The 288,358-nt window shown below is 42.4% G+C and overlaps 2 protein-coding genes, 1 long non-coding RNA gene and 3 pseudogenes across 12 annotated transcripts, besides 5 other annotated features; 2 read left to right on the top strand and 4 right to left on the bottom strand.

The window, feature by feature from the left end:
* Positions 59,779 to 59,999: a silencer, noted in NCBI's record as "fragment chr2:107206419-107206639 (GRCh37/hg19 assembly coordinates)". NCBI's record gives its function as "represses an EF-1alpha promoter that drives an FKBP-Casp9 reporter gene in an ReSE screen in phorbol 12-myristate 13-acetate-treated (for megakaryocytic differentiation) K562 erythroleukemia cells {active_cell/tissue: K562(+PMA)}" and the evidence as "EXISTENCE:reporter gene assay evidence [ECO:0000049][PMID:32094911]".
* Positions 76,143 to 83,389, bottom strand: LOC124907863 (uncharacterized). The gene is made up of 2 exons (XR_007087168.1): positions 80,827 to 83,389; positions 76,143 to 80,494 (listed from the first exon to the last, which is right to left on the bottom strand). It is a non-coding gene; the product is annotated as an uncharacterized LOC124907863 (long non-coding RNA).
* Positions 83,390 to 105,664: 22,275 nt separating this feature from the next.
* CD8B2 (CD8B family member 2) lies at positions 105,665 to 162,598 on the bottom strand. 3 transcript variants are annotated; one of them, NM_001368307.2, is made up of 6 exons: positions 162,493 to 162,598; positions 158,729 to 159,088; positions 153,700 to 153,789; positions 147,399 to 147,488; positions 145,637 to 145,673; positions 105,665 to 105,970 (listed from the first exon to the last, which is right to left on the bottom strand). In NM_001368307.2, the coding sequence occupies exons 1-6, from the start codon at positions 162,533 to 162,535 to the stop codon at positions 105,925 to 105,927; spliced, it is 666 nt and encodes a 221-aa protein (NP_001355236.1). In that variant the 5' UTR covers positions 162,536 to 162,598; the 3' UTR covers positions 105,665 to 105,924. The 3 variants fall into 3 exon arrangements, with proteins under 3 accessions (NP_001355236.1, XP_024308985.1, NP_001336656.1); XM_024453217.2 differs by lacking the exon at positions 105,665 to 105,970 and adding an exon at positions 138,819 to 143,092; NM_001349727.2 differs by lacking the exon at positions 105,665 to 105,970 and adding an exon at positions 138,867 to 143,034.
* Positions 146,948 to 147,447: an enhancer, noted in NCBI's record as "H3K27ac hESC enhancer chr2:107118971-107119470 (GRCh37/hg19 assembly coordinates)". NCBI's record gives its function as "activates a minimal SCP1, AML or CMV promoter by ChIP-STARR-seq in primed H9 embryonic stem cells {active_cell/tissue: H9 hESC(primed)}" and the evidence as "EXISTENCE:reporter gene assay evidence [ECO:0000049][PMID:30033119]".
* On the top strand, positions 162,396 to 176,150 carry LOC107985931 (anaphase-promoting complex subunit 1-like; annotated as a pseudogene). Its single transcript, NR_171622.1, has 4 exons — positions 162,396 to 162,592; positions 172,225 to 172,505; positions 174,145 to 174,306; positions 174,797 to 176,150. The product of NR_171622.1 is annotated as an anaphase-promoting complex subunit 1-like (transcript).
* On the top strand, positions 179,027 to 246,556 carry RGPD3 (RANBP2 like and GRIP domain containing 3). Of its 5 annotated transcripts, XM_017004738.2 has the most exons (24): positions 179,094 to 179,161; positions 190,630 to 190,697; positions 191,810 to 191,852; positions 192,284 to 192,395; positions 192,839 to 192,991; positions 197,036 to 197,266; positions 197,612 to 197,757; positions 202,349 to 202,544; positions 208,582 to 208,669; positions 210,785 to 210,994; positions 213,108 to 213,289; positions 213,373 to 213,548; positions 213,716 to 213,839; positions 214,760 to 214,921; positions 215,188 to 215,325; positions 215,588 to 215,734; positions 216,677 to 216,856; positions 216,944 to 217,027; positions 220,181 to 220,316; positions 223,874 to 223,968; positions 224,696 to 226,919; positions 233,973 to 234,112; positions 236,677 to 236,878; positions 244,733 to 246,556. In XM_017004738.2, exons 1-24 carry the CDS (start codon positions 179,109 to 179,111, stop codon positions 244,741 to 244,743), a joined length of 5,301 nt encoding a protein of 1,766 aa, XP_016860227.1. In that variant the 5' UTR covers positions 179,094 to 179,108; the 3' UTR covers positions 244,744 to 246,556. The 5 variants fall into 5 exon arrangements, with proteins under 5 accessions (XP_016860228.1, XP_047301523.1, XP_016860227.1 ...); NM_001144013.2 differs by lacking the exons at positions 179,094 to 179,161; positions 191,810 to 191,852 and adding an exon at positions 181,549 to 181,745; XM_017004739.3 differs by lacking the exons at positions 233,973 to 234,112; positions 236,677 to 236,878; positions 244,733 to 246,556 and adding an exon at positions 230,270 to 231,130 and having other exon boundaries at positions 179,027 to 179,161.
* Positions 182,086 to 182,278: a silencer, noted in NCBI's record as "fragment chr2:107084140-107084332 (GRCh37/hg19 assembly coordinates)". NCBI's record gives its function as "represses an EF-1alpha promoter that drives an FKBP-Casp9 reporter gene in an ReSE screen in K562 erythroleukemia cells {active_cell/tissue: K562}" and the evidence as "EXISTENCE:reporter gene assay evidence [ECO:0000049][PMID:32094911]".
* Positions 205,118 to 205,619: an enhancer, noted in NCBI's record as "H3K27ac hESC enhancer chr2:107060799-107061300 (GRCh37/hg19 assembly coordinates)". NCBI's record gives its function as "activates a minimal SCP1, AML or CMV promoter by ChIP-STARR-seq in primed H9 embryonic stem cells {active_cell/tissue: H9 hESC(primed)}" and the evidence as "EXISTENCE:reporter gene assay evidence [ECO:0000049][PMID:30033119]".
* Positions 209,958 to 210,174: a silencer, noted in NCBI's record as "fragment chr2:107056244-107056460 (GRCh37/hg19 assembly coordinates)". NCBI's record gives its function as "represses an EF-1alpha promoter that drives an FKBP-Casp9 reporter gene in an ReSE screen in K562 erythroleukemia cells {active_cell/tissue: K562}" and the evidence as "EXISTENCE:reporter gene assay evidence [ECO:0000049][PMID:32094911]".
* PLGLA (plasminogen like A (pseudogene)) lies at positions 258,567 to 267,848 on the bottom strand (annotated as a pseudogene). The gene is made up of 4 exons (NR_003506.3): positions 267,741 to 267,848; positions 263,547 to 263,682; positions 262,297 to 262,403; positions 258,567 to 259,056 (listed from the first exon to the last, which is right to left on the bottom strand). The product of NR_003506.3 is annotated as a plasminogen like A (pseudogene) (transcript).
* A 5,575-nt stretch (positions 267,849 to 273,423) lies between these two features.
* On the bottom strand, positions 273,424 to 280,217 carry ANAPC1P6 (ANAPC1 pseudogene 6; annotated as a pseudogene). Its single transcript, NR_157576.1, has 4 exons — positions 280,093 to 280,217; positions 278,803 to 279,023; positions 277,519 to 277,728; positions 273,424 to 273,511 (listed from the first exon to the last, which is right to left on the bottom strand). The product of NR_157576.1 is annotated as an ANAPC1 pseudogene 6 (transcript).
* Between the last annotated feature and the right edge of the window lie 8,141 nt (positions 280,218 to 288,358).

The raw sequence follows: 288,358 nt of genomic DNA, 5'->3' as shown, positions 1-288,358 counted from the left end.
TCTACTCCTAGTAAAGATGCTGTGAACATTGTTTAAATGACAACAAAGAATTTAGAATATTACATAAACTTAGTTGATAAAGCAGTGGCAGGGTTTGAGAGGACCGACTCCAATTTTCAATAAATTCTACTGTGAAAAGAAGGCTATAAAACAGCATCACATGCTACAGAGAAATCTCTTGTGAAAGGAAGAGTCAATCAATGTGGCAAACTTCATTACTGTCTTATTTTCAGAAGTTGTCACAGCCACCCCAACCTTCAGCAACCAACACCCTGATCAGTCAACAGCCATCCACTTGGAGACAAGACTGCCCAACAGCAAAAAGATAATCATTAGCACTTTTAAAGTATTTTTAATTAGATTGTGTACATTGTTTTACACATACTGCTATTGCATACATAACTTTTCTATGCGGTGGGAAACCAAAAAATTTGTGACTCACACTATTGCAATATTCACTTATTGCAGTGCCCTGGAGCCAAGCCTGCAATATCAGCATGGTATGTCTGTATTAACATTTTACAATCACTTTCATCCTACATTTTTATGATGTGAATAGAAATATGCAATGAAGTTAGCATTTTCCATGTAGCAAGTTTTAATTTAAGGGATATGGCATGCTGTAGCCCTCATTATACTATAATTAGTTTCTTTGCCTTTTATTTCTCGTCCTTTCTCGAAGACCTACCTCCCATGAGTTCTTTGAGGGTGAGGACTGTGTGTCTCATTCCCTTTTTGTCTCTAGCACCTTGAAGCTGCCTCCCACAGAGTGTGAACCCAAAATATGTTACGAATCAATAAATGATCAGGGCAATGATTTGTATACTGCAATAATTACTAAAGGGAATTTTTAGAGCATCTAATTTATATCCTAGTTATAAATTAAATGCTGGGAGTTATGGTATTTGTTTGCTTATGGCAAGATTTTTCAAATGCTTTCATAGTTAATGCATTATATATATGTGTGTCTGACGATGAAGGTAATGACTCTCTTATCACTTTATCTTTGAAAGACAGTTTTTGATCTGAGAGGAGCTTTCTGTGTAAGCTGGTCAACCTAGTCCTTTCACCAGTGATAAAATTTTGATGTAGAAAATTTCAGAGAGTTTAAATGACCTGCTTAGTCATACAGGGAGAGATAAGAAGAGAGTTAGGGTGAGAGTCTCACAGTTCCCAGCGTGGAGATCTTTTTACTCTCACAGACCATCTCTCAATCCTGAACCCCCCAGTATTATCTATTCCCTAAAGAAAACTCATCTGTCCCTTCCACAAAGTGAAATGTTTGTTAGATTCAATTAAATATCCCAGGCACCCACACAGCAGGAAAACCAAGTTCTGTCAGCAGGGATTTAACTTGCTTTTAAATTGCTAAAAGAAAGTCAGAACCATTTGCACAAGTGAACACACACACACAGTCACACACAGCAGGCCAATATTTAGTTGCTGAAGTTTTGTGATTGTGGAAATGTTCTAGCAGCAGAAGCCTCACTTTTGAGCAACAAAAGATTTTTTTCCCTGCACATTCCTGGATATAGTGACAAGAGGGCCAAGCATGATGTATTAGTCCAGTCTCATATTGCTATAAAACACACTACCCGAGACTAGGTAATTTGTAAAGGAAAGAGGTTTAATTGACTCATAGTTCTGCATGGCTGGGGAGGGAAGCCTCAGGAAACTTACAATCATGGCAGAATGGGAAGCAAGCACATCTTACGTGGCAGCAGGTGAGAGAGAGCATGTGAGAGCGCAGAAAAAAACTACCATTTATCATTTATAAGACCATCAGATCTCGTGAGAATTCACTCACTATCACAAGAACAGCATGGGGGAAAACGCTCCCATAATCCAATCACTTCTCAACAGGTCTCTCCCGCAACACCTGGGGATTACAATTCAAGATGTGACTTCGGTGGGGAAACAAAGCCTAACCATATCACATGGGGACCATCAATCTATCTGCCAGTCCCCTGGACAGCTCAGATTCTGGTAACAGAGTCCTCCCAGCAGAAGCAGCACACAGACCTGCTCACCACTCTGCATATGTAGCTGGACATAGGCAGCCACCACAGGCTCCTTTCCAATCCCATACCTGCCCCTCTGGCCTGTGGCCTCACAGTCCCTGCACAAGAAGAAAGGAGCTTGGTGCACTAGCTACTCCAGTCTGCCTCAACCCAGCCTAGGGTGTAGGGTCAGAACTGGGTAAGACCAAGTCTATAACCAAACTGATCTTTACAGAGAATTGACCTCTGCAGAATACAGAAACAGGCATAAGTCAGTTCCTACCAGATGACAGCCAGAGAAAGAACCACTATCAGATGCTCATCACAAGTTAATCTACTTCTTGATCAATCTGTAACTTCTTCCTTTGTACAGTTTTATTTATTTCACTTTTCATGAAATATTTTAAATAAAATCTTAGCAAGTTTGCATTACACTTGAATAATAGCATCACATATTTCCATTAAATCTCATTTGATTGATATTCACAGTTGCAACTCACTAACTCATTTAGTGTGTGTTATTAGGAATGTAGAACTAATAATATCTGGTTTGCCTTTTGGGGTTAAAGTTTCATAACATTAAAACCAGAGATCAATCATTTTGCTTCCCTGGGGTCAAGATCTAGACTAAGAACAGTTTCTACAGTGGAAAGTATACTAATCAGGAAAATAGGCCAATTTTCCTTTCTGCCACCCAGGCAAAATCAAATAGAATAATGTTTCACTTAAGGATTGGAATATGACTTCAATAGAAATAACTTTGCTTATCAGGTAGGTTCAGGTAAGTAAAGCACATCCTCTGCATCAAGGCTAGTAAAATGGTGTGGAAAAGGCCAGGAGGTGGTGGGGAAGTTTCCTGTGTGGGCTCTGTAGGAAGAGAAGCCACAGAAACTGGATATATATATGGCTTTGAGTTGAACCTAAGTCTCTCCAGTGAGGAGAAAAGAACAAAGCCTCTACCTTTATGAAAGCCGCAACAAAGACAAAAATGTCAGAGAAGTGCTTTGTGGATTTCCAAGCCAAGGTCAGGAGCAATTGAAACTGTGATCCAGATAGCTAAATAACTAATAGTAGTGATGTTTATCAACACCCTCTGACTCACTGACATTTACAAGAAATTAACATGCATAGAGGGAGCGTGCTCTGAGAAAAGTGTACTGAGGTGTATGCTAATGGAGCATCTAATCACATCATCTGTCCACCAACAAGTGCCCCATTAGCTCACACGCAAAGAGGTGGGAAGAAAGAGAAGCCAGGAGAGCTGAGGCCATGCTGATATAAGGATGCCATGAGAACAGAAGGGATGTTCATGAAATATGGCAGCACCTCGATAGACACAGAAATTGAGTTCTGTGAATAGAGCAGATGCACTATTAGCACTCACAAGGCAGAACACTCATAAGAATAGAGGGGAATAAGAAAGTAAGATGAGGAAAATATGTGTTTGCATATACAGATACAGTCATTTGAGATCACATTTTTACAAAAACAGATGTTAATTTTAAAATTGCACCTGCACTTGAATGCACACATCAGCGTGTATTGGTAAATAGACGTAAGTCCTTAGAGAAAAGAGAGAAGGATGCAAACCAGACAGCTAACATGGGTTCCCAGGGAATGGTGGAGGAGAGGGAAGAAATGCATGCACACACACACACACGCATGCACACACTCTTGCATAGTGCACACACATGCACATGTATGCACACACGTACATGCACACTCACATTCACACATTTATACCACTACAAATAAAATTGCTTGTATGGTGTGAATTATAGATGTGCATGTATATGCATAAAACAAAGCACAGAGAAATAATAACTAAAAATTGTTAATGACGGTTATCTCAGCGGTGGAATATCAGGCGATTTCACTTTCTTCCAAATACATTTTGAACACTGTTTGAATATTTAATAGTGCACAAGTGATATATGAATGACCACATATTATTTGTATAATTAGGAAAAAAACAAGTATTTTCACTGTGAGAACGTCTTTCCTTGCATCGCCATGATTTCACAGCACTAAGGAGGCAGCTGCCAAATGTAATCTGGAGCTGGGTCACTCTTTTTTACCAACTACCCCCACAGCCTCAGAACATGAATTATTTCTGTCCATCTCGCTCCCCAAAGAAATCACCAATCTTATCAGTATCAAAGTTCACCTACAATCATGAAATTCTTTTTATTTTAAAGCAAAAGTTCAGAATCAACCGAGTAAATATAATTGCACATGATAATGTTTTTCAGTCAGCACAATAATCAGGGTCATTTTAAAAGGTTTCTCTTCCCCTCCCTTTTCCCCTCCCTTCCCACCCTCACTTCCACTCTCATCTTCCTTTTCATTTCCTTCCTGGCATTGTGAACCCTGGTAGTACTATTCTGACCAACAGAAATATCTTAGACTCTCAGATCTGGTTTTTAATGCAGTCTTCATCTTCATGGCATTTCTGACTTTTCCAGCAATTCTCTGTGTTCTCCTATCCAGCTCCTTTGCTGGGCTTATCTGTGCATCTGCCCCTTGGGGACTGTTGTGGGCCAAATTGTGTCCCCTCAAAATTCTTATATTGAAGCCCTGACTCCTAGCACCTCAGAGGTGGACTGTATTTGGAAATAGGATTTTTGAAAGGTGATTTAGTTAAAATGAGGCAGTTAGAGTAGGCCCTAATCTAATCTGGCTGATGTCCTTATAAGAGGAGGAAATTTGGGCACACAGAGAGACACCAGGGATGCACTTACAGAGGAAAGACCACGTGAGGACACAGCAAGAAGGTGGTGGCCGCCATCTGCAAGCCAAGGAGACGCCACAGGAACCACTAAACCTGCTGACTCCTTAAGCTCAGACTTCCAGCCTCCAGAACTGTGAGAAGGAGTTTCTGTTGTTTACACCTCGCAGTCGGTGGGATTTTATGATTGCAGCCTGAGCTAATAGTGTTGTGCCTCTTCTACATATAAAATATATTTTATACATATATTATATATATATATACACACAACTTAAGAGTGATCCTTGATTCTCTTCCCCGCTCCACCCCACAGAGGGTCACAGCAAATTTTATCAGCTCCACCTCCTAGGTAGATCCTAAACCATATCTCTTATCAAAACTCCACAGCTATCACCTTAATCCAAGCCACCTTCCCCTACCTCCTACTCCACAGCAATGCCTGCCAGCCCATCTCGCTGTCCCCAGCCCTGACCCCTACAGCTAATCAGAAAGGGGCTTTCAATCATAAATCAGGCACCATGCTCCAGTGGTCTCTAATTTCACTTGCGATAAACTCTCACCTCCTTCAGGTGTCCTGGGGGCCTACGTGCTCTGGTCCTACTGTCTTCCCCACCACCACACTCAGCCACAGCAGCCATTTCCCTTGTTCAGAACCCTAAGTTATTCCTGCTTCAGGGCTTTGGACTGTCTGTGCCCTCTGCCTGGAGCCCTTGTCCCCACTCTGCCATGGATGGCTCCTTCCTCTTTATCGGATCTCAGGGAGGCTTCCCCGACCTCCAGTCTGAAGGGGCTCCCTGTTCTACCCATTACCTTCTACTCCACTGCCTTATTTTATTTTCTTCAAGCACTGAATTCTGCATAAGTGGTATTATTTTTTGGTCTGTATATTTGTTTATATTGTTGCCTTCTGCCACTAGAATGCAACCTCCGTGAGGGCTCCATCCTGTCGACTGTATGGGGCGTCCTAGCTCCAGCAGGTGGTGGCATTTCATACGTGTTGTTCAGCAGATACATTCGTGAGCCTGCAAAGCACCTGTAACCCTATTCCTAACCTAGGAGGTGTGCAGCGATTGTTCAGAGTTAACCGATGAATAAATCCATGTTTTGAATATATGAAAAAATATGCCTTTAGTGCAGATGAGTAGGAGTATACTAACTGGATGTTTCCTTAAAGAGATAATTTATCTTTCATTTTCACTTTTGCTTAATCTAAATTTTAAATTACTGATCAGATGCAATCAGTTTGGATTACACTCATGAGCATGATTACAACAAGGTTTTGTTTTTTTAAAAGACATTGTCAAAAATATTTCTAGGTCTCCTCCTTTAAGGAGCTTTAGGTCTTATAAGAAAAGCTTCTCAAAAATATAATGCTAGGAATTATATTTATAAAATTTTTTTGTTAGTTAATATTTTTATACTAATCGAAAATATAAAATACAAAATGTAAACACAACATGATCAGTAAGAAACCCTTACAACTGTAGTAGACACCAAGAGAATACAGGTGATGATATGCTTAGATGAAAATAAATGTAACTTCCAGGTCTCTTGCTGCAAGGGGCAATACAGCTTGCTTAATGAGATATCAGTGAAGCTTCTGGGAAGGCGATAATTTTCCCAGTGAAAAGACACCAGTTCATCTGGTTCATCATAAAGATTCATCGTGTGCTTGGAGGTGGTACCACCTTTGGATAAGGCTTTTGCATAAAGCCACCTTTGCATAAGGCTTTTCGAACTCTGCGTTCACAAGCCTTATGCAAAGAACAGAGCAGAAAAATAAAACTGTTTCCAGGCCGGGCGCAGTGGCTCACGCCTGTAATCCCAGCACTTTGGAAGGCCGAGGCGGGTGGATCACGAGGTCAGGAGATCCAGACTATCCTGGGTAACATGGTGAAACACCGTCTCTACTAAAAACTCAGAAAAATTAGCCGGGCCTAGTGGCGGGCGCCTGTAGTCCCAGCTACTTGGGAGGCTGAGGCAGGAGAATGGCGTGAACCCGGGAGGCGGAGCTTGCAGTGAGCCGACATCAGGCCACTGCACTCCGTCGCCTGGGCGACAAAGCGAGACTCCGTCTCAAAAAAGAAACAAAAAACAAAAAAAACTGTTTTCTTGGTGGCAACTGCATATAGCTACTCCATCCTCGGGTCCCTGCCTCTAGATGTATGAGGGAAAAAACAGCTGCCCATTTGGTTAAACATCTGTAATAATGATTCATTTATGTGCAACTGAAAACAACCCTAAACTGATATAAAACAATGTCCACAGAAATGATAATGTTCATTTATTTATTCAGCCCACAAATATTTGTTCAGTGTCTGCTTTGTGTCAGACACTATGCCAGAAGCTCTGTAAACACAGAACAAGACACATGGCTCCCACATCCTGGAACTCACATAAGAGTAGGAAGACCAGGCCATTTACCCATGAATTCAAAAAGGTCAACTCTTGGTACATTCATTTCTGTATTTTTTTCTTTCCAATAGTTTCTACTTGCTTCATTAGTCAGGGGCATTGCATTACAGCAGGAATGCAAAGGACAAGAAACAGTTAATATCCTGATTTTAAACTTCCAAATATGGATCTTGATCACAGGGTAAAGGGTGGGATAATCCAAATGATAAAAAATGATTTAAAAAAATGAGAGGAGACACTGTGAGCCATAAAAAATAATGTAAACGGAGTGGAGAGAGAGGCAAGAGCTTCCCTTTCCCAGGAAAACAAGAGAAGGGTTTTATAGGGTAGGTGGTGAGAGAGAAGGTTGTGGGAGCAATGTGGGCAGATGTCAGGGGCTGAAACAAGCAGACAGATCCTGGGGGAAGGAGGGAGACGGGAAGGAACCAGAGCTGAGAGAGGACATGACCTCCAGTTCCAGGGAGGAAAAGGAAATCAAGCTGAGGCATGCTGGCCGCCCCCTATTTGGGGGAGCTCATCAATCCAAGGCAGACTCCTGCGTTCTTCTCATCCCTGCAGGAGGAAGGCTTGGTAACAACAGCTGCCCGCACTTCCCCTGTGGATTATCCAGCAGCACACGCATAAGCTTCCTGCAAGGGTTGTCCACTGAGTAAGCCCAGGGGCATCATTCTCACACACTGTGTTGGGCATGATGTCTCCTGTAAGTGTGCAACACGGTGTCCCTGTTCATGAGGATAGCCCCTTCATGATAGGCAAGGACAAAAAGTACCCCTCATTAAAACAAAACAAACAACAAACAGTGTAGGGCCTGGAACAGCAAAGAGGCACAGTGGTGTAGAAAAAGAAGGCCGTGAATATTGGAATGAGGGAGAGGCTGACTTAAAGTAGTGGGTAATTCCATGTCTTCTGGTATAAACTTTTAACAACACCTCTGGGGTGACAGAGGTCATCAGCTCTCTGGCCTCTACTCCATTCTCCTTTCCATGGACATGCAACTTGTTTTTTTCAACTACCCACTTCATCTAACCTCCTAAGGCCCCATATTCCACCATGCACTCCAGCAACCTAGCAGGGAATTAGAGAATCTTTTTTTTTAAAAAAAGTACTGGGATCCTGATGATAGCAAGGCCAGGCCCAGCACTGGTACATCGCAGAAGGTGCAAACTGGTACAGTGGTTTCAGAGATTCATACCCCACAGGAAAAAGTTTCAGGACTTCATTAAGAGCACTTGATCATCAAACCCTAGGAGATTCTTCCCCCTGACCCTTCTTAAGGGAGAGGCTTTCTGGGGGAAGGGTGCCAGCTCTGCTTTTTCCACAGGAAGAGTCACAGGCAGTGAGCCAGCCATGGTCTGCGGATCCTTCCAGGCTCTCCTTCCTTCCCCTCTGTGTGTTTCTCCATCACTGAACTTCTCAGAACCTTAGTGTCCATCTTGGCTTATGCCTGCTATCTTGACCTATGGCCATATTTTTGGTTTTGAACCACTTGCCTCAACTGAGTCCTTGCTGTACCTTCAGGACCCTCCTTTAGAATTCTCACCCTGGTTCCATACATCAACATGGTTAAGCAGCCCACCTTGTACCCCAGGATATTATGAAGAAGGCCTTGTGTCCATCTGAACAAACCCTGTTGGGGAGGGACATTGATATCACTTATATAATAAGAACAATACAATTATCTCCCCCAACCCATTCCCCACACACTAATTTTACATTGATTTAAGTTATCATTTGATTTGCAATTGTCTTTGCCCTAGGTCTGTCGGCTCCATGAAGAGTGCAACTTTTTGCCCACCAGCGTATCCCTAGTACCTGCTGTGTAGCATAGCCTCAATTGAATATTAGTCCTCAAATTCACTTCCGTCTTGTTTTACATGCCAGTAAAACACTGATTATTTCTAACAGGCTCATCCAGAATGACAACCCATATTGTGTTCAAGTAATTAGGTAATAGTAGTATACAATCTTTAGTTTGTGTAATTTCCTTAGAAAGATCATTGAAGTCCTCTACAATAGCCCACGCATAGCTTTCTTTTCTCTGGACATAATGATACAAAAAAGCAAAGGGTAAAAACTCTGTATCTTTCTACTGCAGGGCTTTCTCAGTGCTAACCTGCGGCCCAGACATCCTATTCTCACCTAACAATTTTAACCTATACAAGAGGGCTCTGGATCCCATAACAAGGAAGCTCTTTCTAAGCCAGATTTTCTCAGCCACAGCCCTGTTGACATTTTGGACTGAATAGTTATTTGTGGCAGGGGCTTTCGTGTGTTGTAGGATGTTTAGTGGCATACCTGGACTCTCCCCACTGGATGTCAGTGGTAGCCCTTCTCCCAGGTGTGACAATCAAAAAATGTTTCCAGGTGTTGTCAGATGTCCCGAGTGGGGCAGGGGACAAAGCTGAGAACCACTGCTCCGACCCAGGAACACTGATGGGATCCCATGGCTAGCACGTGCTGGGTGGTCAATAAGGCCTTTACTTGGAAGGACTTCTAGGAGAGCAGTTGGCTTTCAGCTTTCATCATCATCATCATCATTCACCTTGGTTACCGTCCCCAGAGATCCTTCCATAACAAGGGATCTCATCTTCCCATTCGCCTGCTTGGGAAGATTGTGCTGCTTCTTGTCACACTCACAAGAAAGAACCTTCTCAACTCAAGGTTTCATTATTTCAAAGCGTATACTTTGGGGAGAAGAAAGACGTTATTCTATCTAAGAGACATTTTTGCATACAAGGAAAATTACCTAGGGCGTTGTTTTCTCAAGTGAAGGTGAATCGTTGAAAGGAAGAGAAGGGATGAGACCAATGATTTAGAGAGAGTGGATGTTTTCTCCTGTTTAGCAGTGAAGAACACAGATTTATCTCTTCCACAGATACTAGTTCCAAGAAACATCAATTTAGTGGACTATATATATTATATGTATAATATCTGTAACATGATATATGTATTATATAACATGTATTCTAATATATATGACAATAAAGTTTAATCATTTCAACAACTTATAGAAGAATGTTTATCATAGGGCATGCTAGCGTCACTTCTATTTTTGCCTGTTGAATTAGACAAACGAAAATTATCCAAAAACTTTAAAAATCTAAAAATTAAATAAGGTTAGGAAATCAAATCAAAACCAAACTTCCATATCCATATTTATTTGTCTTAAGAATTTCTAAACCTCTAAGTGAGGGCAGTTTTAAAACTGTTGATCACAAGATCAAGTCACTTGTTGAGGCCATTGTTTTATAGATGAGGGTTTTTATTTGTTTTTGCTTTTTATTTGTCGGGGAACAGTTCATGGGTTTTTTTTTAAAAGGGCAGTGACTTATTTTGAATGTGGAACAACTTATGAATTTGCTATGAAAATGGCTATGAGTAGAAAATATATACATACATTAAATTAAAATAAATAGTTATAAATCTTACTTTGGCCAGTAATTCAGGTTGGATGATGGTAGGGTTGTTTTGGTCAACCTTCAGTACAAAGGGAAGACTATGGGAAAAGCTACTATGTTTCAAGCACTGTGCTTGATTTTTTTTTAAAGCTGTCACTTATTGAGTCTTCACAATTCCAAGAGACAGAAGGCACAATTTTTAAATTTTACAGATGAGAAAGTCAAGACCCTGAAACATTGACTCCCTAGCTACGGAGCTAGGATAAGCCAAACAGTTCAGCTCCAGAGTTGCTGGCCCAACTGTGATATTAAACCACCTTCTGCGGCTCTCTGAGACACTGGCTGGGTGTGTGTTTTATCAGTAAGTGAGGATTTGTGACATTAATGACAGGCAGAGTAAATAAGACTAGCACCATATTATTCATTCTTCCTCCTGCCACCACTTGTCCATTGTCAATATAACAGTATTTGGAGAAAACCAATCTCAGATAATTGAACATACAAACAATCTTTCCTCTAAATTGATAGTTTCTAGAGCCAGTAGCTGTGAAAGAGATGAATCTATACTTTCACTGTCATCCAGGAGATAACACACACTCTCTAAATCCTTGGTCTTGTGTACTTACTTCCCTTTCTTTCAAGAGTTCACCTTCACTTGAGAAAACCATGCATTGGGCAATTTGCCTTTTTGCAAAGAGTTATCTCTCTGTGAGATTAACTTCTCTTTTCTCCCAAAAGTATATGATTATAATGACCCAAAATGACCTTTGCTTTTTAGAATAGACTTTTTTTTTTTTCTCTGAAAACAGATATACTTTAAAAAGATTAATGCTGGCTTCTGCACTCTCTTCTGTGGAGAATAAAAAAATCTGTCCATTCTCTAAATATTTTCAGGGTAGATTCTAAATTCCCTTTAAAGGAGAAATTCAAATTCCCTTATTACCATAAGAGAGATTTTATTTTACGTAGCTATTGGGATATTTACCTCTAACAACAAAAATAATCCAATTTCTCTGAACTTAGGGATTAAGATTTCCTGTCACATTTCCAACAATGAACAAATCCTAGGAAATATGATTCCAAAATAAGCTACAATTTAAAACGTAATAATTATTTTAAGTAGTATCTCACCCATCATTTCTCTCTTCTAAAAGGAAAACTGATTTTAAAAAGATGCAACATTGCCACCTAGTGCTCTGCATACAAAGTATGAAATCATTATTAGAAAGATGCCAGTAGAAGAAATTTCACCTTTAATCCTACACTAACCAGAGTACAGTGAATACATCAGTGCATAAATAGGAAAAATTTCACCACATAGCAACTTTGTCCCATAGTGCCTATAGCATAAAGGTGTAGGTAGGATTTAATAAACTGATAAATTTAAGTCGTTCCATACTATGTATGGAATGTTTACAGATATGTCTGCAAATTTTAAAATGTACTTATTCTTTCCCAACTTCAATTTCTACTTATATTCCTTCCACAAATAGTTCATCCTGCCTATGACCACCAGGTAGAATACAAAATTATGCAGTTGGGAATTACAAAAATCTTTAAAAAGCACTCATCCAGTTTATGCTTTTTATAGAGGAGGCTGCTGAGCCCCAGAGAGATGAAGTAGCAACCAATCCATACCTCCAGGGAATGGCAGAATTGGGACCCGAAGCCGTCTCAAGAGTGCCTGTTTAAAGAACTTTCATGTGCTCCCCTACATGCCATTTTTATCATGGCTGACCAATGTCTTGCGGAGTCAACTGTAAATTCCATCACCTAGCTTCCAACGCCCATACCCTCAACCTTCATACTTCATAGATTCAAAAAACTGCAGAAGACGAACAGGGGCATACGTGGCAGAAGCCATGGGTTCAAGACATTAGGGAGTGACAGGGACTCTGTTTAACTGATGTGACCTACCTAAAGCATTTGTCACAGTGTTTGCCATTTACTTTTAACTACTTCAATACAGTTAGTGTAATATTAGGTGTGTTCACTCAAGCTAACAAGTTGCTGAAGATAAAAATGTGTAGATCCAGGACAACCCACCAGTTTCCTGATTGGCAGCACAGTGGCTGCTATAAGAACTCCTGTTATTCACATCACAGCCAACACTTGAAACTTTTTTTTTTTTTTTTTGAGACAGAGTCTCACTATGCTGCCCAGGCTGGAGTGCAGTGACACAATCTCAGCTCACTGCAACCCCCACCACCCAGGTTCAAGCAATTCTCCTGCCTCAGCCTCCCAAGTAGCTGGGACTACAGGCGCATGCCACCATGCCCAGCTAATTTTTGTATTTTTAGTAGAGACAGGGTTTCACCATGTTGGCCAGGCTGGTCTCAAACTCCTGACCTCGTGACCCACCCACCTCAGCCTCCCGAAGTGCTAGGATTACAGGCATGAGCCACCATGCCCGGCCCACTTGAATCTTTTCTAATGATCCTACTGAGTATCAGGGAGAGGTTTTCATCGGAGAAGACAGTGACCTGTCATAGCATGATGGAAGTTAGAAATAGGCTGTCATTGGGAAAGATAAATGTACTCAAGATATGTGGATTGACTGAAATAAACTAGGCGCTGCCTGTCTTTGCATCCATGGAGTATATCCAGAGAGACTTGTATCTGTTACATCCACTTTGTCCCTAAGGAACCCTTGTTCAGCCATCAGTTCCCTGATGCCAGCTATAAGGCTGGAGAATCCTGCTCTGTAATGTTGTTGTGCTAACCTAGAGTTGTGGACAAATCCTTCCTGCAAGTGGTGGCCTGAGCTCCAAAAAGACGGAATCCACAGGCTTCATTGAGCCTGTAAGACAGGCCATGTGGTTGTTCAGTTAATGCAGGTATGAGAGACTGATTTTTTCTGAGGTTTGCTCTTGTTAACGCTTGGTAGTAAAGCGAGTATGAAGCTTTAAGGGAGAAACTAACTCTCCTTACCCAGCCCAAACTTCTTCGTGACGACTATACAGTCCAGAAAGAAGGGATTAAGAATTGTCAATGACCAGGTTGGCTTAGGTCCTTTCCAGGCAGAATTCAAAATTATATTAAAAACATTGTGCCACTGCAGCAGATTGCATCCGTGAAGCAAACACTTTAGTGCTATTTAAGCATATGCAGGGCCAGCTACACAATTGGTAGGGCCCAGTGCAAAATAAAAATGTGAGTCCCCTTGTCCAAAAGTCATTAAGAATTTCAACATATAGCAGCAGCACATCAGTCAAGTGTCAGGCCCTTCTGAGAATAGGGCCCCATGCAACTCTAGGGGTGACATGCCCATGAAGCCAATCCTGACCACATGGAATACTTCTCCACCCCCACCCTAAACCTAACTCTCTAGGCCAACCTCACATTTTCCCATTTGTTTATTCAACAAACTCTTTTTGAAGACCAAGCTCTTTGGTACCCTGGGGATGCACAGCTGAAAGACACTGCCTCAGAGAGACTTCATTCTACATTCTGTGTGAATCTCTATGGCCACACCCATGCCTCTTCCTGGGACCTCCCACAGCATTATCATCAGTGAGATAGGTCTGAGCATTTTATTGTATTATTGCTGCTTATCTCCATTCAATGTCTAATTTCCCCAACTGGATCATAAACCCCTTGAAGCCAAAGAGTATGAAACATTATTTCTTTGCACTCTCTGTGGAGTCTACATTGAGCTACACATCTGAGGAATGTTTAGTAAATGATCCCCCAATTGGACAGGTAGAAACTGATAATACATCTCTTCAGACCTAACGAAGTCAGTTTAATATTTTTCTCACTTGAGCAACGGCATCTGCCTTCTGTTTTGCCCACGATTTCTGTTTTGCCACATGATTAAATTTATTTCCCTAGACAAGCAATCAATAAAAATGTATTATGTACCTACTATATGCCAGATATTGCACTATGTATTGAGAATACTATGTTAAACAAAACAGAGTCACTGCTCTCATGGAGCTTGCAGTTTAACCTTAAGCTCAGAACTTTGGCCAACAACTCTGTGAAGGTACGAGTCTTTTCACAGGTTTAAATATCAATACACCTTTTTCTACTTCCAAATTAATTTGATTCATAATAAATGCTGAGAGGAAATATGAGTTTATTGTCAGAATTCCTGCTTTGTCTTTCTTCAACTGCACTCTATAAATCCAATGTTAATTCTTTTTAAGATTTACTATCTCTTTGATACCAACATCTCAAGTCACTTCTGAAATAAAAGAGGGGATTAAATGTATACATACGTTAAGAACACTTGTAAAAGTGTGTACTAGTTTGCTAGCGCTTCCATAACAAAGTACCACAGAGTGAATGACTTAAACAAGAAAGATTTATTAGCTCAGTTCCGAAGGCAAGATGTCTGAGATCAAGGTGTCAGCCGGGTTGGTTCCTTCTGAGGGCTGTGAGGAAGACACTGTTCCATTATCTCTTTACTAGCTCTTGGTGGTTTGCTGGCAATCTTTGGCATTTCTGGGCTTGTAGATGCATCACTTCAATCTCTGCCTTCCTCCCTGTGTGTGGTCTGTGTCCAAATTTCCTGTTTCTATAAGGATGCTGGTGATATTGGATTAGGGCCCACCCTATCCAGTTTGTCCTCATCTTAACTGATTACATCTGCAATGACTCTGTTTCCAAATAAACTTCCATCCTGAGATATAAGGGACTAGGACTTCAACATATGAATATTGGTGGGACACAACTCAACCCATAACATGTAGTGAGATTGACATGCTAAAGAACAGACTGCAAGAGGGAAGGGAGACACGTGATGATGGGTAGGAGAGTCCTTTGGAATGAGGACGTAGTCCCTGATATAAGAAATTACTCATCTGAGTGAGATATTACGATTCCATATGAGAACCCAAGACAAAGAAAAGGAAGATGAGGGAGGAGGAAGAAGGGGAGAAATTTAAAGAAGGGGGAAGACAGAAAAAGAAGAGGAAGGGGAGGAAGAATCTGGATTAAAATTATAATTGAGCAGAAAAGAGACATTTCTCTTCAGGAGTAGGAGAGGTCAAAGTGAAAATCTGAAATGCACTCCACCAAAATTCTGGTTAGGTAACAGATATGTGTATATTTACACACAGAGGCAACTCATAGTTGTGTAATAACTGATGAACAATTAGCTTCATAGAGCACCTTGGGCCATGTAAAGAAGTTCCTAAGCCAAGTCAAGGCCAATGAAATATGTGGTCAAGATCCACCGGGCATCCACAGCTCCACCCCATTCTTCTGGGACATATTTACATACTTTTTACTTGTATTGTTTTTATTCTTTCACCAAGAAAATAATATTGTAACTATAGCATTCTACTAAATACCACATTTTTTCATGAAAACCCACACATACCTTTCCAGAGATGTTTGACCATATCTTCTTAGGTGCAAGAAATAAAATGCACCCTCACCTTCTCTCCACCCCAACACCTTAATAGAATGTCTGACTGCTATTCAGTCAGTTCAGTCGGCTCACTCAAATATTACCTTCAAGAATCAGTGTGATGCACACCTTTTAACTAGGTTTTACTGGCTTTTAATGTCTTCAAGAGGGCTGGCTATCCCTGGCCTAGCTAGGGGAATTAGATACAGAAACAAATCATTTTTTTCCCAAAAAGCATAGTGTTACATTATGTAGGAAAAGGCAGCATTATATGATATTTACACTCTATTTTGCATGGGCTTCCCCTAGAAATTCATCTTAAATGTAAACAAATAATATTCTGTTTGCCTAAAGCCACAGTCAAGGCCAGAATCAAACCAATCCCAGAACTCACTTCTTCCATGCCTCCTCTCTCACCTATATTATCTCATCACCCACAATCTTTATAGGGGCTTCCCTCTCCGTGTCATTCACCTGGAACTTACTTACCATCTTGTGTTGCTATGTTTTCCTGTGTGAATGATTTATATCCAAACCAGCCTTTGAAGCCTTGAAGGCAAGGTTCATGTCTTCAATGAGATCTATGGGATCAACCTTCCCAAAGCACCACTTCTCTGTGCTCCTCCTCTGCTCAGAAATGCCAGCTGTCCGGGCTTGGACACAGGGCAGGTAGCAACCTCTCCATGCAGCATTAATATCATTACTAATGATGAAGACACCAGCACACATTTGTGCTTCCCAGGGCCAAGAACCTTGCCACGTAGTACATAGGGCATTCTATCTCACAGTAACCCATGAGCCAGGTATTGTCATCAACACTCCACTTTACAGATTAAGGAACTAGGACTTGAGAGATGAAGTCACTGGCCTAAGGTCACACAGATGGCAAGAGTTGAAGGATATCATTTAAATTCTGACAAACTGATCCCAAACTTCACAACTTTTTAAATTTACAGACTTAACCACTACCATAGATACATAGGTAGGTAGGTAGGTAGGTAGATAGATAATAGATACATAGATAGATAGATAGATAGATAGATAGATAGATAGATAGATAGATTATAGACAGACAGAGGTAGAGATAGAGAGAGAGCGAGAGAGAGACCTAAGCTTAAAGTTGTTTTAATTAACACAAGTATATGAACATACCTATAACAATAAAGGGTCCTCCACATATAGGCTTGTATAAAACCAAATGCATCTTTTGTTTGACTATAAAGTCCAAATCTGTTGCAACTTCTGAACTCTCCACCATTTGGTCCTAACCAACCTTATTAATCTCATCTCCTCCTAATTCCCTGCACTTAGTTCAGCCTCAGTCCCCTAAATATTGTTGCTACTGAAATGCCAGGGGTCCAGTTTAGGTCCCATTGCCTGCCACATAGAAAACCAATCACTGAGACAATAAATATTGCCAGGGAAGAAAGGCTTTACTTGGACGATGTCAGGAAATAGGAAAGAAGTCTCAAATCCATCTCCCTAACCAACTAAAATTGGGGGTTTATACAGCAGGGAAGGAATGTAACTATGTGCAGGAAAACAGAAATTAGGGAGAAGTAAGGAAGAGGAGTTGGCCTAAAGAAAGCAGGTGGTCTGTAGGAAGAGAAGCCATAGGAACTGGATTTATGCCTTTCAGTTGAAACTAAATCTCTCCAGTGAGAAGAAAAGAACAAAGCCTCTACCTTTCATCATGATAGGTGAAGGGTCTGGCATGTCATTGTCCACTTGCTGTGGGGTCTGGTGAGTTTCAGCTCCTTGATACAATCTGAGAGACATGATGGTTCGTTTCCTAAGAAAGGAACTTGGATATGACAAATGTAAGTTTCAAGCTTTGAGACTGGGATGGTCAATTTCTATGTTTATTAAAAAATACCATAAACATCTGTTCTATGGGGAAAGTAGGCCAGTTTCAGTGTTGCCTTTATAGACAAGTCACCCCATCCTCCTTACCTGAGTGCTTGCCCCATTTACAGCTGTCTGTCTCACTGCTCCCCACCCTTTGTGACTAGGTCAGCTTCCCCCCGTCAGTGGAGCCTTCCTGCACACTCTGGCAATCCTTTCCTTAACATACTAATGTCTTAAAGCTCACCCTTTTATTTTATTTCTTCATGGAGTCTTCACTCCATTGGCATGTTTTCTGAGGATACAGGAAACAAACAAAATGTCCTTGTCTTTAGCAACTTCCAGTCTAAAAGGAGATGGAAAAAAAGCCCACCAAAAATTACCATAGAGTTGGACAGTTCCCTGACAGAGCCAAGCACAGAGCTGTGGTAGGTTACAAAGTGGCCTATGTCCACATGGCTCCCCACATATAAGTCCTTTCCAATGTGACTTTGCAGCTCCCCAAACAAGAGGAGCTCCCCTTGCATCAGAGCTGGCCTCATAACTTGCTGTGGCTGACAGAATGTGGCAGAAGTGGCTAGTTCTGAGCTCAGGCCTTGGAAGGCCTTTGATACATTCCCTCATTTTCTTGGAGCCCTGCCTATTGCCATGTGAGGAGGTCCAGGTTAGTCTCTTGGAGGGGTGTGTGGTTCCAGCTGAAGCCCCTGCAGGAAAGCCTGGAGGCTAACCACAGACGTAGGATTTAGCTCAGGTGAGACCAGAAGAACTGCCCAGCTGAGCACAGGCCAAAGTCTCCAGTCCTGCCCAAATCATGAGCTTAGTATGAGCTGTTCATTTTAAGCCACTAAGTTTTGGGGTGGTTTTTCAAGCAACTATTGTTACTAGTGTGGAAGCCCAGAAGCAGGTTCACCTGGCACAAAACAAGATCTGGTAGATGTAGGGAGGGAGAAGATGAATTCAACTCAGGAGAGAATGAGTATAAGCATCTACACTTAAATATTTTGCCAGTATTGATAGATATACCAACAGCATTTTTCACTGCCCTCTTAACAAATAATATTAAGCCTAATTTAACCATCTCTTAATGCCTGCACATCATCACAATGAAGCTTTACGATCTCGCACCACTGTGCTGCACATGCTCACATTGATACTCCCAGGGTGATTAAGAAATACAGAAGTGTTTGTTCCCATACATTAAGTGGCCCCAGTTTGCTGTGCTTGGATTTTTAATTAACTTAGCTTCTACTTATAAAATGCCAAGGTTTTCTTCACTGCCAGTCTATCAACTGTCTCTCCTTGATCACCTGCAACTCTGTGGCAGCCTCCCATAGCCATGGTTTGCCCCATCTTTTTCCAGGGCATGTGGAGCCCTGTCTGCCCATGGGTCAGCTAAGGCCATGGAGCTGCACTGCAGGTCTAGGAGGGCTTGGATGAGGAGGTGCAGTGAAGGGGTTCTCATGTGCAAAGCATGCCACTAAGCACCAACTACGAGTCTTCAAAATGCTTTAAAATAAACTGATGCTATTTTACAACCTCCCTGTGAGGCAGACATTGCTGCCACCACCTTTACGGGAGGGGATGGCAGAGGGTCACAGCACTGTGCCAGCTCCAGGGTCTTCAGCCTTCCAGGTCACAACCTGAGCTCAAACCTTTGGGCACTTTCCAGGATCTAAGGATGTCTCAGCTTTCATTTTGATAATTCATCAATCGATAACTCACAAGCTTCCTTTTCTTTTTTAATTTTGACCCTTTCTTCAATTTTTAAATGTGCCAGATCAAAAACCAATAAGAAATATGGTTCTTTCTCTTAATCATACAGGTACCTAATCCAGTATTTATAATCAGTAAATAAGAAATAGTTATTATAAATCAGCTTACATGGGAGCAGACTTCACCTGTTCCCTAAAATCCCATCTCATTAATATTCCCCAACTGAAAGAGAAGGAACCTGGGCTTCCCAGCCGTACATTTGAATGAATCCCCACTCCGCTGCTTCCCGTGCTGAGATGTGGGCTGTATTATAACAACACATGAGATAGGCTGCCTGAACTGCTCCATTAAAGAATTCACTTGTGAGCTACCAAAATCCATCAGCAGAAACAGCATGAAGAAGGAGCACTTTCCTTTCAGCATGCCAGTCAGCCTATGTTAAGGGAATCCAGGGGTGACAAGAACAAGAGACTGTCAAGCCAGTGCAAAAATTTACAAACTTGAAAAAAAGTCAGATGTAAATCACTTCAGACCACAGATGGCTCGTCAGGACTGAAAAAGAACATTTGTCTTTTTTCTCCCTTTAAAGCACTCCTAGAGATGTTTTGGAACATGCTCTGCTCCAAAAGATCTTCACTCTGGAAAATTCCATACGCCCTTTAGCTTCAAAGTTGCGATTTAGAAGGTTTTACAGTAATGAGCACCTTGAGAGTCTGTGAATTTGTACATTTGCCAGAGGTAGAATGACCCCTGAGAGTTTTCAAGCTACACAGTGAAAATTGAAAGTTGTTACCCAGAAAAGACTCACCTCTCCTTCTATCCTTATTGCTGTGCCTAACCTGCCTCTTACTTCCTACCACCTCCCTTAACTCCAGGGGCAGAGGGCACTGCAATCTTGCAGGCCTTCCAAGTGGGTGGATTCTCCATCTGTGGATTCAACCAACCACAGGTCAAAAAATAGTTGGAAAAATAATGGATGCTTGTAGATGCACTGAGTATGTACAGACTTTTTTCTTGTCACTATTCCCTAAACAATAGTGTAAAAATCATTATGTAACATTTACATTACATTCTATTAGCTATTTGAAGTAATCCAGAGGTGACTTACAGTATAAAAAAAGGGGGCCAGGTGTGGTGGCTCATGCCTGTAATCCCAGCACTTTAGGAGGCCAAGGTGGGCAGATCACGAGGTCAGGAGATCGAGACCATCCCGGCTAACATAGTGAAATCCCATCTCTACTAAAAATACAAAAAATTAGCCAGGCGTGGTGGCAGGCATCTGTAATCCCAGCTACTCAGGAGGCTGAGGCAGGAGAATGGCATGAACCCGGGAGGCAGAGCTTGCAGTGAGCCGTGAGCCAAGATCGCGCCACTGCACTCCAGCCTGGGCGACAAAGTGAGACTCTGTCTCAAAAAAAAAAAAAAAAAAAAAAAAAAACACCAAAAAAACCCACAAGGGTATGTGCAGGTTATATGCAAATACTACACCATTTTTTATCAGGGACCTGAGCCTTCCACAGATCTGGTATTTGCCGGGGGGGTCCTGCAGTTAATCCTCCAGGATACTGAAGGACAACTGTTCTTAGTTATGGCAGCTCTAGCAGAATAATACAGACACACCATTGGGAAAAGGCTGGAAGAGGGGCGAGATGCTTCCAAACTGGATCTACCCCAAAATCCTGTCCTGTGAGAACTCAGAGTGGGCCAAACAGAAGAGGGGCTGAGCTCACACGGCAGCAAGGCTGGCAGTGCTGCCACCTTGACACCTTTCTGCTCTCCTCCCTGCCTGTTTGAGGCTGACAGGAGGCACACTTGGGGATGCCCATGGCTCCTCAGAATGTTACCAAAACACCAGGGGTTTGGTCTAGGTCCTGCTGCTTGCTGCACAGAAAGCCAATCACTGAGATGAGTATTGCCAGGGAAGAAGGCTTCAATCGGGTGCTGCAGCTGAGCAGATGGGAGCTCAGTCTCAAATTCACCTCCCTGACCGACTAAAATTAGGAGTTTATATAGCAGGGAAGAAATGTAACCATGTGTTGGAAAACATAACAGGCAGCAGGTGGTCACTTAGGCAGTCATGATGGGTGAGGGGTCTGGCTTCTCATTGTCCAAACACAGGGATCTGGCAAGTTTCAACTCCTTTATGCTATCTGGGTGTCCTGATAGTTCCTTTCCTGAGAAAGGAACTCAGATAAGACAAATGTAACTTTCTCAAGTTTTAAGACTGAGAGGATCAATTTCTATGTTTATTCAAAGAAACCATAAACATCAGCTCTACAGGAAAAATGGGTCAGTTTCAAGAGCTCAACTGTGGTAGGTCAACTGGGGGCAAGAAGCAAGAAGGGGTTGAAGACAGAAGAGGAATTCTGCCCACATCACGCATCTGCAGAGATGCTCCTGCAGATCTGATCTACATGCAGGTAAGACTCATCGCAGGGTGCCCACTTGGCACTAATGAAATACATCAACAGGGTCCCTTCTCTTTTTGGTCTCCAACAAACCCAAAAGGACTCCTCAATGCTGTCCCCTTGCGTGACATGTGGCACAACCTGCCCCAGCTCATCCACAGGTGGCTGGTGGTGACCAGTCCATGCACAACAGAGGCAGGAAGGCCCCCTCATGCCTGCACAGGCCAAAGCCAACTCCAGCTGGGATTCCAGTGTTCTCCTCTAGAAGTATGGGACCTAATCCTGGAGAAGTCTACAAACCAAGGTATGCCCACTTCTTCAAACAAGGAAAGCACTGGAGGCAGTTGTTAAAGTAAAAAATCCAAACTAGAGAACAGAGCTTGACTGTGCATGGAAAGGCAGAGGTGGCAGATCTGCTTTGTAAGCAAAAGCCAGTCAGACAGAAGCAGTCATGAGTTTGCTCATCTGGGCTGTGAACTTGAGTACCTGTTTTCTCTTAAAAACTGTATTACCATGCCTGCAATCCCAGCACTTTGGGAAGCCAAGGTGGGTGGATCACAAGGTCAGGAGTTCGAGACCAGCCTCCCCAATATGGTGAAACCCCATCTCTACTAAAAATACAAAAATTAGCCAGGCATGGTGGCATGCGCCTGTAGTCCCAGCTATTTGGGAGGCTTAGGTGAAAGAATTGCTGGAACCCAGGAGGCAGAGGTTGCAGTGAGCCGAGATCATGCCACTGCACTCCAGCCTGGTGACAGAGCGAGATTCTGTCTCAAAAAACAAACAAAAAAAAAAACCCAAAAAAACTGTATTTACAATGAACACCATAACCATGCTGAAGGCAAGACAAAAGGAAAGAACTCAACTAAGTGACGGCATAAAACAGTCTACATACTGTGGGGATGAAGACCAAAAGAACCACATATTAATACTGTAAGCTAATTAACAAACATGTTTCTCACAGGAATGTGAGTTAGAAAATCCTGGACTAATTCATGGATATGCTAAAATCGGGAAAACAAGGAATATTTTGTAAATAAGGAGAATCAGGCTGCTCACTGTTAGAGGGAAAGCTACAAAAAAGGAATTGGAGAAAGCTAAATGGAGCCCTTGGTGTTGGACCGGAATCAACTTTCAGTATAAACCCATGGTTTTCACATACACAGAGACAGATACATAGATAGATAGATAGATAGATAGATAGATAGATAGATAGATAGATGATTGATAGATGATTGATAGATGATTGATAGATAGAGATACAGAAATACAGATATGTGCATAGGCATGTGTTTGCATGCTCATGTTGCTCCCATTCTGTCTGCCGACAGGGCTGGAAGCAATGACTCCCAGCAGTGATAAACACTCTCAGTGCTCAGATCTTATTTCTAAATGCCCTTCACCAATAAAAGGAACCAGAGCTCTTTGAGAAGTGGTTGGTTCCAGGTCTACAGCAGGGAAAATACATACAAGGTGAGCCTGAAGCATCCTGTGGTTCCAGAAAGAAAATCATATATATATGTGTGTATGTATATATATATGAGATCCTATATATATTATATATATATGCGCTTATAGAAAGACCACAAGAGCCTATCTGAAGAAGATCCTAATGCAAAAGCTGGAATAATTTGAGGAACAAAATAGATTGTGATAGAATTAGATTATAGCACATAACATAACATAAATATCCATGAGTCCCTACTGATATAAAATTTAAAAACTGATGTAATAAATAAATAAATGGAGGAGAAGAGAGACCTCTTCGTTTTGGTAGAATTCTAGTTAATGAATGTAGAAGGAAAGAGGGGAATAGAAAATCAGCATTAGGCAAACACTACAGTAATTGTTATTGCAGGAAGGATCTGCTGGTGAATGTTAAAATTAATAGGCAAAGTTTCAGAAGAAACAGGAAATCGTAAATATCCCAGGATATTTACTAACTGCAAAGGGAATGACAGAAGTCTTACAATGAAAAAGCCCCGGCAGAAATCACCTTCACCAAGTGACGAAGGTCAACATCACCAATAATTAGACACATTGATCTCTGGAACCTGTGATACGACGCGCTGAGAACACAACCTTCTTCTTCAGTATTCTCGGCAAAAGTGAATAGCCTCAGGCCAATCTGGAGAAAACATCAGACAAATCCAAATGTAGGGGATATTCAGCAAAATAACTAACCAAAATTCTTTAAAAATGTCAAGATCATGAAAGACAGGAAAAATTGAGGAATGACAGATTTCAGAAGAATAAGGAGAAATAAAAACCAAATGCAATGTGAGGTTCCGGTTCGGATGCTGGAACATTAGTGGAAAAAAATGATGAAATTAGAATAAGGTCTTTACTTTGTTAACAGTATTGTACTAATGTTAATTTTCTGTTTTAATTATTGTGCTATACTTATTTAAAATGTTGACATTAGAAGAAGCTGGGTGAGGGGGATCTGTAAACATTCAATATTATTTGGACTTTTCTGAAAGACTAAAATTAGTTCAAAATAAAACATTTTTTAAAAACCAAGTTCAAGCACTGTTGAGTGGATAGCCTGAAAGAATTACCTTGTGTCCTTTCAAGGGTCACTCTTGCCTTGCTCATCATAAAATATATCTTGAAAATTTGTCTTTGAACCACATACACCTAATGAAATTAAGTTTCCAGTGAACAGCCAAGGTCTTGAATTAAGAGAATGCTGAAATGCCTATGTCCTTGCAATTTCCTCTTCAGCTATCACACTGTTGCCATCCACTATTTGTTCAGTTTACCATATGTTCCATTATCTTTTACTTCTGTGAAATGCATCCTGTGATCTCTGTTTTATTTGTCTTCTAATTTTACAATAGGTTGAAGGGCTAAATCCCATTTTATGGCTTACCTAAGCAGGGTAGTGATATTTGCTTTTCTGCTGCCTAATTCTGAACAACTACACAAGAGCAATTTCCTTCATATAGGCTGTGGCCAGTGGAGAGGTAATTCTTAGCCAGAAAGTCAGAGATTGAAGCAGTTAAGAAGTATGAGCTGTCATGATTCAGACATTCACTCCATAGGACTGACAGCATTTCATACCCACAGTGTTTACCATAGGGAGCTGACTTTGAGCTGCTCTCTGGATGGAAATCACCTTAGTCTAACAATTCTGACAGAATTCCATTATGCACATGGTGGGGGCAGAGGGTGGCAGGCAGAGATGAGGAATCATAGGGCAGAAGAAAGATAAATGTACATTTTAAGAAAACAGCTATCTACACACCCAGCTTGCAGACAGCTTTAATTTTACAAAGTATTTTCTCGCTTATTATCGAATTTGATGCAGCCAAACGTTGCAGTGTATAAAAGATCTTATCTCTATTGTGCAGGCAAAAAGAACAAGACCTTGAGAAAACTTCGAGTGTTTCAGGACAAAAAGTAACTTAATATGGAGCCAGACCAGCATCTATTTTGATACAATCTTGAATTCTTCTAATAGAAACTCCTGTTGTTTTCTTTCCCACAGAAGCCATATCCATCTGTCATATGACAAGATGGAGGTGCCCAAGATACCGCTTTCTTTGCAGTGGAAGCCATCTTCAACTGTCCTGCCCTCCATCTGTGCCCAACAGCTACATTGTGTCAGGGCAAGGTGAATGCCTGGCCATGCCTATAGATGCTACACAGCCTGGAGCAGAGTTAAAGGAAACCAACATGGAACCTTGGCAATGGAGACAGTAGGACTTTCCAATTGATGATGACTCATGTTACTCTCACAAGGTAAATTGCCAAACCACATCACCCTTATCAGTCAAATGTATGGGGTCTCCAAGAAATGAAAAGCCCTATGCCCACATCATCCCTCCAGGCACTTGGACTTTCCCTTTACGTGGGCTAAAGGGGTCACTTGGATGGAGGCCATAAAGCTGGTGAAATTTAGCAGGACCCTTCCAAGTCACATCAGCACCTCCAGCTATCAGGGAAAGAAAATGAAAAGTAGATTTCTGTCTGTGGATCTTATTTGAGAGATGAGGGGCAGACATTCTGGCATCAGAAGAGTAAGAGCTCTGGATTTCAAGAGTTAAACTCATAATCTCATACCAGGAGACTGTCCTGAGCTCAAACCTGTCTCCTGCAAGCCTCCTCCTTTCCCCAGAGAGTTGTGATCAGGATTAAAGGAGAGAATTAACCAAAAAAAAAAAAAAAAGATATTTTAGGTAAATCATTAGCAATATGCTGCTTCTTGCTAGAGCCTGCTTCCCCAAATTATATATTCGATATGTGCTTGGGTAGATGTCAGTGCCAATGCAGGTGCAGGGAAGGTGCTCCAACACACATAAAAAAGAAAAGTCACCCTTTATTCCTTCTTATTGCAGACTGTAAAATATTTCTCAACTACACTTGTTATAATGAAGCCAATGGCTAAAGCAATTATTGTTTTCACATATAGTTCAAGCTGTTGCTGGGACTCACCATAAACTTTCAATCTGAAAGCACAAATGAAAACAGGTGTGCAGGAAGCAGAAATGCACGCTCTTCCTGCAATCTGAAAGGCATTGTACCCTTAGTTTCTATAGCAATTGTCTCTGCTTCATCTCTTCTCTGCAGGCTGGGCAATTTTGATCATTCACAATGAAGATGTTAGTTGTTTCCAGTATGAATACTAATGGTGTCTGATTGAATGTTTGTTTATTCTTGAGATAATCAGCTAATGATTTTGATTTGAAAATGTGTATACAAATAAGTATATACATCACAGGGAAAGGAACACAAGGTGTGTTTGAAATTTTTATTTTAATAATTACTAAACAAAGGTAGAATAAAACATATCCCTTCTCCCTAGTGTGCTGATAAGCAAGTTCGTACTCCTTTACAGTTGGGAACAAATAGGATGCTATGGAATTTTAAAACTTTAAATAAGAAAATACAGAAAACTGCTCATGAAATTAGTAAATGTTGTTTATATAAACTCACTGATAAGGAGTCAAATGAAATCAGCAGGCTCACATCTTGCTAGCACAACTGTAAACCGGTGTACCTTTTCAAGAGGACAGTTTGGCAGTATAGCTTAGGACCCTTAAAACTGTACACTGCAGCCAGGTAAACGCTATTCAGGAAATATTCTAGATAAATAATCCTAAATATGGGGAAAGATTCCCATATTGGGGCTTATCACAGTATTTACTATAACAGTGGAATATTGGAAATAATTGGTCAATCATAGAGAGATCAGTGAATAAATGTTGGCATCTTAAATGGATGTTACACCTCCATTCAAATTGTGTTTATAAAAAGTTTTGCACTAATATGGAAAAAGCAATTATAATAGCATGACAATGGAAGCAACAAAATGTAATATTGCTTTTACTTTGAAGATATGTAGAATAAATCTCAAGATAGATGCAAAGCCATGAAGAATTTTAATCAGCAATTAAAAAACACTCAATTCAAGGTTTGAATTAGCAGAGTAGGATGACTATATTTTAAAAAAGTATATTGTACTTAGGTGATGAAAACCCTGAATACCCTGATTTGATCACTACACATTATATACATGTAACAAATTTTCTCTTATACCCCACAAATTTACACAAATTGTTTAAAGAAGAAAATTTGGGCAAAGAACAGTGTTTTGTTCTCTATTTTTCCATTGACTGAACTATTGAAATATCATTTTGTATATAATCCTTATTAAATGTCTTTAAATCCCAATATTTGTAAATTAAATTTATATTTTACAAAGCACTCTTAATTCCTAAAACAGATGATGCTATTGTTATTTCATGGAATTTATTTATTATTATTATTATTATTATTATTATTATTATTATTATTTTTTGAGATGGAGTCTCGCTCTGTAGCCAGGCTGCAGTGCAATGGCACGATCTTGGCTCACTGCAACCTCCACCTCCCGGGTCCAAGTGATTCTCCTGCCTCAGCCTCTCAAGTAGCTGAGATACAGGCATGCGCCACCACGCCCTGCTAATTTTTGTATTTTTAGTAGAGACAGGGTTTCACCACATTGGCCAGGATGGTCTCGATCTCTTGACCTCGTGATCCACCTGCCTCAGCCTCCTAAAGTGCTGGGATTACAGGAATGAACCACCGCACCCAGCTAGAATTTATTTAAACTCTAGGGAAACCACCAAATATTTTTTGAAAGAATTATAATCGATAGGAGAGAAAACAGAATGATATAAAATGATCATTTAAAATCAAAGAAAGCAGAAAATGATTGCAAGAAGAAAAAGAAAGCAAGAAAGATGAATAGAAAAGTTATAAATGTAGTAGATATTAATCCAACAATATCAATAATCATCTTAGATGTGAATGTTCTACATATACCAATTAAAAGTTGGAGACTCTAAGAGTGGATAACCCTTCCCCACAATATCCAAATGTATGTTGTCTATAAGAAGCCCACTTAAATATAAAGACAGATAAAAGTAAAGAGATGAAGACAAACATGCCATAACACTAATCAAAAGAAAGGGGAGTAGGTGACTCAATTTCAGACAGAGCAAATGCAGAGCAAAAATAAAACACTCATCAGGGATAAAAAGGTGTATTATGTTATGATAAAGGGCCCAGCTCTCCACGATGAGATAGCAATCCTTAATGTGTGTGCCTAACAACAGAGCATCAAAATACATGGGGCAAAAACTGATCAAACTGCGAGGAGAAATAGGCAAATTTACTACCGTAAGTTGGAGACTTCACTACTTCTGTATCTGTAATTGACCCATTCTGCAGGCAGAAAATCATTGAGAGTAGAGTTGAACACCACCATCAATCAATTTGATCTAATTGACATTTATTGAATACATCATGCAATAAGAGCAGAATATACATTCTTCTCAAGCTCACATGGGACATTTACTAAGACAGACTACATTCTGGGCCATAAAACACAACTTACAAAGTTAAAAGAATAGACATCATGCAAAATATGTTTTCAGACCACAATGAAGCTAAACTAGAATTAACAACAGAAAGATACCTAGAAAAGCCCAAAATGTTTGGAGATTAAACAACATATTTCTAAATAATACATGGTCAGAGAATTCTCAACAGGAACTTAAAAACTCTTTAAACAAATGAAACTAAAAATACAACCTATCAAAACACGTGGAATGTAATGAAAGCAGTGCTTAAAGGGAAATTTATAACATTGAATGCATGTATTTAAAAAGAAGAAAACTCTAAAATTAGTAATCTAAACTTTCACCTTAAAAAACTATAAAATTTTTAAAAAAGTAAATGCAAAATAAGTGGGAAAAAAAGAAATAATAAAAATCAATAAAATTAAAAACAGAAAAAAAACAATAGAGAAAGTCAATAAAAACAAAAGCTGGTTCTTTGAAAAGACCAATAAAATTGATAGACCTCTAACCAGGGTAACCAAGAAAGTAGACGACGTTAAGTCACTAACATTAAAAATGAAGAAGCCATCACTACTGATCCCACAGACATTAAAAGGATAATAAAAGCTATTACTAACAACTCTTTACCCACAGATTTTATCACTTACATGAAATGGACCTACTTCTTAAAAAGATACAAGCTACCAAACTCACATAGGAAAAATTGATAACCTAAACAGGTTCAATTTTTAAAATATATCTATTTTAAAAATGAGATTTATTCCAGGTAAGCAAGGATGGTTAAACATTTAAAACTCGATTAATCTAATCCACCATATCAACAGGCTAGACAAGAAAAATCATATGATCATATCAATAGATGCATAAAAAGCATTTGACAAAATTTAACACCCATTCGTTATGATGAAAAATTATCAGCAAACTAGGAATAGAAGGAAACTAGTTTGATAAAGAACATCTACAAAAAACCTACAGCTGACAATTTAACATTATAAAATATATCTATTTTTTAAAAATTGAAGCAATAATTAGTAGCTTTCCAGAACAGAAAGCATCAGGCCCAGATGTGTTCACTGGTAAATTCTACCAAATATTTAAGGAAGAAATTACATCATTTCTCTACCATCTTTTTCAGAAAGTAGAAACAGAGGGACTACTTTCTAACTCATTCTATGACCAGCATTACCCTATTACCAAAACAAAGACATGACAAAAAAGGAAAACAATAGACCAGCATTTCTCATGAACATATACACCAAACCCTCAACAAAATATTAGCACATTGAATATAATAATGTGTAAAAAGGAGTTTACACCACAGAAAGTGAGATTTATTCCAGGTAAGCAAGGATGGTTAAACATTTAAAAATCGATTAATCTAATCCACCATATCAACAGGCTAGACAAGAAAAATCATACGATCATATCAATAGACGCATAAAAAGCATCTGACAAAATGTGACACCCATTCATTCAGGATTAAAAATTATCGGCAAACTAGGAATAGAAGAAAACTCTCCAGTTTGATAAAGAACATCTACAGAAAACCTACAGCTAACATTTTAATGATGAGAAACTAGATGCTTTCCCACTATGATCAGGAACAAGGCAAAAATGTTCTCTTTCACTACAACTATTCAACATTGTACTGGAAATCCAAGCTAATGCAACAAATAAGAAAACCAAATAAAAGGTATACAGATTGAGTGGGAAGAAATAAAACTTCATTCACAAATGGCATGATTGCCTATGTAAAAGATTTCCAAGAATCATCAAAAATCTACTGGACCTAACAAGTGATTATAGCAAGGCTGCAGGATACAAGGTTAATATACAAAAGTCAATTGCTTTGCTATATACCCAAAATGAACAACTGGAATTTGAAACTTAAGATAACACCCTGTACATTAATACCAAAAATTGGAATACTTAGACATAAATCTAACAAAGTATGCACAAGATTATGTTAATTATATCATTTTCTGTATTTTTGATGCTCTGTTATCTAACGCTTCCCTGACCAGGGAAGATCTGCCCCTCCCAGTGTTAGCTAATTTCTAGAGATAGTAAACAACTCGCCCAAGAGCGTGCATTTCATATGCAAACTAAGCAATCCAAAGTCCATATCCCCTGCCCCCCCTCCACCCCCAAATTTTCTCTATGGAACTCTCACACTCAGGGCGAATATTTCCATGCCCTAATTACACCAGGTCTGGATACCCTACACCTGAGAGCCTGCTGAATTATTCAAATGTGCCAATCCTACATGCTTAGCCTGCCTTAGCCATTTTTCGTCACAGAAACCACAATAAAGCCTCTTGTTATATTTTCCTCCCTCTTTCTGCTTCCTGACCAACCTTAGCACTTCCTCGTGTGGTGCCTTCATGATGTGGTGTGCCCTCTCCTCTTGGGAATGATGAGTGACAAACTATCTTTTCAATGGCAGTCATCTCCTTATGTGCTATGCTCACCGTATTTGAATAATAATAAAACCTGTCAGGCCTCTGAGCCCAAGCTAAGCCATCAGATCCCCTGTGACCTGCACTATACATCCAGATGGCCTGAAGCAACTGAAGATCCACAAAAAGAAGTGAAAATAGCCTTAACTGATGACATTCCACCATTGTGATTTGTTTCTGCCCCACCCTAACTGATCAATGTACTTTGTAATCTCCCCCACCCTTAAGAAGGTTCTTTGTAATTCTCCCCACCCTGGAGAATGTACTGTGTGAGATCCACCCCCTGCCCACAAAACATTGCTCCTAACTCCACCGCCTATCCCAAAACCTCTAAGAACTAATGATAATCCCACCACACTTTGCTGACTCTCTTCGGACTCAGCCCACCTGCACCCAGGTGAAATAAACAGCCTTGTTGCTCACACAAAACCTGTTTGGTGCTCTCTCCACACCGACGTGTGAGAAAAAACCTCCATTTCTATTTCTTTTCCCTAAGCCTTATTAAGGTATGATTGATAAAAATTATATACTGCATATTTTCAGTGTACAATATTAAATACACACACACACTGGGAAATGACTAAATCAAGTGAATTAACGTAGCCATCACCTCACATACTTATCTTTCTTGTGGTGAGAACATTGAACATTTAAGAACTACCATCTTAGCAATTTTCAAATATTTAATACATTATTGTTAACTATAGTCGTCATGCTGTAAATAGATCACCAAAACTTGTTTATCCTGTTTAACTGAAACTGTGTACTCTTTGGCCAACCTCTCCACATTTATTCCCCTCACCCCTACCATCAGGCTCTGGTGACCACCATTCTACTGTCTGCTTCTACTTCTCAACTACTTTAGATTCTACACAAAAGGGAGATCATGCATTATTTCTCCTTCTGTCCCTGGCTTACTTCACTCAGCATAATGTCCCCTAGTTTCATCCATGTTGTCACAAATAATAGAATTTCCTTATCTTTTAAGGGTGAATGGTATTCCATTGTGTGTGTGTTTGTGTGTGTGTGTGTGGTGTGTGTCACATTTTCTTTATCCATTCATCCTTCAGTGGACACTTCATTTGATTCCTTATCTTGTCTACTGTGAATAATGCTTCAATAACAAGGAAGTGCAGATATGTCTTTGACATACTGGTTTTACCTCCCTTGGACATATGCCCAGAAATAGAATTATTGGGTCATATTTAAAAAAACAACAACAACAAAAAAAAACCCTACATTTTAAAACAAAGATATATATAAGGAAAACTACAAAACTCTGATGAAAAAAAGCGGTTCTAAAAAATTGAGAAATATTCCATGTTCACGGATAGAAGACTCAATATCATCAAGATATTAGTTCTTCCCAATGTAATATATAGATTCAATACAAACCCAATCAAAATCCCAACAAGTTACTTGTGGATATGAACAAACTGATCTCAAAGTTTACATGGAGAGGGAAAAGTCCCAGAATAGCCAAAACAACGTTCAGAAAAGAAGTGCCAGTCAGAGGACTGGCATCACCTCACTTCAAAACAGTGTGGTATTATAAAAGAATAGACAAATTGGTCAATAAACCAGAATAGAGAGCGCTTAAATAGACCCACATAAATGTAGCCAGCTGATCTTTGGCAAAGGAGCAAAGGTAATAAAATGGAGAAAATATAGTCTTTTCAAAAGATAGTGCTGGAACAACTGTACATCCACATGCAAAAAGTAAATAAATAAATCTAGACATTGATCTTATGCTTTTCACAAAAATTAACTCAAAAATAATCATATACCTAAACGTAAAATACAAAACTATAAAATTTCTGGAAGGTTGTATTTGGGAGATAAAATAGTTAACATTGTGTTTGGCGTGACTTAGATACAACATCAAAAGCACAATTAATGAAATAAAATATTGATAAATTGGACATAATTAAAACTTCTCTGTGGAAGACACTGTTAAGAGAATGAAAAGACAACCCACCGTCTGGGAGAAAATACTTGCAAAACACGTATCTGATAAAAGACTGTTATCTAAAATATAAAAAGAACTCTTAAAATTCAACAACAAGAAAACAACCCAATTAAACAAGTGGCCAAAAAAATGTGAAGCCATGAAAGAAGATAATACAGTTGACAATCAGCATACGAGAAGATGCTCAACAGCATCTTAGGAAATTGTAAATTAAAACAATGATTAGATACCACTGCCCACCTTGTAGAATGGCCAAAATTTAAACCACTGACAACACCAAGTGCTGCCAAAGATATGGAGCAACAGAAATTCAGTGCTGGTAGGAATGCAAAATAGAACAACTCCTTGGAAGACAGTTTGACAGTTTCTTACAAAACTAAACATAATCTTAACTGTAAGATCCAGCAATGACACTCCTTAGTACTTTCCCAAGTGAAATGAAAACTTAAGTCTACACCAAAACCTTCACATGCATGTTTAGAGTAGCTGTATTCATCATTGCCGACACCTGAAAAAAACCAAGACATCCTTTAATGCATGAATGGATAAACAATGTATGGTAGATCCATACAATGGAATATTATTCAGCAATAAAAATGAAATGGGCTAACAAGCCACAAAAAGACATAGAGAAGCCTTATGTCACTTTCCAAAGTGAAAGAAGCCAATATGAAAAGGCTATATACTGTATGATTTCAGTTACAGGGGATTCTGAAAAAGGCAAAACTATAGAAACAGCAGAAAGATTAGTGTTTGTCATGGGTTGAGAAGTGGGTGAAAGGTGGGATGGAATGAACAGGTGGACCACAGAGGATTTTTTAAGACAGTGAAGCTATTCCATCCATATCATATTGTATTGGTGGATACATGACATTATACATTTCTCAAAACCTATAGAATATATAACACAAACAATGAGCCCTAATGTAAACTATGGACTTTAACAATACTTTCATGTTGGTTTATCAATTGTAAAAAATGTACCACACCAATGCAACATGTTAGTAATGGAGAAAACTCTAGGGTTGGAGAGGGAGTATGTGGAAAATCTCTGTACTTTCTACTCAACTTCCTATAAATGTAAAATTGTATAAAAATATAGTTTACTGATATTTAAACAAATGATAAGGTAATAAACTCAAATCTGAATGGCAATCGAATTGCTAATCATACATAAATAATATCGTATTTGTTCCACTGGCCTAAGAAGATGGTATCATGGTTCCACATGATCACCAGGCAGCTATCGCCTTAGGCAGGCCCAATTTCTCCCCAAATCCACTCCTGCCACTCTGCCACATGAGTCCTAAGTGAGCTGCGTCTCCAAGCAACTCCTCTCTCCACCATTAGCCCCAGGAGCTGTGTAGAATTGTTCAATGCTGGTCCCTTGTCAGGCAGAGACTCAGAAGTCAGCCATTGCAAAGTGTTGGTCTGTTAGCTGTCCAGGCAGGATATGGGATCTTTCTCTTCCCAGGCTGCCCTCACCCAAGCACATGCGATGGGTCCTCTGGTGGGGAGACACAGTGTCCCTTCTCCTCAGTCTGAATCCACTGATGTAATTATACCAGTTTTCTTCAGCCTGTGAGTGAAGTGGAGCTGCCACTCCTGCCACATTCTGCAATCCTTGAGTGCACCCTCATGCCCTCAGTGTTGCATGCGTCCTTGCCCTGCCCCAGCCCTCCTACCTCCCCAAATCTTCGACTGTGACCTATGGGCCCCAGCTTCATAGGACCACAGAACAGCACTCCCAAGCCTTTGCCAGTGACCCTTCCTGTAGGTACCCTATTCCACATAGAGATCAGGCATTCCTGCCACCTCAGATACCTCAGGGTCAGAAAGTAGAGTTCAGATGCTTCTTACTTCCCTCAACCTTCCATTTTATTGTAAAGCAATCAAAAGAATACATAAAAATAAAAATAACCTTGCTCTTTTAAAACTGTACGTGCTGCTCCTCCTTGCTGAACTCTGGTTCACCCTCCCCACTGGCTGACCAACTCTGGCACCTGGCTTGCATTTTTTCCTACCCCCAAGCTCTGCCAATAGTTGAATTTGACATTTTGATTTTCACAAAGTGCTAATCTCAAAACCCATTTTCCTCCACTGCTATCAGGTGTCCAACACATAACTGCACTCTGGACCTTTTCATTTCTTGTAACGGTGCCAAGTCCAAAAATCATTAACTCAGACACCACTCGCCTACAATTGCTCTCTTTCCAGCCTGCTTGGCAACTCCTCCCTGAGTTATGAAGTTTTATCTCCTCTCCACTTTCCCTCTATCCATGATCATTTTCTTCCTTTACTTACTTTATTCAGCCTGTATTCCACGATCATTGTCCAGTGGCACAATTGCCTTAATTCCTCTTGACTTTCTGCTTCTATGCTTGCCCCTGAGAACCAACTGCTGCTGAAGAAGATCACACCACAGTGATAACTGATTTTATTATGAATTTTTAAATACTTCATGTGGGACTTTGATGACACTGGAAAACCTACTAGATTCCTCTACTCAACTCATTCTCCCAACCCTTCAGTGTTTCATAGTTGCTCTGCTTTTCTCAAAAGATGAAAGTCATCATTCTTCTTCCATCCCAGCCTCTTTCTCAGCAGAGGATGAATTATTTCTATTTGCAGAGAAAAAGAAGTCAGGTGAGACAGCCTCGCCTTCCGAACCAGGTGCATCTCACACACCCCGGCTTCCCGTCTTTCATTAACAGTAGGGATGCTGCCCTTCCTCCTATCTGGGGCCAGAACTCCCCTGGCCATTTGTTCCACTGCTTTCCAGTTTTTCAGGAACCCAGTACACCTATATAATGATTATGTGTGAATATGCACAGTAATCTAATCTTATCTCTGCACATTCAACCTCTTCATCCCGAGTAGATGAATTCCTTCTGCTGGCTTGAATTAGCCATTTCCTACTTTGATAAGATCCTTCCCGTTGTTTTTTTGTAAGTTCCTGACACTTTTAAGTGCACTCTAATGTGACCCTCACTGTACCTAACACAGTATCATATCTCCCTTTGGCCTTTCATGTCTTTAAGAGCTAATTCGAATATCCAGATGGAGTAATAAATTCATGTTTTGATCCACCCCCTCTTCTAACATCAGTGATAATATAAAAAGAGAAAACCAAAACAAAATAGCCTGTTTCAAATAACAAAAACAATAAGAACAAACCATAAAAGCAGACATTTATATGCCTGAACACATTAAAATTTAACACATCTGTTCAAAGAAAGACAACAAAACAAACTGAGGAATAAGGCACAGATTGGAAAAATGTATTTGTAATGCACATTCCTGACAAAAGATTAGAGCCCAGCATACATAAAGAATTCCTGTAAGTCAATAAGGAAAATAATAAAAATCTCCAGAGAAGAACAGGCAACAAGATAAAAAAGCAATTCAGAAGAGGAAATCAAGTTGCCAGAAAGTAGCATAAAGATGCTCAACTTCATGAGTAATGGGGAAAAGAAATTAAAGCCACAGGCCAGGTGTGGTGGCTCACGCCTGTAATCTTAGCACTTTGGGAGGCCGAGGCAGGTGGATCACTTGAGCTCAGGATTTGAGACCAGCCTGGGCAACATGGCAAAACCCTGTCTCTACCCAAAACGCAAAAAAATAGCTGTGTGTGCTGGCACACACCTGTGGTCCCAGCTACTCAGGAGGCTAAGGCGGGAAGATCGCTTGAGCCTGGGAGGCAGAGGTTGTGGTGAGCTGAGATCACCCCACTGCACTCCAGCCTGGGTGACAGAGTGAAAACTCATCTTAAAGAAAAAAAAAGTAAGGAAAAACAAATTAAAGCCACAGTGAGATACCTTTTCCCATCCATCTGAAAGGCCAAGTTAGAAAGTCTGACAACACCAAGTGTTGAGGATGAGAATGTGAAGGTAACAGAAGCTCACTGCTGTGGGTGTTACTGTGAGAGCCACCAGCATGCTCTGGGAAAACTCCAGGTATGTGACCTCCCATCACAGCATTCCCATTCCCAGGAATAGTTGGACACAGGCATGCAAGGGGGCACATACAGGAATGTTCAATGCAACTCTGTTTGTAATTATAAAAACTTGGATACATTTTAAACATTCATCAGTGCAAGTTGCTAAATTAAGGCATGTTTATAATATAAATAAACCTGAGCTACATCTTCAATGGATACATCAATAAATTTCTAAAGTATAATATTGAGCTTAAAAAAGCAAGTTGCAGAAAGCAATATGATATATAATACCATTTCTATTCAGATTGCAGACCTGCAAAGCAATAGTGTATGTTATTTATACAAACATATAAATGAAGTGATAGGATTACATATAATACACAGAAGTGAAACACACCAAATTAACAATAATGGTTATCTCTGGAAGGTAGGAAGTGGGATTGAGAAGGAGTATACAGGGAAAGTCGAGTCACTCTGTATATTTTTTTAATCTAAAGCAAATATGATGAAACATTAAGAACTGATAAAGCTAGGTGGCAGGTACATAGGTGATCATTACACATTATTTTCTAATTACATATTTTATATTTTAAAAATACAAAAGTTATCTATAGTCTTTATATCCACTTCTTTGCCTAGCTCCCATCCCACCGTACTCCTAACTGGTTTCCAGAACCACCAATCCACCAAAACTAACAATGCCTCTGACTTCCTGTGTACATCACAATGCACATTTTCAGTCTTGCTTGACCTATCAGAAATGGTCTCCTGGCTTTGATGACACAGCTTCTCATTTTTCTCTACCTCACTGGTCTATGCTTCTTTCCTTCAGCAGCTTGCTGAAGGACAGCAGGGATTCTCTTCTATCCCTGCTGCTCAAAGTTAGGTTTTCAGAGAGAAACTTCCAGCATCACACTATGAGAAACCATGCAGACATCTGCCCCCCCGCAACCCCTGCCACCAGCAAAAATGGCAAACATCTTTTTAAAACAACCATTTAAAGTTTCTGGAAATGGTCCCAAAAGCATACAGCAAAAGAAGAAATAAATGAAGAAAATCTTTAAAAATGTGGTAAGAATAGTGAGTCTGTGGTATTTACATTGAAACTCACTCCCTTCCTCCCCTGTCCCAATTCAGTGTGATAGAAATTCTACTACAGACTGGGGCAGCCAAGAAAACAGCTCCTCTCCTCCTAGCAGCTAGTAAGAGGGCTTTCTTCCCAGGAGGGGAAGGATGTCAGCATTTCTCATTCTGCCTCAAGCTAACTGTTGTTGAGGCTCCAAGTTCCAGGTGAGTATGGCCAAAAGGTGCAAGCTCCCCCTTCTTCTGCCCAGCCCTCACCCATATGACAGACGCTCTACCTTGAGAATACCAGGGTCTGGACTGCCTTTGTGCTAGCTCATAAGGCACTGGTTCCTTGCCAGGAGAGGCAAGCCAAGAAGACATGAATCTACTGCCTGCTACCTCCACCAAGCACTCAGCTCCTTTAGTGGAAATGTCGCTCAGAAAGAAGTGCACTGTTGTCCTCATCCTCAGCTACAGATTCCTGGCTCAGAAGTTTTGCCTAAGGGGAGAAACAGGCCATAAACCTGAAGCTACTAATCCCTTCCCAAAGAAACTGATTCCATTTGCAACAGCGTGTAGAGAGGTTCAAGCCTAAGGGCACTCTCAAAAATAGTGGAAGTCATCATCAAAGCCAACTAAGAGGAGATAGATTAACTGAAAGATTAGACTAATTGAAAATACACAAGAAACTGCAGGTCAGCTAGTTTGCCCAAGAGAACCCAGAAAAGAGATAGCCCGGAGGAACCCGCCTGGGATCAGAACAAATATCGTACATGGACCACAGAAATTATTCATTTAAAGAAGCCTAATATGATTGGTTTGATCTACGGGGCAATTGATGACTCAGGGCATTGACGAAAACAACAGGGCAATCAGCCAGCAATTAATAGAGTCTACCAGTTGGGTGTGGTCAGGACAAGCAACAGGCAAAAAGACCCCTGCCAAAACCAGTGCCCAGAGAAATGTAGGACACTGTAAAGCACAGCAACATATGCATAATGGATGTCACAGAATGACAGGAGACAGAGAAAAGAGTATGACACATATTCAGAGAAATTATGGCTGAAAACCTGCAAAATATAATAAAAGTTAGCCTCCCTCAGAGTTCAAGCCTAAACTCTCTCTGCTTCTCACTGTGTACTGTCTCCCTAAATAACCTGATATCTGTGTGTAAGATATTAATGACTTGCCTGTCTGTGTCTCAGTTCAGAACTCTCTGAGCTCCAGACCTCTATATTTGACTCTTTATTTCACATCTCTTCTTGTGTGTGTCAAAAGCTAACCTCAAATTTAATGTCTTCTCTCTTTTCCACAGCCACCATCCCTAGCCTATGACCCAGTAGACTTTCACCTGGATCACCCCAATGATCTCCTAACTGTGCACTTGCAGCAACTTACTAGATAGTACACCTGCACCCTCTCCTGCTCTGCATCCCATTTGTTCACTTCCTGCAGCCAGAGTGTAGCTGAGTCTAAAGCTTGTGCCATTCACCACTTGATAGCCAACAAGTCAAGAGACAGGTATTGGGGCAAGAAGGTGACTTTATTTCAGAAAGCTAGCAAACCAAGAAGATGGTGGACTAATGTCCTACAGAATCATCTTAAAAGACATGAATCTCAAGCTTCTTTTTATATTAGTGGAAGGGGAATAAGGAGGGCATTGAAGTCAGGAGGTAACAGGTGACCACAGATATCTGGGTGTCAGCAGAGGTTGGAGAAGTTGGCAAAATGTCTTTGCACTTGGTCAGGTCACAATGCTTCTATAAATCTTTAAACGTGATTACTTTTGTACACACCCTCCTTACCTTTTCAGGGGTAGTACTGGGAAGAGACTGTAATCATCGTTATAGTTAAACTATAAACTAAATACCTTTCATGGTTAGCTTGGCCTACTTTCAGGAATGAGTAAAAGCAGTTTGCTTATGAGGTTGGAAGCAAGATGGAGTCAGCTATGTTACCTTTCACTCTTACAAGAGTGGTTTTCCAAACACAATTTGGTGGCATCCAGCCTCTCCTCCTCATGGGGAATATTAACTCACTCTAATTAACATAAAATTCCTTAGTTTGGCCTACAAGGCCTGTGGGGTATGGCCCCCTCTTCTAGTCTTATCTTGCACCATGTTTACCACCAGGTGGTACACGCTGGCCTTGCCTCAGGCATAAGTATCCAGCATGCTTTCTCCACCATAGGATTTCTGTATACACCGTCCCTTCTGCCTGGAACACTTCTTTACGTCTCTTTACCTAGTGACTGTTACTCTTCCCAGAGTAGATCAAATGTCTAGTCTTCAGGGTAACCTTCCTGGATCCTCAAGCTAGGCAAATTCCCCTGTAATACATTCTCCAAACACAATGTTTTTCTTCTTCATATCCTTAAAGAGAATTGCAGTGTTAATTGTGTTTGTGTGATTAATTGATTCACGTCTCTCTCTGGTGTGTGTGTGTGTGTGTGTGTGTGTGTGTGTGTTATTCCAGAGTTCAATGATGGCAAAATTTCTGTCTGCTCTGCTCATCATTGAACACCCAATGTCTAGCACATTGCTCAGTAAGAATTTGTTAGATGGATTCAGTTTATTGAGAATGGCAATGGACTGAATGCTTGTGTACCCTCAAAATTCATATGTTGAAATCCTAATGCCCAAGGTGATGGTATTATAAGGTGGGGGCTTTGAGAGGTGATCAGGTCATGAGCGGAGTCTTATGAATGGGATTAGTGCCTTATAAAAAGTACCTCAGGCTAGGCAGTGACTCTTGCCTACAATCCCAGTACTTTGGGAGGCTGAAGTGTGAGGGTCGCTTTAGGCTAGGAGTTTGACACCAGCCTGAGAAACAAAGTGAGACCTCCTCTCTACAAAAAAATTTAAAAAGTTAGCCAGGCATGGTGGTGCACACCTGCAGTCCCAACTACTCACTGGGGGCGGGGAGGCTGAGGCGTGAGATCACTTGAGTGATCGCTATGATGTCACCACTACACTCCAGCCTAGGTATCAGAGCAAGACATTGTCTCAAATAAATAAGTACAATGTTTTAAAAACGGGGGGGCCTCAGAAGGCTCTCTTGACTTCTTCCCACCATGAGGGTACAATGAGGAATTGGCAGTCTGTAACCCTGGAGAGGGCCCTCACCAGAACCTGGCCATGCTGGCACCCGGACCTGAGACTTCCAGCCTCCAGAACTGTGAGAAATGAATTTCTGTTGTCTACAAGCCACCCAGTCTGTGGTACTTTGTTATAGCATTCCAAACTGACTAAGACAATGACCCACTCTGAGCCATTTACAATGGAAACAAAATCCCTGTCTTCATCTTGCACTGATTGGAACAAAATGGAAACTATATAATTAGATTTCAAGTGGCTTGAAATTACATTTTTTTCCAAGCATCTTTCTATCAATAATTATTATTGGGCAAATTCTCTCTCCTAATAAAATATATTGGAACTACAGCCTATTTGTGTAAGGCTTATAATATTAAAATAATTCCAACCATCTCTGTCCCCTACAGAAGTCAACAAAAGGAATTAAGTTTAATAAATATTGCTCAGAAGTCTGCATGAGTCTGTTCAGTAGGTGCAAAATAATGGTCTCTATCACAGCATCAGATAGATTTATATAGAGATTATTGGAAGAAGAGATGTAAGGCTTTAGTCTAACCTAAGTCATAAGTGGATGATTTCAAATCTTTATTGAGTTTGCTATTTCAGTAGATGAGGATTAATACGTGGAAGGAAGAATTGAATGTCTCACAGAAGTTCCATTGCTTTAAAATTCTGCTCCCTGGCAGCTCATTTAGAAGTTGGAAATACTGTGAAATCATGTTTCTCATGAGCAAAAAACAGTTTCTGAAACTGCCTTCAGGCTTCCCCTCTTCCTACAGTCTAAGATTGATACGGGTTAAGATGAAAATATATCCATCGTCTTTCACTAAGTTTTACTGTGGAAGCATGCTATCTCAAACTTGCATTGCCATACAAAAAAGCTTCACAGTCGGCTCCAAAAGAGAGGCACTTTTGCTCCTCTCCCTAGTGTTTTCTTCATTCCGGCCTGCATGTAAAAGGAGCTGGTCCATCTGTACTTCATCTCACTGCAGAGGGGAGAGGTCAAAGGCAGCCCAACTGTACTCCTAAAGCATCCACATGGATGCATTGTGGGTCCTGTCTGCTCACAAGACTCATGGCTAAGGCCGATGCCAATGGAAAGGAAGCCACTCTCCACACCAGGCACTCAGAAGGCACACAGTTCTGGGTGGGGACACCTGCTCTTTTCCTGGGGAAAGCAGGAGCCAATAAAGCCATGCCCATCATCTGCTTATTGTCAATGGCTGCTTTCCAGATACAAGGTAGAGCTGCAGCAACAGACATGTAGGGCTTGTAAAGCCTACCATCTTTTCTAGCTGGCCATTTATAGAAAAAGTTTGCAGCCCTGATCTAGAACTTAAGCCAACAAAAGGCAAAGCACAGTAATAATAGAAGCAGACAGATTCGGGTTAGATTTTCTTTTTATTATTATTCTCCATTGATAATGTACTCCCACCTCCCAAACCCCACCCTCTCCACCCCTCCCCATTACTAAATAAATCTACGATGGGCATTCCTACTGTCCCACCTTTGGCATGCCACCGTTGATCATTGTTACATTTTTGGTTTTTATGAAATTTGAATCTCTTATATATCATGTATTATTTAAAAGGATTTTCTTCTTTGTGCCAAAAAGTTATTACAATATACATAATTATGTAATCTGGACAAAGCCATTTTAGTCCATTTGTAATTTTTTTCCAAATTGCAAAAAAGATATTATATGTAATTTAGCTTTCTGTCCAGTACACTTACTTAGATATAGATGCTTCTAATGGATAGTTTGAGAAAAATGTGTATTCCCCTTGCTGCTTCAGAACGATTGAGATCAGCAAGGAATCCATTTAAGCACAGAACACTTTCCTGATGGATGTCAGGCTACAGTAAATTCAAACCATAAAACGGTTAGCAACTGCTGCTCGTCCATAAATAATTTGCTTCTTAGATTCCACACTCTCCCCTACATGTCCTCACTGACAATTAATCCCCCCATCTGCATTGTGTGATTCAGCAATGTTCAGAAGAAAAAAACACAATAAATAAACAACAGTGAAACAAGATAAAAATAAAAAATATAGTGTAAGAATTATTTACACAGCATTTACACTGCATTAGGCATTATAGGTAATCTAGAGATGACTTAAAGTGTATGGGAGGGTGTGCATAGGTGATGCTCAAATGCCATGTGCCATTTTATACCAGGGACTTGAGCATCTTTGAATTTTGGTATTTGATGGAGGTCCTGGAACCAACCCCTGTGAATACCAAGGGATAACTGTATATTACAATGAATCTCATTTTACACACCTATTCCTCACTTTAGTTTCTTCTGATTTCCCTCCACTTTCTCCCTGATACCTCCACATAACCCTGTTGGCTCCCTGTGGTACAATATTGTACTGACTTTTGGGGGAGAGGACAATAAACAATGGAGGAATTTTTGTATCATCATGGCCACAGAAGTGAAGCCATCAATACTTGATTTTTTTAATGAACCCATTTGTTTAGATCTTCACCACTCCTTGCAATATGACCTTATGACCAAAAAAACACCATGTGAAACCATTTTAATTAGTTACTGAGTGTATGCCATTGTACAATGCAAATTAAAATAAGATAATCTTATTTAAAGCAATTGTTTTGTAAATTGTGAATGAACTCTGAAAAACTGGTGGTAATATTAGAAACAATAATGGACACAATAATCTTCCATACATAGATTGGTAATATTTTCTTTTCTCTCACAGTAGTTGAAAATAGTCATAAACAAAGATTGAGACCTCACCTCCTTAAAAGTACCTGCTTATTCCTTGAGACCCTTGAACCAAATATCTTCAAATTAACAAGTTAGATAACCTGAGTAATAGCCATGCCATGAATGGAGAATATTACTAATTTAGATATATCAATGCCATTTTCTAATGCTTATGAAACATATGTGCATACAACCCTGTACTGTACGACATACTTTATATAAATTTCTATTTTACTATTAGCATGGGTGCAAGGAATTTAATAAACTCAACTGGTTCAAATTGGTGGTAATCTACATTTAGATTTTTTATTATAAAAATTTTCAAACAGCAAAATTAGAAAGAGTAGTAAAATGAAACTCATTACCCTGACTTTTTAAAAAATTCTTAATGCTTGATTTATCTGCGTTGAGTCATGTACAATCGAAATAATAGCCCATTCTAATACATTTTGCAAGTGTGATTACTTACCTTATTCCAGGCATCTCCGTCTCTCCTGTTCAAAGACTATCCTCTATGACTGGAAGTGAGCAATTATACAATGGACCTGAATTGGGCCCCTAAAGGGAACTTAGTGCCAGTTGGTCATCACTCTAGGGCCCCAGTTGAGGCTAAACTTCATAAACTTGAGTTTATGAAGATCTATCCACCTTAACTAACCCTTCCTTATTATGTTATCTTTCTTTAACACAGTAGTCTTTCAAAAAATTGATTAAAGCATACACATTCCATATATTACAGCTGATACAGTGTCTTATCACATTAAATTATCTCTTCACTCATTCAACATGTATGCATTGATTATGGACTATGTGTGATATGGTTTGCCTCTGTGTCCCCACCCAAATCTCATGTCAAATTGTAATCTCCAACGTCAGGGAAGGAACCTGACGGGAGGTAATTGGAGCATATAGGCATACTTCTCCCTTGCTGTTTTTTGATAATGATGGAGTTCTCATGAGATCTGACTGTTTGAAAATGTGTAGCACTTCCCCCTTTTCTCTCTCCTGCTGCCATGCAAAGATGTGCTTGCTTCCCCTTTGCTTTCTGCCATGATTGTAAATTTCCTGAGCCCTCCCTGGCCATGCCTCCTGTACAGCCTGCAGAACTGTGAGTCAATTAAACCTCCTTTCGTTATAAACTACCCAGTCTCAGGTAATTATTCATAGCAGTGTGACAACGAACTAATACAATGTGCTAGACACTATTTAAGTCACTAAAACTAAAGCACAAATAGGAGAAATATTTGACCGAAATGATTCTCAGTATTTTAAAAGCATCAACATCAAATGCTAATATACTGTGACTCTTGAAAGATTCTCATTCATCAAACTGCATTAACTTTAGGTCTGTTAAATTATTTTTTCCACCAGTGAGCCCACATTCTTCAAGATTTCTGAATTGATTGTCTGTTCTTAATTGAATTTAGTTACAATATTTCATGTTTTATAGATCTGTGATATTCCAATAAAAAAGTCCACTTTACAAAAGTTCAATGCCTTTTTTTTATCATCAAGGAATATGCAAAAGGTATGTATCTACAATTTTATCTTAAAAACTTCCTCAAAATAATTTAAATATATCATTATACAAAAGACATTATTGAATTATTTCACCAAAATGTGTGATGCCATAAATAATTATGGGCATCTTTGATTTAATATTTTATTCACTTCATGAAGAGGATAACCATGTAAGTTGTTCTCTAAATAAGGACATTTAAGAAAGAGGGTGCCATTAATAGTTACACCAGGAAAACAGAAGTAAGTCAGATCTTACCTGGGCAAATGATTTTTATGAGTCACTTTAAGTAGTCTTATTTCTAAATGGTTCTTTCTCAAAATTAAACCCCTATCAAAGGCCTCTTGTCTAAGTTTTAGGATTGTACACCTATCTTCCCACTTATATCTCATGTGGATGTCTGACAGGCATTTTGAATTCAGCATTTCCAAAATCAAACTCCTCATATGGCACCTAAACCAGCTTCTGCTGCAGGCTTTCCCATTCAGTGAATAGTAATGCCAACCTTACAATTGTTCAGGACTGAAGCACTGGTGTCAGGTGGATTCTCAGGCCTGCAATTCCCAGGGAGCCTTAGGCTCTTATGTGTGCATCCTCTGGGGCTTTTTAAAGTGATGATTAAAAAGGTTCCATTTGGAGGCTGGCAGCATGCAGAGCTCCATGAACTCATATCCACTGATAAAAGCATAACTAGTAGAAACTATTAAAAAAAAAAAAAAACCAAAGCATCTAAAACCTTGGAAATTGTCCTAAGGAACAATTTAGCTAAAGAAGAATTACCCAAGAATAATTTATTCAAATCTACTAAACTCAAGTAAAATAGTGAAGATCTATAGCTCTTAAGCCACAAACTGCTCTCTCTCTCCTGCTACACAGCTTGACAGGAGCTCTGCTCCACATGAGTGTAACAAAGAAGAGGGCCCTTTACTCCTGATTTTCCAGAAAACTGCTATGTGTCTTCCCAGGATGGGCAGGCTGCCACTATTTCTCTTATCCTCCAACTCAACCTGCAGAGACTAATTTCTGGTGAGTGTGGCCAAGAAGTCAAAACTTATACTCTAAAAAAACTACAAAACATTGTTTTAAAAATTATAGAAAATCAAAATAAATGGGAAATAAACATAAATGAATCAGGAGATTTGGCATTAGTATGGTGATACAGTTTGGATGTTTGTCCCCTCCAAATCTCATGCTGAAATGTAATCTCTAATGTTGGAGGTGGAGCCTGGTGGAAGGTGTTTGGGTCATACAGTGGATCTCTCATGAATGGCTTGGTGCTGTCCTTGTGATAATGAGATTTTGCTCTAAGTTCTTGCAAGATCGGATGGATTAAAAATGTGTGGCACCTCAACCCTCTCTCTCCCTTGCTCCCACTCTCACCATGTGATGTGCCTGCCTTACCATGATTATAAGCTTCCTAAGACCCCCATCAGAAGCCAATCAGATGGTGGTGTCATGCTTGTACAGTCTGCACAACTGTGATCCAACTGAATCTCTTTTCTTTATAAATTACCCAGTCTCGGGTATTCCTTTATAGTAATGAAAAAATGGACTAACACTGAAAATTACTGCCAAGGGGTGGGGTGTTGCTGTCAAGATACCTGAAAATATGGAAGCAGCTTTGCAACTGGGTAACAGGCAGAGGCTGGAAGAGTTGGGAGGACTCAGAAGAAGATGGCAAGATGAGGGAATATTTGGAACTTCTTAAAGATTGGTTAAACGGTTGTGACCAAAATGCTGACAGAGATATGAACAGTGAAGGCTGTGCTGATGAATTCTCAGATGGAAATGCAGAAGTTATTAGAAATTACAGTAAAGGTCGCCCCTGTTACATCCCTGCAAAGAACTTGGCTGCATTTATGTCCATGTCCCAGAGATCTATGGAAGTTTGAACTTAAGAGTGATGGCTTAGGGTATCTAATGGAATAAATTTATAAAGAGCAAAGCATTCAAGATGTGGCTGGACTGTTTCTAACAACCTATGATCAGATACAGAAGCAAAGAAATGACTTAAAGTTGGAAGCAGAGCATAAAAGTTCAGCCTAGCCATGTGGCACAGAAAGTAAAACCATTTTCAGAAAAGGAATGTAAGTAGGCTATGTAGCAACCATTTGCTAAGGAGATTCGCATGACTAAAAGAGAGTCAAGTGCTAATATCCGAAACAATGGGAAAAAGGCTGTGGAAACATTTCAGAGATCTTAGAGACAACACATTACATCACACGCCCAGAGGCCTAGGAGGAAAGAATGGTTTCAGGGGTCAGGTCTGGGGCCTTGTTGCCCTGCTCACCCTCAGGACACTGTTTCCTGAATCCCAGCGGCTCTAGCTACAGCTGAGGCTCAAAGGGCCTCCAGTACAGCTTGTGTCTCTGTTCTGAAGGGCACAAGTCATAAGCCTTGGTGGCTTCCACATGGTGTTAAGCCTATAGTTGCACAGAATATAAGCATGAAAGAAGCTTGGCAGCTTCCCCCTAGATTTCAGAGGAGGTATGGGAAATCCTGGGTGCCCAGGCAAAAGCCAGCCATAGGGGAAGCTCCCACAGAGAGCCTCTAGTAAGGCAGTGATGAGGGGAAATGTGGGGTTGGAGTCCCCACACAGAGTCCCCACTGGGGCACTGCCTAGTGTAGCTGTGAGAAGAGGGCCACTATCTTCCAAACCCCAGAATAGAGATCCACCAACAGCTTGCACCTGGAAAAGCCAAGGCACTCAACACCAGCCGGTGAGAACAACCACAGGGGCTGACCCTGCAAAGCCTCAGGGGCAGGGCTGCCCAAGGCCTTGGGAGCCCACTTCTGACACTACTGTGCTCTGGATGTGGGATGTGAAGTCAAAGGAGATTATTTTGTAGCTTTAAGATTTAATAAATGCCCTGCTGGGTTTCCAACTTGCATGGGACTTATAGCCCCTTTCTTTAGGTGAATTTCTCCCTTTTGGAACAGGAATGTTTACCCAATGCTGGTACCTGCACTGTCTCTTGGAAGAACATAACTTGTTTCAGTTTTATAGGCTCTTAGTGGGGGAAAAAAAAAAAAATCTCCAGATGAGACTTGGGAATTAGGACTTTCAAATTAAAACTGAAACGAATTAAGACTTTGGGGAACTATTGAGAATGGATGATTATATTTTGCATTGTGAGAAGAACACGAGATTTGGCAGGAGCAGGGTGGAATGATATACTTTGGATGTTTGTCCCCTCCAAATCTCATATTTAAACGTAATCTCCAGTGTTGGAGGTGGGGCCTGGTGGGAGGTGCTTGGGTCACAGGAGTGGATCCCTCATGAATATTTGGTGTGGTCCTTGTGATCACAAGGAATTATCACTCTGAGTTCATGGGAGCACTGGTTATTTAAAACAGTGTGGCACCTCACCTCTCTCTCTCCTCTCTCTCTCTCTCATTCCTACTCTCATTATGTGACCTACCTGCCCCTGCTTCACCTTTCACCATGATGGTAAGCTTCCTTAGGTCCTCACCAGAAGCCAAGATGTTGTCATGCTTGTACATCCTGCAGAACCATTAGCAAATTAAAACTTTTATCTTTATAAATTACCTAGTCTCAGATATAGCTTTATAGTGACATAAAAATGGACTAACACTGATGCCAGTACTTCCCAAATTGATCTACAGACTCAAGGCAATAACTATTAGAGTCCTAGGGAGCTTCTTTATAGAAATTAACAAGCCAGTGTTAAAATTCATGTGGAATTTCATGGGTGGGTCCCAGAATGGCAAAAACACTCTTGCAAAAGAAGAACAAAATAGAACAATGTATACTTCTCAATTCCAAAACTTAGAATAAAGCAACAGTAATCAAGACAGTGTAGTATTAGCATGATAATAGACATGTAGATCAGTGAAATAGAATTCAGAGTCTAGAATAAACCCATACACCTATGGTTAACCGATTTTTGATGAGGGTGCCAAGGCCATTCAATTGGGAAGCAATAGTCTTTTCAACAAATGCACTGAGTCATTTGTATAGCCACCTGCAGAACAAACTTGGAGATTTACTTTATATAATATGCAAAACGTAACTTAAAATGGCTCAAAGACCTAAATGTAAGAGCCAAACCTATAAAACTCTTAAAAGAAAATAGGGAAAAATCTTCATGACATTGAATTTGGCAATAATTTTTTGGATATGACTCTACAAGCACAGGCAACAAAATATAAAATAGATAAATTGGACTTCATCAAAATGGAAAACTTATTACCTGAAAGGATACCATCAAAAAAATAAAAAGACAATTCACAAAATGAGAGAAAATATTTCCAAACCATATATCTGATCAGGGAATTGTATCTGGAGTATATACAGGATTCAAAAGAACAACTCAACAATAAAAATATTATTAAATAATCTAAGATATACTCATATAAATACTTTTAAAAATCTATAATAAAAAGAAAAAAACAGATTTAAAATGGGCAAAGGACCTGGATATACATTTCTTCAAGGAAGATGCACAAATAGCCAATAAGCATATAAAAAGATGTTCAACATCATTAGTCATCATGGAAACGCAAGTCAAAACCACAGTAAGGTATCACTTCAACTAGCACTAGGATGGCTACAATAAAGAAGTCAGATAATTACAAATGTTAGTGAGATTATGGGAAAATTGGAGCCCTCAGCACTGCTAGTGAGAACGTAAAATCGCAAAGTTGCTTTGGAAAACAATCTAGCAGTTTATCAAAAGATTAAGTAAAAAGTCACCATATGACTCAGCAATTTCACTCCCAGTCATATATCCAAAGAAAGAATTAATAGCATATGTCCACACAAAAGCTTGTACATGAATATTTGTAACAATACTACTGAAATAGACAAAAGGTGAAAACAAGCTGTGCCCATCAACAGGCGAACAGATAAACAAAATGTGGTATATCCATACAATGAAATATGATTTGGTCAAAAAAAATAAGTAAACTACTGATGTAGGCTACAATACTTATGAATCTTGAAAATGATATGCTAAGTGAGAGAAGTTGGTTGTAAAAGATGACATACTATATGATTCCATTCATGTAGAAGTCCCAAGTAAGGAGACAAAAAGGAGTTGGTGTTGCTCAGGGCTAAGATGGGGAGTATAGGGTGGTGATAACTAAAGGTCATGGGGTTTCCCTTTGAGGTGATGAAAATGTTTTAAAATTGACTGAGGTGATGGTTGTATATGTCCGCGAATATACTAAAAACCATTAAATTGTATGCTTTACTTGAATTGTATGGTATACAAATTCTATCTCAAGCTGTTAGAAAAGAATAAAAAGAATATTACGAAATCCTATGTCAATAAATTTGACAAATTCCTTGAAAGATAAAAACTATCAAATCTAGCTCAGAAATAACTTGAACACTTACGTATCTTTTAAACAAACTGGCCAGGTGCGGTGGCTCACACCTGTAATCCCAGCACTTTGGGAGGCCAAGGCAGGCAGATCACGAGGTCAGGAGATCAAGACCACCCTGGCTAACACAGTGAAACCCTGTCTCTACTAAAAATACAAAAATTAGCCAGGCATGGTGGTGGGTGCCTGTAGTCCCAGCTACTTGGGAGGCTGAGGCAGGAGAATGGCATGAACCTGGGAGGTGGAGCTGGCAGTAAGCCTAGATTGCGCCACTGCGCTCCAGCCTGGGAGACAGTGCAAGATTCCGTCTCAAAAAATACTAATAATTAAAAAAAAAGAAACTGAATTTATAGTTAAAAACTTTCCAACAAAGTCAACTTTTGGTTCATTTAATGGCTTCATTAAACCTATAGCTGTAATGCAACTCCACTCCATCCCAACAAGCTATTACGTACAAATTGACGAATTGCTTATAAAATGTATGTAGAAATACAAAAGAATTAGAACATCAAAAGCAACTTTAAAATGAAAATTAAATTAGAGACATCTGATGCTGAAAACTAAATATGTCACATCCTGCAAAAGCAGAGCTTCAATGGGATCCAATGATAGATGTATTTCTGTATATATATATATACAAACGAAACTACATGCATACGTACATATACACATCACATGTATATATACATTATATGTTGCACTTACATTATATATGAACACATAACATTTACATTGCATACAATTACACACGTGTATGTCCATACATACACACATGCATTACATACATACAAACTTACATGCATTCTTGCACACCCATTGCATACATTCAAACTTAATTATACACATGCAAACTTAATTATACACATTCATGTTATATGCATACATACATACACACACTATATATACATCCAGAAGCCTGGTCTTTGTCTTATTCCCACAGTGTCCTCCTCTTTTGGCTGCCAATAACTCCCTTAAAGACAGTAGATCATATATTGTTATTAAATCATATTCTGCAGGATATTTACTTTGAATTCAAAGACCAAAAGGTAAATTAAAAATCCAGAACAATAAATCTGTAAGGGTGAAATGACAAGTAAATGCTCTTATTTTATGTTAGAACATCATCTCTTTCCTTTCCCACCTTCAATTTAAACCAAATCTGCTTCTAAGCCCAGCCAAATTGCAAACACTAGTAAGGAAATGAAATTAGTACATTAGAACCTAAAAAGCCTCCAGCAATTTCAATGGGCAGACTGTCAGCTTATTAACTGAGTTCTCATTTTATTTCTTGAAGTTTAATTTACTAGACTTAAAAACCTTTAGTTATAAAAATGAGGAAACTTCACAGGTACCTGCAGCCTTAAAGCATGCACATGATGTGTCTACGAGGTATCTTTGAAGAGAAAATTAGATTTTAAAATAAAAGCATTTAACCCAATACACCAACAGTTCTCTTTCCTCAGCTCAAAGTGAGGCTATAGCAACATAGCAGAAAGGCCAAGGATATGAGAAACCCACTTCACAAAAATATTAATCATTCTTTTACTGAGCTGGTAATGATTTCATTTTGTAGCAAGGATTGCAGGTGGTACACGGGAAAATTTGGAGTAGGTATGCTTACAGCAATTACTGCATGCATCTAATCATTTACCATAAGATGCATTGTTTTCTCTAAGACTCTAGTTTATGGCCATACCTTGTATCTGTCACTGTATGAGATGTGTTTTTATTTCAAAGAGTTAAATTCAACCATAAATATTTCAACAGATCATATAGTTCCAAGACTTTATAACAAATGTGTTATTGCACTGGAATGGTATTTTTGCCAAGACCGCGATCATGTCTCTTTTCTTATAGCCAGGAATTTATACTTGTCACCAACTACTAAAAATTTTATTCTTGAGTAAGGATAAAGGTGCTATTATCAAAAGAGTCCTGTTGTTAAAAGTTACTTCCACCTCTTTGTAGACTAGTACAATACCTTACTTCAAAGTAAGCATCCAGTCAATGTTTATTCATGGTGATCATTGCAGAAATCATCACGATGCTTACAAATATTCAGTTCTCCCCTTGTGGGCACATGGTAGAATTGCATCTCTGGCCCCACCGAACAAATGATCACATTACTTGTTTTGGTAAGAATGTGAGCAGTATCATCAATTACCACTTTGCCGAGGAAGTGCTAAGGGCCATTCTCTTTTCCTACTACCATAGTGTCTAAGTGTTCCAGCAAGCGACTCCTCCAAAGACCTGGGACCCAGAGTATGGATAAAAATAGAGCAGAGCAAAGCCCAACTTTTCTGTGATGGGCAGGCAGTGAGAGTCGGAAACAGACCTTTGTTGTTATAAACTACTAAGATTCAGAAGTTGTTAGTGGCTGCAGCATAACCTAGCTTACCTTGACTAATACAATCATTATCAGATGTAACCAGGAGAGCCTCATACATTTGTTTGTATTAAACGAATCCACTCTACCCTATAAATATTTATCAATCATGTACTTTGTGCTAGGTATTATTTATACTGTGGTAAAAATAACTATGTGCCAAGCGTTTTATATGCACTAACTGATTTGATTCTTAACACAACCCTACAAAGTAAAGAACATTACTATCATCCCAGTTTTTCAGATTATCTAGAGAGATTAGGTATCCTTGCTAAGACCATACTCTCTGTGCCAAACCCCAGCAATATGGTAAAATACAGAAAGAGTTAACCCAAATACTATAGCTGGACTGAAAACCAAGAAAACAGTTCTGTGAACCAAATCAAAAGACAAATACCAGGTCATAAGAGGAGCAGAGGCTGTGGGCCTCCTAGCCTTCAGGGTCACAAGAGATAGGTGAATAGTAACCTGGCTACTGCAGGGGAACAAGCACTAGAAGTTCTTTAGCAAGAAGGTATCTTGGAGCCAGCTCATGGTTGCTGACTAAGAACTAAGCTGACCACTTACTCTATGGCCACCTTCTCTCTGTGGTTGGCAAAAATGTGAACTCCAGATGAGAAACTAAACCTAGCTACCTCTAGTTATTTTAAATAATATTCCCAGTATCATAATGGAACAGAAGTCCTTGAAATCCATCATGGTATTTACTTAAGGCAAGCAGGCTTTAGGGGCTGGCTGAAAGCAAGAGCAAAACTAGGAAATTAGCAGATAAGAAAAGAGACTCAGGGAAAAGCAAATAAAGAATAGAACTGAACAAAAGCAAGAAAATATCCAACTCAAAGGAGCTATTCTCTAAGAAAAACAGTCAATAACATTTTAAAAATAGGACTGTGAGTTCACACCAGCTGAAATTAATGATTAAGCATTGTGTTCAATAAGTATAATTATGATATCTAAGATGATAAAAACATGGCTTCCATCAATAAAAGTATAAAATAAATTTATAAAATGTTAGATAAGTATAAAAAATTATAAATTTGGAAAATAAAAAAATTATCAATGCAATAAGTAAACTCAGTTAATGGGATAAACTGTAAACTGGACACAATAGGGAAAAATTATTTAATTGGAATATGGTACTGATATGGTTTGGCTGTGTCCCCACCCAAATCTCATCTTGAATTGTAGCTCCCATAATTCCCACATGTTGTGGGAGGGACCCTGTGTGAGATAATTGAATCATGGGAGCAGGTCTTTCCCATGCTCTTCTTATGATAGTGAATAAGTCTTACAAGAGCTGATGGTTTTCAAAAGGGGTGTTTCCCTACACAAGCTTTCCTCTCTTGTCTGCTATCCTATGAAACATGCCTTTCACCTTCTGCCATGACTGTGAGGCCTCCCCAGCCATGTGGAACTGTGTGTCCATTAAACCTCTTTCTTTTGTAAAGTGCCCATTTTTGGCTATGTCTTTATCAGCAGTGTGAAATGGACTAATAGAGGTACCAAGAGATTCACCCAGAATGCATCATATACATAGAGAAAAGAATGTATGGAAGAGCAGGTAGGATTTATGGAGGACAGAGTGAGAGGCTCCAATATCTGTGTAACAGACATCCCAAAAACAGTATTTGTGGAGATCATAGTGAGGGTGTGGTCTGGCCAACCTCAAGCTGCCACTTCCAGCCATGAGCCTGGTCCCTGGGCAGTCTGTGGGCTTCCTGGTAACACAGGATGAGGGGACATGGAGGAAATGAGCAATTGCTCCATTATAATCTTGGAAAGTCGTGACTTCATGGTTGACCTCACAGGATGCCAAAGGCAAGCAATCCCAGCAGGTTAGCCACTTGCTCCCAGAGGCAGCTTCATCCCTCTAACATGTACATGAGAAAACAGTGAGAAAACATCAGGCAAGCAGAAGTCTATATAGTAAGCCAGAGGGCCAATCTCAGAAGCTATTGTGAAAGCCCCACTCTGCAGATATAGCTACTTACTTTAGAGAACAATGAACAAAGCAAAAGCAGCATCATGATAAAAGATATAGGTTTACAAGTTAAGACAACCAAACTGAACAAGGAATACACTTTAGATTCTCAATGAGTAGAGGAATTTTTAAATCAAGAATCAACAGCTTGAGTGAGCAACGGAAAATCCTGATAGCATCAGAAATTTGCAAGGTTCATTGAGAACCCAGCATGGTAACTGAAGATGATATGCGGTATCTACAAGAAATAGTGAAGATTATTTGAATGTTTTCCACTTTTTTTCTCCAAGGATGCTTCCCTCCAGAAGAAAACACTACTAAAAAAAGGCTCACATTTTTAAAATCAATTCAAACATGAAAAATGTTTGAGTGGGCTCAAGCTTGTCTCTTTTAGACACTGAGAGGAGAGAAATGCAAAGGAAAATTATTAAAAGCCATGTTTCTAATATTAGTTCACAGAAAACTAAATCAAATTCTGAAGACGAGTCCCAGACATGGCAAATTAAGTTGCTTCAGATCAACCGTCCCACTGAGACTTATTTAAATATTTTAAATTTTTTATTTTTATTAAATATTTTGTTAAATATTTTGCAAAGGCGACATAATGCATAACTTTTTAATGTTCTTTAATGTTTTTGAAATAAATTTATACAGATAGAAAACAAAAAAATAAGAGTGTTCTGTAGATCAGTAGGGCAACTATAGTTTATAATAATCTATTGTACATTTCAAAGTAACTAGAAGAGAATAATTCAATGTTTCTAGCATAAAGAAATGACAAATATTTAAGGTGATGAATATCCCAAGTGCACTGATTTGATCTTTACAAATTATATGAAAGTATTAAATTATCACATGCACCCCCAAAACTATGTACATCTATTATGCATCAATTTTTAAAATTGTAAAAAAAAAAATAACAAACAGATTAGTGGTAGGCAGTCACTAGAAAGTGGTGCTATAAAAGGGTAGCAAAAGAAATTCTTAGGATGAAACTGTTCTGTATCCTGACTGTGGTGACATCACAGGAATCTACAGGTGACAAAATTGCATAGAACAAAAAATACACACAGACACAAATGAGTGCATGTAAAACTGGTGAAATCTGAGTAAGGTCAATGGATCCTATCAATGTCAGCCTCCTGGTTGTGAAATCATACTACATAGTTACACAAGATGTTACCATGGGGGAAACTGGGTGAGGGGTATATAGGTTGTCTGTGTGTTATTTCTTAAAACTGCATGTTCATAATTAATTTAGAAAAATTAAGTCAATTCCATATATTAATTCTTAGAAACAAAATTAAAATAAAATCACACCTGGACACACAGTGGTGAAACTGCAAAACATTAGGGATGAGAGGAAAATCTAAAAGCCTACCAGAAGTAAAAGACACCTGCCCTACCACTTTAAAAAAATTAATAGGAGACTTCTTCTCAGCAATTCTATTGTCCAGGTGTTTTCAGGCATAAAGTCTAATCTCAATTTAAAAATAACTAGAATTCCCAGAATAACCAGAAATAATCCAGCTTCTGGTAATGGCAAAGTAGCTTGATCAGACTAAGTCTCCTTCAGAAATAAAATACAGTTAAAACCAAACAAAATGACTATGGAAGGCACCTGGAGCCCAGGCTAATGCAAGCAGAAACTGGAGGGATGTCCAGCCTTGAAAGATGGAACCTAGAAGGGAACATGTATGAGTCTGTGGCTTTTTGCCTATGGATACCACCCGATACATGGGCACAGCTTTTGAGGGTCAGAAAATTGTAGCTGTTCTGGCAAGAAGTGCTAGAAGACAGAGTTTAGAGTCTGATAGAACAGCTAGAAAAGTATAAGGAAAATCCTGGGAGAAAGCATACCCCAGAATCTACATGCAATTATCCTCCAAATGTCTGGCTGACTAGTAAACTTCAAATGTATGGGTGAGACCCCAGTAAGCCAACAGAAAACGTAGCAGCTGGAACCTGGAAGAATTGAGCCAAGACTTTGCTACCCATCATTAAGATACAATAGACAAAACTGAAAGTATTAGCGTGAGTTTGGAGTATTGTATTGTCCTTGCTTTTAGCATAATTATAAGTTCAGATAACTGAACCTTAACAATGGTTGTGCTTAACTACAGGCTAGCAAAATTCCTGAAAATTTAACAACTGGCTCCCACGAGCTGGTTCAAGCTGGCTCCAGCACATCACTGAAGCTACCTCATTATTGGAGGGGCTGATTTTGTACTGTAATCTTATGTAAACTAGACCCCTATTTTCCAAATTTCCCTTCCATGTATGACACCAGATTGGAGCTGGCTGTAAGAGAAATCTGTGCAAGATGTGGAAATTGACATGAAGCCGCTGCCATGACGGTCAGAAGCTCAACATACGGCCCCAACACAGCAGCGGATTATGCGCATTGTCACTGATGTGTCGGCTCAGCCTGTTAACGCGGGATTGCACGGGGTAGCAGCCTGGCCTGCAGCTCCCCCAGCACCTGCCAGATAATCTCTTTCGGTGCTCCCAGGCCAGACATGTATATAGTTCCAAGATGAGTTTTCTGCTGTTCAAACACATCTTCAAAGTTAGATTCCATGAGAGACAGACCAGGCTCCAGGGTGTTCTCTCGCTTATCTCCATGAGTTCCAGTCTTTCTCCTTCTCCACCTTATGTCCAGTGTTTGTTCCCAGCTGCCTGCTCTGCGGGCCCACAACCACCACCTCAGGACCTCAATAGCTGAAGAGGCGACAGCTTTCCTCAGACTTGTCCACTTCTCCCCTGTGTAGTTCTGAATCACTGTCCTCTTTCAGACCTTTACTTCTCCAGTTAAGCAAAGCTTCCCAGGCACCACAATTGTAATTGTGTAACTGTGTAAAAGTAACAAGCCCCATAAGCAATCTCATATTCTATAATACTCATGGTGGCTCTGCTTCCCTGATTGGACCCTATGCAGTGGGTCTTGACTATCTTTTTTTTTTTTTTTTTTTTTTTTTTTAAAGACAGAGTCTCTCTGTCAACCAGGCTGGAGTGCAGTGGTGCAATCTCAGCTCACTGCAACCTCTGTCTCCCAGCTTCAAGCAATTCTCGTGCCTCAGCGTCCTGAGTAGCTGGGACTACAGGCACACGACCCCATACCAGGCTAGTTTTTGTATTTTTAGTAGGATGGGTTTTTGCCATGTTGGCCAGGCTGGTCTCAAACTGCTGACCTCAAGTGATCTCCCCGCCTCAGCCTCCCAAAGTACTGGGATTACAGGCATGACCCACCATGCCTGGCTTGACCATCATTTATTAAATGGAAGGAGATGGAATAGGATAGCATAGGTTAGTGATATGGTTTGGATATTTGCCCCCTCCAAATCTCATGTTGAAATGTGATCTGATCCCCGATGTTGGAAGTGAAGCCTGGTGGAAGGTGTTTGTCATGGGGACGGCTTCCTCATGAATGGCTTGGTGCCCTCCCTACGGTAATGAGTGAGTTCTCACTCTATTAGTTTACATGGGAGCTGGTTTTTGTAGAAGCCCAGTACCACCTCCTCTTTCTTTTGCTTCCTCTCTCACCATATGACACACTTGTTCCTGTTTAACCTTCTGCCATGAGAAAAAGCTTCCTGAGGCCTCCCCAAAACCCAAGTAGATGCTGGCACCATGCTTCTTGTACAGTCTGCAGAGCCAAATAAACCTCTTTTCTTTATAAATTACCCAGTTTCATATATTCCTTTATAGCAATGCAAAATGGACTGATAGTTAAGATAGGACAGGATTGGACAGGAGAAAATAGGATAATGTCAATGCATCATGGAGAGTAAAGGTAACTTATTTATAAAGATTTTGCTTCAAATTTTTAGATAATCTAGGTCACCTTGGGTTTAATCCCAAAGATATCAACCCTCATTCCAGCCTGTATAAACGATGCCCTCCAGAGCTGTGCAGTGTGTAGCCTGTGTGTTTATTCAAATGACATCAGTCCTGATACAAAAAGTATTTCTATATGTAGGGGTGTCTTTGTTTTAGACCGCTATAGAATAAAACTACAGACTGGGTAATTTAGAATGAACAGAAACTCATGTTTGTGGAGTCTGGGAAGTCCAAGAGCATGTGCTGGCATCTGACAAGAGCATGTGCTGCATCACCCGGTGGCAGAGGTGTGAGGATGAGAAAGAGAAAGAAGAGGGCCAAACCTCATCCCTTTATCAGGAACCCACTCCAGGAATAATGGCATTAATCCACTCACAAGGGCCCTGCCTCCTTTTAGGGTAAAGAAATTTAGGAGCATAAAACCTGTATTCAAAGATACCTTCTGATCTGTAACTAGGTACACCACTACATAACCCAGTTTTTGACTGGACATCACATCTTAGTCCTCTGAACCTAAACTCACATTGAGGAGAAAGACAGCTGTGTCCATATACAGCCAAATAGAATTCATGGTTAGGCAAATACAAAGAAAAGCCCTCTTCTCAAATGGAATGTGGTTCCACAAGCATCAGGGCAAAAGGATCTCCAAGTTGGAGGCAGATACATAAGCAAGATGCTTTAAGGACAAGTCCTAGGGAAGAAGACATAAAGACAACAGAGGAATGGGCACTAACAAGGTTCAGAGGATGCAAGACTTTGTGAGATTGCAGGAGCAGGCAAAGATTTGACAAGTGAGGCACATAGCTGAGGATATGCTAGTTCCCCTGACTGCCCATAAGCCTCAGGATTCTGAGGGACACGGTGCCCAAGAATGACATCATTTTATTATTAAAAAATATCAGCTCTTCCAAAGTCACTTCTGCTCTTCCATCTTTTGCCTAGTCTCTGCTCTGCAGGCAGATATGTCCTGTTAAAAATTTAGCCAGATCAGCTGGGCATTGATGGTACACTGTTGTCTCGCCTACTCAGGAGGCTGAAGCAGGAGGATGACTTGAGCCCAGGAGTTAGAGGCTGCAGTGTGCTATCATCGTGGAAAAAAAAAAAAAAGCCAGATGATGCCACTCCTCTTTGAAGCCTCCGTGTGTCTCACCAACAGTCTCTGAAATCCTGTGAGACCTGGCTTCCACCTATTTCTCTGACCCATTTCCTACAACACATCTCCTATGCACACACTCTGACCAGCCCCACTGACCTCCTGCTCCTTCCAGAATGGGAAGCTTTCTATCTCAAGGCTTTTGCACTTGCTTTACCCTCTGCCTGGCATGCTGTCCCCCCAGAAACCTGTATGGCTCTCTCCTTCCCCACCTCCGGGTTTTTACCAATTTACATCTTCTCCATGAGGCCTTCCATGATCCCTTATTTAAAATTGCAGCCCCACGCCCACAATCTTCTTCCTTCTTCCTCACTTCTGCATCTTCCAGGGGCCATAACACATCTCGCTTAGCATATTTTACTTATTTGTTAATTCTCTGTCAATCTTTACTGGAATATAAATGCCAGTGAAAACAGGGGTTCATCTGCTTTGTTCAAGGCTATAGTCTCAAGGCTAAAGGGGCCTAGAGGAAAATCCACACTCAATACATACATGTTGAATGAACTCGATTTCCCAGCTGGTTTTGCCGACATAGGGGAATGGTGCTGTACACATATGTACTTGTACATGTACATACATGTTGGTATTCAGCCAGCTTAGTGAATTTTATTATTAGTCATAATACTGAATTAATTCTCACGGTTTTTTTTAATATAGATGTTTACACAATAATATCAAAACATTCCTTCCTAGAAGCAATGAATCCCAGACCGACCTAGCTGTTTTGTAAACGGTAGTAATATTCAAGACTAATAGGGAGGTAGAAAAAGAAATCAGACTTTCAAACAATATTTTAAAAATATTATCCAGCCACTATAAAGAAAGGGCTTATATCAGAGCCAATTGTTGATTGGATTGCTGATTCATTTTAAACAAAATAACTTCACGAGATGGAAAAGTGGCTTTAAAAAGATTTTTGTGTATTCACTATAGATTCAATATGGTACTAATAATGCCAGCCCAGGTGAACCTCAAAAAAATAACTAATATTAGGAGAAGGGTCCTAATACTACTATTTTTTTTTTCTTTGAGACGGAGTCTCGCTCTGCCGCCCAGGCTGGAGTGCAGTTGCACGACCTCAGCTCACTGCAAGCTCCGCCTCCCAGGTTCATGCCATTCTCCTGCCTCAGCCTCCCGAGTAGACTACTTCTAATACTAGTTCTTCATCAACCACATGTCAAGATAGAAGCAATGAGAAGTTGAACGGTAACTGTCAAGGAGGAGTATGGTTATATTTCCACCATTGGTGGCAAACCTCTGCCTGTGTGACTTGCGATATCGGCTAATGCTATTATGAACCCATCAGCACTAGACACAAAGACACTAAAAGACATTGAAAGACGTGAATAAGGATGTTGAAAGACATCCTTATTTCACCTTCAGCTCATCACTTAGTACTCGTATACAAGTTATGAGTAAATATACATATTGGGGGTGCACAGTCCAAAAAGTTTCAATGTCACTGCTCCAGAGCAATGTATATTAAACTTCTGGGAATATGAACCCTATACAGAATCTGGTGAAAGCCAAAGGTGCAACCTTAAATAAATACGCATTCATGCTAACTGTCACGAGGGCTTGGTCACCTCCAGGAGGCCCACCCGCATATTTATTTCTTTATTTTTATTTATTTATGAGAAGGAATCTCACTCTGTTGCCCAGGCTGGAGTACAGTGACGCCATCTTGGCTCACTGCAACCTCCCCCTCCCAGGTTCAAGCGATTCTCCTGCCTCAGCCTGCCGAGTAGCTGGGACTACAAGGCACCCGCCACAGCGCCGCCACCACACCCGGCTAATTTTTTGTATTTTTAGTGAAGACGGGGTTTCACCGTGTTAGCTAGAATGGTCTCAATCTCCTGACCTCGTGATCCACCCGCCTCGGCCTCCCAAAGTGCTGGGATTACGGCTGTGAGCCACCGCGCCCGGCCACGACCCACATACCTTTTAAGGGTCCGTGGACTCCAAAGGTAAGAAAGAATCCGTACTCTTGTTAGAAATGTTGGCTTATACTTTGATTTAGGTTAAAGGGTGGCGAGTGCTTTCTGTTCATTCTTCTGAAGTGAACAGAAGCAATGAAAACCTAAGTCTCATATTTTAGACAAGAAACGAACATAATGGGAAGGTTCACAGGCGGCATAGGATTTCCCCACTCGCTGCGCATACCCTGGATGGGCAGCAGGGGGCAGCGGAGCACAAGAGGACCGGGACCACAGCGCCCGGAGGCTGATACCCCGCAGCTGATCCACAACACTGCAAGCTCACCCCAAAGAGGGGCAGTGTGTGAACCCAGAGGACTCTCGTCAAGTGAAATAAGACAGGCATGAAGGACAAACACCGCAGGATCTCACTCCTATCTGGAACCTTAAAAAGTTGATTTCATGGAGGTATAGAGTAAAATAGTGACCAGGCGCTGGGGAGAGCAGGGGGGAGGCAGGGAACCAGAGAAGTTGGTCATCCGGGCAAAGTCACAGTTAGGAGGAATGATTTCTGTTACACAGTAGGGTGACCATAGGAAATAATGTAGTGTATATTTCAAGATAACCAGAAGATACTCAATGTTGTCACCACAAAGAATAAACGTCTAAAGTAATGGATGTGGTAATTATTCCAATTTGATCATTGTGTGCATTGAAACATCACACTGTACCCCATACACTTGTACAATGATAATGTGTCAATTATACATTTTTTTAAAATCCCATTAACAAAAAAAAGAAAAAGGAAAGAAAAGGGACCAATTGTCCTCTGCCAAACTGAGTATTCTAGGCTTGGCTAGATCTGTATGGCCAAAGAAAAATGAGGCAAAATAATTAAACTCTCAAATGTCACCTAGAAAAACCAACAGCACACACTATCTAAACCCACGCAGTTATTACGTGGGAAGCCGAGGCACGAAAATTGCTTGAGGTCAGGAGTTCCAAACCAGCCTGGGCAACATCTACAAGCAACAATATCCCGTCTCTACAAAAATACAAAATTAGCTGAGCATGATGATACTGTAGTCCTGGCTACTCAGGAGGCTGAGGTGGGAAAATTGCTTTAACCCAGGATTTTGAGTCCGCAGTGAGCCTTGATGGCACCACTGCACTGAGCCTAAGCCACCGAGTAAGAAGACCCTCTTACATACATACATAAATGAAATACATACATACATAAATACATACATAAAATCTATTTAAAGCAATTAAAATTTCTACTGCTACTATAGTATAACACAACTAGATTCAAAACAGTCTTCTCAACAAAGCAGAGTATTTTTCAAGCAACAATTCTAAGCCACACGCTGCCGTCCCCTACTCAGTATCCACCCCTAGCCCACACAACTCGCTACCCTCGGCCCTGACTCACTCAACTACCTACCGGACCCCACTACCCACCTACACCCCGTGTAAACCCACGCACTATCTACACCGTACCCCATTCCACTCATTTAACTCCACGCTTATTAACTTACCTTCCCCAAACACATACCTGCTCACAACCTACCTCTCATTCTAAGTAACAAATATAAAATCATTGTCAAAAGCATTGACATACTTGCAGTACTCTTCCCTGCAGAAATACTATCTTTCCTTTTACTGAAATCTTTTGTGATCCTCCGGTAAATACCAGTTTTTTTATCTACGATTTTATGGCTTCTGTTGGCTTAGTCTATTTGTTGTTGTAAACAAAATATTTTCCATAACATATTCAACATTATTATTGCAGTGTAAGGAAAACAATTGACTTTTATCTACTTACTTTCTACGTTGGGACTTCTCTGAACTCTTGCTTATAAGTTCGTGAAACGATTCTCGTGAGTCTTCCCTCAAAATGTTTTCACGTATAGGAAATGTTGTTGGAATCACAGCAAAAAGAGTGGTGATGAACAGAGGTGGAAGGAGCCAGGCATTACGCTCGTCCTTCATGGTTCCGCCCCCTGGCCCAGCCTCTGGGTCACACCCTTCCTTAAGGCTGCCCTCCCAGTTCTCCTGTCCCTCTCGGTTGAGCAAGCCCAGGGTCCTTTCTTGCCAATCTGGACCTGGTGCTGTGTCCGGAATTGGTGGGTTCTTGGTTTCACTGACATCAAGAATGAAACTGCGGACCCTCACAGTGACTGTTACAATTCTTAAAGATAGTGTGACCAGAGTTTGTTATTTCTGATGTTCGAAAGGGTTCGTAGTTTTTCCTTCTGCTGGGTTCGTGGTCTTGTTGGTTTCACGAGTGAAGCTGCAGACCTTCGCGGTGTTACAGCTCTCAAGGCCGCGCGTCCACAGTTGTTCATTCCTCTCAGTGAGTTCGTACTCCCGTTGGCCTCAATAGTGAAGCAGCAAACCTCTGCAGTCAGTGGTACAGCTGACTCAAATGAAAGCACTGCGGACTCAAATGAGTAGCAGCAGCAAGCTTTACTGCGAATATTAAAAAAAACAAGCCATACAAGCCCCACAACAGAACCTAACCTGATTGCCACTGCTGCCTCAGGCAGCCTGCTTTTATTCCCTTATCTGACCCCACCCAAATCCTGCTGATTGGCCCATTTTACAGAGAGCTGATTGGTCTGTTTTACAGAGAGCTGATTGGTCCGTTTTGACAGGGTGCTGATTGGTCCATTTTACAGAGAGCTGATTGGTCCGTTTTGACAGGGTGCTGATTGGTGTGTTTACAATCCCTGAGCTAGACACAGAGTGCTGATTGGTGCATTTATAATCCTCTAGCTAGACACAAAAGTTCTCCAAGTCCCCACTAGATTAGCTAGACACAGAGCACTGATTAGTGCCTTTACAAACCCCAAGCTAGACACAGAGTGATCATTGGTGCATTTACAATCCTCCAGCTAGACATAAAAGTTTTCCAAGTCTCCACCTGACTCAGGGGTTCAGCTGGTTTCCCCTAGTGTATCCCCTGCCCTAGGATCCAGCGCACTAGGATCCCGCCCCAGGTGCAGGTGGAGCTGCCCGCCAGTCCCCCAGGCCGCAGGTCTGCACTCCTCAGCCCTTGGGCGGTGGAGGTGACCCAGCGCCCCTGAGCAGGGGGTAGCGCCCCAGGGCAGGGGGCAACGCGGGTCAGGGAGGCTCGGGCTGCGCGAGAGCCCACTGCGGGAAGGTGGGGCGCTCGAGCGTGGCGGGCTGCAGGTCCCGATCCCTGCCCCACGGGGAGGCGGCTGAGGTCCAGCGAGAATTCGACCAAGGCGTGGGCGGGCCCACACTGCTGGGGGACCTGGCGCGCCCTCCACAGCTGCTGGCCCGGGTGCTAAGCCCCTCACTGCCCGGGAGTGCGCGGCCCGCGGAGCCCGCGCTCACCTGGAACTTGCGCTGGCAAGCACCGCCCTCAGTCCCGGTTCCCGCCGGCGCCTCTCCCTTCACACCTCCCCGCAAGCAGAGGGAGCTGACTCCGGCCTCAGCCAGCACAGAGAAGGGCTCCCACAGTGCAGCGGCGGGCCGAAGGGCTCCTCAAGCGCGGCCAGAGTGGGCACCGAGGCCCAGGAGGCGCTGAGAGTGAGCGAGGGCTGCTAGGCTGCTGTCACCTCTCACTGCCACCACATCAGTGGGCCCTTCTTACTTAAAAGGTGTCCGACAGCTAACCTGAGGACTGACTATTCTGTTAACAGATCTGCCTTAGATGCCTAAGGCATCCCTGCCTTTGAAGAGCTGAGGTTCGCTCCATCCTAAGCCCGCCAAGGCCTCTTCCAGCTTCTGTGTTTCCACGCACAGGCACCTGACGCACTTGGGCCATGACAGGTGAGGTGCTGTTTTAAAGAAGCCTCCTAATTCTTGAAAAGCACTGATGGAAAGACATAGCCTCTTTGTGGATTGTGCTATGTTTGATGGGAGTGCATACCTGAGGCCACAGTTTTGACACCAGGAAAGGAGGGAACCTGAGGTACAGCAGTCACAGGAGGCATGCAGGACCTGCCAGGAGCATTGCAGAGAAGTGGAGCCGGAGCCTGACGCCCTGGGACTTCCCTCCACTCTATTCCTTGCCATGGGCATGGCCAATGGTCTTCTAGTGTGGGCAGGGAAAGTATCCGCACTGATCATCTGAAGGATGCAAAATCAGCACAATCACAAAAAGGCTTCATGGAAGGACTCATCATTCAGCAAATGATTTATCACTAGCTAGGCGCCAGGACTCTGTTTATCTCTTTATCTAGATCAACAGTACTCCCAAGGCCAAAAGCCATAAAGGAGAAGATGCATGGACATAACCAGAGTATTTCAAAATGCCTTCAAGACAAAATTATTTTCAAAACATAGGCAAATGCAAAAGTCAAGTGAAAACTGGAGAAACTGTGTTTACAAGGAATCTAACGAAAACCCAATTTCCTTATGACATAAAAAAAGTATCAAATCAATAGCAAAAAGTAAAACAAAAACCTAATAAAAATAAAGCAAATGACATGATAGGACACAATCCTAAATAGATAAATACATAAATAGATGACTTTAAATAAGTTCTTAGCAATTTCAACCTCACATTTTAAAATTCACGAACTAGTTATTATAAGAGATCCTTTTTCACATATCCAAGTAAAAATTGTTTTACCAGCTTGACCATACACAATGTTTGCAGTGTTGGAGGGAAAGGTACCCTTACACACTGTTAGAGGTAAACAGGCGCCGCCTCTTTGGAATTTGGAATTTGTCAAATACGTAAGCATTTTAAATGCATGTAACCAATGACCCAGCTATCATCCTTTCTAAAATTGGTTTCACAGATAAACTCATTCCTTTTAAATAACTGATTTAATAAGTGACCTTAGGGCACAGATTATTTGACAAGAATATTTATTGTCTACTTGAATTCAGAGATTTTGGCACTGTGCAAGGCACACATGGGGAGTCTATAGATATGTGAATAAATAGCATCCCACCAGACAGCTAAGGACAGAATCATTGCCTGGAATTCTTTCCTCCGGGTATTGTCAATGCGATGTAAGAATATAAAACAAATAATGAGAGAATTCTAAAGCGAGAGGAAATAGAAAACGCTAACCCAAGGGGTTTGGCCGCTTTACCTCATCCTGACTCTAGATGGCAGCATCCGCTCACTTCCCCCAGCTGGGAGACTAGCTCCAGAAGCAGCCTGAATCCGAGCGAAATTGGAAGTTTTCCATGTAGGAGAATCAGCCGGGCACGGGCATCTGCTCAAGCCCCACTTGCAGTTAGGAGGATTCTCCCCACTTGAACGAACTCACAGAAGCAGATATCTGACCCCACTTTGGTCCGTTTACTCCATACATACAAGCCAAGGCATTTGTTTCTTTTTTTTTTCTTTTTTTTTTTTTTTTTTTTGTGGTGGAGGGGCGCTGTGATTTGTTTGGTTATGAGCCAGAAAAATGCCAGATATGTCCTGAGTGCTTCCCAAGCTCAATCACAGATAGGCACTTCCTTGACCTAACTGAGCTTCAAAAACGCATCAGCAAAAACACCCACGTAAGATGTCCGATGGGAGGCACCTCGGGACATATCCTAGGCAACAGCAGGGAGGCCCGCTTCCTCCTGCCGGCCGCGAGCAGCGCAGCACCTCTAGGGCCCGCGGAGAGAGCGAGGTCTCCCTGCCATGCGTGGGGTGGAGGCGGTGCTGTGCAGGACTCCCCTGCGGTCCACCTAGACTCTCAGCTTTAAAACTCCATTCCCAGGCTAAAAGGAAAAGAAAGCACTGGGAGGAGAAAACGGACAAGAAGTTCAAAACTCAGGTTATGGAAAAAGAGATAAATGAATCCTCACAGAAGCAATTTAGACTAGAGGCTTGAAAAGCCCAGGGTTATCTGGAAGAAATGAGATTTCCCCTAAGCATAAAACCTATGGTATGGAAATGAAACTGATTGAAGAAATACGTTGTGTGTGTGGGGGGGCGGGTGTCTATCTTTCAGTCTCTCTCTGTCTCTGTCTCTGTATCTCTGTCTGTCTATCTGCCTCTCTCTGTCTCTGATCTCTGTCTCTATCTCTGTCTGTCTCTATGTCTCTGTATCTCCCTATCTCTCTGTCTCTGACCTCTGTCTCTGTATCTCAGTTAACTCTCTGTAGCTCTCTCTGTCTCTATCTTTCTGTCTCTCTCTCTGTCCCTGTCTTTCTGTCTCTCTCCCACACACACACACACACACACTCCAAACAAAGTGTAGTGAAGGAGAGCTGGATAAATTACTGCGCACATGCTGAGGGAAAAGGCAGATTGATAGACAGGGGTGGCTAAAAAGCAACCCTGCGATCCGGTTCCCAGCAAATCTGCCACTCAAGTTTCTCATCTCATCAGGGATGGGAAGGAACAGAAGGCTCCACTGCGGTGCTGGCTGTGGGCTTATACGTTGCCGATCCCTGGGGACTGGACCTAGTGCTATTCTGCAGAAGGTAATTGAAGAAACCCTACTAGGAATGAAGAAACCCAAGTGAAGGAGGGTGACAGATGGAAAGGAATGCTTCTAAGCAGTTTTCGTGCAGGGTTGTGAAAATGAAGCGTCTATAGAGGAAAAGGACATGTTTCACAGGCTCAAGGATTTGAGTTTAAGCTTCAATAAAGATGAGAAACAGAGTAGGAATTTCCCTAGCAGTTCTTTGTACGGAAATTAGCGTGAAGATCTGAAGGGCTTCGGTACTGACAGCAACTTCCAAACTGCTTCAAGCCGCTCACCATCAAAATGAGGTGAATATCCAAAACATTTCCTCCCTAGAGAGAACTTCTGACAAGATCAGGGAAATGTAAGTTTAGCGACTAAACCAGGACGCGGTGGGCAGGCTCACGGCAGCACCCTCCACTCAGTGTGGCTTCCTTCCTGCCCCTGTCATCACCTGTGAGGTGTGGGCCTTGCAGCGAGATTGGGGTATTCACCCAGTTTTCTTCCTTGAGTCTAAGTGAGGATTGCTTGGTAGACATTAGAATCCACAAGCATAAAAGGTAACGTTGCAGGGGCTGAGGAAGCCACTGCCATCCGGGGAGCCACAGGACATGGAAGCTGAGGGACAGACGGCAGAGCCCTCAGAGGAGCTGAGCTAAAGAGCTTCTAGCAAAACTGCAGTTGCTTGGGGGGACTCGGCACTAAGATTACGACAATTTAGCATTAAGTATAACCCGGATAGGAGTAATTAAGCTTAATATTGCAGAAACAGTATTTTAAAGAAAAAAGATGGACGTATGGCCCAACGAAGAATTTTTTCTGATTTGTGGATTTATGAGTGAAAGTCTTTCAACAAGGGGAAAAGAAGGGGACGGGAGGGGAGGGGAGGGGAGGAGAGGGATATAAGGCATGCTCATGAGTGGTTTCCTCTGTAGGCAGCTGGGGCCCCAACCGGCTGGGTCTCCTGGACAGTGTGGACACACCCCAGGGCTGCCTCTCCTGAAGGCAAGGATGCTGGGCACACCGGCTCTTGTTACCTGCTTTAGTGGCTGCTCCTGGTGGTGTCAACTGCCCTGCACTTCTGGCATGTTACAAGCATGAAACAGAGCAAACAAAACCCTTGGTGGGGAACCTCAGATGCCTGGAGTATAGACCTTCAGAGGGTTCTGGAAGGGCCACTCCCGAAAGCCTCTGAGCAGCAGCATCCACTATGCACCTGTGTAAGAGAGCAGGCTGCCTGGTTATTATGGGGTGCCACAATCTCCCCAGCTACCAACATACGAGATGATCCTAGAGATAACCAGAGGCACCATGGACTGGCTGGTTCACCGTTGTACAATGGATTGATTTGGCTGCATTTAAAGCTGGCCCCAGTCCGAGGAAAAAGACAGACGCCTGGCTGGCCTCTGCTGTCACCTTCAGAGCAGGGTTGTTCTGTTTTTCTAACAGCTGGTTGGATTCATCTAGATAATTTCCACTCTGCCTTTTTGTCAGCAGATCTCTTTAGCTGCGGTTTTGACCCTAGGTCGCCAGACCACTCACCAAGATGAAAAGTGGTAGTGTATTTTTCTGTCAGCCAGCCCAGAGGCTGCCAGCAGTGCCCCTCGGCCAAGGGCTTTGACCTTGGACGTTAGCGAGCAATGACCCACAGGGCAGCAAGCAAGGGGAAGTGTTGCTCTCTTGCTTCCTTCTTATTTCTCATGCTGTCTGGGAGTTTTCATAAATTTGAGCTAGCTTGAAATCATGTACATCGTGTTTATGTGCAGAAAAAAACCTACACTGTATCGATAACTTAGTTTACAGTTTACACAGATACTTTCACATTCTTTCTTTATCTGAATTCAAATCTGCCCATACACTTGTCTCTCCGTCAAGCCTAATATTTAAAGGTCAATTTACAAACAGCGTGTGTAATCTTATGAATTCTTGCCACATGGTGCCATCTGAGTCCATCTCCCAATCATCTTTGAAAATCTAAGAGAAATTCCAGATTGTTTGACTTTTAGTCTGATAATAGATGATCTCTAAACAGTTTACAACATAGTCATTTTGAGATTGAAAATATCAATCTCATTTTTTTGTTTCACAATGGCTGCTGCCTTAAAAACCAATCCAGTTTGCTGTATTTATTGTCTTATTTGCTATAAATCTAGAGCCAATTATAGCAGTTTCTCATACATTGCCCATAAAAAATGCTATACTATTTCAGCTTTTCAAGTGATGGATACTCTCATAAGAAAATTAGAAAGCTTCCAACAATGGGTCTCATAGATGACTACTACTTTGTCCTCATTTCCAAATGACACAGTCATCTAAGGAATTAAAGGAACTGGAAGTGGAGTGAGTTTTTATGTGCATGATGAAGAATGTTACTTTCAAAGTACAGATGCAACCCAACTTACACAATGGGGTTACATCCCGATAAACCCATGGTTAAGTTGAAACTATCCAAGTCAAAAATGCATTTAACACACCTAACCTATAGAATATCATAGCTTAGCCTAGCCCACCTTAAACATGCTCAGAACACGTACATTAGCCTACAGTGAGGTAACATCATCTGAAATCATAGCACCCTGTACATTATCAGCTATTTGCCCTCATGATCATATAGCTGACTGGGACATCTGGCTCATTGCCCTGCCCACCATTCTGAGTATTGTTCCACATATCCCTAGCCCCAGAAAAGATGGAAATTACAAATTTGAAGTACTATTTTTACTAAATGCATATTGCTTTTGCACCATCATAAAGTCAAAAAAGCCTAAATTGAACCACTGTAACCGTCTGTAGTTGGTAGCTGATTGGCGAGGCAAGACAACAAAGACATATGTCTAAATAAACATGATGTTTTCTGAAGCGTTCCTATCTATCTTTTCAAAATATTTAGCAAAGCATCATATATGCATTAAACACTCTGCTGGATGCTGAGAAAACAAAGAGAAAAAGTCTTGGCTTTTGCTGTCAAACAGGGAAGTTGTTTCAGAAAGGGAAATGCACGTGCAAAGTGACATAGGAATGAAATCGCGATCTTCAAATCAGACTTCCATTCTGCTGGGGGGTAAAGAGGAGGGCAGGAGTAGTAAAGATGAGGCCAAGCAGGTGGGCAGGAGATTGGGAAAGTCAATCCCGTGTGCCCTGGGACGAGCCTGGTTGATATGCTCCTGGCGCTGAGCGGCCACAGAATATGTGCGAGAGTGGCCAGCTTTTTACCTGAGAAAGTCACCGTAACTACGATGTGGAGTGAAGCAAGATGCTTGGTGTATGCCCATTGTATGTCCAGAGGATAAGTGGCACGAAGGTGGGAGAGAGACATGGGACCTGTGAGGCATATCAGGCAGGCTGGAGGGACAATCAGATTCGTAGATTCAGAAAGAGCCAAATCCAGGATAAGGCTCAGGTTTCTGACTTGGGTAAGAGGTGCATGGTGAGGTGCTTCGTAGAAATGGAGAGAGGAGAAGGAGCCGGTTAAGGACAAGTCAATGTGTTCAGCCCTTGCCACCCTGAGCTACACATGCCCCAGGGGCTTTTGAGTCCATGACATCCATGACACGCGGGGGCTCAGGAGAAATGTCTACGTGGAAAATGTAGAACCTCCCTCTGTAGAAAGAGGAGAGGAGAGAGGGCTGAAGACACAGCCCATCGTTCACAGGTGCCCACAAAGGAAACTGAGTGAGGGACACCCTAGGAAGAGGAGGAGGTCATGGACTAAACCTTGCCAATCATGCTGCAAACACCACATGCCCATCATCAGGCTTCACCCATCATCCGTGAATGAACCAATCTTTTTCTCTTACACTTCAATCCACTTTTTCTTCCCCAGATTGGAAATAACTCCCAGACATCAGAGCTTTTGAGAGGTGAGGCCAGCTGGACTTCCTGGGTCCAGTGGGGACTTGGGGAACTTTACTGTCTTACAAGAGGATTGTAAAACGCACCAGTAAGTGCTGAGTAAAATGCACCAATCAGCGCTCTGTAAAATGCACGAATCAGCAGGATTCTAAAAGTAGCCAATCCTAGGGAGGATTGAAAAAAGGGCACTCTGATAGAAGGGAAATGGAACATGGGAGGGGACAATAAGGGGATAAAAGCTGGCCACCCCAGCCAGCAGTGGCAACGTGCTAGGGTCCCCTTCCATGCTGTGGAAGCTTTGTCCTTTCGCTCTTCACAATAAACCTTGCTACCACTGACTCTTTGGGTCCATGCCATCTTTAAGAGCTGTAACACTCGAAGGTCCACGGCTTCATTCTTGAAGTCTGCCAGACCACCAACCCACCAGCAGGAACCAGCTCCGGACACACTTTCATCTCTAAACGCAGGCGTGTGCGGCTCCAGAAGACAGGACTCTCTTTTAAAAAACACAACCTTAGGCCGGGCGCGGAGGCTCACGCCTGTAATCCTAGCACTTGCGGAGGCCGAGGCAGGTGAATCATGAGGTCAGCTTGGCCAACATGGTGAAACCCTATCTCTACTAAAAACACAAAAAAATTATCTGGGCATAGTGGCGGGCACCTGTAATCCCAGCTCTTCAGGAGGCTGAGGCAGGGGTATCGTTTGAACCCAGGAGGCAGAGGTTGCAATGAGGCAAGATCACGCCACTGGACTCCAGCCCAGGCGACAGTGCGAGACTCTGTCTCAAAAAAAAAAAAAAAAAAAAAAAAAAAACTTAGTTTCGCTCCGTTTTGTGGCCCTTTTGTCATATTTTCATCATCTCAAGGGACTTCTTTTGCGCGTATGGTCTATTTTCTTATGATAACTTTCCATGTCTCTTGTTTATTTTTATGATTATGATATGAATATTTTAGCAACAAGAGTTTCCCTGAACATATTGGCAGGAGCTGCGAGTCAGCATAGCTTGTCTGTCTTCTGTTGTTTTTGGAGAGTGGTCAAAAATGGCCTGTTCTCTCTCCAATCTGCCTCTTCTCCTTTCGTTCTTAATTGACAAATAATAATTGTGTATATTGATGGGGTACAATGTGATGTTTTCATCTATGTCTACATTGTAGAAAGATTCAGTCAAGCCAATTAACATACCTGTTACCTCACCAACATACTTTGTTGTGATGAGGACGTTAAAAATCTATTCTTTTAACAATTTTGAAATACACAACACATTATTATCAGCTGTGATCTTCTGCTTTTATCTGGACCTTCTCCTCTCTGTTCTTACCGTTCCTGTCTGACTGTAATTGGATTCTCCTTCCAGTGTTTGCCTCCCTGTGGATCTGTTTTAGAAGGGAGTTGAATTCCTTGGTCAGGAGACTGTATAGGTCAGGTTTCTCCCACACCATCAGGCTGATTACATCAGAGCCTCTGGAACAGGAATGCTGCAGACGCCCCCGCAGTGCCTGTTTGGCCCGACCCACCTCCCACAGTGGCAGATGGAGGATGGGGAGCCGCCTCCCAGGGCAGTTGGCTCCCCTCCCTTCCCCTCCCCTCCCCTTCCCTTCCCTCTGCTTCCTCCACACAAGCGCTCATGCCACATTGGTCCTGGGGCTGCAGGTGGTCCCATCCTGCGTGCTTGCATTCGGGGCGTGTGGGGTTCCTTACCACCCACTTGGCTCTCTGGGAGATGTTGTCTGAGTGTCTTTGGTTATGCTATCCTAAGTGCCTTGTTTGCTTTTATGGGCAGATTCTGGAAATTCAAACCCTACCAGGCTGCCCCTGCCATCCTTCTAGAATCCTCTCTAGATGAGAGCACAGAAGAGAGGAGAGAGCAGTGTGAGACACTAATAGAATTAATTAAGTGCTGTCCAGTCGCGGTGGCTCACACCTGTTATCCCAGCATTTTGGGAGGCCGAGGTGGGCGGATCACTGAGGTCAGGAGTTCGATACCAGTCTGGCCAACATGGTGAAATCACAACTCTACTAAAAATACAAAAATTCGCCGGGCGTGGTGGCATGTGCCTGTAGTCCCAGCTACTTGGGAGGCTGAGGCAAGAGAATCACTTGAACCCGGGACGCAGAGGTTACAGTGAGCCGAGATCATGCCACTGCACTCTAGCCTGGGCATCAGAGCCAGACTCCATCTCAAAAAAAAAAAAAGACAAGTGCCATAAAAGGCTCACATTTTCCCAATTAAGCCCAGCCTAAAACTGTCTCTATACATATTTTAAGTTTGGCCTAAAGGTTTCTCCATACACAGTGAACCATAACCTAACTGTATCTGTAAACAGACTGTTACTGACTCTTCTCAGCAGATTAGCTCAACCATGCACAGATGTCCAACTGTTCAAGCCACGTTCAAATAATGCAAGCACCAGCTGTAACCAATCCAGCTATTTCTGTGCCTCACCTTCTCTTTTCTAACCATGAATGTTATCTCACCATGCGGCAGCCCTGGAGGTGCTCTGAACCTATTCTGGTTCAGGGGCCTATCCCACTGGAAAATCATTCTTTACTCAACTAAACTCTGTTACATTTAATGTGTCTAAAGTTTTTCTTCTAACTTTCTTTCCAGCTAAGATACTACTGTTGTTAAATGTCTATGCCCCCCCCACCCCCAGTTGATAAACTTTTTGAGGGAAGCTATCATATTTTATTCAGCTTTCTATATCCAGACCCTATTGTGGCACCCATCATGTAGGAAAGACATGATCAAATTGGGTGCATTGAATTAAAGTAATATTTCTTGCTGAAAACTGTGTATCTACCTATTTTTTTTTTCTGCTGGGGCTAAACAACTGCTAGGAAATAAAAAATGGGTCTAGTTCATGTGTATTTGTAGTTCCAAACGGATTTTCTTTTCCTGAAGGGAAAGTAAGAGTATAATAGACCAAAGAGACCTGAGGTCAAGTAATCAAGGAATTAAAATTTAAGAGATCCTAACTGATAACCTTTACTGATGGTGGCTCCCTGTTTTAGAAAATGAATTGGTGCAAACATTTTCAAAATTACCCGTTAAAAAGTCAGTGCCGCCGAGCGTGGTGGCTCATGCCTGTAATCTCAGCACTTTGGGAGGCCAAGGTGGGTGGATCACCTGAGGTCAGGAATTCGAAAACCAGCCTGGCCAACATGGCGAAATCCCGTCTCTACTAAAAATACAAAAATTAGCCAAGAGTGGTGGCGAACGCCTATAATTCCAGCTACTCAGGAGGCTGAGATAGGAGAATCACTTGAACCCAGGAGGCAGAGGTTTCAGTGAGCCAAGATCGCACTATTGCACTTCAGCCTGGGTGACAGAACAAGACTCCCTCTCAAAAAAAAAAATCAGTGCAAAAATGATAGTAGTTATTATAATTCTTTTTGTTTCATTGCTACTGTGCAGTCTCCAAACTGGCTTCATATAGATCATCTTATGTGAGGCTCACAGCATTTGTGTGAAGTTGGTGGCAAATGAGATGAACTACAATGATGCCAAGAGTTAAATAGCTCTCTAGAAACCATATACAGATTCAGATTCAGTCTTCCAGGAACAGCAGACTATCTCTCATTAATGCTTAGATTTCTGGCCCCACCCTAGAGTAGCTGATCCAATAGGTCAGGGTGGGGCTTGGAAATTCACATTTATGACAAGCTCCTAGATGATGCTGATGCTGTCAGTCAAGGGACACACTTTGAAAACCACAGGTCTTCTGTATTGGTTAATAATGCTTGTCAACCTTAAATAATGAGATTCAGAAAATATGATTAAGTATAGAGTTTATTTGAGTACAAAGCTCAAGGATGGCCACCCCGAAACACTGAACCAATGGAGTCAGTGTTCCAAAGTGGAGAGGTTAAGGGTTCATCTATATGGAAATTTTAGCAGGATTGCAACATTTTCCATACACTACAGCAATCTGATTGATTACAGATTGTTACATTCTAAAAAAAAAAAAAAATTACTCGGCCAGGCACAGTGCCTCATGCCTGTAATCCCAGCACTTTGGGAGGTCAAGGCAGGCAAATGACGAGGTCAAGAGATCGAGACCATCCTGGCCAAAATGGTGAAACCCCATCTCTGCTAAAAATACAAAAATTAGCTGGGCGTGATGGCGCGTGCCTGTAGTCCCAGCTACTCAGGAGGCCGAGGCAGGAGAATCACTTGAACCCAGAAGGTGGAGGTTGCAGTGAGCTGAGATCACACCACTGCACTCCAGTCTGGTGACAGAGCGAGGAGACTCCGTCTCAAAAAAAAAAAAAATTATTACTCCATGAGAAGGGGTAGTGATCTGAGGGGGGCTTATCTCTGGCACCATTTGGTCTTAATTATGTATGGTGACATGAAAGGCAGAAGTTGCAGCTGCATGATGCTTGATGCAGGCTGCATAGTCATTCCTTTCAAGACTCGGGATAATTTAAAGTTCCAACAGCTTAAATTTGAATTCTTTTAAGTTTTTATTTAATTTCACATGCTTAACGGTTATTTGCATGCTCATTTTAAGTTCTGAAGATTGAAAATTCTTAAATATTCACACTAATCCATCTCTTCTTCAAACACCATAGGAATTGGAAATGTATGCATGTTTATCTTCATACACACATCAATGGTTGTGTATTGGGGCACTGGGTGTGAAGAGGAGTATTCATTTTCTTAGAGTTGTCAATTAATAAATAATTACCTGTGTGTATCAGCTACAGTAAAACACTACATTTAGTAGCCTTTACAGTCATTCCACTGAGTTGTATCAAGTTCAAAAGATGAGGCCAGACAGCCTATACCAACAAGGCGCTCAGGTAGGTGTTTCTTAGAAGATGAAGACGCAGTTTTCCTGCACACCACCTGGGGGCAGCAGTGCTGCCTGTGTTTTACAACTGCTGAAACAAACTAAATAGAAACGTGGAATGTCACTATCCAGCTATTGTTTGAGCAAAGCTGCCTGGTCTGCATAAGAGCATAACAATTATAATGCATTGCAATTTGCCAGATAATAACAGTTCCAGAGTTGAAATGTCTGAATTCTGAAAGAACAATGATGGACAGGTAAGAAATAAATGAGTCTTAAAAGTTCATATGTCTTAGCAAACATGTTATTTAAAATAAATGTCATAGGAATCCAGTTGAAAATATTAATAAACTATGTATTTGTCATTTTCTGCAGCTCACAAATATCTGCTGTGAGCAATGCCTTCAGTCGCTTGCCTGAATGGATCTGGTGCTGCCCTGAGAGGCCACTTGTGCTTCTGTCTGCTGAGGGGTCGGTGTCTTTTGCTCACACCCATTCTATCCCTGGGCTTAGAAGTAGGAGATAGTCCTGTTTGTTCCTTGCCATCATTTTCAAATGTTTATACTTTTTCTCCTGCCCTCATCATGTCCCCCATAATCCCTGCCTAAAGAAAAAGCTGTGTGGCCTATGCTGTAGACTGTGGCACCAACCTTGAGCCTTAGAGGTCTCCTCTGAGGCCACCGGCCTCATTCCCTAAAGACCTTAGCACCTGGTCCCTGTCTGTCTCCCCAGCACTGCTTCTGCTATAATGCATCGGTGTGCATATCCACATTGATGGTCCCTCCAATACCTGGCCCTTCAGTGGCTTCCTCCTCTCTTCCAGGTTACTGCTGCCCACAGGATACCAGGAGCCACTTTCCATCACATCATAGACAGTGTCATGATCATAACTGTGACCCTTCATAATCTCTGTCAAGCATCCCACTCCCTGAACCCACCTCCAGTTTTCTGGCCATGCACCTCCACCCCAACAATAATTTGATCTCCCTGGGACCTACACCTCCCTGATGCTAGATTTGCAATGGTCCCTCCTTTCCTCTTCATCCTTGATTCCCTCCACACCAGCTTGGATTCCAGAGCCCACCATTTTAATCCTTCCCCTCCATATGCATTCAGCACTTTTGTCCATTCTCCCACAGTCACGTTAACCTGGAAAGCCCCCAAACCCAATTAAACCCAACTCTACCAGCCCCTCACTGCACCCTTGCACCTGATTATACTGGAGAAAAACTCCTACCTGGTCTACTGGCCGCACTTGAATTTAGGACCACTGACCTCAGGAGGACCCTCCAAGCTGCCTGGAAATCTTGTGTTCACCTGGTCACTTCAGTGTCCCCCTATCCTAGGAGACTATGTCACTCCTATTCCCCTCTCCCCAAACTTTCAACCCTTCTCCCAGCCTCACTCTCATCTGATGACCTAACCTTCTTTTTCACTGAGAAAAACCAATTAACAAAGGATGTCTGCGTCTACCCACCTCCCCGTGTCTAGACCCACACTTGGCCTTCCCTCCTGTTACTGCAGAGGAATTGTTTGTGCCAACTGTTCATGAACCAACCAAGGCCAAATCCTCTGGGGCACTAAACCCATCCCTTCCTGCCATCTCAAGGACAGGCCTCCAGCAATTCTCTCCTCTTCCTCTCGGGCATCACGGGATTTCCCCTCTCCTGGATCACCCCGTCAGGACACAAACAAGCAGGCGCTTTTCTCATCCCGGAAAAAAGAAAGATAGGAAGGAAGGGAGGGGGGGAAATAGGGAAGGAAGGGAAGGAGGGAGGGAAGGAGGGAAGGAGGGAGAAAAGGAGGAAGGAAAAAAGGAAAGAAGGTTTCTTCCAGTTCTACGTGGGCTTAAACCTGTCTCTTGTCGTCTCCATCCTGGTGGATGATAGCAATATCCTTGGGCCTGGGGTCCTCTCCACATCAATCCTCAGCAAATTCTCCCAGCTCTGTCTCAAAGGAGCACCTTCTCCCCACCTCCCGAGCCCCACCTTTTCCCTCAGTGCCTTGCCCTGGTTTATCATAACTGCCTTGTGCCTGCTTCTTTCTGTCCCAACCTTCCCCCTGGAGGCTGTCCTCAAGAAAGCAACAACCATGAGCTCCTAAAAATGCAGTCACTCATGTTCCCCTGCTCAAACCACTCACAGCTCATCTCCCTCTAGGGCTAAAGTGGAAGTTCTTCCAGTGAGCCAGTCTTGCAGAATCATGTATTCTGCAATCAGAATTCCCCAGTCTCCCTGGCCTCTCTCACCTGTTTCCTGCCTCTCTCTCTAGCCACGCTGACCATGTCCCTTTCTTAAGGTCCCACTCCTTCAGGGCTCTCCTCCCACATCTTAATAGGCTCCAGCTGCTATAACAAATTACTGTAGACTAGAGGCTTAAACAACAAACATGTATTCTTTAGTTCCAGAGGTCAATGTCCAGGATCAAGGTGCCAGCAGATTCCACGCCTGGGGAGAGCCCGTTTCCTGGGCTGTGGGTGGCCGCTTTCTAGCTGCACCCTCATAGGGCTGAGACAGAGCTCCAGGTGCCTTCTCTTTTTATAAGGACACTAATCCCATCATGGGGTGTCTTCCTCATGACCTCATCTCACCCCAATCAGCTCCCAAGGCCCACCTCCCAATACCATCCCATTGGAGGGCAGCGTTTCAACATATGAATTTTGGGGGGGGACCCAAACATTCAGTCCATAGCGCCCCATATGCCCTCGTGTGCACTTGGACTTCGCGCCACGGAACGTGTGAGTCCAGCAGCCTTCAATCACCTCAGAGAGAGCCAGTTTGACCCAGGCTGTCCTGTCCGTGTTGATTAGATCAGGGTCCCCCCAACCCCCAGATGGACACGGGCAGCCTGTAGGCCACACAGTCAATAAGCAGGAGCTATGGAAAAGGATGACCACATTGAAAAATATTTTAGAACAATTTTTGCTTGGATCCTTCTTATATGTAAACTTCCAGATAATCTTCAACTGCAGTGGCTACCACCTATGTTAATCATCATGAGAGGTGTTTCATATGAATTAACTAATTCTTAGTTCAGCAATGTTGCAGACAAGTCTAATTTCAATAAGGTGGAAAATTCAAACATTGAACATCACCCTTCCTTCCGCAGGTTAGTGATCAATCCTGAAGGTCAGATGGTTCTAAGTCTCCTGATGGCTCATGGCTTCCAACAACTGGTACTGGGAATGTGATGCATGCTCTCAGCTCTCACCCTGTTCCCAGGCCGCGGTTGCTCTCCAAGATGGCCTCCTTTCTTTAACCCTCCACTCTCAAATCCAGCGTATGTGTCCCCAAGTCTGATTTACTCTCTCTGGCACAGTACACTTGACCTGCAAATACAGCAAGATGGCTTTTGACAGCTGGAGTCCTTCAGGGTGGGCACAGGCACGCCAAGTCAGTCCCCTCTGAGGCCCCACCTGCACGTGGGTTATAGCTCAGTGACTTTGCTACCTTTTTCTTCCAGTTGTCCAGAGGGTAACTGCTGTCATCATACATATATGTGCACACACACGCGCGCACACACACACACTCATGCACACATACAGGCGCATATGCACACACACGTTCTCTCTCTCTCTCTCTCTCACACACACACACACCCTCTTTCCAATGGCAAGTAGCCATTTTTCCCATCCCCTTAAGGAGAGAACAGTTTCCTAACCAGTCCTCGCTCTTTGAGGCCACCTTGCCCACAGTGCAGTTAGTACTTCACAAGACTTCACAGGATTTTGGAGAGCAGGAGTGGTTCCTTTTCTTTTGTCTTTGGTACATTTTCAAATTTGCTGACTGGGTGCTAGAAATAAGAAAAGAACTTGAATCAGCCAAGCAGAAACTTCTAAAGGGCCAGTCCATAGCCACAGAGAGACTCAGCGGGAGATTCTGATTCCTTTTTTGTAAGAATCCAATTAAATTATTTGACAAGGTGTCCCCCAAGTCCTACCCCTGATCCTACCCCCGGTGTCTAGTTGAAATGCAGGCTGATGGCTTTGTTCTTCCAGGTGACATTATACACATCAGGTATAGAGAAGGCAGCGTTCAGTCTATCCCAAGGAGATACTAGCTTTTTCTCAAGTGATAACGCTTCTGAGAGTCCTGCAGGAACACTCAGGACTTGCATGATGCAGGAGAGCTGAGAACACAGCCAGCACCCCAAGAAGCGTTGGCATTTAGGAAAAATGATGCAAAAGCCAGCGTTGACGGAGGTGGTACAGTCAAGCAGGTAAAACTTGTAGTCAGATCAGTTCAGTGAGGTCTGTTCATGGGCCAGGAAAATGGTACACAGTGAAGGCAAGAGAATAATTTGGGGCATATTGATGGGAATCCTGGGCTGTTGGAGCTCGACAGGTAAGGCAGGTGAGCTGCAGCATTGGGGGGTCTGCCTGGGTGGCAGGGCCCCTGCTACCAGTTGGGGCATAGGTAAGGGCCATAGTCCTTTGGAAGGAGTTGAGCAGTCTGCTTCAGAGTCCCCTAAAAATAACACATCTGGCAAAGGGACAAGGGAGGTAGTGCTGGAGCAGTGCAACAAACCATATATCTCTGGAAGCCCTAATTTGCTCAACAGAAAGGTATGCCAGCAGTCTACTCTCAGGAGTGTTTGGGAAGCAAAAAAAGGTCTTGCTACTGAGAACCCAGGTTTAAGCAAATGTGCCAACATGAACATTTAGAGAGAAAGGGGCCTGTCATCTTAGGTTGGATAATAGTAAAAGGAGGGAACTCTGGGTGTAGTCAAACATGAACCAGAGTAGACAAGATGAGTACTCACCACCAGCAGCTTTCCCATTATTCTGGAACTCAGAAAATGGTACTGGCAGCCCCCTTGCACTTGGGAGGCCATATGACTAGGTCTGTCCAAGGAAGGGTGGGCAGAAATGGCACGGGTCATTTTCAGGTGGAGGTGGTGAAGAAGCCATGCCTTACTCTGACATGTCTCTGGCCAGAGCAAAAAAGGTGGAAGAAGCTGGGTCCCTGAGTCTCTGTATGGAGGACATGGCTTTGAGGAGCCGACCAAACCCACAGTGAAGGGAGAACACACTCTTCTGTGTACTGTTGTATGACTTGGGGCTTGTGTGTTAGGGTGGGGCATAGCCCAAGCTAACCTAACTAATATAGCAGGTTTCAAGACTTTCTGAAACACATTAAAGTATAAGCCCATGCCTAGAAAGTCCAAGACAGAAAAAAACCTCGAGTCATTAAAAGGTCTTAAAGAAAACCCCCAAAACTCTGATTCTACAAATAAATATTATCCCAATGAGGAAATGAGGAGTGAAGATACCCAAAGCAGAAAATGTCATTGAATCAAGAAGACCTCTGAAATGCTTAGGAATAAAAGAGACGTGTAAAAAATGAACATAGAATATTTGACCCACCGCAAATGCAAATGAAGAGCAGTGAAATGAATTGTTTCAGGAAAACTGGGACCTCAAAATAATGGAAACTTGTTGAAAAAGCAATGGGCCTTCAAAAGCCCTCAATTAGATATGATCAAAGAAAACCAATGGGAAAAAGGACCACCAATGGGGGCTAAGAAAAGAAAAAGAAAGTACAACTGCTCAGCTGCTATTTTGCTTCCAACTTCTCTCTAAGTGGGAAAATCATGGAACATGAAGGGAGGTGAAACATGATTGGATTATTGTGCTTGATGCTGGGCACATTTTTAGAAGAAATCTAACCAGTTAGCTCTTCTCCGAGGAGAAACTATCAGAAAAGTAAAAGGTCAGAATCCTCTTATATTAGCACAGGTTGAAGGCCGGGTGCAGCAGCTCAAGCCTGTAATCCCAGCACTTTGGGAGGCTGAGGTGGGTGGATTACTTGAGCTCATGAATTTGAGACCAGCCTGGCCAACATGGCAAAACCCTATCTCTACAAAAATACAAAAATTATCCAGGCGTGGTGGTGTGTGCCTGTGGTCCCAGCTTCTTGGGAGACTGAGGTGGGAGGATGACTTGAGCCCAGGAGGCAGAGGTTGCAGTGAGCCAAGATCATGCCATTGCACTCCAGTCTGGACAACAGAGCCAGAGCCTGCCTAGAAAGAAAGAAAGAAAGAAAGAGAGAGAGAGAGAGAGAGAAGGAAGGAAGGAAGGAAGGAAGGGGAGAGGAAGGGAGGAAGGGAGGAAGGAAGGAAGAGAGGGAGGGAGGAAGGAAGGAAGGAAGGAAAGAGAAGATGTAGTGGAGCATAGGGGCTGCAGTCATTGAGTGTTAGGCATAACTCTTGGATTCAAGTGTCCAGAATCTAACCTGAGAGGGAAAAATCTACCAGCTCAAGGACCCCCAAACTCTGGACTAATATGAGCATAGAAAGATCCAAGCCCTTAGGTGCTCTCTCAAATTCACCTTCCCTCCCTCCCTACTTCCTTCCCCTCTCTTCTTCACCTTTCACTCTGCTTCCATTTCAGGCAGACACGTTCTACATGGCAGAAAACAAGACCACCACAGCTCCAGGATCACAGCCCCCTCCATCACTGTGGGACACATGTTTCCAGATGGCTCCAGCAAAGCTACTTATGGTAACACTGAGAGGCTCCTGTGAGTCATGTTCTCTTTATTAGACCAGTCATGTGGCCAGGGCGATGACATCGTCTCATTTGCTGGCTCATCCCTGTGCCTACAGCGACTGGGAGAGGGACAGCCCCCAAAGCGTAAACACAGTGGCGTTACCAAGGAGGGGGCAAGGGTCTCCAACCTACAAGATGCTGGCCTGGAAAAAAATGAATAAAACATGTCCCATACAATACATTTGAAAGGTTTTCACATGGATTTGATTTGAAATATTCATTCCTAGGCAGCATTACTCAGTCCAAGTTGCAGAGATTTTTATTTAATCTAGAGAAACCCTTTTTTAGAAAAATTGGAACTGTTTTTTAAAACGGAAACAGAAAAAGAGAAGAAACATTCTGCTTCATAAAGTAAAGAGCATGGTTATTCACCTGAGATACTGAGGTGAAATTCTTGCTTTGAAAGAGAGGCTGAGTCAGCTGGCTTTCAAAGTCAGTTTCTACACTGACATCAAAACCCTAGGATTCTATTGTATTGTTCAAAGAAAAAAGAAAGCACATAACCAGAAGTACAACCAGGAAGGCAAACTTCAGCAAGATTAGGCTGATAACAAATGTTCTTTTCTTTTTTCCCCCATGGATAAATATAAACCCACTGTGGGTCTGCTGTTCTCTAGGTACCAGCGCAGCTTACTGGCTTGAGTGTCAGGGAGCTCTGAGATAGCTTCCTTGGGGACACAACACTCTTACTTAAAAATGGAACCTTTCAACATATGATTTTAGTTTTGCTGCCCCTGAAAGTGTAAGGTGCTCCCCACATTTCAAGGTGATGTTCCCGACCACAGGGTCACTCCCACCCATCCTGTGCCCGGCAGCACCTGGGCCCCTGACATGGAGTTGCACCCAGCAGAGGTATTTAATAAATACTGGTTGGATTCATGCATGAATAAATTAGTTGTTTGACTAATTAATGAAAAGCCTTATTTAACATTAAGATGGAATGAGCTCATAAGATAATCTAAGTGTTTCTGGAAATGAGGTAATTATAAGCCCTTTGGTCTAATTTTAATGGATAAGAGATATTTTAGAACTTTTTAATTCAAAATGAGGCCAGGTGCAGTGGCTCATGCCTGTAATCTCAGCACTTTGGGAGGCCAAGGAGGGCAGATCACCTGAGGTCAGGAGTTCCAGACCAGCCTGGCCAACATAGTGAAACCCTGTCTCTACAAAAAATATAAAAATTAGCAGGGCATGGTGGTAGGCGCCTGTAATCCCAGATACTTGGGAGGTTGAGGCAGGAGAATCGCTTGAACCGAGGAGGCGGAGGTTGCAGTGACCCGGGATCATGCCACTGCACTACAGCCTGGGCAACAGAGCAAGACTCCGTCTCAAACAAACAAACAAAATTAAAATGAATTATATCATGCATTAACTCATTTCACAAATCGTCCAGTCTTAAACAATGTGAGTAGCTCATTGGTAAAGATCTGAATGCAGCAGATGGAACGTTGTAGAACTTTAAATTTATTCCATTATGTAACAGTTCATGATTAAAGTAAATAAACAAAAATTTTGGCCCAATTGTCCATGAACAACAATTTTGTTCAACGTAATTATCAGACATCTCTCTGAGTTACTTTCTCTATACTCGCAGTGAACTAGTTAGCAGTGAACTAGTTAGCACTAAACTTATCCCCACATTAGAATTTTACTGCACTCCTGTGTCTGAATTATCTGACTTTTCCCCTTTTGTGTAGAATTTCCCATTTGCTGCTAGTTGAATACTGTTGCTTTGATTAAATGCTTTTGCCCTGGAATGGTTGGCCTTTTACAAACTGTTGATTAAACTAATAAGTGGACTTTTTTTTTCAAGGCTAACTGGAAATAGCAGAACTCTAGATTTTCTTCACTAAGAATTTCAAAGATTTATCTCTTAAAAGCTACTTAAATGTACTTCCTTCCTCTGTGTTAATTATAGTCCTCTGTGAACTTCAGAGAGAAGTTCAGTAGATGGAAGAATCAAAGTAAACTTTATTTATATGCTGTTACTTGTCTTTTTAGATTTTTCATTTGTTATTCTTAAGAAAGGGAAAATGTGGGATGTTCCCAGGTGAATATCCATGTTCAATATTCCAGGCGTTTAACTTGGCTTGAATTTTTTATTATTACAATTTCCAAACATGATTTTATTATTTCCCTTTGATTTACTCAACCTCAAAGAAAAATCCTCTGAAATTTACACGGAGAGAGGACTGTTTGTTCAATGGCAAGGCCATGGTGCTGTTCCACATTCTTGAGCCCAGAATAAAATGAACACATGAGCAGACAAAGCCTCCTTCTGGGGCTTCACTTTTGGATCCATCTCCCCTGCAGTGCCACCTTGCCTCTCCTTCCTCTTCTTCGGGGCTGTCTGTACCCTCTTCCTGCCCTTGCCCTCCTGTTGTCAGTATGCTGCTGTTTTGGACATCACTTGAGTAAACTAAATTGTACAATAGAAATTATAACAACTTCAAGGGTTAATCCCTCCACTATCTGTTGCATGTAATTGAAGACAATTCATTGGTAGTAGGTGCGGTAGGTGGTGGAAGGGGCAGGAATGGCGCCCTCCGAGAACTGTTTCCTGTGAGCTTCATCCTCGTGAGCTCATGCCACACCTAGGACTGGTCAACTCCGGGAGCCGAGGGATCAAGTTTCCGAGGCTGCAGGACCAAGGACCAGTGTAAATCCAATATGGTAGGTGACTGCAGAAGAGGCCAGGCTTCTGGGCGCCACTCCTCTCCTTCTCATTAAAGTCTCCTTTCAGACTTTTACAGACCTTCCTGGCATCTGCCACAGCCTTCCCCATCCTCCCAGACCCCTTCAGTGCCTCAGCGTCTCTTTCCTTTGCCCACTATGCCCCACTGTGGTCACCAACTGAATGACCACTCTGTGAATATTACCTGTCTCCTCCCATACTGGCCTGTGAGCTCCTTTTTACTTTGTCTCTGCACTAAGTACTTTTAAAATTAATTCATGAGTGAGTGAATAAGCTCCTCACATGGGTTTGACTTGAAAGACCTTGAAAAATTGGGTCCAGATGTCACTCCCAATGAAATTGTAAAATTGAAGCTGTCTCTACAAAGATAGACCCATCCATTTCCCAAATTGATGCTTGCCCCAAAACAGATCCACATCCTACATAGCACCCAATTAATTACAGGCCCTAAGATGCCTGGAAGCCCAACAGGCATAGCTAGGTCTGTGTGGCTGAAACTCATACTCTAACGTGCAGAGCCACCTTTTGGGGCTGACGAGTACAGCAATTTTCAGCTAACAAGTTGAGGCTGACAAGACCAGCAATTTTCAGCTAACAAGTTCTGAGGAGCCAGTTCCCCAGTTCATCCCAGTGATTAATGCTCTCCTGTGCCTGTTCCTTCCCGTTCGGCTGGGTGCAGTGCTGAGCTGGGGAAAGCTGGTAAGAGAGGTCTTGGGTTACATTAATCCCCCGACCTAAGGAAGAAAGAACATCCAAGCCTTCTTTTCCAAATAAGTCAAAAGAAGGTCAGAGAGACTAGAAAGTGATTTTGAAGAACATAAAAAGTAATCTTACAAAAGATTGCAGACTTGTGCTTAGAGCTATAGTCAAAGATTATTCCTTCATGGCTGTGTTTTGACCAAAAGAAAGCGATTTAACATATCCCTTTACCCAGGGGTCAGTACATTTTTTCTACAAAGGTTTAGGTAGAAAATACTTTAGGCTTTGCTAGCCATATGGTTTCTGTTGCAACTATTCAACTCTGAGGTTGCAGCATAAAAACAGCCATCAACAAGACATAGAGCAATGTGCATGATTCTGTTCCAAGAAAACTTTGTTTACAAAAGCACTTGGCAGGCCGGATTTGGCCCACCGGCCATAGTCTGCCAACTCCTTCAGCTTATTGAGTAGGACACAGTTGTACTTGGTAAGCCGTGTTATAGACTCAAAACAGATAACAGTTTAAAAACACAACACAAGTCTGCACTGAGAACCCATCAGAAATCAAATGTAAGATTCTCTGTTACTAACCTGACATATGTAAGATTCTCTCTGTTTAGAACAGAATTTCTCATCCTCTATTAACATTTGGGTTGGATAATTCTTTGCTACAAGAGCTGTGCTGGGCACTGGCAAGATGTTTAGCTGCATCTCTTGCCTCTACCCACTGGATGCCAGTAGTACGCTTCTGCTGCCAAGTTATGATAATAATAAAGTGTCTCCAGACATTGCCAAATAGCCCTGAGAGAAAATTGTCCCCTGTTGAGATCCACTGATTTAGAAACACAGACAAATGCGATCTCGTCCAAATGGCAAGCTCAAGGTGTCAAAACACTGATGAACCAAACTGTGCTAATATAGCGAATGTTCATTGTCAGCAGAAAAACCTCTCATCCTGGAAGAACCATTTCAACTATTTCCTTTTCCATGATGCTTTCTATGTGTGCTGACTTCCCCACTGCCACAGAACAAACACCATGGGAAACTGGTATCATGACAGGGCCCTTCTGAAGACAACCTTAGTCCAGTGGGCACGTCTATAATGGCACATTGGGAGGGGCGGTTACTAACAAGGCCTCTTAAAAGCAAATGGGACCTGCAAATGGTGCCAGCATTGGGCACTCGTAAATCTCTCCTGTGCTGGCAGCTGGGGTGGTGTGAATGGGAGGGACCTGTGTCATCGTTCAGGCTGCCTGGATTGACGGGCTGCCAGAGTGTGCCAACAGCTGCTCACTGCAGAAGTGCAGGGCATACTGTTTCCACACAACCACAGCCAGCAGGCTGCCAGAACGCACACACCACATATGCTCACATCGTGCACACAAGGTACTCATGAATGTGCATGATAACTGGCAGGTGCTTAGAGGATGCCCGGCCAAACCCTGAACTCTGTGCTCTCCACCCCGTCCCTGGCTCTGAGATGTGGATGCTGATCCTGCTCCCACCCTCTGTGGGCCAGATTTTCAATAACAGAGCCCCTGCCTCATGTCCTTGTTCCTTTGTCTCTGTCTTATCCCCAAGTCAAGCTGCTCACGTTCCTGTGTGACTGGATTCCGAAGTAGCCCAAGTCCTCCCTGGCACACGTTGGGTGTCTGCTCTGTCTTCTTTTCACACCGTCCACCTGCTGAAAGCTACCTGTCTTCTATGGTTCCCCCTTTCTGTCTGCTGCTGGGCCCTGCTCTGGTAGCCTGCCTGCCCCTGTGAGCCTGTAGTATCTGGGCTTACTTTTCTGACCACTGACTACTCTGACCTTTCTCTAAACTTCCCAAGGCAAACATATCCCTGCTGACACCCGGAAACACTGCCATTGTTGGGAAAGCATTTTTGGCTGGAGCTAGATCTATGCCAAGGATAAGCTAAAGTTGATCTCTACAATACATTTTCCCAGAGGAGAATCAGCCTGAAGGATCTGTACTAGGTTTTCCATCAGAGTTGGTGAGATCACTGGAAATGACACCTGGTCCCAAGCCATACAGGTTAGAGTGCTGTGACCCAAGGAGGCATGTGGTGGAGGAACAGGAGGATGGCATCCCTCCTTGGCACCCTTGATGCCAGGAGCAAGTCCTAAGGAAGGTTAGGATGCACCCCCTCACTCCCTCTCAAACCGCATTCATCTTCCATCCCAGGGTCCTCAAAATGGGGCCCCAGTCAGCACTTGCAGCCTCACCTGGGAACTTGGCGAGATTAAAATTCTTAAGCCCTACCCCAGACCTACTGAATCAAGGACTCTTTTTTAATTTTAATTTTAATTTTTTTTTTTTGAGATGGAGTCTCACTCTGTCACCCAGGCTGGAGTGCAGTGGTGTGATCTCAACTCACTGCAACCTCCACCTCCTGGGTTCAGCGGTGAATCAAGGACTCTTGACAAGGGGCCCCAGCATCTGTGTTTTGACAAGCCCACCAAGTGTTCCAATGCATGCCCCAGGGTATAATCACCTGGGAAAAAAGAGGGAGGGAGGGAGGGAGGGAAGTGTTAGAAATGCTTGTTCCCTGGTGCCATAAAGAAGTAGCCCTTGAACATAAGTTTAATTTCCTCAGCAAGGCCATTTTTACTTTCTGCAGAAAGGCTACACTCGCCAGCAGTTTAGCCATGACAGTACATCGAACAAAGGAGACAGGGTCATTTATAACCTGACGCGTCCACTCTACTGCTGTATCCAGTTTCCACTGGCTAGAATGGGACTTCACATTCTGTATTTGTCCCGATTGGCTAGCAACTTAGAACTTTTTAAAAGAGGCAAAGGCAGAGGAGAACAAAGGAAGGAGGAAGTAACTTGTGGAATGCTGAGAAAGGTAAAAACATCTACAAATAAGGAAGAGGAACAGGCTATGACCTAATGCTTGCTTGGACCAGTATAAGCATGCCAGGACAAATATTTAGGCTAAACTGTGGGAGCCAAGAACATAAAGTACATTGATTTCTTTATTGTGGCTAGCAGATATTTAATAATGTTAGCACAGGTCTTTGAATAAATTTTGCTTCTAAAAGAAGTTACTATTTATTCCTAATTAGATGGGGAGGAAAGTCTTTGAAGAGGAACTTCTACTTTACTTCGGAAGGAAGGAAGAGAAGGGAAGGGAAGGGAAGGGAAAGGAAGGCAGGAAGGAGGAAGGAAGGAAAGAAGGAAGGAAGAAGGAAGGAAACGAAAGGAAGAGAAGGAAGGAAGGAAGGAAAAAAAAAGAAATGGAAGGAAGGAACGGATGAACGAAGGGAGGAAGGAGGCCCTGGGTCCCCTGCACAACTGTATGCCTTTTGAATCTGAATCTCCCTTGGTAGGATTCAGGTAGTCATGCACTTATTTTTTAAGATCCCAGGTGATCTCAGTGTACAGCTGAGGTAGAAAATTATTGATCAAAGCCAGTAATTCTGAACACTGGCTGTACTTTACAAACACCTGGGAGCTTTAAAAAATCCAAGTGCCCAGGGTGCACCTAAGACCAGTCACATCAGAACCTCCAGAGGTGGGACCGGGACATATTCTACACCATCCAGGAGATCCCAATGGGCAGCCACATTTGCAAACCACAACTTTAGGCCAGTTCCGTTCCACTCCATGCTATCTTTAATAAACAGGATCACTTGGATAGAGGTGAAGTCCCAGAGGTAGGCATCACACACAAACGGCAGTTTAAAATCAAGCCAGTAGGCCCAAGTCACAGTCTCTGACACAGCCAGGCCTCATCAGGGCTGTGAGAGGAGGAGGAGGAGGAGGAGGAGGAGGAAGAGGCAGATGCTCTGGCAGCAAGGATTCCAGTCACATCCACCTTTACTCTGTGTAGACATTGGGCCTTCGTTCCAAAAAAAAATGTTGATGAGTAGGTTGGTCCCACAGTTGGAGCAACAATTGAAATAAATAAAAAATGAAAAATAAATAATGAACAAATCAATAAATCAAAAAATTGAAAACCGCTGCTGTAATAATAAACCTAATTAACACTGAGTGCACCCTAGGTGCCAGGCACTAATCTAGAACTTCCCACAAAATCCCATAATACCACAGTTATGCAAGTTGTTACAGAAAGAAAATCTAAGCACCGGGCTACCAAGCACCTTTTCCAAAAGGACTTAGGGAAAAAAGTCTGCAACTGGGATAAACCCAGGTAGTTTTTGTGAAGGTCACCTGAGTCACCATTCCAACTCTGCCAGGAATAGACTCACCTTCAGCAAATCACACTGCACCTGGGTTTCTCACCTGTCAAATGGGGGCATGGAGGTGGAGGGAGTTGTCAGTGGAAGACAATTTTTCCACGGACCAGGGCTAGAAAATGGTTTCAGGATGATTCCAGTGCATTACTTTCATTGTGTACTTTATTTCTATTATTATTACATTGTGATATATAATGAAATAATTATACAACTCACCATAATGTGGAATCAGAATCAATGGGAGCCCTGAGCTTGTTTTCCTGCAACTGATGATATTATGTGGGGGTGATGGGAGACAATGACAGATCATCAGGCATTAGATTCTCATAAGGAGCGCGCAACCTAGATCCCTCCTGCTTGCAGTTCACAATAGGGTTTGTGCCCCTGTGAGAATCTGATGCCACTGCTGATCTGGCAGGAGGCAGAGTTCAGGTGATAATGTGAGCCATGGGAGCAGCTATAAATACAGATGAAGCTTTCCTTGCTCACCTGACACTCAACTACTGCTGTGTGGCCTGGTTCCTAACAGGGCACAGACCACCACAATTGGGACCACAGACCATCCTAACATCCTAACAGGGCACAGACCACCACAATTGGGACCACAGACCATCTACTCTGCTCCCAATTGACCAGCCATGGCAGCAAATAAAAAGGAGCGGGCACTGCCTTGCAGCCCATCCCGAATGCTTGCATAGTTTATCTGAGTGTGAAATAACTAGGCCAGGCGGGTGGGGACAACCATCAGCATAAACACAAGATGGAAAGCTTCCATCAGCAGCAGGGATGCTTTTGTTTTCATGAAAATGACACTCTCTTGTTAAAAGCTGAATTAAAGAATAGTCGGTGAACCCCTTCTCAGTGACAAATTAACCTTCTCAGAACACCAAGTTTTTACATAGGGGGTCCTGGAAAAGGGGAGAATACTCAATGCTCTCTCGTTACCTTCATCATTGGGAAGTGAAAAGAACATGGTTTGAGCTAAGGATGGGATTCTCAGGAGGCAACACGATTTATAAAATAAACTAACTTGTTTATTTAACTTTAGAAAAGAGAAAATTGTCCGGGCTCAGTGGCTCACGCCTGTAATCCCAGCACTTTGGGAGGCCGAGGAAGGTGGATCACAAGGTCAGGATATCGAGACCATCCTGGCTAACACGGTGAAACCCTGTCTCTACTAAAAATACAAAAAAATTAGCCAGGCGTGGTGGTGGGCCCCTGTAGTCCCAGCTACTCGGGTGGCTGAGGCAGGAGAATGGCGTGAACCTGGGAGGCGGAGCTTGCAGTGAGCTGAGATCGCGCCCTTGCACTCCAGCCTGGGTGACAGAGCAAGACTCCACCTAAAAAAGAAAAAAAAAAAAAGAAAAAGAAAAAAGAAAATTAAGAGATCTTATCAAAAATCACAGATTTCACCTTCACCCCACCCCATTCCAAAATCCATCTCTTTGATATCTTTTTAAAGGCCTTGGACTTAACATCAGCTTCTCTTCTATCCTGCCAACTTCACCCCCTCCTCCCTGGCATTTAGGACTTTTCCAGTTTGCTCCCTCTTCTCCCTCTTGAGTTCTCTGGGGAAAATATTATCTCCTTTGATTCAACAATTCTACTTCCAGGAATCAATGCTTATAAAACATAAAGAGATGAGGCTGAAGATATATATACATGGAAGTGCATCAGTGACCTTTTAATAATACGGAAAAACTTCTAAGTTCCACACACTGTGCTAAGGGCTTTTCATGCCTTTTCATTATCTCATTTAATCTTCACAAAAATGTGTGGTGAGTATTATTATTCCCATTTTTATAGGAATAAAGAAACAGATACAAAGAAGTCAAAAAACTTATTCAATATTATATCCAGATTTGTCTAACTTCTAATCCCATGGTTTGAGCTAAGGATGAGATTCTCAGGATGCAACATGAATCATACAAAATAAACCATGCATTATCTCATGTAGAGCTCCTACACTATACTACAACATTTATAAATGTTATAATACTACACATTTTATAAACTATGATACCACATTTGTTAATCTTGTAAGTGTTGGTGTGTGTGTGTGTGTGTGTGTTCGTGTAGAGATGATAGAGCTACAGATAGAGTTAGAGATATGGATACAGATACACACATAGGGACAAGAGTTAAAGGATATACACCAAAATGTTTATATTGGTTATTTAATAGGGATGGAAAACTTTATATTTTTAAAAATTTTATTTTTCTGTGTTTTTCAAATGTTCCTTATTACATTCAATTTAATTCAGCAAAAATTTTTTAAGCTTTAATTATATGCCTATCACATAGTAACATATAAACAAGTATTACTCTTTAATGCAATAGAATTGTATTTCTATTTTACATCTAATTGTATGGTGGAAACACAGAAAACAATACAAGCTAGCAAAAATGAATGGATTCTCTCTTATGCAATTGGTAGCATTCGTTTACAATGCTCATCTTAATGTCTTATTCATAAGTTATGATATGATATAAATGGCTAATAATAGCAAAAGCAAGTAAATAAAATTCTACTTCTGTGTTGTCTGTTGGGAAAAAAAATTACTCTTAAAGCAGTCTTTCTGAAAAATTTCCCTAAGTCTGTGTTTCCAAATTCAGTGTCAGCAAAGGTATTTAACTCTTAGAGTGGGCAAAAAGGAGCTCATCCAGAAATAAAATTTTGATCATCCCAAATGGAGGGAGACAGAAGAGAAAAAGAATGCGAGTTAATGGATGAAGGGCAAAGCACTGCGTCTGAAATATGAGAGGTGTGGGAACACAGCATGTGGAAGCCATATCTCCATTTGTGTGTCCATCGTGTGGCACCGAGCTCTCAGGGCATCTGCATGCCTGTTCTCCAAATGAGTTCCTTCAGACCTAAGGGGAAGAAGTCCCATCTCATCAAACACACATTCACTGCTCATTATCTGCAGCAGATTACGATAGTGACCCAGATTCCAAAAACGTACTTTTTTCCGTGTTGCTCCCAGAAGTTCTTCCTAACCTGTCTCCTTGGTCTATTTTGCAAGTCAGAGTTGGAGGGCATAGAGAGGGATGCAAGGTGGGGAGTGAGAAAGCAGGCGAAAGGATAGAGGTAGGGAAGAGCCAAGGATGTGTCCTAAGGGACAGCATCTGAACCAGCAGAGGCACTCTCCTGCAGCATGTGTGAGCCTTGTCCAAGAACACCTGCAAAGCCAAGACTACCTGTTTAGAGGGCTCCAAAGTGAAAACCTGTCCACCACCTCCAGAAACCCAGCCATGGCCTGTTACAGTGGGAATTTGCCTGGCTAGCAATAAAGAGGCAATTCAGGCCTGCTAGGAGAAACAAGTGTTCCCACTCCATGTCTTCTTACAGGCAGACACACCCCAGAGAGCACTGGTTAGAAGGCTTGGTCCCTCTCCTAGCTGAGCCATGGGCTCCAGGCCAGACTCTGGCTCTTGCTCTGTTATAGAGTAAACCTCTTTGCTTCAGTTTCTCCATCTGTAAAACGAGGACATCTGACTAACCAACTACTTTCAAGATACCTTCTGGTTCTGGAGGTCTATGATTCTATAAGCACCACCAAACACATGCATGCTTCAAAGTCTTTATCATCAAATTAATGAAAACAGCTCCAAGTTCGACTGCAACTCATGCTAGTGATATGACTACTGCTTAGTCTCTCTGAGCTTCAGGTGCCTCATCTATAAAATGGGAACACTAATATCCACACTTGCAGAGTTTTGTGAAAATCAAATCAAGTAAGATTTAAATATCTAGTACAGCACCTGCTACATAGTAGGAATCCACACCTTCCCTTTGTAGTATAGTAATGTGCCACGTAACAATGAACTGCATATAGGACCATGGTCAAATAAGATTATAATGTCATATTTTTACTGTACCTTTTCTAGGCTTAGTTAGGTTTAAATACACAAATTCTTACCATTGTGTTATAATTGCCTATAGTACTCAGTACGGTCACATGCTGTAAACGTTTGTGCCTCGGAGCAATAGGACAGAGTACAGCCTGTACAGCTGAGGTGTGTAGTAGACAATACCATCTAGGTCTTTGTAAGTTCACTCTGTGATGTCCACAGAATGACAAAATTGCATTTCTGAGAATGTATCCACGTCATTAGTCAGTGCATGACTGTAAATGATTCCAGTGGTGATCGTTTACTGTCACACCAGGGTTCCTCAGCACTATTGACACTGGGGGCTGGAGAGCCCTCCGTTGTAGGGCTGTCTTGTGCCCTGTAGGATGTTCAGCAATTTCCCTGGTCTCTGCTCATTAAATGTCAGTAGGACACTCTCCCCGCATACAGTTGTGAACACTGAAAATATCTCCAGCCATTTTCCCCAGAAGGACAAAATTGCCCCCTTTGAGAACCACTGACTTATGCAGATCCCAATTGCACAAAAGAATGGGGGAAAGACACCTTGCATAAGATCATTCCTGCAGTGAGAGCCAGAGCTCAGGTGAGAACCCATCTCTTCAGAGCTCTGGTCCAGGTGTGACTGCCACTACCTCTTGGGATTTCTGGCCTCAGAGGGCAAGAAAGCAAGGGAAGGAAGAATGGAGCTAATACATTGTGCATCTTCTGTGTTCCAGAAACCATTATGGATGCCAGTTGAATAATCGTACCAACCAACTGGCAACCCAAATTCTTACCTTAAAGCAGGGGTATCCAATCTTTTGGCTTCCTTTGGCCACACTGGAAGAAGAAGAATTGTCTTGGGCCGCACGTAAAATACACTAACACTAATGATAGCTGATGAGCTTAAAAATGTCGCAAAAAACTCTCGTAATGCTTTAAGAAAAATTACGAGTTTGTGTTGGGCTGCATTCAAAGCCATCCTGGGCCAAACGGTCACGGGTTGGACAAATTTGCCTTAAGGGTATACTGAATTGATAATGGGAACAGTTTTTCAAAGCCCGAGAGAGAACAGAAAAGGTGCTTGAGTCTTGCAAGCTTTTGAGTTGGCTCTACATAAAAAGATAAATAGAATCCAGTCTTTCACCTAATAAGACTATAGTTAGATTCGTTCTTGCTATAGTTATAGTCCGGCTCAGTGGCACGATTCAGATGATTGATGCGTCTGCCCAGCAAGTGTTCATTCCCTTGCTTCCCCATGTTATTTCTGCAACAGATTGAATTCGTTAGACTAGATTGGACTGAAATTCCACTTTTTCATTTGTTTCTCTTCAAAGGTATCGTCACAGATAAATGGCTCTGGCATTAATCTTCCTAGAAAAAGAAAGTCACAGCATAAACCAGCCCATGCTGATGGCAGCCAACTTGGAAAATGTTTAACCCTTTAGAAGAAAAAATAAAGAAGCACAGCCGTTCATGCTACCCTGAGATTCTGCCTAGGATGTCATGCTTCATCAAGACAGTTCAGCTTCCCAAGTCGTAGATAAAAGACATTCCATGAATTTAGGATGCTCTTTGTCACCCCTGGTGTTAAAGGGAGTCACCAGGTCACAGGAGCAATGTGAGCATGAAACGGGAGGAGGAAAAGACATGACAACAGCTGGGAAGAGGATGTGAAACAGGCCCATCAAGAATGACGGGGTGAGTGCTCAGAAAGGGCCTTTCCAGGAGAAGTTTCTGGAGAAGAGAGGGAAAAGTGCAGAAAAGCAAGATTCACAAAATATTACAGTGCCAGTCACAGACACGCAGATAAAGGATGAAGGTGAGTATGCATTTGTAACATATACCCGAATCAACAAGCTGAACTTCTACATAAAACATAAGCTACCAGGAGGCTTTGGGCGAGGCCATTCGATATCTTAATGAGCTTTATTTATAAATGTTTGAGTGTAGTTATCAGTAATGATAGAAATTATCATCACAAGCAACTCCAGGTAAAAACATTCAGATGTGTGCACCGTCAGATTTGAAGGGCATAGATCTGGAGCTGGAGAAAGTAACACAGCTCAGTTCAGAGCTCACTGAGCCCCATTTGTGGGGTATGTGAAAAAGTGCAGACTCAGAATAACTGGCCAGGCACGGTGGCTCATCCCTGTAATCCCAGCACTTTGAGAGGCTGAGGTGGACAGATCACCTGAGGTCAGGAGTTCCAGACCAGCCTGGCCAACATGGTGAAACCCCATCTCTACTAAAAATACAAAAAAAAAAAAAAAAATTAGCCAGGCATGGTGGTAGACACCTGTAATCCCAGCTTCTTGGGAGGCTGAGGCAGGAGAATCGATTGAACCCAGGAAGTGGAGGTTGCAGTGAGCTGAGATCTCGCCAGTGCACTCCAGCTGAGTGACAGAGCAAGACTCCATTAAAACAAAACCAAACAAAAAACAAATCAGAGTCCTGTACTGATGTCCCAGGAGACAACAGCCGAAGCCGCCTTGGGGCTGATGGCCCATTTGGCACTCCAGTGATGTTTAACTACAGACCCAGGACATGACCAACCAATGGACAATCTCTCCTACCATGTAAGGAATTTCGTTCCTTTCCATGGATGCATTTCCCTAGGGACTCTTGGTGATGGAGTTTCCGCAAACACCAAGGCTATCATTTCTCAAGCAGTCCTAGCCTCTCTTGGCCTAGGATTAATGTAAATTTGTATAAACTAACAGGTCAGAAAGTTGACGAGTTCTGAGGACACTGGGCAGGATACAGAAGCTGGTGGGGATGGGAAGGGACATAGTGAGTGCTGGATGTCACAGGAGCAGTGAGAAATGTGAAACCAGGAAGGATGTGAGAGGCCTCAACTATACGGGTCCAGGTCAAAGTTTAACCTGAGCAAAGAAACAAAGTGTTACAGAATGTTTTTCTTTACCTGTGGCTGCTTGAGCCTGTGCACCTATTGGTGTCCTGAGGGCTGGCCTTCCAAGTCTCCTTTTTCCCCCCTCTTAAGGACTGGGCTCCAGGGCATGGTCCTACAGGAATGCTGAGTATTTCAAAAAGACGCCTTCTTGAGGGCCAGCAGCCCCTTACTGCTCACACAGGCCCCACACATAGGAGGAGAGAGGAGCATGGGTGCTGCACGCCTTCATCACTCATGCTCAGCACATGCCTCTAGCCTGACCCAGGCGTCCAGTGAGGGTGCCCCCTCCTCGCAGTACTGTGGGTCTGGAGTTAGAAGGCCGTCATCAACTGCATCTACCCAGCTGCCTCTGAGAGCAGCTACCAGCCAGGATGAATATTCCACTTCAAAATCACCCCAAGGACTAAGGAAAGTTTGTCAAAACATTTTAATTGCCTTCATAACCCCAAGTGGATTTTTATGCATGCGTTTACATCTGATTTTTTTGAATAAGCGTTGGATCAAGTATCACGGAAAATCCATCAAGACCACTGGACAAATGCCTTAAATCCCACTCAGCAAATGGGTTTGTAAAGTTTAATTTTGTAAGAGCAAAAGCTATATTCCTCTTAGAAGCTGAGTGAAGTGAATGCACCATAAAATAAAAAACTGCAGCAGCAGTAATGCAACTACAAAACTAAAAATTTTCTTTTCTTTTTCTTTTTTTTGAGATGGAATCTCGCTCTGTCCCCAGGCTGGAGTGCGGTGGTGCGATCTCGGCTCACTGCAAGCTCCGCCTCCTGGGTTCACGCCATTCTCCTGACTCAGCCTCCCGAGTAGCTGGGACTACAGGCGCCCGCCACCACGCCCGGCTAATTTTTTGTATTTTTTTTAGTAGAGACGGGATTTCACCGTGTTAGCCGGGATGGTCTCAATCTCCTGACCTCATGATCCACCCGCCTCGGCCTCCCAAAGTGCTGGGATTACAGGCGTGAGCCACCGCGCCCGGCCAAAAACTTTATTTTCATCTCTGATGTACAGAGTACATGTAGATATGAGCGCATGATGAGAGCTGCTAGAAGATCCAACAGCCAGCAGTTGTGATTTTATATATATGTATTATGTATTGTGTGTATATATATATATATATATATATATATATATATATATATATATATACACACACACACATTCATATAATTACTCAGAGTGATAATTCAGATATCATATTGAGTGCATTTTTTCAGAGCTCAGAGACAGGCAGCTAGAAAACATATTTTTCTCAGGCTGGGCACGGTGGCTCACGCCTGTAATCCCAGCACTTTGGGAGGCCGAGGCTGGTGGATCACCTGAGGTCAGGAGTTTGAGACCAGCCCGACCAATATGGTAAAACCCAATCTCTACTAAAAATATAAAAATTAGCTGGGCGTGGTGGTGGGTGCCTGGAATCCCAGCTACTCGGGAGGCTGAGACAGGAGAATCACTTGAACTTGGGAGGCAGAGGTTGCAGTGAGCTGAGATCGCACCACTGCGCTCCAGCCTGGGTGACAGAGGGAGACTCCATCTCAAAAAAGAAAAAAAGGAAATATATTTTTCTCTCTCTCTCTCTTATTTTGATATAATTATATTTATATTTATATTACATAATTTAATTATATAATTGTTATGTAATTATATTTATATATGATTTACATTTGGTAGAAAATAAATCGCCCTGCACATAAACTGTATAAGTTTTGCCATATGTATACACCTGTGGAAAGACTGCCACCGTGGTAGGCTAAAATAATGGCCCCCAAAGATGTTCACATCCTAACCCCCAGAACCCCGTAATGTGTTCCCTCAGATGGTAGAAGGGACTTGCAGATGTGAGGAAGTTAAGAGCCTTGGGATGGGGAGGTTATCCTGGACTATCGGGGTCTTACAGGGTTCTTAAACGAGGGAGAAGGCCACGTGACAACAGGAGCCTCCAGAAGCTGGAAGAGGCAGGAACAGAATCTCCCTGGATCCTCTGAAGGAACCACCTCTGCCGGCACCTTGAGTTTAGCTCCGTAAGACTCACTTTGGATCTCCAGAATGATAAGGAATGAATGTGTGCTGTTTTAAGCTACTAAGTTTGCAATGATTGGTTACTGTAGCAATAGGAAACTAAAACAACTACAATCAAACAATTTTCCTGGTCCTTCATGCCCGCTCCCTCCCACCTCTCCTTGCCCTGTTTTCTGTCACTAAAGATTTGTTTGCATTTCCTTGAATTTTATGGAAATAGAATTCTATAGTATGTACTCTTTTTTGTCTTGCTTCTTTCATTAGATATCATTATTTTAAAATGTATCTTGGCCGGGCACAGTGGCTCATGCCTGTAATCCCAGCACTTTGGGAGGCCAAGGTGGGTGGATCACTTGAGGTCAGGAGTTCAAGGCCAGCCTGGCCAACATGGTGAAACCCTGTCTCTACTAAAAATATAAAAATTAACCTGGCATGGTGGTGCGTGCCTGTAGCCCCAGCTACTCGGGAGGCTGAGGCAGGAGAATCACTTGAACCTGGGAGGCGGAGGTTGCAGTGAGCTGAGATCACACCACTGCACTCCAGCTTGAGTGACAGAGCAAAACTCCATCTCAAAATAAATAAATAAATAGATAAATTAATTAAATACAATAAAATAATAAAATAAAATGTATCCCTATTGCTGTGTGAGCCCATTTCTTTTTTTTTTTTTTTTTTTTTTTTTTTTGAGACGGAGTCTCACTCTCTCTGTCAGTCTGGAGTGCAGTGGTGTGATCTCGGCTCACTGCAAGCTCTGCCTCCCGGGTTCACGCCATTCTCCTGCCTCAGCCTCCTGAGTAGCTGGGACTACAGGCGCCTGCCACCATGCCCAGCTAATTTTTTTGTATTTTTTTAGTAGAGACGGGGTTTCACCGTGTTAGCCAGGATGGTCTCTATCTCCTGACCTTGTGATCCGCCTGCCTTGGCCTCCCAAAGTACTGGGATTACAGGTGTGAGCCATCACGCCCAGCCAAGCCCATTTCTTTTATTGATCGGTAATATTCCATGGTGTGGATATACCATAATGTTTAGCCACAAATGTGCTGATGGACATTTGGGGTGTTGCCTGATTCTGGCTATTACGAGGAGAGTTGCTATGAACATTCATGTACAAGTTTTGTCATGGACTTATGTTTTTGTCTCTGGTTAAATTCCTCAGGTGGAATCATGTAAGTGTATGTTCAAAATTTTAAGAAACAGCCAAACTTTTCCAAAGTGGCTTTACCAGTTACATTCTCACCGGCACATGAGGGAATGCCAGTTGCTCCCCAACCTTGCAACATTTGGTGTGGCCATTCTTGAACTTTAGTCATTCTAATAGGTATGGGGTGGTATTAATTCCTCAAAGAGCTAAAAGCAGAACTACCATTAAACCCAGCAATTCCATTACTGAGTACACACCCAGAGGAATATAAATCATTCTACCCTAAAGACATATGCATGCAAATGTTCATTGCAGCACTACTCACAATAGCAATAACATGGAATCAACCTAAATGCCCATCAATAACAGATTAGATAAAGAAAATATGGTACATATACCCCATTGAATACTATCCAGCCATTAAAAAAGAATGAGATCATGTCTTTTGCAGGAACATGGATGGAGCTGGAGGTCATTGTCCTTAGCAAACTAATGCAGGAACAGAAAACCAAATACCATATGCTCTCACTTATAAGTGGGAGCTAAATGATAAGAACTTAAGAGCACAAGTAAGGAAACAATAGAGACTAGGGTCTACTTGAGGGGGAAAGGTGGGACGAGGGAGAGGAGCAAAAAAGATAACTACTGGGTGCTGGGTTTAATGCCTGGATGATGAAATAATATGTACAACAAAACCCCATGACACATATTTAACTACGTAACAAACCTTCACATGTACCCCCAAACCTAAAATAAAAGTTAAAAAAAATGTGCATTTCCCTAATGATGTTTAGAATCTTTTCATGTGCTTGTCTCTCATCTCTTTTTCTTCTTTGGTAAAGTGTCTGCTGAAATCTCCCTATTTTTTGTTGGCTTGTTGTTTTCTTATCATTGAATGTTCAGAGTCTTCATTCATTCCACGAATACAGATAGTAGAACTTACTACACACCAGGCACTGTGCGCATCAAAGAAAAGGCAGACAAGATCTTTTTCCTCCAGGGTATGACATTCTAGGGAGCTAGTCTGCCATGGTGCTGGAAGACAATAGTGAGTCATGCTGTAGCAAACTGCATTTTTAAAAAATGGTCCCAGTATTATTTCTGATCTCAATGATGTCCCAGAGGATTGCCACTCATTATCACAAGATGGAGTCAACTTCCCTTCCCGTCTCCTGGGTGGCCATCTTTGGCTACCTTAATGAAGAGGCGCAGAAGTGACACCACAGGACTTTAGAGATTGGGTCACAGAAAGTGGTAGGGTTTCCACCTGGTGCATGCTCTCTCTCCCTCCCTCTCTCTCTCTGTCTCCAGACGATTGTCCTCAGAGCCCGTCTCCCATATCATGAGAACCTCAGGCCACGTAAAGAGGCCACAGGTCGGAGCCGGCAGCCCTGGCAAAGGTCCCAGCAGACAGCCTGCATCCATTACACAAGTGAGTGAGCTCTCCGTGTCTCCAGCCCGAGCCTTCGGACTGCCTTGGGAGGCTGAGCAGAGCCGAGAGGACGCTTCCCTGATGAGCCCTCCTCAAACTGCAGATTCATGAGTAAAATATATATTACTGCTGTTGAAGGTTGCTATGTTTGGGAATGATTTTTATGCAGCAACAGATGACCAAAACACCAGCCACAGCAAAAAATAGCATTGTTATATTTAATGAAAATAAAATGTTTGGTATTCTGAATAGCTTCTCCCACAATAGATGGGTATATTTATGTAACCACACACATATGTATTTAAATTTTAAAACGTGTGAAAACTATAAGTGAGTTCTCCTAATTTTATAAGCGTTTGCCTTAGAAACTTAAGATACATGTTTTGCAGCTAACAGTCCGAGAGTCTCAGAATTTCAAAGCTGAAAATGCTATTGGAGTTTATGGGCTCCAGTCCTCATTTTACAATCTAGAAACCGGAAGCCAGCAATCTTTCTGTTTATCTTGCATGACCTGGAAAATAAAGACACACATTCCTGCTTTGTCACTGTCATTATAACTTCTCTGTTTAGGATGAATTATACTAAATGTGGTAAGAAAATATCATTTCCTTCCTTATCTAAGAAAACACTTCTGTTTAAGAAGCTAAATTTGTCTCCAAAGTTATTAAAATTCCAACTTACTGCCCACTGACAGTCCTGAGGCTGGTGGTGAAGGCGGCAGGTGCCGGGTGGGCACTCGGTCTGGGTTTACATCCCAGCTATGCCACCTACTGCCTGTGTGACTTTGCTGGTTTCACTTCATCCTTTCTGGGCTTACGTTTCCTCATCTGTAAGATTAAGATAATAATATAGCATATAGGCCTCATAGGATTTTTTGAAGAAAATAAATGAAATACCCTATATCAAAGCACCAGAAACAGCTGATATTCAAAAAATGGCAGCAACTCTTCCGACTCTGCCACCCACTCTAACAGCTGCCCCTGGAATTCCATTCATGGGTCTTTCTTACTGAAAAGATAAAGTAATTCATCTTTTTTAGCTCTCTTATTTAGCTTTTCAAGAAGTACATGAAAATCAGTGTGAGCCATCCGAAAGGGTTTAGGCCTTATTGGGATGGGAAACAGGAGGCATTAGAGTGGTTTAAGCAGACAAGAGACATGTTCAGAAGCTGCCTTTATAAATGATTGCTTGGAATGCCGTGTGAAGACAGGACTGGGATGGGTGGCTGACTGACTAGAGGACCAGAAATCTGTGAGGAGGCTGTGCTCATAATTACGGTAAAGCATGTCAGTGGCCTCAGTTAGAGTAGTGGCAGTAAGGCATAAATAATAATAATTATTACTACAGCTGTTGTTTGTCGGCCATCTATGTGATTGCTGAAAGAGGACTCATCCAAGGAGATAGAAAAGCAGGAGAAAACTATATTGTTGCAGAAGCAGAGTGTGTTTTAACGAAAAAGTAGACAACAATATGGAATTCTTTTTTTTTTTTTTTTTTAGATAGTGTCTTGCTCTGTCACCCAGGCTGGAGTGCAGTGGTCCAATCATTGCTCACTGTGCAACCTCAAATTCCCAGGCTTAAATGATCGTCCTGCCTCAGCCTCCTGAGTAGCTGGGACCATGGGGCTACAGACGCATACCACCACACCTGGCTAATATTTTAATATTTTGTAGGGGTGGGGTTTCACTATATTGCCTAGCTGGTCTTGAACTCCTGGGATCCAGCAATCTTCGGCCTCTCAAAGTGCTGGGATCCTCTTGATCAACAAAGAGAGGCCTGGAATTGTAACCGCTTGCACTGATGCCCACTGGAAAGCTATCCTACCCTTTACCATATGGCCTGCACCCATCTGTTGATGGTTCTCAATCCCCTGTACAATAAACAGTGAGGTCAAGTGTGTGGGGTCTGTGAATAGTCCACAGAAGGAGAGGTCGTTCAATTCTTATTTAAACGGTGACATTTAATGATTACGGCGGTCAATTCTACTCCTTTCCACATCGCCAGGGTCTGCTTTCTTCACTGTGCGATGCTATAGCCATGTGAGTCATATCAGTGAAAGGAGACGGTGGCAGGCTCGGAATATGGATTAAACACTTGTTGCTAGTACTTGCTGTCAGCATCCTACTGGCTTTTAGCAGGAGCCTACTACAGAGGTGGTTACGTCCTGCAGAGGATGGCATAGCAAACCCTGTGACAACAGCATGGCTTCCCATGTCCCCTGTGTTTCCCACAGGGGGCGACACCAGCCATGCAGAGTGAAGATTGCACCAGGTGGGAGGTGCTCCTTGACGTCTCACCTGAGGACATTTGGGCATGATCCTCCTCTGAGTGTTGGGGGGCTCTGGCTCAGCGTCTGCATTTGCAAGCACTGAAAGTTTACTGAAGAACCAGCTTTCTACAAGCATCCCCCAAAGGTCAAGCCTCCAGACCTATGGAGAACCACTCTGGAGGATGCCTTCAACAGTCAACACCCAAAAAAACCTCCAGGAGGTGAGATGACTCCTGAAGGTCCCCTCCCGGACTTTTACTGCCATTCAGAGAGCCGACAGAAACAGCCCACTCCCACCCTCTGCCTTCTCCCAGTTCACACCAGGCTCCCTCACTTCTCCAACGCAGGATCCAGAATCTCTGAATTGGATGAGGCCTCAAAGACCGTCCAGCCTAGTCCCTTATTTCGCAAATGAGGTTGTGGAGACATCAGAAGCTGAAGTGGCTTGCTTCGGGTCATGAGTAAGAAAGTGGATTCGACTGGACAGTGTCTGGAAAGGTAGCCTGGAAGGGCTGTGTCTGTCCTCCAGAGGAAGCTGAGAGGAGGCCAGACCCCAACAGCCCAGCTGGGAGTCCGTCCCCTTCCAACCTGGGCCTAAGCCTCAGGAGTGAGTTGAACGGCTCTCCCCGCATGAGAAGACACATAAACTACCCACTAGTATGGTCAGAGTTGTGATCTGTGAAACTGGGCTAAAAACAGCAAGCTACATTTAGTCATTAAGACGTTTATTTCTGCAACTGCTTCCCACATTCCAAATCTATTCAAAAACCTATTCAAATAACTAAAAACTTGTTGGTAACTTTTTTACAACTCCCATGCAGCTTCAGGATGGCCTCGCTAGACACGCATGCAGTCTGAGCACCTGTTCAACCATACTCCACCAAGTCCTGCAATTATTGATGATAAGCCTGCACACAGGCCACCCACGTGCTCTTGACCAAAGCGGATCAGGCAGTCCCAGTCCCTTGCTAGGCATCCATGGGGAAATGTGAAAACAGTTCACAAGATCTGGGTCTGGAAGAAAAATAGGACTTTCATGAGTAGAGAAGAACAATCGAATCAGATGCAAAAGATGGGCAATGTACATCACAAAACTTTCAGTGTATAAGCACAAATCCACAGAAATCCATCCAAGTTCATGGAACCTGTGAAACTCATAGAAAGCTTGAAATATAAACTGTCCAACTAAGACAGCCCTAGCTCCAGTCAATAAGAGTAATTTCACTGGGTTCTCCATGGTCCAGGGCTACTGGAATTCAGAAGATCCTGATATTTACATCATGGATTGACAGGCTTTGGATATTTTGTTTCTTTTTACTTTTATATTCTTTATTTTGTTTAATTAATTTATTTATATTGAGACAGAGTCTCGCCCTGTTACCCAGGCTGGAGTGCAGTGGTGCAGTCTTGGCTTTGGATATTTTGTTTCTTTTTACTTTTATATTCTTTATTTTGTTTAATTAATTTATTTATATTGAGACAGAGTCTCGCCCTGTTACCCAGGCTGGAGTGCAGTAGTGCAGTCATGGCCCACGGCAGCCTCAACTTCCGGGTTCAAGCAATCCTCCAATCCTCAGCCTCCCAAGTAGCTGGGACCATAGGTGGGTGCCACCACGACCGGCTAATTTTATTTTATTTTTTTGTAAAGAGGGGTTCTTATTATATTGCCCAGGCTGGTCTCGAACTGCTGGGTTCAAACGATCTTCCCAGGAGGCCTCAGCCTCCCAAAGTACTGGGATTACAAGCGTGAGCCACTCCGCCAAGCCTGATATTTTATTTGAAAATACCTAAGCCTCACTTGCAGGACTTTGTAGCTGCAGGTAAGGCAGTTCCCGGCGGTCGGGATACAAAGAGAAACATGAGAAGCCCGGGTCCTTCCGCATTGAAGTTACTTCTTCTCAGGAGAGAACTTCCAACTTTCTTTACACTGTTAACAGAGCCTATAACGAGTGGCAATCATGACTAAATACTTGTTCCTTGGGCTCAAAAACAGGGTACATTAACGCGAACCTCCCGGACCTGTGCGGCATGGCCGAGCGCTCCTCTTTCTTTATGCAGTTCTGCGCTGGAACACACGGGGGCAGCAGAGTCTAGCCTGACCCCGAGCAACGTACGGAAATGTTAGGGGCACTGCTCAGTTGATAAGCCGGGGCTGGATGATGGGCGCACATGTATTCACTTATACACACATACGTACATATACATATGTAAAATGTATATACTTTTATATTTATTTATACTTCATATATAGTATGTATTTCATATATATTTCATATATAGTATGTTTCATATATATTTCATATATAATATATATTTCATATATAATATATACTTCATATATAATATATACCTATATATTTATATAACCTATTTTATACATTACATAATATATATCCTTCATGGGGAAGGATTTCTTTACATCCTTCTGGTCTACCCAAAGTTGTCTTTAATAGGCATGTATTTGTTAAATAATCAGGAAAAAAAAAGAATTAACTTGAAAGTGGAAGAAAATGCACATTAATGAAAATCCAGGATATATATTGAGAGTTTTTCCTCACAAAAATATATTTCAGTTTACAAAATAATTAGTAATATAAGGACTCTAAGTAACAATCTCTATTCATGACTGTATTAGTCAAATGCCTTTGAGCACCTCATATGTGTATAAGTCACTCTTTTAGTTTCCAAAGATGGCAAGAGAAGTCAGATCTAGTTACTGCCCGCAGTGAGCCCACAGCTGACCAGCCGTGAACCCCAGATAATGACTGTTATATCAGAGGGATGCGCAAAATGCTGTGCAGACAACAGAGACGGAGACCGTGAACTCTACAAGGGCTGAAGTCCCTGAGGATCTACAGAGGAGGGGAGGCTGAAGGTTTGTCTTCAAAGGTTAAGTAAGAATTGACCAGTTAAAGTGGCAAGTGGCGTATCAGACAGGGAACAGTCAAGACAAAGTTTATGGAGAGTTGGAAGAAGGAAAAGTTGGCTGGAGGTAGAGTGAAGGCTGAGCCATGGGGAACGGTGGTCCCGCCAGAGAGTGAACAGCCTTGACCTCTAGCTTACACTGCAATGGGATGGCTGGCAGAGGCTGTAGTTGAAGCCATGCCTGGGCTCTGGATACAGCTCTGCCAAGATAGGGCAGATTCGTGGTGGAGTTGGAAGGATAGAAGGGATGAAATATGTTGGTAGGTTCTCTATTCCAGTGACTTTCCAACTTTTTAAACTGCAACCTGCAATAAAGAATGCCTTTCACAATGCCACTCAATATACAGAAATATACATGCATGTGTGGTGGACATTCATATAATGCAAACATACATACAATATGTAATGCACTCCCACCTTGTATGGTCTCTATTTCATTAATAGAGAGAGATTTCATAATCCACTAACAGGTCGCATCTTACGGTTTGAAAAATGCATTCTAAAATGGTTTCTCAACCTCATACCTTTGACGTTTTGGGCCAGGTGATTGCTGGTTGTGGGAGCTGTCCTGTTCATTGCACAATGTTTAGCAACATATCCGCTAGATGCCACTAGCATCCCCTTCCCAAGTTCTGACAGCCAATAATGTGCCTGGACATTGTCAAATGTGCCCTGGGGTGCAAAACTGCCCCTTGGTTGAATACCACTGCCCTAACCAAAGGGAAATAATCTGGTTTTGGGGGAAGAGGACGTTTGACCTCACATTCAGGAGTGAGTGGCCCTACTTCCATAGGGGGTCACTAACCACCAACAAGAGAGAAGAAACTGACCAATTTTGAGCATGAATGACGGAGAGGGATCTAGAGTTAGTGGGAGGTCCTAGTGATACACAGATACAAACAGGCATGCTGCAGACCTTGTCACACAGCCAGCGTGCCACCGTGGCCTACCTCAAACCACACCTGCCTGCCTTCCTCTGCCCCAGCCCACCAAGCCTGCCCACCACAGGGCCCTTGCACATCCAGCTCTCTGCAAAACTCTTCATTCCCTCTCCTCCTGCTGGGCTCCTGTGGACCATTGAGTCTCTTAAAGGTCATTTTCCCCAAAAGGCTGTCTCCACTCCCCCAGCCGAATGAAGCTCCCCTGATATGCCTTCAAGACACCCGCTAGTTGTCACTTTGAATACTTACTGCAAAAGGTAGTTATAAGAGTATTTGGGGCCGGGCACAGTGGCTTGCGCCTGTAATCCCAGCACTTTGGGAGGCCGAGGCAGGTGGTTCACAAGGTCAGGAGTTCGATACCAGCCTGGCCAAGATGGTGAAACCCCATCTCTACAAAAAATAGAAAAATTAGCCTGGCGTGGTGGTAGGCGCCTGTAATCCCAACTACTCAGGAGGCTGAGGCAGGAGAATCACTGGAACCCAGGAGGCAGAGGTTGCAGTGAGCTGAGATTGCGTCACTGCACTCTAGCCTGGGTGACAGAACAAGACTCCATCTCAAAAAAAAAAAAGGAGTATTTGGATGATTATTTGCTTGATTTACTTTTTCCCCCTCAAGACTGTGAAAGTCCTGAAAGCAGGGGGTTTGCCTGCTTGGCTCACCCAGAACAACAAGCCGACTTGCTAAATGAGGGAGTGGTACTGCCAGTTGACTTCATTCTTGGTCCTATTTTTATCTGTTTTGAGATTGACATTAATGCGCCTTTGGTGGGCTGGTCTCCTAGGGCTAATTGTCATTTCTTTGCAGTAAGAAATGTTGAAAAGCTTTTTAAATAAAATAATGAAAATACGAATTTCTCACAAAGGCTGAGTTTCTAATAACATAATTATTCCAACACTCATCTTGAGACCACATAATTAAGAAACAGTAATACTTGGATATTTTTTTTAATTTGAGAGGTCTACATAAACGATTCTCTGCATGATTCTTTCTTTGATCATTGAAGCTGTCATTTTCTTTTTTCATTCTTAGGAAATCATTCCACATAACAAAATTGAATTTCTTTCAAGCCATAAAATTATTGGAATATAACATCCACCCTAACTTCATCTACATAACATGAAGTATATAATTTCCACTCAAAATTAATTCTCAATGTAAACAAGAATAACAATAAACCAAAATTCACTTATGTTTACTATGAAATAGATTTAACGATCAGGAAGTCCCATGACAAAAAAGGGAGATTCAGTGACGGGAACAGTGATTAAGTTAGCCAAGATGCTCAGCAGTAGGAGAATACACTTTTTTTTCCCACTTGGCAAAGCTTAAATAATTTTTTAAGTGTCAGATTCTGTTCTTATTTTATCAGCCAAAGGAGGCTTGGTTTCCAAGCCGTGTATCCGTCAAGAAATTGGAATTCAAGCAAACACATATTTTGAAGTTTGATGCATTGAAGCCAAACACTGTAGAGACAATGATAAATATGATATGGTCCATCTTAAAAATGTTTTTGGTGTTTGTGTGAAACATCCTGTAAGCTGGAATTAAGCAGCAAAGAGCAATGATGCCCAGAAGCTGCAGCCCCGTGTGGCCCCCTAATTCCACAGTAAGACCCCTTATTTGTCTTCAGAATAAAAGATGAGCACACCGCACACATGGTATTGTGTCCCAAGTACATCAACTTTCCATGTTTTGGCGTGGAAACAAGAAACATCTTTACTTCAATTCCATAAAGTAGTTCTCTAAATTTTAGAAATATAAATATGTTTGCCTTTTGGGACCAATATATATATTTCCCCTTGAACTCACTTATTCATCCATTTATTTCACAAATTTATAAGGAGCTTGCCCTGTGCTAGGTGCTGTGATACCTGCTGGAGACACAGTGGTGAAGAGACACAGGAGGTCTCAGCACACAGGTGAGACCCACACATGGGCCCCGAGTGCTGTGGGGGCACCAGGCACTCTGCTAAGTGCTTCATGTGCCTCACTCATCAACACAGCAACTCCATGGGGCAGGCACTGCCCTGGCCCTGAAATGAGTGAGGCCAAGGTGTGTAAGTGAACACGTGTTCACTTGCGCTGTGACCAGGTAGAGTCAGAAGTTCAGCCAGCACACACCAGCTGCAAGAACCCGGCTCTGAAGTCCTCATGTGTCACTAGTTCATGAGCTACTGATCACACACATGCAGTCACACAGATAAACAGTCACACCGTGCACAAGCTCTGGGAGGGGGACACACTGCATATGAGACTGTTTCAGATGGCAGTGCCCGGCCTGATGAGGAAGGGCAAGGAAGGCCCCCAGGGGAAGCCTTGAGGCAGTGTGGAAGGGTGGGTGGGTGGAGAGCATAATATGAAGAGGGAGGGGTCCAAGCTCAGCACAGATGCCAAGAGCCAGACCTTTGAAAATATGTGGCCAAGACCCAGGAGTGCCTGGACACACGGAAGCCAGCTATTACCAGAGATAGTGACATGCAGGTGAACATCTGGGGAGTAGGAGGTGGGGAAGGGTGTTACAGACAGGAATTCCTACTCAGGACACTGCTCGGCTCTAGATAGCGCAAAGGTGAATTTTCCAAGGTAAATGCACTTTGTGAGATCTCAAGTGCCACACAGATTCACAGTCACCCTTATTACAACATGGGGAAATTTTAATCACTGCTAATAGTAGATGCTCAAGTCCTAAGATCTTATGAAACAAGCCAAGAAAGCTACTTCTGATCAATTTTAAGAACAAGTAAAGAGAAAAGCAGGCCATTTGTGTACCGTTTCAAGCAAAAAGCAACAAGATGAATATTCTTCATGTATACATAGCCTACATAGGCTGAAGGCTCCATCTCAAAATTCCCCTTCACAGCCTAAACCTTCCTCAGCCCCTGAGTTGACCACCCTGCCTATACCGTATTTTCCCGTTTCTCAAATCACTGGCAAGTGTTATTTGGGAATTGAGTCATATTGGCTAGTTTTGTGCCACCATGAGGAAGCTTGCAAGGTCTTTGGTAGTCAAGCTGATGACTTACGCTTCCCTAGACCAGCAGCTTTGTCTGGGCACACCCAGATGCGTGCAAACACTTTGAGCACTGAAGGTCCGCAGGCCTCCGCAATCACTGAGCATTTGAGACTCCTCTGGGGCCATGCATCCACCAGCTCTCAGCGCAGGTCAGAAAAGGAGCCTCACAGAGACTTCTCATTTATTTTACATTCATTACCCTGCTAATTTCCAAAGCGAGGTGCCTGAAGCTAGCTTAGCAACAAGCAGGCGTGACGGCTGTCCCACGGCTGATTCTGAATGTGCTTTGTCAGTGTGTTTGTTTTTCCTTCGTGCTAACTTTATCTTCAGAACCTATTAAGTTTAATCCCAGCAGTACTAATTAGAGGTGGCAACAACAGAAATCCTCTGCAAGGGCTTTTAGAAATCGACCGCCACTTCAGTAAGAACAGCCATGCTCTTCTTTTCATTCCTTGTCGCTTCCTCGGGCATTCCACAAGGAGCTACAATCTGGTGTTTAGAGAGCTGAAGGGCACTTATAGAACCAAGCTCTACACCAAGTAAAAAGAGATTTTAAGCATATGTGGATTCAAATGAGAAATCTGTGCAAGTGTGCCACACACCTCTCTTAACCTCATTTGGGGATTTCTGTGCATACTGTACTTAAAATTAAGTAAGATAAGCTGTTTTTAAGATGTCGTGTCTTGGTGGCGTTGAACCATAATTTTCTGCCTCCTCAGTGGAAGTTCAAGCTTGTGGTCATACAAGGAAATGTAAACTCTGAAACTGAAGAGCTTCACTAGGACTACTAGGGAAGTGCAAGTTTAGGGAAATGAAAGTTGTCTCCAGGGTATGACATCATCTGATGACCTTGTGATGAGCCCATGGTTTATTAAATGTGTTTAAAACACACATAGGGAAGTGAGGGGTGAGAGACGGGGCAGGTTAATAGCAGGGCAGCATTTGGGGGGAAGCCCAGAGCATGAGGCCTGGTTAGCACCATATTCACATGTCCTGTCTTCCTCTCCCACATCGGTTTTCCCTGCTGATGGGGTGGTGACGAAGACCAGATTTGGAGTTGGATCAGGGCCTCACAGACAAAGGGCACCTAGAGCCAACAGCACAGATGTGTCCTATTGGAGAAACACAGCAACTTGTTCTTCTGAGAGACGTACTGCACTGGCTATAGCTGCAGGTCGCCAGTTAGCCTGCTGGACAGCCACAGTTTGATTGGCATGCTCTGGGCTGATGCAGGGGTAACAGAGCTGTCAGTCCAGTGAGGGCATGATCAGTAACACTATTTGCGCCATCATATATTCCATGTAAGACTTCTGTCTTCAACACATCACACCCATAATTAACTCACCATTGAACACATTGATGAATCTGCCCTTACTTCACAAGCCACTTCTCACTCATTTCCTTACCGTAACACACCCTTTGAGATGCACCTGCACCTCATGAGCTGGCAGCTCGCCTACCCTCTGTGCTTAATATGCTTCTCAGTTTCACCCTTTTCATCTATTCATTGTTCTCTACAGCAAAGCTGAATATACTTGATACAGCAAAGTCATGTCACAGTAAGAATCTAAAGTCCATTAGGAGTAAGTTTTGGGAAACCTCTCCCACCAACCTATATCTAAGCTGAAATGGTTTGGGTCTGTGTCCCTGCCCAAATGTCATGTCAAATTTAATCCCCAAAGTTGGAGGCAGGGCCTGGTGGGAGGTGATTGGATTTTGAGGGTGGATTTCTCCCTTTGCTGCTGTTCTTGTAGCAGAGTTCTCAGGAGATCTAGTTGTTTAAAAGTGTGTGGTGGCCAGGCGCAGTGGTTCATGGCTGTAATCCCAGCACTTTGGGAGGCCAAGGCAGGCGGATCACCTGAAGTCAGGAGTTCGAGACCAGCCTGACCAACATGGAGAAACCCTGTCTACTAAAAATACAAAATTAGCCAGGCACAGTGGCACTTGCCTGTAATCCCAGCTACTCAGGAGGCTGAGGCAGGAGAATCGCTTGAACCCTGGAGGCAGAGGTTGTGATGAGCTGAGATTGCACCCTTGCACTCCAGCCTGGGCAGCAAGAGCAAAACTCTGTCTCAAAAAAAAAAAAAAAAAAAAAGTGTGTGTGGCACCTGCCTCTTCTCTCTCTTGCTACTCTGGCCATGTAAGACATACCTGCCTCCCCTGCGTGCCTTCCACCATTATTGAAAACTTCCTCAGGTCTCCCCAGGAGCAGAGCAGAAGCCTCTATGCTTCCTGCACAGCCTGCAGAACTGTCAGCCCATTAACCCTCTTTTTTCTTTTTAATAAGTTGCCCAGCCTCAGGTATTTATAGCAGTGCAAGAATGGACTAATATATAAACCATTAGCTGGAATCTGGTGAATAAAATCTCTTACAAGCTTTAGAATGTTAGAGCTGGGATTTACAGAATGACAACTAGCAAATAACAACATGGAAAAATGTCCAGCTCCCCTGTTGAGTAGAGAAAAGTAGAAGGGCTTTATGCAACTGGGTAAGATGTATACCCAAGCGTGGGAACAAAGGAACACACAAGAATTTTTAAAATTGTATTACGGTGATGGAATTACGGGTGATGTTTTCTCTATTTTATAAACTTGCCTTACTGTTCTGATTAAAAAGTATGTAAAAGCTGGTAGGAGCCTCATCCATCACATGGGCAAACACCTTCAATTTCCTACACAAGGACCTTCTTTGCATAGTAGACTATTTCTGTTTAGCCTTAACTCTATGTTTTTAATATTGATGTTTTCTCTCAGGTGATGGCAGCCCTGGACCTCAGCAAACAACCTTGGTCTATGTGGCATTGGCCTGGAAATGAGTGTCTGCAGCCTGGAAATTTAGATCTTAAGTGTGCTCTTGTTGCAGTGTCTGACATGCCCCCAAACGACTGTCCCTAGAGAAACATCTGGGACTGTGAGTAACACACATGGAGAGGAAGAGAGGGAGGAAGCCATGGATTTTTCCAAAAGGTACCGTTGGGACATTATATGCAAAACATTAGGTCTTGGCCGGGTATGGTGGCTCATACCTGTAATCCCAGCACTTTGGGAGGCTGAGGCAGGTGGATCACTTGGGGTCAGGAATTTGAGACCAGCCTGGCCAACATGGTGAAACTGCATCTCTACTAAAAATACAAAAATTAGCCGGGCAAGGTGGCACATGCCTGTAATCCCAGCTACTCAGGAGGCTGAGGCAAGAGAATCGCTTGAACCCAGAAGGCGGAGGAGGTTGCAGTGAGCCAAGATCTCACAACTGCACTCCAGTCTGGGCAAAAAAGCAAGACTCTGTTTCAAACAAACAAACATTAGGTCTCAAAAATGTTTCTCAATTTTAAAAATATATATTCTCTTCCAGTGTTTTGAACTGTAGCTCCTACCTCCCCAGGGAGCTTTTATAATGTTGAAACACTAGACCCCTGCGACAATCAGCCCGGAAGACAGCAGCACCTCCGAGCAGCCTTCCTAGCTGCTGTTTCCTAAGTCATCAAAAGGGCTAGCTCTGGTCCCTGGGAACCCGGCGTTCCCCTGGGCTTGCCATCCCCCTTCTGTCAAATTCACCAGTTCAGCAATCAGATCAAGTCCCTCTCCTGAGGTTGTGAATATTGACAACAGCCTAATGCATTATCACCCCTCCGTTTGCTTCTTCTGTTACAATGAACAAAATTCTATGGAGTCACCTTCAGTCAGAAGCAATTTGTTATTGTTGTTGTTGTGTTGTTGTTGTTGTTGGCATCGGATCTTTTTCTTTCAGAGGGCTAATTTATTTTAAGGCTGTAAGTGCACTAGAACTTAGTTCTTCCTCAGGACCTTAAGTTGTTCTATGGACCAACAACTCTCTCCCTCTCTCTCCCCGCCTCTTCCTTGCTTTTCTCTGCATATCCATTTTGTTCCCTTCTAACCAATGACTGCATGACTTTCCTATCTGCTCCAGTGAAGGCTGGGGAGCATGAGTCTGGTCATCCTAGCTAACGTAGCTCTTGTAAGGTTGGGGTGCTGGGGAGACCCACTGCCCAGGCCTCGCTCCACCCACAGTGGTTCCTGCTCTGCAGACTGGGATTTGTAACTGTACCTACACCTGAGTTTTTATGAAGTTCCATGTGAAAATTTATGTAGGACTCCCAGCAGGAGGCTTGCCACATAGTAAGTGCTCAGTGAAGATTAGCTGTAATTCCTTGTACACATTCTTAATGATGGATCCCAAGAAGCCTGGGAATTGGCCATATCAGGGTCAGGTGCCCAATGTCCACCTGTGGCAAACTTCCCAGTGCTGCTTCCCTGAGAAGCCTTTCCTTTGGGGAACATCCCTTCTCCCTCCTACTGTGGCTCAGGTCAGCTGTTTGCCGAGGAACTCTCCCATTCAACCAAGGGTAGGACTTACCTGGGCTAAGCCAATCAGATTTCAGACAACTAAAAGGTCTCCATTTCCTTTCCAGCTTTAATTCTTCTTTTCTGTGTACTATTTTAGCATTTTATCTGCTCATCCTTCCACCCTCCCCTGTTCCTTGCTTCTCCAGGCCAAGCTGAGCTGAGATCCTTGTTTTAGCTGTGCAGTAAGGAGGGGATGGACAGGATAAACAGCTACAGCTCCTCTGGCCCAGGAGACACACTCCTTAGGCAAGAGACCCTGTGTAGCACGGGGTCTCTGAGGCATAGGATTTCACAGTTCAACTCTTTCCTCGTCATCACCAACGTTTACAAAAGGGACTGCACACAACTGTGAACTCAACTGCTTTTAATATTCAGAATCAATCCCTTTACTTAGTTTTAAATCCTGGTCTGCTCCCTAGCCAGTGGCTGCAAAAGGGCTCTGAGTTTCGTCCTGTTCCTTTAAAGATGTTTGGAATTTGAGTCTCTCCATGATGTTAGAGCAAGTGCTGCCCAGATGACCTGAGCCCTATCCATCTGCAATCAGAAGCCCTGGTGCCCCCGGATTCTGCCCTCTGTGGCATTCCTGTCCCCTGGGACCACAGGTGCACATTTAACTAGCTGTGTTGCCTCGACCCCCAGCATGGGCCTGCTTCACATCTTGGAGAACAATTAAGACCCTCCCATCCTTTTTCTCATTTTGGGCCAATTACTAGTTCCAAGTATTGCCACTCCTTGTCTCTCTGAAAATCCACGTTCAGCAGCTTATTCTCTGGTGCCAATGTCAGAGGTGTTTGAACCAGAACAACTCCATCTTGAATAGGGTCTGGGTAAAATAAGGCTGAGACCTGCTGGGCTGCATTCCCAGGAGGTTAGACATTCAAAGTCAAAGAATGAGATAGGAGGTCAGCACAAGACACAGGTCATAAAGATCTTGCTGGTAAAACAGATTGCAGTAAAGAAGCCAGCCAAAGCCCACAAAAACCAAGATGGCGATGAGAGTGACCTCTGGTCGACCTCACTGCTACACTACCACGAGTGCCATGATAGTTTACAGATGCCATGGCAATGCCAGGAAGTTACCCTATATGGTCTAAAAATGGAAGGAATTCTCAGTTCCAGGAATTGCCCACCCCTTTTGCAGAAAACTCATGAATAATCCACCCCTTGTTTAGCATATAATCAAGAAATAACCATAAAAATGGGCAACTGGCAGCCCTTGGGGCTACTCTGCCTATGGAGCAGCCATTCTTTTATTCCATTACTTTCTTAATAAGCTTGCTTTCACTTTACTATATGGACTCGCCCCAAATTCTTTCTTGAGCAAGATCCAAAAGTCCTCTCTTGGGGTCTGGATCCGGACTCCTTTCCAGTAACACCAATATCTGTATTTGCTAGGATTCTAGCTCGCTTTAATAGAAAAAAAAATGTGTAAAGAGAATACCTTGAAGTTTACAGAACTGGACAATTGGCTTCCAAAAAATCAGGAACCAGAGCTCCAAAGCCTATCAAGGTCATGGCCATTGAATCCTCCCCTCCAACAACCAGTCGTAATGGGATTCTACTAAAGATTCAAAGGAGATACAGAAATGTGCTTTTTACACATACAAACTCCGGGAAATATTTGTGGAAGTGGATTTTGACAGGGCTCAGCTAACTGTGCTGGAACAAAATGTTAGACTGAGCTGAATCTGTGCTATGGTTGCATTTATCAAGAGGGCGGTTGGGTGTGCAATATGCACAGCTGGCTGGAGATCTGTTACTTTGCTGGGATGGCGGATGCAGACCTAGGCTGAAAGCTGGCCTGCGGCAAATGACTTCAAAAGGCCATGCATTCCTTGCTATAACGAAAATGAGGGAAATCAAAGGCCTGGGGAGACTGGAATGCTGGGCTGGATGTAGCTTGTTTGTTCTACCCACACACACACTCTGCTCCCCAGAGAGGTTCCCTTCATGTAGACCTTGAGGAAAAGGTTGGGGAAGAAAGTGCAGGACACTTTAAAGAATCTGTGCTGGCTGTTCTCACTGGACTGGAATGCCCATGGGAGAGGCTTCAGGATCGCACTGAAGAGAAGAGCCAGGGTGCAGCAGTGACCATCAGAGGGAAAGTAGCTGGGGCAATCTAATAGTGAATCCCATACATTTCCCACCCCATGACCTAACCAGGCTTGAGAGGCTCACATGGCCCTAGGGACTCAGCCTGCAGGACATCATCCTGGCCCCCTGCAGGGGCAGCATCCTGGCTAGGACCCTTAGAGCAAGAAATAGTAGGTTCCAGGACATCTTGGATAGAACTCGAGAACTCGTGTGATAGAGGACAGAAAATAAGTGCAACAAAAATAGAGGCACCTGCCCGTTTCAGCGTCTGATGTTTCAGAATTTGGGGCAATTGGATTATTGCCCAAAGGAAAAGGAAAAGCAAGTGGTGTACCTAGTTCCCACTACCACTAAAAAGGGGACCCAACACTGAGAGTATCTCTTCAGATTTGGGGGACGGTATCTACTATGTCTGAGTGTCATGAGCTAAATCACTTTCTGGATGACTCCCAAAACCTAGTCTGAAGAGCAGAGCAAATTCTGCTACTTGATCCTTTAGATGTTGTTACAGGAAAGGGGTCCTGATTCAGACCTCAAGAGAGGGTTTTTGGATTTCACGAAAGAAATAATTTAGGGTGAGTCAGTAGGGTAAAGTGAAAGCAAGTTTATTAAGGAAGTAAAGGAATAAACAATGGTTACTCCATAGACAGTGCAGCCCCGAGGGCTACTGGTTTCCTATTTTTATAGTTATTTCTTGATTATATGCTAAACAAGGGGTAGATTATTCATGCCTCCCCTTTTTAGCCCATCTAGGGTACCTTCCTGACATTGCCATGGCATTTGTAAACTGTCAAGGAGCTGGTGGGAGTGTGGCAATGAGGATGACCAGAGGTCACTCTCACCGCCTTCTTGGGTTTCGTGAGATTTAGCTGTTTCTTCACTGCAACCTGTTTTATCAGCAAGGTCTTTATGACCTGTGTCTTGTGCCAACCTCCCATCTCATCCTGTGACTTAGATGCCTTAACCATCTGGGAATGCAGCCTAGCAGGTCTCAGCCCCATCTTACCTAGCCCCTATTCAAGCACTTTGGGAGGCCGAGCTGGGTGGATCACGAGGTCAGGAGATCAAGACCATCCTGGCTAACAGGGTGAAACCCCATCTCTACTAAAAATACAAAAAAATTAGCCTGGCGTGGTAGCGGGCGCCTGTAGTCCCAGCTACTCAGGAGGCTGAGGCGGGAGAATGGCGTGAACCCGGGAGGCGGAGCTTGCAGTGAGCCGAGATCGCGCCACTGCAGTCCAGCCTGGGCGACAGCGAGACTCCATCTCCAAAACAAAAAAGCTGGAGTTGCTCCTGGTTCACACGCTTCTCACAATGTTAGGCAAAACCTCCCTCCCTGTTCCTCAAAATTTAAGTTAAATTGGCTAAAGTAGCTCATTGTCAAGGCCTATGGAATTTCAAAGCCCTCCTTCGATTTCTGGGACTGTTCAAGGTTTGCGCCCTCAAGATCTCCTCTAGTTCTGGGATCCGTCCTTCACAGGAGTGCCACTTAGTTACAATACTGAAATGTGCACTTTATACAATAGGAAGGGACTGAACTTCAGGTAACTGCTGCAGTCCTCATACCGGCAGCAGAGCCATGCTGGCATCCACTACCTTCTGTTCCTACAACCCATTCCAGTTGTGTTCACTTTCTCAGCGGGTGAAACTTCTCCATCAGGTGGGATGACCTGATCCTTCATTCTCAAGGGTATGAGTACTTCGTAGTCCCACTTATGTGGTTTTGCTATGGTTTTTCACTAACTTTGACTGCTACACCTGCAGTACTGGAAAGCACACTGAGGATCCTTGAGTTCCAGGAAACCTCATCGCTGCTTGCCCTGTGTGATGGCAAAGACAGAGCTCCCTCAGTGATCAGGATCACCCACCCCAGCCAGTGTGGGAATCTTCTTTTGAGCCTGTTCACCTGTGATGCATGGAGCTAGGTGTCAGTCCCAACTTCCAGTTCAAAGGCACCACTGACATGTCCCTTGTGGCAAGCTTGGTATCCAGTGTCAGCCAGAAGGCCATGTTAGTAGCCTAGGTGAAAACAGTAGTGACTTGGACAAAAATATTGTAATGGAGATAAAGGAAAATGGATGGATTTAAGAAGCATTAAAGAAGTAGAATTTCCAGGGCAGGTGGTAGATTAACTTGGAGAGTGAGAGAGAAGGCATCTGGACATCAAAGACATCCTCTCTCACAGCTGGCTGCACACTGGAGGAAACTTACCATTTCTGGGCATATGGTACTTGAGATAGGTCTGAGAATGGGTCCTATCTTATCAGTTACAGATGAGAAATGCTCATTAAGGGGATACCAAGGACAACTAAGAACAACCAATGCTCCATCTTCTAAAGGGCAACTGGTCCCTCTCTGCTTTCAAACCCATCCAGGCTGGAGAGCCAGCCCCAGATTCCCTTTCCCTTTGGAGTCTTTCCTGCGGCCACTTCTATTAAATTTACTCCATTTATCAGTTTACTTAATCGCAGATAACAGAGTCTTCTTTAGCTAATTTAAGCAGAAAGACATTTGTAAATTATGTGTAGAATCACTGGAGAGCAAACTTCCAGCACTCTCAGAAACACATCACAAAACCCAGATTTCCAAGGGAGCTGCTGCCTGTGCCGCCCTCAAGAAGCTGCAGAGCTCAGGAGCTGCTTCCACACTTGCCAGGTCCTAAATCACTCTACCCTTGCCAGGATCAGAAAGGCGCTATATCAGGAAACTCGTCGAGAAAACGGGAAATTACACCTACAGCTGCAGGTTTCAGGATCGTACTGTCTCTGCCACAACCTACCCTGAATCTCCTCCCATTTGGTCCATTTCCGAACCAAAGTCTTACACAAATGCACTTTATTGGTGGAACCTAAATGAAATTGGAAAGTCTATTTCCAATGCCTTCCAAGATGCTGAACATCTGAAGGGAACTGGAATAGGCTGAGCTAAACAATCCACAGTGTCTGCCACACAGTTTATTGATACAAAGTAAATATTCACCAACAGCTAAAGAAAATAAAATACAGAGACTTTAATTATTCATGAGCTATTCTCTTTTTCATTGTACGAGTTGTTCTTAAATCTCTACTCATATTTCCATTGAACAGACTGCAGATTCTCCTTTGAGCTCATCTAATGATCTCTCTTGCTCCTTGCAAAAGGATATACATTTCTTTTCAATAAGTGGTGCTGGAACAACTGAATAACCACATACAAAAGAAAGTAGCTGCAACTCTTCCTTACAACATAAACAAAAGTTAACTCCAAGTAGATATAGAACTAACTGTATGAGTTACAACTAAAAAAAAAATGAGGAAATAAAAAACAATGACACAACAAAATAAACTCTTAGAGGAATACATAGATCTTCACTATCTTGGTTTAGGCAATCTTCTTCAATATGATACTAAAATCACAATAACTCTAAACTACTCTTACAACTCAATAAAGACAATAAAAAGACACATAACACAATTTTTAATGGGCAAAGCATCTGAGGAGATATTTCTCCAAAGTCAATATACACAAGGCTAATAAGCACATTAAAATATGTTCAATATTTATGCAGGATTTTTCTTCTCAGTCACTTTGCAAGCCAGGGGCCCCCCAGTCGGTGATGCCCGGCCAGCCCTGCTCACCTGAATTATAGCTTGTACCCACGTTTAGCGGTCCTTGAGCTCTTATACCTCACCCAAAAAGAATGAGGATATGCTGGACATTGAAAGGTAAGGAAAGCAGAAAATAATTGCATTGAGCCATGAAACAGCTTTCAGCAGAGAGGGGGTGTGGAGGATGGTCCCCCACTTTTACAGTTGGGTGGTTCTCTCCTCCCTGCGAGGCTGGGTCCTGGGCTGTCTTTTTGTTTGTTTGTTTGTTTGTTTTTTGTTTTGTTTTGGTTTGTTTTTGAGACAAAGTCTCGCTCTGTGGCCCAGGCTGGAGTGCAGTGCTGCAATATCGGCTCACTGCAACCTCCACCTCCCTGGTTCAAGCAATTCTCTGCCTCAGCCTCCCAAGTAGTTGAGATTACAGGCGGTGCTACCACGCCCAGCTAATTTTTTTGTATTTTTAGTAGAGACAGGGTTTCACCATCTTGGCCAGGCTTGTCTTGAACTCCTGGCCGCATGATCCACCCACCTCGGTCTCCCGAAGTGCTAGGATTACAGGCGTGAGCCACTGTGCCCGGCTGATCCCAGGCTTTTTATTGGCTCGGAATAGGGGAGGGGCAGACTGTTGGTAGCATTAGAAAAGGCAACATTCGATTGCTTAAAAGGCATTCTTCAGAAAAAATCAATCTGGAAAGGATGGGAAAACAGGAACAGAAGTTCTGAGCCTGAGTTGCAGGAACCTGCGACCAGCAGTCTGGTTTTTCAGACTTCAGGCCGTTTCAAGACCACAGTGAGATACCACTTCACAACTCTAGGATGGTAATATTTTTTTTTAAGAAAAAAGTAACAAGTGCTAGCAAGGATGTGCAAAAATTGGAACCCTCTTACATTCCTGGTGGGAATGTAAAATGGTGCAACTTTAGAGAATAGTCCAGCAGTTCCTCAAAAAGTTAAATATAGAAGTTATTATTTCACCCAGCAATTCCTTTTCTAGGTATATATCCAAGAGCAATGAAAACCAATGTTCACACACAAGTGTACACTAGAATGTTCATAGTAGCATTATTTATAATACCTCAAATGTAGACATAATCCAAATGTCCATCAATTAATGAGTAGATAAGTAAAGAATGATATATTCAGCGGGGTGCCATGGCTCACGCCTGTAATCTCAACATTTTGGAAGGCCGAGGCAGGCAGATGACCTGAGGTCAGGAGTTCGAGACCAGCCTGGCCAACATGGTGAAACCCTGTCTCTACTAAAAATTAACTGGGTATGGTGGCACATGCCTGTAATCCCAGCTACTCAGGAGGCTGAGGCAGGAGAATCGCTTGAACCAGGAGGCAGAGGTTGCAGTGAGCCGAGATCACACCATTGCACTCCAGCCTGGGCAACAAGAGCGAAACTCTGTCTCAAAAAGGAAAAAAGAAAAAAAGAATGATACATTCATACAGTGGTATACTAGTTGACAATAAAAAAGAATGAAATACTGACAGGTGCTACAACGTGTATACAACTTGAAAACATTATGCTAAGTGAAAGAAGCCAGTCACTGAAGTCCACATAGTGTATGACTACATTTACATGAAATGTCTACGACAGGCAAATCTATGAAGACAGTAAATTAGGAGTTTCAGAAGAGGGGGTGGCAGGCATGTCAGGGGTAAATGGCCGTGAATGCTAACAAGTATGGGATTTCATTTTGGGAGGTGAAGTGCCAAAGTTGAAAGGTTAATTCTGTGATGGTTTCACCACTCTGTGAATATACTTTAAACTATTGAATTGTATACTTTAGGTATGTGAGTTGTATTCATAAAGTGATTTTTTTTTTTTTTTTGAGATGGAGTCTCGCTCTCTTTCCCAGGCTGGATAGAGTGCAGTACTGCAATCTCCACTCACTGAAACCACTGCCTCCCGGGTTCAAGTGATTCTCCTGCCCCAGCCTCCGAATAGCTGGGACTACGGATGCATGCCGCCACACGTGGCTAATTTTTTTGTATTTTAGTAGAGACAGGGTTTCTCCGTGTTGCCCAGGCTGGTCTCAAAGTTCTGAGCTCAGGCAATTTCCCGCCTTGGCCTCCCAAAGTCCTGGAATTACAGGCGTAAGCCACCACGCCGGGCCAAGTAATTTTTTTAAAAAAAGTGTATTTTATATCTTTGGCCTCGTACAGATAAATCAATTGACAAATTCTCTGTCCTTCATTGCACTTCACTGCGGACTCTTATATCTTATCTCCCTGCTGTTTCCACACTGGGATGGAAAAAGGAGGTGCTGGTTATTGAGTACTGATACAAGCTATAATGTGGATAAGCTTTGAAAATATTATGCTAAATGAAAAGCCAGTCACAAAAGGCCATATTATACATTATTTATATAAAATATCCAGAATAGGTAAATTCACAGAGACAGAAAGCAAATTAGTGGTTGCTAGGGACAGGGGAGAGGAGGGGATGGAAAGTAAACTGTTTAATGAGTCCAGGGTTTCCTTTGGGGGTGACGAAAACGTGGTAGAACACTATCTATAATGGCAATGGCTGCACAGTCTATCACTGCACTAAATGCCATGAACTGTTCACTTTAAAATGCTTAAAATGATCAATTTCATGTCATGTGTACTTTTCCATAATAAAAAGAAAAATAATTGCTGTATGATGCTTCAGTAGACCAAGTTATGATAGATAGGGTGCCGGTACTGCCTATGCCCTGAACAAACATGCCCAAGACCTGTGTGGAATCTGGGCCCATAGGGAAGGTGAGCAAGAGTGAAGTTTATTAAATGGGACCCAACAGGATAATGAGTTCTGGCCTAGATCAGGTATTGATTGGAGAGAAGATTCTCTAACTAGGTGAGCGTGGACAAGATTTATGGATGAGTGAATGCTTTGGCAAACCCTGGGCCCATTGATTGCATATCTCCCACTGTGGGAGACTCCACTGAGCAAAATCTGAGCAGTGTATTAGACAACAAACAGACCTGAGCCAGAGGGCAAAGAAAAACCTCAGAAAGAAGGGCCTTTGGTTCCAGTTGGTGTCTCCAGCCCTGTGCATGACCCATGTATGTAGAAGGAAGGCAAGACATCTAAAAAGCAGTTTAACTCTTACAGACTGCTGGAGACTGGCTGAGGAGAGTAGATGAAGAGAAATACTGGAGTGGGTGCTCTGAGTCCTGGCTGCGTATGGGAGGGACGTGGGCCTCAGACATGATGGGACCTCTGCCTGGGGTAGGGCAGAGGCACCCAGTTTTCCAGGGGATTCCCATGTGCAGCCTGGTGGGGAACTGCACACCAGAGGTACAGTTTGCACTGGCAAAAATAAAAATAACAATGCGCAGCAGCCGGAAATTCCACTCAGAGCCTGGAGATGCAAGGGATGATGAAGTGCTCTTGAGACCACTAAGAGAATATACTTCTGAAGCAGCAGCAGCAACTTTAGTTTAAGACCCATAATGTGCACTTGGGCTCTCACTGCTCCAACTATGGTCCTCGGAGCAGCAGCACTGGACCACTGGGGCTTCTTACAAGTGCAGAGTCTCAGGTCCCACCCACCTCCTGAAACAAGAGACTCAGGTGATGCCTAGTCACATTAAGGTTTGGAAAGCACCACTTCAGGACGGTGCTTCAGGAATCGGCTGAGGGCAGTTCTCCAGCTGAACACCCTTCAACAGAAGGAGAGGCCTGCCTTAGGCTTCCCAGGCCTGGGCTGTGCCAGAAGCCACCAAGCCCACAGAAAACAATGCCCGGAAATAAAGCTCAGCCTCAACCCAGGCCTCGGGCATCAGAAACAAGAGCATGAATATACAAAGGGACAATGGCCTGACCATGTATGAAAATAGAACTCTGACCCACAACCTGCCCAGGAAACCAGCCCCTTATCTACAATAACCAGCCCAGGAAGCCAGCCTACTATTATGTCAGGCTAGTGGGAAGTCAAGCCACTATCTCTAGCAACAATCCAGGAAGCTAAATCATAAGCCCTGTAACAATCAGCCCCACATGGCCGACACTTGATTAGTGACTGACACATTTCCTCTTTTTTGTCCCTATGAAACCTGCCCAATTGTCTAAGAGAACTGATATTTACAGGACTTTTTGAATAAGCATAGAAATTTACTCTCCTAGGCTTAACACTTGAAAGTTACATTACCTAATCGGATGGAGCTCAAGGGACTGAAACTCACCAGATCACCACATCTAGACAATGAGACAGCCGACCCAATGAGAAAGCAATTCATCTTGATTGCCTTCTTACACCTTCCTCATTCCTTCCCCCTTGCAGCTACGTCTCTTCCTGTGCTATATAAATACCCCAAATTTACTCAGGCAGAAGGATTTGAGACTTACCTCCTGTTCTCCTAGTTGATGTCACCTGAATAAAAAGTTTTCTTCCCTAGCAATATTCATTGTCTCAGGGATTGGCTTTCTGTGCAGTGAGCAACAGGACCTAGACCAAACTCCTGATGTTCTTGTAACACCAACTTTCAATGTAGGACCAACCCTAGAAAGCCAAACATTGCCCCCCAGTGCATCACACAGGAGGCCCTATTTCTAGTTAGCCATCTGCAGCTACCCCAGACCGACAGCCTCCAGTCAGGGCACATCTGAACCTTCCCTTCCTTCTACGGTGAGGCTTTCCACTCCTCTGCCTGCCTTTGAGTCTCTGCCAAAACACAAGTGACAGTAGTTGACCCCCCCTGCTAGAGCAAGCTCTGGATAAATAGCCTTGCTTTTCTCATTTGGTTGGGCTTTGTCTACTTGTACAGAAACTTGGGGCTCAAAGAGGAAATGAACAGGATAGTAAGGAAGTTTTACCACACATAAAGCCAGGTGATCGAGGATCACTTGGTAGCAAATTTCTCATCTTTGCAAGATGGGAGCAGTGTCTCAAATGTTACTCTCTTTCTCAGAGAACACAGGGTTTGTTCTGTGTTCGGGGAATTTTTCTCCCTGGTAGGATCAGCAGACTGCCATATTTGAGCTCACCTTGAGAGCTCCCTTGCCAGTTGGGTTTGAGTTCAAAGACCATGGCAAAATAGACTACATAATTTATGTGGCTTATTGCAAAATAAAATTTAGGCCCTTTAAAATCATTAAAAATTTTGAGAGCAATAGCAGAACTTTAAGTCAAGTGGGGGTCTCTAAGTTCCTGGGTGCAGTGCAGTTTGTGCCCAGGAAGACAGCCCTGGAGCACATTCTCTGAGCCCCTGACGGAATGATTGCCTGGGATTCAGTGGGGCAGGGAACAAGGTGCCTGCCTCACTCAGATATTGTTCAGTCTCTGCTACGGTCTTTGCAAACCTACGTACATAATTCTACATTAACTGCTCAGGGATGGAAATTGGTTCATTTTCTAAAAATGTCAAGTAAGGCCTGTGAAGTATGTGAGTCCCAGTGGCTCTTTGACACTTTCAAAAGTAAAGACATGGGAGACTTGAGGTTAAACTAATTCAGCTTAGGGCCCTGTGGAAAGCCCTGAGAAGCAGTACAGCTGCTAAAGGGACCCCAGACCTGACTTTACCAGCACCCAGAACTCCTTGGCAAAGACTGAACAGAGTAAGAAATTGAGAATGGTGCATTTTCACTCCAGTACCTTTGGACTTTTAACTCACAAGAGCAAAATAATTTGATTTTGGACTGAGTTTAATTTGCCAGGTGATTTAATTGGTGACTTATTCTTCACAAAAATTTAACATATATTTAAATTGTGGACATCTCTATGTTTGGGGAATTTTATTATTGGACTCTCTTTAACCATCTATTATTAGAATATCACTGATATTATTTAATCTTATTCCAGAAATTCTGATGTCATATTTTGGGAGAGGAAATAAAATCAGGAGTGACTTTTTAGCCCTGTGTAGAGGAGAGCCATAAATTTAATTATGTAATGGCACTGACCTTTTGAGAGCTTCTGAGGGCTAAAGTCTACATTGATCATCAGCAGGTGAAGGAGGAGAAACAAGCGAGTGAGATCCGGGGATCAGCTTCATGAAGATGGGTGGCACTGTCTGAAGAGCTTTCAAAGATCTTCCCTGAATGTGGGCAGCTGCGGACTTCATGTTTCTTCTCCACGCATCAGAGCAGCGGTCCTCAGCCGAGCATGCTCCAGGCCAGCAACTGCACTGTCCCTGGGAAACTGTTAGAAGTGCAGACCCCCAGGCCCCACCCAGACACTCCATGGTTGGCCCAGACACCAGTGTTTTCACAGGAGCCCCAGGGGACGCCGATGCAGCTGAAGTTTGAGAACTACAGTGTCAGAGAATTAAAATATAGGGAAAACTAGGACTAGAGTTATCTTTCCCCATTTCTGATCATTCCCATCATGGGGAGGGTTTTCCATAACCTGGGTGACCAAATTCTCCGGATTCGCCTGGGACTGCCCAAGTTTCAGAACTGAAAGTGCTGCCTCCTGGAAACCACCTCTTTCCTAGACAAACCAGGGTGCTGCTCACTCTAGCCACATGGGTAAAGCACCAGGCCTCCCTCCACGTTCTCAGTCACTTCTCTTGTGGGATTTATCTGATTGGAGTGATATAAGAGTTAAGAATAAATTATACAGGCAGACAGTGAGGGTAAGGAAGTCCTCGGTAAGGTTTTCCTTTTAATGAAAAGCAGCCCCCATATCATTTTCTTTTCTAACAAAGAGCAGCCTGTAAAATTGAGCTGCAGACATAGACACGCAAGCTCGAAGCTTTCACAGGTGAATGCTAGCAGCCGTGCCATTAGGAAAAGGCTACCTGAGACTAGGCATGATCAAAATGGTGGCTTCATCTTCCCTTCTCTTTGCCAGCCACTTGTGCAGTAGGGAGCAGAAAACATGGTGCCGGCCAAGTGGAAGGCTCCATTGCATAATACGATTAGAGTGTGGTGGCCAGCTTCTCCACTCACTATGTAAACGTCACACCTGGTCCAACCAATCTGTGGGCCCTATGTAAATCAGACACCACCTCCTCAAGCCTGCCTATAAAATCCGATTCCCATTCGGCATCTATCTCTTTCCATTCTCGCATCTGTCTCTCTCTCTGTCTCTCTCTTTCTCTCTCTCTCTCTCTCTCTCTCTCCCTTAAAACATTATGATTTTTTTTTTGCAATTTTTTCTTAGAGAGAGAGTTGTTCTCCTATCTCTTTCTTTTGCCTATTAAGCCTCCACTCTTAACTCCTTTCTCTTTCTTTTGCCTATTTAAACCTCTGCTCTTTTTTGTTTTGTTTTGTTTTGAGACAGAGTCTCACGCTCTCGCCCAGGCTGGAGTGCAGTGGCATGATCTCGGCTCACTGCAACCTCCACCTCCCAGGTTCCAGCGATTCTCCTGTCTCAGCCTCCCGAGTAGCTGGGATTACAGGTGTGGGGCACCACATCCGGCTAATTTTTTGTATTTTCAGTAGAGACAGGTTTCACCATGTTGGACCTCAAGTGATCCGCCCACCTCGGCCTCCCAAAGTGCTGAGATTATAGGTGTGAGCCACCATGCCCGGCCTAATCCTCTACTCTTAAACTCACTCCTTGTGTGTGTTCATGTCCTTAATTTTCTTGGCATGAGGCAACAAACCTCGGATATTATCGCAGACAACAAGGCCACTTCAGGAGGCTTGAAAGACAGCCAGGCCATGTGCAACCTAATCCCCCTTGGCCTTCTGAGAACCACCTACCCCCAGTGTCTCTGGTCCCCGAGCCTCAATGATTCTGGAAAGGCCCCAGGTAGGGAAGCCTGAGATGGCCTTAGGACTGTGGGGCAGGCAGGCAATGAGGAATCTGTGGTTCACAGCACCTTCTGTCATTTTTCAGTCTCCATCAGCGGATTCCTTTGTTTCCTCATGTTTTCAAATGGCTAAGGAAAACAGATTTTATTTATTGGGTCTCAGAAACCTTTCAATAATCATTGAGTATATAAATGTTTATAAACCAATATAGAACTATAAAATGAAGAATGAACTATAATTTAGACAAGGATACACTGTGTCGTGAGAGAGAGTGTTTGGAGGTAAAATGTTCTAAGCCCACACTGAAGTTGGTCTACACTGTCCTGGGGTGATTCAGTTGTCTAACTAGGGCCATAGGATGAAACCACATCCCAGCGGGTGTAGGCAGGGCTTTCCTGAGGTGATGGATGTCCCCGCTGGCTAACTTGCTGATAAGCCTGCTATCAAGCGGAACAGAATGGTACACAAAATATGTCTTAGACCAAGCTTGTCCAACCTGTGGCCCACGGGCTCCATGTGGCCTGGGAGGGCTTTGAATGTGGCCCAACACAAATTTGTAAACTTCCTTAAAACATTGAGTTTATTTTGCAATTTTTTTCTTTTTTAGCACATCTGCTATTGTTAGTATTAGTGTATTTTATGTGTGGCCCAAGACAGTTCTTCTTCCAGTGTAGCCCAGGGAAGCCAAAAGATTGGACACCCCTGTGTTACACGAAGGTGGACGGGGAAGCACTTCTGCTCTCTGGGCCTGCATGTGTTTGGGTCTCAGCGTTGGGGTGTAAGTTCAGAGCATGGTCTTCGTCACAGGGTTGTTGGGCTCACTCTGCCTTAGGCATCAGGGCTGAACACTAGTCAGGAACGCTCTCCATCAGGCCACATTCACTGGAAAGTTATTCTCTGTAAGGCGCTTCCCTTATATTACCCCGAACCCTCAATACAGGGCCTGGTTCAGTGATGTTATGAGGAATTAAGAAAATAACTGGCCAATGTTTGAGACTCAGAAGTCAAAGGATGTGTTTCTTCCCTGGAGACAGTTTCACTGAAGCAGTAGTGGTCAGCAGGCACAGACAGCCAGGCAGTCATCACACAGTGATCACCCACTATCCCCCAAGGTGGCCAGAGAGATGAATAAATCTGAGCACCATGCTGGAGGCTATTCAGAAATGCCTGGGATAACCTTTGAGGAGGAGTCCAGCAATCAGGTCACAAGGACTAAAGCCTTAGTAATCTTATTGTTGTAAGTGTACTATTAAAAATATCATCTAATTTGTAAACATCTTGATGAGGCCTATAGAAGATGGATGGATGGATGGATGGATGGATGATGGAGCAGTGAATGGAGGAATGAATGGATGGAGGGATTGATGGAATGGTTGAAAGGATGAAGGGAGGATGGAGCAATGAATGGAGGGATAGATGGATGGAGGAATTGATGGATGAATGATGGATCAATGAGTGGAGGGATGGAGGGATGGAGGAGTTTAGGGGATGGTTGGAGGGCTGAAGGGAGGACGGAGCAATGAGTGGAGGGATAAATGGATAAAAAGATGGAAGGATGGATAGTGAGAGAGAGAAAATGTAGGAAGGAAAATGGATAGAGCAATGGAGATATGAAGGAATGGGTGGATGATAGACGGAGGGATAAGTAGAGAGAAAAGGAGACAGGGAGAAAGGATAGATGGAGCAGTGAATGAAGGAATGAATGGATGGTGAATGGATACATGGATGAATGGATGGATAGATGGATGAGGACAGGGAGAGATGAATTAATTAATTTTAACTTCTCATTTTTTCTAGAAAATAATATTGGTTTGCCTTACAGAGAATAGTTGGTATTATAATTTATACTACTCGGTATTCCTCTAACAAATCAACATTCTGAAACCAATATGAGTTGATTAAGTAAAGAAAGTTCATCTTCCAGGGCTCAGAACCTATCACTTTTTCATCTAATGAAAAACTGGACTCCTAAATGAGGATTAATATTGCTGAGCTATTGCTCCTTCTCTTTCAGTATTTTCAGCTATGTCTTTACATCTTATGCCCTACCTACTGTGCAATTCTCAACTGACTGATTGCTTTGTAACTCCTAAATAATGTCCTCCTATCAAAGCTGCCGTAATTAATCCTCTTTTCTTTCCTCTGAAAGAGTAGAAAATATTATTTTCATTTTCTAAAGAAGCCCAAGTCAAGGAACCCTCCTACCATCTCAAAGCTCAAATAAATGTTTACTACCTACCCACTGCATACAAGACACCATGCTAGGCTGGGTATGAAATAGCAGGATGAAGAAAATCTCATCCCTATGGCCCAGGAATTCAGAAGCCTCAGTATTGTTACAGTGTTGCAAGCTCCTTAAAAGAGCTATAAACAGGCTGGGCGCGGTGGCTCCCGCCTGTAATCCCAGCACTTTGGGAGGCCGAGGCAGGCGGATCACGAGGTCAGGAGATCGAGACCATCCTGGCTAACACGGTGAAACCCCGTCTCTACTAAAATTACAAAAAAAATTAGCCGGGCGTTGTGGCGGGCGCCTGTAGTCCCAGCTCCTTGGGAGGCTGAGGCAGGAGAACGGCGTGAACCCGGGAGGCGGAGCTTGCAGTGAGCCGAGATCGCGCCACTGCACTCCAGCCTGGGCGACGGAGCGACACCCTGTCTCAAAACAAAAAACAAAAAAACAAAAAAAAAACAGAAGCTATAAACAAAGCGTGCTGTTATTAAAAACTATAGGAAGGGACATTTTTGAGTGCCTGGCTACCTGTGAACCTCCCCTGGGCAACCCCAGAGAACTGGGGAAGGGAGGCTGACGGGGCTCTCTGTGGGGAGTTGGGGGCTCAATGTTGCGCAATTAAGACTTGGATTTTCATGTTGGTGTTAATTTCCCGTCTGGTGACCTGAGACAGTGAGATGCCACAGGCAACCGAGAGTCAGCGGAGACGTCTTAGCATGGAAGTGGCGTGGCCGGTATACTGTTAAAGAAACAAAAATGTCAGCAGGGCCTAAGCAGAAAGAAGCGAGAAATCAAAGATAGTTCGGGGTATGGGGAAAATCTAAAGCCTTTAGTCTGTAACTTGAAATGGGGTCCCGAATAGAGAGGATGTCAAAAATGCCTAGGCTGGGGGAGTCGGCATGACCAAAGGGATAAAATGTGGAAAAACAAGACTATTCTCCAGAAAAAGCAGGAGCCCAGGATCAGTGAAGCAAGCTGGGGGTGAGAGGAGCAAAGGAATGTGCCAAAAAATATGGAAGGAAGCTAGGAAATTAAATAATAATAAAATTTGAGTAATAAATGAATATTAAAATTAATAAATATTATTAATGAAATCGATAATATAATGAAATATTTATTTCATGTATATTAATTTTCATATATGAAATATATAAAATATATCATGTATTAATCTTCATATATGAAATATATATTATATATTATATAAGTACATGTTATATATAATATATCAATATATACTATTTCATATATTATAATAAAAATATGAATAATGCATATTAATAAATTCTGAATAATAAATTTTGAAAAAGCCTGGTAATGAAAGATCATTTAGAATTGAAATGTTTAGGTTCCAGTCAACCATTTTTTAAATTTCATGTTATTTAAAATATGCACACAAGTTATATGTGTGGTATAACTTATGGCTGTGGTATACAAACACTCCAAAAAATAAGTGCCCCAAACCCCAAACAAAGCAAAGGCTTACGAAAGAGCTCTGGATTTCACAAGTAAGTGCTAACAGGCAGGGCGATAATGGTGTCAGAGAAACACCATTGCCATACACAGCCACTCCGGAAGACAATATTTATACTTCTCATCTTTCTATTTATTTGACAGCATCACTCACAATAAGTGCTTGAGGGATAAATACTACAGAAAGAACCCTGACCAGGACACATACTGCTATAAAACCGGCCATTGGTGTTATCAAATTGGGACTCAATATTTTCACAAACCAGGGGTACATCGGGAAAGAAGGTATCGGGTCAGCTTAGGCCTGGGTATGTCATGTCCTCGGAAACCCAGAGGCCACGTGAGCCTTCCTACTCACCCTCAGGGTGAAGGAAAGGTGCTCCTTCGCTTCAGGATTTGTAAGTACCTTTGGTTGGTGAACTCAGCAAAGCTACTGTGGATGTCCCCCTGGTGCTGCTGGGAAAGGAATGCACAGACAGAAGTGAGATGCTGGCGGTGGGGTGGGGCAGAAAGGGCTCCCATCACTCACATGCTCAAACCTTCAAAAAAGGAGTCCAGGCCCAGTGCAGTGGCTCACGCCTGTAATCCCAGTACTTTGGGAGGCCAAGGCGGGTGGATTACCTGAGGTCAGGAGTTCGAGATCAGCCTGACAAACATGGTGAAACCCCGACTCTACCAAAAATACAAAAAAAAAAAATTAGCTGAGCATGGTGGTGGGTGCTTGTAATCCCACCTACTCGGGAGGCTGAGGCAGGAGAATCGCTTGAACCCTGGAGGTAGAGGTTGCAGTGAGCTGAGATCACGCCATTGCACTCCAGCCTGGGCAACAGAGCAAGACTCCATCTCAAAAAAAAAAAGAGGAGTCTAAAGTGTGTAAAGATCTCCAATTCTGGAAGGAGATGTGTTCAGAAGAGGCTCAGATTTCTTGATGCTGTTGATCCTGTTGACCTTCCCTCCAGACATGGGGGTGTAGAAAGATTCCTGAGAGAAGTCTTAGTCTGTTTGGGTCACTATAACAAAAATACCATAGGCTGGAGGGCTTAACATTTATTTCTCACAGTTCTTGAGGCTGGGAAGGCCACGATCAAAGTGCTGGCACAGTTGTTGTCTAATGGGGCCACTTTCTACTTCATAGATGGCACCTTCTCTCCGTATACTCACATGGCTTAGAGCAGAAAGAACCTGGTCTCTTCCTCTTCCTCTAAGGGCACTAATCCCATCATGGGGCCTCTACCCTGCTGACCTCATCAAAACCTAACTACCTCTCAAAGACCCCACCTCCAAACACCATCACATGGGGGCTAAGGTTTCAACATGAATGTTGTGGGGAGCACAAACAGGGCAGTCTATGACAAAGAGCAATAAGCTCCTCAAGAGTGGGTACCAGGAAATAGGCTACACCTAATATCTGTCCAGTGTTAGCTGGGCAGTCACAAACCCAGCTACACAAGGACAGCCTCCATCCCAGAAAAGTAATGCTCATCTGTCCCATCTTGGGTTGTGGTGGGAGAAAGCAGAGGTGCTGTGATGGTTAATATTAACTGTCAACTTCATTGGATTGAAGGATGCAAAGTACTTTTCCTGGGTGTGTCTGTAAGAGTGTTGCGAAAGGAGATTAACATCTGAGTCAGTGGACTGGGAGAGGCAGACTGTTTTCCACAAAGCTGTAGCGCTCGATTATTCCAGCATCAGCAACACCTGTGTGCCCTTGGCCACAAGCTTTCCAGCAGTGAGCAGCATCACTGTTTTACATTTTTACTCACTCAGTGACATTTGTATGCAAATGACAGATTATTATTTTTCTGGAAAATGTATGCTTAACCATGCCAGAGTCATAAAGAATGCTATGAAAAAGATTTTGGTGTAGAGGTCATGGCAGAAGAAATGAGAACGTGTGAATCAGCTTTCTTCTCTTACACACACACACACACACAAAAGTCTTAACTGAGCTTGGATATTAAAAGCAGTGTGGGGGAGAGGGTGGGGAGGTTTGGAGTTACCATCAGGAGCGTCTGACCAGGCTCAAACGTGGGATAGCTGTCCATTGAACAGCCCTGTATGTCACAATGACTAGGAAAAATTTATAAGACAGACGTTCCAGGCCGGGCACAGTGGCTCACGCCTGAAATCTCAGCACTTTGGGAGGCCGAGGCAGGAGGACCATGAGGTCAGGAGTTCGAGACCAGCCTGACCAACGTGGTGAAACCCCGTCTCTACTAAAAAATACAAAAATTAGCTGGGCATGATGGCGCGCACCTGTAATCCCAGCTATTTGGGAGGCTGAGGCAGGAGAATCGCTTGAACCCGAGAGGCAGAGGTTGCAGTGAGCTGAGATCGTGCCACTGCACTCCAGCCTGGGCAACAGAGCAAAACTGTGTCTCAAAAAAAAAAAAAAAAAAAGACAAGCGTTCCCCTGCACCCACCCCACCAAATCGCCTGCCACACACAGAAGCACACACAGGCGCACTCTGAAATTACACAGATAAAAGGCCGACAGTATTACTCCCTCTCCCACTGATAAGCTCCTTTCTGTGCTCGGTGGGGCTGGCAGACTTTCGATGGAGGAAGATGGAACTGCCAGAGTGAGCACTGGCTCTGGTCTGAGCCACTGTGAGCCTTTCTTCTCTCCTCCTTCATCCCCTACACCACAAGATAGACCACCCAACATGGCTTTCTGAGTTTCTAGGGAGCTGGGCTTTGAGCAGGGCCCACAAAAGGACTTCAACCAAAGCCTGCTTGTCTTGTGGAAGCCACCCTCCCTCCCTGTTTCCAAACCAGAAGCATCAGTGTGGCTGCAGGGTAGGTACTCAGATAGAGGCGGGGACAACCCAAACTCCATCTTCTGCCCTGGCCCAGCTAGAGCCTTCGTGATCCGAAGGTAGGCCCACCTTTTGTGCTGATCACGTTTACTGTTGCTCTCCCCTCCCCATGTCCCCCAAACTTGGCTGAGGCTGAGGTAAGGGTGGAGGGGTGGGAGTCATGGCCTCCCTTTTGCCTGGTCTGGTCTTGCCCAGACAGCAGGCCTAGCCCAGCAGGCAGCTTCAGGCTTGCAGGATGCTGAAGGGGTGCTGGGGAGGGGTGTGTGGGGAAGAGGAGCCTCCACCCCTCCACCAACACCACCTCACATCTTCCCCTCGTAACTTTGCCCTCACCCAACCGCAGAGACCTCCACAAAATCTGTAAGAGGCTGTGAACAACACTCCCAGCCAAACACAACTTTTTTGAGAAGGCAATCCATGCCCTCTGCTTGTGTTGGCATCACCCGGGTCTTTCTCTGGTCTGTCCGGGGCTGGCACGAGGCTGCAGCCAGTGAGGCACTGAGGCCACTCACTCTTGGAGCCACGCAAGTGCCAGCCTTGAGCCTGTGTCCCCCTGGTCATGAGAATGAAAGCCCGTGGGGTTAGGGACATCTTCTGAGCCAAATCTTTAGTGTCTGAAACACATGCCTGATTGAGATCTGAGTTGTTGAACTTGGTTCTCTAAGGGGATTGTCCATTGTACTTGGCAGAGTAAACATCCCGAGTGGTCCTCACAGCCTTGAGGAGCACAGAAAGGTGGGTGGGCGGATGGGTGGGGGAGCCAGCAGAGGAGGTGCTGGGAGGGGCAGTGGAGAGGGAGGGCTGTGCTCTCAGCTTGTGGGGGCCTAAGGACTTTCTATCTGAGCCTTTTGCTTTGTTCATTCATTCATTTCAATTCTGGCCTCAGGCTTAGGAGTGATTTGTACAGGTGGCAGGAAAGAGCCAGAGGACCCCTACAGGCCTCGGCCCTGGGCTACTAGGGAGGGAACTGAGGCCTAGAGGCTGTAAGCAAGACTGCGAGCCCTGGGGGCCCAACTATGTCTATCCTGGCCATGCCGCACCCCTAGTCCCAGCACAGGGCTGGCTGGGCACACAGAAGTTTCCCTAAATAGATATATTTGAACCAGCATCAAGAAACTTAAGGGATTGGGCATGGTGGCTCATGCCTGTAATCCCAACACTTTGGGAGGCTAAGGTGGGAGGATCGCTTGAGCTCAGGAGTTTGAGACCAGCCTGGGCAACATAGCGAGACCTCATCTCTACTAAAAATAAAAAAAAATTAGCTGGGCATGCTGGTGAGCACCTGTAGTCCCAGCTACTTGCTTGAGTCAGGGAGGTCAAAGCTGCAGTGAGCCATGATGGCCCCACTGCACACTAGCCTGGGCAACAGAGCACTGTACACACACACACACACCCAAGGAAGAGGAGAATTGAGTGCAGAGTTGTGGGTATTAGTTCAGTCATAAATAGGGACAGGAGTGGAAATGGTCTACAATTAAAAATGCATGAAAAGGCCATGTGCTGTGGCTCATTCCTGTAATCCCAGCACTTTGGGAGGCCGAGGCGGATGGATTGCTTGAGCCCAGGAGTTCAAGACCAGCCTGGGTGACATGGGGAAACCCCATCTCTACCAGAAATATAAAAAATTAGCCAGGTGTGGTAGTGCATGCCCATAGTCCCAGAAACTCAGGAGGCTGAGGTGCAAGGATCGCTTGAGCCGGGGAGACAGAGCTTGCAGTGAGCCATAAGTGCGCCACTGCACTCCACCCTGGGTGACAGAGCAACACCCTGTCTCAAACAACAACAAAATTACGTAGAAGAATGGACATGGTTTCCTTTCAAATTTAGAAGTCTAAGCAAAGCTCTTAAAAGGGTACTCGCTTGTGAAAGGCAGTAAACTAATGGGAAAAGCAGGATCCAGGAGAGCCAACAGTACTGTGGAGGATGTAAGTGTCTTTTTCAGCGCCTCTGCTTTCAGCTTTACAGGAATCACACGTGTCGTGCATATTTCTGTGAATCTCAAACCGACGCAGGGCTGAGGAATATGGTTTCCTTCTGTTTGAGTTATGTAACTGGGAGGACTCCAGGAACCAGTGACTCACGGTTCCCCGGGAGTGTCAGTGACGCATCGAAGGAGGTTTCCCAAGAAGCGACAGAGGAAATATCTTTTGGAAGGCCTCTGAAGACAGGGCTCTTTCTGTCTTTCCCTTTGACTGGGTGGTAGATTCGGATCAGCTTTGCAGCCCACGCGGGGTCGGGGATCACTTTCTGAAAACAAGTTGCCCACTTCCTACAGGTAGAGACACAAGCTGCGGGGCGGGGGTGAGGATGAGTAAGGATGAAAGGGAGGGGGTGGTGTAGGACCCCCCTTCTTCTTTTGAACAGGCCGGGGTGGGCTCCACACCTGCAGGCTACTTCCCACTGAAAGGAAGGGGGCGGGGGGAGGGGAGAACACCAGTGCTGCTCCCAGACCCATTAAGGTCCACAGAAAAACACAGAAAAGGGAGTACTATAGATGTTCTCCTTCAGAGCAGAGAACCCAGGCTCACCTAAGGTTGCTGGAGTGCAGACCACCCCTGCCACGAGCCCAGCCCCATGTGAACTTCCAGACAAGTAAATGCAATTGCAAATGTAGCTCGCCCAAAGTCTACAGCTGGTGAAGACCCAGGCTGTGCTGTCTGGCCACCTCGGACCTGCCTCACCGTGATTTCCATGGTTCAGATTTTTTTAATTTATGAATAAATCTTTCGTTTGTGGATATTTTTATTGATTCCAACTTCTTATTATAACAATGGCTAGAGGTTCTTTTTTTCCAAACTTTTAATTGCTTTTTCCCCAACTACAAAAGTAATACATGATGTAAAAATTCACACAAGGAACTGTACAAAGCAGAAGTGGAAATTCCCCAGAGTCACTGCAATTAACAGCTGAAAGTAAATCCTTACAGACCTTTTCCTGTACATATACAAACAAATATACCCGGAGGCCTTGATTTATTATTAGAGAAAAAAGATCAAATCTGCAGAACAATATTAGAAGATTTAATTTTCTATATTCTCTATTTTATGTATTATATTCTCGAGATTTCAATTTTATGTTTTAAAAAATATGGGAAGAAAAAAAAACAAGAAACTTTTTTTAGAAAAAATTTATTTTTGAGACAAGGTCTGTCTGTGTTGCCCAGGCTGGAGTGCAGTGGCGTGATCACAGCTCACTGCAGTCTCAAACTCCTGGGCTCAGGAGATCCTCCCACCTCATCCTCCCTAATAGCTGGGACTCCAGGCAAGCACCACCATGCCCAGAAAAAAATTTAAAAATTTTTTGTAGAGTCGAGGTCTTGCTATGTTGCCTAGGCTGCTCTCAAACTCCTGAGCTCAAGTGATCATTCTGTGTGGGCCTCCCAAAGTACTGGGATTACAGGCATGAGCTGTAATCCCATGTGCTTGCTGAAGAAACTTCCAAATACCAATTTTACACGGTTCTACAATGTTCTGTACTTGGATTTTAAAAAGTCTCTTTCTTGAAGTATAATTTACATCTATATCCATAGCTCTAAAGTCAACATATCTGAGTGTACAGCTTGATGACTTTTACTAATGAAACACACTCATATAAGTGATTCCCAGATTGAGAAGCAGAAACGCTCACCTTCAAACCTCATGCTCCCTCCTAATGACCATCACTGGACCAAGGGTAACTGTATCCTAACTTCTAACAACATATATTTGTTTTGCTTGTTTTCTTCTGTGCTTGAATTTTAACAGTGACTACGTATTGCGCCATATATTGTATTAAGAATAATCTATACAGATGTTTTAAAAATATATGCATTTGTCATGACCATCATTTGATATCAGCATATATGGATCTAGCTCATTCCTTAGCAGCCGCCTAAACCCCCTTATTAGACTGTGTCTGAATTTATCTGACCAGTCCCTTTTGATGGACATTTGGATTATTTCCCATTTTTAGCTAGTAAGCAGCACTAGAAGGAACAATCTGATGCGTATTTCTTTGTGCATGCCACTTTTTGATGTATTTCTTTCAGATAAATGCCAACAAGTGGAACTGCTAGTCAAAAGATAGCTGGATGGAGTTTGGGGGGCATATTTCATCATAATGGCCCTATAGAGTGTAGTAGCAGCTCAGTTCCTTCTTCAAACAAAGGTCAGGTGCTGGGTGCAGACCTTCTCACTGCAGCCCCCACCATTGGCAGCCCAGCCTGCTCCAGCTCCCTGGGTGGCCGGAGCTGAGCCCGCCTCGGCAGGTGCCTGCTGCACAGAAAACTGACGGAGGAGCACAAACCACCCCTGCCCCCAGCCCAACCCCATGAGAACTTGTGAACAAGTACATGCAATTGCAAAGACAGCAGCAGGGAGATGGTCAAATTTCAAAGCCTGCAGTGGGACAAGGGGCCTTGTGGCCTGTTCTTACTTCCGCTGTGCACTGGGTGTGAGCCTTCAAGGAGGGCAGACCACGTGCACTGCAGGCCTTAATCTCTTATTTGTTTGTGATGGGCCGGGTGAGGGGCCCACCTGAAACACGAACCCTAGAGGAGTCTGGTCCAGCTGACCCCAATTCTTTCACCCCTCCCCTCAGCCTTGGAAGGCAGCCTGTCCCTTGTCCTCAGAGCTGATGGGCAGAGCTTTTGTTTCTTTTGAACAACTCTTGCTGAGGCAGGAGTCTAGGGTCTGGGGCCAGGGAATCTAAGGCCAATTCGTGCTGAATCAAGGAGAAACATCTATGTCTGGGGGCAGGGAATCTGAGGCCAATTTGTGCTGACTTCTCAAAGCTGGATCAAATGGAAAACACCTGGGTCTGGGGGCAGGGCATCTAAGGCCAATTCGTGCTGAATGAAGGAGAAACACCTACGTCTGGGGGCAGGGAATCTGAGGCCAATTTGTGCTGACTTCTCAAAGCTGGAGCAAACGGAAAACACCTGGGTCTGGGGGCAGGGCATCTAAGGCCAATTAACGTACACCAAAAGGAAAAACCCCATCTCCCCACACTGAGTAACCAAGGATCAAAGGCTACTCTCCCTACAACCCTCCCCCTTCCACTGCATCTCAGATGGAAAGGGAGACTGCCCTGGATTGACCACAGACCAAGCACGGGCCATCCCTTCATCCGCATAGGGCGTCAATTCACCTCAGCCTTTCATTAGCCATGGACCAAATCCTTCACCCAGATTAAGGGGTAGCCGACAGGTACCTCAAAAGGGGTACTTAAAACCCAGAAAACTTTGCAATTGGGCCCATGGGCTATCTGCTTAGGGTCCACTCCTACCATGTGGAGTGCTTTCTCACTTCAATAAATTCTTCCTTTTGCTGCGTTTATTCCTTTATTACTTTGTATGTTTTGTTCAGTTCTTTGTTCAAAATGCCAAGGACCTGGACAACTTACACTCAAGGCCCTCCTTCCGGTAACACTGCATCTATGCCTTTCTAACTCCACCCACCACACCTCATTCTGCTGCGGCCGCACCCCAGATGCCAGGAGAAGGTCCCACTGCCCCTTCCCCAGAGTCGTCTTTCCTTTCCTGTTTTTTTTGTAACATTTCTTACATTCTGTGGTTGTCACAGGTAACTGAACATAACCTGATTTGTCAATGTCCTTCCTTGAGCTGGCCAGGAGAAGCAGGTGAGGCTGGATTCTCCCTGGACCTGGACGTGGTGCTTCTGTTAATGCAGCCTCAGGTTGCAGTGTTTTATGGTGCAATAGCTCCTAGGCTGCTAAAGCTCAGGTAGGGGCGGCTAAGATGGGTCTCAGGCACTTTTTCAAACCCAGGCACGAGGTCCTGCTCTTCACTCTCCACTCCTGCTCAGCACTTTCTCCTTGCTTTTTCCTTCTCCAACTGTCAAGGCTAAGAATCAATAAGAAAATGAAGAGACATGTGACAGAACCCCTCATGCCTCCTACCTTCTGTTTGGTGCCTGACTTGAAGCCAGGGATCCCTGCGGTTCAACCCGCGGTAGAAATGAACACGTGCTAGTTCAGCTTGGGAGTGGGCTGGGAGAGGGGCCTGAGGCACCTGCAGCCTGGCTCTGGGTGCCCTGGGCGCTTCCTAGCCTCTCTAGGACTCTCCACACCTACAATGTCGGGCAAATGAGGATCTCAGGTGCAAAAGGAGGATGTACAAATTTTCTCCTTCTGGTTTCTGTTCCACTGAGCACTGATGTCTTTGCTGTAGATGGGCTTTCGTACGTTTATGTCACAGGACCCGTTTGTTATCTTTAACCTGGGACTTTATTTGTACAACTAAGACATTTGTATAAAACAAACAGAAAATGAAAGAAGCATTAAGCCATGGGAGAGTAGAAATGGGAGCTGAGAAACTTAAGAGTAGAAATTGGAGCTAAGAAGATGAAGTGAACTCCTATCCTCAAACCCGCAAGTTCCCGGCCCCAAAGGAAGCCCTCAGAGACTGACATGGCTTCTGGGAACTGGACAGCCCCTCTCAGCAAGCCTCATTCCCAACCTGCACCTGGCCTCTCTGCGAGGAAGGTCAGCCCCAGCCTGGGAAGACCAAGAGGGAGCCAGCCCAGCATCACCCCATGAAAGACCCAGGACCCAATGTTACTGCCCTACCAGGGCAAAGCAACTTGCAAAGATGGTGGCTAAACGGCCACCACTAAAGGTCCCAGCTCAGGGAAAGCACAGGAGCCGGAAGCGGTGGCATGGGCAGCATTTCTTACTCAGTCCTCCAGCACACTCTGTGAAGTGCCCTGGGGGCAATGAAACCTTCTCCCTAGTATTCCCGATGACCCACAAACAAGTTGCTCCCATGCACGTCACACACAGAAAGGCCTTGCAGCAGTGAAAAGCAGGCAGCTTCAGCAGCCATTGAACTCTCCAGGGTTGAATGTGTCCCTTCTCTCATTTTTCCACATCGTGCTCGTTACTGACCGATGTCTTTTTGTAGCAGGACACCAAAACCGTATTCTCTGCTCATTTGTAAAATCTGAAAACAACAGCAAGTTGTGAAACCACTTATTTTCAGGCAAACGATATTGAATTTCCTGTAACAGAGACAAATGGCAAGTGAGAATGCAGAGTTCTACTCCAAGTAGCCTGGGGCCGAGAGTTTTTTGTTAGTATGTTTCTAGGGCCCATCTTAGTCATTAAAAAGATTGTTAAGGCTAAAAACCAAAACAAAACAAAACTGCAGCTCAAAGAACGGTAGCTTTGAATTGGGTTACTTCCTGTAGTACCTCTAAAATAATCTAAGAGAATCACAAATTTATATCAAGGGGCCAGAAGAAATTAGCCTGCGGATGGGATGATTTTCTAAGGACAGTTAGAGGCTGGGGAACAACTACCTCAAATCGCAACTCAGATCTGTGAGCACCACAGGCTATTTTCTCCATGCCTGGATCATGAGAGCAAAACCAGAGGTGGTTTTCAAGCTTTTCTGAAGCCACAAACCCTTTTGTTCAAATGACATGTTACAGGTAAGTGTAAACCCAGACAGTAGAAGAGAGTACGTCTGTTCAAAATGAAGAGAGTGAGGAGGTCTCAGGGTCCCCCCACGACCACCCAGAGCCCCTTCCCTGCCTCAAGCTGACCCTGGGCTTGCAAAAGCATGAGGTCCTGCATCCAGCCTCCCCAAAACTGGCATCAGATCACTGGGGAGCAAGTTAAAATGAAGGGGTGGGGACAGACCCAGACCACAGTTAGTACCAGAGAGGGACTTACTTTCCATGAAAGGTCATCATGGGAGAGATTTTGAACGGAACTTTCTTTTTTTTTTTTTGAGACAGAGTTTCACTCTTGTTGCCCAGGCTGCAGCGGAATGGTGTGATCTCTGCTCATTGCAACCTCTGCCTCCGGGGTTCAAGCGATTCTCTTACCTCAGCCTCTTGAGTAGCTGGGATTACATAGGCGCCCGCCACCACGCCCAGTTAATTTTTTGTATTTTTAGTAGAGATGGGGTTTCACCATGTTGGCCAGGCTGGTCTCAAACTCCTGACCTCAGGCGATCTACCTGCCTTGGGCCTCCCAAAGTGCTGGGATTACAGGCTTGAGCCACCGCACCCGGCCTTGAATGGAACTTTCTAGAGGTCTGGCCTGAGACAGCTACACTCAAGTTATTATCTCTTGGGTAGGGGGCAGCTTCTAAATCCAACACACAAGGTGAAAATTGTACACAATTAAAATATCATTGAAAATTGCCCATAAAATCCAGCAGGCATGTTTAAGCCACTCTCGATATAAATATAATGTGTACAACAGTGCAGAGCATATAGTAATATGAATTTATATGGCTATTTACAATTTTAGAGTATTCAAAAATACATTTTGTTTGTCCGTTGCTGCACTTGCAGAGTGGAATTTACTGAAGTGACTTGAGCTTGTGCTCTGACTCAGGGGTCCTGGGGCCACATGCTTTAAGGATAATACCCCAGTGAGCCCTCACACTGACTGTGAGATTGGCACTGTTAGCTCATTTAACAGACGAGAAATCCGAGACTTGGAGACATGAAGTGACTTGCTGGCTGTCACATGGTGATTGGCAGACGGGATTCAAACCCAGCCCTGTCTCCACCTAAAGCTGGAGCTTTTGAGCAAGAGAACCTGTTGCCCTCGTCAATTTAGAGTTGTGTACTTTTGCTCCCCCAAACATTTCTGTATAGAGGGGGTTGTTCTAAGGATCAAATGTAATTAACTGGATAGGCAGATGTGAAACAGTCTCTGTTTTGAGGAACAAAAATCAAATGCAGGAATGCTGCCCTGGCCCAGGATGGCTTCCAACAGCCTCATGAAAGACCCAGGACCTAATGTCACTGCCCTACCAGGGAAAAGCAACTTGCAAAGGTGGTGACTAAATGGCCACCACTAAAGGTCCCAGCCCAGCCCAGGGTAAGTACAGGCGCTTTCTCAGCTTAGTGGGCCCCAAGAGTGCTATGTGACTCTGTCAACTCCTGGGACCCAGATGGGGTCGAGGGCGGCAGGTGGGACAAAGGCAGCTCCTAGGGAAGGAAAGCAATGGCTGGTGGAAGAGGCTGGTCTTCAAATCCGATTCCAGTAGTCTCTCCACTGATCTGTCAAATGAGGGTGATAACCCCTTATCTCACACAGAACCAAGGGGATGAAATAATAGGTGGGATGAAATAACGGATGGGATGAGTTTGGGATACTCTGCGGTATTCTGTGCATGCAAAGCCTGATTGCTCTCCTCAGGAGAGCTAAGAATGTTGTTGAAATACATTTAACTTATTGGTCAGGTTTTTGTTTGTTTAGGTTATCTCTTAGGTTCCTGAACTCTATCACCCCACCTATTTATACAGTCTGTAAATTTTTTTTTAGATGGGGTCTCACTCTGTTGCCCAGGCTGGAGTGCAGTGGTACCATCATAGCTCACTGCAGCCTTGAACCCCTGGGCTCAAGTGATCCTCCTGCTTCAGCTCCCGAGTAGCTGTGACTACAGGTGTGCACTACCACGCCCGGCCGAGTCTATGATCTTTGGAAGATGAGGTCTGACTTTGGCTCCTCGCCGCAGTTAGAGGCTGCAAGCTGCAGCAGGGGCTGAGGAACCCAAGGCCACACCCAGGTTATACACTTACTGTTTCATGAAACGAAGCCGGGCTCTCCTCCGCCGGCCTGGAAGAGGAAAGCAAGGGCGCCAGTCAGTGTGGGCTGTGGGTCACTGTGCTGAGCCCCAGAGGCCAAGGAGGATTGTCACAGGGGCAGCTGACACCTCAGCCCACCTCCCTGGTCCCAGACCCTGGCCCAAACACTTTACACATTTTAATCCCCTTAATGCTCACTGAAAACCTGAGTTGGATACTACTTTTAAGATCTCCATTTTATATGTGGGAAACTGAGACACAGAGTGAGTGAATTACTGGATAACATGCCCAAAGTCATGCAGCTAGTAAGTGGGAAAGCCAGAATTCAAACTCAATTAATCAGCTGCAGAGTCTGTGTCCTTAAACACACCTGCTTGCCCTTCACAGCAGGTCAGACATGAAAGGTCCCAGAGACAGGCAGTCTCAGGCTAGGGCAATTGCATTCAGAGGATGAGCGAGATTTCCCACTGGGAGTTAGGAAGAAAATAAAAGCATGTCTATTGACATTTGTATTTCAGCCTTTATTACTTTTGATTTTCATTTATTTTTTTAGGAATGGGGTCTTATTATGTTGTCTAGGCTAGACTTGAACTCCTGGGCTCAAGTGATCCTCCCTCCTCAGCCTCTCAAGTACGGGCACTTGCCACTACACCCAACTTGCTTTTCATTTTGAAGCACATTTAATAACATACATAAAATATTAAATAAGTAAATACAGCCAACTGCTGCATTTACTTTATAATATTCAATTAGCTGTATTCGCTTATTTAACATTTTATGCATGTTATTAAATGTGTTTCAAAATATTTTACCAATGAGGTCCTTCCTTGATCGAGAGAGTTTGCAAACCACTGAGATTTATGGGTTTCTTAGAATGGGGTACATGGGCCCCTCTGTGGGGAACAATTGTAGGCAAAAGTATGCTCCTGGGTGCATTTCTGTGGGGAGAGGTCCGTTATTTTCATCGTATGTTCAAAGGGGTCTGTGACCTACAAAAGTTAAGAGCCACTGATCTAGTTCATGCCCTTGCTGTCCCACCTGCCCACTTTATAGATGCGCAGAGAGGGGAAGGGGCTGGCTCGAGGTGGCACAGGTGAGCAGAAGAACCGGGGTAGAGTCTGGGCTCTGGGCTCTAGGGCAGCCATGCAGGCCTCCCCTCCGGCTCCCCGTCTTTCTTGTGAACCCAGTGCTGTGCAGAGCTTGGGGTGGGGGCCATAGAAGGAAACAGTCCAGTCTCTGGGGTGGCTGGGAGCAGCAGTCATTTCTGTTTCCCACAGCCTCATCAATATCGGTGTCGTGGAGAGGATTTCTAGCTTCTAGGAACACAACACAAACCCCATAGGCAAACTTTTCTGGACACTGGGCTTTGGTCTCAACTGCTCACGTGAGTTCCCACTCACTGACACGTGCCGAGTGCCAGGCATTTGGGGTAGGAATTTACAAACAGCAACTCTGGGAGGTAGCTAATGTCCTACCCCCATCTGAGGCAGCCGAGGCTCAGAGAGACCGGGGCACTGGATCAGGAAACAGCCACGTTGCACTCAAACCCAGGTTTGCCTGACTCCAGGGACAGGGTGGTCTTTGGTTTTGGCTGCGTAGCCCCAGGCCAAGAACTACCTCCGGAAATACCGCAGGTTCTCTGAGGCAAATTCCCACCAGGCTGCCATCTGCTCTGCTCCCCTAGAGAAGAAAGTATCCCAGGGACACTTCAAACAGCAAACAGGGACACCCAACAACCCAAGAGGAGACAACTCACAGCACAGGTGCATGGCCACTCCCAGGGAAACCAGCAGAACCAGGACGCCAGCCACCAGCAGGCCAAGGGTGACGGGGCTACAAAGTGGGCCTGGAAAACACACATGTGACATGTGTTCAACACAGAACATTTTTCTGCGTGAGACACGCAGAAAAATACAAGGAGCGAAAAATTCAACTGGAAGCCCCACCTCCCAGAGAATACCACCATTTGTATTTCGATGTAATGTATGTTTCCTCAAGTCTTTTTTTTTTTTTTTTTTTTTTTTTGAGACAGAGTCTTGCTCTGTCACCCAGGCCGGAGTGCAGTGGTGCATTCTCAGCTCACTGCAACTTCCGCCTCCTGGGTTCAAGGGATTCTCATTCTTAGCCTCCCGAGTAGCTGGGATTACAGGCATGTGCCACCATGCCTGGCTAATTTTTGTATCTTTAGTAGAGAGAGGGTTTTATCATGTTGGCCAGGCTGGTCTCAAACTCCTGGCCTCAAGCAATCCGCCCACCTTGGCCTCCCAAAGTGCTGGGATTACAGGCCTGAGCCACCATGTCCAGCCATCGTCTAGTCTTTGTAAGCACTTTAAACATTATTGAAATCATTTTATTATAAAATTTCATGTCCCACATTCAAATTTTTAAGAAGTAGACAATTTTCATGCCTGGTAATGAGTCTTTTACTATTTATTTTTAAAACTTTTATTTTTCACAAGAAATAGCTGAATATATTTTCATTGTAAGACATTTAAATATAGGATTAGAGTGTTCCCTGACATCTTTGCTCCTTCACAGAATTAATCACCATTGATAATTTAGTAACTTTCTCTTTCCATGCCTATGTAATTTTTATAGATACATATAGGGTTTGTTCGTTTGTTTGTTTGTTTGTTTTGATACAGAGTCTCGCTCTGTCGCCCAGGCTGGAGTGCAGTGGCACAATCTTGGCTCACTGCAACCTCCGCCTTCTGGGTTCAAGCGATTCTCCTGCCTCAGCCTCCCAAGTAGCTGGGATTACAGGCGTCCGCCGTCATGCCTGGCTAATTTTTGTATTTTTAGTAGAGATGGGGTTTCACCACGTTGGCCAGGATGGTCTCAATCTCCTGGCCTCAAGTGATCCACCCGCCTCAGCCTCCCAAAGTGCTGGGATTACAGGTGTGAGCTACCGCAACTGGCCTTAAATACATATAGTTTTAAAAAATATATAGAGTGGATTATACTGTACAAATTGTTCTTTTGTACCTTTATTTTTTCAATGCACCTTTTTTCCTTCACTTAGTCAATGTGTTCTTTCTTCCAGCAGAGTAACATCTGACAGCATGGATGTACCATGAGTTACTTGTCATCAGTGGGCCTTTTGATTGTTTCCTGTGTTTTACTTTTACAAATAACTCTGCAGAAAACAACCTGTATATTTCCTTACAAAGGTGCCTTCCTGAGGTAAATACTGAGAACGGGAACTACTAAACCCCAGACTTTGCCCATTTTAAATTGTGACAGATGCTGTCAAATGCCTCCCTAAAAGGCGGCACTGACTTCCGTCCCCACCCGCCAATAGTGCACCTTGCTGACCCTTGATATCATCAAAATGTTTTAGTTTTTGCCAGTCAAGTGGGGGAAAATGTTATTTCACTTAAATTCCCTAATTTCTTATAAGCTTTGGCCTATTTTCATATATTGGGAACTTGTATGATTTTTCTTCTACGAGTTGACTATCTTTTCCTTTGTCCATTTTGTGTGCTATTTAAACAGCAGACTTTACACTATCAATGTCCCAAATCCTCCTCTGACACCCTTCAGGCCCCTGTGGCTGGTCCCTTGAGTAGCTGAGGGGCAAAGCAGGGCCCATGGGTGAAAGGGCAAGGCTGCAGATTTGGGCTCGAGGTTCGGAAAATTGGAAAGCATTGTGGATGTCAAGGAAGAGAGAGAATTTTTACTGAATACATATGTGCTAAGTACATACTAAATGCAAACTCCCATCTTGTGAGGAAGAAAGGTATTGGTATTTTTTAATTATTTATTTATTTATTTATTTATTTATTTATTTATTTATTTTTGAGACGGAGTTTTGCTGTTGTTGCCCAGGCTGGAGTGCAATGGCGAGATCTGGGCTCACCGCAACCTCTGCCTCCTGGGTTCAAGCGATTCTCCTTTCTCAGCCTCCTTAGTAGCTGGGATTACAGGCATCTGTCACCACACCCGGCTGATTTTTGTGTTTTTAGTAGAGATGGGTTTTCACCATGTTGGCCAGGCTGGTCTCGAGCTCCTGACCTTATGTGATCCACCTGCCTTGGCCTCCCAAAGTGCTGGGATTACAGGTGTGAGCCACCGTGCCTGGCTTGCCATTATTTTTACCTCTCATTTCACAGTTCAAAAAACAAAAACAACAAGATTCAAAGAGGTTAAATTATATAACCAAGGTCACCCAGCTACTAAAAGGCAGGACCAGGGTGTGGACACAGATCCTCCGAGTTCCAAGCCCCTGTGGGGCCCACCTCAGCTGCATGAGGGCATGAGAGGTACAGGAGGGAAGGGAGCGGGCTGCTACATGGGTGGCAGCCCACTGTCACTAGAGGGGAACAAGCCAAGGCTGGATGGCTGGGGTGTGGAGAGGAGATTCATACACGGACAGGGAGGCTGGATGAGGGGCCCCTCTGAGATGCTGAGGGCATCTGCTGGGCTCCCTCTCACCTCCTATTTGTTCTCCCAACCTGGATGAACCTCAAAACATGGTGCTAAGTGAAAGAAGCCAAGCATGAAAGACCCCATGGTGTGTGATTCCACTTCTATGAGATGCCCTGGGGAGGCAAATCTGCAGAGGTAGACGGTAGATTAGTGGCTGCCAGGGGCTGGGAACAGAGATGAGCTGTGAACAAGCACAGGGAATCTTACTGGGGTGATGGAAACCTTCTGAAACTAGATTACGGTAACGGTCGCCCAACTTGGTAAATTTACCCAAAATCATTGAATTTGTATGCTTAAAATGGGTGAACTTTGCGGTATGCAAATTATATCTCAACTAAGGTTTTTTTTTTTTTTTTTTTTGAGACAGGGTCTTGCTCTGTCGCCCAGGCTGAAGTGCAATGGCGTGATCTCGGCTCACCACAACCTCCACCTCCTGGGTTCAAGCGATTCTCCTGCCTCAGCCTCCTAAGTCGTTGGGATTACAGGTGCCCACCACAATGCCCAGCTAATTTTTGTATTTTTAGTGGAGACGGGTTTCGCCATGTTGATCAGGCTGGTCTCGAACTCCTGACCTCAGGTGATCCACCAGCTTTGGCCTCCCAAAGTGCTGGGATTATAGGTGTGAGCCACCATGCCTAGCTCAACTAAGTTTTTAAAAACTGTAATGGAGGTGGGTGCAGGTCGCAGGGATGTACAGGGCGGCAGGGCTCCTTCCTGAGGAGAGGTCATGGTTAAGACCACTGTGGAGGCCAGCAATGTAGCTACAGGTCTCCTCTGGAGCACTGTCTCCCATCCAAAATGTGACTCTCCGGGAAAAGTTGCTGCTGCAAATAACGTGCTTGGGTAAGGGGTCATTTGCCAGAGCCACACCAATGACACCCCCAGCCCAGCCTTCCTCATCTTACTGGGGCCTCAGGGTCTCCTGAGCTCTGGATCTGCACTCTGCTCCTGAGTCCATGGTTTAGAAATGGTCCCCCAGCACCTAAGGGTGTTGTCTTAGGAACAGCCCTAAGCCTCAGGGACAGTGCCTTCTCAGTGACCCCATGGGTTTCATTCATGATCACAGGCTTTGAGGTCTGTGTGGACGCCCCACAAGCTCTGAGTGCCTGGTGTATAATAGCATCTCATTTAATCCTGCATCCCCATTTCACAGACAAGGAAACTGAGGTTCACAGAGGCTGAATCACCTATTCAGTGTCTCATAGTACAGGCAGTGGTAGACAGAGATTCAGACCTAGGCCTGACTGACTTGCCACTAGGCTACACTGACCCAGGGCCACTCTCCTCAGTGTAACCTCCACCTACTTTCCCCACACCCATCCCCAGCCTTACTCCACTAGGTCACCTTCACACACATCCGGGTTATTCTTAACAACCTATTAATCTTTGGTTTGCATTTTGCCCTGGGAATTTACTGAGGGTTAGTACAAGAAATGATGCAAGAGGCCAGGCGTAGTGGCTCACGCCTGTAATCCCAGCACTTTGGGAGGCCAAGGCAGGTGGATCACCTGAAGTCAGGAGCTCAAGACCAGCTTGGCCAACATGGTGAAACCCTGCCTCTACTAAAAATACAAAAATTAGCCAAGCGTGGTGGTGGGCACCTGTAATCCCAGCTACTCTGGAGGCTGAGGCAGGAGAATCACTTGAACCTGGGAGGCGGAGGTTGCAATGAGCTGAGATCACGCCACTGCACTCCAGCCTGGGCAACAGAGTGAGACTCCATTTCAAAAAAAAAAAAAGAAAGAAAGAAAAGAAATTATGCAAGAAATCTGAAGACCTTTGTTTTTGCCATCATTTATAAAAGTATGAGTGAGTTTGCCGTCATTCAGCTGTCCTTACATGAAGATGAATGGGCAGATTGCTTCTAGAATTTAGTGCTAGGATGAAGGTTTCTTCTTTTGGTGGCAGGTTGTTTCTTTCTATCACTGGGGTTGGGGTGCCATACAACTTGGGGTCTTCCCTTTGTTTAAACTGATGTTGCTGGGTTCTCCACAGCCATAGCACACAACCAGTTCTTGTGCCCTCATCTTAGTGGCTCTATTGTATTTGCCTTTTATATCCTTTTTATTGTAGTCTGCCTGAAATCGTTTAGGTGAAGGGGTCAGGGCATGGGACTTTGTAAAATAAGGTTACTCTTAAGCTCCTTAAGACTTTACTCTTCTGTACATTGGTTCTGATTTTCTTTTTACTGTGACCTCATGTGACGGCAGCTTCCCACCCTGGTCTCCCAGATCCTATTCAGTACTGTCCTCAATAATTTCTGGTACTTAAAATATTTAAGACAAAGCAAACTGAGCAGTGTGAGGCAGTGCTCCTGGGGCTGCTTGTGGTTTGTTTTCTGGGTAGCAGCAGATGGCACTTTCTGTTTGTCACCAGTGACTTTTGCTGGGCTGAGGTCAGTATTTTTCCAGAAACACGTTTGGGCTGATGGGTTTAAGGAAAGCGTGTGCATGGGCATGTGTGTCTGTGTGTGTGTGTATGTGCGTACACTCCAGCTGAGGTGTCTGGTGGAGCATAGAGAAGCAAATGTGTTCATTTGCAAACAAACATGTATTCATGAACTAGCACATACTGTGTATTAGGTCCTCTGTTAGGTATTAAAACTGGAAACTTTTTTTTGAGAGAGGGCCTGGCTCTATCACCCAGGCTGGAGTGCAGTGGCAGGATCTCAGCTCACTTCAATCTCCACCTCCCAGGCTCAAGGCATCCACCTCAGCCTCCTGAGTAACTGGGACTACAGGCATGTGCCACCACGCCCATCTAATTTTTTTACATTTTTGTAGAGACAGAGTTTCACCGTGTTGCCCAGGCTGGTCTCTAACTCCTGAGCTCAAGGCGATCCACCCATCTGGGCCTCCCAAAGTGCTGGGATTACAGGTGTGAGCCACCACGTCTGGCCAAAACTGGAAAAGTTTAAAGTGCTGGTCCTTTGAGTGGATTTTTTGTTTGTTAACAGCTTTATTGAGTTATAATTTACTCATAAAGTCCCCTTGTTTAAAGTGTACAATGTCATGGTTTTTAGTGTATTCATGGAGTTGTGCAACCATTATCATAATGTAATTTCAGAACATTTAAATTCCCCTAAAAAGAAACCTTATACCCATTAGGAATCACTCCCCATTTCTTTCCCAAGCCCCCAGCCTTAGGCAGCAACCAATCTACATTCTGTCTCTACAGAGGATCATATGCTGGATATTCCATAATCATGGAATCATATAGTATATGGATTTTTGTGACTGGCTCCTTTCATTTTATTCTTTATTATGGCCAAACAATATTCCACGATAATAAATAAGCCACATTTTGTTAATCAACTCATTAGCTGGTGGATGTTTGGGTAGTTTCTGCTTTTGGCTAGTATGAATAATGAAGCTGTGGACATTTGTGTGCAGGGGTGTGGGTGGAGATCTCCTCCATTAAGCTTTGTCCAGTAACAATTTACGAGTCTGTCTCCCACGAGACTGTGAGTTGCTATCACACTCAGCATCCTTTCTGACCCTAGCTTGGGCTGGGGAGATAGGCTCTAGAGTTGACACTTGGAAAGTGCCTGGGGAAGGAAGGAGGGGAGGGAGGGAGGGCAAGGGGATGTCTGCCTTGTTTCTGAGGGTGCAGAGGGATAGGGAACTCACCCTTCTGGGTCTCTGGCCTGGGTAACCGGCACACTCTCTTCTTGAGGGTGGACTTCTTGGTGGGCTGGGCAGTGGTGGGAAGGAAATCAACTACAGAAAGAAAGCAAGACACATATCTTAGCCAAGTGAACACCACGTGGACTCAAAGACAAAACTTTGTCTTATGGCCGGGTGCGGTGGCTCATGCCTGGAATCCCAACACTTCCGGAGGCCAAGGCAGGAGATCATTTGAGCTCGGGAGGTTGAGACCAGCCTGGGCAACATGGTGAAACCCCCTCTCTACAAAAAATAAAAAGTTTAGCCAGGCGTGGTGGCATATGCCTACAGTCCCAGCTACCCAGGAGGCTGAGGTGAGAGGATCACCTGAGCTTGGGAAGTCAAGGCTGAAGTGAGCCATGATCATGCAACTGCACTCTGGCTTGGGCGACAGAGCAAGACCCTGTCTCAAGAGCAAATAAATGAACAAATGAACAAAATTTGTCTTACATCCAAGTACTGAAGTCCTTATGACTGTTCCCCAGGCTGCTACAGGGCTTGAAGGTCACAGAGCAATAGAATGTTTGATCTGCTTTCTGAATTCTCAGATGTTGGGAAAGGGGTGAGGGCCTAGGGATGGGGTTCAGCTTTGTGTCCTGGAGAGAGGAAGGCTCTGGAGCCACACAGAACTGAGCAGAGCCTACACCTCTGATTTATTTATTTTTATTTTTTTATTTATTTATTTTTTGAGACAAAGTCTCGCTCTGTAGCCCAGGCTGGAGGGCAGTGGCACGATCTCGGCTCACTGCAACCTTTGCCTCCCGGGTTCAAGCAATTATCCTGCCTCAGCCTCCAGAGTAGCTGGGATTACAGGCGCGTACCACTGCATTCGTCGTGCCACTGCATTCGTCTAATTTTTTGTATTTTTAGTAGAGACGGGGTTTCACCATGTGGGCCAGGCTGGTCTTGAACTCCAATCCACTCACCTCGGGCTCCAAAAGTGCTAGTATTACAGGTACGAGCCACCGCACCCGGCCGACCTACACCCCTGATTAACCGCTGTATGACTTGGGACAAGTCATAGCATTTTTCTGTGCCTTGATTTCCTTATCTGCTGAAATAATGATAACTGCCACCTCCTTCTTGGGATTATCTGAGAATGAAAGGGACAGTGTGTCCAAAAAAAGTTTCAGTAGATGTGGCTCCACCTGGCTGAAGACCTTGAGCCCCAGGGCTGGATCGCCCAGCCTTTGGCACAACGAGCCCCTCCGCCCAACTCGGCATTCCCTAAGCACATGGAGGAAGCTCATGGAAGGAGGGGGTGCCCTTTTCTGCATGTAGAGTACCACGCATGTGTCATATTTGGGGATTGGTTTTCCTTCTCAGATGGCCCTAAAATATATATATAATATCAGAGCTAAGGGAAGTTCAGTCTCAAACTTTAATTTCAAAGGTGAACACCAGAGACAAGGGGAGCTGGCCCCTGCAGCCCCAAGTGGTGAGTGCTGTGTTGGGACCCCAAGCCCCTGTCCTGACTCCTGGATGGGTCACCCCTCTCCTTCATTTTTACCCAGTGACCCCTGCTGAAGTGTTGGGAGGGGCAGTGGGCCGGCACCCAGAGCAAAGGAAGACAGCTGTGGCTCTGATGCCTACTGGGGATGAAGGGGGCACTGCTGGCCACAGAGTCCAACCCTTGCCTTTGTGGGTTAAGGAAACAGATCTCTCTGCACTGATTTTCTCCAAAATGGAAGGAGAGGGAGTAAGGAGACACCATGAACCTAAACTCTAGAGTCAGGGGGACAGAAAAAAAAAAAGAAAAGAAAAGAAAAGAAATATTAAGGCTGGGCGCGGTGACTCACGCCTGTAATCCCAGCACTTTGGGAGGCCGAGGCAGGTGGATCACCTGAGGTCAGGAATCCAAGACCAGCCTGGCCAACGTGGCAAAACCCCGTCTCTACTAAAAATACAAAAATTAGTTGGGCGTGGTGGCACGTGCCTGTAATCCCAGCTACTCAAGAGGTTGAGGCAGCAGAGTCGTTTGAACCTGTGAGGCAGAGGTTGCAGTCAGCCAAGATCCTGCCACTAAACTCCAGCCTGGGTGACAGTGACTCCGTCTCAAAAAAAAAAAAAGGTGTTGGGGGGTTGTAAGGGGGAACAGGCAGGGGAAGCCCACAGATCAGTCATTTTTGGGCTGGCATCTTCTATATAAAAGTAGACATTTTAACCCCTCACCTCTCTGAGCCTCCTCTGGAAAGCGGAGAGAACACGATCTGTTTGTCTGCTTCAAGACATTGATGGGAAGAAGCAACTAGGATGAAAGTGCACTAAGCTCCAGCCATGTGTGGGGAGCAGTGCTGAGCCTTTCCGCATAAGTTTACTGGACACAACAACTTTTGGGGCAGGCACTGTTGTCCCCATTTTATCCAGGAGGAAGCCTAGGCTCAGAGAGCTGAAACAATGTGCCCAAAGTTAGACAGCCACTGGCTGCAGAGCCAGTATCTGCAGCAAAAGACCTTGATTCTAGAACCTGTGCTTCTCGCTCTGCCACACTACCTCACGTGCAAAGATTTTCTGACAAAAAGTTGAACACTTTAGGTGCACCCAAGGCCCTGGGTCATCATAGTGCTGAGGGCAACTATTGTAAGAGGAAACTGTCATCAGCAGGGTCGGAGAGGGTGCAACGAGCCTGGCCCTCTCCTGGGAGTGTTGCCTCCTTCAATCCTCACGGCCCTAGAGTAGTTCTGTTTGACTTATTTTCTACCCGAGGAAGCAGGGACGTCTTTCAGATGGTCAGTGGTGAGCCCAGAGGGGAGCCAACTCTTTGGGCCCTCAGTGCCTTGGCTGGGCACCGCCGCCTGGGTCTAGGGGAGACTCAGGTTGGGGGACTGTTCTGTTTTAAATTCTTCTTGCCTAGAGCCAGGTCCCCCTGGATTCCTCCTGAGCCCCCAGTTTAATCTCTCCCTCTCTGTTCTTAAAAGGAATAAAACTTCGAGCCCATGATATACTTAAGGGCCTGAAAAAGGCCCTGTCTCTCCCCAAACACTTTCTCAACCATCCCAGCTTTGTCCTCTAAAAGGCCTTTCTTGGGTGAGAAGGTGGGGTTCGGCTCCGAAGAAGGTCTGATTGCAAGCCCTGGGGAGAAGCAGGTTTGGCTGCAAACCAGAGCTGGAGAGAGGCATTGACATTCCTGTAGTGCTGGGAGGGGTTTGGGGTTTGGAAACACTGAAGTCAGGAGTGAGTGCGGTTGGGATGGAGGCGGTGGGAAGGCGGGAAACTAGCTGTGTTTATTGTACCCTCCACCTTCTCAGACTCTGAAATCTCATGAGTGGAAAGGTGTGGGGCTTACAGAGACAAAAACAATAAGCTAAAGCCAAACCCCAAACCCCAAACTCCCAAAGTCCATTTTTCAATACGAAAATCAGTGGATCCCCACGTGAAGGGATGCCTCAGCTTCTTGCCTGCAATACACCCTCCCAGGCTAGCAAGAGGTGGCGGGGCATCACTTTGGTTTGTGTCTTCCTAATCGTGCTGCTGTCCCCAGCTGCCCCTGCACTTCCTCACGCTGAGTGGTCTAATTTCTGGGTCCCCTTGTGGCTTTTAGTGCCCTCAAGTGAGCAGGAAGCAGGGCAGTGGGAGCCCTGGAGGGGGTTGGCTCCAGCCTTGGGCCAAGCTGGAGGTGGGGCTAGAGCCAGAGGCAGGCTGTGAGAGTTACCACCCATAACTAAATGCCTTCTGTCCAATATGCCACAGGTGCTGCTGAGCACGTGAAATGTGGCCAGTCTGAATCGAGATGAGCCATATGTTTTATGTAAAATGCTCATCGAACACTTAGTATGAAAAATGAATGTAAAATATTTCAGCAATACTTTTTATATTGATTACATGTTGAGATGAAAATATAGTTAATAAATTGAGTTAAATATAACATTATTTAAATTAATTTTACTTGCTTCTTTTTGCTTTTTTAAACATGACTTTAAATTTAGAATTTCATCTGTGGCTTGAAATGTGCGTCTGCTGGACTTGCTGATTTAAGTCAGAGGTCTGCAGCTTCTCTGGGATTAAGTGGGTCATGGAGGCCATCAGCACCCCCGTGTGACACAGAAGAGAACACTGAGGCCCAGGGGAGAAAGCATGGCAAGTTTGCAAGCAGAGCTGGGCCTGGCTCAGTCTCCTTACTAACTTCGACTCAGGTATGAATTCGAGCTGTAGGCCCTCACAGAGAACATAAGGGCACCTGTCCCTCCACTGCCCCTAGAAATGCCCTCACTGGGTATATCAGGGCAGTGAGGGCCTCCTTTCCCTGTGTGCACACTCTGGGGATTTCTAACACCACTATAAGGCCAAGGGGCTCAGCCCAATCCAGCCGTAGCTTCGAATGTCCCTGATGTGGCCTGAAGGACCGCACTGCCCTGTCCCCATAAGAAGAATAATGCCTGGCCAGGCACGGTGGCTCACGCCTGTAATCCTAGCGCTTTGGGAGGCTAAGGTGGGTGGATCACTTGAGGTCAGGAGTTCGAGACCCACCTGGCCAACATGGTGAAATCTCGTCTCCACTAAAAATACAAAAAATTAGCCAGGTGTGGTGGCTCATGCCTGTAATCCCAGCTACTCAGGAAGCTGAGGCAGGAGAATCACTTGAACCCAGGAAGCAGAGGCTGCAGTGAGCCAAGATCGCACCACTGCACCCCAGCCTGGGCAACACAGTGAGGCTCTGTCTCAAAAAAAATAAATAAATAAATAAAAAAGAGAAGCACAATGCTCATCTCTGACGCTGACCCGTCTCTTCCAATTTCATCTTATTCCCACCTAAAGTGGTTAGGTAATAGACCTACCTTCCAGGGTGGTTGGCAGCATTAAGGAAGCTAACTATGTAAACACTTGGAGGGGCTTGGCCTGGGTAAGTCTCCACATGTTCTTTCTGTTACTATTAGCAGCAGTGCCATTAGTCACAGCTGCAGACAGGGGCACACTGAAGCCTGGTGGTCCCAGTGCCTGGCACGTGCCTGGCACACAGTCGGTGCTCACTGATAGCATTGAGCCTGCTTTTTACCCACACTCAGCTGAGTTCCCTTCCCGAAGGTCAGCTCGGGGCTCCCGACGATCATGCAGAAGTAGATGCCACTGTCCTCCGGCTTCACGCTTGTGAGATTGAGAATGAACCGGCTTGCATCCCGAAACACAGCTATCTTCTCCTGTTCCACCTCTTCACCGTGGATAGTCCCTTTTGCGGAATCCCAGAGGGTCAGGAACTCGTGGTGACTATCACTGCTCGGGGCCTGGCGCTGTCTCAGCCAGTAGATGCACATGTTACTGAGGGAGATTTTAGCCTCGCAGGACAGCATCACCATCTTGTTGGTTTGCACCTTTATGTATGCAGGGGTCTGCTGGAGGACTGAGTTGCCATGGAGAACTAGGAAAAGCCAAGAACAGAGACATCGCACATTTTCCTAGCCACAGCTGTGGGACCTCGCAGTCACACTGAGTCAAGTGTCAAAGGAAAAGCCATGGAAGAACCTGCCCAGTTACTGGGTCCAGGGAGTGTGTTGAGCACAGCTGTTGGCTCCTGGACTCAGAGTTCACATACCCCACCTCCCAGGAGATCATCTGGAAGGCAGGTGTTTGCTAAGTTCAGCTTTACAAAGGTACAGGGGAGAGAGCTGCCATTTGTTTATTGTGTACTTATATGCCTGGCCCTTGCATAAAGGAACTCAATCAAGCCTCAAACTGGCTTTGGAATTTTTTAAAAGACATGGGGTCTTGTTATGTTGCCCAGGTTGGAGTGGAGTGGCTACTCACAGGCACTATCATAGTACACTTCAGCCTTGACCTCCTGGGCTCAATCTATCTTCCCACCTCAGCCTCCCAAGTAGCTGAGACTATAGGCATGTACCACCACAAAAGGATAGATCCAGGATTTTTAATCCTCGTTACACAGATGAGGAAACTGAGGCATGAAGTTACTTGTTCAAAGTCCCACTTACAGTATGTAAGTGGCCTAGGAGTCAAACTCAAGGATTTGAAGTCTGAAGCCAAAACTGGTTGCCTTTCACCTCCCCTGGCTGCCACTGGATGTACAGCCCTTCGGTAGGCTCCAAACTGCCGAAGGAGACCCAGGACAGGCTGGGAGAGGAGCCCAGAATCACAGCAGAGCATGTGGCTGGTCTGTCCGTTGCTGGACAGACCCTGGTAGGTACAATTACAGCCCATGACCCCCGAGCCCAGCAACTGATGGGTCACTGGATCCGTATTCCCCAGTGGAAGGACAGACACCACAGAAGCAGGGCTGGGAGTTCATCTTAGACTCTGACGAGAAGCACCCGGCAAGCAGGGGCTTATTCATGAGGAGCTAGAGCAGGACTCACAGACCCGGCCCAGAACCCAGCCTCTGGCCGTGCCAGCTGTGAGACCTCAGGCCAGTCACTGAGCCTCTGTCTTCTTATGAAAGGAGGACAGCTTGGGGCTGTTGTCCTGCCTGCCTCTGAGGGTTGGAAATAAATGAAATGCTGTCCAAAAAAGCACACTGCAAACTGTATGGCCATGTACACAGGTAAATACTGTCCCTGTGTCTCATATCACAGGGTTGTTACTGGAAGTAAATTAAATCTCAAGGAGAAGGATCAGAACAGGTTCCATACACACCAAGGCTGCACAGCTTCCAACAAACACAATCTGACCTGGTGAGCCCTTCATTTTGGCTGTGGAGCAAAGGGAGACATTGCAGGCCAGGGCAGAGACGCAGGAGTTGGGAGGCACAGAGAGGACACAGACCTGGGTAGGCAGAGGGGGGCAGAGGGCATGTGTGTGTGCCCAAGAGGAGCCAGCTTACTGAGCACCTCATGTTTAAAATCCTGCCTGCACTTGCAGCTCAGGCTCCGTGGCCCCATAATGGCCTTCTCCAACACTGATGAAATGAACTTCGACTTTTTGACTTCGCTCCTGGACCACTCTTAGCTTTCGCTCGCATCAAGAATGAAATGATGGGGCCGGGTGTGGTGGCTCATGTTTGTAATCCCAGCACTTTGGGAGATCGAGGCAGGAGGATCACTTGGGCTCAGGATATCGAGACCAGCCTGGGCAACATAGTGAGACCCTGTCTCTACTAAGAATACAAAAATTATCCAGGCATGATGGCGCATGCCTCTAATCCCAGCTACTAGGGAGGCTGAGGCAGGAGAATGGCTTGAACCCGGGAGGCGGAGATTGCAGTGAGCCAAGATTGCGCCACTGCACTCCAGCCTGGGCGACAGAGCAAGACTCCGTCTTGGAAAAGAAAAAATTATTAAAAAATAAAAATAAAAATAAAAACAAGAAGGAAATGATGCCTGGGGCACAAGTGGCTGCTGGACTTCCTCTTGTTTCCCCAAACACCACACTGCCGTTCCAGCAGAGCAGAGGTTTTTCCTTGCTTTGGGTCACTCACTTCTTGGGGGAGTTAATAAGAATCAATAATGCCAGTTTATTGAGCTGTGCCTGGCATGGCGCATACATTGTCTCATTTGATCCTCACCAAATCCTGTGGGGGAGATACTGTTTTGCAACTACTTTATCCATGAGGAAAGAGAGACTCAGGAAGGTTAAAGATGTGCTCAAGGTCACACAGTGATCCAGATTAAAACCCAGCTTGTGGGACCCCAGAACCTGACTTTGAACCACTGAATTGAAGAAACCTGCAATCCTCTCCCCGATGGTGGTTATGTGCTCACGAGCACACAGTGGGGCTGCAAGTACACAGGTGCCCGAAGCCCTTCAGGGAAAACCCAGAAGCGACTCCTGTAAGAGCAAGGCCTGGGCTGTGAGTGTGCATTTCCTCTCCTGGCTGAGACACACCCCGGCTCTTCCCGGGACCCACTTGCTTTTTGTCCCCTAGGAACTGAATACTCCGGGCTGTGGCCAAGGCCCTGCTGTGTGCTGGACATGGAGCCAGGCCTCACTGCATGTTCCCCTCGGTAACCCAGGAATTCCATTCTCAGAGGGACCTGATGTTTCTAGATTCATCAGTAATGACTTTAGTGCTCTGAACGGCCTGGGCTCTTTCTATTTATGATGTGGCACTCACTGGGCCAGAACCCCCGGCGGGCAGGCCTTGTCACCCCCTGGCAAGATGACCAGCTTTGGGCTTTTTGGGCACGAGAGCAAATCGACAAGTTTGGGCAGTTTTCCGGGTGTGTGGAGGCTTCTTCCAAAAGGCAGTCTGGCTGGGCTTACTCAGAAGGACAATCCAGATGCCCCATCCAACTCCAGCAACCCAACCTCCAGGCTGCTTCCTAGGGAGCCACGCTACCCATGACACCCAACACCAGCCACATCAGGGAGAACGGGAGCCAGAGGGATCACCCTGCCCTAGCCCTCCGAGAACTGAGAACGCCCCATGTTTGTCTGATTGTACTACAAACACTTCCCCGGAAGTAATAAAAATGTGTCCACAGGACCCACGGCCTGGCCAACCTTCCTCCGAGCACATCCTGCGGGGACCCTGGGCAGGGACCTGTTTCCTTCCCCTGGTGACCTCCAGTGACCCTCTCTTTCCTTCCCTCACTCGCTCCCCTTTTCACTGCCTCCCCTTCTCCTGCGTCCAGGCTTTTGAGGGGAGGTGGCCTCAGTCAGGGGCTCTCCGGTCCCCCGGGGTAATGCGATATGGGGGTATTTTATTTCCACCCTTAGGGACCCTGCCTGCCAAGCTGCCTCCCGGGCGCCCCGCCACCGCGGGCTCGACGCTGCACCCTGCCAGGACCAGGGCCAGGACAGCCACGTATCACCTCCCCGCTCAGGCCCCGGGAGCGCAGACCTTGGGCAGCCCGCGCGCCGCCGCCTTACCTGTCAGCTGCGCGGCCAGGAGGAGCCACAGCCGCGGCCGCATCGGGGCGCGCCCGGGACACCTGGCCCCGGGGGCTCGGCGGAGACAGTCGCGGCTGGGGTGGGTGAGGAGCTGGCCGGGCGGGGCGCCTGGGTCGGGGAGCTGGGGGGGGCAGTGGGGAGGGCGGGACCGGGCGCGGTGGCTGCGGGAGTCTGGTGTTGGGGACCGCGAGGTCTCCGCCCTCATCCTCCTAGCATTGCAAAGGTCTGGGCTGCGTTTCCAGAGCCCACCAGGACCCTCCGCTTTCCAGAAAGGAGGGGACACCGCCGGCCTCCCCCAGGCAGCTGCATGTGTGTCATCGCCCCCTGCCCCGGGAGGTGCTCAGGAAAGGGTTGTGACCCCGAGTGACAGTAGAGGCTCAGAGAGGTCAGGATGTGTAGTGCATGGTGGAGCTGGCCACTAACTCGGGCCGCTTCTTGTCTGTTTGAGTAGCAATTGAGGGGCTCCTGGGTGCCCCGGGCTGGGCTGGGCCTGGAGTCAGCAAGCCCCAAGTCTTGCCCTCCCTTGCCAGGGAGGAAGGAAAGGTAACCGGCTGTGACACTGAGGGAGGTGAGCTGGGAACTGGAGGTGCAGAGAAGGCCCCGACGCTGTTTGTAGGTTGTGCGGGTGCAGCAAGACCTAGATCTTAAGAATTTCGAAGGACTGTGACGATCACCGGCTGCGCCCTGCCGGCGAGTGCCCTGGGGCCGGCTCTATTTGTTGCGCGATCCAGCCCTGGTGGGGAGATTTGTGAGGGGAGACCTGGCTCAGGCTGTGTCTTCCTGTTCAAACGGGGGTTAGTAGAGAGGGGGTTGGGGAGGTCCAGGGAGAACTGGGCATGCAGCCTGCAGGGGAGAGGGACCCCTTGGAGGGCTGCGGGAGAGGCTCCTTGTAAATGTCAGCAAAGACCCAGCCAGGCAGGTCCATGGGTTACCCTAAGAGCTTAGAGTTTATCGGAGAGGAAATGGCATGTCCCCTGAGATCTAAAGCAGGCAGCCGGGCAAGGACACTGTCACATTTGGTCTCCACATCCAGTATTCTTTCCATCCCACTCTTGCCCCAGCCCCTCTGCCCATTGCTGGTGACAGCATTGCTCATGGCTGAGTTGGGTGCAGAGAGTTCAAAGGCACTGGGGGAAAAGAAGTCACTCAGCCCAGCCAGAGGCCAGAGTCTCGCTGGATACTGCCTTCGCTCCCAGGAGCGACTGTTGAGGTCTGGATGGACACAGACCTGGGGAGACCACACACTAGTGTGAGCTTTTTAAAAAAACGGATGTGAATTTCACATAACACAAAATTAACCATTCAAAAGCATACAGTCCAGTGGTGTTTAGTACATTCACAATGTTGTACAACCACCACATCTGTCTAGTTCTGAAATATTTTTATTTCCCCAAAAGAAATCCCTGCACCCATTAAGCAGTCACTCCCTATTGTCACCTTTCTCCAAATCCTGGCAACAACTAATCTTCATTCTGTTCTTGGATTTACCTGTTCTAGATATTTCATGCAATGGACCCATACAATGTGTGGTCTTTAGCGAATGGCTTCTTTGACTCAGCGCAATGTTTTTCAGGTTCATCCCCATTGTAGCACCATTTCTTCTTATTGTTGAGTAATATTTTGTGTATGTACCTGTATATACCACATTTTCTTTATCTGTTCATCTAATGATGGACATTTGAGTGGGCTACTATATCTACTTTTTGACTTTTGTGAGTAATGCTACTGTGAACATTCTTGTACAAATATATGTTTGGGTGCCTGTTTTCAATTCTTTCAGGTATGTACTCAGGCAGTGCAATTGCTGGGTCATACAATAATTCTATGTTTAACTTTTTGAGGGACTAACCAACTGTTTTCCATAGCAGCTGTGACCATTTACATTTCTGCCAACAATGAAAGGGTTCCAATTTCCCCACATCATCGTCAACACTTGTTATTTTCTGTTTTTGTTTTGTTCCATCCTAGTGGGTGTGAAGTGATATCTCATTGTGGTTTGGATTTGTACTTCCTGAATGAGAAATGATGTTAAGCATCAATTCATGTGCTTGTTGGCCATTTGTATTTCTTCTTTGTATGTGTATTCAAAGTATTTGTTGTTTAGAAAACACAAGCTACCTCTTTCTATCCACTCTCTCATGGGCGCCACAGCATTGCAAAAGGAACAACTTTCTCAGTAAATGATTAAAAGTTACTCACTGCTTTGTCAGGTATTGTCTAAAATCATAGACAGGGAACCCCTGGATGCATTAGTTATGGAAACTCTTGCGTTTGTGATAAATTAACCTCTAAATATTAGTGGTTTAACTCAATACAAATCCCCTGCATTGTTCTGTGACATTCAAGTGCAGTTGTGCCAGGGAGTAAGGAGTATTTGCTCCACTCAGTCCTGCAGGGGACCAGGGTCTTTCCCCCATCTTCAACTCATGGCTCCAGGGATCACTGTGCAAAGGGAAAAGAGGATGACTGCCTTCACCAGGGCAGTGTAGAGGGTGCTGGGGCTGGGTACCAGGCCTGGAAGCATCAACATCACTCTGTCTACTTTCCACTGGCCAGAGCTCAGTCACATGGACTCAATCATACCATAACGGGGCTGGAAAATGGAGTCTACTTGAGTGCCCAAGAGGAAAGGGGAAATGGAATCAGTGAATACATAACCAGCATGGACCGCACTGGTATAGCAGAAAGAGCACTGGTTAGCATCACTTCTCTGCTACTTACGCACTCTCAGGCCTCTGTTTCTACGTGGATAAATGAGGAAAATAATACCAACCATGCCATCTCACTGGGTTAACTTCAGGGCTAAATAAAATCCGGGATCTGCTTGCCCATTGAACTTGGAGGAGGTAACTCAGCAGGTCTCAGATGAAGCTATCACTTTCTTGTGGGACTGGCTTGGGAAAACATTGAGGGCATGGAGATGGTCATATCGATTGAGGTGGGCTGTGGGCGTTTAGTGGGTGGGGTCAGGGAAGCCAGGTGCACAGAAGGACCTTTCCTTTGATGTTCATGTGTGCCATTGGATATTCATTCAGGTGAATAACCTGTTTGTAATTAATTATCTGAACCTGGAACAAAACTCAGTTTTGCCTGTCAACATAAAGTACCTTTCCCTCTCAGGTTTTGCCTTCTCTGAATGTAGCGGTTTTTAGTCCACCATTCACTTGTGCCTTTGCTCTTCCATTTTCCTGGTCTTGGCTACAGATCAGCTCATGCTCTGACTTCTCTTCGGTTGACGTTTGTTCAGTACAGGTTGGTATAAGTATTTGGGGACCTCACTATATTGTCTTCTGCAGCTGTGCCTGAGTGTTGACTGGTCCATTTATTATAAAGCAATCTCCTCTTTTATATAGTTCAGGATTTTTGTTGACTTGTTTTGAAATTACATGTGTAGGTAGAGCCTATTATCTGTGAAATTCATTTCAGGACAGTAAAAGTATCATTACAAAGAGTCGTTCTGGTGAAGGAGGGCTGGTCTGATGGGTTGAGAACTGCTAGATTGGGTCATCGAAGTGTGACCTGCTGCCACTGTGGTGCCTGGCCAGAACTCAGTCACATGGACTCAACCAAACTGTAAGGGGCCTGGAAAATGGAGTTTAGTTGGGTGCCCAAGAGAAAAGGGAAATGGAATCAGAGAATACATAACCTGCCTGGACTGCACTGGTATAGCAGAAAGAGTGCCTGTTAGCATCGCTTCTCTGCTATTTACCCACTCTCAGGCCTCAGTTCCTATATTCATAAATGAGGGGTGCTCTTTAAATAGCTGTGGAAGGAGTGAACAGGTAAAAGGACTGGTGTAAAAATTAAGATAGTGCAGCCAGGCACGGTGGCTCAGGCCTGTAATCCTAACACTTTGGGAGGTGGAGGAGGGGGGATCACCTGAGGTCAGGAGTTCAAGACCAGCCTGGTCAATATGGCAAAATCCCATCTCTACTACAAATACAAAAATTAGCTGGGTGGGGTAGGGCACCTGTAATCTCAACTATTCAGGAGGCTGAGGCAGGAGAATCGCTTGAACCCAGAGGGCAGAGGTTGCAGTGAGCCAAGATTGCGCCATTGCACTCCAGCCTGGGCGACAGAGCAAGACTCCATCTCAAAAAAAAAAAAAAAAAAAAATTAAGATAATGCAATAAGAAAATTCCAGAATACAAGCAGATTTTTAGATCAGTTTTACAGAGAACATTTTGAACGATGTAGAATAAAAGCTTATTAGGTTGATGCTCACTTTCCACTTGGAAATCTCACGCTTAGTTCTAACCCAAATCAAAGAGAAGAAGTCTAGATTGCTTTTTATAGTCTCCTTAGGAAAAAGTCTCAAATATCAAACTAACCACCATCAAAGGGAGCCCAAATCAAACAAAAATATATTGAATAAGCCTCTTTTAGTAGGGAGTTAATGATTCCACTGTTACCATTAAAAGAAATGAAAGCAGAATCCCTCCTACTCAGAGAAGTGACATGAGGTGTAAAGCAAAGAAAATAATGTCTTTAGAGAGTTTATTTCCAAGTTGGAGACCAGGCCCATGGAATGCTCCCCTATTGGAGGTCAAAGTGCAGCTCCATATCTCAAAATCAAGTTCGTACAAACACTTTACTAGTACTACCTCCCCAAGGACACATTCCACCTTTTTTTTTTTTTTTGTAGAGACAGAGTCTTGCTCTGTTGCCCAGTCTGGAGTGCAGTGGCGCTGTCTCGGCTCACTGCAACCTCTGCCTCCCAGGTTCAAACAATTCTCTTGCCTCAGCTTCCCGAGTAGCTGGTATTACAGGCACGTGCCACCACACTCAGCTAATTTATTTTGTATTTTAGTAGAGACAGGGTTTCACTGTGTTGCCCAGGCTGGTCTCAAACTCCTGAGCTTAGGCAATCTACCCGCCTCGGCCTCCCAAAGTGCTAGGATTACAGACATGAGCCACCGCACCTGGCCTCCCACTTTTTTATTTTTCCACATTAATTTTCTTATTTTAGTGATTTTATTTTAAAATGTTGAAACACTATGTTCATATTGTACTGTCAATCAAAAATAAAAATAAAAAATGTTAAAAAACATAAGAAAGAATATCCAGGATTTTTAAAATCACATAAAGAAATGAAAGTCTCTTTTTCTGCTCCTACCAATTCCAGACTCTAGGGTGAGCCTTTTAACAAAAAGAAATTATTCAAATAAGAGAAAGAGGGCCAGGTGCAGTAGCTTGCAGTTGTAATCCCAGCTACTCAGAAGGCTGAGGTGGGAGGATTGATTGAGCTCAGGAGTTGGAGACCAGCTCAGGCAATATGGTGAAACCCTGTCTTTACCAAAAAAAAAATAAAAATAAAAAATTACCCAGAGGTGGTGGCGTGTGCCTGTAGTCCCAGCTACTTGGGAAGCTGAGGTGGGAGGATCACCTGAACCCAGGAGGTTGAGGCTGCAGTGAGCCATGATTGTGCCACCGCACTCCAGCCTGAGCAACAGAATGGAAACCTTGTCTCAAAATAAAAAGGGATTTTTTTTTTCAGGAGATCAAAAATGTTGATCCAGTAGAAAAGTTAATCTCTGGCCAAGCAGAGTGGCTCATGCCTGTAACTTTGGGAGACTGAGCTGTGAGGATCGCTTGAGGCCAGGAGTTCAAGATCAGTCTGGACAACATAGCAAGACCCCCATCTCTATTAAAAAAGAAAAAAAAGAAGGAAAAGCTAATTTAAAAATTATGACTACCCAGAGGACATCAACCATTTCTGTATCTAAATTAGCAAACTTATTGCAACATAAATCTCTGTTCCTTAAATACTTTTCAGACTAAGTGTGCCATGCTTGTTGGTCTTTTACTTCTTTGTGCACAAATGCAGTAGTAGAAGGAAGAAAATGAGATGGGCTGGGGTACTGAGTGTCAGTTAAGGGATCTGGCTTTGCTCAGGACCTTGACCAATGAGAGATCTATCGGTTCTCATTATATCTATAGCTATATACGCAGGTGCATATGCATTTATATTATTTTACATAGTTCAAAACATTCTCTGATAGATTGATCTAAAATCAGCTTGTGTTTGGGAAATTTTCTTATTGTTTGGCGGTCTTAGCTCTTAGCTCAAACCTGGTGAGCAGAGTGGTCTAGATTCGAGCCCCCACTCACCTCCTTGGCTGAGCATCTGTATCTTGTGGCCCTGGGCCTATCAGCAAGACTTAAATTGGAACTTGGGCTGGACACTAACTGGTGCCCTGCCTTGGGGGAATGGCTTTCCTATCTGGGTCCCACAGTTCTCATATGAATCACACCTACTTCACAGGACATTTTGTGTGATCAGAGTCAGCATGTAATGCAGTGTGTTCTATGCCCACCACCCCACATATGCTTACTGAGCACATGCTCTGCTATTCCGGGCCCTGTGCATTCCAGGCATTGTGCATATATTGATAAACTAAACAGATAAGATTTTTGTCCACGGGGAGCATAGAGTCTTGTGAGATAGACAAATAATAGGCCAGGCGTGGTGGCACACACCTGTAATCCCGGCACTTTGAGGGGCTGAGATGGGAGGATCACTTGAGGCCAGGAGTTCGAGACCAGCCTGGTTAATGTAGTGAAACTTCATATCTATTTTTTAAAAAAAGCAAATAATAAATAAATGCTATAAAAATGTGCAATTAATGAGCCTGGTAAAGAAATAGAGGCCCAGATGAGACTTGGAAAATAATTTTTTTTTTTTTTTTGAGGCAATCTGGCTCTGTCACCAGGCTGGAGTGCAGTGGCACAATCTCGGCTCACTGCAAGCTCCACCTTCCAGGTTCATGAAATTCTCCTGCCTTAGCCTCCCGAGTAGCTGGAATTACAGGTGCCCGCCACCATGCTCGGCTAATTTTTTGTATTTTTAGTAGAGACGGGTTTCACCATGTTAGCCAGGATGGTCTTGATCTCCTGACCTTGTGATCCACCCGCCTTGGCCTCCCAACGTGCTGGGATTACAGGCGTGAGCCACCACGCCCAGCTGGAAAATAAATAATTTAAATAAGTTGTTGCAACCTTATTCTGTGGCTTGAAGAAAATGTGACTGTGGAACCTGAGCTACATAGCTAACAGCTGCAACTTCTGCTTATCTGATTATAGATTCATCCTTTTTAAATTTTTTTTTGTTTGTAAAATGTTGTGAAAGACTGAATGGCACCAAGATAAGACCCCTTCCCTTCTGAGTCACTGATCTTTTGTTATAGATTAACTTCTTCTCTTGTACCAGGTGGCACAAAATACTCCATGACTATTAAATTACTCAAGATGCAGCTGGAAGCTGCATCAGCTCAAGATGAGCGCCTTTATAATCTCCCTCACCAAAGTCAAAAAAAAAAAAAACAAAAGAGCTTATCTAAAAAAATATAGAAATACACTTACTTCCAGATTTACAAAGAAGTGGAGTTATTTCATCTAGTGGGTGCAGCATGCTGAACATAGTGGGTAAAGGTTCTCTAGCAATAAACAAATAATTAATTACCAATACGAGTATGTCTGTGCACAAATTTTGCACTTCTATTGAAAAGAAATCTCCAGATTACACGAGCAACTAGAAACCTACTATCTCAAAATGCAATCTTCTGAACTTTGTACATACTATTTTTCACATTGTCTTCTATTTCATTCCTAGAAATCTCTCCCCTGAGAGTAGTTCTATCAATGCACCAACAGAGGAAAATCAATATAGTCCAGAGAATTTCTGCAAACAGCAGTCATCACAGTACAGAACAAATGGAGTAATGTGCATAAAGCAGTCTTTTTTTATTGACCTCTCTTACTGGCAGTGTGTCTTTGGCAGCTAAGAAAGAAATTTATTCTCCCATACCTGCTGACAAAGGAATGCATTTTTTAAAAAAGGAAGAAACAAACTACTTCAAGTAAATTAAGTCTGCTTTTTTTTTTTTTTGAGATGGAGTCTCACTCTGTTGCCCAGGCGAGAGTGCAGGGGCATGATCTCGGCTCACTGCAACCTCCACCTCCCAGGTTCAAGCGATTCTCCTGTCTCAACCTCCCGAGTAGTTGGGATTACAGGCACACACCACCACGCCCAGCTAGTTTTTTTGTATTTTTAGTAGAGACGGGCTTTCACCATGTTGGCCAGGCTGGTCTCGAACTCCTGACCTCAGGTGATCCACTCGCCTCGGCCTCCCAAAGTGCTGGGATTACAGACGTGAGCCATCGCGCCTGGCCAAGAATAACATTTAATTCACAGCAAAATAACTTTGTGGCTTTAGAGGAGCTGCAAAGGAACTACATAGGCTTTGGGTGTTTGTGTAACCATATAGGACTCTTGCCCTATGAGCAGCAAGTCAATACATGGAAACAACAGGGATTGCAGCAGATAAAGTGTTTTACTTGCAGGGCCACCGAACTAGGAGACTGAGGAAACTTCAAGTCAGCCTCCCCAAAGAGTTAAGGTCTAGAGGTTTTTTGGTTTTTTTTTTTGAGACAGAGTCTTGCTCTGTTGCCCAGGCTGGAGTACAATGGCATGATCTCGGCTCGCTGCAACCTCCGCTTCCTGGGTTCACGCCATTCTCCTGCCTCAGCCTCCCGAGTAGCTGGGACTACAGGCGCCCGCCACCAAGTCCAGCTAATTTTTTGTATTTTTAGTAGAGATGGGGGTTCACCATGTTAGCCAGGATGGTCTCGATCTCCTGACCTGGTGATCCGCCCGCTTCGGCCTCCCACAGTGCTGGGATTATAGGCGAGAGCCACCGCGCCCGGCCCAGAGGTTTTAAAGAGAGGGTAGTGGGCTAAGGTATTGATTGGTCAGAGAACGAAGGATGAAGTCATAAGACAGAGAGATAAACCACATTCTCATGCTAATGTGGTTCCTTGATGGGGTCTTAAGACTAGCTTGCATCATCTCAAAAGTCTTAGGCTCCTAACATTAAAAATGTTGTCTATAGGAACATGGTATATATAAACAGGTACAGGAAAGTGGATCAAAGGGCAATCTAATTATACTTATCTGTACTTTTGTCTAAAGCCTGGCTGCTTCCTAACCTTGTGATGAAGGCTTTAACAGTTATCCACATTTTTTTAGTAATAAACTGTACTGTAATATATTAATAATTAGATTAATTAGATGTAATAATTAATTAAAACCTAATACCCTTAAATCTGCAAGCATAACTGTTCCATGGCTAGAGTTATTCATGCCTCAGTTCTCTGGGTTTCGACCAATAATTGAAATTGATTGTAGTTATATATTTAGGTGGGATTGGGGGTGTCACAGCTACTTAAGACATTTGATAACCTATGTCTTTTGTAGATTGGTCAGCTGAAAGCAGTTCAACCTCTGATGAATTAATGTGTGGTTTTTTATTGTTTTATTCCAATATGACAATGATCCCTTAGATGTACTTTTCAAATGAGGTTCTGGCATCTAACCAGAAATGACCTTAAATGTTGAGAAGCCATGTAGTTATGGGACTACAGAATACAACTTGTCTAAATACTTCATATATAAAGTATGGAAAAATTAGCGTATAGTAGTGGGAAACACGGGATAGGTGGTGCGGGACATAAGTACTTGTTGCATCTCAGTGGTTTCCTATAGTGGTAACTGTCAGTCTGTGACTAAAATGTGATAATTGCAACTGTCTGAATCAGATCTAGAATGCCCTTTTATGTTATGACCAACTTATACACTTACCAGTCTGATATAATTACTTGACACCTATGTAAGGATTAAGGACTTGTGTGTTTATGGTATTTTTATTCTAGTTTTGAGTCTGGAAGCTGACCAGAATGTGTTTGAAGTCATACAGAAATAATGTTGATATTTGGAACCCATGACGAACTTCTATGAAGAAAGGACAACGATGATTGCAGCCAGGGATTTGCAGGAATTTGTTCCTTTTGGTGGAGACCACTGCAAGCACCACCCTAATGCTTTGAACCTTCAACTTCGCCAGCTGCAGCCAGCTTCAGAATTATGGTCTTCTGATGGTGCTGCTGGCTTGGTGGGATCCCTTCAGGAGGTTACAATCCACGAGAAACAGAAGGTTCCATTGAGTTTCCCATTGTGTTTTTGAAATGTAGAGTGATATAATCTACTTGTAATTTAAGGCTACTAAGATGCAACTGAGAGATCGGTGTGATGCCACTTCTAGGGTAGAGTTAAGGTGTGGTAATTTCAATAAATGTTGAAAATAATGACTTTATTACATTGTCATAGCGACTTATTTAGATACCCTCTATAACTTGTGGTTTTATTTATTTTTTATTTTTTAATTTTTTTGTTTGAGATGGAGTTTTGCTCTTTTTGCCCAGGCTGGAGTGCAGTGGTGCGATCTCGGCTCACCGCAACCTCTGCCTCCCGGGTTCAAGTGATTCTCCTGCCTCAGCCTCCCGAGAAGCTGGGATTACAGGCATGCACCACCACCCCTGCTAATTTTGTATTTTTAGTAGAGATGGGGTTTCTCCATGTTGGTCAGGCTGGTCTTGAACTCCGGACCTCAGGTGATCCACCCGCCTCGGCCTCCCAAAGTGCTGGGTTTACAGGCGTGAGCCACTGTGCCCGGCCAACTTGTGGTGTTATAATGTGAGTCAGGTTCAGTAGTACGATTGTTGTCCATTTTAAACCTTTTTCTTTTCACTTAATATGTGGGGACCAGATTTCATGTTATTTAATGATTAAATGGTAGAGATTAGAAGTAGTCCCTGCTGCAGAAGATTTACATGTTTCTAAAGGAGAGAAGAAATGCCACAAAAGTAGGTAGAGTAATAGTTTTTTTTTTTTTCCTGAGATGGAGTTTCACTCTTGTTGCCCAGGCTGGAGTGCAATGGCACAATCTCAGCTCACCGCAACCTCTGCCTCCTGGATTCAAGCGATTCTCCTGCCTCAGCCTCCCGAGTAGCTGAGATTACAGGCATGTGCCACCACGCCCAGCTAATTTTGTATTTTTTTAGTAGAGGCGGGATTTCTCCATGTTGGTCAGGCTAGTCTCAAACTCCAGACCTCAGGTGATCCACCTGCCACGGCTTCCCAAAGTGCTGGGATTACAGGCGTGAGCCACCACACCCGGCGAGTAATAGTTCTTAAGTAGGGGAATGAGATGTTAAGTGTGTGTCAGAAAATGAATCCCTCCTGCCTTATTCCATTGTCATATCCCTTTGGGATACCAAAATCTCGGGGAGGGAAAGCCTATGTAGTTACAAATGGAAACTTCTCTTTCTTCCATTCATTTTGGTGTGTGGGACAAAGGAAAAGAAGGTGAATATATATGTGATTGCGAAGCAGGAAGTCTGCATTTGTGCATAAACTCCCCGAGTGATTCCCACGTGCACCTCACTGTCCTTTCCCTACCCTACCTCATATACTTAATATGTCCTTTTAGTCTCCCAAGCATGTGATTTGACTTTTGGAACTATAGAGGTGTACTTTTTGTTTGTTTTTGTTTTTGGCAGAGGAATATAGAGGAATAATATAAAACATTCAATATAGAGAATTATTGCATAAATTCTTCATGTAATTCTGTAATGTAATGCATATATCCACATCCTCTGTTAATCAGTGTACCAAACTTTGTAGGAGTTGTGTTTGAATTGAGTCTTACTCCATGGGCAAATAAATTTTGTTCCAGATTTTTGAAGAACAAAAAAAGAGTGCTCGAATATGTCTTACATGTGTTAATTTTTAAGGAAAACTGGCAGTTAAGGAAAGGAGTAAGTGAAATTGGAGAAGATGTGGACTATGATGAGGAACTCTATGTTGCTGGAAATATGGTGATATGGAGCAAAGGAAGTAAAAGCCAGGCATTGGCAGTTTATAAAGCATTTACAGTTGACAGTCCTGTTCAGCAGGTGAGTTGATTTGAATTTTAGCATTTGATTCACTATTTAATGCAATTTAAAAAAAGTTTTGTTTTAAAATTTAACAGAAATGATAAAACCAGCCTAATGATCTCAGCAGCTGGGTGTACGTTGTAACATGACATAATGTAATGTGAAGATAATGGCAGGAAAATAAAAATTTAATTTTATTTTATATATCATCACTTTTTTTACACTCTCCTTTGTCACTTTGATGATAATCTTTAAACACTCTGTCGTTATGTAATTCAATTTGTTATTGCCAGCAAAAACCTATAAAACATTGAGTACAGAAATATTTTAACACATGATTACTATAATTGATTGCAAAGATTTGAATAAATAAAAATTGTGGGATTCATAATGGTAGAGAGAAAGGAAAAAATCTGCTTTGCAACCATTGCAGTTGGCTGTTATAACTAACTGTTCTGAAAGTTGATAATGAAAGGGAAAGAATTAAGCATTTGCCATATTTTTTCAGGACCCTCTAATGGCCTCTAAGTTTTCAAATGAAGGGAAGAATCACAAGTTTCTCACTTTACATCAAAAACTAGAAATGATTAAGCTTCGTGAGGAAGGCGTGTTGAAAGCTGAGATAGGTTGAGAGCCAGACCACCTGTGCACAAGAGCCAACTTGCGCATGCAGAGGAAAAGCTCTCGAAGGAAATTAAAAGTGCTATTTCAGTGAACATGGCAACTGATAAAGCGAAACAGCCTTATCGCTGATATGAAGAAAGTTTTAGTGTCTGGACAGAAGATCAAACCAGCCATAACATTCCCTTATGCTGAAGTCGAATCCACAGCAAGGCCCTAACTCTCTTTAATTCTGTGACGGCCAAGAAAGGTGAAGAAGCTGCAGACGAAAAGTTGTAAGCTAACAGAGGTTGATTCTTGAGGTTTAAGGAAAAAAGCCCTCTCTATAACACAAAAGTGCAAGGTGAAGCAGCATGTGCTGATGTAGAAGCTGCTAAGATAATTGATGCAGGTGGCTACACTAAACAGATTTTCAGTGTGGATGAAACAGCTTTCTGTTGGAAGAAGATGCCATCTAGGACTTTCATAACCTGAGAGGAGAAGTCAGTGCCTGGCTTCAAAGGACAGTCTGACCCTCTTGTTAGGGGCTAATGCAGCTGGTGACTTAAAGTTGAAGCCCGTGCTCATTTACCATTTCAAAAATCTTAGGGCCCTTAAGAATTATACCAAGTCTGCTCTGCCTGGGCTCTATAAATGGAGCGACAAAGACTGGATGGCAGCACACCTGTTTATAGCATGGTTTACTGAATGTGTCAAGCCCACTGTTGAGACGTATTGCTCAGAAAAAAGATTCCTTTCAAAATATTACCGCTCATTGACAGTGCACCTGGTCATCTAAGAGCTCTGAGGGAGATGTACAGGAGATGAATGTTGTTTTCATGCCTGCTGACATATCTGTTCTGCAGCCTGTGAAGGAGTAATTTTGACTTTCAAGTCTTACTATGAAATACATTACTTAACTAGAGCTGCCATAGATAGTGATTCCTCTAAGAGATCTGGCAAAGTCCATTGAAAACCTTCTGGGCCGGGTGCGGCAGCTCACGCCTGTAATCCTAGCACTTTGGGAGGCCGAGGCAGGTGGATCACGAGGTCAGGAGATCGAGACCACCCTGGCTAACACAGTGAAACCCTGTGTCTACTAAAAGTACAAAAAATTAGCCGGGCGTGGTGGCGTGTGCCTGTAGTTCCAGCTACTCGGGAGGCTGAGGCAGGAGACTGGCATGAACCCAGGAGGCAGAGCTTGCAGTGAGCCGAGATTGCGCCACTGCACTCCAGCCTGGGCAACAGAGGGAGACTCCATCTCAAAAAAAAAAAAAAAAAAAAAAAAAAAACCTTCTGGAAAGGATTCACCTTTCTAGATGCCATTAAGAATATTCATGATTCATGGGAGGAGGACAAAATATCAACATAAACAGGAACTTGGAAGAAGTTGATTCCAACCCTCATGGGTGACTTTGAGGGGCTCAAAACTTCAGTGGAGGAAGTCACTGCAGATGTGGTGGAAATAGCAAGAGAATTTGAATTAGAAGTAGAGCCTGAAGATGTGACTAAATTGCCAAGATCTTATGATTAAACCTGAACAGAACTGCCAAACTTGAACAGAATTGCCAAAATCTTATGATCAAACTTGAAGAGTTGCTTCTTCTGGATGAGCAAAGAAAGTGGGAACATACAGAAAACAAATATTAAATGGCAGATTTAAATCCCACTAGGCCACTAATTAAATACAATGGTCTAACACAAATAACAGAGACTAGCGGAAGAGATTAGAAAGTACAGCCCAACTATATATGTTGGTTATAAGAAGAAGTGTTCTTCAAATATAATGACATAGGTAAGTTAAAGGATGGAAAGAAGATATATTATGCAAACAGTAATCAAAAGATAGCTGGAGTCGCTATAAAGTGGGAAAAAAAAAAATGACCAGGAACAAAGAGAGACTTTAAAGGGCCAAATCACCAAGAAGGCACCCTTGAGTATTTTGTAAATGTCAGTTCATTCCATTTGGTTGATAATGTTGTTCATGTCCTCTCCAACCTTGGCAATTTTTTTCTCTTCTTTTTTTTTGATACAGTATCTCGTTCTGTTACTCAGGCTGGAGTGCAGTGGTGGGATCACAGCTCACTGCACCCATGACCTCCTGACTCAAGCGATCCTCCCACCTCAGCCTCCCAAAGTGCTGGGATATTACAGACATGAGCCACCACATCCAGCCTGGCAAACTTTTTATGTAGGAGTTCAGACAAGTATCTTAGCCTCTATGGGCCACATGCAGTCTCTGTTACATATTTGTCTTCTGTTTTATTTTTTCCTTAACCATTTAAGTACATAAAACCTATTCTTAGCTCACAGACTGTACAAAAACAGGATACAAGCCAGATTTGGTCATGGAACATGGTTTGCTGACCAAGGATCTAAATAGATGCAGAGAAATCATTTGATAAAATCAAATATCAAAATTTAATATTTGATAAAATCAAATATTAAAAAAATCCTCAGCATCTAGAAATAGAAGGGGACTTCCTCAAATAGACGAGGGACATTCAAAATTTTCACTGTGCCTCCTGATGAGGAGGAAGGGACGGCCATGACTTTTTTCATGGTGTTTGTAAAGAGTAGGGCAGATATAGTGAAAAGTTTCTGTCCTGGTTGGTCATTCTTTTCCCAACACTTTGGCTGGAAAGACTAAGATTTTCTTAGGGCGTGTTTTGTCTGTGAACGTTGGCATGTCTGTGTTATAGGCTCTTTGAAAGCCTGAGGCCTGGTTATGTAAGGAGTCAAAAAAACCAGAAACCTAGGGAATTCATCATTAGGTCATTCCTGGGTCTCAGGTTACTAGCCAGTTTGTCTTCTTTTCTTCACTTTTTCAGAATCTTCTGTTAGTTGCATTATAAATTTTATTCAGTTTTTTTTTCTTTTTGGTGATTAATGAGGGAATAGCATGGTATGTGCTTATTCCATCTTTTCGTAAATTAGGGGTTTGAGATAGCTTTTAAAAAATTATGCATAATTAGTTCTCACTGTTATTTTTGTTTTTTAAGCCTAAGGATTTTATTGGGGCAACTTCTGTTATTTTGTTAGCTTTTGAGTAGTGTGTTAACATGAATATGTACATTGTTAAGATCTCATTTTAGTTCTGAGCATCTCCTTTTTAGTCTTATCAAGTTTTCAGCCTGTACAGATGTGAATTTCTGTTTTTGCTAAGTACCCTACAGATAGCCAAAATAAGGAGTGGTTAGCATGGATTGTCAACTCATTCTTTTTTTTTTTTTGAGACAGAGTTTCGTTCTTGTTGCCTGGGCTGGAGTGCAGTGGCACGATCTCGGCTCACTGCAAGTTCCACCTGCCGGGTTCACACCATTCTCCTGCCTCAGCCTCAGAGTAGCTGGGACTACAGGTGCCTGCCACCATGCCCGGCTAATTTTTTTTTTTTAATTTTTAGTAGAGATGGGGTTTCACTGTGTTAGGCAGGATGCTCTTGAACTCCTGACCTTGTGATCTGCCCACCTCGGCCTCCCAAAGTGTTAGGATTACAGGCGTGAGCCACCGCGCCCAGCCGCTGTTCTTACTGTCTTTATGACCAATAAGGTAGAAGAGTACATAGTGTACAGATTTTTATATAATGTGTTGACTATATTAACATTCCTCTCCTTGCCTTCCAAAAAAGTCTTCAGTAATGAAGAGAAGGAATCCAACCAAGAGAAATTATACTAAGGTATGAGAGGTCTAGGTGGGCAGATGGCTTCAGCCCAGAAGTTCAAGACCAGCCTGGATAACATGGTGAAACCCCGTCTCTACCAAAAAATACAAAATTAACCAGGCATAGTGGCATGTGCCTGTAGTTCCAGCTACTCAGGAGGCTGAAGTGGGAGGATCACTTGAGCCTGGTAGGTTGAGGCTGCAGTGAGCTGAGATCATGCCACTGTACTCCAGCCACAGGGAAAGAGTGAGATCTTATCTCAAAAAAAAAAAAAAAGAAATTATACCAACATATTTACAGTTGGATAGTGGAATTCAATAGATTATTGACATTTGAATTGTTTCTTTGCTGTGTTTGTTGAGCATAAACTTAGAAATATCAAAAGAAATATATGTTTATATTCCTTAACATTTTATTTAAGGATGTGATGCATTAAAGGCAGTATTTTTTTTTTCCACATGTTTTTATTGCTTAAAGGTGGGAAAGGTTTTTATTCCTGGACTGCCAGCTCCCTCTCTGACGATGTCCAACACAATGCCTCGGCCCAGTACTCCACTAGATGGCGTTAGTGCTCCAAAGCCTCTTAGTAAACTCCTTGGATCATTGGACGAGGTAAGAAAAGGACTAGGTGTTGCCAAAAAGTTAACATTTTTTAAAGAAGTTTGGTTAAACATTAGTTCTTTCCATGGTTAACTTAATTTTAGTTTCTACTTGCAGAATAAATGTTTTCAAACAGAAGTGATTCAGTTAACATACACTGACCTCCCTTGTGATGTATGTGATACTTTTTGAAGGTGCTGGAGAGATGGAAATGATACATTCTTTTCCATCTAGGGATCTCACAATTGTGTGGAGTTGATGTACTGTCTGCATAAGAAATTAGAATTTAAGAAAGACTCATGACTCAGTAATGTGGAAAAGAGAGTACCATCGTTGATTGACTGATGGGAAGATGACATCCAATGGGAGGACATGGCAAAATCAAAGCCTCATCTCTGAGAGACATGTCAGTCTTCGTTTGGACCTTGGGGTTGAGTAGGATATCTGTAGGTAGAAAGGAGCATTCAGGGCAAGGAGAAACCACACAGGCACAGGCAGGAAGGCTAGATAATGCGGAACATTTTTTAATGGATATTTGTATCTTCATCTCCTAGTCATAAGGACTCAATAAATCTGTAGAATAAATACTTATAAAAGTACAAGTAGTCTGTAGGGTGAGGCAGGATAGGGTTTGGATAACAATAATAACCTTTTTTGGGCATTTTCTATGTGCTAGGCATTGTTCTCAGTGCTTTATTAGTATTAATTATTTCCTTAGAACAGTTTTATTGAGAAGAGAGTACTATGATTCTTTTTTTTTACAAATGAGATAGAGGTTACAAATGAAATAAACCTACTAAGTGGTAGAACTGGGATTTACACTCTTACCAATGTGCTCTTAAAGGGAGAAAGGATGAAAAGGTGGTTTTCTTCTGAATGCAATTGACAGGGCATTACAGGATTTTGAGAAAGGAGTTACGAGGTTTTGGATCTGTGTGGTAAATAGGTGTATTTTGGGATTAAAGATAAGGAGACCAGTTAGCCTCCAAGTGAGGTTGTCTGTGTCAGTTTAAGAAGTATGAGAGGGTCTGAGCTAGGGCAGTATATGTGTGGAAAGGAGGGATTAATATGAGAGGCCTTGAGAGGTGGAAATGAATTTGTCAGCTGATTGGTTTTGTGCTGCTGGGCTGGGGAAAAGTGATGTGGAACGAGGCTCCCAATTCTCTGAACGACCTGGGAAGGTACCTGGATTTACCAAGTTAGGAAGCCTGGAGAAAAGTGGTTTGTATTTAAAGGACATGTGAGTGTGGATGTTTAGGGACGGTTCAAAGGGAAGGTTAGTGCTATCAGTTGTATTTGATAATGTCTATGTCTTCATTATATTTTTAAACATGTGCCACATTGAATTTTTTTTCCTTCAAACCAGCACATTTGCGGAACATTGAAAGGGGGAATTGGAGAAGCGTCAGAGTGTTTTGTGTGATTTGGAAGAATTTCTTTTATAATGGAAAATGGTTTCCAACTTTTTTAGAATTCTATAAGCCTGGTAATAGTGCCTTTTTGATAGGTGTAAGGTCATGGAAATGATAGTCTAACACATTGGCTGATGGCTTTTCCACTTCTCTGGAAGATTTTGCTAGTAGACTTAGAGCCAGGACCAGTGGAGCTGAATTTTTCCTGGTGACTTTTAGAGTAGAATCTGGAATAGAATAAATACATCTTAGTCTTGATTGTCAGTGTTGACAAGATATTCACTTAGAGATATATAAATTGAATTAAAGGAATCAAAAAAGGATCAGTGGTCATGACTAGAGATTAAGATTGGAAGCATCTGCATGTAGATAGTAACTAAGACCATTTAAATTTTTTGTTTGCATATCTGCAGTTAAGCAAATAAATGCTGTTCCTGTATTTTTGAATAAATAATTGCCTATAGGGGAAATACCACTAAATACTGGTCTCATTTGTTGGCTTTTTCATTACTGTCCTTTCTTCCTGGGCTCTTAGTTCCTCAGCTGCCTCAAATCACAGTTTAGTCTTTTTTTTTTTTTTTTTTTTTTTTTTTTTGAGATGGAGTCTTGCCCTGTCATCCAGGCTAGAGTACAGTGGGGCAATCTCACCGTACTGCAACCTCCACCTCCTGGGTTCAAGCGATTCTCCTGCCTCAGCCTCCCAAATAGCTGGGACTACAGGCACCTGCCACCACACCTGGCTAATTTTTGTATTTTTAGTAGAGATGGGCTTTCACCATGTTGGCCAGGCTGGTCTTGAACTCTTGACCTCAAGTGATCCGCCCGCCTCAGCCTCCCAAAGTGTTGGGATTACAGGCGTGAGCCACGGCGCCCGGCGGGCAAGACACCCTCAGAGCACAGGGTGCTGCCAAGAGCCCAGCCGAGTGCAGCTCGAGCGCCGAAGTCGCCAACGTTCCACACACTGTTGACGCAGGACACAAGTTCGTCACAGTGGTCCTCCGCCGGCTACGCCGCTGCCTCAGTGGCTTTCAGGCGCTTTCCTCTTGGAATTGGCGACTGCTGCGGGGCTGAGCGCTGGTCTCACGCATCTCGGGAGCCAGGTTGGTGGCGCGATGAGTTGCAGCAAGGCCTACGGGGAGCGGTACGTCGCCTCGGTGCAGGGCTCCGCCCCGTCGCCTCGAAAGGTGAGTGGGTCTGGAAGAGACCGACGGCCTCGACCTGGCCGGGCGGCGGCCTCGACCCGGCCCGGCGGCGGCCTCGATGGCTCAGGCGTCATGGCTCCCGACGAGCGCTGCTCCCTGGCGCGCTCTGTGGAGGCGGCGGCCTCGACCTGGCCCTGCGGCGGCCTCGATGGCTCAGGCGTCATGGCTCCCGACCGGCGCTGCTCCCTGGCGCGCTCTGTTGAGGCGCCGGCCTCGACCTGGCCCTGCGGCGGCCTCGATGGCTCAGGCGTCATGGCTCCCGACGGGCGCTGCTCCCTGGCGCGCTCTGTTGAGGCGCCGGCCTCGACCTGGCCCTGCGGCGGCCTCGATGGCTCAGGCGTCATGGCTCCCGACGGGCGCTGCTCCCTGGCGCGCTCTGTTGAGGCCGCGGCCTCGACCTGGCCCGGCGGCTGCCTTGATGGCTCAGGCGTCATGGCTCCCGACGGGCGCTGCTCCCTGGCGCGCTCTGTTGAGGCGGCGGCCTCGACCTGGCCCGGCGGCTGCCTCGATGGCTCAGGCGTCATGGCTCCCGACGGGCGCTGCTCCCTGGCGCGCTCTGTGGAGGCGGCTGCCTCGACCCGGCCCGGCGGCTGCCTTGATGGCTCAGGCATCATGGCTCCCGACGGGCGCTGCTCCCTGGCACGCTCTGTTGAGGCGGCGGCCTCAACCCGGCCCAGCGGCGGCCTCGATGGCTCAGGCGTCATGGCTCCCGACGGGCGCTGCTCCCTGGCGCGCTCTGTTGAGGCGGCGGCCTCGACCCGGCCCGGCGGCGGCCTCGATGGCTCAGGCGTCATGGCTCCCGACGGGCGCTGCTCCCTGGCGCGCTCTGTTGAGGCGGCGGCCTCGACCTGGCCCTGCGGCGGCCTCGATGGCTCAGGCGTCATGGCTCCCGACGGGCGCTGCTCCCTGGCGCGCTCTGTTGAGGCGGCGGCCTCGACCCGGCCCGGCGGCGGCCTCGATGGCTCAGGCGTCATGGCTCCCGACGGGCGCTGCTCCCTGGCGCGCTCTGTTGAGGCGGCGGCCTCGATGGCTCAGGCGTCATGGCTCCCGACGGGCGCTGCTCCCTGGCGCGCTCTGTTGAGGCGCCGGCCTCGACCTGGCCCTGCGGCGGCCTCGATGGCTCAGGCGTCATGGCTCCCGACCGGCGCTGTTACCTGGCGCGCTCTGTTGAGGCGGCGGCGGCGGCCTCGACCTGGCCAGGCGGCGGCAGCCTCGACCTGGCCCTGCGGCGGCCTCGATGGCTCAGGCGTCATGGCTCCCGACGGGCGCTGCTCCCTGGCGCGCTCTGTGGAGGCGGCGGCCTCGACCCGGCCCGGCGGCGGCCTCGATGGCTCAGGCGTCATGGCTCCCGACGGGCGCTGCTCCCTGGCGCGCTCTGTTGAGGCGGCGGCCTCGACCCGGCCCTGCGGCGGCCTCGATGGCTCAGGCGTCATGGCTCCCGACGGGCGCTGCTCCCTGGCGCGCTCTGTTGAGGCGGCGGCCTCGACCCGGCCCGGCGGCGGCCTCGATGGCTCAGGCGTCATGGCTCCCGACGGGCGCTGCTCCCTGGCGCGCTCTGTTGAGGCGGCGGCCTCGATGGCTCAGGCGTCATGGCTCCCGACGGGCGCTGCTCCCTGGCGCGCTCTGTTGAGGCGCCGGCCTCGACCTGGCCCTGCGGCGGCCTCGATGGCTCAGGCGTCATGGCTCCCGACGGGCGCTGCTCCCTGGCGCGCTCTGTTGAGGCGCCGGCCTCGACCCGGCCCAGCGGCGGCCTCGATGGCTCAGGCGTCATGGCTCCCGACGGGCGCTGCTCCCTGGCGCGCTCTGTTGAGGCGGTGGCCTGGACCCGGCCCGGCGGCGGCCTCGATGGCTCAGGCGTCATGGCTCCTGACGGGCGCTGCTCCCTGGCGCGCTCTGTTGCGGCGCCCGCCGGCTGGCGCAGTCCTGTGGGCGGCGCGGCGCTTGCAAGCGCAGGAAGAGTCCTGGGGGGACCGCTGCGGGCGGGAGACCGTTGGCGCCGGCGCTTCCTCTTTCTCCCGGCTTGTTCCCGACGCTTGTTCCCGACGGTGCTCGCTCCTGGGCCCGTCCTGGCCCGGGCTTTCTGGCCCCGTAGTACCCGCGCGGCCTAGTTCTCGGGGGCTTGGGCACCCGGGTGCTGTATCGGCGGGTTTCTTCCCATCTCCTGGACATTTACTTTATATGCTGCGGCGGAGGTCATACCTCCTTGGCCTGGAGGAACCCAGTGGGGACTGACGCAGCTCCGGGTGAGCTTTGGCGGCTGCGTCGAGTGACAAGGTAGGCATCTCAGCGCGGACATTTGCAATGGCCCGACGGCGCAAATGACACGGAAAGTCCCCTTGTTTTGAGTATGAGGTGTTTGTCGCTGTCCCTTTGTAAGGGTCCAGCTCCACTCCACTCCTCATACTCACCTCCCTCGCCCCCCTCCCTGCCCGGAACACTTTGGTAGCTGACTTTGCTTAAAAAAAAAAAATTCTAAAGTTCTTACAAATCGTTAGTATGGCTTGCAATTTTTAACCTTTTCCACAAATGTTTTAAGGGTATTTTTCCTCTTTACATGTAAATAATGCTGAGATTACAGGTGTGAGCCACTCTGCTCAGCCTGATTTTTTTTTTTTTAAACAAGCTTAAAAAAAAAAAAGCAAGCTTAGAGCCTTTCTGAGATTCTTAGTGGGGACCTTGGCTTCCAAAAGATTAAAAACCACTGGTCTAGACAGAAGTTAGAATGTTCTTTCAACTACATAACTTCTCCATTAAATAAAGTGGAGTGGTGGCAAGATTTTGACGATTGGTTATTATGACCACCTCTCTTACACTTAGAGTCTTTTTTTCCCCCAAATTGAAAGTCATTTACATTAGAACCTGGGGATTTCAGCGGAATATGGATTAACTAGTGAGTAACTTTGGAACATGTGAAGCTATTCTGTGAAGTTAGGTTTGAGTGAAATGACAAAACAGGGTGCTTTGGATAGAAGGTAAAGAATGGAGGGAGAAGAGGCAGTGGCTGTGAAGAATATGAAGAGGTTAGTATTCTCCCCCAGTTTGGCAGAGGCTGGCCATCTGTGAACTGCCCATGCTTTCTAGAATGTCGGAGTTTTGGAGTGTGATGATGCGTCTGTATATCATATCTTTCTAGTCTTCCATTGTGCTTTCATTTGTTAGTCTCCTCTTGTTTTGCCATTTTTCTACTCCCTCACATGTGCTTTTGCCCTTCTTAAAAATATTCTTCGTCTGTAATCTGAGCACTCTGGGAGGCCGAGAGACCAGCCTGACCAATATGGTGAAAATCCATCTCTATTAAAAATACAAAAATGAGCCGGGCGTGGTGGCAGCGCCTGTAGTCCCACCTACTCGGTAGGCTGAGACAGGAGAATTGCTTGAACCCTGGAGGCAGAGGTTGTGGTGAGCAGAGATTGCACCACTGCACTCCAGCCTGTGTGACAGAGCGAGACTCTGTCTCCAAAAAAGAAAAAAAGAAAAAAATATATAATTTTTTCTCTAGTTTTTCTTTTTCCAGATGGCTTCTGTTTAGTTTTTCTATGTTCTGTCAAGTCGGTTTCTTATTCTGCAGCTGATTCCTACTTCTCAAAGTCTACTTGACAGCTCTTATTTTTATTTATATTTTTTTTAGAATAGGGTCTTGCTGTGTTGCTCATCAAATTTTTGGGCATAAATGATCCTCCTACCTCTGTTTCCTGAGTACTTAGGACTACAGGCAGGCACCTTTGACAGCTGTTAGTTGTTTTTTCTGCCCTTTACATCTATACTTCATACTTCTGAGTAACACACATATATACTTTTGTTATTTTTAATTCCCTTTCTCCCATTTTAGACATTTTCTTTTCTTTTTTTTTTTTTTTTGAGATGGAGTCTCGCTCTATCGTCCAGGCTGGAGTGCAGTGGCGCGATCTCGGCTCACTGCAAACTCTGCCTCCCGGGTTCACACCATTCTCCTGCCCCAGCCTGTAGCTGGGACTACGGGCACCCGCCACAACACCCGGCTAATTTTTTAGTGTTTTTAGTAGAGACGGGGTTTCACCGTGTTAGCCAGGATAGTCTCGATCTCCTGACCTCATGATCCGCCTGCCTCAGCCTCCCAAAGTGCCGGGATTACAGGCGTGAGCCACCGCGCCGGGCCCCATTTTAGACATTCTGTACTGGCTATTATGCTCCTCCAAAACTGTCCTCAGACACTTTGGTTTGCCCCTCATTCTTTCAGTACTGTTATTGCAGTTTTTGTTTAAATGAATATTTAACATTTATATAAATATAAGGTAAATATTTTGCATTTGAATTGCCCTTGTTGTGCAGTTTTGTTTTTCCTGGACTGAATAATTGCTTTATTTTTTGGTTTGCTTGTATGTTGTGTTACTACTTGCTTACTTAAACTCAGCAACTTAAACCCTCAAATGTGGTCAAACTGGTCACATAATCCGTTCAATTTCAGCTTAAAACATTGATTGATTGATTGATTGTCTACCTGGAATACCCTTACTAACCGACTTCTCCAACCTGGATTGGGTTTTCTTCCTCTTTGCTACACAGCTGTGCTCTTGGGACTTCCCTTTATCACCAGTTTGAGAATTCCCTTCATCTTTTTTCTGAGTTAGACCCTTTGTTTCTTGTATCTCATGTCATCTTCATTTACTTTCTTTGTTTTGGTGTAGCATAGTCTCACTTGCTTTGAGGAAAAGTGGATGAGAGGTTTTTTTGTTTGTTTTTGTTTTGGGACAGAGTCTTGCTCTGTTGCCCAGGCTGGAGTGCAGTGGCATGGTCTCAGCTCACCACAACCTCCGCCTCCCGGGTTCAAGTGATTCTCCTGCCTCAGCCTCCTGAGTAGTGGGATTACAGGTGTGCGCCACCATGCCCGGCTAATTTTTTCTATTTTTAGTAGAGATGGGATTTCACCATACTGGTCAGGCTGGTCTGGAAACTAATGGTATGTCTTTAAAATGTCTTTACTTAATTTAGTTGATCATTTGGTTATCGAATTCTGAGTTTGAAATAATTTTTTTCGCAATTTTGAAAGCATTGCTCCATTTTCTAGAAGTTCTGTTGTTAGGAGTCTGATGAGATTCTTGTTCTTGGTAACAAAGGTTTTCTGAAAGTGTCCTTTCAATTGGGAAACTCATTTCTTTCAGTTCTGTAGCATTTCTTGTATTATTTCTTTGACCATTTCTTACCCTTTTTTTTAATGATGTTTACCTGAAAGCTGGAGTTTCTCTAATTTTTCTCTTATTCTCCTCTTTTGTTTGTTCTGCCTTTTGAGAGATTTCCTTACCCTTATGTTCCAGGGGAAGAAGATTGGGGAACTCATGGTTCAGTATCTAGACTTTTCCTCATTGTCCTGTATAATCACGGCCTTCACCCTTGTTGGGACTCCACAGATTTGGAGCTGATCAGATGGGTTTGTTGAGAACAGCAGCTTTTTTGGAGGATTTTAGGGGGAGGGAGATTCATTTGACTGTGCAAGATGGGTGACAGAGCGAGACTCCGTTTGAATTTAAAAAAAAAGAGAAATTCAGAACTGCATAATGAAAAAGTAGGCCACAAATGTTAAGTTTTGGACAATTACAATTACATCTCTATCTTACTGTGCAAGATAGCGATGATGTGGCATCTCTTAGGGTCTTACTGTTCCTGTTTTCAGCCCTGCATCAGTTCTTGATATTTGGCAGCTTAAGTGAATTCAGGTATTTGCTTATAGTGACATCTGCTGTCATGCAAAGAAGTACTGCTTGAATCAGATATTGTCCTGTTTACATAACATGGGCTGTGCTCCTTCCTAGCTATATATCTTTAAACAAGGCATTTGCCTGCTTGAGCTTCAGTTCCCTTGTAAAGTGAGCAGGTTAGAGGCAAAAGATCATACAGAAGAATAATTTGTAAAGTTGTTTAATTATCTTAAGATTGTCTACTTTAATAACATAGTTGGAAGCAAAGAAGGTAATGGAATTATTTTTCTATTATGTTTTGGCATTGTACCTTGAATCTATTTCTTCATTTTGAAAAGGGGGAACTGGCCGGGCTCCGTGGCTGACGCCTGTAATCCCAGCACCTTGGGAGGCGGAGGAAGTCAGATTACAAGGTCGAGAGAGCGACACCATCTGGCCAACATGGTGAAACCCCATCTCTACTGAAAATACAAAAATTAGCTGGGCATGGTGGTGTGCGCCTGTAGTCCCAGCTTGTACCTGGGAGGCAGAGGTTGCAGTGAGCTGAGATCGAGCCACCGCACTCCAGCCTGGTGACAGAGCAAGACTCCATCTCAAAAAAAAAAAGGAAGGGGGGAACAAGCCTTGTTCTTTTACGTGCTGTCCTGACTGTTGTGTATTATTTTTGTTAAGATTGCTATAGTTCTTTTTTTTTTTGAGATGGAGTCTTGCTCTGTTGCCAGTGCTGGGATTGCAGGTGTTAGCCTGGCATTGAGCAACGTTTTGTAATTTAAGCATACAAGTCTCTCACCTCCTTGTTTACATTTATTCCCAGGCATTTTTTTCATTTAGATGCGATTGTAAATGGAATTGCTTTCTTAATTTCCTTTTCTGATTGTTCGTTGCTGGTACAGTAGTCCCTTCTTATCCACAGTATTGCCTTACGTGGTTTTACTTACCTGCGTCACCCGTGGTCCAAAAATATTGAATGGAAGATTATATAAATAAACATTTCATGAGTTTTAAATTGCAAACAGTTCTGAATAACATGATAAAAATTTCACGGCCTCCTGCTCCGTCCTACCTAGGACACAAGTCATCCCTTTGTCCAACATATTCATGCTGTATGTGCTCCCCACCTGCTAGTTACATACTAGCCATCTCAGTTATCAGATCAATTGTTGGAGTATTGCAGTGCTTGTGTTCAAGTAACCCTTATTTTATTTAAAATGGCACCAAAGAGCAAGAGTAGCGATGCTGGCAGTTCACATATGCCAGAGAGAAGCCATATAGTGCTTCCTTTAAGTGAAGAGGTGAGTTTTTGACTTAGGAAAGAAAAAAGATCATATACTGGGGTTGCTAAGATCTATGGTAAGAACAAATCTTTTGTCCATGAAATTGTGAAGAAAGAAAAAGAAATTTGTGCTAGTTTTGTTGTGACACCCCAAACTGCAAAAGTTACAGCCACAGTGTGTGATAAGTGCTTAGTTGAGATGGACAAGACATTAAATTTGTGGGTGGAGGACACAAACAGGAAACATGTTTCGATTGATGGCAACCTGGTTTGGTACTATTCATCGTTTTGGACATTCACTGGGGTCTTGGAATTTCAAAAATAAGATGTTTGAGTAGCTGTATACTCTGTATCACATGGATGGAACATACTCTGGTTGTATCAGCTTTTTTTTTTTTTTTTTTTTTTTTTTTATGAGATGGAATCATTCTGTTGCCCAGGCTGGAGTGCAGTGGTGCGGTCTTGGCCCACTGCTGCCTCCCGGGTTCAAGCGATTCTTTGCCTCAGCCTCCCAAGCAGCAGGGATTACAGGCGTGTGCCACCATGCCCAGCTAATTTTTGTATTTTTAGTAGAAAGGAGGTTTCTGTATGTTGGCCAGGCTGGTCTCGAACTCTTGGCTTCAAGTGATCCACCTGCCTCAGTCTCCAAAAGTGCTGGGATTACAGGTGTGAGCCACCGCACCCAGCCTGGTGTGCATCAGCATTTTGGACTTTGGAGTTTATGTAACCAAGGAGCCAGGCTGTGGACCTTGTTTATTACTTGAAGAATTCAATATTTATTTCTGCCTTTTTGACTCCTTGACTGTAAAATACTGATCTGATCTGTAGAGAGAACAGTACATGTACTATTGAGGCACAGGGAATCCTCAGTGCCTTAATAGATCCTAAGTACTTACTTATTCTTTCCCATAGAGGCTTTTACACATGGTAGGAGAAGAGATTTCTGGAATACCTTTCCTCCCCAAAGAAAGCTGGTTTCTTTTGTTTGTTAAGTGAGAGAGTGGTACCACAGGGTTTCCAAGATTTCCAAGGCTGATGAAAATTCTTAACTTCTGTTGTCTGCTTGTCTTGCTTTCTTGAATTTATTTTTTGTATGTTATGTATTTATTATTTAGAGAGAGGATCTCCCTGTGTCACCCAGGCTGGAGTGCAGTGTCACAGTCATAACTCACGGCAGTGTCAACCTCCTGGGCTCAAGTGATTCTCCTTCCTTGGCCTCCTGAGTAGCTAGGAACACAGGCATGCTCCACTATGCCTGGCTATTTTTTTCCCCCTGGAGACAGGATCTTGTTGTGTTGCACAGGCTGGTTTCAAACTCTTGGCCTCAAAGCTAGCCTCCCACCTTGGTCTCTGAAAGTGCTAGAATTAAATAGAATTAAAGTTGTGACCAACTGCACCCAGCTTATTTATGATGATGATGATGATGATGTTTGGGAGATGGAGTCTCTGTCGCCCAGGCTGGAGTGCAATGGCACAATCTCAGCTGACTGCAACCTCTGGCTCACTGCAACCTCCACCTCCTGGGTTCAACTGATTCTCGTGCCTTAGCCTCCCGAGTAGCTGGGATTACAGGCACCCGCCATCATGCCTGGCTAATTTTTCTATTTTTGTAGAGACGGAGTTTCACCATGTTATAACGCCAGGCTGGTCTCAAACTCCTGACCTCAGGTGATCCGCCCACTTCGGCCTCCCAAAGTGCTGGGATTACAGGCATGAGCCGCTGCACCCAGCTCTATTTTTTGTTTTGTGATAGGAAATTATAAAACATGGAATTATGCATTTGTCAGGCTTTAAAAAAAACTTTTAAGTGAATGAAAATGGCATATTTGAACATAAACTTAGGGCAGATTTTTACTACTTTTGAAAAAATGTTGGAAAATATTTCTGTATGAAACGTAAAACAACTTTTAATTTTTTTTAGAAGTCAACGAGAGGATTCTATTTTGCAAAGCTGTATTATGAAGCTAAAGAATATGATCTTGCTAAAAAGTAAGTACAAACTGTAACATGTATTCTTTTTTTAAAATCAATGCCTTTTCTCATTTTCTTCTTTGAAATAGGTAAAAATATATCCTTAGTAGTTCTTCCTAAGTGTATTCTGGAATAAGGGATTTATCACTCAGACTGATGCTAAGGACCAGCCTAGATTCCATTGAGATTGAAACCGTAATTAGTGTTTTCTGCATGCTGCTGCTTTATACCAAGGGCAAGAAATTGTTTGGCTTAAAACACTTTTTCTAAAAATTGTCTTCTGTTGAAGTAAAAGAGGACCATGCCTATATCTTAATTTGTTTTTGGTTAGATATCTGATACCTTAATCAGATGGAAAATAGCAATGAATAAAAAATTAAACTGTAATTGTAAGGCAGGAGAATAGCTTGTATAAAAGATGTTTAATTGACACAATATGTGATGCTCTAAGGCTCTATCCTAGGGATAAGAAGCTTGGTGATTCTGATTTCCTGACTGGGAGTGGATTAAAGCAGGAAATTAAGAGGGAGGCAGGCTTTTTTTTTTTTTTTTTTTAGGCAGTATCTGTCTCTCTTGCTCAGGCAGGAGTGCAGCAGCTGGCTCCATCTTTGCTCACTGTAACCTCTGCCTTCTGGGCTCAAGAGATCTTTACACCTCAGCGCCCCAAGTAGCTGGGGATACAGATGCGCACCACCACGTGGACCTGGCTAAGGTTTGCATTTTTTGGTAGAGACAGGTGTCACTATGTTGCCCAGGCTAGTCTTGAACTTCTGAGCGCAGCAGTCTGCCTGCCTCGGCCTCCCATAGTGTTGAGACTACAGGTGTGTGTTACTGCTCCCAGCTGGGAGGCAGGCTTTTAAAGGCATCCAAAGGAAGATGGAAATGCTGGTAAGAAAGGAAAATGGTGGTACATAAATTATGTAACTAGCAGCACTGTGACTGTTAACTCTTGTACCTTTTTACTGTGAGACTTTAATCCCTTAGTTTAGGTCTGGCCTCATTTCTCTGATGGTAATACTGTCAAGGAACCTAGAGGATATTTACTTATTTTAGTTGTTACTTGATTTGAGAAATGGAAATTTCCTGTATTTGGTACTGTAATTAGTAATTTTTCTTCTGTTCGATTTTAGCTGGATATATAGTACTGTTAGAAATTACTTTCTTGCTTAAAGGGTAAGTGTATTTCCCTTTGTTGTTTGGGAAATTGTTGCTGTTTAGTATTTTGCATTATGATAACTTTAAAAATGTTTACTATAATCACTTCTAATTTATTTGCAAAACTGTTAGTGCTTTATTAAAATGTGATCAGGAAGAAAAAGCAATTTATATGTTCATTTCTTATGTGTGGATAACACTGGAGAAAAATTTGGTAAATGTGACATTTAATGGTAAAATGAGTATGTGGTCAACTCTATGTATGTGTTTTTAAGTATTACCCATTTCTTTCTATGAATACTTTTGAGTTATCTGTATGAATAGTGGTAGTTTTGAGTAACAATATAAACGAGTTTAGTGGTTGCTTTGGTTTAAGATGTATTCTTCGGTTAGCATTTAAAAGTACAGTTCTAAGTTTAATTTACTTTTGTATTACTTTTAAAAAACAGATACATATGTACTTACATTAATGTGCGAGAGATGGATCCCAGAGCTCACAGATTTCTGGGTCTTCTTTATGAATTGGAAGAAAACACAGAGAAAGCCGTTGAATGTTACAGGGTAAGTTATAGGATTCAAATATAGCCTTTGCATAGCCAAACACATGATGCCCAGAGAAATTTATATAAGTAAGTCAAATATATTTTATGAATATCATAAAACAGGCATTGGTATCATAGTACAGTTATGTGACACAGCTTGGAACAGATTTAGAATTGTTTAACACCTATAAATTGTAAGTCTAACACGGTCAGAAATGGTGTTCTTTTGTGTTTTTTGCATTCAAATGACACAAATATAATCTTTATTTGGTTCATTTCCAGAAAATTCCAAGACACTTTTATTTGAACACCTTTGAAGTAATATGTTTTCTCCAGAAGTAGAATTTTTTAAGGGTTGGAGTGATAATTTTTAACCTTTATATATAAGTATATAAGTATATATACTCCTACATACATACATACAATTTATTTACTAATCTTTAATTTCTTTTCTGATATTAGCGTTCAGTGGAATTAAACCCAACACAAAAAGATCTTGTGTTGAAGATTGCAGAATTGCTTTGTAAAAATGATGTTACTGATGGAAGAGCAGAATACTGGGTGGAAAGAGCAGCAAAACTTTTCCCAGGAAGTCCTGCAATTTATAAACTAAAGGTAAACAAACAAAACATAAAGGGAGAAAACTTAAGACATAACCATTTCTAATATTTGGAGTTTAAATTACTTTTCAATAGCAAACCTTAAGCCCAGGTGTTTGTGTTTCCTTTAACATTTTTCTTTTAAAAAGTGTATTAAAACCTTTCTCAGCATCTACTGTCTTATTAGGCATTGTTATACTTTATAAGTGACATCTCATTTACCCTTCTGGAATAATTAATATTTTAGGGATTTTACAGTTTAGTAGCTGTAAACTAAGTAGAGCTAAGATTTACATTAAGTTCTGTCTAGTATACAATTTTTGCTTCATTAAGTGAAAATTACCTACAGGATGACAATTTAGGGATATTTTAAAGAAGTGTTTTCTAATAACTATTGTCTGAAAGTGGAAGGGATTGTATTTTGAGATAGTAAGGTTTTCAAGCAAAAGATAAAAGGTGGTTTCTCTAGTATATAAGACGTAATTACTAAAAATGGTAGGAAGTTCTTGCTAGTGTGTTGACTGGTCCTGATATTCTTTATAGAGTAAAATATAGTTTACTAAGTAACTGTTCTGGAGAAAATCTACACAAATATGTTTGGCAAACATTTAAAATGTATATTGTAATGTTTTATCTATTAATGTATACTTTATTGTGTATGTACAATATAAAATTATAAATGTATATTTGCCTTTAGCCTCCTCCTACCCCCATTATATATGTTTCTGATAGAAATTTAAAAAATTTTAATTTTGAAATAATTATAGATTTTTTTGCACAGGAAGTTGCAAAGATTGCACAGAAAGATCCTATATGCTACTTCATTTTCCCCCAATGCTTATACAGGTTGAGCATTTAAAATCCGAAATCCTAAACGCTCCAAAATCTGAAATTTTTTGAGCACTGACATGATGCTCAAAGAAATGCTCATTGGAAAATTTTGGATTTCAGATTTTCAGATTTGGGATGCTCTGCCTGCTAAGTATCCTGCAGATATTCCAAAGTCTGAAAAAATTCAAAATCTGAAATACTTCTGGTCTCAAGCATTTTGGATAAGGGATACTCAACCTGTTTAACCCGCCCAAAGCACAATATCAAAATCAGGAATTTTGACATTGGTACAATGTGTATGTATAGTTTTCTTTCATTTTATCACGTGTAGATTCATACCACCACTGCCGTCAAGATACAGAACTACTCTATTACCACAGAGATCTTCCTCATGCTGCCCCTTTTGTAGTCATGCTATTTACTTCTCTTCACTATGCCTGACCTCTGGCAACATTAATCTGTTCTCCATCTTTATACTTTGGTGATTTCAAAATGTTATGTAAATGTCATCATGAAATGTGTGACTTTTTTTTTCTTTTTTCATTGTTTTTGAGACGGAGTCTCGCTCTGTTGCCCAGGTTGGAGTTCACTGGCGCAATCTCGGCCCACTGCCACCTCCGCCTCCCAGGTTCAAGCAATTCTCCTGCCTCAGCCTTCCGGGTAGCTGGGACTACAGGCACATGTTACCGTGTCCCGCTTATTTTTGTATTTTTAGCAGAAACGGGGTTTCACCATGTTGGCCTGGCTGGTCTCGAACTCCTGACCTCATGTGATCTGCCCACCCCAGCCTCCCAAAGTGCTAGGATTACAGGCGTGAGCCACCGCGCCCAGCCAAGCATGTGACCTTTTGAGGTTGGCTTGTTCAGTCAGCATAATACCATTTGTGATCCATATTAAGTTTTGTATATCCATAGTTGGTTCCTTTACTTCTGAGTAGTATTTCATGGTCCACAATTTAACCTTTCACTTTTTTTATTTCTATTTTTTTGAGACAGAGTCTTGCTCTGTCGCCCATGCTGGAGTGCAGTGGTGCTATCTCGGCTCACTGCCACTTCTGCCTCCCGGGTTCTCAGGTGATCCACCCACTTTGGCCTCCCAAAGTGCTGGGATTACAGGTGTGAGCCACTGTGCCCAGCCTTAACCATTCACTTTTGAGGGGCATTTTGGTTATTTCTAGGTTTTGGCTATTGTTCAACTGCTATGAACAATCATGTCCAGATTTTTGAAGCTGAAAAAGCATTGAAGATGCTTCCAAAGATAAATATTACTGATAAGTTTTTCTCCCCAGTAATAAGCAGCTGGATTTTAAATATTAGTCTAAAACATGAGGTCTAATTGTGCAGATTTCTTTACTCTCTTAGGTGTTATGCCTCAAACATAACTCCCATATTGGGCGTGGCAATCCAGTTAATCTGGTGTCAGTAGTGTTAAAGAACATATGTAATGGCAGGAGATTCTTTTCTTGCAGTGTAACAAGTTAGATACTTTGAAGCATTCTTTAAAGATTTTCTTTAATAACTTGAAGGCACTGTTACACCTTTCCTGTATCAGATTTTTTTTTTTGGAATTGAAATCCATGAGATTTATAACTGTCATGCAAAGTAATTCCATTTCTCCTAAAATTTAAGGCTTGCTAAGGTAAACAGTTTCTGACATTTGTTTAATGAATGGGAGTATTACTGTTGAGAAGGCTTTTTCTCTCAAGTATGAGATAGAACTTTTTAAAAGCACTCATAGTGGTTTTTAAAAAAATGTTTAACATAGAGTCAAAGACTAGGGCTTTTGCAATAGGGAGAGGCCAGGGTTTCATCCATCTCATCCAGAAGAGGAGAAATTGATAAAGGAGAGAGGGGAATGAAATACAGAGTACTAATGGGCGGCTTGGTCTTGAGAGTTGGGGAAAGACGAGTTTAAGTAGGTAAGGTAAAATGGAATTTATATGTGATAGCATCAGGTTTCTCAGTGAAGGATGAATCTAGGTTATAAGTTGAAAGTGAGGGTCAAAGGAAGGTATGGGGAAGTTGAGGAAATAGGAGGAGGTGTGAAGTGTCAGGGAGTGGAGAAAGTGAGTCTGTTAGTACTAAAATGGTATTTTGTTTTAGGCAGCACCAGTTTGATGGTTGAGATAATGCAAATGAAATCAGTTAGCTTGGGGTTATGATTTCCCAAATCTAAGCACACAGAAACCAGTTGGGAGGGTTCTGAGGAAAAGAGGGAATTAGTTGAAGGGATCTGTAAGCAAACAGTAATTATGGATATAAGGGATTATAGCATTTTTTGCCTGACAGAAGAAAGTGTGTGTATTTATATGTGTTTACAGGTGTTTAAAACTTGATGATGTTATTGTCTTGAAGGGAGCTTGTCATGTGGTATTTCTGAAAGTAAGGGTATGTAGGCCCTCAGTGAGGTGGAAGAATAAGAAGGATGGTATGGTGGTTTCGGTGGTATGACCAAAATGCAGATTTTGAAGACCTGTGTCAGTGGCAAGTGGATGGTTGAGGTTGGAGTGGAGGATAACATCACTGGAGATGAGGTGATTAAGGAACTGAGTAGTCAGCCTGGGCAACACGGCAAGACCCCATCTCTACAGAACGTTAAAAAAAAATTAGCCGGGCATGGTGGTGCATGCCTATGGTCCTAGCTTCTTGAGAGGCTGATGGAAGAGCATCGCAAATGAGAAGTGAGTGGCCACAAACCCTACTTCCTCTCCTTGTATGTAAGTTCAGAGAGAAAAAGCCATCATGGTAGTGGGGGTTATCCTGAGATGATACTGTCTTCATTTAAGGTCAGGAGGTGATGACAGTGCTTTGAGATGATGATGAAGGTAACAGAACAGTGGGAGGAGAGGGGATGCGGGATTGAGTCAGATTTAAGGAGATACAGAGCAGTTTGAGCATAAGGACCTTGTTGCTGAGGATTGACTGGGGAGGTCTAGGCTTCTGATGGTGACTCAGATGGACAGGGATGTGTGGCAATAGTCCTGGTAGTCTCTGAAGAGAGTATGAGCTACCGCAGTAATCACAGATGCTTTTCTTCACATACAGTTCTTGAGGCTTAGTTTCTGGGTTGTAAGCAACTCTCAGAAGGGACGAATAAGGTATATAGGATGGTGTTTTTGGTGGCATCATCATAAAACTAGACATAGTGGAATGGTGCTTTTTGGGAGCATGACTTGTTTAAAATTGCACAAGTGTTACTCTAATAATTTTTCTTTTTCCCCTCTAAATAGGAACAGCTTCTAGATTGTGAAGGTGAAGATGGATGGAATAAACTTTTTGACTTGATTCAGTCAGAACTTTATGTAAGACCTGATGACGTCCATGTGAACATCCGGCTAGTGGAGTTGTATCGCTCAACTAAAAGATTGAAGGATGCTGTGGCCCGCTGCCATGAGGCAGAGAGGAACATAGCTTTGCGTTCAAGTTTAGAGTGGAATTCGTGTGTTGTACAGACCCTTAAGGTAGATAAAAGCTATTGGGTCTTTACATTTCTATGTAGGCAATTAGCATACATCTTTTTGTACTAAAGCAGCAGTGCCCCGCAGGACTTAAATTTCTTTTATTTAGGTAGAACAGTTATAAAACGAAATTTTTACCAGGATCAGTTGAATTTATAATGGGAAAATTGGGGAGATAACTATGATAAATGTATATATTTTTGGTGTTTTCATTTATAAGGTTGATGTAAAAATCAATGTAGTTTCACAAACGTGGTTGGAGTGAGAAAAGGAATTTGTAGGCATAAAATGGTTAATTTCTTAACACTTGATTAAGTTTTGTAACTTACTATTCATTCCACAAAATAGGAATATCTGGAGTCTTTACAGTGTTTGGAGTCTGATAAAAGTGACTGGCGAGCAACCAATACAGACTTACTGCTGGCCTATGCTAATCTTATGCTTCTTACGCTTTCCACTAGAGATGTGCAGGAAAGTAGAGAATTACTGGAAAGGTGCGTTGACTTTGAGGAGAATGCTTTAGTATAAATTGTAGTTTTTCTTTTTGCAGTAAGTTCATTGCTCTAAATTTCTTTACTGAATCATTATTTCTATAATGTACCTAGGAGTTATAGTTAATACAGTGAACCACTAGGAGGCAATCTTATTTTTCTTCTTTTACGGGGAAGTTCTAATTGGTTTTATATGACTTTCCTTTTTAGAGAACTCTTATAGTTCAAGCTTGATTAAAATTAGCCTTATGGTTAAATACTCAGTTTTGTCATAGTCAAGCTTAAAATGAATGTTCTAACTGCTATTTCATATTTTATTTTTTTATAATAGTATAATCTTGAGTGAAAATTAAAGTTCATCTGTCATCAGATGGCTAGGTTCACATGTACTAGTATAAGCACTTAGCATCACTGGTGTTTCAGAAAATACTGTTTTAGCTAAGAAACAAAATAACTGAACTATGTGATTTACCTTTTTTCCTAAATTTTGATTTTGAAAACCAGTGTCTCCATTTTGAAAATAAATTCCATTGAACAAAAACATCACTTGGATTTGTATAAAGATGTTAGTTTAGAGCAGGGGTTGTTGATTAGAACTTGTGGGCCAAATATGGCCCCTGCCTAATTTTGTTAATATTTATTGGAATGCAGCATGCCTCTGTTTATGTATTGTCTGTGGCTGCTTACATACTATAAGATTGGAGTTGAGTGGTTGCAGCAGAGATTGTATGCCTGTAAAGCCAGATTAGTAATCTTCTCCTTTTTGTAGAAAAAGTTTACTGATTGCTAGTTTAGGCTGTCCATTTGTTTGGAAGTTAATTTATTTCCCCATCTGGTATAAGGAAAGAAGTTCATTTCACTGAGTGCAGGGAGTAGGTAATTTTCTTGAAAAAGTACATAGTGACCTAAATTGGTAGGGTAAGAGCAGTATCTAAAAGAACTAACATAACTTTAAGATTATTTTAGAAAACATGTAGGATGTTTTATTTTGTGTTCTTTGTATACTCAAATTTTTTGGTCACAAGTTCCTTTTACATTTTTCTTAAGGACATCAAAGATGTTTGTATGTGGGTTCCTTTCTTTCTTTCTTTCTTTCTTTCTTTTTTGTTTTTTTTTTTTTGAGAGGGAGTCTTGCTCTGTCACCAGGCTGGAGTGCAGTGGCACGACCTTGACTCACTGTAACCTCCGCCTCCCGGGTTCAGGCGATTCTCCTGCCTCAGCCTCCCGAGTAGCTGGGACCACAGGCGCACACCACTACGCCCAGCTAATTTTTGTATTTTTAGTAGAGACGGGGTTCAGGATGGTCTCAATCTCTCTTTTTTTTTTGAGACTGAGTCTTGCTCTCGCCAGGTTGGCATGCAGTGGTGCAGTCTCAGCTCACTGCAACCTCTGCCTCCTGGGTTCAAGTGATTCTCTTGTCTCTGCCTCCTGAATAGGTGGAACTACAGGTGCCCGACACCACACCTGGCTAATTTTTTTTTTTTTTTTTTTTTTTTTTTTTTGAGACAGAGTCTCGCTCTGTCACCCAGCCTGGAGTACAGTGGCGCAATCTCGGCTCACTGCAAGCTTCACAATTTCCTCTCAATGCTCTGAATAAGAGCTTATCCTCCTGCCTCAGGTTGTTCCCCACCAGGAAGCCCCAGGAGGGCCCTGAGGACAGCCCTTGGCCCTCAGAGGGGGAGGCTCAGGAGGGGAGATGACCATGGGAATGGAGTCACTCGGGAGAATCTGGACCATGAGGGGGTGACTTGGGGGCCTGAGGGGAGGACCCTGAGGAAGATAAAAAGCTGGTGCCACCCTAGGCAGTTTCACAGTGTGGCTTAGGGCTGTGGGTGACAGATGGTTTGTCAGATCAGTTAATCAGGACTCATGGGCCCTTTGTTACCTGCCTTGTGAACCTCCCAGTATCACGCCATTCTTCTGCCTCAGCCTCCTGAGTAGCTGGGACTACAGGCGCCCACCACCACGCTCGGCTAATTTTTTTGTATTTTTAGTAGAGACGGAGTGTCACCTTCTTAGCCAGGATGGTCTCGATCTCCTGACCTCGTGATCTGCCCTCCTCGGCCTCCCAAAGTGTTGGGATTACAGGCATGAGCCACCGCGCCCAGCCCACACCTGGCTAATTTTTGTATTTTTAGTAGAAACAGGGTTTCATCATGTTGGCCAGGATGGTCTCGATCTTTTTTTTTTTGAGACGGAGTCTCGCTCTGTTGCCCAGGCTGGAGTGCAGTGGCGCCATCTCGGCTCACTGCAAGCTGTGTCTCCAGGGTTCACGCCATTCTCCTGCCTCAGCCTCCCGAGTAGCTGGGCCTACAGGTGCCTGCCACCACACCCAGCTAATTTTTTGTATTTTTAGTAGAGATGGGGTTTCACTGTGTTAGCCAGGATGGTCTTGATATCCTGACCTTGTGATCCGCCTGCCTCGGCCTCCCAAAGTGCTGGGATTACAGGCATGAGCCACCGCGCCCGGCTGGTCTCGATCTCTTGACCTCTTGATCTGTCTACCTTGGCCTCCCAAAGTACTGGAAGGTCTCAATCTCTTGACATCGTGATCTGCCTGCCTTGGCCTTCCAAAGTGCTGGGATTGCAGGTCTGAGCCACTGCACCCGGCCGTATGTGGGTTATTTCTGTCAGTGTTTATTACATTAGAAATTAAAACAAATAAAAAATGTAATCCATTAAAAATGTAATAAGCCCTATTGTGTGTTAATAATTATAGCTTTTTTTTTTTTTTTTTTTTTGAGACAGAGTTTTGCTCTTGTTGCCCAGGCTAGAGTGCAACAGTGTGATCTCGGATCACTGCAACCTCTGCTTCCCAGGTTCAAGCGATTCTCCTGCCTCAGCCTCCCAAGTAGCTGGAATTACAGGTGCCCACCACCACGCCTGGCTAATTTTTTGTATTTTTAGTAGAGATAGGGTTTCACCATGTTGGCTAGGCTGGTCTTGAACTCCTGACCTCAGGTGATCCACCCGCCTCAGCCTCCCAAAGTGCTGGAATTACATGTGTGAGCCACCGCACAGGGCCAATAATAGCATTTTTTATGAAAAATAACTATTTTCCAACAGCAAAAAAGTAGTCAGAAAAGTGTCATTGTTTTTGCATTTTTGTAAATCTTTTTAATGTCTCGCTTAATAGAACATAGCTAGATTCTCATTTACTTCCTCTTTCAGTCTGTAAAACTATTACATGTCATGAAGCCTCTAGAAAACTCAGCTCAGCGGGGCGCGGTGGCTCAGCCCTGTAATCCCAGCACTTTGGGAGGCCAAGGCGGGTGGATCACGAAGTCAGGAGATCGAGACCATCCCAGCTAACAATGGTGAAACCTTGTCTCTACTAAAAATACAAAAAATTAGCTGGGCATGTTGGTACGCGCCTATAGTCCCAGCTGCTCGGGAGGCTGAGGCAGAAGAATCGCTTGAACCTGGGAGTCAGAGGTTGCAGTAAGCCAAGATTGTGTCACTGCACTCCAGCCTTGTGACAGAGTGAGATTCTGTCTCCAAAAACAAAAACAAAAAAACTCAGCTCTACATACATGAGAAAATGAGTATGTAATATATAAATTTTTTTGGTATTATTGTAAAAGTAATTTTAGCTTCATGGATCCCCTGAAGGGGTTTTTGAGCACCCTCAGAGATCTTTAGACCTCACTTGCTCTGGTTGCTTTATTGTAAGCCACTTTAAAATCATGCTTCACGTTTAAGTGTTTGCTTTTTGCTTTTACTTTTCTTCCAAAGTGAGGATTTGGAGAAACATTAGGATTTAGAAGAACTAATTTAGAATATAGATTACAAATAATAGGCCAGGCATAGTGGCTCATGCCTGTAATCCCGGCACATTGGTAAGCTGAGGCGGGCGGATCGTGAGGTCAGGAGTTCGAGACCAGCCTGGCCAACATAGTAAAACCCTGTCTCTACTAAAAATATAAAAAAAGTTTAGCGGGGCATGGTGGCAGGTGCCTGTAATCCCAGCTACTCAGGAGGCTGAGTCAGGAGAATCACTTGAACCTGGGAGGTGGAGGTTGCAGTGAGCTTAGATCGTGCCATTGCACTCCAGCCCAGGCGATAGTGAGAGACTCCGTCTCAAAAAAAAAAAAAAAAAGACAATTTATTTAATGCTGTAATGATCTATATAGTAAAAAGAGCAATTACTGTATTGATACTCAAATACCTGTCAATTATTTACTTATAATTTGGAAATGCTATGTCTAATTTGAGAAATTACAACTGTTAATTAAATAATGAAATTATATGATCAGGAAGAAACTACAAAATAGTCTCCCAACTTTATCCTGGTTTATTTTGAAATGTGCGCCTATAATCACTGATCTTATATTTATCCTGTGATTGGAGGGCTGGAAATAACTGGGAATAAGACATCATTTGAGAGGTTAAGCATGAAGTATAGGAAGTATGCAGGATAAAAATAAGCATTAGATGATTCATAATTTATAACACGGGGAATAAGAATTATTAGAAGTTGAATGTGGAAGATGAAGCTTGAAATAAAATTTTTATTTTGTTTTGAATTAAATGAACCATGATTATTCACAGTGCAGTAAGTGTGTATCATCTGTTTGATATTTTCATATTACAGTTTTGATAGTGCTCTTCAGTCTGCGAAATCTTCTTTGGGTGGAAATGATGAACTGTCAGCTACTTTCTTAGAAATGAAAGGACATTTCTACATGCATGCTGGTTCTCTGCTCTTGAAGATGGGTCAGCATGGTAATAATGTTCAATGGCGAGCTCTTTCTGAGCTGGCTGCATTGTGCTATCTCATAGCATTTCAGGTAAGTCTTCCACTTGGAGCAATTGACATTTCACGGAGTCTTGATGTGTTTTAAATGAAGGTGTGCTCTGGTATGTAATGACAATATGTGAACAAACCTGTGGAATTAAAGTTGAAATGAAATAGTCAATTTGATACAGTGGAAAATAACTAAGCATACACAATACTGGTGAGGCTGGTGAAACAGGGATGTTGAGTGCACTCTTGTCGAAAGCCTGCATTGCCATGATTTGTTTGTAGACAAATTTGAAGAGTTTGATCTTTTTACTCTGCCATTTTTGGGAACATGATAAAGATGTAATCTCGTATGATGGGTAAACTTGATTCAAAAAGATGTGTTACTTGGACAAAATCCTAATAAGTAGATGTAGGGCAATGGCTTTATAGCCTATGATAGAAGAATATGATTGCAGTTTAACATGTTAATTGAAACACATGTATATAACATTTATGACTGTATTGTGTATATGTAACAGTATATCTATTAATCTTTGAAAACATAAAACCTTTTCTTATTTTTTATTTTTTTATTTTTTTTGAGACCAAGTCTCTCTCTGTCGCCAGGCTGGAGTGCAGTGGCGTGATCTCGGCTCACTGCAGCCTCCACCTCCTGGGTTCAAGTGATTCTCCTGCCTCAGCCTCCCGAGTAGCTGGGACTACAGGCCCGTGCTACCAAGCCCAGCTAATTTTTTGTATTTTTAATAGAGATGGGGTTTCACCATGTTGGCCAGGATGGTCGCAATCTCTTGACCTCGTGATCTACCTGCCTTGGTCTCCCAAAGTGCTGGGATTACAGGCGCGAGGCACTGCGCCTGGCGCGCCTGGCCTTTTTTTTTTTTTTTTTTTTTTGAGATGGAGTCTCGCTCTGTCGCCCAGGCTGGAGTGCAGTGGCACGATCTTGGCTCACTGCAAGCTCCACCTCCCGAGTTCACGCCATTTTCCTGCCTCAGCCTCCTGAGTAGCTGGGACTACAGGCACCCGCCACCACACCTGGCTAATTTTTTTTTGTACTTTTAGTAGAGACGGGGTTTCACCATGTTAGCCAGGATGGTCTCAATCTCCTGACCTAGTCATCCACCTGCCTCGGCCTCCCAGAGTGCTGGGATTTACAGGCGTGAGCCACCATGCCCAGCCTTTTTTTTTTTTTTTTTTTTAATGAGCCTGCATAACTTTTGAAAGGAAAAGAAATAAGCAGTCTTCCAAAAAAGCATTAAACCAGGCTTAGAAAAATGATTAATTTTAGAGAAGGATTTTTTGCTTAGGGAGGGAAAAAAAAGGATTCATTACTTTTAGAGAAGGCCCCTCCTAATATAAATCTTTTTTTCTTTTTGAGACGGAGTTTTGCTCTTGTTGCCCAGGCTGGAGTGCAATGGCGCCATCTGGCTCACTGCAACCTCCGCCTCCCGGGTTCAAGCGATTGTCCTGCTTCAGCCTCCCGAGTAGCTGGGATTACAGGCACACGCCACCACGCCCATCTAATTTTGTATTTTTAGTAGAGACAAGGTTTCTCCATGTTGGTCAGGCTGGTCTTGAGCTCCTGAACTCAGGTGATCTGCGCGTCTCGGCCTCTCAAAGTGCTGGGATTACAGGCAGTGAGCCACCATGCCCTGCCTAATATAAATCTTTTTATTTTTATTTGAGACGGAGTCTCGCTCTGTCACCAGGCTGGAGTGCAGTGGCGCAATCTCAGCTCACTGCAACCTGTGTCTCCTGGGTTCAAGTGATTCTCCTGCTTCAGTCTGTCACGTATCTGGGATTACAGGCACACACCACCATGCCTGGCTAATCTTTTGTATTTTTTAATAGAGATGGGGTTTCACCATGTTAGCCAGGATGGTCTCGATCTTCTGACCTCGTGATCCACCTGACTCGGCCTCTCAAAGTGCTGGGATTACAGGCATGAGCCATTGAGCCCGGCCTGTAAATCTTTTAAAAACACCGTTGATAGACAGTTCACATGTTAAGTGCTAATATTTGCTCAGTAGAAACTTCTGTGTTCATAAGGAATGGATTAGTGAAAATTAATGGATTTAGTGAGGTTCACTAGGTAATACAAACATTAAAAGGTTCTTATAGAAATTCTCAAGTAACTGATAGTTCTTATTTTTATTTATTTTATTTTTTTTTTTTGAGACGGAGTCTCACTCTGTCGCCCAGGCTGGAGCACAGTGGCACGACCTCGGCTCACTGCAAGCTCCGCCTCCTGGGTTCACGCCATTCTCCTGCCTCAGCCTCCCGAGTAGCTGGGACTACAGGCACCCACCACCACGCCTGGCTAATTTTTTTGTATTTTCAGTAGAGATGGGGTTTCACCGTGTTAGCCAGGATGGTCTCGATCTCCTGACCTCATGATCTTGGCCTCCCAAAGTGCTGGCATTACAGGCGTGAGCCACCGCGCCCTGCCAATAGTTCTTATTTTTAATGGAAACTTTAAAATTTATCTGTCTGTGTGTCTATTAGAGTCTTGCTGTGTCACCCAGGCTGGAGTGCAGTTGCGTAATCGTAGCTCACCGTAACATTGAACTGGGCTCGAGCTTCCCAGAGTGCTGGGATTATAGGTGTGAGCTACTGCGCACAGCCTACAATTTTTTGATATGTAGTTTTGGGAGGTGCTGTGGCTGGAGTGCAGTGGCATGATCATAGCTCACTGCATCCTCGAACTCCTGGGCTCAAGTGATCCTCTCCTGCTTCAGCCTCAGCTCGGTACTGGGACTACAGGTGCCTGCCACCATGCCTGGCTACATTGTTAAATTTTTTGTAAAGACAAGGTCTTGCTATGTTTCCCAGGCTGGTTGGTCTTGAACTCCTGGCTTCAAGTGATCCTTCTGCCTTGCCCTCCCAAAGTGCTGAGATTACAGGTATGAGCCACCACACCTGACTGTGAACTTTTAATCATAATAAGTTAGTTTCCCTCTTAATCCATTCACTCAGGTCTCCTTTCCTAGATGACAGCTACTGTTAGGAGTTTCTTGGGTGTTCAGAAATATTTTTTGCATATGCAAATGTGCAATACATTCTTTCTCTGCTTTTAAAAAATATTGTGCCTCAATGTGGGTGTGCTTTACCTATTGCCAGATGCCTTGCTTTTCTAAATGTTTCTTCATTGTTCCACTTCAGCACAGAGATACCTACCTCAGTCTTTATTAACTACCACATATTTCTGTAGAATGAATATATAATAGAAACATCTTAGATGCTTGTATTTTATTTTATCAGTTTATTTTAAAGCTTAATGATCAAATGATTATAAGCATAAAATGTAGGTTATGTGCTGGCATTTGGGTATGTAAGAATTGGCTAACTTTTATGGCAAGATTTTCAGACTCTTAATCAGAGGAATACTGTGGTTCTAGTAAGTACATCTGCATTGCAGCTAGGTAGTTGACAAAGTATCTTGAAACCTTTTAGTTAAGATGAGGAAATAGCTAGGCATGGTGGCTCACGCCTATAATCTTAGCACTTTGGGAGGCTGAGGCGGGCGGATCACTTGAGGTCAGGAGTTTGAGACCATCCTGACCAACATGGTCAAACCCCATCTCTACTAAAAATAGAAAAATTAGCCACGCATGGTGGCGGGTGCCTGTAGTCCCAGCTACTTGAGAGGCCGAGACAGGAGAATTGCTTGAAACCAGGAGGCGGAGGTTGCAGTGAGCCGAGATCGTGCCACTGCAGCACTGCAGCACTGCAGCCTGGCAACAGAGCGAGACTCCATCTCAAAAAAAAAAAAAAAAAAGGAAATAGTGAATTGAGATGATTTGATTGAGTGGATTCACAACTAATTAACTGGTCACAAATTCAACTATTGAATAATTTTGTAAAAGAGGCCGGGTTTATGAATTGAGGTCAGTTTGAAAACAAAAAGAATGATGTCAACATTTTGTTTCTTATTTTGTGTGCTCTTTTCAACATATAGATGACAAACTTTGACATGATGTTTAGAAAACTTGTGAGTAAAAGGATAGGCGATACGAATATTTCTAAAATTCAAAATCAGAAGCTTTTAGGTTCATAAATCATATATTTTGAAAAATGAGCATATTTGGAAAGAATTATATATACATGGTTTAAAATTCTGGCGGCTCTTAAGAATATGCTATGAAGACTCCTTTCTGTTCCCTAGTTATTTACTTTCTCCACCCCCAAAGAAACTAATGTTATTGCTTTCTTGTGTGTTCTTCAGGAAATGTTTTATGCATCTCCAAGTAAACACACATATATCCCCTGTCTTTAAAAGAAGGAGGAAAACGTTTGAACATTGCATTTACTTTATTTCCATTAACTGTATCTTGGAGATGTTTCCATGTCAGTATATATAAAGGGTATTCTCATTAGTTTGGATGCTTGCATATTATTCCATTGTATGGATGTACTGTAGTTTTGGAGTTTTTAAAACCAGGGTCCTAAAGCCAGGACATTAGCTTGCTTTTACTTTTTTTTTAAAATGCTACTTCAAGTAATTTAGCAATGATTAACTTGTGCCATGAATTCCTGAAAGAATTGCAGTATCAAAGTATATCTGTGCATTTATAATTTTTAGAGCTGTTGCCAAATATCTAACCCTAAAGAGGTTGTATCAAATTACATTTCCACCACCAATTAAGAAAGTGGTGATAGAATTAAAAGCCGATGCTCTAGTCACCCATATAGTTACTTTTGGCATGTTTCTAGTAAGTGGGCATTGCCTATGACTGGACGTTTTCAGTGATGGACATTCATTACTTTTCAAGATAGCCCAGTGCATCTTTAGGTGGTTTGGCTCTTGGTACTTCCTTATATAGAATAAAAATATTCTTCAAGCCTTCTACCTGTTGGTCTTGTTTCTTCTTTTGATGATTTCTTTTATAAAATAATTTTAATATTTGAAGGCAGCTGTCACGTCTTCCCTTCGCCATTCTATTCATCATGCTTTTTTTTTTTTTTTCATAGGTTATTGCATTAGGATCTCTTTAATTTCCTGGTTGTCCCATTTATTCCAGTGCTATCCCCTATTATCCATACTCTGAAAATGTGTTATCTACAATGTGGCATTTCCAAGTGTCATTTCACCTGTACTTTTTAAAGTAGGGTGTCATATCTACTCAAATAGGACAACATCTGCTGTTGTCCTATTTATGCAGGGTAGAAAAGTAATGTAATTAAATTTTCCATTTCTCTGAATGTAACATGAATGTGCTTTTAGTAGAAACTAATTTCTCAGAGCTGCTCTGTGTATGCTTTTTTTTTTTTTTCTTTTGTTGGAGATAGGGTCTCACTCTGTCGCCCAAGCTGGAGCACAGTGGCATGATCATGGCTCACTGCAGCCTTGACCTCCTGGATTTAAGTGATCCTCCTGCCTCAGCCTCCTGAGTAGCTGGGACCACAGGTGTGTGCCACCATGCCTGGCTAATTAAAAAAAACTTTTTTTAGAGATAGGGTCTCACCGTGTTGTTCAGGCTGGTCTTGAACTCTGGGCTCAAGTGATCCCCCCACCTTGGCCTCCCAAAGTGCTGGGATTACAGGTGTGAGCCAACATGTCTGGCCCCTCTTTTTTTTTTTTTTTTTTTTTTTTTTTTTTTGCGATGGAGTCTCACTCTTTCACCCAGGCCGGAGTGCAATGGCACAGTCTCGGCGCACTACAACCTCTGCCTCCCAGGTTCAAGCTATCCTTGTGCCTCAGCCTCCCGTGTAGCTGGAATTAACAGGTGTGTGCCACCACGCCTGGCTCTTTGTTTTTTTTTTTTATTTTTAGTAGAGACTGTGTTTCACCATGTTGGCCAGGCTGGTCTCGAACTCCTGACCTCAAGTGATCAGCCCACCTTGGCCTCCCAGACAGAGTGTTGGGATTACAGGTGTGAGCCACCACGCCTGTACCTGGCCTATCTTTCATAGGTTATACAAATTCCTTGGTTCCCAGTTTTTGCAGTCTTTTCCAATTCAGTTTAATTAATGGTTAACTGTTCATTCATTATCAAAAAAAGTACAGTGTAATAGATAAGACCATGTTACTATTAGAAGTATGGGTATCATCAAATTAAGATTTTTGATTCTAAAATTATTAGGTTCCAAGACCAAAGATTAAATTAATAAAAGGTGAAGCTGGACAAAATCTGCTGGAAATGATGGCCTGTGACCGACTGAGCCAATCAGGTAATAGTAATATTAAACTAATTTAATTTAAAAAGAAAAAGGAATTTCTGTTAAGGCATATCTTATGATAAAATCTCAGTCTGTCCAGGAGATAATTTGTCAAAATTATTTCTTTTCGCCGTATCAGTTAAGAGCAATAGGTATGGAAGAGATGCGAAGAAATAGCACATTCTTTAAAAAAAATGAATATTTGATATTGTTTGTTCCTATGTGGAGAGGATTTCTTAACTCTTTCTTCATCTGGCTGCTAGAGCCTCTATCCTGAATATTTAGTCACTTCCTGAACTAAGTATAATTATTGATTTGCCAACCATTTAACACCAGCTGATTCTAAAAACACTGCTGTGGGGATATAAAGATGAAGAAGATACGCATCTGTCTTAAAGAACTGAGAGCATAGTGAGGAAGATAGAAGATATATACTTACCTTATATTAGGCTCTTGGAATTTGTGGATTTTTTCCCCCATTTTTGGCTTGGGATGAATCCTAAAGGTCTGTTGCGTATTACCTGTGATTTTGCTAAGATACAAACTTTAAGGTAGTTAGATGGCCATTGAATCAAGCAGTGAACTGAAGAAACATAATGCTTTCTATAAGGAGCAGTTCTGATATAAAATTGGATGAATTTTGTAAAGAGCAAGATGTAATATTAATCAAAGTTATTATAAGCTTTGGTGTATAGTTAGGCTGTTGGCCAAAGCTCACATTGCTCTTTTATTCCATAGCCCACTTTTTTTGTGGGAGTTAGGCTTTCAGTCCTTAAAGTGACTTTCTACTTTTTTCCTTTTCTCTTTTCCTTCTACCCTTGCAGGGCTCTCATAAGTGCCTTTGCATGGTGTCACAGTTAGATAAAAATTGCCTGTATTTTTTTTTATATCTTTGATCTGGGCATCCCGAGGGTGCCTCTGTAAGTGTGCTGAGACACAACTGTGTAGTGGTAACCAAACCTAATTGCCCAGCAGAATTAACTCGAAGGAGGGTTTTTTTAAAAAGTTCAATTGAAATATAATTCGTATACCATACGCTTCACCCATTTAAAGTGTACAGTTCAGTGGCTTTTACTATGTTCATAGAGTATTATCACTGTCACCACAGTCAGTTTTAGAAGATTTTCATCACTCCATGAGGAATTCCTTACCTATTAGCAGTTACTCCCCATTTTACCCAAACCTCTCAGCCTTGGCAACCGCTAATCTGTCTCTGTAGGTTTGCCTCTTCTGAACATTTCACATAAATGGAATCATATAGTATGTGGTCTTTTGTGACTGGCTTCTTTCATTTAGCAAGGTTTTCAAGGTTCATCTGTGTTATAGCATGTATCAGTACTTTATCCGAGGACTATGATTTTTTGATTGCTTACTGTAAACCTATGGCATAAAAATCTCTGGGAACAAGGCCTGGAAATAATTCTTTTTTTTTTTTTTTCCTGAGACAGTCTTACTCTGTCGCCCGGGCTGGAGTGCAGTGGCGTGATCTCGGCTCACTGCAAGCTCCGCCTCCCGGGTTCACACCATTCTCCTCCCTCAGCCTCCCCAGTAGCTGGGACTACAGGCACCCGCCACCAGGGCCGGCTAATTTTTTTTGTGTGTGTATTTTTAGTAGAGATGGAGTTTCACTGTGTTAGCCAGGATGGTCTTGATCTCCTGACCTCATTATCCACCCAGCTTGGCCTCCCAAAGTGCTGGGATTACAAGCATGAGCCACCATGCCCAGCTGGAAATAATTCTTAAAAGCTGTTTAAAGGAGGATTCTGATGAGCCAGGTTTAGAAATCAGTGTATCAGATCAGAGAATAAGAGCTTGTCCCTGTTCTCCTATGGCCACTTAAATCCAGACCTTTTCATCTAAAATGCAAATACATTTGGCATTTTTCATACACATTCCTGTCTTTTTTCCCCCTTCTGCTGTCTTATGTAGATACTGAGAATATTAAACCTGTACTCTTTTCATTTGCTACATAAGCACCCGTTTTGTTGTCCAGCTGTATTTTTTGGGTTGGAGGGTTAGGTCTGCAATAATCATATTATTTCCCCTTTGGGTATACAAATGAGACAACGTGAGCAAATACAATCTGTATTTTTAAAGTGATGGAAATAACTTAAATTTTTTTTTCAGGGCACATGTTGCTAAACTTAAGTCGTGGCAAGCAAGATTTTTTAAAAGTGGTTGTTGAAACTTTTGCCAACAAAAGCGGGCAGTCTGCATTATATGATGCTCTGTTTTCTAGTCAGTCACCTAAGGATACATCTTTTCTTGGTAGCGATGATATTGGAAACATTGATGTACAAGAACCAGAGCTTGAAGATTTGGCTAGATACGATGTTGGTAAGTTATATGTTTCAGAGGAAATGGTCTCCGTCTTAATTCTTATAAATTGCCCATAATCTTATTACCCAGAAATAACGACTTAATATTTTCCTGTATTCCTTTTGTGTGTGGGTTGGGCTGGGGGGAGTTTGAATGTGGTGCTGTGGGGGTGGCATGTATTTTTTGTTGTTGTTGTTGTTTTTGAGACCAAGTTTTGCTCTTGTCGCCCATGCTGGAGTGCAGTGGTGCGATCTCGGCTCACTGTAACCTCTGCCTCCCGGGTTCAAGTAATTCTACTGCCTCAGTCTCCCAAGTAGCGGGATTACAAATGCCCACCACCACGCCCGGCTAATTTTTTGTAGTTTTAGTAGAGACAGGGTTTCATCATGTTGGTCAGGCTGGTCTCAAACTCCTGACCTCAGGTGATCCACCTGCCTTGGCCTCCCAAAGTGCTGGGATTACAGGTGTGAGCCACCGTGACCAGCCTTGTTGTATTTTGAGACAGGGTCTCGCTGTGTCACCTGGGCTGGAGTGTAGTGGCGTGATCGTAGGTCACTGCTGCCTTGAACTTCTGGGCTCAAGGGATTCTCTTGCCTCAGCCTCCTGAGTAGCTGGTACCATAGGCACATGCCACTCGGCCCAGATAATTTTTTTTTTTTAATTGGTAGAGACAGGGTCTCCCTTTGTTGCCCAGGCTAGTCTCCAACTCCTAGGCTCAAGTGATCCTCCTGCCTAAGCCCCCCAAAGTGTTGGGATTAAGCCCGACACAGTGGCTCATATCTGTAATCCCAGCACTTTGGGAGGCCGAGGCGGGCAGATCACCTGAGATCAGGAGTTCAAGACCATCCTGGCCAACATGGTGAAACCCCGTCTCTACTAAAAATACAAAAATTATCCGGGGGTGGTGGCATGTGCCTGTAGTCCCTACTCAGGAGGCTGAGGCAGGAGAATCGCTTCAACCGGGAGGTGGAGGTTGCAGTGAGCCAAGATCACACTGCTGCACTACAGCCTGGGCGACAGAGCGAGACTTCGTCTCAGAAACAAAAAGTGTTGGAATTATAGGCATGAGCCACTGCATCTGGCCATATTTTTCATCTAAATGGTTATGTATGATTTATCTTGCTTCCTTCATGAATTCTCTCCCATAGTCTCTGTATTAAAACTATAAATATCACTTTTATTGGCAATATAATCTTTTTTATGAAGTAGTCATAATTTGCTTGCTACTTTCTGTTATTGGGCATCCAAGTTTTCTCAACTTTTCCACTGTTAATAATCATACTCTGATAAAAACTTCAACAAAAAGTGTCTTCATGGCAAGTTATTTCCATAGAGATACCTATAAACAGAATTACTGAGACAAAGGACATGAACATCTTTAAGTCTTGCAAATTGCCAAAATGACAGAAAGATTATACCTCTTCATGCTTCCAGAAGCGCATAACCTTTTCTTTTCTTTTCTTTTCTTTTTTTTGAGACAGAGTCTCGCTCTGTCACCCAGGCTGGAGCGCAGTGGCGCAATCTTGGCTCACTGCAACTTCCGCCTGCCAGGTTCAAGCAATTGTCTTGCCTCAGCCTCCCATGTAGCTGGGACTATAGGCACGTGACACCGTGCTCGGCTAATTTTTTGTATTTTTAGTAGAGGCGGAGTTTCACCATGCTGGCCAGGCTGGTCTCGAACTCCTGACTGCGCATAACCTTTTCAATATTGACTTTCTTGTAGAAAAACAGATTTCTTTACTGTACTGATGGATTATATAGTGGTGTTCCATTGCTTTAATGACTTAAAGGAAAACCCATTGTTTTGGGGTTTCTTATTAGGTTAGGTGTTCTTTATTTGGCTTTTGTCAGTTGATTTTGGTTTATTGAGTTCTAGTCAGTGTCATTTTTTAAGATGGACTTAAACATTCTTCATCACTACTATTTTTATTAAAATTTCTAGAAATAATCAAGTGAGAATGCATTTAATAAGAACATGAGATTTTGCCTAACATAGAATTCCCTCCAGCTTTGATATAGAAAAGCAGTTATATAATTAAGATATATATAATGTGAATTGTTTATGTTGGCAAAACTAATGGCACAAGGAAAAATTTCAAACCCTTAAGCCAATTTTTTTATTTTATTTCAGGTGCTATTCGAGCACATAATGGTAGTCTTCAGCACCTTACTTGGCTTGGCTTACAGTGGAATTCATTGCCTGCTTTACCTGGAATCCGAAAATGGCTAAAACAGCTTTTCCATCATTTGCCCCAGGAAACCTCAAGGCTTGAAACAAATGCACCTGAATCAATATGTATTTTAGATCTTGAAGTAAGCAAAGATTTTAACAAATTAAATATTCTGAATTTTGTTTAATTTTTTTTTCTAACTTAACTTTTCCTTAAATGAAACAGGTATTTCTCCTTGGAGTAGTATATACCAGCCACTTACAATTAAAGGAGAAATGTAATTCTCACCACAGCTCCTATCAGCCGTTATGCCTGCCCCTTCCTGTGTGTAAACAGCTTTGTACAGAAAGACAAAAATCTTGGTGGGATGCGGTTTGTACTCTGATTCACAGAAAAGCAGTGTAAGTAGTAAAACAAAAATATTGCTTTCACTTAGTGCGTAGGTTTTACCGGGGATTTAATCCTCGTGTGAAGATTTAATTTGTCATGTGACCCATTAACATATATGTATGTAAGCGCTGAACTGTGTATTTAGAAAGCAATTTTAGTAAATTGAACTATTTTTTAGACCTGGAAACTCAGCAAAATTGAGACTTCTAGTTCAGCATGAAATAAACACTCTAAGAGCCCAGGAAAAACATGGCCTTCAACCTGCTCTGCTTGTACATTGGGCAAAATGCCTTCAGAAAATGGTGAGTTTTAAAGTATAAGCATTTTAAAAGAACATTACCTTAATTTTTTAAAATCATGAACTTTTTATTGAAAGTTTTTTTGTTCTGAAAACAGCAGCTTTGTCATATTATGACAGATGTGTTTTTTATTGCTGCAAAATAGTTAATGTAGTTAAATATAAGCACTTAGAGGAGCAATGCCTGGCACACAGTGAATGTTACATATTAGCTGAGCTGTTACTGTTATTCCTTAATAATTAAGTTCTGATAATTATTCAGCCTGAAAATTAAAAAAAAATTAGCACAAGGCTTTGTAGGTAAGACCATTATAGATCTTTCTAAATATTTAAGGTGTGTTTTGTGTCACCATTAGGTGTAGATGGTCAGCCTTTTGAACAAACTGACACTACAGAAGAGGCAGGTTTCAGCTATCTAAAAATGGCAACTGTTAAAAAGCAGTTGGGATTGCTACGTTAGGGTGGTATCATTAGAAGCATTTAAAAGTTGAGTGTAGAGGCCGGGTGCGGTGGCTCACACCTGTAATCCCAGCACGTTAGGAGGCCGAGGCGGGCAGATCACAAGGTCAGGAGATCGAGATCATTCCTGGCTAACACGGTGAAACCCCGTCTCTACTAAAAATACAAAAAAAACTCTACTAAAACTACAAAATTAGCCAGACATGGTGGCAGGTGCCTGTAATCCCAGCTACTTGGGAAGCTGAGGCAGGAGAATTGCTTGAACCTGCACGGCAGAGGTTGCAGTGAGTTCACTGGTATTAAGGTGGTTTAGTTATTACAGTATTTGGAAGTTGAACAAATGACTATTGAGGTACCATTTGGTTTTGACTTGAAATTTTAGCCAGTTCTTACAACTTGTAAATGAACTTTAGATCTAATCATGCGTGTTCCTTAAAGTTGTGTGCTTTTAACTTTCTTTTTTAGGGCAGCGGTCTTAATTCTTTTTATGATCAACGAGAATACATAGGGAGAAGTGTTCATTATTGGAAGAAAGTTTTGCCATTGTTGAAGATAATAAAAAAGAAGAACAGTATTCCTGAACCTATTGATCCTCTGTTTAAACATTTTCATAGTGTAGACATTCAGGTAACAGAGTTCCTTTATGAATTTATTGGAGATGGGAATTTCCAGTTTATAAACAAAGACATGGAGCTATACACTGCTTAAATTAATTGCCTTGTTATTTAACGGTAATCTTGTTTTCTAAATTCACTAGCTCTCACAGATAAGATATGACAGAGAAGAATAATGAGATGTTTGTCTCTTAAGATCATATAAAATCTTTGGAAAATCATTTGGGTTTTATATTCTGAGTATAAACAATTTGACTAAAAACTATTCTGTGTGTTTAGGCATCAGAAATTGTTGAATATGAAGAAGACGCACACGTAACTTTTGCTATATTGGATGCAGTAAATGGAAATATAGAAGATGCTATGACTGCTTTTGAATCTATAAAAAGTGTTGTTTCTTATTGGAATCTTGCACTGGTAAGTAGATGCAGTACTTGAGCTAAAAGTTTTATTTATTTATTTATTATTTCTTTTAAAAGATGGGGTTTCTCTGCTGGCCAGGCTAGAGTGCAGTGGCACAATCTTGGCTCACTGCAACCTCTGCTTCCCAGGCTCAAGCGATTCTTGTGCCTCAGCTCCCGAGTAGCTGGGATTACAGGCATGAGCCACCATGCGTGGCCAAGCTGAAAGTTTTTTGTTTTAAAAAGCTAATGATTTCATAAAAGCACTATTTGTATAGATTTTTCACAGGAAGGCAGAAGACATTGCAAATGATGCCCTTTCTCCTGAAGAACAAGAAGAATGCAAAAATTATCTGAGAAAGACCAGGGGCTACCTAATAAAGATTTTAGATGACAGTGATTCAAATCTTTCAGTGGTCAAGAAAGTAAGTAGCAGGTTGTTGTATGTACGTTCTTACTGATAACCCACTGGTCAGTGTTTTTGCGTTGGTCTTATATTTTGGTAATTTCAAAAAATACTCAGTAATATGTTGTTATTAATGCACAGAAGGGATGTGTGTGTCTAAATGCTTAGATTTGCTTGCTTTGTCTTAGGTTTGGTGTGTCTTTTTAAACTTGGGAATCTAGGTATATGCTCTTAAAAAGTACTTCTTGGGGAATTAGAAAAGATTTCTAAGATAAGACATTGATTTTGTTATCTTAGCAGTGTAATCAAAACAAATATTATAACCTCAGGACTAATTCTTAATGAACTTTGCTGAAATTGAAAGTTGTTGCTGACAACTTAAGAGCATTTCTTCTCATCGTCATCAGCCATTATGAACGCCCTTGTTTTCTTGCTGTCAGCTGTTTGAGATTGTCATGATGATGTTAAATTATGTTCAGTCTTCTGAGTGTTTTGTTGGTTAATTTGTGTTACTACTCTTTTATTAGGATTTATGTTGTCTGGTGTATTGTAGCATCTGTATTTCTGTCACCATTGAAAATCAGTTAGAAAACATCAGTAACTTATTTTGTTCACTTGGAAAAGCTTTCCAAGTTAACATTCCTCTACAATTATCATGGTTAACAGAAGTAATAGAAAGAGCATGGACTTTAGAATCAGAAGATGTTAGATTGTACAACACTTTTCTGTGTTCATGAAAGAAAAAATAGAATAAAGACAAAAAAATAAAAATAATACAAAACAGCAGAAAAACAAAGAAAAAAGATAATTAAAAAACACTTTCACGTGTATTATTATTTAAAGTGTAAAGTGCTTATTAAAGTGACAAAAATGTAAATAAGATAAAATATATCATTTTAGAGTTTTTACTTTTGGAATTTTTTGCAAATGAAAGCCCTTAATTAATGTCTTTTATTTTTAGTTGCCTGTGCCCCTGGAGTCTGTAAAAGAGATGCTTAAGTCAGTCATGCAGGAACTCGAAAACTATAGTGAAGGAGGTCCTCTCTATAAAAATGGTTCTTTGCGAAATGCGGATTCAGAAATAAAACATTCTACACCATCTCCTACCAAATATTCACTATCACCAAGTAAAAGTTACAAGGTAAACAGGAAAGAATGGAATCATTTCATTGTGAAATTGTTTCTAAGTGTTTTAAATGCTCTTTTGTTATTTTTATTTTTTTTTTAGTATTCTCCCAAAACACCACCTCGATGGGCAGAAGATCAGAATTCTTTACTGAAAATGATTCGCCAAGAAGTAAAGGCCATTAAGGTAAGTCACTTAATTTCTCTAGCTGTACTTTTTATTCCAAGATTCCTTCCCTGGCCACTCTCTCACTTTTTTTCTGAAGCTGGTCAGAATGTCCCCTTGCCATCCAAATAGTATGGCAAGGGGACATTTTGGTCTTTTTTTTTTTTTTTTTTTTTTAAGGCAGGGTCTTGTTGTGCAGGCTGGAGTACAGTGGTATGATCACAGCTTACTGCGGCTTCGACCTCCTAGCTCAAGAGAGCCTCTTGGCTTAGCCTGCCACGAAGCCAGGACTACAGACAGTCACACGCCACTAGGCCCAGCTAATTGTATTTTTTGTAGAGATGGGATTTTTCCATGTTGCCCAGGGTGGCCTTGAACTCCTGGCTCAAACAATCCTCCTGCTTCAGCCTCCCAAAGTGCTGGGATTGCAGGTGTGAGCCACTGTGCCCAGCCTACATACCTTGGTCTTGACCCTTTTCCATATTTTATTTTATTTTATTTTTGAGACAGAGGCTCGCTCTGTTGCCCAGGCTGGAGTGCAGTGGTGCAATCTTGGCTCACTGCAACCTCCACCTCCCAGGTTCAAGCGACTCTCCTGCCTCAGCCTCCCGAGTAGCTGGGATTACAGGCACCCGCCACCAGGCCCAGCTAATTTTTGTATTTTTAGTAGACACAGAGTTTCACCATGTTGGCCAAGCTGGTTTTGAACTTCTGACCTCAGGCGATCTGCCCGCCTTGGCCTCCCAAAGTGCTGGGATTACAGGTGTAAACCACCGCACCCAGCCCTTTACTATATTTTTGAAAGTACTTTATGTGTCTCTCTCCTCATCTTTCACAAAATTTGAGACCTTCAAAGGTAGAAACTGTTTTATTTAAAATATAAGAGTTCCTGACACAGAGAAGGTTCCCGAGTGATTGAACTGCTACAATGTACTAATCATACTCTGGTCTATGAGTTCATTCCCAGATTAGCTGTGGATTACATGTGTTTCAAATGTATAGCTAGGAATTGAAAAGTGGTCTGAGCTTCAAAAAGTCTTACTATATTTTAATACTTCCATATGAATTTGACTTAATTATGTAAGGAAATAGTTATGTATATATATCGTATTTTAACAATAGGGTTCAAAGGAGCTTGACTTTTTTGGAATTGGAAATAAAAGTAGGTTCTTTCATGTTTATCAGGCAAGAACTAAATTATACTGCTAAAGTTACATCAAAGATATGCTGATGTGTGGCGATTATTACAGTGTGATCAGCAGTATTTGCAAATTAAGAGAATACTATTTGGTGGGGAAGACATTTTTGAATTTGCACAAAAATCTTGAATGTTAATTCTGTGTAGTCATGGCCTATGACAATTACATACAATTTTGACTTAACATACAGGTTTCAGGCTCCCAACATTGTATTCTGTGGAAGTATAGTGGAGCACTGGTCCATGAGCTTGAAAAGCTTGGTACTAGTACTGACTCTGCCATTAATTAATGATCTTGGGCCAGTCACTTCCTTTGTGACCGTTTGGCTTCTTATCTTTAAAATGAGAGAATTATCGAAGCCAGTTCTCATCACACTGAATGTTAAAAATTACAGTTACAGCAGTGATTGCAAATTCAAAGCTCTGGTGCAGATACCAGCAGTGACCATAAAGTTTTCTAGGTGATTCCACTAGTTTCTTATTTCTTGGATGTGTATGTGTAGCATCTGGACTAGGCACTGTAGATGGATGAGTGGGGGAAATTTTATTTAGCTTGAAAATTGAGATAGTTTTGGACCTCATGGTTAGGTCTTTCTGGGAAATTTTTATTTGAAACACTTGTAGAAAAAGAAAGCAGACATGCTAGATCTGTCCCTGACCTCACTTGTTAGAACTGGTCGGATTCCTGGGCTGATACAGAGAAGTTTGAAACTTTTCAAAATTTACCTGTTTTCTGATACCACTACAATTTCTTTGGAAAAAGAATTTCCTGTTAAGTGTCTGTTTTGTAAGGGGACATTTTGTAGGTTCTAGGGTGTTGGGTATGGTGCTGTCATTTAGTTTTCTTCAGCAGAGATCAGGTAGCCACATAGCTACACTAGACGGCATTGTATCTATCTGCCATCTTGTCAAGGCAGCAGAGTTGTGTTAAGAAAACATTTTTGGAGTCAGATGTGGTTCAAATTCCAGCTGTTATTCCCTGCATCCCTTTCTCTCATTTTAAGATAGGAGCTAATATTGTTTACCTAACAGTGTAGATAGTATAAAAATTAAGAGTTTAAGTGCATTGGACATATTATTATATACATAATAAATTCTCTGCAGCTACTACTTTTTTCCCTTTCCTGGTGGAGCATTTGAACATCACCTTGAGAATTAGTTGTATTTTGTTTGAACACAGGGTTAAGTGAAAAGCTAATTTGGGGAGGTGATTTGGAATGTCAGGTAGTCCAGATTGCAGTGTAGAAAGAACACACTGAAAGGATGGTCAGTGTAATGTTAGAGGACTGTGAAAGTTGGGGAAAGAAGTTTAGTTTGTAGGTACTTGTTTTTTTGAGCAGGGAATTGTCTTGGCTGGAGGTGAACGTCAGGTTAATGTAGGCAAGTGTAGAATGGAAATGAAGGTGTGATCATTTAGGAGGTTATTTGTTTAGGTGAGAGAGTTAATGAATTAAGTTTTGTATTAACGAAAATGGGAGCAGATAAATTTTTAACAAATTAAGAATCATATTTTAAAATCAGCACCAGGTACCTAGAACTCATTGGCAAATAGAAACTTTCAAAAGATATAATCAGGTCCGGGCGTGGTGGGTCACACCTATAATCCCAGCACTTTGGGAGGCTGAGGTGGTGGATCACTTGAGGTCAGGAGTTCAAGACTAGCCTGGCAAACATGGTGAAACCGCATCTCTACTATTATACAAAAAATTAGCCGGGCGTGCTGGCTGACACCTGTAATCCCAGCTAGTTGGGAGGCTGAGGTGGGAGAATTGCTTGAGCCCAGGAGGTGGAGGTTGCGGTGAGCCAAGATTGTGCCATTGCACTCCAGCCTGGACGACAGATCGAGACACCATCTCAAAAAAGAAAAAAAGAAAAAATCAGTTATTTAAATTTAAAAGAGTAAGTTTCCCCAGCACTGTTTCTGGCATGATATAATTAAATGATTAAAATTATTTGATTTTTTTTTCTTCCAATAGGAAGAAATGCAGGAGTTGAAACTAAATAGCAGTAAGTCAGCATCCCATCATCGTTGGCCCACAGAGAATTATGGACCAGACTCGGTGCCTGATGGATATCAGGGGTCACAGACATTTCATGGGGCTCCACTAACAGGTGAGCTGGCAAGTGGATAATCGCATATTTTAGTAAAACTACTTTACTTCCCTCTTTTAAGTAGATAACGTGTGAAATCACCTTGTTTATATATGTTTGTTAATATACATGTCAACATCTGTTTATATGTGACTTCAAAAGCTGTATTTGGTGTTACGGAGATTTTTATAATCCCAAGCAGAAAAAACGAGCCGTATGTGATCACGTGTATATAAAGGCTTAAAGAACACTTAATCCACACCTCAGATGAGCTGAGATTAGATTATTCCTTAAATTGAAAAATGTTATTGAATAGAGTTATGCACTAAGAAATGCTTAATTAAGAACCTACACCTCTGGGGAATTATTTTGATGATAATGATGAGAGGCAGGACGTTATATAGGAAATCTTACTTAATTTGAAATATTATGGTTATATAAAGAAAGAAAAGGAGTTTGGACCTGAATCATACTGGGTTTTTAAGTTCTGCTCTATCACTTACTATAATAGCTGTGTAAGTTAACCTGTCTGAAATGTGGAGATAATACTTGCCTTACATAATTACTATGAGCATTTGTGTATGTGCAGGTGGGTGTGGGTGTGTATCAGACATTTATTAGAGTATACAGTAAACAGTTAATGAACTAAGGTTACTAATAGTGTTTACTGTGGGTTGGCTATGTGCAAAAGTGCTTTGTGAATGTAATTTTATTTAATTACAGTAACTTAGAATGGCCGGTACCATTATTAATCCCTTTTTTATAAATAAGGAAATGGATAAAGAAAGGTTAGGTAACTTACTCATTATTATACAGCTAGTTATTGATAGAGCCGAGATTCACACTCCAGTGGTGTAACTCCAAAGCACTTGCCAGTATAATACATTGCTCCCAGGCAGCCAGAAATAACAAAATTGTTCCTTTTATGTACGACAGACTTCTGAAATGGTAGTAGTAGTGCCCTTTTTTTTCTCTCTCTCTCTTTTTAGCCCAGGAAAGATTTAGAATAAAATCTGGTTTAGATGAGCACATTTGTGTGATGGTTCATATAGTTAAGGCAACCCCACTAGCCTTTTGTGATAGTATCTTCTCAACACAAGCAAAATAACAGAAAATCTTTGTGAAGTCAAGCTTATTAAATGTCGTAAGTCATAGATAAGTATATGAAATGTCTAACGTTCAAACCTTGTTTTCTTAAAACCTTACACATCATATAGGTCCTTGTAAGAGGATAAACAAACCGGCTAGCCTTTCCTGGGGCTTTTTTAGTGATGTGTGCAGTCAGTTATTTGGTGCCTTTTGGGTCATGATTTCCATTTCTTCTGTGTACAGGCATAAAAGGTCTTCTGTTCTTATACAAGCATGTAAATCCAACATTCTCATTGTCTCATTTTATTCTTGCAATGACCCTGTGAAATATGTAGAAGCAGCACATCGTCATTTTACAATTGAGAAACATGGAGACTCCAAATGGATTATTTACAGGTTCACAAAACAGCTTTGTGGCACTGAAAGGGCGAGAGCCAAGATCTCCTGATTTCTGTTCCTGTGTTCATAGATTCTTTTTCCTTAATAAAAGTAAACATATATCAAGATGGTCCTTGTTTTTTAAAAATAAGATGATTAAAATTAAAGATTAATGAGCTCATAGGAGATACTCAGAAGTACTGAACAGGGTGAAGAAAACTAAAAACTAACCACCTTATTAACATTTCTTATATTTGAGAGCATTTCCTTCTGGTTCTTTCTCTATACATATAGTATTTTTTATGAGATTGTTACCATGTTACTATGTTGTGTGTAGATGAGCTAGCCTGTTTTTTAAATGTTACTTTAGTTCTGAGCATTTTTAAACTTAAATGTTTTTTGAATATTAATGAGTTCATGGTATCCCATCACATGGAAGTACTGTAAATTCTGTTCCTTTATTTATGTTGTTTCTGGTTTATGCCATTACAAATTCTAGGACACTGTCCTAGTTTTGTAGGGTATTCAAAATATTCAGTTTATGCTCTTACCACTAGTATCTGATAGTGCCATTTTCGCACTTTTGCTAATGCTGACTTACTAGTTTATAAAATCCTTTGCCAATTTGTAGGAACAAAAGTGATATCAATTTTTAAGTTTTTTTAATACTAGTCATGCTCAACAATTCATGCAAATGGCAGTTGGTAGTTTTGCCATCTTCAACGTGGGTACCTTCCAGTTGTTTGGTTTCTTGGTAAAACTCACACAAAACAGATGGAGAAGAGTTTTTGTATATCAACATGAATGTTAATGTGATTTTTTTAAAGCCAACGAACACATTTGTGTTCCTTGAGAGATCCTGTGCATGAATTTGTCAGGTAATTTTTTTGACCTGAACATTCTCATAATAGCTTCAATTTGCACAATGCAACCTCGTCATTTTGCAGATTTTCAAGGCTCACTTCAAAAACATGTTCCTTGAGGCCTATTAACATTTCTTTCCTAAATTGTCTATTCATATGGTGCTTTTAAAAGTTAGATTACTTTTAGTAGATTTATTAGAGCCGCACAGTTTAGAGTCAGTAGTCAATTAAAGTCCCTACTTAAACTTCAGACTAAGATTTTTTTTTTATTTAATATTTTATTTTTTCTTTTTGCTTTCATGCAGACAGACATCTTGCAAGACTTTAAGATTCTTGGGCCATTTCTGTCAGGTTGTTCTGTGTTCTGTGCCTGCTTCCTCCCCATAGTAATTTCAAAATAGCTATCCTCACCTCTGTAAGGTTTCCAAAATCAAACTTGGGCTTCTGGCTAGCCTTTTCTAGGTCTTGATTTTTCAGTGCTTTCCAGAGGCAATTGTTTGGAACCTCTTGGCACAGTTTCTGTTTCTTCTTCCATGTACAGGCATGAAAGATCTTTTGGTTGTTTTCTGGTAAAACTATCATAAAACAGTTCAAGCAAATGACTATTGGTAGTTTTGTCATTAACAGGGGTGCCTTCTAGTCGTTTTGTTTCCTGGTAAAACAGACCAAACAGAGGGAGCAGACAGTTTGTACATCTGTATGAGTGTTGATGTGCTTTTTATTTTAAGCCAGGGAACACATTTTATGTTATTTATGACATCCTTTCCATGAATTTGTCAGGTGATTTTTGAGCTGAACATTCTCAGTAATAGCTTTAGTTTACAAAATACAACCTAGTCTTTCTGCAGATTTTCTAGGCCCACTTCAAATGCATTGACCATCAGAGGGCATCTTGGTTCCTTACGTCCTTTCTGTGACTGAATGTCCATAATTCCACATCATACTGATCTTTCTTAGAAAAGGCAACAGTTACTTTCTTCTTTATTCCTTTTTTAATGCTTGTGAGGTAGTTCTTGTTGATCACAGCGATGCTATTCTCTTATTCTTCATGTCATATTTAGCAGTTTTTTTCTAGTTTGTCATTTGATAATCTTGATTGGTGTATTTTGATGTACAGAAATTTAAAATTTATGTAGTTAAATCTTTCTTTAATTTCTATTGCTTTTGTATTTGTAGCTCTTGCCTAGATAGTCTTAACTGTAGTATAGACTTTAACAGTGTTTTCTTTCTTTTCTTTTTTTTTTTTAGTTGCAACTACTGGCCCTTCAGTATATTATAGTCAGTCACCAGCATATAATTCCCAGTATCTTCTCAGACCAGCAGCTAATGTTACTCCCACAAAGGTAACAAAGGAATAATTTATACATTTATAATTATTTCCTTTTTAAATTGTTTAGGGTTCCTTCAAATAAATTCAAGAGAGCAGTTCACTATTAAAACTTTTATGTCCCTTAAAATGTAGATATTTTAAATTTATCTCCAAATACAGAAATTATCCTTCTTAGTCACCTTATTTTTGTGTTAATAAGTGTGAATATTTAGAATATTTTAAAAATGGGAGTGGTGGTGGTGGATCCTTCATCGTTCTGTTTTAACAGAAATAGAACTGTAATGCCCTTGCTGACCCACTATGTGGTAAGTACTTTCAGGCCTGATACAGCTATATATATAACAATTGATTGAAGACTCAATATTACAGTGGTAGTTGAATGTGACAGCTTTGAGGACAGAGTGTTGGGGTGCATTTAGACCCTTGCTCTTCTGCTTATTTTGACCACAGGCAAGTTTCTTAACCTCTCAATGCATCAGTTGCCTCATATGTAAAATGAGGATAATAATAATACCTTAATTCATAGGGTTTTTGAGGATATTAAAATGAGATAATAATGTAAAGTGCTTAGAACAGTGCCCAGCTGGCACATTAATAAATGCTCAATAAATGTTATCATCATCATCATCATCATTATTGTTAACATCATTTGATAAATTGTTTAGGAATGAAGAAGGTATGTATTTCATGACTATTTTGGGCATGTGGATCAAGAAAATTCACCTTCATTTATGTTTCAGGGTTCTTCTAATACAGAATTTAAGTCAACCAAAGAAGGATTTTCCATCCCTGTGTCTGCTGATGGATTTAAATTTGGCATTTCGGAACCAGGAAATCAAGAAAAGAAAAGTGAAAAGCCTCTTGAAAATGATACTGGCTTACAGGCTCAGGATATTAGTGGCCGGAAGAAGGGCCGTGGTGTGATTTTTGGCCAAACAAGTAGCACTTTTACATTTGCAGATGTTGCAAAATCAACTTCAGGAGAAGGATTTCAGTTTGGCAAAAAAGACCTCAATTTCAAGGGATTTTCAGGTGCTGGAGAAAAATTATTCTCATCACAATACGGTAAAATGGCCAATAAAGCAAACACTTCCGGTGACTTTGAGAAAGATGATGATGCCTATAAGACTGAGGACAGCGATGACATCCATTTTGAACCAGTAGTTCAAATGCCTGAAAAAGTAGAACTTGTAACAGGAGAAGAAGGTGAAAAAGTTCTGTATTCACAGGGGGTAAAACTATTTAGATTTGATGCTGAGGTAAGTCAGTGGAAAGAAAGGGGCTTGGGGAACTTAAAAATTCTCAAAAACGAGGTCAATGGCAAAGTAAGAATGCTGATGCAAAGAGAACAAGTACTAAAAGTGTGTGCTAATCATTGGATAACGACTACAATGAACCTGAAGCCCCTCTCTGGATCAGATAGAGCATGGATGTGGTCAGCCAGTGATTTCTCTGATGGTGATGCCAAACTAGAGCGATTGGCAGCAAAATTTAAAACACCAGAGCTGGCTGAAGAATTCAAGCAGAAATTTGAGGAATGCCAGCGGCTTCTGTTAGACATACCACTTCAAACTCCCCATAAACTTGTAGATACTGGCAGAGCTGCCAAGTTAATACAGAGAGCTGAAGAAATGAAGAGTGGACTGAAAGATTTCAAAACATTTTTGACAAATGATCAAACAAAAGTCGCTGAGGAAGAAAATAAGGGTTCAGGTACAGGTGCGGCCGGTGCCTCAGACACAACAATAAAACCCAATGCTGAAAACACTGGGCCCACATTAGAATGGGATAACTATGATTTAAGGGAAGATGCTTTGGATGATAGTGTCAGTAGTAGCTCAGTACATGCTTCTCCATTGGCAAGTAGCCCTGTGAGAAAAAATCTTTTCCACTTTGATGAGTCAACAACAGGATCTAACTTCAGTTTTAAATCTGCTTTGAGTCTATCTAAGTCTCCTGCCAAGTTGAATCAGAGTGGGACTTCAGTTGGCACTGATGAAGAATCTGATGTTACTCAAGAAGAAGAGAGAGATGGACAGTACTTTGAACCTGTTGTTCCTTTACCTGATCTAGTTGAAGTATCCAGTGGTGAGGAAAATGAACAAGTTGTTTTTAGTCACAGGGCAGAATTCTACAGATATGATAAAGATGTTGGTCAATGGAAAGAAAGGGGCATTGGTGATATAAAGATTTTACAGAATTATGATAATAAGCACGTTCGTATACTGATGAGAAGGGACCAAGTATTAAAACTTTGTGCCAATCACAGAATAACTCCAGACATGAGTTTGCAAAATATGAAAGGGACAGAAAGAGTATGGGTGTGGACTGCATGTGATTTTGCAGATGGAGAAAGAAAAGTAGAGCATTTAGCTGTTCGTTTTAAACTACAGGATGTTGCAGACTCGTTTAAGAAAATTTTTGATGAAGCAAAAACAGCCCAGGAAAAAGATTCTTTGATAACACCTCATGTTTCTCGGTCAAGCACTCCCAGAGAGTCACCATGTGGCAAAATTGCTGTAGCTGTATTAGAAGAAACCACAAGAGAGAGGACAGATGTTATTCAGGGTGATGATGTAGCAGATGCAGCTTCAGAAGTTGAAGTGTCTAGCACATCTGAAACAACAACAAAAGCAGTGGTTTCTCCTCCAAAGTTTGTATTTGGTTCAGAGTCTGTTAAAAGAATTTTTAGTAGTGAAAAATCAAAACCATTTGCATTTGGCAACAGTTCTGCCACTGGGTCTTTGTTTGGATTTAGTTTTAATGCACCTTTGAAAAGTAACAATAGTGAAACTAGTTCAGTAGCCCAGAGTGGATCTGAAAGCAAAGTGGAACCTAAAAAATGTGAACTGTCAAAGAACTCTGATATCGAACAGTCTTCAGATAGCAAAGTCAAAAATCTCTCTGCTTCCTTTCCAACGGAAGAATCTTCAATCAACTACACATTTAAAACACCAGAAAAGGGTAGGTACTTTGTTGTTAAAGTTAAGCACAATTTTTCTTTCTTTTAATGTTTAGCTTGATGCAGACTCTTTGTGGGATACTAATGTTGGGATATGAACGATGCTTTGTGAACACCCCTAAAATATTTGAGCAATTTTTTTCTCCCTTAATAAGTTCATGGTGAGGTTTCAAAGAGCAAGAGAACTTAGTTAAAGACATTTCAGTAACTGGAAGATACTTCTATCATGCTAGGGCAGAGCAAAAGAACTTGGTACAGTGTACGGACTCATGCTTGAATCATGCGCATTAACGTGAGTCTTTTTTTAAAGTGTTCATTTTCATTTGTTCTGTTTCTTTTGTCACTCAGAAAACATGATATTGAGGCTGGGCACGGTGGCTCACTCCTAGAATGCCAGCACTTTGGGAGGTTGAGGTGGGCAGATCACTTGAGCTCAGGAGTTCGAGACCAGCCTGGCCAACATGGTGAAACCCTGTTTCTACTGAAAATACAAAAATGAGCCGGGCGTGGTGGTGCGTGCCTATAATTAGCAGCTACTCAGGAGGTTGAGGCAGGAGGATCGCTTGAGCACAGGAGATGGAGGTAGCAGTGAGCTGAAATCATGCCACTGCACTCCAGCCTGACTGAGTGACTGAGTGAGACTTTGTCTCCAAAAAAAACAAAAAACAAAAAACAAAAAAAAACATGATATTGAGATGTTCTCATTTTATGTGTTGTATGTCAGTCTTGCTCATGTATTAAATGAGCAAAGAATGAAACTACAGGGATAAATGAATATGTAAGACAGTCAGATTGGTGGTATAAATTGAGGGATTCTGGCTTTTTATGTTTTAAAAGCATATTCATTTTGTTTCCTAAAATGTTAAAAAATGAAATATTCTTTATTTTCTAGGATTTAATTTTAGCCTTTTTAAATCTAATCCCATAGCCTTTTGGACTAGCACCCCTTCCTCACAGCCTGAGAGCAAAGGTATAGAACTAGCATTCTCAGTATGAGATAACAGCAGTTTTTAGCAGCTGGGTAGCCCTTAGCAAAGTATTAATAACTGTGGCTGTATGAAATGAAGTACTTACCACTACAACATGCATGTCAAAGAATGCCAGTTTAAGCAAAGTACCTTTTGACTGGTGGCATGACACCCTTGTTGGTTTGTTTTTTAAAATGTAGTGGGATGCTGATTTGTAATGTACTTCATTGCTCTGCTATTTCAGGTCTGCTCAATGAAGACCTATGTTTTATCTAATGTTTATCTTTAGCCACTAACGTCTGCCAGTATTCACATGTAGTGGCAACGGCATGTATACAGTATGGAAGAGTGTCCCTGTAGGGCTGTTCTTTTGTGCATGGTTTAGAAAAATGTTGTATTTGAAAATGGACCCCCGTTTTTAACAGCCAGCATTCTACAGCTTGCATATTATATATGTTGCACAGATCATTTTTAGAAGTGTGGCTACTAGAGTGGAACAAGAAGTGGGATCTGTTGAAGGCCTTCAAGAACAGGTTAGGGAAGTGAAATCTCACCCTTAGTGACCAGTAACACATCTTAGCCATGCCAAACAAGTACAATGATAAAGTAAAAATCTCTGATTTTTTTTTAATTATACCAGTTTTATTACCAGCTAAGGTAGCTCTTAATCTTTTATTTTAAAGATACGGTCTTTGAGAAATGTGAAAAGTGTTAACTTAAAAGTGGATGTATACTTGCGTACAGTTTCTGTGAGCTCTAGGTTAGGAATCCCTGACCTAAGAACGAATGTGCCTATACACTACTGTAGAACATAGAGCCTTATTCTGTTTTGAATCTGATAATGTCATTGTCCCAAGGGACCTTAGAAATGAAGACTTTAGACATGAGTAAACTGAGGCCAAGAGAGGCTATCTGATTTACCCAAGGTGTCTTTACTGAGTAATACCAGAAGTGGAACAAGAATCTGTATCTTACGGTGTACTGTTATTTCTCCTAGCTAGGAAATGATACTAAGTTTTTGTTTATAATGAAGGAGAGGGACAAATTTAACATTGTAAAAGGAAGGGCACTGGTTCTGCAGAGCAGTGACATCCAATAGAAATAAAATATAACCTGTGTATGTAATTTAAAATTGTCATTTGGTGCAATGGCTTGTGCCTATAATCCCAGTTACTTGGGAGGCTGAGGCAGAGGGATCACTTGAGCCCACAAGTTCCAGGCTTCAGTGAACTATGATCACATCACTGCACTCCAGCTCTGGGTGACAAAGGAAGACCGCATCTCAAATAAATACATAAATAAATAAATTTTCTAGTAGCCATATTAAAAAGAATAAAAAGAAACAGTTAAAAAGGGAAACAGATGAAAGTAACTTTATCGATAGATTTGATTTAACTCATTATGTCCAGAATATCATTTTAACTTCTAATTAATATAAAAATTAATGATATTTTACATTATTGTTTTTCACCAAGTCTTCAAAATCCAGTGTGTGTGTTTACACTTACTGTTAGCATGTCTTGATTTGGACTAGCCACCTTGTGAGGTTTTAATAGAATGTGGCTAGGCTACCATATTGGACACCATAGCTCTCAGAATGTTTCCCTGTCACCAGTTGCTATACATGGCATGCTTCATGACTGGCTTACTTTATTAAACTCCTTTAGCCAGAAGTTCTTCTTTACATTAGTAGATCAGAACAGGTTGCATATAGAAGTTTTTTCTGTTTCTAATTTTTTGCCCTTTGCATTAATGGTGGCTGGGGATGGGTTGTTTTCAGCCATATGAATGGTCTTAGATTTTATAGTGTTAGCTACCCATAGAGTAACAGTTTTTATTTAATTTTATCTAGTATCATTCTTGAACACAGGCAAACTAGATGCAACTCTAGTCACCTTCCATTCTTGGCAATTGTTAACTTTCCTTACAGGAACTAATCACAGTTGGCTTTGGATTAGTTTCATATGTATACTAATACTTGCTTATGTTTTAAGATTTTTTTCAGTTGCTGCAAATGCATGGATATTTTGGTAAACTATTGTATGCTAAGTATAGTTAGGCAACACTTTAAAATTTTTAACCTTTTTAAATTCTAGAAATTTGTAGTAATTCTTTTCAATGACTATTAAGTAAACACAAGATTTTTTTGTTTTCTTTGGTTTTAAATAGATTCTGTGTTCACTTAGGGTTTTTGGTAGAACACTAAATCAGGATGCTAATTCTAATTCATGATTATCGTACATCTCTGCATCAAAGTATATGTGTTTTTTATCAGTATGCTGTTTTAACCTATAGATAGGTTCCATGGTTTTTATTTTCAGGTAGAGTATTAACGTCAATACTTAATACCTTATCTTTGTCAATTTTTTTGACTGGTGTTACAGCAAAAGAGAAGAAAAAACCTGAAGATTCTCCCTCAGATAGTCTCGGTCTCCTGACCTCGTGATCCACCCGCCTCGGCCTCCCAAAGTGCTGGGATTACAGGCATGAGCCACTGCGCCTGGCTGACACATGTCCTAATTCTGGTATTCACCAGATTTGTTTCGTGTTCTCCGTTGTTAGTCATCAAATTTGTCTACTTTTTAAATAGAAACATTAGCTAGAGCAAGGAACTTAGAAACACTCAAGCGGCACTGAATGTGTAGAACTGCATAACCAATATAGCTTCTTTGCTTTCACATTTACAATTAGTTGGAGTTTTAGTTCAGCCGTACCCAGTATCTTCCATTCTGCTTCCAGGAAGAAATGGAAAAATGTCAGCCATGATGATGCAGTATTTTAGTAGCAAGTTGATGGTGTTTTGGTTTCCCATGGGAAATATTGTCACTGGAGCATTAGCAGCTATCGGTCACTTATTAGGGTAAAAAAGCAACTTCAGAAGAATTTAATATATGCCAAAGAATCAACAAAGGAAGTAATCAGCCAGGGCAAAGGTCGCACAAGAGATTGTAATCTAGCAATCAGCAGTGGAATAAGCAGTCAGCTTACCAGAAACCCAGGAAAATGCTTCAGAAAGGTCAGTCAGGACTAAGGCAATTTAATGAAATGCAAAATAAATGAAATCTGAAGTTTAAAAATCTAGATTACAATTCTGGTTTCTAACTCAGTTATGAGACCTTGGGCAAAGTCATTAAATTTCTCTGAACTTCAGATTTTTGGGAGTCAATAAACCAATACATGTCAAAGGGCCTGGTAAACTTTACAGTTTAGACCAGGCGTGGTGTCTCACCCCTGCAATCTCAGCACTTTGGGAGGCCAAGGCGGGTGGATCACATGAGGCCAGGAGTTTGAGACCAGTCTGAACAACATGGTGAAATCCCATCTCTATTAAAAGTACAAAAATTATCTGGGCGGGATGGCATGCACCTGGAAGTCCCAGCTACTTGTGGGGCTGAGGTGGGAGGATGGCTTGAGCCTGGGAGGCAGAGGTTGCTGTGAGCCAAGATCGTGCCACTGCACTCCAACCTGTGTGACAGAGTGAGACCCTGTCTCAGAAAAAATAACACTTTACAGTTTATCAGCAAACAGCAAAGTCTTGCTAGGCAATGTAATTGATTAGTTCCGTGCCCTGGATTCTGGGCTCTTAACTGTATGAGCACTGTAGGTGTGAGCAGCAACAATTACGAAGCTGCAGAGGTAAAGGTATAAGGGCAGTGATTGAGGATGTCTACCAAGCAGATTTCAGCAAGTGTGTTTCAAGAAGTATGCAGCAATCTGAAATACCTAATCCTGAAAAATTGCTAGAATCTAGTCTTTTAATTTTGGCCAGTATTTAGCAGTAGTTTGGCCCTCTACTCTAAATTAATAAAAAATAAGTAGTACTATATTATGAGCTGTGTTATCTAACAGTTTGTCTTAGCTAGTAGCAATTAATTTATAGCTGCTATTAAAATGACTAACGTAGTTAAAAGTTTGATGACTAAGTTTTTTTTTGTTTGTTTTTTTGTTTTGAGCTGGAGTCTTGCTCTGTCACCAGGCTGAAGTGCAGTGGCGTGATCTTGGCTCACTACAACCTCCGCCTCCTGGCTTCCAGCAGTTCTCTGCCTCAGCCTCCCCAGCAGCTGGGATTACAGGCACCTGCCACTGTGCCTGGCTAATTTTTGCATTTTTAGTAGAGATAGGGTTTCACCATCTTGGCCAGGCTGGTCTTGAACTTGCTGACCTCGTGATCCACCCACCTTAGCCTCCCAAACTGCTAGGATTACAGATTTGAGCCACCACGCCCGGCCTTGATGACTAAATTTTAAGAAATGTTTTAGCAATTCTTCATACACCTTTCACTTATCTTATAGTTACTTAATTCCTCTACTCTTATCATTTGATATTTTCATTTTGTGTACCTCTGTAAGGCCGAATCAATAGATTTTGAACAATCTCATACTTAACCTTTAAAAAAAATCTAATAGGCCCAGTTTCCTCTCAACAATCTTTGAAGAACCTTCGAGAAAGGAGAAACACAGACCTCCCGCTTCTAGACATGCACACTGTAACCCGGGAAGAGGGAGAAGGCATGGAGACAACTGATACGGAGTCTGTGTCTTCCGCCAGCACATACACACAGTCTTTAGAGCAGCTGCTTAATTCTCCCGAAACTAAACTTGGTCTGTTACTCTGTCTAAATATGTTCTTCTTCTTTAATTTCACTGTCTTATTTAATTACTATTACTCTAAGGTACATATGCTTTTTTGGGCTGCTCCAATAAAATTTCTTTCAATATTCCACTACCTGTTTGCATTAGGGTTCTCTAGAGGGACAGAGCTAATTGGATGGTTGGATGGATGGATGAGATGGATGGATGGATGCTTATTAAGTATTACCTTACACGATCACTAGGCCATCTGCAGACTGAGGAGCAACGAGAGCCAGTCCAAGTTCCAAAACTGAAGAACTAGGAGTCTGATGTTCAAGGGCAGGAAGCATCCAGCACAGGAGAAAGATGTAGGTTGGGAGGCTAGGCCAGTCTCGCCTTTTCAGGTTTTTCTGCCTGCTTTATATTCACTGGCAGCTGATTAGATGGCACCTACCAGGTTAAGGGTGGGTCTGCCTTCCCCAGCCCACTGACTCAAATGTTAATCTCCTTTGGCAACACCCTCACAGACAACACTCAGGATTAATACTTTGCATCCTTTAATCCAATCAAGTTGACACCCAGTATTAACCATCACACTGTCCAAATGGAAAAATTATTAAACAAATCTTTTTTAAAATAAAATGCTAGCTCTTGCCCTAGGCTTGAACCATAAATAAGTGGTGGGAAGTTTATAGTCACAAATAGGTGGTGGGTATTAGAAAGCAGGATAAACTATCCTCTCACCCTTCCAAGAAACTGACAGTTTCAGTTTATTCCTCTTGATGAAGTAATGCTAAATTTTTGTAGTGATGTTTTGGTATATTTTATTACCTGTAATTAATATTACTGTTCAAAATTTAGGGGGAAATCTGTCATCTTCCTGAAACTTCAGAATCACCTGGAGTAAGGGTCATTTGTATTCATGGTCACTGACCACGTGGGGTAGAAACTGCAAGTCATGGTTCCTTCAGGCAAAGTTAATAGTGGTGACATGGAGGCATCATGATAGAGCAGCAGACTCCAGAAGCCAATTTGACTTTGTGATTTCTGCAAAAATTACCTGTCAACTGTGAGCCTGTTTCATCGTCTGTAAAGTTTGAATAATGATACCTACCCCGCCTGATAGAAGATTCTTATGAGGGAACATGATACGTGACCAGTAAATGTTAATGCTTTCCTTATACGTGAAATGACATAAAATCTTGGAATATTAATAGATGGGAAGAAGATGTGTAATAAAACTGTCTATAAACACAATTCTGACAAATTTCAGAACTGGGACTCATAGGGCTTGTATTCAGTTAGATGACATGCTTTACAACAGAGATACTGTTTTATTTGTGTCACCTACAACATATAATCTGTTGATTGAGGTATGCCGAATAGATGAATGGCAAAGAAAGCAGAGCTATAAAATATCACATAGTAAGATATTTATATTTAGATTTTTCTTATTTAGAATCTTCATCTGTAATGTATGATTTTGAAAATTAATTCTTGGAACAACATGTTGCAGAGCCTCCATTATGGTATGCTGAATTTACTAAAGAAGAATTGGTTCAGAAGCTCAGTTCCACCACAAAAAGTGCAGATCACTTAAACGGCCTGCTTCGGGAAATAGAGGCAACCAATGCAGTCCTTATGGAGCAAATTAAGGTGAGATCAGAAAACCTGGCCACCATAAAAACTGCCAGTTTGGTTTTCTGGACCCTCCATACACATGTACCCAAGTTTAAAAATTCACATTGCAGATGCATCTATAACGTCTTGATCTTTATATTAGATTCCTGATGGTGAGAAATATTGCCTTTTTTTTTTTTTTTTTTTTTTTGAGACAGTCTTGCTTTGTCACGCAGGCTGGAGTGCAGTGGCACGATCCCGGCTCACTACAAGCTCCACCTCCCAGGTTCACGCCATTCTCCTGCCTCAGCCTCCCAAGTAGCTGGGACTACAGGTGCCCGCCAACATGCCTGGCTAATTTCTTTGTATTTTTAGTAGAGACAGGGTTTACCATGTTATCCAGGATGGTCTCGATCTCCTGACCTCATGATCCACCTGCCTTGGCCTCCCAAAGTGCTGGTATTACAGACGTGAGCCACCGCATCCAGCCAAAATACTTCTTTTATACCTATTACATAAAGATTATTTCTTAATTCCTACTTTTCCTAAGAAACCGTAATAGATTTAGAAACTAGAGAGATGTTCACAAATCATTGTTCACATATGCTTAAATAAAAAATGGGTGTGAGTCTTTGAATTCTAAAGATAACCAGTGAATTTAAATTATTCAACTGATATTTATAGTACTGAACTACTAAACAGTTTTCAGGTGGAGATGGCAAAGTGGCATGGGAAGTTTTTCCTGTTTAAAGTAGACACCAGAAACATCTAGGAATGTTGCAGAACAGTTGAGGATTACTCAAATGAGGTATTTCCACCCTGGCTCACTGATAAATCACCCCTCAGAATATAGTCATACTGCTTGTTGACGAGTTCTTATGACCCAGGCCCTGGGCTCTACGTATATTATTTAATCTCATCACTGGTTAAGAGAAAAATTGAAGCTGGTAAATGGTGGAACAAAATTCAGACTCATAGCTGTCTGAAAAGTACATGCTTTTCCCCTGTACTTTGCTGCTCCTAATAGATCTGTCCTGCCACTGTGCAAGGCCACTAGCTATCCTTGTCAGATTATTTTAAAGCCGAATTCAGTTATTTTCAGTAAATTGTATATATCATGACATTCCACCATTAAATACTTCAGTATGCATCTCTATAAAATAACATTTTCCCACTAATAAAAACATTATCATAGCTAACAAATCACTAACTAGCCCAGTAAACCTAAATGACTTATTTAAATGTTATATTTTCTTTTTTTTTTTTGAGATAGTCTCGCTCTGTCACTAGGTTTGGAGTGCAGTGGTGCAATCTCAGCTCACTGCAATCTCCGCCTCCCAGGTTCAAGCGATTCCCCTGCCTCAGCCTCCTGAGTAGCTGAGACTGCAGGCACGCACCACCATGCCCGGCTAATTTTTTTTATTTTACTAGAGGCATGGTTTCACCATGTTGGCCAGGATGGTCTAAATCTCCTGACCTCGTGATCTGCCTGCCTCAGCCTCCCAAAGTGTTGGGATTACAGGCATGAGCCACCACTCCTGGCCAAATGTTATATTTTCATAAATTTATACTCTCTTCATGATTTCTTCATCTTCTTTATTGTCACTTTTTTAAATGGTCCTAGGTTTGAGGACAAAGTTCGCTAACTTTCTTGCCTAACCTAAAATGAAAATATACTAAAAGCTATGGCTTGGTTTCAACCTGGAAATCTTCCTCAAAGACTTGAACATGATATTACCTTTTTTATATCATTCTTTGCCTCATTTCTCTGATAGTGTTTTACATTGTCTTATATTCCTGAATTTTCACTGTGTCTGAACTTTTGATTAAGTGCCGTTCACTGTGGACGTCTTAACTGCCTGGGACTTCAGGAACAGCGTAGGGGCAGGGGGTTAGTGGAGGCTGCCGATGTTCCCCTCAGCCCATTTTCAGAGCCCCATGCCATACTGGCTTAGTTTCTATCAAAAGTAGAAGGCAGAGGGAACATCTTGGTACCAACCCATGGCTCCAGTTAGTTGCTCCTCATGGAGACGTTCCATCAGTTCCCCAGCTTTCAACTCCATTTCCATGATACCCTGTGCTTCTGAGACAAGAACCCCAGTATTTACACAGGATGCATCCTCTCCTCTTGTCAGTGATACTTGGTAAGCTGCTGGACTGACTCATTTCCACCTCTTCATCTGTTTCTCGTGAGAATTTCTTGATGTGTCTCATCTACTTTTTCTCCTCTTGTATTAGCTTGTTGCCTTTCTACTTCACCCCTCTTCCTTCCAACCCCAAATAGCTTAGGACAGTGGAGTCATATAGCCCAACACTTGGTTCATATGCAGCAATCCACTTTCTAGGCAAATGCAGCTTTGAAACTATCTCATAGTTGGAGTTCCGGTTTTCATGTCAAATGGATTTTATACGATGATGTCATAAACTCCTTTGAAATGCTTCACATGCAGCTGCTGTAGTTAACTGAATTCCTTCCTTTATTGCCATATGGAGGGAAGGGGGAAATTTGGGGGGAAGAGAAGAAAAATACATGAGTTCAGTCTGCCATATTTAATCAGAAGCTCCTAAAGCCCATTTTTAACTCATTTCTCTAACACCAGCTTCTCAAAAGTGAAATAAGAAGATTGGAAAGGAATCAAGAGCAAGAGGTGTCTGCAGCTAACGTGGAACACTTGAAGAACGTCTTGCTGCAGTTCATTTTCTTGAAGCCAGGTAGTGAAAGAGAGAGACTTCTTCCTGTTATAAATACGATGTTGCAGCTCAGCCTTGAAGAAAAGGGAAAACTTGCTGCGGTTGCTCAAGGTGGGTAAAAGGAGAGTCTCAGAACTTCTGACTTCTAACTTAAACTAAACAGCCTGGTGGTTGAGAAGTTGTCTGTATGTGTAACTTTTCAATTTTGCTCATTTGAATTGGGTCTGTCATATGAGTAGGCCGTGACTAGATTTGAAAAGCTGACTTTTTAACATCTTGAGGCAAATGTAGTACATTTATATAATTTTAACGTTCAGCAAAATACAATAAGTGCTTAGCTTGATCTTCTAGCTCTTTGAAAATTGGATTTTTATCCTGGTGTTGCGTTCTGGTGTTCAGCTGAACGTGGTTTTGTTTTAAATTCTACTTTTTAAAAAACATTTATTAGCTTGTTCCTTTTCTACTTCACCCCTCTTCCTTCCTCCAACCCCAAATAGCTTAAGACAATGGAGCCATAGAGCCCAACACTTGGTCTATATACAGCAGTCCACTTTCTAGGCAAATGCAGTTTTAAAACTGTGCCATAGGCCAGGCGCCGGTGGTTCACACCTATAATCCCACCACTTTGGGAGGCCGAGGCAGGCGGATCACAAGATCAAGATACCGAGACCATCCTGGCCAACATGGTGAAATCTCGTCTCTACTAAAAATACAAAAATTAGCTGGACGTGGTGGCATGCGCCTGTAGTCCCAGCTACTCAGGAGGCTGAGGCAGGAGAGTCACTTGAACTCACGAGGCGGAGGTTGCAGTGATCTGTCACACCACTGTACTCCAGCCTGACGGCAGAGCGAGACTCCATCTCAAAAAAAAAAAAAAAAAAAAAAAAAAAAAAAAAAAAAACTATGATGTAGTTAGAGTTGGTTTCCATGTCAGATGGATTTAATACTGTGATGTCATTAACTTCTTTGAAATGCTTCATATACAACTGCTATAGTTAACTGAATTCAAGCTGCATCTTAAGAATTATGGTTTCGTTTTTGTTTTAGTTTTAAATTACTTTTATTTTTGACATTTACAAGCACAAGGAAGACGCTATAATCTCTCTTGAGTTGTCACCCATCTCTAACAGTTTTCAACTCATGGACAATCTTTTGGCGTAAATAGGGGAGAGTTAGAGACTTAAATCCCACACATCATTTCTTTCCCCAGTGAATAATTCAATGTTTATTGGATTTCTCTGTCACCTATACCTAGTTTATGTTCATTTTGCCTGTGTTATTGTGAATGTCTTTTTATAGTATCCTAAATAGAGCTCATATATTGCATTTGGTTGATGTTCCTTAAGCTTTATTTTGTTGTTGTGTTTTTGTTTGTTTGAGACGTAGTGTTGCTCTGTCACCCTGGCTGGAGTGCAGTGGTCCGATCATGGCTCACTGCAACCTCCTCCTCCCAGATTCAAGCGATTCTCCTGCCTCAGCCTCCCAAGTAGCTGAGACTACAGATGCACGCCAGCTAATTTTTCTATTTTTAGTAGAGACGAGGTTTCACCATGTTGGCCAGGATGGTCTCAATCTCCTGATCTTCTGATCTGCCCACCTTGGCCTCCCAAAGTGCTGGGATTACAGGTGTGAGCCACCACGCCCGGCCATTTTGTTGTTTTTTTATCTATAACAATTATATATATAAATATATTTTTAATGTGCCACTTATTAATTGAAGAAAGTGGTCATTTATGCTATAGCAGTTCTATATTTGGGTTTTAATCATTACAGGGTAACACTGAGCTTGTTCCAATTGCCTATAAATAGGAAGATCCAGGTGCAATTAGGTGGGATGGTGGACAAAAATACATCATAGATGGTATTGTGTGCTTTCTAAGACATCAGGAGGCCCAGAATGTCCAGACATCTTACTTTTGACTGATTGACCTTATCTAGTTGGTGTTCTTTAACATGTTCCCCATCCCCTGTAAACCCTAATAACTAAACTGATAAGAGTCATCCTCAAAATTGAGCAGGCATCTGAATCATCTGGTATACTTACTAAAATTCCAATTGCTGGTCCCCAATTTCTGACCCAAGATTCTGCAGTTTTAGCATTTTGTTGCTGATACTTCTGGTCTGGGGCCCATACCTTGAAAACCCCTGGTCTAGAGGCCTGATAAGATTCAGGCTTAATTTTTTTTACAGACATACTTCATAAGTAGTATTGATAGTTTCTTTGAATCTGGTTTTTTATAATCTTTCTAATGATGAAGGAGGAATGTTCTCAATACTGACAGTAATCTCAGTTCTTCAAACTATAGGATAGGTTTCTATAGCCACAATAGTATTTTTGTCACAAGGGCCCAAATAAGAATACATCATGTATATTTTTAGTAGTTATTCAGATTACAAATTCACTGTCTTTAATTTATTCTAACAAAAGTAAACCTAATTTTATAGTTATAAAAAAGAAGAAATCTACTTCTAGTCACCTAAGAGTAAAACTGCCCCTATAAAAAGCAAGACAGAAATCTCAAAATTATAACTAATTTTATAGTTATAAAATTAACCAGGACTTTAAGAACGTTTGCATTTTAAAATTAAAGTTTTCAATAGTTTTCAATACAACAATGATATTATCTCAAAATACTCAGCATGTCTAACAGCCCTCTTTTAAAAGCTCAGCATGTTTAATGTAGATGTTGCTAACGTCCAGGTGGCTCCTATAAGTTAAGGGTCCATTGATTTAGAAGTTCTAAAAGAGACTAACCTAAGGGATACCAAGAACAGATATTTTTAAAGAATTTCATAGAGGAGATACACATTAGAAACCCAGAACTCTAAGATGTGCATTTGGTAAGTCCTGTAAACAGACAGGAAAACACATTTAAATTAGTTTGCCCTTTAAAGATTATTTACTACTTGTCTCTTATCAATGTGAGTACATAAAAGAGACCTTATTATAATTAAAAACCATGATGGTTTAGCAGCAGATTTAGATACCTTACATTTTCTCTTTAAGAGAGAGAATGTAAGGCCTGGCACGGTGGCTCACACCTGTAATCCAGCACTTTGGGAGGCTGAGGAGGGTAGATCACCTGAGGTCAGGAGTTCAAGACCAGCCTGGCCAACATGGTGAAACCCCCTCTCTACTCAGAATACAAAAATTAGCTGGGCGTGGTGGTGCATGCCTGTAATCCCAGCTACTTGGGAGGCTGAGGTAGGAGAACTGCTTGAACCCAGGAGGCAGAGGTTGCAGTGAGCCGAGATGGTGCCATTGCACTCCAGCCTGAGCAACAAGATCAAAACTCTTATCTCAAAAAAAAAAAAAAAAAAAAGTAAACTACAAGATAGTTCAAAAGAAATTACACAGAATTCAGCATGGGAGAAACAAAAAACAAGAGTGGGAAAAGACATCAAACATGTTTTTACTAATCGAAGTTCTAAAAGGAGAGACAAGAATACAGCACAGATAATATATGAAGAGAATGGCTGGAAATCTTTCAGAACTGTTGAAGGATATCTATCCACAGATTCAAAAACCCAATAAAATCTCAAGCAGTATTAAAAAAAAAGAAGAAATCTACTTCTAGTCACATAAGAGTAAAACTGCCCCTAAAAAAGACAGAGAGAAATCTCAAAAGCAGCCAGAGAAAGAAGACACATTGCCTCACAATAGACTTCTCAACAGCATTGGTGTAATACTGTCTCATGTACTAAAAGAAATAACTGCCAACCTTTTATATTTTCCAAGATCTCTTCTGGAAAACAAAAACTTTAAGAATCTGCCTTCACTGAAAATTCTTAATGATGTACTTCAAGCAAAAAGAAAATTTCCTAGGTAAAAGGTCTAAGATGCCAGAAAGAAAGACATGCAAAGGAAACTTACCACCATATTACAGATATGGACTGTCAGTCTGACTGGTCACACTAGGGGCATTTTGTTACCAAGGCCTTGAAAATAATAACCAACACTGCATACATGAGGGATGCTAGAAGAAAGGTCTGAGAGCCACTCTTCCTGGCACTGAAGGAAACAGGGCCCATCAGAGCAAACAAGTACCTTTTACCTCTCTCATGTCCTTGGAAGCAAATGTTTATAATCTCTGGTTTTGTGTAAAGTTTATAATAGTATTTTTCATTCAGGTTGCTACCTATTAGTGGATGGTGAAATTAATTTGGTGGATCACATTCAGAATATTTTTTTAAAATCAAAAGAATACAAGCTGGGCTCAGTGACTCACACCTGTAAGCCCAACAGTTTGAGAAGACCAGGCAGGAGGATTGCTTGAGAACAGGAGTTCAGAATCAGCCTGGGCAACATGGCGAGACCCTATGTCTACAAAAATTTTAAAATATGCCCGTTCTGGTGGCATGTGCCCATAGTCCTAGCTACTCGGGAGGCTAAGGCAGCAGGATTCTTTGTTATAAGGGGTTCGAGGCTGCAGTCAAACTTCTGGTCGAAATCCTGGTCACGCCACTGCATTTCAGCCTGGGCAACAGAGTAAAACCCCATCTTTAAAAAAAAATTAAGAAATAAAAATAATATGTGAAACATTAGAATATGTTGAATCTAGTAAGGCTAATGTTGAATCTACTAAGGATAAGCAATTATTTCTTGACACTCTACATATATACATGAGTGTTGGTAAATACCTGACTGTATCATCAGCTCTAGATATAAAATGTTTATGATGTTGGCTGTGAGTTAATGAGGAATAGTTTTCCTTTCTGTGGGTTTGGGTGTATTTGGGAAACATTAGCTTAGGGGGTAAAGTAGGTTACCCAACTCTGAAAAGCAGCATCAAAATCTTTATAATAAACACATACTAGGGGCCCAACTTAAATTTCAAGCAGATGTCATGAGCTGCTCAGAGTAGCGTGTTACAACTCTGCGTTATAAGGTAAAATGACTTAGAGTGTAGCAGTAGTCCCCAAACAATGTCAAATAGACAGTGGTAAGTATAGATTGCTCTTCTCCTTGCATCACAAATGTTAATTCACCCTGCCCCCACACGCATTAAAACTCAGCATATTTCACAAATTGAGTGTTTCATTTCTATTTGAGATAGACTTATGGTAAGTCAGCTTTGCTCCCCAAATAAGTTAGCCATATAGTACTTCTATATGCAAAATTTGAATCTCAATTTTACTACTCAAGCCGGAAGTAAAAGTCATTTTTCTATATCTTCTTTGCTCCCAGACTGGGTTACAGTTTACAGATCTGAATATTGTCACTTGTACACCATACATACACAGAGGTCTAAAACTCTCTACAAGTAAATAAAGAAAAAAAGCCCAGCAACCCAATAGGAAAATAGGCCAAGCCTGTTATAGGCTTTTTGATCATCTCCAGACTGGCAGGAAGAGAATGCATACTCACACTGTAAGTGCCTGATTTGATTTGCAGAGGATATAGAACCTTATCAGAAAACAGCCTTCCAAGGCAAGAGCAAATGCACCCTATCTAAGCACAGCTTTTCTCCAATTCTTATTTACCTAAGGAGATGAATAGTTGCCAGGAACATTGTTTGCACAAGGGCAGGAGCCTGCCAGATCTGAGAACACAGCAAAATTTTTATTTTGTCAAAAATCTTATATTCAGCTTACACCATTCATTGCAGGTGAACATACAACAGTGCATTTCAGTTTAGGGAAATGTTTATAGTCATCTGGTTCTCTTTATTCCTGGGAACAAGGTTACCTCACTTGGAACACATAACCAGTGCCAAGTTGTCCATCCCTAAGCAATATCGCTTCCTTCTACTTTCTAGAAGTTCTTCAGATTGTGGAAGAGAGACTTTTCAGAGTTCTTTGCCCTCATTGCCTCCTCCAGAAATTCATGCCTTTGTATAATCTCTTCCCCTTGAGAGCCAGTAGGCTAACCTAATGAGTTATTTTTAACCAGTAGAATACAGCAAAAATGATAGATTACAAGAGATTGTGGCTTCTATCTTGCTAGCGGACTCTCTCTGTCTTCTCTGCTTGCACACTTTGTTGAAGCAAGCTACCATCCCAGAGGCAAGGAACACAGGCCATCAGTTTAGCAGCCTTGAGGAACTAAATTCTTCCAACTACCACATAAGTTTGGAAGTAGATTCTTCTCCAGTCCAGCCTTCAGATGAGACCCCAGCCATGCCAACATCTTGATTGCAGCCCTGTGAGAGACCTTGAAATAGAACCATTTCTGATCTCCTGACCCACAGAAACTGTGAAATAAATATGTGTTAAGGTACTAAGTTTGTAGTAATTTGTTACGCAGCAGATTGTAAATAACACGCAGATAAAACCAGACAGAACAGAAAAATAAAATGGCTTTAACTCTAGAAAATTTCCCCATGTAAAAGTTTGAAAATGCTACTCTGCCTAAGGTCAAACTGTCATACATATATACGTATGAAAACACAGAATGGTGTCTGGAAGGGTAATACCAAATTAAATCTTTATCCAAGAGGAATGAAAACCAGTATTCACACAAAAACCTATGCACAAACCTTGTGAATATATTAAAAACCAGTGAATTATGCACTTTAAAAAGGTGAATTATGTGGTATATGAATTATATCTCCAAAACATTTAATTAAAAACCTGTACACAATTATTCGTAGAAACTTTCTTTAAAATTGCTAAAAACGAGGAAGATCTCAGTTATCCTTCAACTGGCAAATGAATAAACAAACTGGTACAGCCATGCAATTGAATACTGCTCAGCAATAAAAAAGAATGCACTGCCAGTACAGCAACATGGATAATTCTCAAATGCATTATGCCAGTTGACAGAGGTCAGACTCAAAATACTATGTACAGTGTGATTCTACTTATATGACACTGAAAAAAGCAGAACTATAAGGACAGAAAACAGGTTAGCGGTTGCCAAGGAGTGGGAGAAGCAGCCAGGGAGAACTTTGAGGAGGTGAAAATGTGCCAGGCCTTGGTTGGTGGTGGTACGTAACTGTGCATTTGTCAAGACTCAGTGCTATACGCTGAAAAGGGCAGGTTTTACTATAAGTAAGTTGTACCTCAATAAACATGATTTTTAAATGATTAAAACTTTGGTTTTTGTTTGTTTTGGTTCAGTTTTAAGGTTTACCATAAATCTATTGGTTTTAGATTCTAAGTTGTATATAAGCTTCTGTTTTAAAAGAATTTTTTTTAAAATCCTCTTATCGTCAACAATATTTAGTTGTGCTGGAAATTTTATTTTGGAATTGTTTAATAGAGAAAGACAATAAATAATGTTCAAGAACAGACATTGATTCATAACATCAAAGTATATTGTGAGAAGATGGTATTTCAGAATAGAGGAAGAATTTCTTATGTGCTGGTAAGATTGTAGATAATCATTTCTGCATAATTTTCATAGCTGGATTGCTTTAATAAAGCCATTTAAAGGTTAAGTTCTAGATTGCTTCATGTTGCTTATCAATGTTTTAAAGCTAAAATAGAAAATTAGCTGTTAAGTTGGCTCAACCGGAAATTCAGTATATCCTTTAAAAAGAGAAATTTAGTAAGCAGTGTGTCTAAAGAATGACATATGGTTGGGTACAGTGGCTCGTGACTGTAATCCCAACACTGTGAGGCTGAAGTGGGAGGATCACTTGAGCCCAGGAATTTGAGACCAGCCTGGAAAACAGTGAGACCTGCATCTCTACCAAAAAACAAAAAATTACCCAGGCATGGTGGCACACACCTTGTGGTCCCAGTTGCTTGGGAGGCTGAGGTGGGAGAATCACTTGAGCCTGGGAGATCAAGGCTGCACTGAAGTCTCATCACGCCACTGCACTCCAGCCTGGGTGACAGAGCAAGACCCTGTCTCAAAAAAAAAAAAAAAAAAGAACCCCCCCCACCCAACAAAAAAGGCATGTGATCAGTAAAAAAGACATTATTTGCTTATATTGTAGAGTGGTTCTAAAATATAGATTTTACATTGAGAAATTTTAATACTCTCTTTTTTCTTTTTTTTTGTTTTACTTTCCAAAGGTGAGGAATAAAATGCTTCCCGTTCTTCTGGATGGGCATCCTATCTTCGTAGTTGGTTTGGACTTCGATAGGTTGATGGAAGGAATGTTTTTATTAACCAAATAAAATCTATTTACAAAAATGGTTCATGTGTATTACCATCATTCTTTTGTCAAAAAGTGTGTATATGTTTGCATTTACATATATTTGTACATCTATATGACAGATGTATTTTAAAAGTTTCAACTTGAAGTAAAAGTACAACAGCTTGAAGTGTTGATACCAGGCCACAGCCCTCTAACTCATGTGATCTCCCATGCATGCTGCCAGAATAAAACCACCAGGAATGAATTCACTCCCCACTTCTCTGGAACCTCAGGACCCGCCCATTTCTCGGCAGTACTGTGAATTTTGAAGTTAAACTAAATTTTGGTACCATACCAACTGGAATTTAGGCTTTAAAAATAATGTTTCAAGGCCAGGTGTGGTGATTCATGCCTGAAATCCCACTACTTGGGGAGGCTGAGGCTGGAGAATCGTTTGAGGCTAGTGAGCTGTGATTGTATCACTGCACTCCAGCTCGGGGAACAGAGCGAGACCTTGTCTCTAAAAATAATAATAGTAATAAAAATAACATTTTATGACTATTTATTGCAAGGTCAGATTTACAGATTGTTATAAATTGTTGAGAAATTTTTGTGATTAGAATATGAAGGAAAAAGCTTTGTTGGTAAAAGTGACATGTTAAGGGGCTATGAAGTAAATATGCTGCAGTTAATTGTGCTAAGTTAAAATACAGTTTAGTTATTTGCTTTAAAATAAACTCTTCTTTTTTTCTTTAAAGTATACTATCTCAAAACTCATTATGTTGTCAGAGCCCTAGAGCTGGCTAGTGTAACACTGACTATGAATAGGTGGGCCCACCACTTGAGTTGAGGTGATTTCATGGTGTCTTTCCAGGCTCTTGATAGGGTGTCACTGCATGCAAGCCATGAATCTGTTTTGAGAATCCTCTCCATTTTCCCAAATAAAAACCTATCCCAACAGTGACTATATCACTCAGCATTGAATCTAAATATAAAAGTGGTGCTTTCAGTGTTTTTGGCAGATAGTGTTCCATAAGCTTTCCATCAGAAGGGATTTTAGACACCTTAGAGGTCCGTGCTACATCTTCACAGTTCCTCTGAATAACCTTAGGTGGTAGTGTTACTTGCCTTTGACACCGCTGCATATGTTTTAATGACTAGATCCAAACTGTGTTGTTCTTAAATCAAAAATTGGATAATTTTTAATATTTATGTATTAATCACATAGTATGCTCTCTGAAGTTCTCTTAAGCCTTCAGTTTATACTCTTAATTTTCTTTCTGAGCTGGGGAACTGACTTTGCACTTTGGTTACACAGAACATTGGTTTCCAATTTAGTTTAACTGAAATTTGCTGCTGATATGTTGAGTTTGTTCTTTAAAAAATATCTCATATATCTCGTCTTTCCTCCTTAGAAGAACAGACCTAACTAGCGAATGTATGAATGAAAATGCATCTATTTCAGAGCCGACATGAAGAGTTTAGTTTTTTTACTTTATAAACTGTGAATATGAGTATGCCAGCTGCATACGATGTAACTAATCATATTTAAATATATTTCACTTTCTCTTTGACTTGAGACCTTTTGAAGTCTGTATAAACTTGTTTTGAAATATAGTCTCCACTTACAAATGTCATAACAAAATACTTTTTTGCATGATAAAAAATTGATTACAAAAGGCATATTCTTTCATGGTTTCTGCAATGAGAGGAAGTGTAATGATTATTTTAATATTTCTATTAAATATGTTTAACTGTATATTTTTATGGCAGCTCTTTTATGTTACACACTGTCTCTTTGGGGTTGTTAATTGGTTTCTGAAAGGGAACTTCAAACTCCTTTACTACTGGCCTTCCATGGTTGGTCCCTATTAGGTTGTTGAGAGAACGTCGACCAACTCTTTGATACCCGCCAGGTAGACCGTAGTACCTGCCATGTCTGACACCCTGCATCCAGCTAAAACCAGAAACAGCGCTGGGCCTCCCTGTGGACAAGACATTGATTTGACCAGAAGCAGATGTCTGGCTAAGGCTGCCAACCAAAGGGTGGCCTTAGATGAAGGGCTTTGTTCAGTTAGGGGCAGAGGTCATTAATTTTTTTTTTTTTTTTTTTTTTTTGAGACAGAGTCTTGCTCTGTCGCCCAGGCGTGAGTGCAATGGCGCAATCTCGGCTCACTGCAAGCTCTGCCTCCCAGGTTCATGCCATTCTCCTGCCTCAGCCTCCTAAGTAGCTGGGACTACAGGCGCCCGCCACCATGCCCAGCTAATTTTTTGTATTTTTAGTAGAGACGGGGTTTCACCGTGTTAGCCAGGATGGTCTCGATCTCCTGGAGGTAATTAATTTCTTTGGATGTTTGGACTAGGAGATGGGGAGAGGCAGAGCAGAAAGAGAAACACAGATGCCACAAGAAGGAGGAACAGAGCTAACCCTGGATAGGACTGGACACAGCAGCCAGACCAAGAGAGGCATCTAGTGAGAAGCAGCTCTTCAGCCCTGGGCCTGGTGCACACATCACTCCTTGGTTTCTAAGAACCAAATTTGGCCCAGCACAGTGGCTCATGCCTGTAATCCCAGCACCTTGGGAGGCCAAAGCGGGTAGATCATGAGGTCAAGAGATCGAGACCATCCTGGCCAACGTGGTGAAACCCCGTCTCTACTAAAAACACACAAAAAATCAGCTGGGCATGGTGGTGTGCACCTGTAGTCCCAGCTACTTGGGAGGCTGAGGCAGGAGAATCACTTGAACCCGGGTGGCAGAGTCCAGTGAGCCGAGATCACACTACTGCACTCCAGCCTGGTGACAGAGTGAGACTCCGTCAAAAAAATAAATAAAAATAAAGCCAAATTCATACAGTCCCTGAGGAGTGGGAACTGATGCACATCTCTTGTATACAATAAGCTATGCTTGTGCTCTGAACAGTGTAAGATTGAGAATTGTATTCCTTTAAAGAAAGTTTGGCAGAACTGTAACTGAATTACTAACAAGGCACTGAGAAGGCATACCGTACTTTGTATTCTTTTTAAAGTCCCTGTTAGGTGGTGGTGTAGCTGGAAGTGTATAGTATTGAGGATGTAAAGTTTCCCCTAAAAAATTGTTGGTATTTGGCGAATGGCATAACACATCAAAAAATTGGTTGTATCATATGATTAAATTTCAACGTGATGATTTCAACTTGGTGGAAGACTTCTGCTTCGTCTTGGTATGTGAAAATCCCCTTTGCTTCAAACTTAATACAGACCAAGGAAAACAACCTGATACAAGTTTGCAAGTGTCTTTGAGCTAATGGTTTTTCGTGGGTATTAAAAAGCATTGGGTTATTTATGTATAATTACGTAGAAAGAAAATGTTTGTTCCATTCAAGATACGGTTACACGAAAAGGCATCTAGTTGTGAACTTCAAATTATTACTTATATACCTACAGAAAATTCCTATAAATAGGCTGGGCGTGATGGCTCACACCTGTCATCCTGGCACTTAGGGAGGCCAGGGTGGGCAGATCACCTGAGGTCAGGAGTCCAAGACCAGCCTGGCCAATATGGTGAAAACTTGTCTCTACGAAAAATACAAAAATTAGCCAGGCATGTTGGCCCATGCCTGTAGTCCCAGTTACTCAGCAGGCTGAGGTAGGAGAATCGCTTGAACTCGGGAGGGGAGGCTGCAGTGAGCCAAGATCACACACCACTGCACTCCAGCCTGGGCAACAAAGTGAGACCCCCATCTCAAATAAGGAAAGAAAACTCCTATGAAGAAACACTATACGTCTGAGTTTCAATAATAGAGATGATTAACCCAGTTTCCCTGCAAGGATGTGCTCACTGTGAACAGATGTAGTGGTTACCACTCCAGATGTCTGCCTAGCATTTGAGACAACCTGTCACCCCTGCCTCTCTCTGGGAACTTTTGCCCCACCACCATACAGAGGGGCAGTAGGCCCAGCCATAATCAACTGAAACAGATACAGAGTTATGACCTGAGCCTAGGCAATTAGGTTTTCTCAGGAATATGGATCTGGGACTAAAGAACTCAGCATCTTCCTGTGACTGGAATTGTAGCATGTAAGTACAGAAGCTTTGGAGTGCCCAGAAAGAGCAGAGAAAGCCAGCCAAGAGAGTGCCAGGTTTAAGTTGACAGAAGAGGTCAACAAAATCGTGAAGTGAGTGTTCTGGGGACCTGAGAGTCAAGGGACTGGATTCTGTACAATGTCTCTGCATCATCATAGTAAACTTTCTACACATGCTTTGAAAGTAAATATCAGATAATTTGGAGCACAGTATAATGGTAAAGTATAAACTGTGAACTTACACAAGGACACCACAATTTCCGCCTCACTGACGAATAACTTGGGGCATGTTCTTGACTGCTCTGAGCCCCCATTTCTTTATCTGTAAAAAGGAAATAAATTACATAGTTGTGAGTTATTGGACGACATAAAACCCAGCACAGAGGGCTGGATGCAGTGGCTCACGCCTGTAATCCCAGCACTTTGGGAGGCCAAGGTGGGCGTATCACAAGGTCAGGAGATCGGGAGCATCCTGGCTAACACGGTGAAGCCCCGTCTCTACTAAAAATACAAAAAATCAGCCAGGCATGGTGGCGGATGCCTGTAGTCCCAGCTACTTGGGAGGCTGAGGCAGAAGAGCAGAAGAATGGCGTGAACCCAGGAGGTGGAGCTTGCAGTGAGCCGAGATTGCGCCACTGCACTCCAGCCTGGGCGATAGAGCAAGACCCCATCTCAAAAAAAAAACAAAAACAAAAACAAAAAACCCAGCACAGAGTAGGCATGCCAGCATTCTCTCACTTCTCAGCCTGCAAAAAGATTTACCAATTTACCTCATTTTCTTCTGTTCCTTGTTCTGACCTCAGTGCATGACCCATAGCACCAAGTGTTACTGTCGTTTATGAGTGAACAATTGTGTTAATAAGGAAATAAATTGAATGTTTTCCAGCATTTTGACCTTATTTTTTAAAACTTTGTACCTCCCAGAGCTGGGAAGAGATTCCAGATTTCCAGACTTAGTCCAGAGTCATGACTAATGCTGGACTTCGTCTATAGCTCTTATCGAAATGTCAGAAAACATTTTTTGCCCCAAAAACCATTAACTGATAAATTTATAGCATCAAACTGCATTTTTTAAAGGAGGCTTTTTGTTTTTTCTTTTTTGAGAGAGAGAGAGTCTTGCTCTGTCGCCCAGGCTGGAGTGCCTTGGCATAGTCTCAGTTCTCTGCAATCTCTGCCTCCCGGTCTCAGGTGATTCTCCTGCCTCAGCCTCCCAAGTAGCTGGGACTACAGGTGTGTACCACCACATCCGGCTGATTTTTGTTTGTTCGTTTTTGGTAGAGACGAGGTTTTGCCATGTTACCTAGGCTGATCTTGAACTCCTGGACTCAAGTGATCCACCCACCTCGGCTTCCCAAAGTGCTGAGATTTCAGGTGTGAGCCACCACACCTGGCCAAAAGAGACTTTTTTTTTTTTTTTTTTTTTTTGAGACGAGTGTCGCTCTGTTGCCAGGCTGGAGTACAGTGGCATGGTCTCAGCTCACTGCAACCTCCACCTCCTGGGTTCAAGTGATTCCCCTGCCTCAGCCTCCCGAGTAGCTGGGACTACAGGCACGCGTCACCACGCCCGGCTAATTTTTTGTATGTTTAGTAGAGATGGAGTTTCACTGTGTTAGCCAGGATGGTCTCGATCTCCTGACCTCGTGATCTGCCCACCTTGGCCTCCCAAAGTGCTGAGATTACAGGCGTGAGCCACTGCGCCCAGCCCATGCCTGGCTAATTTTTTTTTTTTTTTTTTGGATTTTAGTAGAGACAAGTTTTCACCATGTTGCCCAGCTGGTCTTGAACTCCTGAGTGCAGGCAATCCACCCACCTCACCCTCCCAAAGTGCTAGGATTACAGGTATTTGGTTTTTTGTTTGGTTTTCAAGCAACCTTTCTCAATTTTGCTATGCTCACTCTTTCTTCACTTGTTGGTATTGGCTAGATACAGATTTTGCTTTCCTATTGGAGACTCTTTTGAGAGCTGGCTACTCCCTCTTGCTCCTTTTCTTTTTTCTCTTCCCTACTTTCAAGTTTCTTGCTCTTTTTCTTACCCCATAAGTTACCAGAAATTCATAACCCCTTGAGAGGGCTTTTTGTTTGAACTTCAGTCTTTAGTTTCATCAACTTTTCTAAGGAAATTGATCTGTTAATGAAAGTTGGCTTGCTTGACTTCAGAATATCTGTATTATTCAGTGATGTGTTTTTCTGGTTGCTTTGTTTGAGCATAGTGTAAATATCACCCATTGCATAGCTATGGCAGTGACATAAATCTAGCAGCGTAAGATCGAGAAAAGCTAGAAGTCCCACCACAGATTGTATTTCAGTGAAAGGGATTCATTTTAACTGCTTATAAAACTAAAGAAAACTTATAAACATGGAAAACAATTATTAAACCCACCATATGCTCATACTGATATTAAATGGTGTGCCAGATTCTAGAAAGAGTTACCTTTTGGTAAGAGCACTGCTTGTTAACTATGGTTGGTTGCTTTAGATGTCTAGTGTGTAGACAAAAGCATGAATTTTATTCCTTATAACCAAAGTAGAAACCTACTCTGAGCAATTTGACAAAAGGTTTACATTATTTATTTTAGTGTAGTTTAAGATTACAGTAAGATGCAATTCCCAAAGAGTGAAATATAAGGCTGGGCGTGGTGGATCACGCCTGTAATCCTAACACTTTGGGAGGCTGAGGCGGGTGGAGCACCTGAGATCAGGAGTTCGAGACCAGCCTGGCCAACATGACGAAACCCCATCTCTACTAAAAATACAACAATTAGCCAGACATGGTGGTGCCCACCTGTAATCCCAGCTACTAGGGAGGCTGAGGCAGGAGAATCCCTTGAACCTGGGGTGTGGAGGCTGGAGTGAGCTGAGATCATGCCATTGCACTCCAGCCTGGGCACACTCTCAAAAAAAAAAAAAAGTGCAATATAACTTTTCACAAAATATGGAACTGTGGTAGTCTAGAACAATGTCTCAATATACCTCCTACACGAAGTATAATAGTAAATATCTGTATTTGGTGGCATAATATGCTCTTAGTATAAACCAAAAACACATGCTGAGCATTGGACATTGTCCAATGTTTAATTCATATGATTCATTCTGAGTTTCTGACTGAGATCATTCTTTCAGACTATGTGTATTTTTCCTGGGATCCATAAAATATGCAGCCCTAACGTGATTTCATTTTTGTTTCCTTTCCTGGAAAAGGAGAAATCATTCAGATCAGCTTTCATATTGCCTTATAGACGATGACTTCAAAATAGTTTTAAAGGGACTCCTTTGTTCTAGAACTGCTCTAACACAGTAGCCACTAGCCACATGTGGCTATTGAAATATTGAAATGTGGTTATTCCAAATCAGGATGTACAGTAAATATAAAATACCCACCAGATTTCAAAGGCTTACATGAAAAAAGTAATGTGAAATATCTCACTAGTAGTTTTTATAGTGATTACATGTTGAAATTTTAACATTGTGAACATATTAGTTTAAATAAAATGTATTGTGAAAATTAATTTCATGTTTCCATTTACTTTTGATAAAAGTACTACTAGAGGCTGGGTGTGGTGGCTCACTCCTGTAATCCCAGCACTTTGGGAGGCTGAGGTGGGAGGATCACGAGGTCAGGAGACCGAGACCTTCCTGGCTAACACGGTGAAACCCCGTCTCTACTAAAAACACAAAAAATTAGCCAGGCGTGTTGGCAGGCGCCTGTAGTCCCAGCTACTAGGGAGGCTGAGGCAGGAGAATGGCGTGAACCCGGGAGGCGGAGCTTGCAGTGAGCTGAGATCGTGCCACTGCACTCCAGTCTGGGCTTCAGAGCAAGACTCCGTCTCAGAAAAAAAAACACTACTAGCACATTTTTAAATTACTTGTAGTGATCTCATTTGTACCACATTACATTTCAATCGTATACTGCTTTTCTAAAGAGTCACTGCTAAGCCCTGAAATTAACTCCAAATACCTCCCTGGGATACAGTGCCAAGGAAGGGGCTTCCTTGAACTTCAACCTCTAAAAGTAAGCAAGAATTGAGAAATATCTTCTGCTTTGAAAAATATTCACTCCCCAACGCTAATACATCAATTACATATTATTTGGGGGCTAACTAAGCTCCTATTTTAAAATGTAAATTGAAGAAATTAGGCCAGAGTCATTCCCATCTTAGTGCCAGTCATATAATCAGATAATTAGATTGCTCTTTCCTTAAAGCCTGTTTAGTTTTCTTGTTTGCTGGTTTTGTTGTTGTTGGGTTTTTTAATTTGTTTTTGTTGTTGTTGTTGTTGTTTTGAGATGGATACTCACTGTGTCACCCAGGCTAGAGTGCAGCGGCATGATCTCTGCTCAGTGCAACCTCCAACTCCTGGGTTCAAGCGATTCTCCTGCCTCAGCATCCTGAGTAGCTGGGACTGTAGGTGCATGCCACCACGCCCGTCTAATTTTTTTGTTTTTTGGTTTTTTTGTTTGTTTTGAGACAGTCTCACTATTTCCCAGGCTGGAGTGCAGTGGCACGATCTCGGCTCACTGCAACCTCCACTTCCGAGGTTCAAGCGATTCTCCTGCCTCAGCCTCCCAAGTAGCTGGGACTACAGGTGCATGGCATTATGCCTGGCTAATTTTTTGTATTTTTAGCAGAGATGGGGTTTCGCCATGCTGGCAAAACTGGTCTCAAACTTCTGGCCTCAGGTGATCCAGCCGTCTCAGATCAAAGTGCTGGGATTACAGGCATGAGCCACCACTCACAGCTCACTAAGGCCTTTTGCCAAGACAAATTAGCTCTTAGAGAACCACAGGATTCCTTTTGTAATGTATTACAAACTAAAGTCTTACCTACTCTTGAAGAGTAGAAAACATGAAAAAGTTCTATGTTAGCCCTTAGAATAATTAAAAATTCATAAGCTCTGAAATAAAGACAGGTAATAAAATCATTGCATATGACAAAACAAAAGTTTAAATTGGCGTTTGTAAACTCTGCATGAAAGCCAGGTTTCTCACTACTAGAAAAAGAAAAAAAGTTATAAATAAGCCAAAGAGAATTCCAGAATGAATCCTGTGGTGCCAAATATATGTTAACTACAAGGAATAACAGTGACCTTACACTGGAAACACCTTAACCATGGGCCAAGGTTAAAGATATAACAGCATTCTCACACCCCTTGCACAGCTACCCCCAATGTTAACATAACTGTTAACAAATTATCAAAACTAAGAAATTCGTCTTGGTATAGTATCACTAACTAAACTCCAGACCTCAGTCAGGTTTTCCCAGTCTTTCCTTCAGTGTCCTTCCTCTGTTTCAGGATTCAATCCATGATCCTTGACACTTGGTACTTTGTCAGATGTCCCGCTGTATGGGTTTGTTTGATGTTTTCCCATGATTAGGGATAGACACTGCAAGACTCAGAGCTACTTTACAAAGAAGCCTCTAGGGAGCTCCCCAGAGAAGACAGGGGAGACAACACAAGGACACTAGAGGAAATTTTAGCCTCTGACATCCATGACTATATAGCAAAGAGTAAACAAAGCCTAACTCCTAGCCAGAGAAACACAAAATCTCATACTGAAGCCTTATTTAACTCAGTTCCTTTCACCCAGTACATCATATACAGCCTCAAACAAAAAATTACAAAGCATACTAAAAGACAAGAAACCCCACACTTTGAAGAGACAAAGCAAGCATCAGAACCAGACTCAGATATGAAAGAAATATTGGAAGTATCCAACCAGGAATTTAAAATAACTAAGATTAACATGCTAGGGGCTCTAATGTAAAAATGGCATAACATGCAAGAACAGATGGGTAATGTAAGCAAAGAGATAAAAACACTAAGAAGAAATAAAAATGAAATACTAGAAATAAAAAACACCATAACAGAAATGAAGAATGCCTTTGATGGGTTCATCAAAAGAATGGATATGGCCAATGAAAGAATCAGTGAGCTCAAAGAGATGTCAATAGATACTTCAAAAGCTGACACACAATGAGAAAAAAGAATGAAAAAGAAAAAACAGAACAAGAGTCAAGAACTGTGAGACAATTACAAAAGGTGGAACATGGAGACTTTTTGGAAATACCAGAAAGAGAAGAAAAAGAGAAAGAAAGCCAGGCGTGGTGGCTTACACCTATAATCCCAGCAATTTGGGAGGCCGAGGCGGGCAGATCGCAAGGTCAGGAGATCGAGACCATCCTGGCTAACACGGTGAAACCCTGTCTCTACTAAAAATACAAAAAATTAGCAGGGCATGGTGGCAGGCGCCTGTAGTCCCAGCTACTTGGGAGACTGAGGCAGGAGAATGGCATGAACCTGGGAGGAGGAGCTTGCAGTGAGCTGAGATCGTGCCACTGCACTCCAGCCTGGGCAACAGAGCAAGACTCTGTCTCAAAAAAAAAAAAAAAAAAAAAGAGAAAGAAACAGAAGAAACATTTGAAGCAACAGTGACTGAAAATTTCCCCAAATTCATGATAGATAAAGCTATGGTCTGAATGTTTGTGTCTCCTCAAAAGTTATATTGAAACTTAATCCTCAATGTGATAGTACTGAGGTGGGGCTTTTGGGAGTCAATCAGGTTACGAGGGCTCTACCCTCAGGACAGAGATTAGTGCACTTATGAAAGAAGCCCCAGGGAATTAGCTAGCCCCTGACACCATGTGAGGACAAAGCCAGAATGTGTCATCTATGAGGAAGTAGGGCCTCACCAGACACTGCTAGTGCCTTGGTCTTGGACATCACAGCCCCTAGAACGGTGAGAAATAAATTTCTGTTGTTTATAAACTCTCCAGTTTATGATATTTTTGTCACAGCAGCCCAAATGAACTAAGGTAGACATAAAGGAACAGATCCAGGAAGCTCAAAATACATCATTTCAATAATGATCTTTAAAACTTTGTTTGAAATTATACTGATCATTCTGCTGACTGCTGAATGACCTGGCACCGTCTCAGGGTTTTAGTCTGGAGTTTTTGTTTATGCTCATGGCCTCACGGAGAACAATATTCACCTGAAGTGACGGTGCTTCTCTTTTTATGTTGTTGAGAAGCATGATTGGCTCTTTTTTTGCAAAATTATTCACAAACTTAAACTTTGATTCAGAATTATTGAAGTAACATGGTGAGGCAGAGTAATATGTGACTTAAATTTTACGGAGTACTAAGGAAAATGGGCAGACTTAATATAAAAGTGATGCATTGGTGGTGCTTAAGGGCAAATACCGATAACATGGTGTACAAATAAAGGAGCCCGATGATTCAAACAGGTGGAAGTGATGGGAGAACTGAGTTGTCACACAGTACCATATCCACACTGTCACAGAAATCTCACCTTTATTTATTCCCTTTTGCACTAACGTAGCCAGAAATGTGAAATGATGACAGTTTTTTCAGTAGGAATTTTTTTTTTAGTTTTTAGCATTGACCTTTGAGGTGCACTATTAAATTGCTCAGTCCATTAAAATAACGGATTGCTGATTTAAAAACTGGTTCCTTGCTTAGCTTCAGCAAAACAGCAAAGTCTACCACATTAAATGTATATTGTTTATTTGATTTTTATTGACTTTGTTGTTTTATTTTAACTACTTAATTGCAAATCTGTCTTGGGGTTAACACTGTGTAAGAGTTTTAAGCATAAGAAGTTTGTACTTAGAGTTTAGATGTAGTTTTATATTTGTACATGTTGATGTAACATTTTAATAATAATAATAATTCAGGTCTGCTGGGCATGGTGGCTCACGCCTGTAATCCCAGCACTTTGGGAGGCTGAGGCGGGCGGCTCACCTGAGGTCGAGAGTTCAAGACCAGCCTGACCAACATGGAGAAACCCTGTCTCTACTAAAAATGTAAAATTAGCCAGGCATGGTGGCACATGCATGTAATTCCAGCTACTTGGGAGGCTGAGGTAGGAGAATCGCTTGAACCCGGAGGCGGAGGTTGTGGTGAGCCGAGATCGCACCATTGCACTCTAGCCTGGGCAATGAGAGCAAAATTCTGTCTCAGAAAAAAAAAAAAAAATCAGGTTAATTCTGGGATCTGAGCAAAGTTTTGCTCCTTTCCGAGAGGTGAACACGTTACGCAATTATTAATAATATCCCTGTGGGAAGGGGCTTTACAACAAATTATTTTACAGGTGAAGAGCAGAAATGAAAACATTTTCTAGAGCCACTCCTGCCCTTCACACTCAGGAATGTCGCAGTAGTCATATCTCTGTTCTGGATCAGTAGTATAACACCAGGGCCCCTGCGCATCGTTGTCTGGATTCCTCCAGTCCCTCTGAGGGGTGTGTAGCAGGTGAGAATCTGGGGAGGATGGAAGAGAAGCACTTAGACTATATTCTAAAAATCAGCTTGCTATTAGCAAGGCAGAAGGAGATGCTCTCGATTCCCATCTGAGATCGTCATCCAAATGCATTTCAGCTGGGTGCTGCAGCATTTGTGTGGTCAGATTTTCAATTTCTCTATTGATAGGCTGCTTCTGGCACAGTAGCTAATATTACCATTGCTACTGTGACAGCCAAGTCTTAGACAGAGAGCCAAAATATTTTTATTGCACAGTCAGGAGAAATAGAAAGGCCTCAAAAGCCTGCCATGGTCTTAATTCATTCCAAACACCTGCTTTTGTCAGTTGCCCTTTTCTCTGTAAAAATTTTCATAGTTAACACCATTTTGTCCATGTGAACTATGTGCCAGGAATTCCACTAACATCTTTCCACACATTCTCTCTTTTAGTCCTAATAAAAAAAACCATTTGAGGAAGGTGTTATTATCCCTATTTTACAGATGAGAAGACTGAATGGCAACGTAAAACAAAACAAAACAAAACTTGCCTAAGCGTAAATAGCTATGAAGAAGCAGATCAAGAATTCAAAGTTGATCTGTCTGATTCCAAAGTCCTGGTTTTCTCTGAAATGCAGCTTGAATTATTGGGGATGGAGGAGGGATTTAAACTTATTTTCAGTTCTAGAGATGAGTTGCTGTATAGAGACAACCATTTAGATGACAATCACAAGACTTACAGTCTAGAAAGGCAGGTTTTATTTCTGGTTCTTCTGTGAACCTATTTGGGGTAACCCCCACCCCCCAAGACCTCAGTTCCCTCATGAAGATGAGCCTAGACTACCTCATAAAAATGGCCCAGAGTGTCTCCATGGCCCCCGATAGTCTCTGACTTCGCCATTTGGTTGAATCAGTTTTCATTAACTCACGGGGAATATTTGATCTGCTCATCTCATAGGGATATAGCAAAGGCAATTTGTTGAGTGTTGGGGGAATGGATAAAGGTGAGTAACAGGCACTAAGTTCCTATTTGATAAGTGTCATTACTGAGAACTTAATGCCACCTAACACCAAACTGGGAAAAGCACAAAAAAATGCACTAAAATAAATAATAGGCAAGTTGCGACATTTGAATTTCACGTATCTTCATTGTCATTTTTATATTTTATTTACTATTTTGCTCCACAATTTGAGTCAAACATGTGATGAGAGTTCTAACTTGATATGTTTACTTCAGTCCCAAACATAGTCATCTTTGGTCTTTTCTCAGATTTGGCCTAAAACTCGTAGTTTCATTGATTTTTTTTTTTAACTAGGCATTCTTCTATGTTCTAGGTCTTCAAGAAACCTCCATACCCAAGAAAAAATAGAAAGCAACGATGTTCTACTATGGTGCCAAAAATAGTTGAACATCGACATCAAAAAGATTCTTTCTGTCTGCTTATTCACATATTCTGGTTTGAATTAAAAGTGATGAAATTATCCTAAATACAGTTGGCCCTCTGTATCCATGGGTTCCACATCCACAAATTCAACCAACTGTGGATGGAAAAGACTTGAAAAAGATGAGAGAAAATAACAATATGACAATAAAACATAATACAAATAAAAACAATACAGCATAACAACGATTACATAGCATTTACATTATATTAGGGATTGCACAAGAGAAGGTATGTAGGTTATATGCAAATACTGCACCATTTTACATAAGGGACTTGAGAAGCATGGATTTTGGTAGCCACAGGGGTCCTGGAACCAATCCCTCACAGACACAGAGGGACAACTTTACAGTAGATGAACACAAAGATGAAAGGGAAAGTCTTACCTAGGTCTGCGGGGAGAAGTGGAACTCCATTTTTGACAGGTGATGCCATTTTTTGTTTTGGACATCGTCCCTCTGTAGTTCTTTCCATTCCCAGTCTTGCACTCTGAAAGATACACTGAAGGAAAGTCCACACAGCGGTCAAAGTCTTTCACAAGACACCACGTGAAGGTCTGCACAGCATAGTCACGTTGAGAAAAAGATCTCATGCACCAGACCCCCTGTTTCTGCTTTCTAAAAGATCATCTTTTGCATCTGCAAAAAGGCTGCAGTAAACTGGGCCATTCCATACTTTGATTCATGTATTCAAATGCTACTTATGAGCTCTCTGTGTATTGAGCCCCACCAGGATGCTGGGGACACACGGGGCACAGTGCAGCCAGAGGCTTGGCCGTCATAGAGCTCACATTCTAGTGGAATCAGGCAGGGGGGTTACAGGAAATATTCAAGGAAACAATATAAAATGAGATCACTTAATGATGATACATGTTACATACATGATGAGACAGAGTAAGAGAATGGGGAAAGGGTTTTTAGATGGGGGAATGGCAGGCTTTTCCGAGGCTGAAAGAGATCCAACCCACTTCTATTTCTTCAGGCTCCCAGTGATATGAAAAAGTGCCAAACAGGGCTATAAAATTGTGGTCTACTGTAAATGGTTTGCAGTAAAAGTTCTCAACCAGCTTCCACTCAACCAACTCACCAGTTAGACAATGGGCCCTCTCCTGTGTTTAAAACAGTCTGGTGCCCACCTGGGTCCACATGCAGCTGGCAGGTGTTTGCTAGTGTGCCCACCCATGTCTGTTCCCCCCACGTGAGTTATGTGCTTACAACGAGTCATTTCTTTGCATTTTCCAACTTTCTTACATTTATATTTAATTAAAGATGATCTAAACTGAGAAATGAATGTGAAAAGGAACAAAGCTCTTTTTTGTTTGGTTTTTAACTAAATTAAATGTTTTTAACAAGTTGAAACGTGAATCATTTAAAAAATTGCTATCAGATCCACAGAGGGCAATCCACTCATATAGTTGACTGTAAAGCTTGAGGAGGAATTCATAAAAATCTAAAGGTTTTACACATGCAGATTGATTAATAAATGTCGAGATATGGTCCACTTCAAAAATAAGGAAAGTAATTATTGTAGATGTTGCACTAGAGCATAGTTTATGCAGGAAATGCACCAGAGACCTTCTACTGGTGACCCCATATTCGAAGAAAAAAAGCCTCTGCTCTACATCAAAAGGTGTCAAGTACACTTGTGTTTTCAATGAAAATATAAAATGTTTAAGGTATATTTGCACCATCATTTAAGGTTACCCACTTTAGCCATTTTTAAATTCACTGATCAATCACATGGGGAAAGTACTCCTAACATACCTGCAGCAAACTAATGCTTTTAACCCAATACTACGTATTATGATTTCCAGTATATCTTCATTGGGACATAGTATTACAGTAGACATAAGACACTCATCAAAGTGTAAACTCAAGGTACTTTGTGAAAGGGAGGTCTAGGGGTCAAGGAAGATTTGCAAAGGAGGTGATGATTGAGCTGACACCTAGGTGATAAGAAGGAGCTGGCACAGCAGGACAAAGGTGAAGAGGGTCCCAGGCAGGAGGGCGTGTGCTTGGGGTGGTGAAGGAACAGAAGTAAGGCCAGAAACTTTGTAGAAAAGTTTAGCAAGCCAAGCAAACAGCAGCCGGGGGTTATGTAAATAATGCCGGGCCCTGGCACATTTGGGAAGTCTTTGGGTCTTATTTTAAGGGCACTAGGAAGGGCTTTAAACAGCGAAGTTACATTTCTTCGAGATCAGGTGTACAGCTACAAGTAGCCCTAACCAGTGGTGATAGGTTCTTGGACTCGGTGAAGGCAGTGTGGCTGGTGGCAAGTGGCAGAAGTAAATGTGATCTAACACTGACTGTTCCTGGCAAAACCCTGGCAGGTAAGTTAGCAGCAGGTCAATATCCCACAGCAAAGAAACAAGGACCAAAAAATGACTGACTTTTGACTTTTCACTTCTTTTTCGTTTGTATGTACCCACCAGAGTTTATATAAACTTTTGCTCCCTTCTGTCACTTTGAAAACAAGCAAACTAAGCCTTCAAACTTCAGACTTCAAACTCAACCTACAGTCATTCCCATGTTCCTTCTGGTTAACAATTTACAAATGACATATTTAAATGTTAGCATTTTGTAGAGAGAATCAGGGGAATCAGGGATTTTTGTTTTTGTTTTTTTTTTTTTAAATCTGGTACAATTAGGTGATCCTATTCAGTTTACCATTTGCTTGCTACTTGTAAGAACTAATAACTGCACCAGATAAAGTTTAGATTTAATCTGTACTTTAATCTCAAGAATTCGAGATAAATAGTGGTAAGGAAGAAAGTACAATGCGTACAGCTAATGAAACCCAGGAAGATGAGTCAATGCATATAAATAATTCCAACCCAAATAAATACTATTTAAAATGCTACTTAGAGTTTTGCCGTGATACTAGACACAATATGGCAAATCATCCTCAAGAATACAAGAACTAAGGTGTTTCCAGTCCTCTTTAACACCTGTGATGCAGAATATTTGGAGAGCTAAATTGTTATTATTAACGGTCTTAATACCTGGCCACCAACACAGTAGAGGAAACAGTTTTCAAAGTGTCATACATCTCTTCAAATATTCATACGCTTAATGAAACATTTGCACATCTAAAAAGGCATGCAATTTCTATTGAAATCCTGTGTGCCCCTTATTCTAAGCAGTGGGACTATTGACCCACATTTTAAAATAAACTATAGAAAAGGGACTGTAACTTTTACACATTTTTAAAAGACAACATTTCAGAAATCTGAGAAAAATATAGACCATGTCCCCCAAAATGTGAAAAATTTAAGAGTAAAAAATAAGATTTGTGTCCCAATCTAAATGTTTCTGAGGATTAAAACACCTCAGTATTTCTGTTTTACAAGGCTTCATCCAGACGTTAGGGCCCAAGGACCATGGTCACCCTGCAGAATAAGAAGCCAAGACCAAAAGGAATGCTTAGACTTCCCATCTCCTTGTTAAATATAAAATAATATTTTAAAAATCTTATTTTCAGGGTCATAGAGGTAGAAGTGATTTTGTAAATCTAATCCTTTCATTTTTTGAACAACAAAAAAATTAAATCTAGGAGGTGAAGTAATATACTCAAGCTGACATGGTTAGTTAGTAATCAAATCCTGTCCTAACTCAGAATTCAATTTTACAACACCATAGCGCCTTCCTCCTCTGGTCTCATAAATTAAAGATAGAATAGAGAAAGAGGAAGAGTGGGAGGATGGGGAGGACAGTAGGAGGAGGAGGAAGAAAATGTACTCACTTTACTTTTCAAATAAAACTACATCTCTCATCCTAATGATTATGGAGGACTTCTTGTTTTCAGCCATTATCACACATTGTTGCTCTTTACTGTGATATTGGAATGCCCTGCAGAACGAAGCAGGAAATCCAATAAGTATTTTTCTTTATTTAAAGAAAACAAATGTTTATTAATAAGTGAGAAATGCTAAAGATCATTGAATATCTTGGGGGACCAGAGAGCTCAGAATTGCTGCCTCTTTCAGTTATTTGGGCATGGCATTGATGAAGTACTGAACAAAATACACCAACGTGGCAGTAAATCTTATCTGCCCTTACCTTCCCTCCCTCATAATTTTCTCTTTCTTTCTGTTTCAACTGCTTTACTTCTTCTTCACTCATCTTCTTAATTTTTGTTTTTGGGTCAGAAAGAAGCAACTCTGGTTGCTTTGAACCCATTCCCCAAGATAGTCCATCTCCATGACCTCCCAACTCTGATCAGTTCCCCTGAACCTCTGCTCCACATTCCACCCTGCCCTGGCCCCTGACCCCTCCCATCTCCATCCCGTGGTCCTGCTATGGGTGCTCAGTCTGGCATCCATAGCTACTTTCCCAGGCTCATCACCTACACAAAGTCTCTGCTTTAGTCAACTCGATCTCTTAATGGTCCCCCTCAGAAAGTGCAGGGCCGCATCTTCCCCTGCCTTCCTGGTGCTTTTCAAGAGCTCTCTCAACTCCAAACCCAGCTCGGTTCCCACCTCCTCCCTGAGCCTTCTCTAGCTGCCTCAACCTTAGGCACTGTTCTTTCTTCTGGATCTGGGTAGAGCATGCATTGATTATGCCTGTACCTCACTTAGGCTGTCTTTTTTTTTTTAACATTATATCCAGTCACCTTAAATACTGAAGGGCAGGCACTGGATCTTGTAGCTATAAGTCATTGCTCAGATCTATCTAGGACACTTTCATTCATATGATCCTCAACAAACATTTACTGATGATGATGTTAAAAACTGGAGCTCAGAATAATAACTGCTAATGTTTATGTCCGGTGTAAAAACAAATAACTTCCTTTTAGGGTATTTTTCTAACGAAGACTCCAATAAACCTTAACAAGAAGCTGTTAGTATGGCTTCACATACTATGAGCAAATATAGTTCCAAACTCTGGCTCCATACATTTCTCTTTCCTCTTAAATCGTTAATAAATTTGTGAGTAAATTACTTGCCATCTGAATTACAGATTTCTGGGTAGGTGCAACGACGATGAAAATACCTGCAGGTGAATTCTTTGTCCTCCTCACATTTTGCTGCACATTCTTCTCTGCTTCCTGCCCCCAGCTGCTTCTTAGTGACACTGAACAGTGAAGCCCCCTGGGCATTTACATAGTCATCCAGAGGCTCTCCTTGACCTAGAGGTGGGAGATCCAAGTGGAATAAATGGTCAGTAAATCAATGCCGATGTCTAATTGTCATGACTTCCTTTTAATCTATTTGGTTTCCATTAACCAAATAAAACTTGCTGTTTACTGGAAGTAGAATGGGTAGCTATGAATCAAAATGTTTAGTTAAGAACACACAGTTGGGCATGTGGACATAAATAAAGATGGCAACTAAAGACACTGGGGACTACCAGAGAAGGGAGAGAGGGAGCGAGGCAAGGGCTGAAAAACTACCTATTTAGTAGGTATTTAGCTCACTACCTGGGTGATGGGAATCATTTGTACCCCAAAGCTCAGTGTCACGCAATTTAGTGATGTAACAAACCTGCACATGTACCCCTGACTCTAAAAGTTGAAATTATAAAACAAAGAAAAACAGTTTCATTAACAGATTGCAAGATAGTAAAAGATTAACTGGATTGATAAACAGGTTAGAACTATGGAACCACTACTATGTTACCATATTAGTGGATATAAATCCTTAAACAAGAACAAATTTTATGTTTGCTATCAATTGTTCCATGTCATGAGAGAAGAGTAAGGCACCATCAGTGGCAGTTGTGTTACCAAGATTGATGTTGATTTGTTCATCCCTGGGTAGAAATGGAACTTGGAGGCCATTGTTTGATTTCCTACAATATGCGCTTTGGTTCTGACACTGTCACTTGAACTGGTGGGAAGCATCCTCTGAATGGTCCCTCCTTGAGACACATAAATTTTGGTGCATAGATGATGGTGGAAATAAACAAGAACTGAACTAAATTATGCTGCCACCTTGGACAAAAATTGGGCAAAACACTGGAGGGTAAGAAGCTCCCCAACAAAGAAGGCCATTTTTGTACTGGGCTGATGACAGTCACACAACACTACTAACTGGGGAGAAATCAGTTTTTCCAAGGTGTTGATAGGTATCTGGATTTCGGAGGAAATTGTAAAAAAGCAGAACCTGGGACAAATACTGGTTTTGGTTTTTCTTTGAGATCAAATCTGAGACAACGAATCTGTCCGAAAGCTGCTTTCTGCCTGGTCGTGGCAGAGGGTGGCCAAGGGGGCCTCAGCTGTGCTCCCACCACAAGGCTACAGGGTGTTCCCTTGTCCTGAGGCTCTTCCGGACATCTGGCTGAGCTTTGGCAGGTCTATTCCAAGCCTGGAGATGCCAGCGCCATCCTTTGCACAGAATGCTAGTGACTTTCACAGGGGTAAGAGGCCAAAAGAGGCTAATAAAATGAAGATATCCAAGCTCCATGGAATTAGACAACAGGACAACCTTGACCACTTTGAGGGGCGTGGTGGGGGCCGCAGGCAGAGGGAGTGGGTTATAGAGTGACTAGGAGAGCAGTGGAGGCGGCAGCAGGAGACAAGCCTGGCTCTGAAGACAGCGAGCCCTCCAGGGAACATGCGGTCAGGGGAGGTTCTGAAAGACGACACACTGCAGAGCGCATTGGTTTGTATGCTGATGACAAATATCCAGTAGGAAGGCAAATGAACAGATTCTCATTCTCAGAAAGGCCCGTCCTGACCTCCTGAGGGTACACAGAGCACAAGGGGCAGGACAGGGAGGAGGATGCATGCTCATCGATTCATGCAAAGTCCTCGGCCAAAGTCCCCCTGTTCCCCACCTCTTGGACTTTGTCCTTCCTCAATTTAAGACATTCCAGGCTGGAAAAATGGATTATTGAGCAGGAGTTGGCTGATGCATTCTAAACCTAATCCACTAAAAAGCACTTGAGAGATGTATCAAAAGATCACAAAGAAATAGATGCTTTAGGCCCATATCCATGTCTTTACCCCGCACTTTCTGCCAACTTGAACTCTCATTTCCAAGAGGAGTTGTGTTTTGGTTAATTCTATAGCTCACAGCGTGACTTCAAAACACACAATAAATCCACAAAGTGTGTCCTACGGTGAGTTCAGTTAAACTTTCTGAAGAGTTTTTTTGAAGTATAGCAGAGCAGGCTACAATTGATATTCAAAAAAAGAAAACTTCCATTTATTTCCCCCTTCAATTAAGTTCTCTGTGTCATGTTATTATGCTTCATAGCGCATCGCTGCTGAGATCCCCTCCCCAGCTCCTGTCCCTAGGAAATATCCCAAAACAGAATCAAACTTTTTTCTTTTTAATTTGAAATAATTTTCCCCCATTTTTTTTTCTCTTATTCACCTCTAGGACTCATATGGCAATAGGATTTGACAGGGCTTATTTGCTGGCAAGGAAACATCAAACAAATCTTTTAGTGGAAAAATACATTTATATTATAGGCAAAATGCAGATGTATATTGCTACTGATGCAAATGTATTTTACTAATGGTGTGAGAATTTCTTCCTCACTGTGGTGTGTGAATGTGTATGCATATTTGCATGCGTAAAAGACTTAATTTGTGAAATGGAAGATGTTTCTCCACTTCCCACTAAGCATGGCTGTAAAAGAAACTTTTTCCTCTCCCCGGGCATTGCAGCACACTGGAAAGATGATACATCCACAGAAAGCCTGGCTTTCCGAAAGAGCTTATGAGAGAATGTTCCCCCCAGGTTGGTTAAAACATATGTTAATCCTGTGGCAGAGAAGTTTGTTCTAGCCTTTGGGTGTAGCCCACTGAATAAGTTCACAGTGATCTATGTCATAGTTTCCATGCATTGAAATATAATATTCATACCCCCCAACGTACATCAATTTCTTACAAAAATTTCTCTAATTTTCTCCTGCTCTGTATTTTGTTTGATAGCTCCTTGAATGGCTTCCACTAAATTCAAATGTATTTGACTCTAAAGTGCAACTTGTAAAATTTTATCTGGTAATTTATAGATTGAATTTCAAGTATACATTATTTACATGAAGAACTACTAGCAAATCGTATGATTCTGTTTGTATGAAATGTTCAAAATGGCAAAGATATAAATACAGAAAGTAGATTAGTGGTTGCCAGAAGCTGCAGATCAGGGGTAACAGCTAAGGAGAGTGGAGTGCGTTTTGGGGGGTATGAATAGTTTTAAAGTTTATTCTGATGGTGGCTGCACAACTCTCAACGTATTGAAATCCATTGGATTGTATGCCTAAATGGGTGAATTCTATACATTAATTATATCTCAATAAAGCTTTTTTTTTTAAAAAAAAAGAAAAAGAACTACTAGGACATGTTTAGAATATTATTTCAAAGGCTTAAACAAAGCTGAGAAGTGAGAAGAGCCCTAGATTCCTTCTGGGAAACCTGGCTTAAATCCAGTTTTCTTTATTTCCCAGATATGAGAATTTGGTCACTGAGCAAATAACATGATTTTCCTAAGTCTAGATTTCTTTGTTTATAAAATGAGGATGAATATGCTACCCTACCTATACCGCGAGCTAAATAAGCTAGTATTTGTAAAGGACACACACTCACACTCACATTCACACACAGGTATGTATGTATGTGTAAAACTGTAGTGACCTAACCCAAGCACTGAGTATTTGTTGAATCACTATCTGCACACAGCATCTGGCAAATGGATGCGTGTGATTTTTCTGGGGATTAGAGGCAAACGTATACTGATGGAAAGCCTTCCTCAGGCCATAACAAAGGGAGAAATGCTGAGTCCCTGACCCTGCCGCCACCATGAACTGGTGAGAGAACAGAATATATTCAAAGAGAAATTTCATTGTTTTAACTTGCAAGTGAGGGGAGCATGACACCGTTAACAGAGATTATATAAATTAGTCAAACTGAGAACCAGGCGAAGAGCTTAGCCGTCCTTTGCATAGTTAGCTACATTGGCTCTTTTTCAATTAGACTGGCCATTATGTGGGTGCACTCATTTAGATTTGAAAAGTCACCCATTATTTTCTCTGTGTATTCATTCCAGCACCCTGACAATCTTCACAGGAAAACTAAACTTATTTCTTGAAGAATTCCTCAATCTTATACAAGATTTTCAACTGGGAGTTTCATGAATCAAAAATTAAATGAATTGCACATAAAGCCATGGCATATGTATTTGTACTGCATTGTGGGAGAAAAAATAATTATTATAATTTAAAAAAACTATGTCTTACCTGATTTCAGAAATAAAAGAAGTAGAAGAACCACTTCCTTATGTTCCATTTTGGGACTGGCCAGCAGTGCCCAGAAAGTGTGTCCCAGTCCCAGGATGTTGTTGACTTACATGAGAGTAAACGCATCCACAAACCAGATAGTCAAATTAAGTTAATGATTCTCTCAGACACCCACGCCACTGGCTCAGCAGGGTTCAAACATAACCTTGAATAAAGGGTCCTTACAAAATGATTGAGGGTGGAATCTGCAATAGATGCTGGGAAGTGGTGAAAGCAATCTCCCGCCTCAGCTGCTCCACGCTGCCTTCATGTCTCCTTACTCCTTCCCTCACCCTTGTACTTCATCTCTCACAATTAGTCTTATTTCCTCCCCTCTTCTTTTATTCCCTTTCTTTTGGAGAAAATGAACTCATAAAAGTATCTCACATTTGCTGGAACCTTCCATGACAAGACCCTCTGCCAAGCACTGCACGTCCATAGCCTCCCTCAAGCTTCCCAACAGGCAGTGCTGTTCTCATTCCTGCTGTACGAGGGATGGGGTTGAGGCCTTCCCCAAGGTTGTGTCGCTACCCAGGGGTGCAGCTGATAGACAAAACCCTTTCAGGTCTTGGATGACAAACTTAAGTTAGGTATAAATGTTAATATCTCCACATCCTACATCAAATGACATAGAAATTATGACATAAGTGAAAGTATCTTATTATCTTCAAAATTTCTTTATTCCCAGTGAACTCACATGTTTTCTGTAATTATAACTTATGTTATAAGACATCAATCTTTCCCCCAAATGAACGTATGGCATATTATTATATTCTCATTCTCATGAAATAAAGCAAGACTGGTAGCACTAAGTGGAAAGCGTCTATCTCAATTTTAAATGTTGAATCTGTACTTTTCCCTGGCTTAAGTCTAGAGCAACCAGGTAGTATATATGCTGTAAAACTTCTATTTTAGTGTTCAAAGATATTTAGGAATAAATCAATTGACCTCTCTATGTCAGATGTGAAATAAGGACCAGAAAGCATTGTTCCTCTTTCCAGGCAGTGAAATTCCTGCCTATTCATTAACTGGCAAAAGAGTAGAGGTGGGAGCCCAGTGGTCTTGGGTGGAACGTCCTGCGGAATTCCCTGGGATTGAGGAACCATGCAGAACCCTCAAGAAGAAACCACACTGGGCAACAAGAGGGTGGCCCCACGTGAGGGACAGGGGGACCGAATCGCATTTCCTGATTTCCTATTTTAGCCTCACTCTCTTCTCTCCTCAAATTCTTACCACTCCCTTTATCCTCTCTGACTCACCTCATGGCCCAGTTCATTAAAGGGGACAGAAGGTGGAGGCAAATTGAGAAACCAGCAGTGGGCAGATGTTTTATTTTTAATGTGAAATGTCTCTTAGGGGGCTTATGTTGATGTGCTTGAGAAAGTACTTCGGGAAAAAAAAAAAACAAACTCTACTAATATATAATGCTTCCAGCCTGTATTTATTTCCACTTAAAATATTATTGTAGCAGTTCCTCTTGGATAAGGCACCTTGGGAATGATGTTATCAGAAATTCTACATCCACATAATTTTCTTTTCCTGTTGTTTTGGTTTTGAGTTGGGTGGTGTTGGTATAGCTTTTGCCCACCTTTCCCCTGGTAGTTGTTGGATGCATTAAATTCTACAAATGTGATTTTATAAATTAGTTGCCCTCCTAATGGCCTCCTGGCTGTACATTCTTCCCTACCTTCATAATCCATCAGCATCGTGAAAGCACAGAGGGACACTGAGCAGAGTTCTGTGCTGGCGCCACCGCACTCTGTAGCCTGTAAGAGAGCAGCAAAGAGGAATGAGTTGCTCAGGTATAGACGGGGGTGGGTGCATAGAGACTTCCGCTGTGGCACGGCCCTTCATGTCCAGGGTAGGCATGAAGCAATGGACTATTCCAGATTGTGCATAGGAAACCACACTGCACTCTTAGAGGGATTTTTGCTCTAAAGACAACTAATTCAAAATAAGGTGCTTTCTACCTGAAAGAATGGCATGAACTGAGAAAAGAGATATATAGAGAGATCTCTGTGTACTACGATCAGGTTGCACATATTCTGAGATTTATGTATTCTTATTTAGTTCAATTCCTTATTTACTGACCACTTACTGTGTACAATATTGTATTAGATTCTTTTAGGATTACAGTTGACCCTTGAACAACTTGGGGGCTTGGCACACTGACCATACACAGTAGAAAATCCAGGTATAACTCTGATTCCCCCAAACTTAACTACTGATAGCCTGCTGTTGACCAGCAACAGTTAATAACATGTATTTTGTATGTTATATGTATTATATACTGTATTCTTACAATAAAGTAAGCTAGAGAAAAGGAAACGTTTCTAAAGAGAAAATACATCTATGGTACTGTTATGTATTTATCCATACAGTAAGTTTACACCGCCTGTTTACAAGATGAATCATCTGTCTGAAATGGAAGCAACCCCAGCTACAGACCTCAGTCTCTGTTACATATCAAGCAAATCAAGTTTTTCTTGTAATGTCAAATGTCATGACTTTTCTCTGCTTCTTGGGAGCACTTCCAGCATCACTAGTGCCACTTCATGTGGATCCCATGGTGTTATTCAAGGTTTACAGTACAGCATGAAACAGGACGAAAAATACATGTGAACAGGGAGAGGGCACTTTTTACTGTGATGCGCAATTCACTGGGGATGACCTGCTCATGATGGAATGTTGAGTATCACAGAACGTTTTAAGTGGATACTTGCAACACCTAAGCTCATTGCAACAGCAACAGGAGGAGGCTATGAAATTATTACCGTACTGTGGTATGCACTACGGTTAAATTTATGCAGTTACAATTTAATACTGCATCTTGATGTTTGTATACACTTCTCTCAACTGAGAATAGCACCATATACGATCTGTGAGTGTGTACATAAGCTTTACTAAATTTTAACTTTTGCAATAGTTTTGTTATATTTTATGGCAGTAAATAATAAAATAGACTAGGTATCTACATACATTTTATGCATTCATGACATACTTAACTTTTTCTATTTTTGTTGATATTTCTAGCTGCATGGTTTGTCTTTGAGTTTTTTCAAATTGTTGCAAAACTCCAAAACATTTTCTAACACATTTATTGAAAAAAAATCTGTGTGTAACAGTTCAGACGTGTGTTGTTCAATGATCAACTATATGTCTAAAGAGTACAAATCAGTCTGTAACCTTCCCCAGCCTCTCCATGCTAAAGGAACTACAGGAAACTTTCGCACGCAAGATGTGTGGAGATTCCGCTGCTGCACTTGTAACAGGCATAAGAACGTTCAAATAGGCCAGGCGCGGTGGCTAATGCCCGTAATCCCAGCATTTTGGGAGGCCAAGGCGGGTGGATCACGAGGTCAGGAGGTCGAGACCAGCCTGGCCAGCATGGTGAAACCCCATCTCTACTAAAAATACAAAAAATTAGCCAGGCTTGGTGGCGGGCGCCTGTAGTCCCAGCTACCCGGGAGGCTGAGGCAGGAAAATAGTGTGAACCCGGGAGGCGGAGCTTGCAGTGAGCCGACATCACCCTGGGCAACAGAGCGAGACTCCATCTCAAAAAAAAAAAATACAGCTAACATATACCACATTTAATATAGTGAAACTTTACCAAAACTTTAGTACTTACCAAAGGGACCCATGCTTCAATTTCAAAACTAGTTTAACTTTAAAAAAAATCTACCTATACTCATTGAAGGTTTCCCATCTGTGACAGGTTTAGAGTACCAATGCATTTAATAGCAGTGAGCCATAGCCCTCCAAATTAGGACCCACCTAAATGGGAAGCTTCACTGAGAATTATTAACAAAATTCTTCTGCCAAATTGTGCAGACAGGAACATAACAAATTTAAAATATCAATCTAAAGTAACATTACGAATATTCATGCAGGCAGCCTGAAGTCCTACTAAAGGCATGAAGTGCTACTTATTGCTTACCCGAACCACTCCTGTGTATAGCACCAGGTTTCCACTGCCTTCCAAGACCAGCATGGTGTCTATTTTCTTAAAAAAAAAAAAAAAAAAAAGACAAAAAATTTATTTCCCAATCTGAGCAAATTAACAGATTTTTTTGACTGAAAAATCTGATGAAGCGTAATTGTCAACTTCTCAAATGTGCCTACATTACCTCCACTGGTGCTGCATCCTTTGCTGGTATGTTGGTCACTGAATCAAAGATGAGCTGGGTTTTATCATTACTCTCTTGAAACTTTACACAGCTAAATAATAAAATAAAAAAGAAACTTGATACATGCAATAACCTGTATGGTTGTATTAAAAGTATTATGCTGAACAGAAAAAGACAATCTCAAAAGTTTACATACTGTATGAGCCCATTTATAAAACCTTCACAAATGCCAAATTATCAAGATGGAGAATTAGTGGTTACCAGGATCAGTGGGTAACGGTGTATGTGACTATAAGGAGTTAACGTAAGACAGATAAAGATGTTTTGTATCTTGATTGTGGTGGTATTTACACACATCTACATATGTGAAAAAACTGCATAGAACCATACATACACATAAATGAGTACATGTCAAATTGATGAAATTTGAAATAACGTGTGTAGATCATCTATTTCCTGGTTATGATAATGTATTATAGTTATATAAGAGGTTACCTGTGAGGGAAAAAGAATGCAAGGTACACAGGACTTGTTTACTATTTTGTAACTTCCTGTGATCTATCGTATTTCAAAATATGAAGGGAAATAAACGGGCAAAAGATCTGAATAGATATTTTACCTAAGAAGATAAATGAATGGCTAATAACTTCATGAGATGATCAACATCAGAATGCATTAGAGAAAAGCAAATTAAAGCCACTTCACAACCACTGGAAAATAGCTACAATCAAAGAGTGTGATGATATCCAATCCTGTCAAGGATAAAGAGACATTAACCTTCATATTTTGCTGGTGGGAATATAAAATGATACAGGCTATTTGGAAAACAGTTTGGTGATTTCTTAAAAAGTTAAACATGAATTTACCATTCAACCCAACGACCCAATCCTAGGCATTTACTCAAGAAAAATAAAATCACATATGTCCACATTTTTGCTCAAGACCTTTGTTCAAATGTTCATACTGTCCTAATTCTCAGCAGTCAAGAGGTGGAAATAAATCAAAAGTCCGTCAGCTGATGAACAGATAAACAAAACATGGTGGTAGATCTATACAATGGACTATTACATAGCAATAGGTATGAAATAATGATACATGTTACAAAATGGTGGATCCTAAAAACATCACGCTAAGTGAAAGCTAAACACAAAAAGCTACACTGTGTGTACATACATTATATATATATAAATGTCCAGAAAAACTAATCTATAAAGGCAGAAGCCTAGCATGGTTGCCTGAGGCTGGAAATGGGAACAAGACTGACTACTAACAAGCACAAGGAAATCTTTTTATGGTGATATAAATCTTGTAAAATTGGGTCATGGTGATGGTTGTAGAACACTGTAATTTACTAAAAATCATTTAATTGTACAGTTAAAACATGTTAATTTTATGACATGTAAATTATTTCTAAATAAAACTACTTAAGCCAAAAAAAAGGAAAGAAAAGAAAAAGAAAAAGCAGTGCTGAGTTATTTATACAGAAACAATGGGAAATACATCCACCTACCGTAAGTGGAGCTGGGACTCTACTAAAAAGCACAGGAATTTTGCCCACATAGGTCAGATGTAATAAACACTTTTGAGGCTTGTGAATTTTTCTCTCTATAATAGATACATTAATAAAGTAACTGTCAGCACTGGTCCAAGAATCTACCACAGTAACTATTAAAAGTCTTTGAGGCCGGGCGCGGTGGCTCACACCTGTAATCCCAACACTTTGGGAGGCCGAGGCGGGCAGATCACGAGGTCAGGAGATCCAGACTATCCTGGCTAACACGGTGAAATCCCGTCTCTACTAAAAATACAAAATAAATTAGCCAGGCATGATGGCGGGCGCCTGTGGTCACAGCTACTCTGGAGGCTGAGGCGGGAGAATGGCATGAACCCAGGAGGAGGGGCTTGCAGTAAGCCAAGATCGCGCCAGTGCACTCCAGCCTGGGCGACAGAGCCAGACTCCGTCTCAAAAAGAGAGAGAGAGAGAAAAAAAAAAGTCTTTGAAAATATTCTGCAAGAAATCTAAAAGCTACTTAGGTCAAGCAATAATCTCAAAGACACAAACATTTCTAAGAATTAAACTTCATGATCTCTAAGATCCTTTCAGTTCTTTGATTATGAGCTCATTACACAGCTTTGTTGGGGAAAGCTACAATAAATTTAACAATTACTGATGAACTTTTAAATTACATACTATGTAAGCTCCCTACTTGTAATGCAAACTAAGCCACCTACTTGTAAAGTGATGCATGCAAACTTGAATTCCTATCCCGCAAAGGGCCAGATCTTTCATAATGCTATTTCTCCTCTCTACCCCCTCTCCTTCTCAGATTAGGCCTCATTCACATCTCTTTTTGAAATCGTATCTCTAATTCCCAAACCCTTCCTTCTAAAGTGCTACAGAAGGCCGGGTGTGGTGGCTCACGCCTGTAATCCCAGCACTTTGGGAGGCCGAGGCCGGCAGATCACCTGAGGTCAGGAGTTCAAGACCAGCCTGACCAACATGGAGAAACACTGTCTCTACCAAAAATACAAAATTAGCCAGTAATCCTGTAATCCCAGCTACTCAGGAGGCTGAGGCAGAAGAATCAATTGAACCTGGGAGGCAGAGGTTGCGGTGAGCCGAGATCGGGCCATTGCACTCCAGCCCGGGCAACAAGAGCGAAACTCTATCTCAAAAAATAAATAAATAAATAAATAAATAAATAAATAAATAAATAAAGTGCTACAGAAGACCCATAAATCTAAAAAATAAGAATCTATAATATATTCAACTTACAAATAAGTTATTTAAAGAAAAATGATCTATAATTGTAGGATACTTTTATTTGATATATGAGAAACAAGCCAGAGAGACTACTTCAACATTGTATCCACATCTTTACTTTCTTCAGACTACCTATCCCCATTTCATTCTCTCTAAGATTATGCATTTGCCTTCCATTTCAGATAAAACGAGGCTCTAAGGCTTGAGCTCAACCTCCTGCCTTACATATCCGATCAACCTTCACTTCTTTATCCCAAGGCTAATCTCACCACTTGTGCACCTTTCTGGTTACTTGTTCCATCAATCGTTTCCTCTCTTCTGTATTTTCAATACTTTCCCTTGAGTATAGTCCGTATAGCCTACTATTTCACATTAAAAGTCTTAATATAAAATGGACTCAACATTAGAGTATATAAAAGACCTTCTCAATTCGACTGGATATAAAACTTGTATTGTGGTTAGGTAAGAAAATATTGGGGGCCAGGCACAGTGGCTCACACCTGTAATCCCATTACTTTGGGAGGCAGAGGCAAGCAGGTTGCTTGAGCCCAGGAGTTTGAGACCAGCCTGGGCATCACGGCAAAATCCTTTCTCTACAAAAATTAGTCAGGCGTGGCGGTGTGTGCCTATAGTCCCAGCTACCTGGGAGGCTGAGGTTGGGGAATCACCTGAGCCCAGAAGGCCAAGGCTGCAGTGAGCTGTGATTGAGTCACTCACTGTACTCCAACCTGGGTGACAGAGTGAGACCCTGTCTCAAAAAAAAAAGAAAAAGAAAATACTGGGGCAAGATGTCATGAAAACTAATTTTATTATAGTCCAGCAAAAACAAAACTCTCCTTGACCAAGACTCCCTCTAATTTTGTATCTTCATTCCTATTCAAAGGCAAACTCCTTAAAGAGTCTGTATGCCTATGTTCATTTCCTCAGTCCCCATTTACTTTTTCTACCCCACTTTCCCCCGCCACCCTCCCAGCTTAAAATGCTCTGGCCAAGGTCACCAAGGAACCCACTGCCACCCAGGTACCTCCTCTCTGGGTTCAACTCTCAGGGCCACACTTCACCAGTACCTGGCAATACTGGCATCTCTGTATTCTTGAAATGTTCTTTTTTGTATTCTGTATTTCCTGCTGCTTCTCCCATCTGACCTCTTTTGCTTTGTCTCTCTGCGCCAGCTTTGTCTCTTTCCATTCCCCAAATCTTAAGTTTCCAGGACTTCAGTTCCTAGCCCTCTTCTCATTCTACACCACTGGATTTTAACTATTTGGAGGCCACAAATCCCTTTGAGAATCTAAGGAATGTTAAAACCCTCTCCTTGGGAAAAGGCTTATATGCTACATGTACACACAATTATTGAATACAATATTTCTTCAATTCTAATCTAATTCTCTTACCTCAATCACCACTTATAAGCTGACAATTCCACATTTATTGTTCTGCTCTTTCCCAAACTTCCAACACACTTATAAAGTGCCTTCTTACCGCTGTCATCAAACAGACCAGAGGCCTAAAGGGCAATCAGTAATCGCTCAAGCCTCCTTTTTTTTTTTTTTTTTTTGAGACAGTCTCACTCTGTTGCCCAAGCTGGAGTACAGTGGTGTGCTCTTGGCTCACTGCAACCTCCAACTCCCAGGTTCAAATGACTCTCTCACCTCAGCCTCCAGAGTAGCTGGGACCACAGATGCACGCCATCATGCCTGGCTAATTTTTGTATTTGTAGTAGACATGGGGTTTCACCACGTTGGGCAGGTTGGTCTTGAACTCCTGAGCTCAAGTGATCCATCTGCCTCAGCCTCCCAAAGTGAGTGATTACAGGTGTGAGCCACTGCACCTAGGAAGCCTCCTCTTCATTAGCCTTTTCCCTCCCCTCTGCAAAAACCAGAGTGGGAGTACTTATAATTCCCTAAATACACCACGCACTCACCAGAACTTTTGTTCTGATCCCAGCTGCCGTCTGTGGTCTTTCTCAACTTCCCTGCCTAGCGAATACCTATTCGTCTTTCAAAGCCCTACCAGCAAAAGTAGTCCCTCCTGTGTCACCATCCTTCAGCTATCTGCCTCTTTTGAGGACAGGGACAGTGACTTATTAGACTGTTAACTAGCACACACATTGGCATATAAATTAACACGTGAATTATTAAAGAGAATATAAAAGAAGAAAGGTCACCCAGAACAGAGATCTAAGCTATGTTTCCCAAAAAGTAAAGCTGGCACTCAACTAACATGAACATAAAACTTAGGAAACGTGCTAAAACCCCACATTTCCTCACGGATGGAAATTAACTGTTTCTCCCCAGAACAAAAAACACCCGAAAAATGAGAGATTATTACTATAAAGGAAGAAATATCAGATGACAAAATAATATTTTTATGACGACTTTTTTTTTTTGAGATAGTCTCACTCTGTCACCCAGGCTGGAGTGCAGTGGCACGATCTCAGCTCACTGCAAGCTCAGCCTCCTGGGTTCAAGCAATTCTGCCTCAGCCACCTGAGTAGCTGGGATTACAAGTATGCACCACCACACCCAGTTAATTTTTGTATTTTTAGTAGAGACGGGGTTTCACAATGTTGGCCAGGCTGGTCTCGAACCCCTAGGCTCAAGTGATCTACCAGCTTCAGCCTCCCAAAGTGCTGGGATTACAGGCATGAACCACCGCGTCCAGCCTATGATCACTTTAATCTCATTAATATCCTCTACTGAAACTGAGGTGGCCTTAATACATATCTCTATATATTTTTACATATATTAATAACTGATCACATTAAAAGGAAACTTTAAACAAAATGCCATATATTTCCCAAGACTTTCAGCAACATTTTTCTTTGAATATAATAATATATATAACAAACCTTATATTAGTAATCATTTCTGTCCACAAATGGTCAATACACAGTTCAGGAACAATTGGCTCCGTTTCTGGTGCAAGAAAGGAGTCATTAGAATTACTATTTGGAGAATGAGAAATACTATGTCTCTTTGGAGACTGATTATGGCTTGAAATGTTGAACCTTTGCACCCCTGAAAAAGAGTGCACTCCTAACGCAGGAGAATGAGCACGACTGCAAAATAAACAGAGGAGAGAGTACATCGCAGTTAGCAGGGCAGGCTTATATGACACACACTCCAATGACACTTCCCAAAATTCCACAGACAGAAGAGCATTCATGGCATAATCCAGGTCAGAAATTAAAATTTTTCAAAAAGGAGTAGCTATTTAAATGCTTCATGTCAATGTGCTTTACTATATTCTAAAGATTTAGAATTATTGTTAGAAGAACTCATCTTTTACAACTAAAACTTAGATCATCTTCTTTTTCGGAAAATGAACTGATTATTCAAAAAGCTCTAAACTATGTCCCTGTATAGTCAGACATATATATATATCAACAAAACAATGTCCCTGCAGCACCAGATATACATATCTGGTGATTTAAGTATATATCTATATAGAGAAATAGATACATTTAGATATCAAATAACAAGAAAAAAAAGAAAAACTAACATAAATTAAGGCAAAAATAAAATAGTGCCACAATATTTTGGGAATTAATATTCATCAAACCGTTGCCCACATAGTGGTAGAAATGAGGCAACTAACCTTAGGACAAGCATAGGCAGCTTCAAAATATGACTCAGGAAAGAATGTGACATGGTAAACTTAGAAATCTTAGTAAAAGTGGCTCAGGGCTGAGCACGGTGGCTCACGCCTGTAATCCCCACACTTTGGGAGGCCGAGGTGGGCGGATCACAAGGTCAGGAGATGGAGACCATCCTGGCTAACACGGTGAAACCCCATCTCTACTAAAAATACAAAAAAAAAAAAAAAATTAGCCAGGCGTGGTGGCAGGCGCCTGTAGTCCCAGCTGGAGGCTGAGGCAGGAGAATGGCGTGAACCCGGGAGGCGGAGTTTGCAGTGAGCCAAGATTGTGCCACTGCACTCCAGCCTGGGTGACACAGCAAGACTCCGTCTCAAAAAAAAAAAAAAAAAAAAAGTCTCAATTGGGATAATGGCTATTTCCCCTAAAAAAAACTCCCCTAAATATATTTCCCCTAAAAACAGCTGTCAACAGCAATTCTAAATCCTTCAAAACAAAACAGAAAGCTTAGAAAGAAAAACCAGGAAACCCTTCTACCTTAGAGCTGCCATGTTGGAAATAGAAGGTGAGCGAGAATGTAGACTGGGTGATGAGGTTGAGCGACTCTGGCTGTGAATGGAGGAGTAATTCCGGAAAGGTGAAATCACAGGGGAATCTCCTTTGGAGAGGCTTCTGAGATGTGCTGTGAGGGAGCTGCTAGTGGCCACATTCTGTGGGGTTCCCCCCTGTTCAGAGAACTTTAAAACAACATTCTCTTCCTTAAGTCAAAATAAAAAGAAAGAGGAAAAAAAAACAATAATTAGAATAAAATAGCAATTTCCTTGTAAGAATGCAAGTTGAAGTCAGTTACTAAAGACACAGTATTTCTTCTTTCCTAAGAAGCTCAATCTATTTCTCAAATGAGGCCAGGTGCCATGGCTTACATCTATAATCCCAGCACTTTGGGAGGGTGAAGAGAGAGGATAGCTTGAGCCAAGGAATTCAAGACCAGCCTGGGCAACATAGCAAGATCCCATCTCTACAAAAAATTAAAAATTAGCTGGGAGTGGTGGTACACACTTGTAGTCCTAGCTACTCGGAAGGCTGAGGCAGGAGGATCACTTGAGCCCAGGAGTTCAAGGCTGCAGTGAACTGTAATTGTGCCATTATACTTCAGCCTGGGTGACAGAGTGAGGCCCTGTCTCTAGAGATGATGATGATGATGATAATAATAAAACAACTATTCACAAGTGATTCTTCCAAAAAAAAAAATGTGAGGGTATGAAGTATTAACTACTCTTTCATATATATATATATATATATATATATACACACACACACACACACATATACATACATATATACATACCTATATACATATATACATACATATATACACATATATACATATATATACATACATATATATACACACATATATACATATATACATACATATATATATACACATATATACATACATATATATATATATACATACACACACACACATTTTTTTTTTTTTGAGATGGAGTCTCATTCTGTCACCCAGGCTGGAGTACAGTGGCACGATCTTGGCTCATTGCAACCTACACCTTCCAGGTTCAAGTGATTCTCCTGCCTCAGCCTCCCGAGTAGATAGGATTACAGAAGCCACCACACCTGGCTAATTTTTTATACTTTTGGTATAGATGGGGTTTCACCACGTTGGCCAGGCTGGTCTTGAACGTCCTGACCTCAAGTGATCCGCCTGCCTTGGCCTCCCAAAGTGCTAGGATTACAGGTGTGAGCCAGTGCACCCAGCCTACCCTTTCCTATTAAGGAGAAGTGACTTGCCTTTCTCCTTACCTCTGATTTGACTCTCCGGAGAGTCCACACAGAATGCACATTTTGAACAGCATCATAAGTCGTTACAATAGAGGGGTCAGTATTGAGGAAAACAATTTTCATTGCATGATCTACAACATATTGTACCCGTGATGAACCAAAAAGACCTTAAAAATAAAATAGAAAAATCAGGTATAGAACAATGGGCTTTACAAGACTGATATTTATGAACGGAGCTCTTAAAATTGTTAAAGATAAAGAACAACCCAGCCAAAGAGAGCACAAAATCTATTACTATCTTAAATAATTAACTCTGAATTTTTAATAAATTTACTTTAGGCATCAACTTCCTTAAAATACATTAAAGATGAGAGCATTACAAGTTTTAGCTTCACATACATGCTGTTGCTAAATGTTAACATTTGTGCTGACTCTCACCATTACACGAATCAGCCACAGGTAAAAGGTCGATGATTTCTTCAACTGACTTATTTATAAATTGCACTCAACTATTCTGCCAAGTTTGACTTCCTTATTGGTTCTGTTCTTCTGTATGAAAGCTGTACTCTATAATTACTATTCAGACAGTGCCGAACAGTACACTGTTGTTTCTGCTTTACTAGTTACACATGCAAAATAAGGTTTTTCCCAGTGAGTTCAGCTTTTAATCTAAAGTACCATGGACTGGTCTCCATATCCTTATTTGACAGGAAATGTTTCCCACTCAGCTAAAATATTGAAAAATTTTTAAATGATTTTATAATCATAAGAAATACTTTATAAATAAAAATCATGCCACCATCTCAAACTATCTACTATTAATACATTAGAGAATTTTTGGGTTTTTCATACATACATACACACTTTATACATTTTTACAAAATTATAATCATACTGTGTTAAAGTTTTGTATCCTACTTGACATTACAAATAAGCAACTTCTAGTTCACTAAATATTATTCAAAAATATGATCAATAATGGCTGCACTCCTCCCTCCAGTCCGTGCCTCCAAGATGACAAAGAAAAGAAGGAACAACAATCGTGCCTAAAAGGGGCACAGCCACATGCAGCCTATTCGTTGCACAAACTGTGCCCGACGTGTGCCCAAGGACAAGGCCATTAAGAAATTCATCATTCGAGGCTGGGCACGGTAGCTAAGGCCTGTAATCCCAGCACTTTGGGAGGCTGAGGCAGGCGGATCACGAGGTCAGGAGATCGAGACCATCCTGACTAACACAGTGAAACCCCGTCTCTACTAAAATAAAAAAAATTAGCGGGTCGTGGTGGCGGGCCCCTGTAGTCCCAGCTACTCGGGAGGCTGAGGGAGGAGAATGGTGTGAACCTGGGAGGTGGAGCTTGCAGTGAGTCCAGATCCCGCCACTGCACTCCAGCCTGGGCAACAGAGTGAGACTCTGTCTCAAAAAAAAAAAAAAAAAAAGAAATTAATTCATCATTCGAAATGTGGTGGAGGCTGCAGCAGTCAGGGACATTTGTGAAGCGAGTGTCTTCAATGCCTATGTGCTTCCCAAGCTGTATGGGAAGCTAAATTACTGTGTGAGATGTGCAATTCACAGAAAAGTCGTCAGGAATCCACCTTGTAAAGCCCACAAGGACCAAACACACCCACCCCGATTTAGACCTTCGAGGAGTGCTGCCCCACAACCCCCACCAAAGCCCATGTAAGGAGCTGAGTCCTTCAACACTGAAGACAAGGCCAGGCGTGGTGGCTCATGTCTGTAATCCTAGCACTTTGGGAGGCCGAGGTGGGTGGATTGCCTGAGCTCAGGAGTTCGAGATCAGCCTGGGCAACAGGGTGAAACCCCATCTCTACTAAAATACAAAAAATTAGCTGGGCGTGATGGCACACCCCTAATCCCAGCTACTAGGGAGGCTGAGACAGGAGAATCGCTTGAACCTGGGAGGCGGAGGCTGCAGTGAGCCGAGATCGTGCCATTGCACTGCAGCCTGGGTAACAAAGCGAGACTCCGTCTCAAAAAAAACAAAATGAAAATAAAAAGATTGAAGACAGACTATTCTCCAGAGAAAAAATAAAATGGAAATTGTACTTAAAAAAAAAAAAAAAAAAAGGCTGCATGCCATTTAATCCCAGGCCGTAGTATGTTTATTCGGGTTGTCTGCAATTAGTAACAACATAAAATTTGAACTTTTGCTGTAAAAGATCAAAGACTAAATAGTGCAGTTTGCTGTCCACATACTGACTCTATCACATAATCTTTGTTATTTCCTACAACCCTTTAAAAGGTAAAAACCATTCTTATGTTGGGTGCGGTGGCTCACGATGTAATCCCAGCACTTTGGGAGGCCGAGGTGGGTGGATCACCTGAGGTCAGGAGTTCAAGACCAGCCTGGCCAACACGGTGAAACCCCGTCTCTACAAAAAAATACAAATATTAGCCGGGCGTGGTGGCACACACCTGTAATCCCAGCTACTCAGGAGGCTGAGGCTGGAGAATCATTTGAACCAAGGAGGTGAAGGTTGCAGGGGGCCGAGATCCTGCCACTGCACCCCAGCCTGGGCGACAGAGCGAGACTCTGTCTCAAAAAAATAAAATAAAAGACACTTTTATTTTGACAAAGTCAAGGCTGACACTTTAGTGATCCTTGCCACATGGTGTTTGTATTTGAGAGAAGCAGTCGGTTCACCCCCGGGGCAGAGGTGAGTAGGAAGCCTCCTGTACACATCATGTACCTGGCAGGGCCATCTGTTGGCTGTGCGTGTCCCAGGGGCTGGAAATAGAAATGCCATCCTTAGAGAGAAGTAAAATTCCTATTTTTGGGGTGGAAATGAGGACAGTGGGTGAGCTAACTGCCTCTTGGGGATTACTGAGGGATTAAGGGGGAAGCTCTGCAAGAGTAGCGAGGGAACGATGCCTCCTAGATACAAAGGATTATTTTTGTGACCCCAAAAGGTTACACTAAAGAATAAACATATGGCCCATGTTAGATAATCCCATCCACCCTCAGGTCAACCCAAATCAGCATGCCGAAAGGGACTGGGTCCAGGAATCAATGCGTTTCTTCAGCCAAAATATCTGAGGTGCAGACTTCCCAAAAAGTATTTGCAATTTGGGTGGCAGCCACTCACACCTATTAGAGCTTAGCTCTGGGAAAACATCATAAGGGGACCTCGTGTCAGGCCATTTGCACTCTTGGTTTTATTGCTGCACTGAGAGAGAAAGCGGGAGTCCTGGGGGCTCACTGAACGCTGAACCAGAGAGCAGAACAGCTGGACACAGCTGGACACAGCTGAACATGGGGTGCAGGCCTGGAGAACATGGGTGAGAGACCCTTGCTTTTCTCAGCCCTGTTCTCCAAATTTTGAGCTTTGGCTTTTCACTCACCTTTTGTTTTTCTCACTAATTCCCACACACTACCTAGTGTGTGTCCAGGTGTGGGTTGGACGAAATGTGATGAAATGTCAACTGCACGCTGAGCTTATCATGTTGTCGTCAGCAAGTCCCTAAGACTTAGGACGCAGGACAGATAAGCTTCTTGAAAGAAAAAGGATGGGGAATGTGGTCAGAAGGGGCCAGGCCTTCCCCAGCAACCTGAGCTCTGCACAGCGTCTTGGCCGTGCTCTGCTGCAGCCTCAGGGTGTCGAGGACTGAAAGTCCCAAGAACTTAAAATTCCAAATGTGCTCTAGGGAAAGTTGGCTTTTCCTAGATCATTTCTCCCTGTAGAAATTTAATTTAGTTTAATTTCTTACATTGTGTTAATGTGTTAACATTTCCAATTTACAATTTCCATTGTAAAAATGTAAAGCTCAAATCCTAAATTTTTGCCTTTAAAATTTATTTAATCAACTGCTATCAAAATTCACTTTCTTTTCTTTTCCAAGCAATGAAAAGAGAAAGTGAATTCGATGTGTGTATCCACACACATATAAAATATATATACCAGAAAATATATATCAGAAATATATATGTATCAGAAAAAAATATATATCTGTTACATATATCAAAAAATATAGATAGCCCTCCCTCACTATTCGTGGGGGATTGGTTCCAGGAACCCCCATGGGTAACAAAATCTACAGATGTTCAAGTCCCTGTTGTAAAATGACATAGTATTTGCATATAATCTATGCATATCCTTTGATACTTTGCACATCCTCTGATACTTTAAGCATCTCTAGATTACTTATGATATCTAATAATATAATGTAAATGCTATGTAAACAGTTGTTACACTGTATTGGTTTTTTAATATGTATTATTTTTTATTGTTTTTTAAAAATATTTTTGATTTGCAGTTGGCTAAATCTATGGATGCGGAATCTGCAGATACAAAGGGTCAACCCTGTGTACGTGTGTTTGTGTGTGTGAATGATACACACATATATATATACGAAAATACCGAAACTGGCCCAATTGTCCCATAGAACTGATGTCAACTGATATTTATGGTTTTTTTTGAATAAACATAGAAACTGACCTTCCCAGTCTTAAAACTTGAGAAAGGTACATTTGTCTTATTTGAGCTTTCCTCTCTCAGGAAACCAACCATCAGCCTTCCCAAATACTATCAAGAAACTGAAACTTACCAATCACTGCATCTGGACAATGGGATGTCAGACCGCTCACCCTTCATGATTGCCTATAAGACCACCTCCTTCCTGTTGACCAGCTCCTCTTTCTTGCCCCTCCCTAATTCCTATTTTTCCACACATGGTTACATTTCTTACTCATTATACAGATCCCTAATTTTAGTGGGTTGAGGAGATGGATTGCAGAATGATCTCCCATCTCCTCAGCTGCAGCACCCAATTAAAGCCTTCTTCCCTGGCAAAACATGTCTTAGTTCTTGGCTTTCTGTGCAGTGAGCAGCAGGACTTACACAGAACCCCTGCTATTTCAGTAACAATACTCTGAAAAGAAGAGAAAGTGAATTTGATGTTTATATGTGTATACATATACATACACACCCATATAAGTGAATTCACTTATGTTTATGTTTTGATTATTTTGCTTTAATTCTGGAAGCACATCCTGTATTTTGTCATGTCTTCCTTGATTTTTTGAAATGATTTTTAGTCTTTGCTTATCTACTTATATTTCAAAAGTCTGGATATTTATTTTATATTTATGAGGTAATATTTTTAAAGGACAGATGAACCTGAATCAATTGTCCTCAAACAGATAGTCTATAACATTTCCATTAAACCACCTGCTTCCTACATTTTTTAAAGACAAGGATTAAATGACATTTGAGTACACACAGACTTGATACAGTAAATAATACTATGAACTTTAAAATGTCTCTTGTACTCTTTTAAAACAATTTCTTATTGTCACATTATCATTTAATCACCCTATAAAAGGCAGTGGAGGGCTGGCATATCATTGCTTTGTATATAAGACAATTGAAGTCCATAAGGGAAGGAAATTACCCAACCCCAAACCATACAGTATATAATGGCAGAGTTCTATTTCTAAAACCCTCTAACTTTTGTCTCCCAAGGTGAAGCTTATTTTACCTGACCACTGGGAAACCAAGAAATCATTGCAAAGAGCTCCCAAGTCTATATGTCCACCAAGAATTGTGTATCACTGATGTCTACCACTCACGGATTTTCAAACATATGTAAAGATTATGTATGGTTAGCAAAATAAAAATGTATTTTAAAATGTTATTGCATTCAGAGTAGCTTTCACACAACACATGATTTCTTAGTCAATGGATATTGAAATAAAAAGAGGTCCTCATTGTGGAAAGGTTATGAACCATTGCCATTAATTACTGAATCATTCAGGATGTGCTAGGTCAAGTGCAGTAGAAAACAACCCCCAAATCTGTGATGTAAAACAGTGTGGCCCATTTCTCACTCATTGTGGGTTGGCTGGGACCTCTACTCCACAGCTTCCTCCTGCACCAGGGCTGACTAATAGATCAGCTACTACCATCTGGACCATTTCCATTTACCATGGCAGAGGAAGTGAGCATGATAAATTATGCACTGATTCTTAAAGGTCTGCCTGGAATTGGCACCTGTCAATTCAACTCATACTTTAGCATTTGCCAAAGCGAGTTACGTGGCCACCACTAACACCAAGAGGACAGGAAAGTACAATCCTACCATGTGCCAGAAAGGCAGGGACATTCTGGTGAGCACATTAGTGGCTCACCACAACCATATTAACTCTTGCACTGTGGTTGTAGGACAGGGGACACCAGGACTTTCCAAAGGTAGATTGCAGGATGCTGGAGGAAGAATTTTATAATTAATACTCCTATGTAATCTAGTAGTTCTTAAACATTTCAGTTTTAATGACTCACTTTCCTCCACTATGTTTTATACCACATATTATTTTTCCACCAAAAAAAAAAAAAAAACCCAAATCCTCAGAATCCTCTCCAATGTGCACTTCATCTCAGATCTCAGACAGAGACCAGTAGTTGAAAACTGAAGCAAGCAACGCAGTGAAAAGAGCTTACCTTTTTCAGTTTGCTGAACAGAGTTCTGGAGCTGTCTTCTCTTCATCTCCTTTTGATATTTACCAAACTTTTCGTTTGAGAACATTGATGTCACTACAATTCATTCTGCATTCTGATATCAGTGTCATTGTGATAAATGTTTTCACTCTATTCTCAAACCACACAGTTTCACACCCTTTTAAAATCAAGTTGTAGAAAATCTCTAGCTTTTTTCATGTGAAAAGTCCTTTTCTCTTTAGACTATTCAGATGTGGCTGCTGATGCAGATAAAATGAGCTAATTCCAAGTAGCCACATGCAGACTTTCTACCTGCAAATTACTATTTCACGTCTTCCATGGCTAAAGGTCCTCCATCATTCATAGCAAGCTAACTGACACTAGGATAGTCATTCTCCCCAAGTGACTCCAGATGGAGTCTGTTAAAATGCAGATCCCTAGGCCCCACCCCAGCTTTGCATGTTTATGAAGGGGAGCCAGGAATCTGTAGTTTTCATTAGCACTCCAAGTGACTCCTATGAACACTTAAATTGATGAGGCACTGCTATGGTGTAATCTGAACAACAGAACTCCATCTTCTATTGAGGGATACATGGGAGAGAGCTTCCAAAGAACAAGAGGTAGAAATCTAAACAAAAGATTTTTGAGCTTCCATCTCAATTTAAGGGGCAGTCATGCTGCCTTGGAGTGAGACAGTCCACGGGAGACAGTCCATCAGTTCCTTTCAGTGATGCTGGTAAATAATTTAGTCAGACAACTAAGTGCCCATTCCATTTCAGAAAATGAAGCAGGAATTCAAAGGCTTTGAAGGTCACTCTGGATTACTTATATTGTAAATGATATTAAGCCTATATCCAGAGTTTTAAAAAAGGTTTACATTTTATATAGTATCAATTAACAAATAATGTTAAACTGAAGGGGTTTTTTAAGCTTATTTTTTAACTCAGCTCAAATTGTTTTGTTTAGTTGTGAAGTGGAATCTCTTGCTTAACTTTAAAATAATATGAGTTCAAAAACATTAGATGCACCATCCATTATTGTAGAAGTGGTGGTTAAAATTTGGTCTTTCACCAAGATTCCTTGGAGAAATGGCCAAATGCAGGGATGGAGCACAGAAAGCACAGATGATCCTGGAATATCTCCTTGTGCCAGAAAGTATGAGTGTTCAAGGGATGATGGGGACATGGCATGAGACACAGGAGAATCCCACTGGCCAGATCAGGGCAGATGAGTGGTAAGCACAGTGGGTGATAATCCACCGAACAAAATACGAATGGAAAGGTGCACATAGACAGAAAGAGACAATGGAGACGGGTAAGTTTGCCTTTACAACAGAAAGCCAACTAATAAATCTTGAAGGCATAATGTGGTTAGAAAATCATCTGTGCATGCTACAACTAGTAGATGAAAGTTTAATGAGGAAACAGATATTGGCACTGTCTCATAGTATCACCCCAGAAATTACTTATGAATTCTAAAGTGAAAAATAAAAACTTTGAGCTGGAAAACACTGGCAGATGTCATGTTCACCAAGCAATCAGATCTCGCATCACCGATACTAGGACACACTAGCATCAAGTGCCTTCTGATAAGATACTTTGAGAGGATCACATATCGCTTCTGAAGTGTTCTTGCCAAAAACATATAACCTGAATCTAATTATTCAAATATATCCTAAAAATCCAAATTGCAGGATATTCTACCATGTAACTGGCCTGTACTTGAAAACAATGTCAAGGTCAAAAAGCATGAAGACTATTCCAGATCCAAGAAGATTAAAGAGAAAGGACAGCAAATGCAATGCATAATTCTGGATTGGATCTTGGATTAGG

Source organism: Homo sapiens, chromosome 2 (assembly GCF_000001405.40).
Source record: "Homo sapiens chromosome 2, GRCh38.p14 Primary Assembly".
Taxonomy (NCBI): Eukaryota; Metazoa; Chordata; class Mammalia; order Primates; family Hominidae; genus Homo; species Homo sapiens.
Note: the sequence above shows the minus strand (reverse complement) of the source record. Positions and strands in the feature narration are given on the sequence as shown.

Excerpts from the sequence above, each read along its gene's own strand:
- RGPD3 (XM_017004738.2), top strand. The coding sequence starts at position 179,109 with ATGGCGTTAGTGCTCCAAAGCCTCTTAGTAAACTCCTTGGATCATTGG. Across the intron at positions 190,698-191,809 it reads GAATATGATCTTGCTAAAAA|CTGGATATATAGTACTGTTA; the intron begins GTAAGTACAAAC and ends GTTCGATTTTAG. Across the intron at positions 208,670-210,784 it reads TGACCGACTGAGCCAATCAG|GGCACATGTTGCTAAACTTA; the intron begins GTAATAGTAATA and ends TTTTTTTTTCAG.
- CD8B2 (XM_024453217.2), bottom strand. The coding sequence starts at position 162,535 with ATGCGGCCGCGGCTGTGGCTCCTCCTGGCCGCGCAGCTGACAG. Across the intron at positions 153,790-158,728 it reads GGGAACTCAGCTGAGTGTGG|TTGATTTCCTTCCCACCACT; the intron begins GTAAAAAGCAGG and ends TTCTTTCTGTAG. Across the intron at positions 143,093-145,636 it reads CGGCTTCGTTTCATGAAACA|GAAATTCAATATCGTTTGCC; the intron begins GTAAGTGTATAA and ends TCTCTGTTACAG.